Below are 288,358 nucleotides of genomic sequence, written 5' to 3' on the forward strand. Positions count from 1 at the left end.
TTGAACTAATGGGGAATGCGGTCTGTGTAATCTTGTTTTTGACACACAATTAATTTTATTATATCAAAATGTCAAATGTTAGTATGAGTGGGTTATCTCTCTCCACATGGAATGTGAATGGGTTGGGGCACCCCATAAAAAGAAGGAAGGTTATTTATTTTCTTAAGTGTATGAAATATTATATAGTGTTTCTTCAAGAAACACATTTCTCCCCGCAGGAAGCTGAAAAATTTGGGAAGATATGGGGTGGACATGTTTTCTTTAGTGCTGGCTCAAGTATGAGTAGGGGAGTCATTATATTAATAAATAAACATTTACAATTCAAATGTTTCAAACAGATTAAAGATAAATCAGGAAGAGTCATTATTGTTTTAGCAGAAATTCAAGGGCAAAGTCTGATTTTGGCTAATATTATGCACCTAACGCTGATGATCAGGGCATTTTTATAGATCTTGAGGGGATGTTGCAGGCCGCTGGCACACCTCATGATATAATATTGTGGGGAGACTTTAATCTTTTGATGGACTCAGTCCTTGATAATAGTGAAGCAAAAGTGTGTAAGCCCTCTTGAGCAACACTGACGCTTCACAGGATGTGTAAAAATCTTGGTCTTGCAGATATTTGGAAACTTTTGAACCCATCTGGTAGGGACAATACATTCTTTTCATCAGTCCATAAGATTTATTCTGGAATAGATTTCTTTTTTATATCTAAGTACCTCATATCATCTGTTGTTGATTGCTCAGTTGGAAACATTTTAGTCTCGGATCACGTCCTGGTGAGTTTAGAGGTGTTGCCACATACGGAGAAAAAGAAATCATATAGTTGGCTCTTTAATATATCCCGTTTGCAAAATCCTGATTTCCAACAAATGTTAAAGACTGAAATCAGTGTTTATATGGAGACCAACTGGTCCTCAGTGTCCTCTGTGGGCATGGCTTGGGAGGAACTTAAGGTGGTTCTTAGGGGTCGAATCATACAATATGCCTCATTTACCAAAAAATCCAAAGCACGAGAACTCGTGGAGTTGGAAGAGAATATTAACAGTGCCGAAGCAGACATGAAGTGCAGAATGTTGTCTGATGGCCTCAGAGAATTGACCCATTTGAAACACAGATATAATACTATTTTGTTTTTTGGTTATTTTTGGTTATTCAGGGCAAAACAGTCATACTTTGAGTCGGGGGACAAAGCAGGGAAGCTTTTGTCTAGATATATAAAGCAGAGAGAGTCTTTTTCTACCATTCCCTCAGTAAAATCTGCTGGTGGTGAAATATTTACCTCGGCCATTGATATTAATAATGCCTTTAAAGAGTTCTATCTTGATCTCTATAGTTCCATGTCTTCGTCTACTGATGAAGTTATTAGAAAATTTGAGGAACAATTAGAACTCCCTAAATTGATGACTGAGCAAAAAAATTCTCTGGATTCTGAGATAACCTTGGAGGAACTTGAAGAGGTAATTAAAGCCCTGCCTACTGGCAAGGCTCCAGGGCCAGATGGTTTTGCCGCTGAATTTTTTAGATCTTATACTACAGAATTGGCTCCACTTTTGTTAGAAGTTTATACAGAATCATTAAAGAATGGAAAGCTTCTGCCAACCATGACACAAGCCCAGATCAGTCTGATTCTTAAAAAGGACAAAGATCCAAGCAAGTGTAAAAGTTACCATCCAATTTCCCTGATTCAGCTAGATGTTAAAATGTTGTCAAAAATTTTGGCTAACCGGTTAAGTAAAGTTATGACATCTCTTATACATATAGATCAGGTGGGGTTTATTCGGGGCCGTAGCTCTTCTGATAACATTAGGCGTTTCATCAATATCATGTGGTCAGCAGCGAACGATCAGTCTCCGGTCGCTGCCATCTCACTTGATGCCGAAAAGGAGTTTGATATGGTAGAATGGGATTATCTTTTTAAGATTTTGGAAATATATGGGTTCGGGAGTACATTTATTGGTTGGATTAATTTACTTTATAGACACCCTGTAGCAGTGGTACAAACAAATGTATTAATTTCAGATTATTTTACTCTGAATAGGGGCACCCAGCAGGGTTGCCCTCTTTCCCCATTATTGTTCTGTCTTGCCCTGGAACCATTAGCAGCCACAATAAAAAAAAAGGGGGATGATTTTCCTGGGGTGATGGCGGGAGGTATGGCACATAAGATTCTGCTTTATGCAGATGATATTTTATTATTTGTCTCTGACCCCACTATATCTATGCCTTGCCTCCACAGAATTATTAATTCTTTTTCCAAGCTCTCAGGATACAAAGTCAATTGGGCTAAATCTGAAGCTTTGGCTCTGACAGCATACTGCCCGGTAACGGCTTTTCAGCCGGGTGCCTTCCAGTGGCCCTAAGAGGGCATTAAGTGTTTGGGTATTTTATTCCTAGCTAATTTTGACCCGTTAATAAAAAGTTTTTCAAGCGATGTGGACAGGTGGGCTTCATTACATTTATTGATGATTGGGAAGGTTAATGTTACCAAAACTAATTGTATTCCAAAATTCAACTACCTACTACAGTCACTCCCTATAGATGTCCCCCTCTCTTATTTCAAGCAATTTGATAGCATAGCGAAGTCCTTTATTTGGAATGGTAAGCGTCCCAGACTACATTTCAACAAATTACATAGGCCGATTGACAAAGGTGGGCTAGGTCTACCCAAGATTTTGTTTTATTATTATGCGTTTGGTCTCAAGCATTTGGCTCATTGGTCGCTTCCACCTGAAAGAGCCCCTCCCTGGTTTTCTATTGAACAGGAAGTTCTTGCCCCTATTTTGCCACTGCAAAGCCTTTCTATCAAACTAACCGGAGAAGTTAAATCACACCCAGTTATTTCACATTTGCACGTGATTTGGACAAGAGTGGCCAGAGTATTTAACATGGACATTTATTTAAATGTTGCCTCAAGCATATGGCTGAACCCCAAATTATGTATCAACAAGTCCCCTTTCTGCTGGTCAGAGTGGATTGTGAGGGGGGTTACTACACTCGGCAACCTGTATGAGAGTGGAGTACTGAGATCTTTTGAGAATTTGGGTCATCATTTTGGGATTCACAGATCTCAGTTTTGTAGGTATTTACAGCTGCCCCACATGCTCTGTACTGTTTTTTGGAGTAGCACACACCCCCCTAAGACAATAATCTGACCATTGTTTTAACTCACCCTGGTTCCAGGAGATGATGGGATCATGGATAGCCAGCCATGGATGACCCAGGATGAGAGGATACTTGGGTAAGTTGATGATATAAAGAGATGTGATCTCTATATGAAACAATCCAATCCGTAGTGTCACTGGAACTGTTTGGTAAGTGATGCCTGTGCCTACAGGTGCATTATTCACAGCAGTAATGTTAATGGTGGGTATACAAGGTACTGTAGGGATATGGAGTTCCCGTACTAGACCTTGGTGAATTAAATTCACGGCAGCCCCCGAGTCGACGAGTGCAGAAACACATTTCAGTGTGTCACCAAGGGAGAGCTCATTGGGAAGTGTGAAACTGTGTTGTGTGGGAGATGAAATATTCATGGTACTCACAATACTGCCGTGCAAAGGCAAAAGGCCGTAACTTCGTTTTTGGTCGAAAATGAGTTATTGATATTTTTGAGACTTTCAAGACCTCCTTTATCATGTGGATAATTATCTTGAGTCAATTCCGTTGTTTTTTCGAGAAAATATTGGGTTGTCTTAACAGTAACTTCCAAAAGCCCAAGAGAAACCAAGGCAGAACTCCGTAACTCCAAATTACCGCCCTTTGATTTTGTTTTGGAACGCTCAAATTGAGTTAGGGTACTCTGCCTTTGTTTAGCCGTGCGTCAAAATGAAGTTACTGTGCCGGCATGGAGTTACTGTACTCTGCCTTTGTTTTTACATGAAAGTTTACCACGTTTAAATTACGGTGTAGCCTGTGTACTGTCATACATCTGTCATTGAAGCAATCTGACACACACGATACCTGAATAAAAGTGTAGTAAACAAATATTGTTGAGTGTTTTTCTATAGCGTTTAAAGGAAAATGATTGTTGAGATGGCTTTGAAATGCCGACATAAAGGTCAAGGTAAGAAAGTGTGTAACACAAAAGATGCATTAGACAAACTAATTAGATAGATAGACCGCAATCTACTTCATTTAGCTAGCTAGCAGCCTATAGCATAAATAGGCTACTCGGCTATCCAATGAATAGGCTACCAAACTGTACAGACACTGTAAACAAGCAAAGACTGGATAACTTGCCAGCAATAAGTAGTCATAAATATTCTCAAAGTTTTTTTTTTTTTTTTTTTCATAATGCAGATTATTTAGTCAATGCAGCCTATCAGTGACTGCTGTCAACATCAGTGTCAGTGAGTCCGGGGCTGCCCACTAGTTGCACGAGTGTGGACTCGAATGGCATGACAGTGTAGCATGTAGCATGATCACACATAAAATCAGTAGTAATAGTTCACAATTAAATCTGTCCTACCTTTTCTGGTAACCCGATAAAATCCATGGCAATGAACGTCATCGCAGATGTTTAATCCACAACAATCCACAAGCATTCTGATTTCTGAGCATTATTCCTACTTGATGGCGTTCACATCAATTCGATGTAAAAGCACTTAGGCTAACTTATGTCTTGTATCCCATCCAAAATAAATGCCATGATCACTAGATTTTATACAGGTGTTACTATAATGATTTTGTAAATAGTGATCAGCAACAAAATATTGATAATGTGGAAGTTACTGCCTTTTGCCTTGGCGTGAATTCTCACTTTTTGCAGACAACACAAAGGTAGAGTACAGTAACTTCAAAATAGGGGTCAAAAGTAAAGTTTGAGCTCAAGATTTTTTTATGTAGTTACATTTCATTACTAAAACATCTAATTGCCAGATTTTCAGTGTCCTACCTATAATACATTTGGCTGGACAACTAAAAAACTTTAGTCATTTTTCTCAGTTCCACACTCTAGCGAGTTAAGGTCTTTTGCCTTTGTAGGGCAGAATAGTCCTGGACTCTTGATATTTCTTGCCTTTGTGAGGGCATGTGGAGTTTCGATGATTCCTTTCACCACAGTAATAACACAGTCGCTCCTTATGACGATGATCAAGTTTTTCATCAGAAACTCTGGTATAGGTGATCTGCATTGGTTCAGGAGTTTTGAGGCATGCCTGGACTTGACTTTGGACTGATGGTTGTGACTTGGAGCTAATCCTTGAGCGTAGTGAATTACGCAGTAAATTATCAATCCTCACTGCCAGTGAAATTAATTAATTGAGTGTTGAATCCTCACTCTTACATGCGAGTTCGGCCAGCAGATTGTAGTTCAGTCCCTCTCTGAACACAGTCTTGAGTGCAATCTCATTCCATCCACTTTGGGCTGCTAATGTCCTGAAGTGTATGGCAAAGTCAGCTGCAGAACGTTTACCTTGGCGTACATGAAGCAGCTGAACAGAGACATCTTTATCTCCCTCTGGGTATTCAAACACTTCATGGATCTGGGAAGCGAAGTAATCAAATGACGTTTGAAGCCAATTATCTCTCTCCCAAACAGCTGAGGCCCAGTCTAGTGTTTTACCGGTAAGTAATGTCATCATAAATGCAAATTTCTTGGACTCCTGAGTGAATGACTCTTGTTGATTGGAGAAATATACTTTACATTGACGTAAAAATCCCTTACATTTCTCTGGTGAGCCATCAAACTTATCAGGAAGAGTGAATCTTACTGGTGTAGCTTGTGGAGATGGAAGAGAGCGGATATAGTGGGTGAGGTTCTCATTTTCAGCTCTTAGGTGGTTCAGTTGTTCCTGGAAACGTTTGAGCAGTTCGCTCTGGTGAGCTGAGAAACTTCCGCTGGATTCATTGGTAGCAAAGTATTCTGTAATGGACTTGACATGGAGCCGAAGGTAGAATCCATATGCAAGAAGTTTATTACAATCAGCAGACAAATCCAAGACACAAGGCAGAGACGTAATCGTTGAAGCAGGCAAAGTAGTCATTACACAGGTAATCAGTCCAACCAGGCAAACAGAGCAAAACAGTAATCCAAAATCGGTAATCCAGTAAAACAGGCACAAACAGGCAATGAGAATAATGCTTGGTAAGGCAGTGAAACTGGCAATACTTCGCAAAGTAATAATGGAAAAGCATGGCTATTTATATGATGCAAACAGGAAGTCACCATAGAAGAAATGGTACAGTGTCAGTATTCAGGAGAGGTCTCCCTCTGGTGGTCGGCTGAAGGGATACCAGCCTCATTCGTTACACCATAAAGAGATTTGAATAGCTTTAAGCCTAAGGCTGGGTTTCCTGATAACATTGCAACTTGTTTTTTTTTATTTTTTTTTTTTTTTAATATATATACATTTGTTTAATGTTTAACAATAAAAAGCCACTTACAAATGTTCCAGAATAATTCTCAAAAGAACAAAGAAAAACCTACCACCAGCCCCAGCTGTCCCCTCACCCCAGTGGTCCCAGCCCCCCACAATATTTTGGCTATCAAACAGGATACATGACTGTTGGACACAAAAAGGGTTATAAACTACAATAAGCAAATGGACTAATTAATTAAAAATAAAATAATTAAAGGAGAAAACAGCAACTTTTGAGATTGTCTTAACCAACAGTCTATATAATATGTTATGATGGAGCAACACCTGTTTCCCAAACCAGCATGTAGATTGTTAATTGCTAAGTACAAAGTGCATAATTACAGGAGCTGTCTTATACAAAGGTGCTGAAATACAGCCAAAACTTTCGGCAATATGACCAGGAGTTTGTCTCATCAACACAAAAATAATGTGAAAATGCTGGCAAATGTGGAAATTGCATGTCATCTTGTTTACACACGTATTAAAGTTATTGGTAACACTTTATTTTGATGGTCCCAAATAGATATTTAACTGACTATAATTGACTTACCAACTGGCTTGCTATAGCTAGTAAACAGTGTTTCAACAAACATTCAGTAGACTTTCAATAGCCTGTATAACAGCAGCAAAATAACAGCTTATCGACTGACTTGCTATAGCTAGTAAATAGTGTTTCAACAAACATTCAGTAGACTTTCAGTAGCCTGTATATAGATCTTTATTAATGACTGTAAGTAGGTAATTAATAGAGATCTAAATACAGGCTATTGAAAGTCTACTGAATGTTTGTTGAAACACTGTTTACTAGCTATAGCAAGCCAGTTGATAAGTCACTTATAGTCAGTTAAATATCTATTTGGGACCATCAAAATAAAGTGTTACCAAGTTATTGAAAATGTATTTAATTAGGGAAACAATTATGGCTTCAGGAAGAACAGGTTTCAGAAGTATTGATGCTAAGCTTCTTAGGGATTTATAAAAGCTGTCCAAGATAAATGCATTTAGTGTGACACTCGATTTTATCATTACAGAGGGCTCTGTTTTATCAAACCACAGAATGAAGACTTTAAGACATTACAGACATTACAGCTTCCTTTTTTGTTACAGCATAATTTTCTGTAAATCTGCTTTGAAACAATCTGTGTTGTGAAAAGCACAATACAACTAAAACATATAGCCGCAAGCGTCAATTATCGGGTTCAAGCAGGTTTGGGAACCTTAACAGTCAAATTTGAAAGAATAGATACTGTGCATGCTGTGCATACACTGTGTATGAGCCTTCATAACCAGTGTGTAGACACAATTTGCAGTTAAAAACTTTGTAAGTCCACAAGTATATATCTTAAGCACTTTTTTTTAGACAAATATGTATTTCTATAACAAACATATGTGGCCCTCTAACCTATAAAACTATGCAATTTTGTGAACTGTTGTGTTTAACCTCTAATGTGCAACGTTTTTTATAGAACTGAGACTACAACCAAATAAACAATTTACAGTTTTTTACGATCACTATGACAATTTTTTCAATACTTTTAACAATTTTCCTAAACTCTTAATGCACCAACACACCTACAACACACAATTGGCAAAACGGTTAATTTCATGCTCAAAAATCACACATTGTAAACTAAACTCCAACACTAATTTTCAAAATACAATAATACACTAACACAATACACTATGTCTACCAAAACACTGCAAACTCAAAATCAAATAATTATTCCAAAACACTAACACATGTTCTCTTCCTACAGGAACATTTAGTCAATCATAGCACAATGTCATAAAAACACTAACATCAGATGGAATTACAGAAACTGCATTATTTTATATGTGTCAGGTCTGCCCTTATACAATAGACAGCATATTGTATTGATCATAGATTGTGTTTCTTTTGAAGCCTCTCTACATTTCTTTTTTTTTGTTTGTTTTTTTTTTTTTTTTTTGACTGGGTTTAGTAAATGCATACATTTTGTTTCTTTTGCTGCAGAAATTCAATACAAAAAAATGAATGACCCATCTCAGAGTAGCTTTATAGAATGTACGGTTTATAAAAAAAAAAGAAGACAGAATTGCTGCAGTAAAGGCTTTATTTGCAACAGGACATTACTGCAAGATAACAAAAATATGCAATATAGCTGCCATTTATTATGTGAAAATACAAAATATACAAACAGAAAAAGCCACAGAATAATAATAATAAAAAAATGTCATCTTCTAATCTGCCTGGTCTTCTGCATTTGGCCACATGTTCTCATCCACATCACACCTGATATCTTCTCTGGCAAGGCATCTTGGGAAAAATCTTTTGGCATGCCTTATCCACCCCTGGCAGTGTTCAGCTGTGATGTCTTGGCATGCAGCATCCATTGCATCCAGGAGGGACATTTGGTCCTGTGGACGATAGTCAAAAACCTTCCATCTCCAGGCTGAGAAAAACTCCTCAATGGGGTTGAGGAAAGGGGAGTAAGGGGCAAGGAAAAAGGACATCATCCTTGGATGGGCGTCAAACCAGGCTGTGACTGCACGGGAATGGTGGAATGCCACATTGTCCCATGTGATCATATATATTGGCAAGTGGTCTTCCACCTGTCCCCTTTCTACCTCTGGCATCAGTCTTTCGTGCAGGTCTTCTAAAAACAGGAGAAGGTGGTTGGTGTTGTAGGGGCCAATCTCACATTTATGCAGGAGTGCACCGTTGTTGGAGATTGCGGCACACATGGTGATGTTGGCTCCTCTCTGGCCTGGCACGGTAACTGTGGCCCTTTTGCCAATTATGTTTCTTCTGCGCCGACACCTTTTCGCCAAATTGAAGCCAGCCTCGTCAATGTAGATCATTTCATGTGGGACTTGATTGGCCTCCAAATCCATGACTCTCTGAAAGTAATCAGACACAGTGTGTGTAAATGCTTTGCTGTATACCTACTGTATGTCCTACTGTACTCCAGGTTTATAGAGTAGTTTACTGCAAAATACACTATGTATAGTACAGCAATGACTGTATTGCATAATCTTACCTGGACGTATGCGCTCACCGTTCCTTTCAAAAGGAACTTTGTATAGTTGTTTCATTCGGACTCTGTGTTTAGCTAGAGTCCGAGAAATGGATGTTATGCTGATTGCTGTAATGTTCCCAAAGACAAGGTTGTCCTCTACAACCCTGGACTGAATGTCCTTCAGTTTTATTTCATTGTCAGCAATCACCATGTTGACAGCGAGTTCCTGTTCTTCATTTAGAAGCTTTCCTCTGCCCCTTGAGGGAGGTAGACGTTGAATCCTTAGAGAGACTAAATACAGTACATATTAGAGACTGGAGGCATACAGTCACTGTAATACATGGTAAAATTATTTACACTTTGCAGTAGGAGAAGCCCTTATACAATATCCTACCTGTTGGTTTCTCGAAAAATCCAGACAATGGATGCCACTGTGTCCCGGCTGAGATTTGGCTGTACTCGTTCACCAGCCTCTCTGTATGACAGCCCGTGGTTTATGACATGGTCTATGATAGTAGCTCTTATTTCATCAGTTACCCTAGCTCTAGCCCTTCTTTGAGCGCCACCACACATTCTAACTCCTCTCCCTCTACCTTGTCCTTGTCCAGGCATTCCTCTCCCTTGCCCTTGTCCCACTCCTCTCCCTTGTCCTGGTACTCATCTTCCTCTCCCTCGTGCAGGCATTTTTCTTACTTTCTTTGTGTTGCTCTATATTGTTACTTTTCCACACAAGATCAGCCCAAAGGGGTCCTATTTTACTGTATACCATATGGTCATGCCTCAAACCTCAACACCTGAGTGTGTTTCCTAAATGGGAATCAGCTGTGATTTATTAGCATAACTTCAATCAGCTGTTTCTCAGTAGCAATGGAATAAAATACAGGGGATATATTTGTGTTTAAATTCACAATATGAACAGCTGTTCACTTTGAACTTAGCCTATAAGTTAGGTTTAGAACATGATGTTATCTGTTCTGACATACAGTGTGAAAGCATTTGTAAATTTGGCAGTAAAAATCCATTGTTTTGGTCTTGGTTGAGCTTGTGTGTAAAAGAAGTTCAAGCATATTAAATTTGTGTTAACTGTATGCATTTTGTGTCAAAGCAACAAGAAATGTGTTAATTGTATAGCCTACACAGACGGATGTTGTGCTAACTGTGTTAAGAGTTTAGGAAAATTGTTAAAAGTATTGAAAAATTGTCATAGCGATCGTAAAAAACTGTAATATCTAAATTATCAGCTCAACTGGGTACACAGCTTTTGTGTTTCTGTACATTGCTAACTCAAATGAAACTGCTTACTGGTGTGCATAAAACACCAAATACATACTCTAAGAGACATGAAATTTATGAAATTGAATAAAATCATAGAAGTTTTCATGCCAAATCCAAAATGGCAACTGGCCATAGGGCAAACCATTGCAAATATGGTATTGTTGCACTTGGCACGTCCCAGTAAATGTAAGGAGGCCAGTCAAACATAGTCATAACAGTCATAAGTTTTAGTTGTAGCATCCATTACAGGCAAAATTGGTCAAAAGGTTCTTTTATCAAAGTATACAAAGTTTCGCTAAGTTTGTGCTTTGCGTTTTGCAGATATAGGTCAATTTGTACAAATGAGCAAGTCCCAGGCATTTCATTGGCTTATATCTTCAAATCACTTTTACCAATCAAAATTATTTTGATAAAGTTTTGCCAGCATGGTCTAGAGCTGACGTGTGCAAAATTTGGTGAAGATCCTATGAACGCCCTAGGAGGAGTTTGAAAAAGTATGTTTTTCAGAAAATTAGAATGACAGAAACAGTTTAGAGATGTAAATTAAAACGGAGATACACATTTCATAGGACCTGACGCAAGAATTCAGATGGAACAAGAATTTTGATTTTAATCCACATGGATGTGGTTAACACAAACGTAAATTTGCTTATTATAGCGACATCTTGTGGCCGATTCTCACAAAATTTGGAACACAGCCTCATTTCGACACTATGTACAAATATCTCCATTTTCGTAATGGTCGGCCATTCACATTTGACGTTATTAGCTGCTGAAAATTTATTGGCTGCTGGCGGCCATGTTTTTTAATATGTCCAAGTGATATTGTAGAATATGTTAGCATTTGCAAAAAACAAAATGCATACCAATTTTCAACTTCATTGATCATTCAGTTGCGGAGTTAGGAATTTTTTTTAGTTGTAGCGCCCCCTATAGGCGAAATTTGACGCAACTTTGCATGCAGCCTCAGAATGTCATGTTGTCTATGTGTATCAATTTGTCTGTATGTATCAAGTTTCGTTATGTTTGGCCTTCTCGTTAGGTTAATATAGGTCAATTAGGAAAAAATGGACGACATTTGACCAATTCATTGGCTTATATCTTCTCAACGCTTTGACGAATCAAAATTCTTTTGCTAGCTTTTTTTGTCAGGAGGGTTCATAGTACATACAAACAAAATTTTGTGTGAATCGGACATACGGCCTAGGAGGAAAAAGTTTGAAAAAGTACGTTTTCTCAAAATATTAAAAATGCAGTGAAAATTTCATAGGCGGAAATGAAACTGCCAATAACATTATTTTTAGAGTTTGACTCAAGGATTGAGGAAAAATGAATTTTGATTCTAGCCCATACGGTTCCAGAGTTAAAATAGAAAATGCGAAGAACCTTATTACAGTGCCACCTAGTGTCCGTGTGTGTGTTTGCTTGCCTCAGTAGTGGGTGCGATTATGAACCATCCCACCAAGTTTGGGGTCTCTGCGATGTACGGTCTCTGATGCCCAGACACTTTTAGGGCAGAAAAATAATAAGAAGAAGGAAATCCTGACTTGACTCTGCAGTAACCACTTCTTTGGTTGAAAACAGATGCACACAGATATGCAACGACAGGCCTTAGTATTGTATTGAACTACAGTACATATCTCCATATTAAGACACTTTATTCATTCAATGATCTTCTGGTTTCAGGTCCAAGCACTGTGTATAGTAAATTAATGTAGCCTACAATGTAAGATGATCTTTAAAGCATAAGTTGCAACGTCACTGGGAAACAGCCTTAGGCATAAAGCTATTAAAATTTATTTACGGTTTAAAACGAGGATAAAGTATAAATAGATCAGTTAAATTAACAATGCTATGATGACTACAAACGCTGTTCCTGTAGGTTTTTTTTATCTTGATATTAGTAGAAAATGTCAAATTTTTGACCTGATCAGGAAAAATCTAAAAATAAAATACAGTATATTTTAATTACAAGAAAATAAGTTGTTTTTACCATGTAATGTGAAGTAATGACATCACTGAGTGAAAGTATGTGGCAGCACTGCACCATCTACTGTTTTAAAAGAGGACATGGCTCAGCCCATTTGTGAGAAAATCACTGATGCATTTGTGAGAAAATCAGGACTGTGGTTGAGAAAATTGTCCCAAAAGTCATGTGACTCACAAGTGGTATGTATTTGTTCACATCAGATTTTGTATTTGTTCGACAATCCTGTAGAATTTGTAGAACATTGTATTTATTTGTGAAATATTAAAACAACCTAATGTTCTCTGTGCAAATGAGCAGCAACTGAAAACACAGTAAAATGAGGATAGAGATGATGAATTCTCATGTTGTATATTTTACTCACAAAGTCTGAGATCCAAGGAAAGCACTTTGATTTGGCACATGTTTGCGTATTTATAAAGTCAAGCCTCATAGAAATCCTGCCATGAGATCAGTTTGTGTGTGTTTGTGTGTGTGTTACAGATGCACATTAAGGGTCTCTTAACTTTCATTTTCCTGATCAGAAATGTTTTCTCTTTCAACAGGCCCTAGAAAGGTATACTTTATATTGTAATAATCCTTTATTACTGAAATTTATTACCAGGTTATGTATGTTGCCATCATAAAGTGTGTCCCAGAAGTGCTTGTGAAAACTGAGGATCTGAGGATGCTGAGATAATATTATATGAAGCACTTTTGAAAATATTCTGATAATTTGCCTTAGGCTCAACCCTGCTCACTCTTACATCGATTCTGTTTCACATCAAAGCTCTTGAAGTACAGAGCTGTTCAGTTTATAATCCTAAAATCCAGAAGATCATTTTTGAGCCATGGGTTCCTCAGGAATTTGAGTGTGTTTTTATAAAAACATTTTTGAATTTATGAGTAAAATAAGGTCTGTGGTTTAAATTTCTTGAAGAGACTTTCAGTTTTTGTTCTGGAATGACTGTATGTTATAGAACAAAGTGTAAAAGCTTCATCTCAGACCTCATTTTCCATAAATAAAAAACTGCTTTTCTAAAAAGCCATTGGATATTCCTGAGACCCCATATTGAATTGCTGAGTACTGAACAGTTCTGTCGTTGCTGTCTCGACAACTGAAAGTTTTGGAGCTCATATTGTTGTTTTTCCCCCTGCAAACTAACAATGTTTATGTCACAATGTTTTAGGACACAAGAAACCTTCATAAAATAAATGAAAAGAATCAATCAAGAATCAAAACATGGCAGTTTTTTGTTAGTAGGGCTTTTCAGAAAAACATTTGAGATGGTTTCAAATTCTGTTTTGGACTGAAATGCAGTCAATATTTAATTTGTATTTTTCCAGACAAAAGGTTTTACTTTGAATTGACTATATCACAATTCCCTCATGTAGGTCACCAAGCGTATTAACCTCCCTCACAATCCACTCTGACCAGCAGAAAGGGGACTTATTAATACATAATTTTGGGTTCTGCCATATGCTCGAGGCAACATTTAAACACTCTGGACACTTTTTCTCCATACCGCGTTTAAATGCGAGATAACGGGGTGTCATTTAACTTCTCCGATTAGTTTGATAGAAAGGCTTTGAAATGGCGAAATAGGGGCAAGAACTTCCTGTTCAATACCAAACCAGGGAGGGGCTCTCACAGGTGGAAGCGACCAATGAGCCAAATGTCTGAGACCGAATGCATAATAATAAAACAAAATTTTGGATAGACCTAGCCCACCTTTGTCAATCAGCCTATGTAATTTATTAAAATATAATCTGGGATGCTTACCATTCCAAATGAAGGACTTCGCTATGCTATCATATTGCTTGAAATAAGAGAGGGGGACATACATTTTGGAATACAATTCATTTTAATAACATTAACCTTCCCAATCATAGATAAATGTAATGAAGCCCACCTGCCCACATCGCTTGAAAACCTTTTTTTTAAGGGATCAAAATGCCCAAATACTTAATGCCCTGTTTGGGCCACTGGGAGTTGCCGGGCTGGAAAGACGTTACTGGGCAGTATGCTGTCAGAGACAATGCTTCGGATTTAGACCAATTAACTCTGTATCCTTAGCAAAGGATTTAATAATTCTGTGGAGGCAAGGCATAGATCTAGTGGGGTCGGAGACGAATAATAAAATATCATCTGTGTAAAGCAAAAGCTTATGCACCACACCTCCCACCACCACCACTGGAAAATCATCTTCCCTTATCATGGCTGCTAATGGTTCCAGGCCAGATAGAACAATAATGGGAGAAGAGGGCAACCCTACCGGGTGCCCCTATCCAGAGTAAAATAATCTGAAATTAATCCATTTGTTTGTACCGCCGCTAACAGGTGTTTATATAAAGTAGCTTAATCCATCCAATAAAAGTATTCCCAAACCCGTACATTTCCAAAATCTTAAAAAGGTTTTTCTACCATATCAAACACCTTTTCAGCTTCTAGTGAGATGGCAGCGATTGATCATTCGCCACTGACCAAATAATAATGATGAGACGCCTAATGTTGTCAGAAGAGCTGTGACCTGAATAAACACCACCTGATCTATATGTATAAGAAATGTCATAACTTTACTTAACCGGTTAGCCAAAATTTTTGACAATATTTTAATGTCTATCTGGGTCAGGGAAACTGGATGATAACTCCTTCACTCGCTTGGATCTTTGTCTTTAAGAATCAGGCTGATCCGGGCTTGTGTCATGGTTGGCGGAAGCTTTCCATTCTTTAATGAGTCTGTATAAAGTTCTAACAAAAGTGGAGCCAGTTCTGTAGCATAAGATCTAAAAAACTCAGCGGCAAAGCCATTTGGCCCCGGAGACTTGCCTGTAGGCAAGGCCTTAATTACCTTGCCAAACTCCTCCAAGATTATCTCAGAATCAAGAGAAATTTTTCGCTCAGTCGTCAGTTTAGGGAGTTCTAATGGTTCCACAAAATGTATAATATCCTCATCAGTAGACGAACACGTGGAACTATAAAGATCAAGATAGAATTCTTTAAAAGCATTATTAATATCAATAATAAATTTCACCACCAGCAGATTTCCCTGAGAGAATGGTAGAAAAAGACCCTCTGCTCTATATATCTAGCCAAAAGCTTCCCTGCCTTGTCCCCCGACTCAAAGTATGACTGTCTTGCCCTGAATAACCAAAACTCCACCTTCTGCAACAAAATAGAATTATATCTGTGTTTCAATTGGGTCAATTCTCTGAGGCCATCACATGACATTTGGCTTTTCAGCTCTGCCTCGGCACTTTTAATATTCCCTTCTAACTCCACGAGTTCTCGTGCTTTGGATTTTTTGATGAATGAGGCATACTGTATGATCCGACCCCTAAGAACCGCCTTAAGTGCCTCCCAAGCCACGCCCACAGAGAATACTGAGGATGAGTTGGTTTCCATATAAACACTGATTTCGGCCTTTAACATTTGTTGAAATTCAGGATTTTGCAAAAGGTATACATTAAAGTGCCAACTATATGATTTATTTTTGTCCATATGTGGTAACACCTCTAAACTCACCAGGGCGTGATCTGAGACTGTAGAATATTTCTATCAAGTTGAGTATAAATTAATCAAGTATAATCAATGTTAATATAGCCATTTCATTTACAATTATTTCTGATGCTCAAGCGTGAATTTTAGTGTGTTTGTGGAGAAGCCTGTGCAGGAAAGGAATGTGCTCACATATAGTAAACTGCTCTCATGACTGCTGAGAAAATATATGTTGAGTTTCCTCCACAGGTGTCTCCTGTCCACTTCTTAAAATAAACAGATTGGAGTCAAAGAATAGGAATGGTGACATGTAGGGAATGTATTGGCCACTCCTTGGTAGATGATATGTATTTAAGCGGGTACAAACCGAGTTGTTGTAGTTGTTGTGATGGGAACAACTCTGCTTTTTTATCTCTCTTTTTTAAGTCTATCTTCTGGCATCAAAACCCCAAAACTTCAAGAGTGATGTTTCACAGAGGTGGCAGAAGCCACAACAAGACTAAGATGTTTGCAATTGAACAATCAACAACAGATGAATTGAGGGACTTAGATGTAAAAAAATAAAAATAAAAAATAAAAAAAAAATTATATTCTAGAATAAATCTTATGGACTGATGAAAAAATGCCTTCCAGATGGGGTTAAAAGTCTCCAAATATCTGTAAGATCAACATTTTTACACATTCTGTGAAGCGTCAATGTTGCTCTAGGGGGGCTTACACACTTTTGCTTCACTATGATCAAGGACTGAATCCATCAATACATTAAAGTCTCCTCCCAATATTTATCATGAGGGGTGCCAACGGCTTGCAACATCCCTTCAAGATCTATAAAAACGTCCTGATCATCAACGTTAGGTGCGTAAATATTAGCCAAAATCAACATTTACTAAAACAATAATGACTCTTCCTAATTTATCTTTACTCTGTTTGAGACATTTGAATTGTAGATGTTTACTTATCAATGTAATGACTCCCCTGCTCTTACTCGAGCCAGCACTAAAGAAAACATGTCCACCCCATATCTTCCACATTTTTCAGCTTTCTGCAGGGAAAGATGCGTTTCTTGAAGAAATACTATATCATTTCTTACATTTAAAAAAGAAATAACCTTCCTTATTTTATGGGGTGCCCCAACCCATTCACATTCCACATGGACAGAGATAATCCACTCATATTAACATTTGATATTTTGACATATTAGAAAAATAGATTGTGTTACAAAAATAGATTTGACCACATTCCAAAAAATGACCACATTCCAACATTAATGCAACAGTCAAACCCCGAACTTACTCCCGAACCAAACAAACAGAAAAAAGAAAAATGTGCGCATTAACCCTGCGCATGACAGCGCCAACCGGCGTCCATCCCTTTAAACTCAAACAGTCCATGGACGCCTACGAGAGTCCCCGCGACAACTTTGCTGTCGGATTGCTCGAGTCCGGTGCTTCTGTACAAATTTTGTGAGAGAATTACATAACAGAAAATAATCTATAAAACAAAGTCCAGCCAATAGGCAGAATAAACACAAAGGAATGTGTAGATTCATTCACAAAACTGTCTTGAAGGTGTGTTCCTCCACAAAACAAACTCCAGCCGCTAGTGGAACAAGCACACACACACACACACACACACACACACACACACACACACACACACACACACACACACACACACACACACACACACAAATCCATTCAGTTTCCTTGGACAGTTAAACGAATGTTCAGTGAGCCGGTTGTTCATGAGTGCAGCAGATGACCTAATCCTTCCAATGTCTTGCAAAAAATACTCCACAAAACAAAACACAAACACAAGGAACGTGCAGATTCATCCACAACTGTCCCGAAGGAGTGTTACTCCACAAAACAAACTCCAGTCACCAGGTGGAGCCAGCTATAATGAGTGGAAGGATGTCACAGGAGGCTGGATCTAGGTGCAGCAAAACATACTTTAATAAAATAAACAAAGTACAGGAGAACGGGTAAAACACAGGGACAAAGAAAACATCCACAGTAGGAAAACACAGGAAATACACAGGAGGTCAAAACACATATCAACTGACAAGGAATGAGCAAACAACAGGGCATTAAATACACAAAGACTAATGAGTGAATGGAACACAGGTGTGAACAATGGGGAACAGCTGGAAGTGATCAGAGCTGGGGATTATGGGAAGTGTAGTCCGGGTGGAACAGATGACAGAGGCAAAACACAGGGCAGACAACAGTGAATCATAACACCAGCACAAAAAGAAACAAAAAAGGCACCTAGCTTCCTTGGATGGTCAAGTGAATATTCAGTGAGTCAAGCTCACTTGGGAGCAACGTGAGAAACACACCATGACGTCCTCAGTCCATTGATTTTATGAAAGACATCGCTTGTTGTGGGCATGTAAATATTTTGCGGCCATCCTTAGTATCTATTTTCAATTTGGCCGGAAACATCAGTGCAAATGCAATCCACCATCGATGCAAGAGTTTATTGAAAGAGTGTTACTACACAAAACAAAATCCAGCCATTAGACGGAACCAACACAAAAAGAAAAAAAGGCGCCCAGCTTCCTCAGACAGTCAAGTGAATGTTCAGGGAGTCAAGTTCACTTGGGGGCAACATGAAAATCACCAAATGGCTTCATTGTCTCTATGAAAGACAATGCTTGCTGTGGGCATGTAAATATTTTGCGGCCATCCTTAGTATCTATTCTCAATTTGGCTGGAAAACATCAGTGCAAAAGCAGTCTTCTGTTGATGTAAGAATTCCTTGAATCGATCACGTTTCTCTCTTGTCGAATTTGCAAAGTCTGGGAACAAGAAAATGTTGTGGTTCTTCCAAGAAAGCCTTCCTTTACTCCTCGCCTCGCGTAACAAGTTCTTTATCGGATGATTTCAGACATTTGGCCAAAATTGATCGGGGCCTGTCTCCCTCTGCAGATCTCCGAGCTGGGACTCTGTGAGCTTGCTCGATTTCCAGCTTATGGCCTGTTATATTGAGCAGACTCGGGAAGAGCTTGTCTAGGAATTTGGATATTAAATCAAATCACTTTTATTGTCACACAGCCATATACACGAGTGCAATGGTGTGTGAAATTCTTGGGTGCAGTTCCGATCAATATAGCAGTCGTGACAGTGATGAGACATATACCGATTTACAATAACATCAAATTAACACAGCACAATTTAAAGTCTAATATACACATAATTACACACAACAATATACAAATAATAACATACACTGTACAGTATACAATACACACAATATAGATACACATTATTCAATAAAAAAAAGTATATATAGTAGTATATATAGAATGTACAGTAGGTTGTATTGTACTGTATTGACATTCAGGCTGTCAGTTGATAGTAAGTTGTTAAGAGAGAATATAATATAATAATAATATAATTTATGACAGTCCAGTGTGAGATATAAGAGTAAGAGTAATAAAGTGCAGTGCTGATGTATTTTGATCGTGGGAGATCAAGAGTTCAAAAGTCTGATTGCTTGGGGGAAGAAGCTATCATGGAGTCGGCTGGTGCGGGTCCTGATGCTGCGATACCGTCTGCCTGATGGTAGCAGTGAGAACAGCCCATGGCTCGGGTGGCTGGAGTCTCTGATGATCCTCCGTGCTTTTTTTACACACTGCCTTTTATATATTTTCTGGAGGGAGGGAAGCTCACCTCCGATGATGTGTCTGGCAGTTCGCACCACCCTTTGCAGTGCTTTGCGGTTGTGGGCTGTGCTATTGCCCTACTAGGCGGAGATGCAGCCAGTCAGGATGCTCTCTACAGTGCAGGTGTAGAACCGTGTGAGGATGTGGCAGTTCATTCCAAACTTCCTCAGCCGTCTCAGGAAGAAGAGGCGCTGATGAGCCTTCTTCACAACAACTTCAGTGTGGATGGACCATGTGAGTTCCTCAGTGATTTGGACACCCAGGAACTTGAAGCTGCTGACTCTCTCCACTGGTGCTCCATTGATGGTGATGGAACTGTGTTCTCTGTCTTTTCTTCTGAAGTCCACCACAAGCTCCTTTGTCTTACTGATGTTGAGGGAGAGGTTGTGCTCCTGACACCAGTGTGTCAGAGTTTGCACCTCCTCTCTGTAGGCTGTTTCATCATTGTCAGTGATCAGACCTACCACCGTCATGTCATCAGCAAACTTAATGATTGCATTGGAGCTATGTGTTGCCACACAGTCATGTGTGCAACAGGATGCCAGTCATTTAAGCAAGTTATTTTTGATTGCTTTGGAACAGGCACGATGGTGGATGTTTTAAAGCATGTGGGGACTACAGACAAAGAGAGGGAAAGGTTGAAAATGTCTGTAAAAACACCAGCCAGCTGGTTCACGCTCGCTCTGATGACGCGGCCCGGAAAGCCATCTGGGCCCGTGGCTTTGCGGATATTCACCCATCGGAAGGATCGGGTTACATCCGCTACAGAGACGGAGAGTGACCTAACCTCTGTAGCTTCGGCCGCAAGAGCTCTTTCTGCGAGGGTGGTGTTATTTCCCTCAAAATGAGCTCATCCGGGAGAGAGGCAGCAGTGTTCATGGCGGAGTTTTTATTCCCTTTAAAGTCCGTGATGATGTTAATTCCCTGCCACATTCTTCTAGAGTTGGTGGTGTTAAACTGTCCTTCAATCTTGTTCCTGTACTGGCGTTTTGCTGTTCTGGCTTGTTTATGCTCCTCTGCATTCCCGGAATTGAAAGCAGAGGTCCGCACATTAAGTGCCACGCGAACATCGCTATTTATCCATGGCTTCTGGTTCGGATAGATCCGTGTTGTTGTTCTGGTCGGAACTACGTCCTCCACGCACTTTTTGATGAAACACATTACACTATCAGCGTAAAGCTCGATGTCGTCATCAGAGGCGGACTGGAACATCTCCCAGTCCATGTGATCAAAACAGTCCTGTAGCGTAGAATCTGATTGGTCTGACCAACACTGGATCGTTCTGAGGGTGGGTGCTTCCTGTTTCAGTTTCTGCCTGTAAGCGGGCAGAAGCAGAATGGAAGAGTGGTCCAATTTGCCAAATGGTGGGCGGGGGAGGGATTTGTAGCCATCCCGGAAGGGAGAGTAGCAATGGTCCAAAACCCGGTCCCCTCGTGTGTTGAAACTACTGTGCTGGTGGTATTTTGGTGCGACTGATTTGAAACTGGCTTTATTAAAGTCCCCGGTCACAATGAACGCGGCCTCAGGGTGCATGGTTTCCTGCTCACTTATACTCCCATACAGTTCCTTGATTGCCTGGTCTGTGTCGGCTTGTGGGGGGATGTACACAGCTGTGATAATGACCGCTGTGAATTCCCTCGGTAGCCAGAATGGTCGACACAGAAGCATGAGAAATTCCAGATCAGGAGAGCAGAAAGACTTGATAGAATGTACGTTCCTCTGATCACACCAGGATTTGTTGATCATAAAACATACACCACCACCTCTGCTTTTACCTGAGAGGTCTTTCACTCTGTCTGGTTGGTGCACGGAGAACCCTGTGGGTTCAATGGCTGAGTCTGGAATCTCCGCAGACATCCAAGTTTCTGTTAGGCAGATAATGCAGCACTCCTTCATCTCTCGTTGGAAAGAGATCCACGCTTTCAGCTCGCAGAGCTTGTTATCCAGAGACTGAACATTTGCCAGTAGAATACTGGGTAGCGGGGGTCAATTTGCACGGCGTCTTTCTCTGATGAGAACGCCGGCTCTGTTTCCCCTTTTCCTCCTGCGTTTCTGCGTCCAGATTTCCCAGACAAAGGGCTCCGCTTGCGTGTTTGTAAACAGCGGGTCGGCATTGAGGAATTTGAAGTCCGGTTTATGGTGTGAAATTGCTAAACCAATGTCCAAAAGTGTTTGTCTGTCGTAGACAATAAGGCAGACAACATCCAAGACAAAAAACATAAGAATTGTGAACAAAACTATCAAAACACTACCATGTTGTGTCAGAGCTCGCAATGCAGCAGCCATACTCGGTGCCATCTTGAGTCCAAAAAAAATAAAAAATTTCACCATATCTCTGCCTTCTTCATGCTCAGGAATTCCAACAATTCGGACGTTATTTCACCGATTACGATTCTCAAGGTCTTCCAACTTTTCCCAAATGCATTCCAAATCTGCTTTGGTTGCTAGTGGGTTAGCAGCTAATTCCCTCTCCGATGACTCCAGACAATCAATCCGTTTCTCGACATCCCCGATTCTTGTAACCAACTCAGTGAATTTCATCTCCATCACAGTAATTGATTGACATATTACAGCAAGATCCTCCAAGTCTGCTATGACCTTTGCCAGCATTACAGACATGTTGGACAGCTGATGTTGAATTTCTCCCGCCGCACCATCCAAATTGAGTCCCTGGTCTGCGGCCCTGTCTGGGGTATCAGCTTGAGCATGTAAGTGTCTTTTAATATCTCCAGAGCCTGAGGATTTTGAATTCTTTGACATGTTGACTTCATAGTACAGTTATGTAGCAGGGTGTATCAAATCTCACCGGTTTATGACATTAAAAGAATTAAAAATTAGCAAAGTGCGCAGAGCTCACCGTTCACACGTCCGACCCCCGCATGGCACCACGCGACTCCCCCAAATGCGGTCATTATTAAATAAAAGTTCATTTCGTATACTTCATACTGGAGTTCATCACCAGTCTGTGTGGTATTATTTTGTTTGGAGACCTGCAGAGAAACTTCACAGAATCAGTTATTTCCAGTGATGTTTGGCAGGATTGGCTTTCAACACTGATTCAACACAAACTGAAGAAAAGGAACGAGGGCTCATTTGATTAGGCCGCACACATCATTACACAACAGACAAATGAAGAGCAAAAGAAGAAGAATCAATCTTGCTTTCCATTACATAAACACGCCAAAGCCAAAAGTACAGCAGAATAGCCAAAAGAGTCTTAGCAAGTCATCATGTCAATTGACCCTTAAACAGTGTTTTTGTGTGACTGAGTGAAATTCATAGTTAACAGTTAAATATCTCTTCTTCCTCTGTTTTCACATTGTTTCCTGTCCAATATTACCCTGAAACATGATCAGGTGTTCATTCAGCACCTGTATAAATGCTCATTTAGTTTTTGAATTACACTATCATCCAAAACTAGCTGAGTGTGTTGAGTGTGTTTGTGAAATGGCAAAGGTTGTGTATTCTGTCAGCAGTATATACAGTAGATTAAACCAAAGTCTTTCTAGCAAGTCAGTCCACTGTCAACCATATTTAGAACACTCTCAGAAGATGCCAGTCATGCCAGTGCAGCTCCTATAAACTTGAATGGGAAAAGACCAAAATCTCCTAAACGGTTGGTCAAAATTACGATTAAAGGACATATTTCAAATCAGCAACCCTGGTATCATAAATTGTGCTTCTTTACCTCAGATTACTCTAAAAAACGAAATTTTCTCGGCTTTTATAGCTAATGCACATGCACGTTGAGTTGACTGACAGGCGATGTCTGTATCTAAAAGGTGATTGACTCTTTACCCTTTAAGGCGGGACTTCCTTTCTACATCCGTTGATCGTTGGCTGCCGTCCAATTTCTCTCATTTATTTTAATAGAAGTGGGCCATCTCTGCTAAATAATTTTTGATTAAACTCATTTAGAGATGGCATCATTAGCAGTAGTTCTGTCAGGAAGACTAGTAGCAGCTCTATGCCCAGCTCTATGCAAATATCTCATCCAATCATAATCTAGCCTCTGCTTCATAAACTTGCAGTTGTTATCATCGCTTGGCATTTGATTTCGCAACCAGTTTAGGTCCCGTCTTTTTGTGGGGATAAATTCCTCTCTCCCACATTCATCCTTTTCCGGCAGGGCTCGATCCATCAGATCCTGCCGGAGCCAATAATTCCCTTGGCTTATGCCAAGGGAATTATTCTGTATCTATATTCTTGATTAATTGTCAATTATTGTGAGTCTTTCTGGTAGAACTGAGAGTGGTCTGCTGTAGGAGTGTAACATTCTCGGTAAAAAAACAAATTCAACAAAATCCATTCCATTTTTAAGCAGATACTCTGTGCTAATTCAAACAGACATGAAACAATAACTAAAGCTCTTGAGATGTTCATGTGGGATTTCAACATATGATTAAAATACTCGAGCAGCATTATCACAACATCCCTTCTCATATGCATTTTAATAGCAAGGTTATTCCTTTTATAGTGATGTACAGCTTCCAAATATTGAATATATGTTGAGATGAATTTGAAGTGCACTTTGTTGATGCAGCGTATTAGTGCAGGTATTAAGTTAAAATGTTGATTTAGTAATTAGAGAAAATGTTTTAGTTAAGGACCCTGATGAAAATTAACAATGGTTTTACTATAGTAATATTGTAGTAACCATGACTGCTGTCACCATGGTTTTCTGAACAGAAATCATGGTTTTGATACAATTAACCATGGTTTTATAACAGTAATACTGTAGTTTCTATATAGTAACCATAATTTTACCATATATTGTAACCATGACAGTAACCATGATTATATTGTGGTTACTATGATTTTACTACAAATACCATGGTTAAACTATGGTTACTGTTGTAAAACAATGATTGTTATTTAAGGGCAAACCTGCTGAAGTTTTTACCAAATAGATTATTCATTGGATTTGGCAGTAATATTTTTTTTTTCTGACCATAACAAATACCGAACCGTACCAAAACCGTGATCCTAAAACCGTGATACAAACTGAACCATGAGAAATTCAAACCATTACACCCCTAGTCTGCTCTAAGTGAGCTGTGCTATCAGTCCAACAACCTGCTGGATAAACACGTTAACATGCTTCTTTGTGTGGGAAATGATCAGGAAGACAACTCATTGAGATATTAACTCCAGGACTGCTTTGTTCTCTCTTCAAATCCTGCTTTGGGTTGAAATGTGATAAACTGAGAGTCAGCAGGCTTTATAAAGTCATATGAAACAAATGATTTTTAATTACAAATTATATTGTTAGCATAACAATTTGAGTGAAAAGTCAGAATGTCTTATTACTCTGTATCATGGATCTTTTCCTTTAATGACAGCATGTACTTGAGCTTCAATGGAAACAAGGAAATCTAATCTTTTGTTTTGTACAAACTTGCTTGATCGAGTAATGACTTATTTAAATACAGTTTATTCCCAAGGTTAAATAGAAATTGCAGATTTTAAGACTTTTTGATCTCCACTGTGAATAGACACTGATTAACCAATAAGAGACAGGTATGCTGGTAGTCATGGTAACCAGAGATCAGTATTGGGGTGAATGTGATCTCTGGTGGTCTTGTGGAGAATCGTCAGGGGAGAGCAATCAATTTTATTTCTGATGTGCTTTCCAGAAGTAGTTTGCTAAAAATGATTTCCTGCCAAATTAAAAAGGTCATTATGGCCAACATTACTTTGAGTGTTATTAATTCTTTGGCACGCTCTTGAAAATAGCTATACTGTATTTGGAGATGGCAGTATGGTGTTGGATTTATGGTGGAGAAAGCCAATTGTTGTATTGCAGACTCATTAATAATGCAATAAATTGGCCCATGACACACTTTCCTGTAAAACAATCTCGTCCTGTGAGAGCTGTCACAGATATATTATGTCAAACAAGCGCTCAGTGACCTCTCTTGGCTCAGTTCAAGGCTAGAGGGAGCCAAATTATTTCCATGGCTGTTCAAATCTTGGGATTGCAATTAATGAAACACTGCCTTCTCTATTCACTGTATAACTGGCTGTAATTGATTCATATTCAGTGTCAGCAGTGACCTGTCTGGAGACACGCACATCTCTCTGTGATAAGACTAACAGCAGGAGAATACAAGAGAGTTCTTCTCACAGGAACAGAGTACTAAAGGTCAATATCCAGCAGACCTGGAGCTGCAGTATCAAGAAATGATCAAACAATTCAAGTCATTTTGGTGGCAGAACTTTGGTTGAACTTCTGCTGCTTATACAGTGAGATAGTTAGTGGTAGATTATGTGGGTTGTTTGGTTTGGCTGATATCACAGTACTGTTGTAATGATTTCTGTCACCCTTCTGATCCCTAATGAACACATATGCATGTAAATATCTAGAAACCCTTCTGAAGGAGATATGTAGTACAATATATTCAATTCCCTGTTAGCTGATGTAGACAACAGAAAAACATCTGCGCTACAAGACTTGGTTTTTTGTCTTATTTGTCAGTAAAACTATCCAAACATCCTTAAAAAAATAATAATAAATAAATAATTCTTGAAGCAGAATGACATTAAGATAATTTGTCTTGTTTTCCGAAATTTAGGAGTTTATACTAAAAAAGAAAAGTCTTACCCCTTTGGCAATTTTTGTTTTCTTTTTATGAACAAGACTGTTATTTTGTTACATTTCTCTTAAATCAAGACAAATATCTTTTTTTCTTTATTGTGGATAAAATGTTGCAATGAAACGTTACTGAGCAGCATGTGGAGTTACAGTGAGGAATGAAGGGATGCCCTATTTAGTAAACAAATACTGTTATACAATGATTTATTTTATTATTAAACTGTGACACTGTAACAAGGTTAAAATGGGAAAGAAGCAGGCGGGAACCGGCTGAACGGTCAAAATAATATTTAATGAAACAAAAAAACACACAACACAAACGCACACATGGCAGCTGCGTGTGGCTCTCTCTCTCTCTCGAGAACTGCTGCAAGCCTGCTGCACTTATCCCTCTCCTCGGCTGATTAGCTGAGGAGACACTCCTTCTCCTCGTCACACTCCTCCCTCCTTTGCCTCAGGCCGGGGAACCCCCAGCATGATGTACACCACCACCACCCCCCCCCACCGGCCCCGCCTGCCAGCAGGCTTTTCCCCACCTCTCTAGAGCTGGGGAGGGGGACAAGGGGAGGGAAAAACAAAAACAAAACAAAAAAGGAAAGGGAAAGGGCAAGGCGGAGCGACAGAGAAAGAGAGCGAGAGAGAGAGAGGAGAGAGAAAAAAAAGAAAAAAAAACACTTGCCTGCCGGTTCCCAGACACGCTGTCGCTCCTCGATCTCTCCTCCAGCCTCTGGCAGATGACAGCCACTCCTCCCCGGGCAGACTGGAGCAAGTCCTCCGACCCCTGGTGGATGGAACACCCCTCCGCATTTTGGCGGCCAGTAGGGAGCCCCTCCACCCCTGGCAGCGGCTCCACCACTCCTCCCCTCGTGGACGGTGGCCATTCCTCCGCATCCAGGCGGCCAGCATCCGCCGCCTTGCTCCTTTGGGTGGATGGCAGTGGCGAGGACTCCACGACAGTGCATCCCTCCTCCTTCCTGGGCTTCGGCACCAATGTAACAAGGTTAAAATGGGAAAGGAGGCGGGAACTGGCTGAATGGTCAAAATAATATTTAATGAAACAAAAAGACACAACACAAACGCACACACGGCAGCTCTAGAACTGCCGCATCCCACTGCACTTATCCCGCTCCTCAGCTGATTAGCCCGATTGGGGGCCGGGCGTACATAGTCATGGCCTGGCCCTTCCCTCCTCCTCACAGACACATAAATAGCCTACATACAATTAAGAAGTGGTAGGTGTACAACAAAAACAAATTACCATAATGTATAAATACTTAATTATTAGTTTTTTTCCGCAATATGAGGATGAGACTTTTTTGTATTATAGTAATAAGAATTTGGGGCATAAATGGTTCATAATTGTTACCATACCTAAATTTTTTGCGGAATAATTTTTACATGGTGTATTGAATGTATGGTGTCAGTTCCCTATCTGTCACTCACTTGACGTTGTGTCGATGTAGTGACACTAGGGGTCACTCTTGGGAGCCCGAGACACCTCTGGTCTTTGATAAAAGGCCAGTGAAAACTGGCGAGTGGTATTTGCATGCCACTTCCCCGGACATACGGGTATAAAAGGAGCTGGTATGCAACCACTCATTCAGATTTTCTCTTCGGAGCCGAATGGTCATGCTCATTGAGCTGAATACTACTGTTCATTCACCTCTGCTGGATCTGATGGCGCATTTCAGCGGCTTCTCCCTCCTCTGCACTGGTGCACTGCAGAGAACGCCCCTGGGTGCGTCGGCAGAAAAAACTAGAGAGTATATTTTCTGAAAGAGCTTTTCCCCTCTAAAAGAGTATATATTTCTCTAAAAGAGCACACTCACGGAACGTCTTTTTAAAGACACGTCTTTTTAAAGATGCCTTTCCGATTCTGTGTTATTCCTGGTTGCAGTCGTTATCTCTCAACTTCGGATGGTCATGATCACTGTCTTTCGTGTCTGGGCGTGACCCACATGGAGGCAGTGTTTGTGAATGGTTCATGTTCTCACTGCGAGAACATGACCATGGCAACGTTGCTGTCGCGGCTTGCTTTTGTAAGAAAGAAAGCCACCCCAGTGGCTCCCCGCCTCGGTCCTTCTACCTACGGGTATGAGGCCAGCGCGGCTAGCTCTGGGGGTGATTTGGGGACCCTAATGGGATCGTCTCCGCCGGGTATCCCCCCGCGGACCTCCCATTACCCAGCACGCTCGTCTGCCCCAATCGGGCTTCCGGATGAGTTCGCCGGCTCGTCTCAATGCAAGTCGGTGCTGGCAAACTTTTTCAGAGGCTCCTGGGGCAAATGGCATCCTCGGCGGTGGCCACCCCTCTCGGGTTGATGCATATGAGGCCGCTTCAGCACTGGCTCCAGACTCGAGTCCTGAGATGGGCATGGCACCACGGGACACATCGTGGGGCCATCATGTCAGTCTGTCACGTCTTTTCAGCCCTTGGACCGACCTCTCATTTCTACGAGCTGGTGTTCCTCAAGAACTGGTCTCCAGGTGCATCGTGGTCACGACAGATGCCTCCAAAACGGGCTGGGGCGCTGTTTGCAATGGGCATGCAGCCGCCGGCCTCTGGACGGGCACGCAACTGCATTGGCACATCAACTGCCTCGAGTTGTTGACAATTCTGCTCGCCCTGCGGAGGTTCCGGCCGTAGATCCAGGGCAAGCATGTGTTAGTTCGGACAGACAGCACGGCAACGGTAGCATATGTCAACAGCAAGCGTTCTCTGTCAGCGAAACATGCCTGGAGTTCGGTCCGGGTTACTCTCACGTGATCCTGAAACCCATGACCGGGCTATGTGTTCAAGGTTCCCACCACTCCTTTTAGGGACCATGTGGTGAACCTGCAAGCGCTGCCCCAGGAGGAGGCAGACCCAGCCCTGTCATTGCTGTGTCCGGTGCGCGCTTTACGCATCTATTTGGATCGCACTCAGAGCTTTAGAATCTCTGAGCAGCTCTTTGTCTGCTTTGGTGCACAGCAGAAAGGAAGCGCCGTCTCCAAGCAGAGGATCTCCTACTGGCTCATTGACGCCATAACTATGGCATATCTCGCCCAGAACATGCCGCCCCCGGTAGGGCTATGAGCCCATTCTATCAGAGGTGTAGCGGCTTCCTGGGCCCTGGCCAGAGGTGCCTCTCTAACAGACATTTGCAGAGCAGCGGGCTGGGCAACACCCAACACCTTTGCAAGGTTCTACAACCTCCGGGTAGAACCGGTTTCATCCCAGGTAGAGGCATGCAACGCAAGCGGATAAGCCCAGGATAGCTGGCCGGGTGTATCGCTTGCACATAGAGCCTTCCACCTCCCTTGAAGCTGAAGACGTGCGTAATTAATTCCCAGTAGTGTTCACAAACTTTGTTCCCTGGTTGACTTCCTCTGAGCCCTGTGGCAGTCAAGTTTTCAGAGAGACTCGCTCGTGTAATTAAGAGTCCTGTTCTGGGGTAGGTGCTCCGCATGTGGCGGTTCCCTGTAAGGCTAACCCCATGCAATATATATCTTCCGCTAGTTCGTTTCCCTGTTGGCAAACTGCGTCTTCTTTGGGCAGAGCCCCTCTGCCCCAGTCTCCATGTTTGTAGTAACTCCTCCCCCATTGGGCAGGGTCTACCTTGAAGACTCTCCACATGGTGGAAAGACCATGTGATGTATTCTTCCACTTAAATATCCCCCCCTCTCTTTGGGCGAGGTGTGGTCTCCGTGGTGTCTTCCCCTTGGGAGGGACACCCCCCAACTAGTCGGCCCAGTCGGATAATCCCCCTTCTTTTTTAAGGAGTGGAAAAAAGAAGGGGAAAAGAGGCCACAACTGGGTTAAGACTGTCTCTATCTTTTGGGTAGTCGACTTGTCCCCAAAAAGGGCCATTTGACACTCATAACTATGTTGGGGGAGGTTACATGTCGACCTGGTGTGCTGGCTATGAGGCACACAGTAGTCTGCCGACCACACACCGCCAGTTCACGTAACACAGTTCAGCCAATTGTGGCGTTTCGTACAGGGACCCCTAGTGTCACTACATCGACACAACGTCAAGTGTGTGACAGATAGGGAACGTCATGGTTACTTGTGTAACCTCCGTTCCCTGATTTAGGGAACAAGATGTTGTGTCCCTCCTGCCACAACGCTGAACTACCCGCTGAAATGGCCGGACCTTATATCGGCTCCTCAGCATAAAACCTGAATGAGTGGTTGCATACCAGCTCCTTTTATACCCGTATGTCCGGGGGAGTGGCATGCAAATACCACTCGCCAATTTTCATTGGCCTTTTATCAAAGACCAGAGGTGTCTCGGGCTCCCAAGAGTGACCCCTAGTGTCACTACATCGACACAATGTCTCGTTCCCCCATTGGGGAACGGAGGTTACACAAGTAACCTTGATGTTTCCTGGTGAAATGAACACTAGAGGCTCTACAACAACAATGACTTTTATTCACTTTCACACAAATCACGAGTAAAACAGCAGATTATCAGTTCATAAAAACTTAGTTTTAACACTGTTCCTCACACAATCACTTATGTCATCTAAACACTTTTACTATAGTGCATGACTAATTTTAACATTTTTATTACATAATCAACCACATTTACAAGCTTGTTTGTGTGAAAAGGTTGCCACTTTTTAAGTTTTAATATTGGGGGGGGGTTACAGCCCTAACCACATCCTCCACTGTTAATATGCGTTATTAATAAAAATGGTATATCCTTTCTTATATGCTAAAATGAGAACTTTCCTGACCCATGACTTATAAAAACAAAAATACATAATTTATATGTTAAAAATATATTTATTTAAATTTTTTTTATTATTTGTCTTTATCTTATTTATGTATACATTTTGGATGGTTTATACATTTTTTTATATATATATAATTTTTATTTTTTTCCTTCACCTGTACTTGTCTTAATGATTGTATTCATACATTGTTTGATCTTATTGAACATTTATATATATAAAAAAAACTACATAGTTTTACCACCATTTGTGGACATTTCAGACGGTCCCTTACCACACTCTCGACAGTATTAGCATGTTTTAGCACAATGTGTGGACTTTTCAGACAGCCCCTTACCAGAGGTAAGATCGAGTCAGGGCCCAAACTCTCTGTATGGACACCTGTAGGGGGCTTTGCGCTCTACCCCGGGCACTCCGGTGCCATGTATTGTCCATGGGGATATATTTTCCATATTGAGCATCTACAGGGCTAGTATTTTGTCCCCTTAATCTATAGTCTCCCCAAACTCTCCCTCATGTCCACGAATCCTATATAGTGCCCACTTACCCAGTATTCATCCTCCATAGTCTTCCTCACATCCACAGACACAGTATTATGCCCACTTATCTAGTAGTCTTCCTCTGTGGTCTTCCTCTTGTCCACAGACCCAGTATTTGGCCCCTTACCCAGTGCTTTTACATGCCTTTGGCCCCAGATGCCATACATCACCACAATTGGTACCGGACAGCATCCCGGGCATCCCATAAGGTCATCCTGAGTGCTTTTATGGACCTTCGTGGCATTTGGAATATTTTTGCTCTTTTTAACTTGAATTTGCCTCGGAGCACAAGGTGAGTGACCGCTGTGCCTGCCGAGTGCCCTTTAAATGTATTTTTTGACCATCGACCAAAAAGACACCAGAATAATTTGCACTCCTAGTATCTTATTGAGGGCCCCACGTGGTGCGACGCTGTCAAATTTGGGGTCTCTGGGACCTCTGGGTGCGATATGGGGGCACATCCCATGTGCAGTGTATTCCATTCATTTTTATACTGGTTTGGTGGACAGTGCTCAGAAAGCTCCAAATGTCCCGAAATCGATGTGTCTCGTGGGGGTGTCCTCAGACAGTGTTAAGAGATCTGTGACCCTTTGACCTTGTTTGATACAAAATTTGACCCTTTAGGGGAGGTGTCCAAAAACCCAGTATGAAAATTACATTGGTTTACATGGCAAGTGGGACATCAGGAAAAGAGGGGACAAAAGGTCTTAGGACCTTGAACATTTAGATCCTCGACCGTCAGGGGTCCCCAAATCAAGTCCTAGAATTTGGAGGCCCTGGGTGCTTGCTAAGTATTAAAGCCTTTGATGAATGTACTGCTGCACAAGGGCCTACAGGACAGGCTGTCTCATTGATTCCTATGGCACGCAGGGAGATCTATTGAAAATAATGAAAAATACTTTTTCTGCATCCTAGTCTCCTTAGTATGTTGTTGAGGGGCACTGGATGTGTCACCGTGTGGGCAGCGCCCAAGCACGTAAGACAGCGATCGTGGCCATCGGAAGCGGAGAGGTAACAACTGCAACCAGGAAATAAACACAGACGGAAAGCCATCTTTAAAGAGACGCTCTCCTTCATTGCCACTCTTTTAGTAGGGAAAATATGCTCTTTAATCGCAAGAATATATACACTTTTAGACTGTCGAAATGCCCAGGGGCATTCTCTGCACTCCACCGGTGCATGTGGGAGAGAAGCCACTGTAATGCACCGTAAATCCAACAGTTTTTTTTTTTTTAGAGGTGAATGGAACGGCAGAGGATTCAGCTCGCTGAACACAACCACTCAGTGCTTGCGAGCCAGCTCCTCTCATACCCGTATGTCCGGGGGAGTGGCATGCAAATTCCACTCGCCAATTCCCATTGGCCTTTTCTTAAAGATCAGAGGTGTTTGGGGCTCCCAAGGGTGACCCCTAGTGTCACTACATCAACACAACATTGAGTGAGTGACAGATAGGGAACATTAGTGAATGCACTAGGAACTAACAATGAAAAATTGCATATAACCAATGTTAACAAAGATAAATAAATGCTGTAAAATATTATACATTTTTAGTTAATGATACTTTAATGTATTAACAAATAAAACCTTATTGTAAAGTGTTACCAATAATTCTTGACAAACACAGCTATTGTTGATCAGCACAAAACCACCCAAACAGAGCGCAGAAGTTATAAATATATAGCCAACATTTGGGACGGGATCATTTTGATCAGCTTCATGATTTAGATTGAAACATGATAAACATTGGATCTTCTCATATTGATTCTGCCATCTCAGTGTTTTCCCGCACACAGCCGCTAGATGACCCACTAGCTTGTGCAGTGCTGACTGAAGCAGTTAATGTATGCTGTTAAACACGGATATGGCATGCAAGTCTACATCGCGATCTCAATTTTAATTCACTCCATAATGCTGCGGATATCATATCATATACCAATGTCTCAGAGGTCAACATTTGCATTATTTAAAGAGATTTCCCTCAGCATGTACTGTTCCTGTGTTGCTTTTACAACTGTCACGCTAATTTCCCCACATTAATGTGAAAATGACAATGAATAAAAATGTAATAAAGGTGCTTGCGGTGCACCTATGCCCGCAGAGCACACGCCACCTGGCGCGGGTGCCTGAAGCCCCTATCCAAGGCCTGTAGGTTTACGTTGTCTCTGACGGCCAAGGCCTATGGTGCCGTTGGACAAGCCGCCTCCATCCTGCATGCCATGGCTCTCCTGCAAGTCCGCCAAGGTGCTAAAGGAACTGCATGAGGGTAGTTCTGCCCTGGGACTGATGCAGGAACTGTGCTCGGTGACTGACTGAGGTCACGGCGCGGTGTCTCGGGCGGACGATGTCCACATTAGTGGTCCAGGAGCGCCACCTTTGGCTCAACCTGGTCGAGATTGGTGAGGCCGACAGGTTCCTTGCTGCCCCCATCTCCCAGGCTGGCCTATTCAGCGACACCGTCAAGGACTTTGCCCAGCAGTTCTCGACGGTGCAGCAGTAGACGGAGGCTATATCCATGTCCTGCCCTGGCGCAGCTCAAGATCCCGCACCCCATCTGCTCACCGCGTCCCCCTGCAGTGACTGCACCAGCTCTGCCGCAGCCCGCCCCTTTGGCCTGGCCCCGGCATGGAGCCCACCGCAGGAAGTAGATGCCACCCGTCTCGCGGCCGCCCAGAACCCGTGAAAGGCTTCAAAGCGCCCTTGAGACAGGCGACCCAGGGACAACGAAACCCACTGCTCTGGAGCAGGTAAGCAGACCTCTCCATCCCCCGGTCAAAGGCCAGGAGGAGAATATTTTTGTTACCTTTGCATTTAATTGCGCTGCATGCCCAAGTGGCTGCAGTACTCAAGAGTTCAGAAAGAGCAGTTTCTTTGTTCCCTGGGTCACTTATCCAGTGTGCACGGCCGTCATCACGACCACCATCCACCACTCTATTTGGCAGGTTTGGCGCTCCAGCGGCGGTCTCCCGCCCCTGAGCTCCCAGTTGTGGCACAGATCTGCCCCCGATATGACAGTCTTCACGGGTCACCAGGACAGGCCTCTTCCGGGGGTGGTCACAAGGAGCCAGGTAAGTGCTTTGACATCCCTAGACTCAGCACGGCCACGACATGGTGTGGCACCTCGAGCTCTGCCCCGCTGTGAGGCCCCACCTGCCGGTACATCCGATGACATTGTCCTTTGGTCCCCCTTGCGCGGAACTTGGACGCATGGCTTGCGCTTTTCAATCCGTCGTGATGGCTGGTCCGGACCGTCGGACTCGGCTACGTGATTCAGTTCGCCAGGCATCCACCCAGGTTCAGCGATATCTACTTCATAGTGAAGGATGAAAACACTGCTACCTTGCGCACGGAGATCACTACCCTCCTACGGAAGGGTGCGACAGAACCTGACCCTCCGGCCGAGATGAAGAAGGGGTTTTACAGCCCCTACTTCATTGTACCGAAAAAAGGTGTTGGGTTGCGGCCAATCTTGGACCTGCGAGTACTGAACTGGACTTTACACAGGGTCCCGTTCAAGATGCTGACACAAAAACGCATTCTGCGAGCGTCCGGCATCAAGATTGGTTCGCGGCGGTAGACCTGAAGGACACATACTTCCATGTCTCGATCCTTCCTCGACACAGACCCTTCCTGCTGTTTGCATTCAAGGGTCAGGCGTATCAGTACAAGGTCCTCCCTTTCGGCCTGTCCCTGTCTCCTCGTGTCTTCACGAAGGTCGCAGAGGCAGCCCTTGCCCCGCTAAGGGAGGTAGGCATTCGCATCAGTTTTCGCATTTGCCCTTTTGAGACCGCTTCAGCACTGGCTTCAGACTCGAGTCCCGAGATGGGCATGACGCCGCGGGACACATCGCGTCTTTTCAGCCCTTGGACCGACCTCTCGTTTCTACGGGCAGGTGTTCCCCTAGAACTGGTCTCCAGGCACATCGTGGTCATGACGGACGCCTCCAAAATGGGCTAGGGCACTGTTTGCAATGGGTCCGCAGCTGCCGGCTTGTGGACGGGCCCGCGACTGCATTCGCACATCAACTGCCTCAAGTTGTTGGCAATTCTGCTCGCCCCGTGGAGGTTTTGGCCGTTGATCCAGGGCAAGCACGTGTTAGTTCAGACAGACAACACGGCAACGGCAGCATATGTCAACTGCCAAGGCGGTCTGCGCTTTCGTTGTATGTCACAACTCACCCGCCGTCTCCTCCTCTGGAGTCAGCAGCACTTCAAGTCACTGTGAGCCACTCACATCCCGGGCAACCTCAACACTACAGCAGACATGCTGTCACGACAGGTTATCCTCAGGGGAGAGTGGAGACTCCTCCCTCAGGTGGTCCAGCTGATTTGGAGTCGATTCGGACAGGCACAGGTGCACCTGTTCGCCTCCAAAAAATCCTCCCCACTGCCCGCTCTGGTACGCCTGACCGAGACCCCCCTCGGCATAAACGTGTTGGCACACAGCTGTTCCCCTGGCATGCGCAAATATGCGTTTCCCCCAGTGAGCCTACTTGCGCAGACCCTGTGCAAGGTCAGGGAGGACGAGGAGCAGGTCGTCCTGGTAGCACCCTACTGGCCCATCCAGACGTGGTTCTCGGATCTCACGCTCCTCACGACAGCCCACCCCTGGCGAATTCCCCTGAGGAAGGACCTTCTTTCTCAGGGACGGGGCACCATCTGGCACCCACGACCAGACCTCTGGAATCTCCAGGTCTGTCCCCTGGACGGGACCTGCGGTGGTAGACATGATCACTCAGGCTAGGGCCCCCTCTACGAGGCTTCTGAATGCCTTAAGTGGTGTCTGTTCACTAAGTGGTGTTCTTCCTGATGGGAAGACCCCCAGAGATTCGCACTCGGATCAGTGCTTTCCTTCCTGCAGGAGAGGTTGAAAAGGAGGCTGTCTCTTTCCACCTTGAAGGTGTACATTGCTGCCATAGCAGCACACCACGACGCAGTCGACGGTAAGTCCTTAGGGAAGCACGACCTGATCATCAGGTTCCTAAGAGGCGCCAGGAGGCTGAATCCCTCCAGACCGCACCTCGTTCCCTCATGGGACCTCTCTGTAGTTCTTCAGGGTCTACAGAGAGCCTCCTTTGAGCCTTTGCAGTCAGCTGAGCTTAAGGCACTCTCCTTGAAGACTGCCCTCTTGACTGCGCTCACTTCCATCAAGAGGGTAGGAGAACTGCAAGCATTCTCTGTCAGTGAAATGTGCCTGGAGTTCGGTTCGGGCTACTCTCACGTGATCCTGAGACCTCGACCGGGCTATATGCCCAAGGTTCCCACGACCCCTTTTAGGGACCAGGTGGTGAACCTGCAAGCGCTGCCCCAGGAGGAGGCAGACCCAGCCCTGTCGTTGCTGTGTCCGGTGCATGCTTTATGCATCTATTTGGATTGCACGCAGAGCTTTAGGATCTCTGAGCAGCTCTCTGAGCTCATAACCTCATAATCGAGCTACTGGACCTTCACACTCTGTTCAGATCACGGCCCACACCAATGCCTCCACTGCATGAAGGATACCAATACGTGGATCACCCGCTGGTACCTGGCACTTCAGCCATTCAAGTTTGAGGTGATCCACAGATCAGGAGCGCAGATGGCTGTGGCTGACTTCCTCTCCAGAAATGGGGGGGGGGGGTTAGCAGGCCGGATGTTTCCCTGGCCTGAGTCAGGCGGTGGGGATATGTGGGGATGGGGGCGTGGTCGTGTGTCTGTCTGCGGGAGAGGGAGAGAGGTAAGGCTCGTCACCTGGGCTGTAATTATCTCTAAAACATGTCTCTTGTTATAGTGATGGTGGACATAAAGGCCACCAGCTCACCATAGAAGGGGAGAGAGAGAGAGAGATTATGAACTTGACGCTTACTGATGATCTGACTGTGTGTTCCAAGAAAAGGAAATTTGTGTGACCTGATTGAGTGAAAAGACTGTTTTAAAATACCATGGATCTGAGGCGTAAGGAAATAAAAAAAAACCTTGCCTGCACTGCTTCGATGCCTACTGTCTCTTCCATTCCCCAAGAACTTGTTACAGATACATTAAAGCACCAACTACAGGTGCATCTCAATAAATTAGAATGTCGTGGAAAAGTTCATTTATTTCAGTAATTCAACTCAAATTGTGAAACTCGTGTATTAAATAAATTCAATGCACACAGACTGAAGTAGTTTAAGTCTTTGGTTCTTTTAATTGTGATGATTTTGGCTCACATTTAACAAAAACCCACCAATTCACTATCTCAAAAAATTAGAATACATCATAAGACCAATAAAAAAACATTTTTAGTGAATTGCTGGCCTTCTGGAAAGTATGTTCATTTACTGTATATGTACTCAATACTTGGTAGGGGCTCCTTTTGCTTTAATTACTGCCTCAATTCGGCGTGGCATGGAGGTGATCAGTTTGTGGCACTGCTGAGGTGGTATGGAAGCCCAGGTTTCTTTGACAGTGGCCTTCAGCTCATCTGCATTTTTTGGTCTCTTGTTTCTCATTTTCCTCTTGACAATACCCCATAGATTCTCTATGGGGTTCAGGTCTGGTGAGTTTGCTGGCCAGTCAAGCACACCAACACCATGGTCATTTAACCAACTTTTGGTGCTTTTGGCAGTGTGGGCAGGTGCCAAATCCTGCTGGAAAATGAAATCAGCATCTTTAAAAAGCTGGTCAGCAGAAGGAAGCATGAAGTGCTCCAAAATTTCTTGGTAAACGGGTGCAGTGACTTTGGTTTTCAAAAAACACAATGGACCAACACCAGCAGATGACATTGCACCCCAAATCATCACAGACTGTGGAAACTTAACACTGGACTTCAAGCAACTTGGGCTATGAGCTTCTCCACCCTTCCTCCAGACTCTAGGACCTTGGTTTCCAAATGAAATACAAAACTTGCTCTCATCTGAAAAGAGGACTTTGGACCACTGGGCAACAGTCCAGTTCTTCTCCTTAGCCCAGGTAAGATGCCTCTGACATTGTCTTTGGTTCAGGAGTGGAATACAACAACTGTAGCCAAATTCCTTGACATGTCTGTGTGTGGTGGCTCTTGATGCCTTGACCCCAGCCTCAGTCCATTCCTTGTGAAGTTCACCCAAATTCTTGAATCGATTTTGCTTGATAATCCTCATAAGGCTGCGGTTCTCTTGGTTGGTTGTGCATCTTTTTCTTCCACACTTTTTCCTTCCACTCAACTTTCTGTTAGCATGCTTGGATACAGCACTCTGTGAACAGCCAGCTTCTTTGGCAATGAATGTTTGTGGCTTACCCTCCTTGTGTAGGGTGTCAGTGATTGTCTTCTGGACAACTGTCAGATCAGCAGTCTTCCCCATGATTGTGTAGCCTAGTGAACCAAACTGAGAGGCCATTTTGAAGGCTCAGGAAACCTTTGCAGGTGTTTTGAGTTGATTAGCTGATTGGCATGTCACCATATTCTAATTTTTTGAGATAGTGAATTGGTGGGTTTTTGTTAAATGTGAGCCAAAATCATCACAATTAAAAGAACCAAAGACTTAAACTACTTCAGTCTGTGTGCATTGAATTTATTTAATACACGAGTTTCACAATTTGAGTTGAATTACTGAAATAAATGAACTTTTCCACGACATTCTAATTTATTGAGATGCACCTGTATATGATTTCTTTTTCTCCATATGTGGCAACACCTCTAAACTCACCAGGGTATGATCTGAGAATAAGATGTTTCCAATTGAACAATCAAGAACAGATGAAATGATGGACTTAGATATATATAAAAACACATCTATTCTATAATAAATCTTATGGACTGATGAAAAAAACGTATAGTCCCTACCAGATGGATTCAAAAGTCTCCAAATATCTGTAAGACCAAGATTTTTACACATCCTGTGAAGCGTCAATGTTGCTATAGGGGGCTTACACACTTGCTTCACTATGATCAAGGACTGAGTCCATCAAATGATTGAAGACTCTTCCCAATATTATATCATGAGGTGTGCCAGCGGCTTGCATCATCCCTTCAAGATCTATAAAAAAGCCCTGATCATCAGCGTTATGTGCGTAAATATTAGCCAAAATCAACATTTGCCCCTGAATTTCTGCTAAAACAATAATGACTTTTCCTAATTTATCTTTAACCTGTTTGAGACATTTGAATTGTAGATGTTTATTTATCAGTGTAATAACTCCCCTGCTCTTACTTGAGCCAGCACTAAAGAAAACATGTCCACCCCATATCTTCCCAAATTTTTCAAATTCCTGCAGGGAAAGATGCGTTTCTTGAAGAAACACATTTCTTATGTTTAAGAAAAGAAATAACCTTCCTTCTTTTAATGGGGTGCCCCAACCCATTCACATTCCACGTGGAGAGAGATAATCCACTCATATTAACATTTGACATTTTAAATGTTAGGAATAATAGATTGTGTCAAAAATAAAAATTACAAAGACCACATTCAACATTAGGGCATCAATCAAACCCCGAATCTCACCCCAAACCAAACAAACAGAAAAAAGAAAAACATTCGCATTAACCCCGCGCACGACAGCGCCAACCAGTGTCCATCCCTCTAAACTCAAACAGTCCATGTACACCTATGAAAGCCCCCACAACAACTTTGCCATCGGATTGCTCAAGTACGGTGCTTCTATAAAAATTTTGTGAGACAGAATTACATAACAGAAAATAATCTATAAAACAAACTCCAGCCAATAAGCAAAATAAACACAAAGAACGTGTAGATTAATTCTCAAAACTGTATCAAAGGTGTGTTCTTCCACAAAACAAGCTCCAGCCACTAGCGGAACCAGCACAACAACAACAACAAAAAATCTGTTCAATTTCCTCGGACAGTCAAACAAATGTTCAGTGAGCCGGCTGTTCATGAGTGCAGCAGATAACTTAATCCTTCCAATGTCCTACAAAAAATACTCTACAAAACAAACTCCAGCCAATAGGAGGCATAAACACTAGGAACATGCAGATTCATCCATAACTGTCCCGAAGGAGTGTTATTCCACAAAACAAACTCCAGCTGCAAGGTGGAACCAGCACTAAAAGAAACAAAATGGCACCCAGCTTCCTTAGACAGTCAAGAGTATATTCAATGAGTCAAGTTCACTCGGGGGCCACATGAGAAAAACCAAATGGTATACTCACCCCTTTGTCTTTATGAAAGACAATGCTTGCTGTGGGTATGTAAATATTTTGCGGCCATCCTTAGTATCTATTCTCAATTTGGCCGGAAACATCAGTGCAAAAGCAATCCTCCATTGATGCAAGAGTTTCTTGAAGGAGTGTTAAGACACAAAACAAACTCCAGCTGCTAGGTGGAACCAACACAAAAAGAAACAAAATGGCGCCCAGCTTCCTCAGACAGTTAAGTGTAAGTTCACTTGGGGGGCACATGAGAAACACCAAATGGCTTATTCCAATGTTTTTGAAGGACATCGCTTGCTGTGGACATGTAAATACTTTGCGGCCATCCTTAGTATCTATTCTCAGTTTGGCCGGAAACATCAGTGCAAAAATAATCTTCTGTTGATGTAAGAGATTCTTGCATTCCTTGAATCAGTCACGTTTCTCTCTTGTCTAAGTGTGGGAACAAGAAAATGTTGTGGTTCTTCCAAGAAAGCTTTCCTTTACTCCTTGCCTCACGCAACACGAGATCTTTATCGGATGATCTTAGAAATTTGGCCAGAATTGATCGGGGCCTGTCTCCCTCCATGGATCTCTGAGCCAGGACTCTGTGAGCTCACTCGATTTCCAGCTTATGGCCTGTTATGTTGAACAGACTCGGGAAGAGCTCTTCTAGGAATTTCACCCTATCTCGGCCTTCCACATGCTCAGGAATTCCAACAATTCGGGCATTGTTTCATCGATTACGATTCTCCAAATCAGTTTTTCCCAAACGCGTTCCAAATCCAACTCAATCGCTAGTGGATTAGCAGCTAATTCCCTCTCCGATGACTCCAGATAATCGATCTGTCTCTCGACATCTGACAATCTTGTAACCAACTCAGTGAATTTCATCTCCATGGAAGTAATCAATCGACGTATTACAGCAAGATCCTCCAAATCTGCGACGACTTTTGTCAGCATTGCCGACACATTCATCAATTCACGGCAGATTTCTTTCAGTTCACGGTCCGTTACTCCGGGGAATCAGCTCGAGCACGTAAGTGTCTTTTAATATCTCCAGAGCCCGAGGATTTTGAATTTTTTGACATATTGTCTTCCTAGAACAGTTAAGAATCAGGGTGTATCGAATCTCACTGGTTTGACACAAATAGTAATAAAATGAGCAAAGTGCGCAGAGCTCGCCGTTCACACGTCTGCTCCTCGCATGGCATCACGTGACTCTCCTGAAACCTGACTTACTTCATTGAAGTCCTTATGGCGAAAACAGGAGCCTTCATCTCGCGTGTTCACAACAATGTGTGTGCATGACGCAGAAGCAGCTGTGAAGTTTGTGAGTGAAGTTGTTCTGAGGGAAGGTTGAATGACACTTTTTTAGGTGAAAAATGCTTATCGAGAATACACCTGACAGGACACTGTCGATAACATGAACCCCCGATGAAATTATGAAATATTAAATATCCCCCCACCGCATCTGCAGCTGCTGCATAATTGTATTTACACAGCAATGATCACGGAAAAGAATGTGTCATGCAAGTAAATGTTGCATTTGTGGAAATAAAATTGCAGACTGTATTGATACTGCTGCACAGCTGACAGCACGCTGATTGTGAAGATGTGCCAGTGCGATTGCTAGATATTACTGTGTCCTTCAAAGTGGAGTCGGAAATATGGTAATTACGAGTTCTGAGCACATGAATGACCCCGCAAAGTCTTATTAATGTGTGGAGAAACTCTGAATTCTAGATGATACGAGTTTCTGAGTCGGGATGTTGGAAGGGGCGTGTTGACATTAAAGATGATGAAAAGCAATGATTTTGCTTATTATTTCAACTTCTGTCATTTATTTTAATAATATTAATTTGTTACATATGACAATCGACTAATGACAGCCTTCACAGTTTAAGCAAATTGATTGATAATGTTAGATACCATGCATTGATAAATCATATTTGTCGTTTATAAGTGATGCAGGTTTATTCACTGTTTATTCATCGGTACAAGAGAAAAGGGGCTTTTACCATAGTTCATTGCGTAATAGTTTAAGTTTGGCTTCTTCTGGATTTTATTTCCCACATGAATGCATGACATGTCATTGTAACGAATGCCCAAGTTGGAGGTTCAAGCTTCCTAGGTGCACTTGAAGGCAGCACTAAATCCGGGAATCATTATACATGAATAAGACATTGCATTTCCATTCTTTAGTGCCTACAGTACCATCAGACCTTTTGGTGACTGTGGTCCATTTTTAAAGTATCCCAAAAACACAACCTGTGATTCTTTGTTTTTAACCCACGATTGTGTTTTCAGATTAGCACAATTTGGCAAAAAACCCTGGCAACGCTGCAGTCATGAGCTGCTGCTGATCTAAAGGAAGAGAGAGTGAGAAGATGTGAGAAGATGTGTTTGATCAGCACTGCGCTGATCAGACCACTCATCAGAAAAACAATCAAGTTTATCACTTGAATGACAAGAATTTTTTTCTTTATGTCTTATTTTGTGGTCTTTATGAGAGAAGTATTCTACCAACATTTTATAAAGTGACTGTATTCTGAATACAGGTGCTTGAAAACGTAACAGGAAGGAATACAGTTACTTAATTTTTGTATTCTGAAAACAAAACGCCATTACATGTATTCTGTTATAGCGCAACCCTGGTCGTCACACAGTAAAAAAAGTTTTAAATATTGATCAATTTATTACACACACCTAGCGTAATATTAAATGACAGAAGAGGAAACAACGATGAAGATAACACAAACTCAGCAGAGTGATGGTGAATAACGCGCTACATACAAACAAGAACCTACACAGGAGCAAAGAACAAGAGGGTATATATACACTCATGGGATAACAAGGAGATGAGGAACACCTGGGATACAGTTAGGGATAGGAACAGGAAGACAGACATAAAAGGAAGCTACCAAACTTCAAACTAAAGGTCTTTTCGAAATAGGAGTCCAAGGGAAAACATAAGAATGATGTGACGTGACAATATGTACTTTTTGGAGCGTAAAAAAATTGGCCACCATTAACTTGCATTATATGGACCTACAGAGCTGAGATATTCCTCTAAAGATTTTCATTTGTGTTCTGCAGAAGAAAGAAAGTCATACACATCTGGGATGTCACAAAGGTGAGAAAATGATGACAGAATTTTCTTTTTTGGGTGAACTATCCCTTTAAAAGGGTAGCTTGACTGGACTTGAATATTGTAAAATATGAGTAGTTTGTACAAGCAACAGTTTCAAAGTAGCTTCTCCTGATACTGCACATAGTGAGCAGTATACAGGCCATTCCCAGTAATAAAATAAAATAAAATAAAATAAAAAACCATGGCAGTGTTTTTGAAGTTTTTAAAGGGGAGACTCTTTCACAACTCTGTTTTCTTAATTGGGGATGTGAGTGCACATGAAGTAGACTCAAAGACTGAAAGGGCTCATTTACTTAATTTTCTTACTTCTATGGCTGTATCACCTGCGAAAAAATGCTAAAATGTTATTCAATGTTATGATCATCATCAAATCATGGTTGTACTAAGCTTTCTTCACTGGGTTACCAGTATGTAGACCAAAGTTCTAATGGTTTCAGTGTTTACATATTGGACAAAACCTCTGCTCTACCCAATTGATATTGAATGCATATATTCATGAGTAGAGGCAATATATTCATCTCAACCCACAATCCTGTGCGTATTCAGCATTGAAGCCCTCGGTCGGAGGTGTATACAGCGCAGTAATGAGACTCTATCAATGTTATATATGAGATGCAACAAAACGTCTTGGTTACTTGCGTAACCTCCATTCCCGGAGGGAACGAGACGTTGTGTCGATGTAGTGACACTAGGGGTCACTCTTGGGAGCCCAAGACACCTCTGGTCTTTGATAAAAGGCCAATGAAACTTGGCGAGTGGTATTTGCATGCTACTCCCCCGGACATATGGGTATAAAAGGAGCTGGTATGCAACCACTCATTCAGGTTTTATGCTGAGGAGCCGAGACAAGGACCGACCATTTCAGCAGGTAGTTCAGCGTTGTGGCAGGAGGGACACAATGTCTCGTTCCCTCCATCAGGGAACGGAGGTTACGCAAGTAACCAGGACGTACCCTATCTGTCACTCACTCGACGTTGTGTCGATGTAGTGACACTAGGGGTCCCTATACAAAATGCAGCAACTGGCTGAACTGTGTTACATGAACTGGTGGTGTGTGACAGGCAGACAACTGTGTGCCTCATAGCCAGGGCACCAGGCTGACACGTAACCTCCCCCAACATAGTTATGAGTGTCGAATGGCCCTTTGGGGACAAGTCAACTACCCAAATGATAGAGACAGGCTAACCCAGTCGTGGTCTCTTTTCCCCTTCTTTTTTTCCACTCCCTAAAAAACAAGGGGGATTATCCGACTGGGCCGCCAGGCCTAGTCGGGGGGTGTCCCTCCCAAGGGGAGGACACTGCGGAGACCACACCTCGCCCAAAGAGGGGGGGATATTTAAGTGGAAAATGCATCACATGGTCTTGCCGACCATGTGGAGAAGTCTCATGGTAGATCCTACCCAACAGGGGAGGAGTTACTACAAACATGGAGATTGTGGCAGAGGGGGCTCTGCCCAAGGAAGACGCAGTTTGCCAACAGGGAAACTAATTAGCGGAAGATATACATCGCATAGGGTTACCATACAGGGAACCGCCACATGCGGAGCACCTACCCCAGAACAGGGCTGTTAGTTACCATGTGTACTGGGCCAGCAGAGAGTCTCTCCGAAAACTCGACTGCCACAGGGCTCGGAGGAAGTCAACCAGGGAACATAGTTTGTGAACACTACTGGGAATTAATGGCGCATATCTTCAGCTCAGAGGAGGTGAAACGCGCTACGTGCAAGCAATACACCGGGCCGGCTATCCCGGGCTTATCCACTTGTATTGCGTGCCACTACCTGGGATGAAACCGGTTCCACCCGGAGGTTGTAGAACCTTGCAAAGGTGTTGGGTGTTGCCCAGCCCGCTGCTCTGCAAATGTCTGTTAGAGAGGCACCCCTGGCCAGGGTCCAGGAGGCCGCTACACCCCTGGTAGAATGGGCTCGTAGCCCTACTATGGCAGATATGCCATAGCTATGGCATCAATGAGCCAGTGGGCGATCTTCTGCTTGGAGACAGCGTTTCCTTTCCGCTGTGCACCAAAGCAGATAAAGAGCTGCTCAGAGATCCTAAAGCTCTGCGTGCGATCCAAATAGATGTGTAAAGCACGCACCGGACACAGCAACGACAGGGGGCAGCACTCGCAGGTTCACCACCTGGTCCCTAAAAGGGGTCGTGGGTACCTTGAGCACATAGTCCGGTCGGGGTCTCAAGATCACGTGAGAGTAGCCCGGACCAAAATCCAGGCACGTTTCGCTAACAGAGAACGCTTGCAGGTCACCTACCCTCTTGATGGAAGTGAGCGCAGTCAGGAGGGCAGTCTTCAAGGAGAGTGCCTTAAGCTCGGCTGACTGCAAAGGCTCAAAGGGGGCTCTCTGTAGACCCTGAAGAACTACGGAGAGGTCCCATGAGGGGACGAGGCGCGGTCTGGAGGGATTCAGCCTCCTGGTGCCTCTTAGGAAACTGATGATCAGGTCATGCTTCCCTAAGGACTTACCATCAACTGCATCGTGGTGTGCTGTTATGGCGGCAATGTACACCTTCAAGGTGGAAGGGGACAGCCTCCCTTCCAGCCTCTCCTGCAGGAAGGAAAGCACTGATCCGACTGCGCATCTCTGGGGGTCTTTGCGTCGGGAAGAACACCACTTAGCGAACAGACACCACTTAAAGGCATACAGGTGCCTCGTAGAGGGGGCCCTAGCCTGAGTGATTGTGTCTACCACTGCGGGTGGTAGACCGCTTAGGTCTTCTGCATCCTGTCCAGGGGCCAGACATGGAGATTCCAGAGGTCTGGTCGCGGGTGCCAGATTGTGCCCCATCCCTGAGAAAGAAGGTCCTTCCTCAGGGAAATTCGCCGGGGTGGGGGGGCATCTTTAAAAAGACGCGTCTTAAAAAAGATGTTCCGTGTGTGCCGCTCTTTTAGAGAAATATATACTCTTTTAGAGGAAAAAGGCTCTTTCAGAAAATATACTCTCGTTTTCTGCCGAAGCGCCCAGGGGCGTTCTCTGCAGTGCACCAGTGCAGAGGAGGGAGAAGCCGCTGAAATGCACTGTCAGATCCAGCAGAGGTGAATGAACAGTAGAATTCAGCTCAATGAGCATGACCATATGGCTCCGAAGAGAAAATCTGATTGAGTGGTTGCATACCAGCTCCTTTTATAGCCGCTTGTCCGGGGGAGTGGCATGCAAATACCACTCGCCAATTTTCATTGGCCTTTTATCAAAGACCAGAGGTGTTTCGGGCTCCCAAGAGTGACCCCTAGTGTCACTACATCGACACAACATCGAGTGAGTGACAGATAGGGAACCACATTCACCAAAACTTTTCATATTAAAAAATAAAATTTGAAGTGATACATGCAGCTGAATGAAAAATCAGCGGTTGAAAACTTCTGTCTGCATGTATAATTCATACAGTGGGCTAGATATTTTTTATCCACTGTGTGTTAGAGAGTTGTGAATGAGGGCATGGGTGCAGCCCCTCCCACCCAGTACTTTGTGTCGTCTGCACTTAAACTGACAGTAATCAAAAAGACACACATAGACAGCGGGCAGATTATTGCTGGCAGCATACCACATTCAGCAAAACAAAAGCAATGATCATCGTTATCTGTAAGTAACGTCCCAAAATCAGTAGCACACTATCAGGGATGTGCACATAGGGTGACTGCCCCTTTCCCCTCCTGTGCTGCTGTGGTGCACTGTGCCCTTCTGGAGAAAGTAAGTCATTTGCATTTTGCAGATGTTTTTATCCACAGTGTCAAAGTGAATTATATAAGATGACTAGTGAAACACGGTCTGTGTTTTTTCTTTCTATTTTTGGTTTATATAAACATGCACTAGGCGGCTGTTTTCGGCTGTTGAGTCGCATCTCTGTTTTGCAGGGCAGCGGATCAGAAGTAACGGTGGAGAGAGGGTCCTGAGTGGGTTAAACGTGTGACACTTGAGCTGTCCAATTGTGTCAAAAATGTGTATTAATTGTTTTGACAAAGATTGATCGGGCCCAAATGTGTTAAAAACTTGCAATAGGTTATAAGGTGAACCATCAGATCACAAAGCTAACGTAAATCTCTTATTAATCTTTTTTTTTTTTTTTAAGTCGAATTCATTTTCTTTCTTTTGCAACGACAACAGAAGTAGATTTTGCATTAAGCCAATTATTAACAATAAGACTTTTCATTGTTGTTTGTTGAAAAGTTTGTAAGTCATTCTCTGAAACTGTATTTAGGGTTAAAAAAGGGTTGGGATGGAGGGGGCACCACCCCAGACCTCACTAATTTTCAAACTCCTGAGTGAGCCTTCTTTGACTGACAACTTAAATTCTGCTAAAAAAAAAAAAAAAAAAAAAAAAAAGGTTAATGTCAGGCAAATAAATACAGTGATGGCAATGAGCACCAAACATGTCTCACACTGCTCTTGGCCATGAAAACTTTAATGAAGAGAAAAACTGAAGCATTTAGTGCAGATAGAGTAGAATGTTCCTTCATAACTGTGCCAGTGAGTTTTTCATCATCAACCCAAGAGAGGTCTGCAGAAATGGTCAAAGAGCTGCAGCATTAACAATGCCATACAGTGCACATTCATCTTCACAAATTAAAACTGTGTAATAAGGTTTGAGTCAGAGAGTTTATTTTTCTTCTCTTTGGGACATATTTTGGACGTATCTGTTTACGGAGTTTGTGGACTATTCTAGAAATATGGTAAAATCAGCAGAGCAAAGTTAATGACTTTAATTAAATGGTAAATGTAATGTTCTGCCCAGTGATTGTAAATTATACTCACTCTTTGTGCCAAGCACAGTAATATAATTTGGATGGCTGTGTGCACGCGTGTGTTCATGTGTGTGAACTTGAATATTCACAGTTGTGAGTAACACAAGGACATGTGAAATAGTCTCATACAGTCTGTTTACTGATCGTCTTATGCATACTGCACACAAAACTGACAAGAACTTTCTCGATCTAGCAAACTCTAATCTGATCTATGTTATCACCCTGTGCCAAGGAGGGGGGCATGGCCGGGCCATGATGGAGCATGGCCAGCACTTAATCAGCTGATCAGCGGGAGAGCGAGATAAGGGGGAGCCGGAGACACCAGTTCGGGAGAGAGAGAGAGAGAGAGAGAGGCACGCGGCTGTGCTGCATGTGTGTCTGTGTTTGTTTATGTTTGTTTTATGTTGAGTTTTATCATTAAACTTTGTTTACTGTTCAGTTGGTTCTCGCCTCCTGTATCGCTTGCACGTAGCGCGTTTCACCTCCTCTGACAGACGAAGTTTCTCTGCCATATACCATCATCCCTGCTCAGTGTGTAGTGGTTGTTGTCAGCTGGGACGTTAAGGCAAGGGTCAAGAAGGCTCTGAGTTCCACTTCTGTCAATGGGAATTTCCTGGAAGGTTGGCTTTTCATGCCCAATTCGATCTGGCCAGTGGTTCTCCAGTAGGGCCAGTGGTTCTCCAGTAGGGTCATGCCTCCAAACTATTTTGCTACCCAGGGGAGAGGACTCTGGCCCACTATGGCCAAAGATGTCCACCAGTTTGCTGCTAACTACTCGGTCTGCGCTCAGAACAAGACTTCCAACCAGCTTCCTGTTGGTCTCTTGCAACTCTGTCCTTACCCTTTCCACCCCTGATCCCAGATTTTCTTTGATTGTTGGTGTTATCTACTGGACTCTCTCCCTTTCTCCCTCTCCCTTTCATCAACCTCCATTGTCCCTCTAAAGCCAGAGGCCTTTGTTCCCTCTGCCCAGTCCTTTATTCAGAATTGCTGGCACACATTAAAAGTGGACCATGGAGGCCTTTCTCAGAGCCAGAGGGTGACCATAACCACTCTCTAGCTTCTTTGCACATTTGCGGACAGATGGTTTGGTTATCCACTAAAGACTCCTGCCTCCAAACCTGCTCCACACTTTACCGGAGCCTACACAATTACCAAGATCATTAGCCTAACTGCAGTCTGACTCAAGCTTCTCCTGTCCCACAGCAGAGTTAACCCAGTCTTTCCCATTTCCAAAGTCAAGTCATTTTTATTTGTAAAGCGCTTTTCACAACAGACATAATTTCAAAGCAGCTATACAAGATATTATGCTAGAAAATAAAGCCAGTAATGTATTAGTCATCATTGTGCTACTTGATAAAAATTTGATTGTTGATTGTGCCTTCATAAATACCTAATATATTTATTTAGACCCCCAGTGAGCCAGCTAAAGGCAACTTTGGCAAGGAACAAAAAACTCCAAAGTCTTTGAAGTCAACCCGAATTAACTGGGGAAATGCACGTAGATATTTGGCTGATGAAGGCTTTTAAGAGAGTGTAGTCCATCCTTTGACCAAGGTGATACAGGCATCAGTCAGTAAGAGGCATCGAAATCCATCTGGAAGCTTATGGCAGGTAATTTTGGTGAAGTCCATCCTGAGTCCAAGCTTCAGATAGTGGAACATGAATAATCCCATGTCTTGGAGTTTGCATCAATTCATCCTCTGTAAAGTCCACCGTAGTGGACTGAAGTCAAGTCTGGCTGGCACAGGCAACAGTTGGTCATCATCACTCAACGATATGGTACAGTGGGAGTCTGACATCAGGCAAGACTGGAGCTGGATCTGGCAGGCTCTGGAAAACTTGGGATTAGAAGAGAATAAGAGAGAATAAGATAAATGTTTCTGGTTCTGGCAGACCTAACTAAAGCAGCATAACTATGAGTTGAGACATAAATTAGGTGTTCGCTTGGCTGAATAGATGAGTCTTTAGTCTAGACTTAAACTGAGAGAGTGTGACTAAGTCCTGAACACTGCTAAGAAGACTATTCCATAGTTTAGGAAAATTATCTCCCTCCTTTTGTGGATTTTGATATTCTTGGTATTGTTAACAGGCCAGAATTTTGCGATCGTATTGAACGTGATGGATGATAGCGTGATAGAATGTCACTTAAGTACTGTGGAGCTAAACCATTCAAAGCTTTCAATGTACTTAACAGAATTTTAAAATTAATATGAAACTTAGCTGGTAGCTAATGTAACAATGATAGAATGGGACTGATATGATCATATTTCTTGGTTATAGTCAGCACTCTAGCTGTTGCATTTTGAACCAATTAAAGATTATTTATTGAACCTGCAGGACATCCTCCAAGTAATGCAATACAATAATCTAGTTTTGAGGTAATGAACACATGAATTAGTTTTCCGGCATTAGAAATAGAGAGAATGTGTCATAAATAATTTATACACTGCTAATTTAGAAAATTGTTTTGGGATTCAAAGAAATATAAAGTTGGGTATCGTCAGCATACGTAACAGTGAAAACTAATTCCATGGTTCCTGATAAGGTCTCCCTGGGGAAGTATATATAAGGAGAAAAGCAAAGGCCCTAAAACAGATCCCTGTGGCATACTTAACTTTAATTTGATCCGACAGTCCCTTGTTTACACAGACAAAGTGGTAGTTGTCGGCTAAATATGACCTAAACCAAGCTAATGCCTGTCCACAAATGCCAACATAATTCTCAAAGCTATCCAAGAGAATGTGTCGAAGGCAGCACTAAGATCTAAAATCACTAGAAGAGAAATGCAGCAGTGATCAGATGATAAGAGCAACTCATTTGTAACTCTGAAAAGTGCAGTCTCTGTACTATGATGGGCCTTATATCTTGACTGAAATTCTTCATATATACCATTTCTCTGTAAAAATTAACATAGTTGGGAGGACACTACTTTTTCTAGTATTTTCGACATTAATGGGAGATTTGAGATCAGTCAATAGTTAGCCAACTCTTCTGGATCAAGCTGTGTTTTCTTTGATAAGCAGTTTGATAACTGGCAGTTTAAAGTTTCTTGGCACATGCCCTAAGGATAATGAGGAGTTAATAATATTAAGAAGACGTTCTGAGATTACAGGAAACACCCCTTTTAGGATTTATATATATATATATATATATATATATATATATATATAACATACAAGTTGTTGCTTTTGTTCCCTATCTGTCACTCACTCGAAGTTGTGTCGATGTAGTGACACTAGGGGTCACTCTTGGGAGCCCCAAACACCTCTGATCTTTGAAAAAAGGCCAATGGGAATTGGCGAGTGGAATTTGCATGCCACTCCCCCGGACATATGGGTATAAAAGGAGCTGGTATGCATCCACTCATTCAGATTTTCTCTTCGGAGCCGAGCGGTTCTATTCATTGAGCTGAATTCTCCGCGATTCTCATTCACCTCCTCAGCTGGATTCTACGGCGCATTTCAGCGGCTTCTCCCCCTCTGCACTGGTGCAGTGCAGAGAATGCCCCTGGGCGCTTCGGCAGAAATAACTAAAACTAAAAGTGTACAAGTGCATCTCAATAAATTAGAATGTCATGGAAAAGTTCATTTATTTCAGTAATTCAACTCAAATTGTGAAACTCGTGTATTAAATAAATTCAGTGCACACAGACTGAAGTAGTTTAAGTCTTTGGTTCTTTTAATTGTGATGATTTTGGCTCACATTTAACAAAAACCCACCAATTCACTATCTCAAAAAATTAGGCACGGCTCAAGACCCCGCACCCAGTCTGCTCGTCGCCAAGGGCGTCCTCCTGCAGCAACAGCACCGGCTCCGCCGCAGCCCACCCCCATGGCCAGGTGCCAAGAACCCGAGAAAGGCTTTGAAGCACCCCTGAGACGGGCGACCCAGGGACGAGGAGACCCGCTGCTCTGGAGCTGGTGAACAGACCACTCCATCCCTTGGTGGAGGGCCGGGAGGAGAATCTTTTGTTTAATTTTCATTTAATTTCGCCACATGCCCAAGAGGCTCTGGTACCCAAAAGTTCAACAAAAGAGTGGTTTTCTTGTTCCCTGGGTCACATATCCAGTGTGCATGGCCGTCATCACGACCACTGTCCACCATTCAATTTCAGCAGGTTTGGTGCTCCAGCGGCACCCCCCCCACCCCTGCGCGCCCAGCTGTGGTACAAGCATGCCCTCACCGGGATGGTTCCGATGGACTGAGTCGACGATATACTTCCTCCCCCCTCCCCAACCAAACCTATGGTGGGTAACAGGAGCCAGATAAGTGCTTCGATGTCCCTCGACTCAGCACGCCCTCGACGTGGAGCCTCAGGCTCTGCCCCACCATGAAGCCCCACCCGCTGGTACATCCAACGAGATTGTCCCCTTGGTCCCCCTCTCCCAGAGCTTGGACACGTGGCTCGCACTTTCCAACCCATCGCAATGGCTGATCCGGACCGTCCAACTCGGCTATGCGATTCAGTTCGCCAGGCGTCCGCCCAGGTTCAGCGGCGTCCGCTTCACCTCAGTGAAGGACGAGAACGCCGCGACTTTGCACGCGGAAATCGCTACCCTTCTATGGAAGGGTGCGATAGAGCCTGTCCCTCTGGCCGAGATGAAGAAGGGGTTTTACAGCCCCTACTTCATCGTACCGAAGAAAGGCGATGGGTTGCGGCCAACCTTGGACCTGCGAGTATTGAACTGGGCTTTGCACGGACTCCTGTTCAAGATGCTGATGCAAAAACACATTCTAGCGAACATCCGGCATCAAGATTGGTTTGTGGCGGTAGACCTGAAGGACGCGTACTTCCACGTCTCGGTGTTACCTCGACACAGACCCTTCTTGTGGTTTGCTTTCGAGGGCCGGGCTTACCAGTACAAGGTCCTCCCCTTCGGCCTGTCCTTGTTCCCTCGCGTCTTCACGAAGGTCGCAGAGGCAGCCCTTGCCCTGCTAAGGGAAGTGGCCATTTGCATCCTCAACTAACTCGACGACTGGCTAATCCTAGCTCACTCTCGGGATGTGTTGTGTACGCACAGGGATCTGGTGCTCACACACATCAGCCAGCTGGGGCTTCGGGTCAACTGGGAAAAGAGCAAGCTCTCCCCGGTTCAGAGCATCTCTTTTCTTGGCTTGGAGTTGGATTCAGTCTCAATGACGGCACGCCTCACGAATGAGTGTGCACAGTTGGTGCTGAACTGTCTGAAGGCGTTCAGACAGAAAACAGCGGTTCCACTGAAACTTTTTCAGAGGCTCCTGGGGTATATGGCATCCTCAGCGGTGGCCACACAGCTTGGGTTGATGCATACGAAACTGCTTCAGCACTGGCTTCAGACTCGAGTCCCGAGATGGGCATGGTGCTGTGGGACACATTGTGTGGTCATCACGCCGATCTGTCACCGCCTCTTCAGGTTGGAGGGGCGGCTGTCCCTCTCCACCTTGAAGGTGTATGTAGCTGCCATTTCGGCACATCACGATGCAGTGGATGGTAATTATTTGGGGAAGAACGACTTGATCATCAGGTTCCTGAGAGGGGCTAGGAGGTTGAACCCCCCCACAGACCGCGCCTCATTCCCTCATGGGATCTCTCTGTAGTCCTTCAGGGACTATGGGGTGCTCTCTTCGAGCCGTTGGAGTCAGCTGAGCTAAAGGCACTCTCTCTGAAGACTGTCCTCCTGACTGCGCTCACTTCTATCAAGAGGGTTGGGGACCTTCAGGCGTTCTCTGTCAGCAAAACGTGCCTGGAGTTCAGCCCGGGCTATTCTTACGTGATCCTGAGACCCCGACTGGGCTATGTGCCCAAGGTTCCCACGACCCCATTTAGGGATCAGGTGGTGAACCTGCAGGCGCTGCCCCAGGAGGAGGCAGACCCAGCCTTGGCATTGCTGTGTCCGGTGCGTGCTTTATGCATCTATTTGGATCGCACGCAGAGCTTTAGAAACTCCGAGCAGCTCTTTGTCTGCTTTGGTGGACAGCAGAAAGGAAGCGCTGTCTCCAAACAGAGGATCGCCCATCAGCACATGCTGCCTCCCATGGGGCTACGAGCCCATTCTACCAGGGGTGTGGCGGCCTCCTGGGCCCTAGCAGACATCTGCAGAGCAGCGGACTGGGCAACACCCAACACCTTTGCAAGGTTCTACAATCTCTGAGTTGAGCCGGTTTCATCCCATGTTTTGTCAGGTACGAACAGGTAAATTCCGGGACAGCTGGCCAGGTGTACTGCTTGCGCATAGCGCCTTTCCCTCCCTTGAGGTGAAGACGTGCGCTGTTGACTCCCAGTAGTGTTCACAAAGTGGTGATCCCTGGATGACTTTCCTCCTTAGCCCTGTGACAGATGAGTTTGTGGAGAAACTTGCTGCTGGCCCAGTACATATGCTAACTAAGCCCTGTACTTTGGTAGGTAGACAGCTGGGCTAGCCTGTCCCTATTTTTTGGGCAGTCGACTTGTTCCCGAAGGACTGTTCGACGCCCATAAGTACATTGGGGGAGGTTACGTGACGGCCTGGTGCGCTGGCTACGAGGCACACTGCAGTCTGCCCGTCTCACACCGCCAGTCCATGTAACACAGTTCAGCTAGCTGTGGTGTTTTGTATAGGGACTCCTAGTGTCACTACATCGACACAATGTCGAATGAGTGACAGATAGGGAACATCATGGTTATTTTCGTAACCTCCGTTTCCTGATGGAGGGAACGAGACATTGTGTCCCTCTTGCCACAACACTAAACTACCCGCTGAAATGGCCGGGACCTGGTCTCGGCTCCTCAGCACAAAACCTGAATGAGTGGTTGCATACCAGCTCCTTTTATACCCATATGTCCGGGGGAATGGCATGCAAATTCCACTCACCAATTCCCATTGGCCTTTTTTCAAAGATCAGAGGTGTTTGGGGCTCCCAAGTGTGACCCCTAGTGTCACTACATAGACACAACATCTCGTTCCCTCCATCAGGGAATGGACGTTACGAAAGTAACCAGAACGTTATCTATTCTTGACCTATAACAGCGAAGGATTGAAGTTGCTTGTAGGCAATAATTTAAGACTGTTTTCTGAGGTGCTGTGGCAGATGGATGCATAATTCCGATTTTGTTTCTGATGTTTTACATTTTATCAGTAAAGAATTTCATTAAGTCATTATCACTGTGCTGCACTGGAATATCTGGTTCAGTCAAAGTTTTATTCATTACAAATTTAGCCACAGTACTGAATAAACACTTTGGATTGTTGTGGTTCTTTTCTAAGAGTTTGCTCAAATATGCACACCTGGTAGCTTTTAGAGCCTGTCTGTAGCTAGATACACTATCCTTACATGCACCATGAAATACCTCTAATTTTGTACCTTTCAATTTATGCTTCATTTTCCGAGCTGCTTTCTTAAGAACATGAGTGTGATCATTGTACCACTGTGCGGGGCTTTTCTCTTTAATTTTCTTTAATCGAAAGGGGGCGACACTATCTAGAGTGCTAGAAAAGACTGCATCTATATTTTCAGTGACTACATCAAGTTCTTCCTGAGACAAATCTGGGAATTATTTATCTTTAGTAGTCGAAAGAATAGTTCTACCTGAACGATAACGTGGTGTAGATTGAGTGAATTTAGCTAAGCACAGCATACAGGAGGCAAGGTAATGATCTGAGTAGTCATCACTCTGTGGCAGAATTTCTATATCATCAACATCAACTCTATATGAAAGAATTAAATCTAGCTTATGATTATGAGCTGGTCCTGTCACATTTTGTCTGACTCCAACAGAGTTGAGAATATCGATAAATGCTAATCCCAGTGTATCATTTCAGCTATCTATGTGAATGTTGAAGTCACCAACAATTAAAACTCTATCCACAGTAACTACTAGATCTGACAGAAAATCAGAAAATTCACTAAGGAAATCAGAATATGGCCAGGGTTGTCTATATACTGTGGCCAGAGCAAAAGATGACAGATATTTTTTTAATTATATTTGACAACGTCACATTAAGCATTATCACTATAAAATAATTAAACATTTATCCTGACCTCTGAGTAACACCAAAAAATGAACTGTAAATTGTAGCAACACCTCCTCCTCAACCCTTCAGGTGAGGCTCATGTTTATAGCAATACCCTGGGTGAGTAGATTAATTTAAACTAATATATTAATCCGGTTTAAGCCAGGTTTCAGTCAAACAGAGCGAATTCAAACTATGATCTGTAATAATTTAATTTAAAATTAGTGCTTTGGATGAAAGCAATCTAATGTTTAGTAGCCCTACATTTATAAGATGGCGATCTTACATTTTTTTGTTATTTAAATTTGACATTAATAATTTATTTTCTAAATTATTTAATGAGGGTTTTGTGTTTGGCTGTTCAGTGAACAGACACAGTCTCTATATGATATCTAGGTGATACAGTCTCTATTAAGGGTGGAAAAATGCATCAATGCATCGTGTTGCATCAATCTATCAAAGCAATTCCGATGCATCGATTACAAAAATTAAGAACTGATTATCATTGGAGGGACACGACGTGACGCCATGCGAAGTTCAGACATGTGAACGGCGAGCTCTGTGCCCTTTACTAGTTTTTATACTTTTAATGGTATAAACCGGTGAGATTCGATGCACCCTGATCCATAACTGTTCTAGGAAGACAATATGTAAAAAAAATCTAAATCCTCGGGCTCTGGAGACATTAAAAGACACTTACGTTCTCAAGCTGACACCCCTCAGGAGGCCTCGTGCCTGGGAGTCGATTTGGCCGGAGTGGTTAAAGACATTCGGCGACAATTGTTGAACGTATCGGCAATGCTGATGAAGGTTGTTGCTGACTTGGAGGATCTTGCTGCAATATGTTGATCGATCACTGCCATGGAGATGAAAGTCACTGAGATGGTTACAAGAGTGGCGGATGTCAAGAAATGGATCGACTATTTGGAGTCACTGGAGAGGGAATTAGCTGCTAATCCACTAGCGACCAAGGCCGATCTGGAGCGAGTCTGGGAAAAGTCGGAAGACTTCGAGAATCGTAACCGGCGAAATAACGTCCGAATTTTTTGGAATTCCTGAAGACGAAGAAGGTTGAGGTATGGTGAAATTCCTGGACGGGCTCTTTCCGAATCTGCTTGACATAACATGCCATAAGCTGGAAATCGAACCAGCTCACAGGGTCATGGCTCAGCGATCCACAGCATTTTCTTGTTCCCAGACTTTGCGAATTCGACAAGAGAGAAACGTGATTGATTCAAAGAATGCAAGAAACTCTTACATCAATGGAAGGTCCTTTTTGCTCTGATGTTCCTGGACAAATTAAGAATAGATACTAAGGATGGCTGTAAAGTATTTACATGTCCCCAGCAAGCCATGTCCTTCATAAAGTCAATGGATTGACTAAGTCATTGTATGATACTCGCGTTGCAGCCGAGTGGGCCTGACTCACTGAACATTCATTTGACCATCCGAGGAAACTGAGCGCCTTTTTTGTTTCTTTTTGTGCTGGTTCCACCTAGCGGTTGGAGCTTGTTTTGTGAAGGAACACACCTTCGGGACAGTTATGTGGATGAATCTACTCATTCTTTGTGTTTATTATGCCTATTGGCTGGAGTTTGTTTTATAGATTATCTTCTGTTATGAAATTCTGTCTCACAAAATTTGTATAGAAACACCAACTTGAGCAATCTGACGGCAAAGTTGTCACGGGGGCTCTCGTAGGCGTATATGGACTGTTTAAGTTTAGAGGGATGGACACCGGTTGGTGCTGTCGTGCGTGGGGTTAATGCACACATTTTCATTTTTTCTGTTTGTTTGGTTCTGGGGGAAGTTCTGGGTTTGATTGTTACACTAATGATGGAATGTGGTCTTTATAATCTTGTTTTTGACACACAGTCTATATTTTCTAATATGTCAAAATGTCAAATGTTAATATGAATGGATTGTCTCTCTCCACATGGAATGTGAATTCTTAAACATAAGAAATATGATATAGTGTTTCTTCAAGAAACACATCTTTCCCCGCAGGAAGCTGAAAAATTTGGGAAGATACGGGGTGGACATGTTTTCTTTAGTGCTGGCTCAAGTAAGAGCAGGGGAGTCATTACACTAAGTAAGCATCTACAATTCAAATATCTCAAACAGATTAAAGATACATTTGGAAGAGTCATTATTGTTTTAGCAGAAATTCAGGGGCAAAGGTTGATTTTGGCTAATATTTACGCACCTAATGCTGATGAGCAGGATTTTTTTATAGATCTTGAAGGGATGTTGCAAGCCGCTGGCACCCCTCATGAGACTTTAGAGGTGTTGCCACATATGGAGAAAAGGAAATCATATTTAATGTATCCATTTTGCAAAATCCTGAATTCCAACAAATGTTAAAGGCTGAAATCGATGTTTATATGGAGACCAACTGGTCCTCAGTATCCTCTGTGGGCATGGCTTAGAAGGCGCATAAGGCGGTTCTTAGGGGTCGGATCATACAGTATGCCTCATTCATCAAAAAGTCCAAAGCACGAGAACTCGTGGAGTTGGAAGGGAATATTAAAAGTGCTGAGGCAGAGCTGAAGTGCCGAATGTCATCTGATGGCCTCAGAGAATTGACCCGATTGAAATACAGATATAATACTATTTTGGAAGGTGGAGTTTTGGGTATTCAGGGCAAGAATCGGGGGACAAAGCAGGGAAGCTTTTGGTTAGATATATAATAAGAGAGAGTCTTTTTCTACCATTCCCTCAGTGAAATCTGCTGGTGGTGAAATTTTTACCTCGGCCATTGATATTAATAACACTTTTAAATAATTCTATCTTGATCTTTATAGTTTCACATCTTCGTCTACTGATGAAGATATTAGTTTGGAACCATTACAACTCCCTAAACTGACGACTGAGCAAAAAAATTATCTTGATTCTGAGATAACCTTGGAGGAGCTTGGTGAGGTAATCAAGGCCTTGCCTGCAGGTAAGTCTCCAGGGCCAGATGGCTTTGCTGCTGAATTTTTTTTTAGATCTTATGCTACAGAACTGGCTCCACTTTTGCTAGAACTTTATATGGAATCATTAAAGAATGGAAAGTTTCCGCCAACCATGACACAAGCCCGGATCAGTCTGATTCTTAAAAAGGACAAAGATGAATGAACGTTACATTTATATAGCACTTTTCTGACACTACACTCAAAGCACTTCACACAGTGAACAGGGGACTCTCCTCAACCACCACCAGTGTGCAGCATCCACCTGGATGATGCGACGGCAGCCATAGTGCGCCAGTACGCTCACCACACACCAGCTCTTGGTGGAGAGGAGAGAGTGGAGTGATAGAGCCAATTAATGGATGGGGATTATTAGGAAGCCATGACTGATAAGGGTCAATGGGGGAATTTGGCCAGGACACTGGAGTTACACTCCTACTCTTTTCAAAGAGTGTAAGAGTTACCGTCCAATTCCCTGATCCAGCTAGATGTCAAAATATTGTAAAAAATTTTGGCTAACCGATTAAGTAAAGTTCTTTACATATAGATCAGGTGGGGTTTATTCGGGGCAGTAGCTCTTCTGATAACATTAGGCATTTCATCAGTATTATGTGGTCAGTGGTGAATGATCAGACTCCGGTCGATGCCATATCACTTGATGCAGAAAAGGCGCTTGATATGGTAGAATGGGATTATCTTTTTAAGATTTTGGAAATATACGAGTTCGGGAATACTTTTATTGGATGGATTAAGTTACTTTATAGACACCCGGTAGTGGCGGTACAAACAAATGGATTAATTTCAGATTATTTTAGTCTGGATGGGGGCACCCGACAGGGTTGCCCTCTTTCCCCATTATTGTTCTGTCTTGCCCTGGAACCATTAGCAGTGGCGATAAGAATGGAAGATGATTTTCCAGGGGTGATAGCGGGAGGTGTGGCGCATAAGCTTTTGCTTTACGCAGATGATATTTTATTATTCGTCTCCGACCCCATTAGATCTATGCCTTGCCTTCATAGAATTATTAATTCCTTTTATAAGTTCTCAGGATACAGAGTCAATTGGTCTAAATCCGAAGCTTTGTCTCTGACAGCGTACTGCCTGGTAACAGCTTTAAAGCCGGGTGCCTTCCAGTGGCTCAAACAGGGCATTAAGAATTTGGCCATTTTATTCCCAGCAAATTTGTCTGATTTAGTTAGAGTTAATTTTGACCCCTTAATAAAAAGTTTTTCGAGCGATGTGGGCAGGTGGGATTCATTACATTAACCTTCCCAATCATAGATAAATGTTATTAAAATGAATTGTATTCTAACATTTAACTACCTGCTATGGTCTCTCCCTGTAGATGTTCCCCTCTCCTATTTCAAGCAATTTGATAGCATAGTGAAGTCCTTCATTTGGAATGGTAAGCATCCTAGATTACATTTTAATAAGTTATATAGGCCGATTGACAAAGGTGGGCTAGGCCTAACCAAGATTTGTTTTATTATTATGCATTCGGTCTCAGACATTTGGCTTATTGGTTGCTTCCACCTGAGAGAGCCCCTCCCTGGTTTTGTATTGAACAGGAAGTTATTGCCCCTATTTCGCCATTGCAAAGCCATTCTATCAAACTAATCGGAAAAATTAAGTTACACGGCATTATCTCGCATTTGCACTCGGTATGGACAAAAGTGACCAGAGTGTTTAATTTGGACATTTATTTAAATGTTGCCTCAAGCATATGGCTTAACCCTAAATTATGTATTAATAAGTCCCCTTTCTGCTGGTCTGAGTGGATTGTCACCACACAAGTGTAGTAACCCCCCCGGTTACTACACTTGGTGACCTATATGAGAGTGGAGTGTTGAGATCTTTTGAAAATTTGGTTCAACATTTTGGGATTCCCAGATCTCAGTTCTATAGGTATTTACAGCTGCGCCACCTGATCTGTATTGTTTTTGGGAGTAGCACACCCCCACCCCCAAAGCGGCAGATACTCTGGGAGAGGTGATTACTGCTTTTGGAAAAGGTCATGAGGCATCAGTGTATTACTCCCTGCTAATTCAGGGTCTGGGGTTGGAGCTTTAACTTTTATCAAGAGATTATGGTACTGGAGGAGGGAGTGTGGGCTAGGATTCTAAAAAATGTCAAGTCTGCATCTAGAGATGTAAGGGTGGCCTTATGCAATTCAAGATTTTACATAGATTCTATTGGACCCCCTCTAGATTGTATAGGCTTGTTCTTAAAAACACACCCACCTGCTGGAGATGCCAATCAGAAGATGGAGACACAACCCATGTTTTTTGGGGGTGTGTCAAGATCCAAGAATTGTGGTTGAAGATTCAGAGTCAGAGTCTGTATTTTGGGCGATGGAGCAGTCATAAATTTGGGGGATAAACACATAAAAAATTGGGTTTTGACCAGCATTATGATTGGCAGGCAAATTATTTTAAGGGGATGGAAGTCGGATGGAGTTCCTTCATTTCCAGAGTGGTGTGCAGAGATGGGGTGGGTGGCTGCTTTCGAGGAGGGGTCAAGCAGAAGGCTGGGGGTACTTAGTGTTTTTGGGGACTCTTGGGGAGGGGCTGTGAAGAGAGTAGTTTAGTTTTAATTATATATGATTTTATATTTTCTTTTTTTCTCTCTTTTTTTGTGTGTATTCTTATTTGTGACTACAGGGGTGTTCTCTGGGGGTCAGGGTGGGGTTTTAGATTGGGGAGGGGTAATAGTGGGGGTTAAATGTTAAATGTTGATTCAGTGTATATATGTTGTGTATTTTCTTTGTTATATGTCTATGAATCAATATAAAATGTTAAATGAAAAAAAAAAAAGAATCTATTATCATTATATATTAATACCCAATGTGTCCATCCATATTACAGTACATGAACCTTCTCGCAACAGACACAGAGTGGAGTATGCCCACGAGATTAAAGGGGAAGAAAGCGCACTTTGAAATAAAGTTTTGTTCACCCTGTGAACCTACATAAGATAAAATGAATGGACGGATGGACAAACTATCTAGATAGATGGATGGATGGATGGACTGCCGAGTTTGGCTCTCTGTGTCATTATTCAAAACTGTTTGCATCCATTGAGCAATGTAAGTTCATTGTTGTTACTTTCTTCCCTGACTGCGATATATATTATATTAATATTGATTTTGTATCTCCATAAAATGTGTAATTTCTCCATAAAACATTTTAACCATGAATAGAACTTGGCTTAAATGTGACTGGTGGGCAGACATTGGCTGTGAAGGAAAACACTTCACTCATTAATTAATTCTCTTTATACGTAGTGAATGCTACAGAATAGGGAGTGATTTCAGACTGTTCTGAAGGGAACTAACCAGTTGATTACAGTCACCTGTGATTGGTCAATGACACGCGGCAGCCGCGAAAAGATCAAACATTTCTATCTTTTGCAGTGTGTGCCACAAACTGTCCTGCATGAAAATGCGATTGAATTCTCGTGAACGAGCTTGACAAGCAGATGTGTCTCCATTTAGCTGCTTGGTACCTCTTTCCCTATCCCAAAATGAACAGGGAACTCACGGTTACATCCCTTGTAACTGCCTTTACATGCTACAAATAGACAGTTTTTCATTCTATGACCCTGCTCGATTAAAACCTGGATTGTATCTGCCTGCACTGTAATTACTGGTTTCAGATTTCACAATGCATCGTAATTGTTAGGTAGAGAATCAGAATTGAATCGTTGTCAGAGCGAATCATCACACCCCTAGACTCTATGTGTTGTAGTTTATGTGACCTGTGTGACATCTCAAGGTAGCTTGCAGATGGATGGTTAAGCCAATCTGTCTGCTTCCTGACCTGGGCCCCAGTTAGTCAAATACTATCACTATTAAGACCATGAGCCAAATTATTAGAGAGGAGAAGGACATCATCCCAGGAGGAATGGAGTCTGTCTCTCTTTAATAGGTCAGGTCTACCCCCAAAAACTAGTGTAATTGTCTATAAATCCTATGCTATTCTCCCGACACCACTCAGACATCCAGCCATTAGTGCTGACGTGAATAACAATCTTAGAAAATCCACGTTTAGCATTAGCCAGCACTTTTAAATTTGACCTGATGTTAGTTGCTCTGGCTCCAGGCAAACATTGAATAATAGTGGCTGGGGTCTCTATTTCCATGTTCTTTACTATAGAATTACCTATAACCAAGGCACTTTCAACATGATTCTCAGTGGGTGCGTCATTGAGTGGGGTGAACCAAACACCTACCGGCATCTTTTTCTTACTGACCTCCACTAGTGTTTGGATGCTTGTCTCTAAAACATTAATCTTCTCCATCAGCCTCAAAATCAAATCAAATCAAATCACTTTATTGTCACACAGCCATATACACAAGTGCAATGGTGTGTGAAATTCTTGGGTGCAGTTCCGATCAACATAGCAGTCGTGACAGTGATGAGACATATACCAATCTACAATAAACATCAAATTAACACAACGCAATTTAAACATCTGTTATACATAATTAAACTCGACTTAAAACATCAAATTAACACAACACAATTTAAACATCTGTTATACATAATTACACAACTTAAAACATCAAATTAACACAACACAATTTAAACATCTGTTATACACAATTACACTCAACAATATACAATAATAACATACATTGCACAGTATACAATATGCTGTTTTTGTTTTTTGTTTTTTTTTGTTTTTTTTTACTATATAGATACTATATAGATACACATTATTCAATAAAAATTAAAATATATATGAAAAAAAGTATATATATAGAATGTACAGTATTGTACTGTATTGACATTCAGGCTGTCGGTTGATAGTCAGTTGTTAAGAGAGACATAATATAATGACAGTAATATAATTTATGACAGTCCGGTGTGAGATAAGATTAATAAAGTGCAGGGATGATGTATTTTGATCGTGGGAGATCAAGAGTTCAGAAGTCTGATTGCTTGGGGGAAGAAGCTATCATGGAGACGGCTGGTGCGGGTCCTGATGCTGCGATACCGCCTACCTGATGGTAGCAGTGAGAACAGCCCATGGCTCGGGTGGCTGGAGTCTCTGATGATCCTCCGAGCTTTTTTCACACACCGCCTTGTATATATTTCCTGGAGGGAGGGAAGCTCACCTCCGATGATGTGTTTGGCAGTTCGCACCACCCTTTGCAGTGCTTTGCGGTTGTGGGCAGTGCTATTGCCGTACCAGGCGGAGATACAGCCAGTCAGGATGCTCTCCACAGTGCAGGTGTAGAACCGTGTGAGGATGTGGCGGTTCATTCCAAACTTCCTCAGCCGTCTCAGGAAGAAAAGGCGCTGATGAGCCTTCTTCACAACGACTTCAGTGTGGACGGACCATGTGAGTTCCTCAGTGATGTGGACACCCAGGAACTTGAAGCTGCTGACTCTCTCCACTGGTGCTCCATTGATGGTGATTGGACTGTGTTCTCTGTCTTTTCTCCTGAAGTCCACCACAAGCTCCTTTGTCTTACTGACGTTGAGGGAGAGGTTGTGCTCCTGACACCAGTGTGTCAGAGTGTGCACCTCCTCTCTGTAGGCTGTTTCATCATTGTCAGTGATCAGACCTACCACCGTCGTGTCATCAGCAAACTTAATGATGGCATTGGAGTTATGTGTTGCCACACAGTCATGTGTGTACAGGGAATACAGTAGTGGGCTGAGAACACAGCCCTGTGGGGCTCCAGTGTTGAGGGTCAGTGATGAGGAGATGTTGCTGCCTATTCTAACCACCTGGCGTCTGCTTGACAGGAAGTCCAGGATCCAGCTGCACAGCGAGCTGTTTAAGCCCAGAGCCCGGAGTTTCTCATCTAGCTTGGAGGGCACTATGGTGTTGAATGCTGAGCTGTAGTCTACAAACAGCATTCTCACATAAGTGTTCTTTTTTTCCAGGTGGGAGAGAGCAGTGTGTATTGTAGATGCAATGGCATCATCAGTGGAGCGGTTGTTGCGGTAAGCAAACTGCAGCGGGTCAAGATTGAGTGGTAATACAGAGCAGATGTAATCTCTGATTAGTCTCTCAAAGCATTTGCTGATGATGGGGGTCAGAGCAACAGGACGCCAGTCATTTAAACAAGTTATTTTCGATTGTTTTGGGACAGGCACAATGGTGGATGTTTTAAAGCATGTGGGGACTACAGACAAAGAGAGGGAAAGGTTGAAAATGTCCGTAAAAACACCAGCCAGCTGGTTCGCGCACGCTCTGATGACGCGGCCCGGAATGCCGTCTGGACCCGCGGCTTTGCGGATATTCACCCGTCGGAAGGATCGGGTTACATCCGCTACAGAGACGGAGAGTGAACTAACCTCTGTAGCTTCGGCCGTGAGAGCTCTCTCCGCGAGGGCGGTGTTATTTCCCTCGAAACGAGCATAAAAAGTATTTAGCTCATCCGGTAGAGAGGCAGCGGTGTTCATGGCGGAGTTTTTATTCCCTTTAAAGTCCGTGATGATGTTAATTCCCTGCCACATGCTTCTAGAGTTGGTGGTGTTAAACTGTCCTTCAATCTTACTCCTGTAATGGCGTTTTGCTGTTTTGATAGTTTTTCGGAGGGCATAACTGGCTTGTTTATGCTCCTCCGCGTTCCCGGAATTAAAAGCGGAGGTCCGCACATTAAGTGCTGCGCGAACATCGCTGTTGATCCACGGCTTCTGATTCGGATAGATTCGCACAGTTCTGGTCGGAATCACTTCCTCTACACACGTTCTGATGAAGCACATTAGCCTAACTAATTCCTTACATTTATCACATGTAAATTCCTCACTACTGATGGATGAAGCTATAGAAAAGATGTGACATGCATTGCAAGCAACGATAACGGGTGTTTGTGCCATGACTTACCACTGTTGTTCGTGGAATTGGTGTTGTGGTTCCTGCGCAGCAGGGGTTTGAGATCGATGCAATAATCCATGTAAAAATGCAGCGATAAAAAATGGATGCACGCTGTATAAATGTGGTTAAAGTAGAAAAATAAATACCTTTTGGGATAAGGCCCAGAGGGAGAGATCCTGGTTCCAATCCTGGACTGGTCCTTGATGTGTGTGTGTGTGTGTGTGTGTGTGTGTGTGCGTGTGAGTGTGTGTGTGTGTTTTTTTCAGGTCCTGCATGCTACCACTAGCACAGGGTTTCCTTGCAAGATCTCAACTGGCATGACAGAGGCGGACCGGAACATCTCCCAGTCCGTGTGATCAAAACAGTCTTGTAGCATAGAGTCTGATTGGTCCGACCAGCACTGGATCGTTCTGAGGGTGGGTGCTTCCTGTTTCAGTTTCTGCCTGTAAGCGGGCAGAAGCAGAATGGAAGAGTGGTCCGATTTGCCAAATGGTGGGTGGGGGAGGAATTTGTAGCCATCCCGGAAGGGAGATTAGCAATGGTCCAAAACCCGGTCCCCTCGTGTGTTAAAACTAATGTGTTGATGGTATTTTGGTGCGACTGATTTGAAACTGGCTTCACTTTTTTTTTTTTTTTTTTTTGGCAGACGCTTTTATCCAAAGCGACTTACAGTGCCTTTATTACAGGGACAATCCCCCTGGAGCAACCTTGAGTTAAGTGCCTTGCTCAAGGACACAGTGGTGGTGGCTGTGGGGATTGAACCAACAACCTTCTGCTTACCAGTTCAGTGCTTTAGTCCACTACACCACCACACTCCAGACCACTTTATTAAAGTCCCCGGTCACAATGAACGCGGCCTCAGAGTGCGCGGTTTCCTGCTTGCTTATAATCCCGTACAGTTCCTTGAGTGCCTGGTCTGTGTCGGCTTGTGGCGGGATGTACACAGCAGTGATAATGACCGCTGTGAATTCCCTCAGTAGCTAGAATGGTCGACACAGAAGCATGAGAAATTCCAGATCAGGAGAGCAGAAAGACTTGATAGAATGTACGTTCCTCTGATCAAACCAGGATTTGTTGATCATAAAACATACACCACCACCTCTGCTTTTACCTGAGAGGTCTTTCGCTCTGTCTGGTTGGTGCACGGAGAACCCTATGGGTTCAATGGCTGAATCTGGAATCTCAGCAGACATCCAAGTTTCTGTTAGGCAGATAATGCAGCAGTCCCTCGTCTCTCGTTGGAAAGAGATCCGTGCTCTCGCAGAGCTTGTTATCCAGAGACTGAACATTTGCCAGTAGAATACTGGGTAGCGGGGGTCGATTTGCGCAACGTCTTACTCTGATGAGAACGCCGGCTCTGTTTCCCCTTTTCCTCCTGCGTTTCTGCGGCCGGGCATCCCAGACAAAGGGCTCCGCTGGTGTGTTTGTAAACAGCAGGTCGGCATTGAGGAATTTGAAGTCCGGTTTACGGTGTGTAATTGCTGAACCAATGTCCAAAAGTGTTTGTCTGTCATAGACAATAAGGCAGACAACATCCAATACAAAAAAAAACATAAGAATTGTAAATAAAACAAACAAAACACTACAAACTGTCTTGTGCCAGATTGCCCTGCTTGTGTGAGTTGTTTTTATAGTGTCTGATTTTTGTCTGTTTCCAGATCCATGAATTTGCCTGACTCTGACTACAGTTCCGGTCTGCCCCATTATCATATTAGTTTGCCTGTCTCTTTTGCTCCACAAGACTGAGATCTTGACTTTGACTATTTTTACTTTGCCAGCCTCATTGGACTTGGATGCCATCTCATCCACCAGCCAATTGCCAAACCCTGCCAAACTTCCCTGGATTGAGTTTACTCTGCTGCTCACTTCACCTCCAATAAATTGTGTCTGTTTTGTTTTCCTCTGCTTCTAAGTCTCCTTTTCTTCACCTGTCAGTCTATAGGGTTGTAACAAAGTGAACTCTCTGAAGGAGGCGGGAGCCGGTCAAACACACAACATAAGGCACTTTATTGTCAGCACTTTTCAGTGTAACAAAGACATTCAACACCACTGCTTTTCAGTAGCACGAACACACATTAACAAGGAGCTTTTCAGCTCAACATAGACACACAGCTTCATTACGTCTCTCTCTCTCTCTCTCTCTCTCTCTCTGTGTCTCTCTCGACCGCAGCTCTCGTTGCGGCTTTGTCCCCCGCCTACCAACACCGCAATCACCAATAGCTGGGCGAGTTAATTTGCTCCAGGTGTCCATCCCAGTCTCGCTCCGCACAGTTGTCGCTCAGCCCGCCCCGCTCTCCACAAGAGTTTTTTAACATTTGGTCACTTCATGCATTTTTACTGATCGGACAGCTATTTGATCACTCTTACCACCCTAGCACGCATACAAGACATGACTCGATAATGTGTCAATGCATGTAGTTGTTCAGGCCACATATTGTCTCGGTAGCCTGAAGAGCAGAAATCTGAGGGAGATGATGATGGTGTGCGCTTATAAGGCACCAAATACATTGTGCCTAAGTAGGCAGCGCTAAGTAGGGCCGGGCGATAAAACGATCTCGATATTTATTGCGATAATCCACAATAACGATAATAAGCTTTTGAGTAATTTCTATATTTAGCTTATATTCTACATCTAGACGATCAGGCGCGTGTCGCTATAAACGCAAGCAGTTTGGCTTTCTAAGAATGCATAAAGTTGCTAATGTTAGCTGCCTTGCTAGATTAGGCCACGATCCAACATGAAGGCTTCATGACAATGGTTGCACCATCTCATCATATCTAGTGAGCAGCGCAACAAAACAACAGTGCTGTGTACATCAGCTCTGATCTTTCTGCAATGTGTTGTTGAATCATTTTCCGAATTAGCACCGAACACGCTCCATTTATGCCCTGTCCTGCTTTGCACATGTTTCCTCTTTTCCCGGCATTTGAGTAGACGAGGCGTTGCATGTTGACCTGGTTCCAAAGTGCCTTTAGACCATAACATTTTTTCTTTCTAAATGTAGCTTTATTAATCAGCATGTTACAAGCCTTTAATAATAAACAAATAGATTTCTGTTCTAATTTTGTGCAATTATAAAGAAATATAAAAATATATCATTTGAACGTAAAAATATTCAAACAAATACTGGACATTATGCTTCAAAATTAACAGATGATTGAGACTATTTTGACTGTTTAGGATAAAAGAAATGTGAATGTATATCGTGATAAATATTGATATTGAACGATATGAAAAAGAATATTGTGATAATATTTTTGGCCATATCACCCAGCCCTAGCACTAAGTGTCACAAACCAATGAGTTGTTGTGATTATATATGGACTTCAGGCAATCGACACACCTGGGAGGTATTCCCATAGCGTCAGCTACTTACACAATGTCATGTGAACATATATAAGAGCGAAAGTAAACATTTCTCAGAGCTCTCACTTTTTTCAAACCTTTTTCCCAGAATTGCATATGTCCCGCTGGAGACGAGTGTCTCTTTACTTCATGATATTGGACACCCAGTGATCCTAAGTAAAAGTAATGAGCACTATATTCTCTCACTAGTGCTGAATCCACTCTTTCTCAATTTAACTCTTTGGAGGAAAATGTAACACTGACGATGAAGAAACGGTGGCACAAAACAGCTGTTGCCTTTTTTTCTGCAATTATCAAAGCAATTTCAGTTGCCTTCTGTTTAAATGTTTTTTTTTTTATGAGCCTCAACAAGTGCCCCTCCTTTGGGGTGATGCCGTGCCCCTGCTTTCAGTAATGCCCCTATGTGTTGAATATTTTGAATAACCCATTTTTGCACCTCTGTGGGTAATCTCATTTATCCTATAGGTCAGTGAAGTGACTGAATGTTAATAGGCCCTATGTGTCCTTGCTTGCACAACTGTGAAGTTTGTTTAATTGAGGTTGGCCTGGCAATGCAAGTGTTGTTCTACATGAGGAGACAAATGTGCTGAAGGTCACATCAACATTTACAGTAAAAACATCAGTCCAGCTGTTTTAATTTTTCACATGACAAAAAGAGGGAAACATGTTTTTAATCTTCCAAATTTTAAAACATAACTGTTAACACTTTTCATTGGAATCAGCCTAAAAATGTATTACTTATAAATATTCGATAAACATTAAAATGGGATACAAGAAAGTATTTGAACATCTTAAAATAAAAAATAAAAATAAAAAATAAAATAAAAATCACACATATCAACTTAAAACAACATTTGAAGCAAAGTATCATAGATTTTATTGCATTTTCACCCCCTCTCTGAACGTGAATATGTAATAATGGCTTTTTACTAACTGACAGATAGGGTTCAAGAAGGGTTCAGACTAAAAGTGTCTAGTTGTCACTAGATTTGTTATATAAAATAACATTTATATAAAAACACTTCAACAGTAGGGAAGATCATATCTTTGAAAATTATTATAAAAATGCTGAGTCATCCTCTGCTATATACTACAACCTAATGAGTGGCCATTCATGAAGTAATCTGTTTCACACTTTCATGTGTCATACAGCAGTTCAGAAGGCTGTGTTGTGTTGTAATTACCATGGCAACAGCTGTGTCCTCTAAAAAGTTTCTCCTCTTATCTGGCACCAACAATCATCCATGCGATTATCTAATCAGCCAATCGTTTGGCTGCAGTGCAGTGCATAAAATCATGCAGATATGGGTCAGGAGCTTCAGTTAATGTTCACATCAACCATCAGAATGGGGGGAAAAAATGTGATCTCAGTGGACCGTAGCATAATTGTTGGTACCAGATGGGCTGGTTTGAGTATTTCTGTAACTGCTGATCTCCTGGGATTTTCACGCACAACAGTCTCTAGAATTTACTCAGAATGGTGCTAAAAACAAAAAAACAGCCAGTGAGGGGCAGTTCTGTGGATGGAAACGCCTTGTTGATGAGAGAGGTAAACAGAGAATGTCCCGACTGGTTTGAACTGACAAAGTCTACGGTAACACAGATAACCACTCTGTACAATTGTGGTGAGAAGAATATCATATCTGAATGCTATTCTGAGATGCGGGTTGGCGTGGTTTTGGCGGCATGAGGGGGACCTACACAATATTAGGCAGCTGGTTTTAATGTTGTGGCTGATTGGTCGGTGTGTGTGGGGGGGGGGGGGGTATTAGTCTTACATGTGTATTATGCTTACATTAAGAACATTTGCAAATGTACCATTGTCTGCCAAAATTCTTTCATGAATTTGCCTGAATTTTATTGCATCATTGGCAAATCAACGTATCCAAAAAGTGCAGTTTCCTGCTCAGCAGAAATTATCCTGCCTCTGCCTCCTGTGGGTGGTAACTGTTGGGTCCTACAGTAAAGCAGATTACAGTATAAATTACAGTAAAAAGACAATGACAAAGTCACAGTCAAAAAGACCCTTCATCAGATCATGCCCAAATTATTGTGAAATAATCTTGAGACAGTGGCAGTCAAACGATACTCGCAGATTTTTGATATATCAAACAGTTCATGTGTAACGGATCAACAAATCTGATGGCGAGGATGGCAAACGTGAAGTGAGGCTGTTTCTTTGTACGCTTTGAGATAGTGAAACAAAAATGTGGTATATGTCATAAGCATCCTGTCTTGAGGGATGTTGTGGACAGTGCCATCTACTGATCAAATAATCATTTTTTTATTTTTTTTTATTTAGCTTAAAACCTTTAAGAAATTTGTCTAAAATCATGAGACTGGCTTCACTGGACTCTTTATGACATACCGAGTGCATGAATACCAATTGTATGGCCATATTTCCTGTCGGCCATTTTGAATTATATCTCAAAAGGTACTTTTTCAAACTCATCCTGGGCCGTTTGTCTGATTTACATGAAATTTAGTATACATCATCTAATGACCCTCCTGAAAAAAATTAATCAATGAAATTTTGTTTCGTTTAGTTTAGTTGTTCGGAAAATGTAAGATATTACGCTTTTGGGTGTGGCCCATTATGACTAACTGGCCTGTGTATTGTGAGTAGGGCTGGGCGGTTTTCAGATTTTTCTGATTAATTCGAATTTGTGTTTTGACAAGATTTTTTATTTTTTTTAATCGAGAAATCGAGATTTTGCAAAAAAATATTGCAAACGCTATAGTTAGATACGTTGTAAATCCACCAAAGGCTGAATAAGGAAAATAAAAATTATTCATAGCACTGGTATATCCATCATGCAGGTATACACCGGCTTAAGACCATAACTGGCCTCGGCGTGCACATGTTGATGAACGTCTCCTTTCTTTTCTTTTTACCCATAAAAAAGCATTAGTTACGTGACAGTTATGGGTGCTTCATTTCACATCATATGGATAGTAGAGGTCTGCACGTGCCTTAAAATGAAACCCGAGACCATGTGGCCCGATCCTATCCCGCCCGAACGATACCGTCAGATTTTAAGTCCGAACCCGACCCGAACCCGAAATCCCTTGGTATCTAATTTTTTCTCCTAGCAAGTACTGTTGCAATAGGCTGTATTTTATGTAAGCATATAGGCAACATTCGGAACAGTACTGAAACTGTAAACACACAGTTTTAACGAAACACAGCAGCCCCTCAGTACAGTAGAGCAGAAGGGAAAAAAAGCATTGCCTTACCGTTTATTTGCTGAAACTTCACTTGGTGCAGAACAATCTGGAATGAAATTAAACAATGCAACAGTCCACTCCATGCAGCCTGAACTTATTCAGATTGTTGAATTTTTGTGACACTTGTACTAAAAACAATCTAGACGCAGTGCAAAGAATGAAACAGAACGCAGGTGTCTCAACGTGCGTTTTTGACAATTTTAAGTTTTTTTTTAACTTGACACAGAGTTTAAAATATGCCAGTCCTGCACGAGACACTGAAGAAAAAGCGAGGCGCGGTGCAAATGTTAAAGACATTCGTCCAGCATGTGTTTACATAGAAAAACAATGGGCAAACAGAACAGACGTGCGCAAAAACATGTTCGATGTGAACGTCCCCTAACACGTCCATTCGTACGTGTCTGTGAGTGAGAGCGCGTGCACAAAACAAGTTCGGTAAGCCTGTTTACTTTTTCATTCATTACAAACCTGATCCCGACCCAAACCCGAAGTCCTACTTGGAAGAACTGACCTGAACCCGGCCCGAAACCTGTTGAGTCCGGGCCTGGTTGCAGACCTCTTGAATAGGCTATATATGGGAGAATCAAATATCCACCGCTCCTTTTCCATGATGATTCAGATAGATCACTAATTATTGCTTTGTTATGTGATGTGTTTAAAGTGTACTGCATCTATAGCCAACATTTGGCAAGCGATCATTTTGACAAACTTTGCTAGCTGAATTGTAATGATAAATTATTTCATATTGTGCGCTGCTCAATGTGAACCGCTAGAGGGCGCGTCTCTATCTGCAGGGGTTTATGAATATACACACAAATTGTTTGATATACAATGAGTGCTTTCTAGATGAACTTGATAATTTATATTGATTTCTAGATAACTTTCTAGATAGACTTGGTTTAGATCAAATACCTACACTGGCTAATAATTATTTTACAGTTTTATTATTCCATTATTTCTGAACACTGGGTTTATTAGATTTTAATTTATTTTACATTTACACTGTTGACACCTTCCCCCTGTGGTGCATTTGTAAATTTTTCTTTCACACCTTTGTTTCCTATAATGAAAAGAACTTGGATTTCTCTGACCAGTTTACCTTGCATTCTAATAAAGAACATACAATTTGAATCATATTGGAGTACATTTAAAAGTTGAAAAAAATCTAATAGTGAATCGTCCGTAAGTTTGATAAAAATAAAAAATAATTGAGATTTTATTTTTTTTGCCATATTGCCCAGCCCTACTTGTGAGCACAATATTTAAACTTAAAAAAAGCTTGGTACACATGAACAACAGAACATTTGATAAGTAAAAATTTGCCACCAAAACAATCACAGGATGCACAGCATGCTTTCAAATATGATTATCTTCTCCACATGTGTAATTGCCGCTTGCATCTATATTTATACAATTATATTTCTATTTTTAAAATAACTGTTGTTGGTTTTAAATGTTGTCTGTCATAAAAAATGTTTGTACATTTGACAGAATTAGGAGACTTATTCAAACATAGGCTACATTAAATAATTTATGGACATCAATCACAGGTAAGTAAAAACATGATAGGTATAACATATGGTAGGAAGTCACAAGAGCTGGATCTAGGTGCGGCAAAACAGTTCTTTAATAAAATAAACAAAGTACAACATAACAGAAAAACACAGGAACAAAGTAAACAACCACGACAGGAACAGGTATACACAGGAGGTCAAAACACATAACAACTGACAAGGAATGAGCAAACAACAGGGCATTAAATACACAAAGACTAATGAGTTAATGAAACACAGGTGAGGACAATCAAGGACAGCTGGCATTGATGAGGGCAGGGAATTATGGGAAATGTAGTCTGGGAGGAACAGATGACAGGGGAGAATCACAAGGCAAACAACAGTGAATCATGACAACAGGTTAGGTGACAGGTTGTTCCCAACTGTTTTATGGATGTCTTCCCACGGTTGAAACACAGATTGTGTGATTACACGAGAGACAATACATTCGTATAACTTGTACTGTACCTTTTAACATGCCCTCAGATGTTCATTCATGTTTTATTTGATCAGGTTCATCGGTTCACTCATGCTAAGTGCTGTCATTTGAACTGAGTCAGATCGCGATCTGTCACACACCACATTATTGTCAAAACAATATTGATTCTTTGTATTTTGTCATAAAATTTACATAGTTGAGCTAAGACTATGTTCAATCAAAATAACATAAAACACAAAACAGTTAAAAAAAAATAATATATATATATATATATATATATTATTTTAATCGTGTTTCTCCACAAACGGCTCATTATTACTCAGATTGGTAGAGCGGCATATATTGTATATATTATTAATATACAGTATATATATACTGTAGGAAGAAAATGTGAGTGGTGCTTGCCGTGGCAAAACTCGTCACCAAGGGCTGCATCAGTACACTGCCCCAAGTGAAACGAGCCCACCCGCACGTCTGTAAAATGTTCAGGTGCAGAGATATTGGTGTAATTCTACAGTTAATATGGCTTTCCATCTGGTTGTTAGGCAGTTGCCAGGGTAATAATAAAAAAAGGCTGCTTTCTATCCCGAGTGAAATGAGCCCAATTCCAAGTCTTTGCTATGTTCTGGTGCAGAGATATGAATATTAAATATAGCTGCTAGGGTGAACCATGTGATTTCTAGGCAGTTAGCAGGGTGATAATACAGTACAAAGCCTGCTTGACAGCCCAAGTAAAACGAACAAACCCCACTGTGTGTATGATGTTCTAAGGTAGCAAAATGGCTTCAGCATGTTGCTATATGGTTGCTAGGGTGCTTTGAATTGTTGCTAGGGCATGGCTAGGCAGTTGGCTAGATGTGATACATAAAGAATGCTTGTCAACTTGAGTCAAATGAGCCAACCTGGAAGTCTCTATGATGTTCTGGTGCAGAAATATATGTTTTGCTACTTGGTTGCTAAGGTGAGCTCATTTGGTTGCTAGGCAGTTGCCAGGGTGATACTAAAAAAAGTCAATGGGGTTTGGTTGCTAGGGTGCTTTTAATGGTTGCTAGGGCATGGCTAGGTATTTTTCACAGTGATATTTAAGGCTGCTTGCTAACCCAAGTCAATAGAACCCACTCTCATGTCTCTATGATGTTATGGTGCACAGATATGGGTTTTACAATATGGTTGCTAAGGTAAGCCCATCTGGTTTATAGGCAGTTGCCAGGGGTATACTAAATAGGCTGCTTGCTGGCATGAGTCAAAAGAGCCAATGTCTCTATGACATTCTGATCCAGAGATATCCATCTGTTCAATTTTGAATTGAAATCTATGGGTTTTGGTTACTAGGGTGTTCTAAATGGTTGCTAGGGTGTGGCTAAGTAGTTTACAAGGTGACACTTAAAGACTGCTTGCTAACCAAACAAAAGGAGCCAAACATGAAGTCTCTATGACATTCTTATCCAGAGATATTCCTCTAAGCCATTTTGAATGGAAGTCAATGGGTTTGTTGCTAGGGTTCTCTAAATGGTTTCTAGGGAGTGGCTAAGTAATATAGTTTCCAATGTGATATTCAAAGACTGCTTGCTAATCTGAGTGAAACAAGCCATCCCTGAAGTCTCTATGACTTTCTGATCCGGAGATATGAGCCGACAAATTTCTTGTCAGCGTTAAGTCAATAGGATTTTTCGGAGCAGTTTCTCGTCAAGCACGCAGGGAACAGAAGATCTTTCTGCTCAAACATGAGCGAAGACTGTGTCCGCAGAACTCGCTGAATGAAGGCGTGATCCACAGAGAGAGAATTCCGTCTTTCAGTCCGCCTTTTATATGCTCGCTGAGCATGTAAGGAGGGACTTCGAAAGACATCTGCCAATGAAATTGCCATGATGGAAAACCACTCAGAGAGCTCGGGGCTCTCGGGAGTGACCCCTACTGTCGATCATTGTAACGTAATGTCGAGTGACCGACCTGAAAGGGAACTTGTTTTTCCTTTGAATTAAGTTTATTTTTCTTTATTTTTAATAGTTTTTCTTGTTTTAAGCATAAAGTTAAAAACATTTTGTCAGATTCCTCTGAAAACAAGACTTAATATTTTATGTCATTTTGTCTGTAATGTAATGTCATCTTGTTTTAAGAAGGTTTAGATATTTTTGCTGGAAAACAAGACAAAAAGACGAGTTAGAATTATTCATTTTTTGCAGTTCAGCCTCTATGCCTTTGTTCAGACAGGCATCTGAAATCAGACTATATGCTGTATCAACTAAAATCTATTATTTGTAATAATAGTTATTTGTAACCCGAACAGCAAAAAACATTTTTATTTTTATTTTCTTTTTTCTTTTTTTTGGCATTCTGAATTTCAAAATTTCGATGAAAGTTCTTTCATATAACACTTCTTTCTTTCATCATTTACTTACCCTCATGCCAATTTAAACTCGTACGATTTTTTTCTTTTGCAGAACACAAACAAAGATGTTTTGAAGTAGATATGATGCATGTTTGTACAAGGGTCAATGATATGACGCTCAATTTTTTAAATTAAAAAAATACATTACAAATGCAATTCACACAAAATATTGACTTGAACACATCTCTTCTATGATGAACATGTTTTCAATTACTGAGTCATTTTGATATTTAAACTTCTTGATATTTGTAAAAAATATTTTTCTTAAATATTTGCCTTGAAACATGTTTGAAAAGTTTTTTTAAATGAATGATGAAGTTGTGTACACTCTATTCACGGTGCAAGAAAACTATGTGAATACCTTTTACTTGATGGTTGCACCACATTACATATTTAAAGTCATTAAATCCATTTTTATTTTTTTTTTTTTTTTATTTTTTTACACAAAATGTTATAAATGTTTTTCAAAGAATTTGTAAAAACAACATGAAGTCAAAGATGACATGTCTACGGAGTTGACATGTTTTAAACCAGCTTTTTTAAATATTTCTAATTTTTAGCACCTCGGACATCCTTATTTGTCAATGACCCTCATACAGTGCATGCCAATGTGACCAAAACTTTCATGTCCTGCTGCATTTATGTCCAAAAATGGCATAGTGAACGAGCCAAAAATATTGCAGATTTTGGTCTGTTTATCATAAAAAATAAATAATAAAAAAGATTGTATCACTTCAGAAGACATGGATTAAACCACTGGAGTTATACAGATTACTTTTATGATGCCTTTATGACCTTTTTGGAGCTTGTAAGTTTTGGACCCCATTGACTTGCACAGTATGAACAAATCCACATCATATCTCCTTCAGAGTATCTTTGTTTTTGTTCTGCAGAAGAATGAAATTAATATGAGTTTGAGATGGGATGAGGGTGAGTAAAAGAGAATTTTAATTTTTGGAGAACTATCCCAAGGGAGTACTCAGAAGTGCCTCATTTTAGTACACTAATCTGACTGCATAGAATACTAGTAATGCACACATCTCCCCAACAAACTGCCATATATGCAAGTTATGTGCTGAAGTTTAATACTTAAGCTTACTGGATTGTTCAAATCTCCTGTCCTACTTTTATTGGTTTATGAATGCATAGTTGTGTGATCAAACAGAAACTTATGCTGTAATTTTCTGAGAGCTTTTCAAATAATCTCACATTCTGCTGTGACAGTGTGCTAAATGAGTCATTTAAATAGCTGTCAGAATCACATTGAGTATGCAGATGCTATCTGGAGGTTATTTGTACAGCGTAATCAGGCAAAGTGAATGTCATAGGGTTAATTTAATAATATGTAATGAGCTTGTCATTTAAAGTAATTTCATGTAAATTGACCCGACATCTCATTGTTTACCAGTGAAAAAGATCTGCGGTGATCTTATGATCTGAATAATAATGCAACTGTAGAGATGAGTTTAGTAGAAGTCTGAGATAATGAAGTGCTCACAGACAGCCATCTGACCTCAACAATTACATCAGCAGCCTGCTTCAAAACAACACATTATATTCAAAACAGCATATATATTTATATATTACATGTTTGTGTGACCTCAAATAAAAATGTCTAGTTGGTAAAATCATCCTGAGATTGTAATCAATGTCTTATTAAAGTGTAATTAAAAGGCTGAAGTTCAAGGAAACAAAATATATTAATTAGTTCAGCTATATATTTTATAATTACTTAAAATAAGTAATAAAACTGTTTTGTTTTAGAATTAGGGCTGTCAATCAAATTTATACAATTATATGCTTATTAAATAAATAGCAATTAATTGCATATTGTTTATAAAAAATTTTTTAAAAAAGGCCCTCAAATAATAATTAAATATATAATGATTAAACAATTTTAAATAAGTATATTAAATAAATAATTATAAACATAATATATATTTTAAACATAATAATGTAGAGAATTAAAATGCATTATAATATTGTGGCAGACGAGTAAAGCATTGATCAGACAATACAAAGAGTGGCTTTAGAAGGAAGGAAGTTTTGAAACACACTCATTTTAAAGAATGTTACAAGAAACCCATTCATGAAGTTAAATTATGTCCTTTTTATAACATGACAAGGTTGGTTTATGTTGTCAAATGGTGAAACCTCATGAACATATGTGGGTTTAAAATCATGAATTCATATGTGATATTCATTAAATACTTATGAAAATAATGATTATGATTTGTGCACTCACACATATTGTTCTTTACTTGGTTTTCTCACTTCATGGAAGTGTGTGACATTAGTACATACTGTTTGTCTGTTATCACAGATGAGAAGAATGCTGTGCAGCCTTGAGGTCATAACTGTTTCAAAATCTAATATTACATTCACTGTCAAAGGAAAGTTATGCTTTCATTGAATCAGCTTTTTAAGTTGGCCTGATATTGAAATATGTCATAAAACATGATTACATTTCTATTTGTGATCTTGTAAACACGACACTGATCCAAGTTAACATATCTTTCCATATCAGATCAAATCATATTGTTCTGGAAATGTACTCCGTTCAATCTTCATGACAAATCGTCTAATTACTATGAGGAATATAAACAGAGATAATAAGTAAAATATTGTTAATAATCATTCCCTTCTAGTAATAAAGTCATCGATTATAACTCTCTGAATGACCCTGTGTTTACTCAACACAATGAGCCAAGGTCATTTTACTCAAATTAAACATAAATGCAGGCAGCTGTCATGTTGGACTGACTTTCATTCAAAATTACAGGCCTGTTATACTCATTTACATTATATTTGTTAACATAAGTTTATGCATTAGGTATCATGAACTAACATTTAACAATATAATTTTTTTTGCAGTATTTAGAATTTGAGTCCTGTGAGAACTGGACACATTGATGAACTCAACGCAAAACAGATTGCTGTCAACTGTAGGCTTGTTCAATGATATGAGAATAAAACATAAAATATATTGAGTTCTTAAGCCACTTTTTTTATTGTGTAATCAATGCTTTATTCTTCTGCCATAATAATACAATTTATTTCAAACTGAATTTCACTCCATTATTATATGCCCTACATACTGTATTATATTTATGAATATTTGAATTATTATGCATTATTTAAATAAAAAAAAATTTTTTGGTGCCTTTCTTAGCAAATAATGATGTATGTGAATAATTAATCTGCATGTCATGTAATTAGTTAGATTAAAAAAATAATAATAAAATAATCGATCGACAGCCATAAATATTTTATATTAAAGCAATATCACATCAACAAGAGTACTATATGTCATATCGGACAATACAGCACAACTGCAAGTGTGATATTTCTTTTATACAACAGTTCAACAAACAAGTAAATAAATCACTTTTAATTGGTGTGTGCCCGCCCTTGGAGACAGACCTGGTTAGTTAATGGAGAAAAATAACCTTTTATTTATTGACCCTGCAGGACATCCTCATATTAATGCATTACAATAATCTTGTCTTGAAGTCATGAACGCATGAAATCGTTCCCTATCTGTCACTCACTCGATGTTGTGTCGATGTAGTGACACTAGGGGTCACTCTTGGGAGCCCGAGACACATCTGGTCTTTGATAAAAGGCCAATGAAAATTGGCGAGTGGTATTTGCATGCCACTCCCCCAGACATACGGGTATAAAAGAAGCTGGCGTGCAACCACTCATTCAGATTTTCTCTTCGGAGCCGAACGGTCGATGTTTACTGTTCATTCACCTCTGCTGGATCTGACGGTGCATTTCAGCAGCTTCTCTCTCCTCTGCACTGGTGCGAGAAAAAGAGAGTATATTTTCCTAAAAGAGTATATTTCTCTAAAAGAGCAGCACACACGGAATGTCTTTTTAAAGACACATCTTTTTAAAGATGGCTTTCCGTTTGTGTGTTATTCCTGGTTGCGGTCGTTACCTTTCAACTTCAGATGGTCACGATCGCTGTCTTTCGTGTCTGGGCACGACCCACGTGGAGACAGCGTTTATGGATGGTTAATGTACTCACTGCGAGAACATGACCATCGCAACATTTAACTTGCTTAAATGACTGACGTCCTGTTGCTCTGACCCCCATCATCAGCAAATGCTTTGAGAGACTAATCAGAGATTACATCTGCTCTGTGCTGCCTCTCTCTCTTGACCCATTGCAGTTTGCTTACTGCAACAACCGCTCCACTGATGATGCCATTGCATCTACAATACACACTGCTCTCTCCCACCTGGAAAAAAAGAACACTTATGTGAGAATGCTGTTTGTAGACTACAGCTCAGCATTCAACACCATAGTGCCCTCCAAGCTAGATGAGAAACTCCGGGCTCTGGGCTTAAACAGCTCGCTGTGCAGCTGGATCCTGGACTTCCTGTCAAGCAGACACCAGGTGGTTAGAATGGGCAGCAACATCTCCTCATCACTGACCCTCAACACTGGAGCCCCGCAGGGCTGTGTTCTCAGCCCACTCCTGTATTCCCTGTACACACATGACTGTGTGGCAACACATAGCTCCAATGCCATCATTAAGTTTGCTGATGACACGACGGTGGTAGGTCTGATCACTGACAATGATGAAACAGCCTACAGAGAGGAGGTGCACACTCTGACACACTGGTGTCAGGAGCACAACCTCTCCCTCAACGTCAGTAAGACAAAGGAGCTTGTGGTGGACTTCAGAAGAAAAGACAGAGAACACAGTCCCATCACCATCAATGGAGCACCGGTGGAGAGAGTCAGCAGCTTCAAGTTCCTGGGTGTCCACATCACTGAGGAACTCACATGGTCCATCCACACTGAAGCCGTTGTGAACAAGGCTCATCAGTGCCTCTTCTTCCTGAGACGGCTGAGGAAGTTTGGAATGAACCGCCACATCGTCACACGGTTCTACACCAGCACTGTAGAGAGCATCCTGACTGGCTGCATCTCCTTCTGGTACGGCAATAGCACCGCCCACAACCACAAAGCACTGCAAAGTGTGGTGTGAACTGCCAACTGACATGTCATCGGAGGTGAGCTTCCCTCCCTCCAGGACATATATACCAGGCGGTGTGTGAAAAAAGCTCAGAGGATCATCAGAGACTCCAGCCACCCGGGCCATGGGCTGTTCTCACTGCTACCATCAGGCAGGCGGTATCACAGCATTAGGACCCGCCCCAGCGGACTTCATGATAGCTTCTTCCCCCATGCAATCAGACTTTTGAACTCTTGATCTCCCATGATCAAAATACATCAGCACTGCACTTTATTACTCTTACTCTTATATCTCACACCGGACTGTCATAAATTATATTATTATTATATTATATTCTCTCTTAACAACACACTGGTAACTTACTATCAAATGAAGCCTGAATGTCAATACAGTACAGTACAACCTACTGTATATTTTATATATACTATATATATATATATATATATACTTTATCATTTTTTTTTATTTTTTTTTATTGTATAATGTGTATTCTATATTGTGTGTATTGTATACTGTACAGTGTATGTTATTATTTGTATATTGTTGTGTGTAATTATGTGTATATTAGACTTTAAATTGTGTTGTAAATCTGATGTTTATTGTAAATTGGTATATGTCTTATCACTGTCACGACTACTATGTTGCTCGGAACTGCACCCAAGAATTTCACACATTATTGCACTTGTGTATATGGTTGTGTGACAATAAAAGTTATTTGATTTGATTTGAACTTCTGCACATGTTCCAAAAGCAATCTGGTGTCGTGGACAGACTGACGTCTTATGGGGGCACAAAGCAGCCAATCATCCAGATAAGGCAGGATTTGCGTTCCCCTGGACCACAGGGGAGACAGAGCTGCACTCATGCATCTCATGAAAACATGAGGGGCAAGAGACAGACCGAATGACAGACGAAACATTGAATTGATAGACTTGATTTTGAAAACTGAAACGAAGATATTTCTGACGATGAACTGCAACTGGGTCATGAAACTATGCGTCCTTCAGGTTGACGCTCACAAACCAGACTTTACTTGTCATGTTAGCTGTGCACATCATCCGAAAGCAAAGAGATTTCAGGAACAAGTTCAGATGCCTTAAATCTAGAACTGGGCAGAAACCACCGTCCTTCTTTAGAACCAGGAAGCAAGTAAAATAGAAACCGTCCCTCTGACAAATCTCGATCGCTTGACGAGCACTGATGCTGTTGCACTGGTTGAGTGTTGTTAAACTCACAGCTGAGATTTGAGCAGAGAGTTTTCGGATGTTTACCACCACAATTTTATCAAAATCATTTGGAAGGTCAGATAAAGTGATTGGCTTGCCACAACGCATCACTGATTTACATTAAATAAAGACATTACATCATACTGGGAGACTCTGGGAAGTGGTGGTATGCAAGAAAAACTGCCGGTACTCTGTAGACAAAATTAGAGATGTGCAGGTACTGTTTACCGCCCCACTTCAAGCACTGATTGACTGTTTTCAAACAAATACTGAAGTGCTAAAGCACAGGGTAGATTTGAATAAATTCATTCTAGTGTGGATCAGTGGGGACTTTATGTGATTAAATGAAAAACAGAGTTTTCATTTAATTGTATTTGTCTGTGGGCTATAGACTGCAGAATGGTGTAGTAAAAGAGTCCATAAGATGGTCAAAGGTGACAGAAATAACATATACAACAAAGAAACCAAACAGGTCAAACATAGGAGGCAAAAAGTCTCCCCAGCCTCCCCCTATATATCATGTATATAATGTATATCAATAGGGAAGGTTTATTTTTTTTAAGTTCATTTCTGCATAGCCACATACCTTAAAGGGTTCAATATAAGTTCAGCTCAATCGACAGCATTTGTGTCATAATGTTGATTACCACAAAAATTCATTTCGACTCATCCATCCCTTTCTTAAACCCCCCCCACAAATCTGTGTTCCAGTGAGACACTTACAATGGAAGTCAATGGGATGGTTTAAAAGCAGAAATGTGAAACTCATAATTTTATAAAAGCACTTACATTAATTCTTCTGTTAAAACTCATGTATTAATGAGCTGTAAAATTGTTTAAATCCTAAATGAGGTTAGTAAGTGATTTTATCACAGTAAAATCATGCTAACACACATATTGTTTATGTCTTGTGTCTATACTTTTGAAACAGTGAGTATTTTAATGTTTACAGATTGACCCCATTGACTTCCATTGTAAGTGTCTCACTGGAACACACATTTGTGCTTTTTTAAAAGAAAAGGAGGAACAAGTCGAAATACATTTTTGTTGTAATCAATATTATGCCACAAATGCTGTCGATTGAGCTCAACTTGTATTAAAGGCTACAGAAAAGCTGTTAAACATTTATACTGTTGTTGCCCAGGACTAAAGATACAGTTAAACCCATGTTGACTATTTGTGGCAACTTACCCCAATAATGGGGTAAGTTGTCACAATGAAACCTAGTAAACCTGTGGTGTAGATTTCATGTCAACATTTGGAACAACTCTTTAATCTATAAGCATTAAACAGCATATTATAGGCAAAATGTAAAAAGGAAAACAGTAATGAAGCACAAAACAATTCATGAAACAAAAATTAAAGTATACAGTACATGGTTATATATAAAAAAATCGAAACATTGTTTTGGTCAACAAATATTGTAATTGATTGTTTAAATGTACCACATATAATAAACATGCCCCACAAAAAATGTGTCTGCCATTGGTCAAACAAAGAGATAGTCCCGCCCCCAACTCATGCTACTGGTTGAGTCAATGTAATTGTGTTTGTATAGACGGGTCGCTCAAAACAAACAGAGGATATTCATAGCGCTATAGAGACAGAGTGCTTGTAGTTTTTGAGAAAATTAACCTATAAATGACACAGTTGTCTCTGCATATTAAGCAGGGTATAGGAGAAAGTATTTTAACATCAGTTTTAAGAGGGTTTTGAACAAGGTGTTTCAAACCAACACACAAAACATCTGCTCAAGAAAACACACTTTTTAATCTTATCGTTAGACTTTCTGACTACTAGCCCTGGTCTCCTCTATGAGATGAGTAAGTCTCAATTTCTCAAGGAAACTGCACCTGTCACAAAAACATGAAGACATGTTTAGATTTTGTTGCTCATATCTTTGTTTTGGTGGCTTTAGGAAATTATCTTTATATGTGTGGCCACATGGAGTAAAAAAAAACTTTATCTTAAAACAGGGGTACACAGTTAAAGTTCCAAGAGGTCCGGTCTCTATATTTCCTTCCCAGGAAAGGTCCGGATAATAATATGAAGCTTACATGATGTTAATAGTTAGGCCTATATGGCTATGAAATTATATAATATCTATTTTTGAACAGTTAATAACAATAGTACTTTGTAAAAAAAAATAAATAAATAAATAAACAACAATTCATAAACAGTCAAAATAGTCTCTTCAAAGCTGGGCAGGGATGAGAACATTGGGGGCACAGAGACAGCAAAAATAGTGGGGTCTGAGAGATCTTTTCTACCAATAGATTAAACTTTTTCATCAAGACTTCATCAGTCAAGGGCACTTGGATATGAATATTAAAAGATCAACAGTTGGTTTTGAAGCTGAATGACAGCAGTCCAGTTTTTGTGTTGAAATATATATATATATATATATATATATATATATATATATATATATATATATATATATATATATATATATATATATATGGGACACAGGAGGCCTTTTGACAAATCAAAAACACTGTAGACAATATATATATATATATATATATATATATATATATATATATATATATATATATATATATATATAATTTAAAAGTCTGAATGGACCATTTTTATATTTTCCTTAAAGTGAGAATCTACAAACAAACAAACAAACAAACAATTTACATAACAACAGTGAAGCATTAAAATACTGTTTGCTTAATTTAAGTATAAATAGGCTTTCCTTGCCATCTGTTACGATTCACTGTTGTCTGCCTTGTGTTTTGCCTCTGTCATATGTTCCCCCCGGACTACACTTCCCATAATCCCCTCCTCTGATCACTTCCAGCTGTTCCCTATTGATTCTCACCTGTGTTTCATTTACCTCGTTTATCCATGTATATATATTACCTATTGTCTGTTTAACCTTTGTCAGTTTTTATGTGTGTTTATCCAGTTTATGCTCTGAGTTCTAGCCTGTTTGTTTATGTTTTGTTCTTGTTTCCTGGTTCCTAGTTTTGTTCCTGTTCCGTGTTTAACTGACCTGAGCCGAAATGGATCTAGCAGCATATTTTATCCAGTTGAGCTGAGCAAACGTATCTATTATGGAATACTCGCATCTGTTTAGCACCGTTGCCAGATACACGGGATTTACCGATTCCCACCTGAAATCCCTGTATCAGATCGGACTCATAGCTCACAAGTGGAGGGAATTGCCGGAGACCGGAGATTACACATGGGAGGAATATGTGGAGTTAATATTAGAAACATTCACTTCAGAGGATCCTCCTCTCTCAATCCCGATCCCAGCTTCCGAGTCTTCCACGTCTGAATCTGATCCACGCCATGTCACAGTCACATCTGAATCTGCTCCACACTATGTCACAGCCACGTCTGAATCTACTCCACGCCATTTCACAGCCCATGCCTGCCTCGGCCAACGAGCCAATGCCCATGCCTGCCACGGCCAACGAGCCAATGCCCATGCCTGCCACGGCCAACGAGACAACGCCCATGCCTTCCACGGTCAACAAGCCAACGCCCATGCCTGCCACGGCCAATGAGCTGGAAGCCTCGTCCGTCCCAGAGCCCGCGTTGCCAGCCTCGTCCGTCCCAGAGCCCGCGTTGCCAGCCTCGTCCGTCCCAGAGCCCGCGTTGCCAGCCTCGTCCGTCCCAGAGCCCGCGTTGCCAGCCTCGTCCGTCCCAGAGCCTGTGTTGCCAGCCTCGTCCGTCCCAGAGCCTGCATTGCCAGCCTCGTCCATCCCAGATCCTGCTTCCCAGAGCCTGCGTTGCCAGCCTCGTCGGTCCCAGAGCCTGCGTTGACAGCCTCGTCCGTCCCAGAGCCTGTGCTGCCAACTTTGGCCTCCCGGAGGAGGAGAAGGAGAAAGGCTTCTGCTCCCAAGTCTCTGCCCATGTACACAACCACGGAAGTCGTTTCCAAGTCTCTGCCCATGTACACGACCACGGAGATCGTTTCCAAGTCTCTGTCCATGCCCACGACCACAGAGGTCGTTTCTGAATCTCTGTCCATGCCCACAACCACAGAGGTTGTTCCCAAGTCTCTGTCCATGCCCACGACCACAGAGGTCGTTCCCGAATCTCTGTCCATGCCCACGAACACAGAGGTCACTCCCGAGACTCTGCTCATGTTTGCGACCACTGAGGTCATTTCCCAGTCATCCAGGACTCTTTGTCTCGAGCCTCCCATGGCTCCGCCTTCCACGACTTTGCCCCTCGAGCCTGTCATGGCTCTGCCTTCCACGACTTTGCCCCTCGAGCCTGCCACGGTTCCGCCTTCCACGGCTTTGCCCCTCGAGCCTCTCACGGCTCGCCTTCCATGGCTTCGTCCCTTGAACCTCCTACAGCTCTGCCTTCCATGGCTCCACCCCTCGAGCCTCCCACGGCTCTGCCTACCACAGCTCCGCTTCTCGAGCCTCCCACGGCTCTGCCTACCACAGCTCCACCCCTCGAGCCTCCCACAGATCCACCTACCATGGCTCCACCCCCGAGCCTCCCTCGGCTCCACCCTCAGTTGGCCAAGCAGAGACTTGGTCCCCTGGTCGTCTGCCTGATCTGCCCTGGTTTCCTTGGTCCCCTGGTCGTCTGCCTGGTCTGCCCTGGTTTCCTTGGTCCTCTGGTCATCTGCCTGATCTGCCCTGGTTTCCTTGGTCCCCTGGTCATCTGCCTGGTCTGCCCTGGTTTCCTTGGTCCCCTGGTCTTCCGCCTGACCTGCCCTGGTTTCCTTGGTCCCCTGGTCTTCCGCCTGACCTGCCCTGGTTTCCTTGGTCCCCTGGTCATCCACCTGATCTGCCCTGGTTTCCTTGGTCCCCTGGTCATCCACCTGATCTGCCCTGGTTTCCTTAGCCCCATGGTTGACTGCCTGATCTGCCCTGGTTTCCTTGGTCCCATGGTTATCTGCCTGATCTGAACTGGTCTCCTGGGTCCTTTGACAACCAGCTTGTTCTGCTCTGGTCTCTTTGTTCTCCAGCTCCATCTTGGCCCTGCCTCCCCTTCCTGCCCTCCTTGGGCATCAGGAGCCGCACATTTGGGGGGGGGTTATGTTACGATTCACTGTTGTCTACCTTGTGTTTTGCCTCTGTCATCTGTTCCCCCAGGACTACACTTCCCATTATCCCCTGCTCTGATCACTTCCAGCTGTTCCCTATTGATTCTCACTTGTGTTTCATGTGCCTCGTTTATCCATGTATATACACTACCGGTCAAAAGTTTTGAAACATTTACTCATTCTTTATTAATTTTTTTTTTTTTTTTTCACATTTTAGAATAATAGTAAAGTCATCAAAACTATGGAATAACATAAATGTAACTATGGGAATTATGTTGTGACTAAACAAAATCCAAAATAAATCAAAACTATGTTATATTTTAGCATCTTCTTTGTAGTCACCCTTTGCCTAGAATTTGCAGACATGTCCTCTTGACATTTTCTCAACCAACTTCTTGAGGTATCATGCTGGGGTGCTTTTTAAACAGTATTGGAGGAGTTCCCATCTATGTTGGGCACTTATTGGCTGCTTTTCTTTATTATTTGGTCCAAGTCATCAATTTCAAAAACTTTTTTTTTTATTTTTTATAAAATTTTAGTTTTATAATTAAAAAAATTAATATGGTGGCACAATTATATTTTTGTCTACAAAACTAATTTCAAACATTTAAGCATACACCTTCAGATCAAAAGATTTTTAAGATCACGAGAAACATTTCAGTAAAGTGTTTCAAAACTTTTGACCAGTAGTGTATATTGCCCTATTGTCTGTTTAACATTTGTCAGTTGTTATGTGTTTATCCAGTTTGTGCTCCAAGTTCTAGCCTGTTTGTTTATGTTTTGTTCTTGTTTCCTGGTTCCTAGTTTTGCCCTGTTCCACATTTATCCTGTCTTGTATTTTGTTTTATTTATTCATCATTAAAATTGCTGCACTTTGATCCTGCTCTCGTCACATCCTTTAAACGTTACACCATCCATGATGATCTCTCTGATTAATTTTCACAAAATTAGAATACAAATCTGTTTGTTTATTATGAAAGGCTTCTAACATGCTGATTAATGAAGCTAAATTTAGACAGAAAATCATTTCTAAAGGCGGCACTTTCACTTGTCCTGACACAAACCTGGCTGAGCTGAACTGTCTAAACACACATCAGACAGATGAAGATATTTCACTTTGCTGTATTTTGGTTTTCTGCAGTGTGTTTAAGCAAAAGATGCCAGTATTCGCTACTGTTGTTAAAATAACCACACCTGCAGCTCTACATACAGTAAATCAGGCTTTATGTGGCACCTCGTGTCTATAGCAGGGAGACAGGAACCCACGCAGAGTGGGAATAAAGCACATTCAGCACTAGGGAATAAAGCGTGTATAGTGCTGAACACGCTTTATTCCTGCTCCACGCGTGTACACACATATGCTTACACAATCACTTAGCCAGGTGTCAGATAACTAGCACAAAGATTTAGAGCTCAGTCCTGATTTCAGATGTCCTTCCATCCGGATCCGGACTCTGGAGTCTGCCTATTGAGTACCCCAGTCCTAAACATTTGATGATACATTTTCCACTGAGGTAAAAGTCATTAGTCGGCATGCATGTTATGACAGATGTTTTCTTTAGTAGATGGTTTTAATGTCCTTGATTTGAATTGATCACATCAGTAACATCAGGAAGGGTCTTATCTTCAATTTTGGATTTAAACCATTTATTATGCTGACATTTCCAGTGTTGGGTGTCATTAAATGAACAAAGTAAGTAATCTAGGGATGTAATGTGTCACGGTTTCACGGTATACCATGGTTTTAAAAAGAGATGGTTATCAAACTATTGACATTTATAATTCACGGTATTGCATTCACGGTATTACTTATATATATATATATATATATATTATTTTATTTTTTTCTAAAATCCAAATAAAAGAATGAAAGTTTCCATTGTAAATATCAGTTATTTTAAGAGAGAATCGGTAACATTTACACAGCATCATATAAACGTAATCAAATAAATCTCTAAATTGCAATGTTCATCTCCTGTTTCGCTGAACCATTACTTCATTTTAACTGTAGGGCAGAGAGAGAGCACAGCGTACTGGAAATGTCAAAGCCTGAAAATTCATTTCCCTGAAATCTGTGGTGTGGGAATACTATCGTTATTTAAAATACCCACAAGGCATCATCAATGTGGATGGGCAACCAACTTGTTTCTTTGTCGAAAAAAAGTGTGATCAGAATCGGAGCTGACAAAGATCGGAGCAGCAACACAGCTCCCTCTCTCTCTCTCGGCCTCTCGCTCGCGTGCGTGCATGGGACGGGATGGGACCACTGATATATACAGAATATAAATAGAACTGGATCGCTGATGCAGTGGTAAACTGCCAGCAGGAGGTGAAGCCACTGGATGTGTTCGAGCGACCATCTTGGTATGCCCAAACTCTCATACAGCATCAATGACTGACAGGTGAAAAAGCCCCCGTTTCACTGTTTCTGATCTCCGGATACAACAGTTGCATTTCACCCTCTAGTGGCGTTTAATGTTTAATTTACTCATTATGGATAATATTAGTTACAAGGGAGAAGATATACGTGAATCACGATGTCAGAGCATCATCTGTCCCGGTGTTCAGTCTATCAGTGCAGCACAACAATCACCAAAGGAAGTGGCAAAACTGTCCACAAGTTGTAATGTAAGTAGGAAAAGCTGTAAAATCTGCTTGTTTAGGGTTACAATACGTCCTTACCCCCAAACGGGACTTTCAAAAAGTCAGACCGGGATTTCTAAATCACCTTAAATGCCCATTATTTGCCTGTTTTCATATTAAAGTGCTCTCTGTAGTCATACATGGATACATGTCACAAATACGTGTTCGTTTGACATTTAAACTTAGCATATCAGTTTAATTTGAACCACCTTTGCATGTGATAGATGGAGAGAGAGTGCTCACTCTTCTTCAAGTGACCGTGAGAGCAAGGCACTTTTTGATGAAAACATAAAACAAGTAAATCTGAACAAACACTTCGATGATCACAATAAATAAGTCTGAAAATGTCTGTCTGTATCTTACCTCAGTTTCAGTGAACTTTCAGCTGATCTGTTCGCTGATGAAGTTTGTGAGTGATATAGATATACATAAAATTTAAATAAATAAATAAATACATGTGTAGGATGTTTGCGTCGTAGGGATGTATATGCAGATTTCAGATATAAAATCGGTGATTGAATGACTAATGTTTACTCGCTGAAATGAGCTGATTTCCTATCAAGTCAATCGGGACATTGGAATGTTTGGGCATAGCAGTATGGCGGCGCAGTGGCTTCATGAGCAATACAGTTCTATATCAGTGGATGGGACATGTCTTTTGCACTCTTTGTATGGTGGAATTTAATAACCAGTGTAGCTCAGCAAGATCACCCATGAGTGCAACAATGACAAGAAATGTGAACACCAGTGAAGTGGTAGGTCTACTGCATCTAAACAGTTTAAAGTTTTTAGAAACTTGCCAGTCAGACACATATCAGTCAGACACTGGATGCGCGAGACAAACAGCGTATCCCGAAAATGATAGAAATTCCGTTTTTATCTTGAATGCAAACTATATATTGTGTGAAAATATGCTAAGAGCATAGAGATGTAGTCTCAAAACAGTAGAAAAACGAGTGGTTTTAATGTTATCATAAAGGGGGAGAACAAGATGACAGGGGGATTTTTCCTGTCTTACCATTATTATTATATTTCAAAACAGCATAAAAAAAACGTATGCATAATTGTATCCATTTCCCCTGGCATTGTTTTTCCTTCACTCACAAGATGCACCTAATGGGAAATACCTGGAAAAAATGTCATATTTTAATATAGGCCTATGTATTACATAGTGGTGTAAATCGGACGTTTCATCACAATACGATCTTACATTGATTTTGTTGGCCTGCGATCTGATATTTGCCGATACTTCAAAGTCTGCCGCGATAGGATTTCGATTTGATTCAGGGCCCTGCGATCGATATTTCGATATTATGTGCTTATTATGTTTTGTTTTTTGGTGACATCCACAACAAAATAAGGTACTTCAGATGTTGAAAAATTTTATACAGATAATAATATAAACAATAAAGTCACACACAAGTGATCATCAATCGCTTGATTACAGCTTATTTTTCAGTTTAATCCAATTCAAAGCACTTACATACCCATGACTTGTTTCCAACTACACGTGCTATCTGCGGTTTTCTTGTTGTAATGAAAAATTCTGTTACAGTTAACTGGGATAAATGTTAGTAAGGGTGTTTATGTGTAATGTCTTATAACTGATGCTGGTGCTGAGCAGGTGATTTCTCTTTCCCTCATTAGTGCTATTCAGAATGTCGGCGCTGTCAAGACGTTTCACATGATGGTTGAACTGCTCCATGGTACTTTAAAATAGCAAATTATCATGTAAAATTCAAATGGGTCGCATGTGCAATGATATTGATGGAAGCCCAAATTAATCGCGCATGTGAGCCGCTCTGCGTTTGTCAGGAGAGCTTGCATTTTAAGAACGCCTGGTTGACGTGCTCGCACAGATCCTGTCAATGGAGCTCCCATTTCGCGGGAAGCCCTGTTGACACACGTGCATGGATAGCAGAGCGCAATTTGGCTTCACAGACCCTGCGCACATCCTTGTCCCACATGAAAAGCGTATTTAGCGCTCATAAAGTGAAATGAATGTAATAAGGTTTCTTCATCACCTGACGGATATGCGTACGGACATGGCTGACATGAGAGTATTAAAATAAAGGTACATATTAAAAAATGTCTATATCGATATTTACGAGTTGTATCGATAACATTGGATTGTTGGTTATTGGATCGATGCAACAATCCAGATTGATGAATCGTTACACCCCTAGTATTACAATTTGTAATGCTGCCTGTGTTTAAAAAAAGACAGATGCTATTTACACCCCAGTACAAATAGTGGCAGATATTATTTTCACCCCAACCTTGGTGCAAATAGTGTCAGATACTATTTGCACCCATATTTAAATATTAACATACAGTATGGGCATCACTGCAGTGTGTTTATTGTGTTTATTTAGAGTCCCACAGACACACTACATACACCTCTACCCCTAAACCTAACCTTCCCTTAGAAAAAACAACCTTGGTTTTACTACAGTAATCATGGTTTCACTCTGGTATTTTTTTTGTACATTTACAGTAACCACAAAATTAATCGTGGTTACTTTATTAACAACATATAACTGTACTCGACATTCACTGTGACATCCTAGGCCATCATCCAGTCAGACGACTCATTGCTGTATTTTTCTAATCATTTTAGCAAGGCACCTTGATACCGCTGTATTTTTTGTGAAGATTATCATACCATGAACATTTCATACCATGACACCAATACTGTAATCTAATTACAAAGGTTTTTGTTAGCTCTTCTTACCTTTTATAAAAAAAAGTAGCATAGTGCATTACATTTCAAATTCTTATAATTGTATGCTTCATTTCATTATTGTGCAAACTTACAAACAGGTAAAAGTGAGAAAAGTCAGAACAGAATTCCATGGTATAAATGTATTGGTCAATAAGCAATATCATGTTTCAAAACTTAGTGTGTGGAGCTCTGTCTCCATTAAAACAATGACAAAATCAACTGAAACAAGCATAAAATATAGGGGACAGAGACTTTGTACAAATGTTCAATGAATGTAGAGGGCTTTGTGCTAAACTTGAAATGTTACTGAATTCAGTTTTTTAAAAGACATTCTTTATCAACCATTTCCAAAACAACATTGGGCCTAACATACAGTAGATGTTGTGTCAAAAACAGAGATTTTAAAACAACATTTCATCTAATGAACACTTGAAACAATGAAAATAACCAAATCACTTCACTAACAGCTTTGGAAAAGACAAAATATGATCAATTTGGAGCTTATTGTGAAGGAAAAAAATATGTAAATGTAAGGGACAGAATTTCTCCAGTATGTTTAACTCCAAATGGGGAAAAAATGTGTTTGCAAATCAATTGAAAAATGTTTTTTAGCATCAAACCTGACAGACAAGAGTGTGCACAACAATAAAACATAACAAAATTGCATTCACTAAGAAAGTGTTATTTTCAAGTAATTCCTGTAGTTCAGAAGCCACCTGCAGAGGAACAATGATACTGAAATAATAAACTCATACATTTCCTGAATGTGTATTCTCATTATGTCTAATGGGGAGACACGCTTTGATTTAATAACACTGAAATCTAAACTATATCAACCATCACATGCTACAATAATATGATATACAGGGCGTCTACAGTATGTGTAATTCAATTTACTTGATTTTGAAAGCCGGATGTGCTGTTGCAGGTAAATGACAATTACTGTTGCTGTCTGTGGTCCTTTAGAAGATAATGACATTTCATTATTTCCAGCTTTAAGATGCAAATATTTCAACAGTAATAATTCAGTGTTTGGCTTCCACAAAAGATGTGCAGCACCTGCGATGATGAAGACAAATGAAGTGTGTTTCCAGTGAACAACAATAAAATAATGTGACTAAGAATCTGTGGCACTTTGCTCAGTTACTGTCATCAGCCGCATCAGAGTGCTCAATTATCTGCTGTTTCATTAGAAAAAAGGACAAAAATGCCATTAATACAAAATGTTGTTTAAAAGACAATTATTTAAAAAAAATCAGCATTACAAAAATCCTCAGGCTCAGGTGAAAATTAACTTTTCTTTCCTTTACATTTATCCACATATTTACATACTCTTGCTTGAATCCTCCCTCTACGTATACTGTATAGTTCTCTCCATTTTCCAGACTGTTAATAACATGGACAAGACATGACTTCAAATTAAACATTCACAAAACTTATGAAAAGCAATGATGAAGACACTGATGTGTCAAAACTCCTTAAAAATCTACACTTTAATGTCCACAGAAGATCCCTCTGGACATAAACAAACACTGATGTAGAAATAATATGACGAAATGTTAAAGAGAAATGTATCTCTCTCTCTCTTTTATTGGACTAGACGTTGACCTTTGTCCCGAGACCAAAATCTTACTCTATAAACAAAATGTCCTGATCATGATGTTAAACTGATCTGAAAGGGTCTAGTTGGATAACCTACCAGAAGATCTCTGATCAATATGGTTATGGGGACCGATAGCTAGAGAAACTATCGTGAGTACTACTGGGACGCAGCGGTAATAACTAAACCTCATTAAGGAAAGTACAGGGTTTAACCCTAGAAAGGCTTTTTGAGGGTAGGGCTAGGCAAGTAAAAGGAGACCTTGGAAAGGCGAACCCACTGCTAGTCCGTGCATGAGGGCTCGTATCCCATCATGGTCTTACCTGGAATAAGGAAAATCTACGTAGTATAAACAATATGAAAACACAACCAAATTCTAAACATACTGGCTCGGCCGTCGCTCAGGTTATCAAGGTCCACGGTGGCTGTTCAACCAATCTGCCAGCCACTGAAAAATATGCAAAGATTGGAAAACCAAAACCAAAAAACAAGCACTTCTCCATGGCCACCTACAACGTGAGAAAGCTGAACGATACCATCAGCACCGAAACAAGCAAACTCATCATGCACAAAATCAATCGCATTATAGCCGACTGCGAGAAATACGAAATCGACATCGTAGCACTCCAAGAGCACCAGCAAAAAATATCCAATACGGTGGGCCATAGTCAACACAAACAACGCAGCAACAGGACACTGGCACACTCAGACTCGTCATCCATTTGCCATGGAGTAGCCATTCTGTACAACAGCAAGATTGCTCAGTTAACCACCTCAATCACGGTCAAATCGGAGCACATAATAATCGCACATATCAAGGGCAATCCAAAAGTATGCATAGTCTCAGCGTACGCCCCAACAGAGACAGCCGAAGAACATGACAAAGACGAGTTTTATAATGACCTAACTGAGCTAACCGAGTCAATTCCACCACACACGATCACCATTCTTGCATGAGACTTTAATGCACGAATTGGTACTGACAGTCATACAACAAACCCAAGAGTTGTAGGCAGTCACTGCTATCATACGACAACCAAAGACAATGGGTCACGAATGATTCGCATGTGTGAAATGGCGAGACTTCAACCAGCCAACTCTTGGTTCCCAAAACCGACCGACAAGGCTGTGCACCTACAGCAGCCCAAAAGGCGAATATTACCAACTCAACCACATTTTGTTCAACACAAAGTGGTGGACTTCTGTAAAGAACTGTCGTATATACAACACCTGCAGCATCGGATCAGACCACAAGATTGTGAGTGCCAAATTCAAGCTTGCGCTGAGATCTAGCAAGACACCACCTAATGCTAGATGCACTTTCATGTACGAGAAATTGAAAATCCCAAAATTCACACACGAATTCAACATGGAAGTGAAAAACCGATTTGAATCCCTCTTTGATGAAGCGGCAATCCAAGAACCACAAGACGAAATTCAAGAGAGAGCAAATGCACTGAATTTTTTCAAACGTTTTTTGAAATGAAAAAGTTCTCGGAAAACGGCCAAAATCTAAACAACCGAGCTGGGTCAGCAACACCACACTCCAGCTCATCACCAAAGAAGGAGATCTGAAAGCGAAATTTAAGCTAACTCAAAAAAACGGTACAGGCACAAAATGTACAGGCACAAGTCGCACAAGCTTTCGAAGCAGACAATGATGCCTATATCAACGCCAAGCTCGACGCATTAGAACTAGCGAACAAACACCACGAGTACTGCAAAGTCTGGAAGCTAGTAAATTACATCACTGAAAAACCAAAAGCCACTTCCGCCAACATGGTTCGAATGCTTGATGGCAGTATTCCCAGCTCCAAGTCCGAACTCCTAAGCGAATGGTCAAAATACTTCTCGGCTCTATTAAACAACAAGAGCCTGAAAGTTAACCTTGAAAACTGCCCATTACCAACAACCGACACCTCGGGCATACCATTAGGCAATATAACTCGAGAGGAAGTCGACAATGCAATTGAAACCTTCAACCGAAATAAAGCACCAGGCCCAGACTATGCAATGACAGCCGAGGTGCTAAAAGACGGAGGCGACTTTGTGGTAAGCCAACTACACATCATCTGTCAGTTGGTATACAGACAGCTTACAGCACCAAAACAATGGACATCAAGTCTGATTAACCCAATTCCAAAGAAAGGAAACTCACAACTTATGACAAACTATCGAGGAATCAGCTTGATGTCAATAGCAGCCAAAGTCTTCAATCGAGTGTTACTCAACCGCATACGAGACCCAATCGACAAACTGCTCTGAAACAACCAAGCAGGCTTCAGAACAGGTCGCGGTTGTGCTCAACAAATCCACATTCTTCGCAGAATCATGGAGGGAGCAAACGCACAAGACATCCCAATGTACATCACACTTATTGACTTCAAGAAAGCCTTCGACTCGATCAACTGAGAAATGATGTTTGCCATCTTGCGTCATTATGGAATACCAGCAGAAATTGTCAGTGCTGTCAGAGTCATGTACAATCAATCGACAAGTCAAGTGTATGTTGGAGGTGAGCTGTCAGAACCTTTCATCATCACAACAGGAGTCCTACAAGGAGACATTCTAGCACCGTTTCTCTTTATAATAGTCATAGATTATGTCTCCAAACAATCTGCAGGCGATTTTGGATACCTAACACACAAAGAAACATCTCTAAAACCAAAAAGTCAATGACCGCAACAATCTTGCGCAAAGAAAATAGAAGAAACACCTGAACGTAAGCTGAACGATCTTTCATTCGCGGACGACATTGCACTTTTTGAAAACGATAAAACTCGGGCACAACAACAACTTTCTACCAACCAGCAAAACGCTGCCGTGGTAGGGCTTGAGTTAAAAAGAATACACCGTCCAAATTCAACTTAACGACAAATCCCAAACTCAAACACAACTCGTCATCGATGGAAACAAAATCGCGATTGTCAATAACTTCAAGTATCTGGGGTCTTATATAGTATCAACCGAGAAAGATGTCGAGAATCGAATCTCCCTCGCCTGGGCTGCCTTTACCAAACTCAAAACCATCCGGAGATCACCCAGACCGAAAGTGAAGTTTAAGATGCAGCTTTTCAATGCAGTTTGCATATCTGTCCTGCTTTATGGATGCAAGTCTTGGGTGCTCACTGAGGCACTGGAGCACAAACTCGACATCTTGCCAGAGAGTGTTATCGGATCATGCTGGGCATCAATCAAGCTGAAGCTCATATGACTAATCAAGAACTTTACAAGAAAACTGGCCAAATTCCAATCAGCTCAACTATTAGATCGAGACAGCTGCATTTTATCGGACACTGTCTACGAATGAACGAGAATATCGAGAAAACTTAGGCCTGGAATTGGAAAAAGAACATCTAATGCAAGAGGTCACCAGATTGGCAGAGGATAGAAAGTTGTGGAAGAGTATTGTCGCGCCTAACAAGCCCGCCCGATGATGATGATGATGATGAAACACAATAAATGTAACAAGTGTCACATTAGTGACAAGTTTGACCAAAACAATTAGACAGAAAGACATTTCGCTACATTACTATATCTCTTCTGGCAATTTATAGTTGGAGTGGGCAGTATAACCAAAATCTTACATCACAGTATATACTGTATGTATTATATGAGTCGTTTTATAACTGACTTGTTTAGATGCATCACACTCTGAGTTTTTGCATTAGTAATTTTGTCATCACTCTCACGTGCAAATAACATTCTGCAGTCCAGCTCACTGATAGACACAAATATATCTACTGCGGCCAAAAGAATTTCTAACACATTTTGTATTTTGTATCATCAACCATAAAAGTGCACTTCAAAACAAATCCACATTTTGAAGTGAAATACTTGCAATATATGTTATTGAAAACCAAGATGCATCAAAGGAACAGTTTATTTTATCATCATTTCTTCATTTATACACTACCAGTCAAATGTTTTGAAACACTTGACCGAAATGTTTTTCATGATCTTAAAAATCTTTTGATCTGAAGGCTTATGCTTAAATGTTTGAAATTAGTTTTGTAGACAAAAATATAATTGTGCCACCATATTAATTTATTTCATTATAAAACTAAAATTTAATAATAAAAAAAAGTTTTTGAAATAGATGACTTGGACCAAATAATAAAGAAAAGCATCCAATAAGTGCCCAACATAGATGGAAACTCCTTCAATACTGTTTAAAAAGCATCCCAGGGTGATACCTCAAGAAGTTGGTTGAGAAAATGTCAAGAGGCAAAGGGTGACTACTTTGAAGATGCTAAAATATAACACAGTTTTGATTTATTTTGGATTTTGTTTAGTCACAACATAATTCCCATAGTTCCATTTATGTTATTCCATAGTTTTAATGACTTTACTATTATTCTAAAATGTGGAAAAAAAATTATAATAAAGAATGAGTAAGTGTTTCAAAACTTTTGAACGGTAGTGTGTCTATCTGTCTTCCATGAAATATCAAGACTACTCATTTTTATTTAAAGAAAGTGAATTAGGACTGGAGTTATAAAGCTCCATTAAGATATTATAACAGTAGTTCATTCCACATCTGGACTGTATTCCAGGTCTTTCGCTGTTTTCCTCAGTAATACAACAGCTTTGTGTGAGCTTGTTCGTTATTCACAGCAATACAGTACCTCACGCATCAAATAAAGTGCCATTACTCAAACCTGATGTGGCAGCATATTTGATGTGAGAACTGCTTTTTTAGTAAACAATGACTTCAGTTTATGTCTTTTCCTCACACAAAGCTGTTGAATATAGCAGTTTTACAATATTTTAATGGGGCCCTTTGGTCTTTTTGGATATTAGCGGCCCCAGTACCCCATTCACTTTCACTGTTTGGAAAAGACCAGCCTGGCCATTTTTCTTTTAAATTTCATGTAAGAAACAAAGTCATGCAGGTTTGGTGAGTAATTATGATTTTTGGATGAACTGCCCATTTACCCTCCACATGTCAATATTTCTCCTCGGCCTGCATTAACGTGCAGTAACTGCTGGTTTAGCACAAGGGCCAAATGATCAATACACACAATAAAACACAGAGGTTAAAGTGACATCAAGAAATGTTCATTATTACATACAATACACACACTATAAAACTGAAGCCTGAAGCAAAACTGCAAATGAATCTTTATGAGAAAGAGCAAGAATCTGATTAAAACTTGTAAGGCAAATATTAGGTATAAGAAGGGGACAATCACCATTATTTGTCATCTTGTGCCCTGTTACCTGAGCGTGAAAAGGCTGAATTTACACCTGAGGGATTGTTTGAAACCAAAGGATCTGCTTGAAATGGAAAACGCTCTTCTGGTTGCTCAATATGCAGGAAACTCAATTTCGATTGTTCCAGGAGAATTTAAATGCACTGCATTGCAACAATACAAATGTGAAAAAAAAAAATAAAAAAATAAAAAAATAGTAATACAAATAAAATATAAGAGAAAGAGAGACACACAGAGCGAAAGACTGAGGTTACAGGCTCCCACAAAACAAATGTCCCTCTCTCTGTTTTGTCCTGTGGTTCTCCGTCCATTATTTGTGTTCTGGTGAATGATTAAGGACGTCTCCATATCAGAGAGTCGGTGCAATAAAAACAATGTCCAACAGCTCTCATGAAGCTTCATACCTTATAGTAGATGTTGGTCGGACTCTGCGGCGGCATTTCCTGTACAATATAGACCGGATGACCATAATCGCCACTCACTTTCTCATAGTGTGGGCAGTAATTGTTTTCTGTCCGTAACGGGATGATGATGTCACTGGGCTCGGAGCTGGTGTTGCCCATCATCTTGGGGTTGGTGAGGGTGCTGAGCATCAGGGAGGTTGATCGGGGCTGCGTAGGCTTCCGTGAGCGCTTGCGAATCTTGATGAGCAGAATGACCAGAAAAATTATGAGGATGAGGAAGATGATGCAACCAGCACCAATGGTGGAGAACATGGCGATCTTTGAGCCCAGAATGCCGTCATCACTGTCGCTGGGATTCTGGTTAATAATTTCTAAGAAACAGGAAGATCAAAAAATTAGACCGTACACCTAAAACCAGCATTTGACATTTAATCAGTGAAGCCAAAAGGAGTCCAGCAGTCTGTTCTGATCATTTAATTGCTGCCTTCAATTTTACATTGGCATTTAGCCATTTTTAAGTAGTCATCGAAGCAGTGCCAAAATTTCAACTTGCAGTAAAATGTGAAATGGCACTTTTCAAGACTCTAACTTTAATAACTGAGTCGAAATTCGCAAAACGAGCAGCATAAAAAGCACCACATATGTACCATAACAGTAGTCCATATGAGGTCTGAGTGTGTGTGCAGCTTCAAGAGAGCAAACACACATCATGTTTTACTTCATTTATGTTGTTTCATTTATTCTTTCATATTTCTTTATACTGCATATTTACTCATTTATTTTTCTACATTTAAAGAATAGAAAGTCTGAAGTAGCATGGCTACTAATTATTTATCAGTTGATTGTATTTCTACAGCCAAGAGGTTGAGCTGAATGAAATAACTGTGGTTTTGTAAGATCAGATAACAGAATGCTTTAAGATAAAAACAGTAAAAGCAGTGGCAGTAATACTGGCAGAAAAAGGAACTTTAAAATCAATGTGCTGAAAGGTATCTTCTGGGATCCTAGTGACTTTAGAAAAGCAGCCACTGCAGCCTCAGCATTCAGTTCTTGGCTGACAGAAGTGGAACCCAACGTGGTCTTCTGTTATTGTAGCCCATCTGCCTCAAGGTTCAACATGTTTTGCATTCTGCAGTGATAGGCTGTAGCTTTGCTACAAATAGCGAAGCTATTAGCTTAACTACATTTCTGAGTAGCGAGGTGGTAGCTTTGCTAGTTTTTAAATCAAGCAGATTTTTAGTAGCAAAGCTATATTTTTGATTAGGTAATGGCTTAGCATTGACAAGAGCTACACTGCTACATCATACATCACACCTGTGTTTTTATCACCAGTTTTGAATGAGAACGAAAGATGTCAGACTCACAAATGAATCATTCATCTGAGTCTAAGAATCTAGTACTTACAGACATACAACAGTTAGAATTATAGGATAAGATGAATAGTATACTGTATGTATACTATTTTTATACAGGAATGTGCAAAGGAAATGATGTTCAAATGGGGTTGGTTTTGTAGATGTAGTAGTATAAATGTGAAAAAATTTAATGTAAAAATAGTGATTTTTCATTTTGACCACATGGGTTTTGTTTAGGTAGCATGTATAAATATGAATTGACATCGACATTTTTTGTTTTATTTACATGCTCATACATTTCATATTGCAACATACTGTATTGCACTATACTGTACCATGGCTTAGATAAACATCATGTGATTAGTATTTTAGATGCTTTGACTATGACATTATGCTCTGTGCATGAAGTAGCTTAAATGTAGCAAGCTGCTTTTGGTGTGTAGCTTCTAGTGTAACTTGCTACTTTCTGTGAGGTTAGCTTTTAGCTTAGCTTAATTTATTTTTCTGTTGATTAGTTAATAGCTTTTCTAGCTACAGTGCATTTTTTGAGTAGCTTTCCCAACACTGGCATTCTGAGATGATATTCTTCTCACCACAATTGTACAGAGTGGTTATCTGAGTTACCGTAGACTTTGTCATTTCGAACCAGTCTGGCCATTCTCTGTTGACCTCTCTCATCAACAAGATGTTTCCATCCACAGAACTGCCCCTCACTGGATGTTTTTTTTGTTTTTGGCACCATTCTGAGTAAATTCTAGAGACTGTTGTGTGTGAAAATCCCAGGAGATCAACAGTTACAGAAATACTCAAATCAGACCGTCTGGCACCAACAATCATGCCACGGTCCAGTTCACTGACTCACATTTCTTCCCCATTCTGATGGTTGATGTGAACTTTAACAGAAGCTCCTGATCCACATCTGCATGATTTTATGCACTGCACGACTGGCAAATTGGATAATCAGATGAATAAGTAAATGTACAGGTGTTCCTAATAAAGAGCTCACTGAGTGTAGATTGTTAATTTACTTTGCAAGATAAAAAAAACTGTTATAAGATGATGTTGTAGTATGGTCAAGTACACTGACTGATACTGGTGCACAGTATAAAAAGGAAGATCTGTCCATTTAAAGGGCATGTAGAAAAGAAAGCGATGATTGATCACCTGAGATTTCAAGACATGTTTGTGGTAATGATTATGAAAGTTTGCTTGTTTTTAATCAACTTTTTGATACATTTTCTTATCTTTTCTTTTTTTGACAAAACTTCATCAAATGTGCAGATTAGGGATGGGCGATACCACTTATTTTATTTTCAATCCAATATCAATAATTTCAAGTCCAATATCGTCGATACCGATACCAATACCCTTACTTCTATTAAATTGATTTTTTTGTTCTATTACTTGGCATAAAATGGGTAATTTACAATATTATTTTTAGTCATAAATCAAGTCATTAGAATGTTTTTGTTTTTGTTGTTGTTGTTTTTCTTTTACATTTGTGAGCCTAAACAGAAAATTATTAGACTTCTGTTTTGTTTACCCTTACAAAAATTAACCATGGTTTCTGCGTTGCGAGCTCCGACACAACATGCTAGTGTTTTGTTTGTTTTGTTTACAATTCTTATGTTTTTTTGTCTTGGATGTTGTCTGACTTATTGTCTACGACAGACAAACACTTTTGGACATTGGTTCAGCAATTACACACCGTAAACCGGACTTCAAATTCCTCAATGCCGACCCGCTGTTTACAAACACGCAAGCGAAGCCCTTTGTCTGTGCTGCACGGCCGCGGAAACGCAGGAGGAAAAGGGGAAACAGAGCCGGTGTTCTCATCAGAGTAAGACGCCGCGCAAATCGACCCCTGCTACCCAGTATTCTACTGGCAAATGTTCAGTCTCTGGATAACAAGCTCTGCGAGCTGAAAGCGTGGATCTCTTTCCAATGAGAGACGAGGGACTGCTGCATTATTTGCCTTATGGAAACTTGGATGTCTGCAGAGATTCCAGACTCAGCCATTGAACCCACGGGGTTCTCCGTGCACCGAGCGGACAGAGGGAAAGACCTCTCAGGTAAAAGTAGAGGTGGTGGTGTATGTTTTGTGATCAACAAATCCTTTTGTGATCAGAGGAACGTACATTCTATCAAGTCTTTCTGCTCTCCTGATCTGGAATTTCTCATGCTTCTGTGTCGACCATTCTGGCTACCGAGGGAATTCACAGCGGTCATTATCACTGCTGTGTACATCCCGCCACAAGCCGACACAGACCGGGCACTCAAGGAACTGTATGGGATTATAAGCAAGCAGGAAACCGCGCACCCTGAGGTCGCGTTCATTGTGACCAGGGACTTTAATAAAGCCAATTTCAAATCAGTCGCACCAAAATACTACCAGCACAGTAGTTTCAACACACGAGGGGACCGGGCTTTGGACCATTGCTACTCTCCCTTCCGGGATGGCTACAAATCCCTCCCCCGCCCACCATTTGGCAAATCAGACCACTCTTCCATTCTGCTTCTGCCCGCTTACAGGCAGAAACTGAAACAGGAAGCACCCACCCTCAGAACGATCCAGTGCCGGTCGGACCAATCAGACTCTATGCTACAAGACTGTTTTGATCACACGGACTGGGAGATGTCCCTGTCCGCCTCTGATGACGACATCGAGCTTTACGCTGATAGCATAATGTGTTTCATCAGAAAGTGCGTAGAGAACGTTGTTCCGACCAGACAACACGGATCTATCTGAACCAGAAGCCATGGATTAATAGCGATGTTCGTGTGGCACTTAATGTGCGGACCTTCACTTTTAATTCCGGGAACGTGGAGGAGCATAAACAAGCCAGTTATGCCCTCCGAAAATCAGAACAGCAAAATGCCAGTACAGGAACAAGATTGAAGGACAGTTTAACACCACCAACTCTAGAAGCATGTGGCAGGGAATTAACATCATCACGGACTTTAAAGGGAATAAAAACTCCACCATGAACACCGCTGCCTCTCTCCCAGATGAGCTAAATACTTTTTATCCTCGTTTTGAGGGAAATAACACCGCCCTCGCGGAGAGAGCTCTTGCGGCCGAAGCTACAGAGGTTAGTTCACTCTCCGTCTCTGTAGCGGATGTAACCCGATCCTTCCGATGGGTGAATATCCGCAAAGCCGCGGGCCCAGACGGCATTCCGGGCCGCGTCATCAGAGCGTGGGCAAACCAGCTGACTGGTGTTTTTACGGACATTTTCAACCTTTCCCTCTCTTTGTCTGTAGTCCCCACATGCTTTAAAACATCCACCATTGTGCCTGTTCCAAAGCAATCAAAAATCACTTGCTTAGATGACTGGCGTCCTGTTGCTCTGACCCCCATCATCAGCAAATGCTTTGAGAGACTAATCAGAGATTTCATCTGCTCTGTGCTGCCTCTCTCTCTAGACCCATTGCAGTCTGCTTACCACAACAACCGCTCCACTGATGATGCCATTGCATCTACAATACACACTGCTCTCTCCCACCTGGAAAAAAAGAACACTTATGTGAGAATGTTGTTTGTAGACTACAGCTCAGCATTCAACACCATAGTGCCCTCCAAGCTAGATGAGAAACTCCGGGCTCTGGGCTTAAACAGCTTGCTGTGCAGCTGGATCCTGGACTTCCTGTCAAGCAGATGCCAGGTGGTTAGAATAGGCAGCAACATCTCCTCATCACTGACCCTCAACACTGGAGCCCCACAGGGCTGTGTTCTCAGCCCACTCTTGTATTCCTTGTACACACATGACTGTGTGGCAACACATAGCTCCAATGCCATCATTAAGTTTGCTGATGACATGACGGTGGTAGGTCTGATCACTGACAATGATGAAACAGCCTACAGAGAGGAGGTGCACACTCTGACACACTGGTGTCAGGAGCACAACATCTCCCTCAACGTCAGTAAGACAAAGAGCTTGTGGTGGACTTCAGAAGGAAAGACAGAGAACACAGTCCCATCACCATCAATGGAGCACCAGTGGAGAGAGTCAGTAGCTTCAAGTTCCTTGGTGGCCACATCACTGAGGAACTCACATGGTCCATCCACACTGAAGTCCTTGTGAAGAAGGCTCATCAGCGCCTCTTCTTCCTGAGACGGCTGAGGAAGTTTGGAATGAACTGCCACATCCTCACATGGTTCTACACCTGCACTGTAGAGAGCATCCTGACTGGCTGCATCTCCGCCTGGTACGGCAATAGCATCGCCCACAACCTCAAAGCACTGCAAAGGGTGGTGCGAACTGCCAGACACATAATCGGAGGTGAGCTTCCCTCCCTCCAGTACATATATACCAGGCGGTGTGTGAAAAAAGCTCGGAGGATCATCAGAGACTCCAGCCACCTGAGCCATGGGCTGTTCTCACTGCTACCATCAGGCAGGCGGTATCGCAGCATCAGGACCCGCACCAGCCGACTCCATGATAGCTTCTTCCCCCAAGCAATCAGACTTTTGAACTCTTGATCTCCCACGATCAAAATACATCAGCACTGCACTTTATTACTCTTACTCATATCTCACACCGGACTGTCATAAATTATATTATTATTATATTATATTCTCTCTTAACTGACTATCAACCGACAGCCTCAATGTCAATACAGTACAATACAACCTACTGTACATTCTATATATACTATATATACTTTTTTTTTATTGAATAATGTGTATCTATATTGTGTGTATTGTATACTGTACAGTGTATGTTATTATTTGTATATTGTGTTGTGTGTAATTATGTGTATATTAGACTTTAAATTGTGTTGTGTTAATTTGATTTGATTGTAAATCGGTATATGTCTCATCACTGTCACGACTGCTATATTGATCGGAACTGCACCCAAGAATTTCACACACCACTGCACTTATGTATATGGCTGTGTGACAATAAAAGTGATTTGATTTGATTTGGTTTCAGTGTGAATTTACTCCAGAAGCTGTTCTCCCCAATTTGGAATGCCCAATTCCCAATGTGCTCTAAGTCCTCGTGGTGGTGTAGTGACTCGCCTCAATCCGGGTGGTGGAGGACAATTCTCAGTTGCCTTCGTGTCTGAGACCGTCAATCCGCGTATCTTATCACATGGCTTGTTGCCGCAGAGACCTAGCGCGTGTGGAGGCTCACGTTATTCTCCGCGGCAACCACGCACAACTCACAACACACCCCACCGAAAGCGAACCACATTATAGCGACCACGAGGAGGTTAACCCAATGAGACTCTACCCACCCTTGCAACCAGGCCAATTGGTTGCTTAGGAAGCCTGACTGGAGTCACTCAGCACGCCCTGGATTCGAACTCGTGACTCCAGGTGTGGTAGTCAGCATCTTTACTTGCTGAGCTACCCAGGCCCCTTTCAGCATGCATGTTAGATGAACAGAAGAAGAAATAGTTCCCATCCTGCACAAGTATTTTCTATATTTGATGCTTATGATTATTGTTCACGTTCATGGTAACCAAATAATAATATCCCTAATATATATATATATATAATATATATATATATATATATATATATATATATATATATATATATATATATATATATAAAGAAATGTTAGAATCAATATGTTTGTGTGATGATCAATATTTTTGATACAACATCAGTATCGGAAGTATCGATACTTTATCTCTTATGACAGTGAAAGTTCACCTGTGTTTGCTGCTCCTGGCAGTCTGTCATGGTCTGTGTCAGAGGAAACATCCGCACCTGCTTCAAGCATGGGCCGTTCAGTCTGCTGTGACACTGGTGGAACTGCACTTGGGCCTGTGACACACAAAATAAAAACTGCTTTCAACACTCTCACAGATGCAGAAACAGATAAGAAATATGTGTCCCAAACTGACATTTGCCTGAGCTGTTTCTGCACATTCTGTCTGATGTAGTGTTTTTTGATTGAAAATAACATTTAAATATCCATGCTGCCATCTCATAATCTGCATATTCCAGCTGAACAGTCTGTAGACATACAGCGTGATTTATTTTGTATTACAGCTGTCTCATTACGGGACATGATTCTGGCAGAAATATTTGAAGAAGCCTGTGGGGTCCTATATGAAAACATATCGCTCATGTCTGTGACATACTTCACAATTGACCCTTTGCTAAACCCTGCCTTAAAACCAATCCTGTCTTAGCAACTGTTGCCGAGCCGCCATTACTCTGACGCGTTTGCTATTTTACAATGAAAGCCTACAGGAGTAATGTCTGTTTGAGTACTTTTAAGCAGGATTTTATCAAAATAATCCCAAAAATGTAAAACACGTTGTTACCGGGTCATTTGTAATAGTGACATGTTTTACCCAGAGAGGATAACCGCAGTGTTTTTCTTTCTTTTATTAAATAATCTTTAAATAAATGAAGAGCATGTTATGGATTAAACTGTGTCAGTCCTCATTCCCAAATGAACTTCTAACATCTACAACGACACCTACATTTACTCCAAGATAAATTAAAGCTAATAACTGAACATTAATTAATTAATGTATAGTAAATTCATAGTAAAAGCGATAGTAAATAAACAGTTCACAGCATCAAAATGAGTGTGTTATAAGATATTATAAACAGCTCTGTTCACTTACGCTAATGTTATTAGATGTGTAATTGCTATTAATTTTTTTTTTTTTCACTTTTCAAGTGACGGTAATAATCGTTTGCTTTGATTCTGATTCAGTCTGCAGTTTTTAATCAAATTACTGTGTCATTTATCAATTTCTTTTACAAAAAACTTCAGATAAATATGCATAATTATGTCACTCTTCATACCAGCCCAAGGAAAAATATTTTCCATTCCATTTATGAGAATATTTTGCCAAAAACCGCATCGTTCACGGCAATCTCCCATTAATTCCAATGGGGAGTTCTGCAGAGCTTGTCAGAGCAAGCAACTGTAACCAAGGGGGGTGGAGCTTAGCGAAGGATCAATTACAAAGCTGTATCATATGATCTTCTTCATTTGTAAATATGAGCCTCCCTTTAGTCAGTGCATTCTCTCTGTACAGTCACAGACATTATAACTCATGTGCTTCACTCATATATGAATAGGAGAAACTGTAATGCTAATGTAAGAGCCAATCACCTTTCTGATACTGAACACACATGCACATTAGCTGAACAAGCCTGAAAAATACATGATTCAAGCTGAACAAGCACAAATGATAATACCATTGCTGTTATATTTTATTTCTTATTTGAGAGGTATTACATAATTTTGACCAAATGTGATTTCAGTCTTTCCCCAGTCATGTAGATACAGTAGGAGCTGTATGACTGAAAATAACTGACCTGACATGCCATAAGGGACTTTACAAGTTTCACTTCAGAACGGAAGAACACAAACACAGAATAACAGTGTTGAATAGATGAACATGAACATCTTATTGTTCTTTATTATTTACACTGTTAAAATAGCACAGTGTCTGAACATGGCACATCTAAAACATTGGACTGGAACTGAGCATACTCGTATTGTGTTGATTCAAATCTACATCAGCTTAAAGTAAGCCATTTTGTCTTTGTATACTAACAGTCAAAAAGTTTCTACAATTTCAAATAATAGTAAAATAAAAAAGAAGTATGCGAATTATGTAGTGACCAAAAACAACCGGGCCCCACTACAATTATGTAGTGGGGACCGGGCGTGCATCATTCCATCCCCACTTCCTCTCCGGGGGGCGTGTCTTGCGCCCCGACTGCCGGCGGGTCATCCCCGCCTTCCTCGACCTGGGGGAACACTCCTCCGCCCTGGCAGTGGCCCAACCACTCCAGGTGGTCGGGGAGTCGCTTCCCTCCTCCCCCCGCGGACAGCGGTCTTCTCTCGACCCCTCCGCGTTCCCGGGGGACGGCAGGGCACTCTTCCACCCCCGGCAGCGGCTCCCTCGCTCCAGGCGGTCGGGGAGTCCCGTCCCCACTCGCCTCGCGGACGGCGGCCGTTCCCCGCGTCCGGGTGGTCGGGCTACTCCGTCCCCCGTCGGATGGCAGCGATGCTCCCCTGGGTGGATGGCAGTGTCGCGGACTCTGCGACGGGAATCCCTCCTCCTTCCCGGGTTTCGGCACCAGTGTAAGGGGGTTCAGTGGAAAGGAGGAGACGAGAACTGGCTTGACAACTTAAATAATAATTTAATAAACAACTTAAACAAAAACACACAACCATAAACACACAGTACAGCTGCCTGTAATTCTCTCTCTCTCTCGAACTGTCGTCCCCAGCCGCCTTTATCCCTCGCGTGCCCCATCAGGTTGATTGGGGACCGGGCGTGCGTCATTCCAGCCCGGCCCTGCCCTCCTCGGCTCTACACAAACATACTGTAGACAGTTGTACAAAGCCCTTAAAGGGAATTTATTTCCTAAAATAGTTTGTGTTTCCTCGCAATAAATGAACCATGGTTTTAATGACCAAAGTTCAGCTATGAAACTCGATGTAGCGCAAGCTGATAAGGTCTTTGAACTTGTTATCTGTTAGCCAATCAGCTCACTTACATGTGACATGTGAAGCCATCACGTCACATACACATCCTTTGATGTGTAATCAGGTAGCCACTAAACTTGCTTCTCTTTGTCTAACATTTAAACTGCTCAGTTTTGCACATAGGCTGGTTTCACTGCACCGCTCTGCAAGAGTTTTCTCTGAAATCCTCCTCCTCAGCTCCACAGGTCTAGATCTGCTACATGGGGATGTATGTATGTCTAATTGTGCTGTATCATGTCAAACAATTTCGATGCAGCATGTCTTGTGTTTAGTCTAATTGTGCAGCAGCATGTTAGCATGCTCAGTTCAGTATGTCTGTGTATGTTCAAGCAGCAGTTGTTCAAGTCTCCATTCTTGATCTGTAGTAGCAGCAGTGTAGCAGATCTAGTGCACCAAGATTAATATCCTATCGATATGTCATACCCAAAATAATATACTAAATCTTTCCGAGAGTTGTCATGACTGAACTACAGTAATATTGTAGTAACCATGAATGTAGTAATCATGTAAAATTGCGAGGTAACAGAAATATTTAAAAAAATAAATTCCCTCCCCATCCTCTAAGGATCTGCATACTATTTACACCTGTCTACAAAACTAATTTCAAGCACTGAAGCAAAAGCCTTTAGATAAAAAGATTTGTAAGATCATGAGAACATTCAATGAAGTGTCTCCAAATGTTTGACTGCTGGTGTAGATTATGATGAATGTCTCTCTTGTGTACTACAGTACATGTACTGACCCTTTTACACAAATGGCCTCTGCCACACTTAAACCACACAGTACTGCACTGCCAGCCTTATTGGATGGGTGCTGATTTGTTTATACTTAGAAATAGTGAAGAAAATCTGCCAGTGGAACAAGACAAAATGTCATGGTTACTTTCATAACCTCCATTCCCTGATGGAGGGAACGAGATGTTGTGTCAATGTAATGACACTAGGGGTCACTTTTGGGAGCCCAAAACACCTCTGATCTTTTGAAAAAAGGCCAATGAGAATTGCCGAGTGGAATTTGCATGCCACTCCCCCGGACATACGGGTATAAAAGGAGCTGGTATGCAACCACTCATTCAGGTTTTGTGCTGAGCCGAGACAAGGTCCTGGCCATTTCAGCGGGTAGTTCAGCATTGTGGCAAGAGGGACACAACGTCTCATTCCCTCCATCAGGGAATGGAGGTTACGAAAGTAACCATGACGTTCCCTATCTGTCACTCACTCGACGTGGTGTCGATGTAGTGACACTAGTGGTCCCTATACAAAATGCCACAAGTAGCTGAACTGTGTTACGTGGACTAGCGGTGCGAGACGGGCAGACCTTTGTGTGCCTCATGGCCAGCGCATCAGGCTGTCATGTAACCTCCCCCAATGCTGCTATGAGCTTCGAACGGTCCTTCAGGAACAAGTCGACTGCCCAATAAATAGGGACAGGCTAGCCCAGCTGAGGCCTCTTTTCCATCTTTTTTCTCCCCAAAAAGAGTGGAATTTTGTTAACGGGCTGGGATCCACGAGTGTCCACATCGGGGGGGTGTCACTCCCAAGGGGAAGACACCGTGGAGACCACACCCCGCCCAGAGGAGGGGGGGGGGTATTTTGAGTGGAAATACGTCACATGGTCTTTACCGAGTCTTGTCGGAAGTATGTCATGTGCAGAGGTCCCATGGTAGGTCCTACCCAAAGGGAGAGGAGTTTCTACAAAGCATGGCGACCGGGGGCAGAGGGGCCCCTGCCTAAGGAAGATGCAGTTTACCAACAGGGAAACAATTTTGCGAAAAATATCACATGGGGTTGCCTTCGGGAGAACCAGCAAATGCAGAGCACCTACCTCAGTACAGGGCCTCATTAGCGCACTTACTGAGCTGGCAGCGAGTTTCTCCACAAACTCAACTGCCACAGGGCTAAGGAGGAAAGTCATCCAGGGATCACAGTCTGTGAACACTACTGGGAGTCAAGAGTGCACGTCTTCCCCTCAAGTGAGGGAAAAGGCGCTATGCGCAAGCAGTACACCTGGCCAGTTGTCCCGGAACTTGCCTGCTCGTGCCTGCCACTACTTGGGACGAGACCGGCTCAACCCGGAGATTGTAGAACCTCACAAAGGTGTTGGGTGTTGCCCAGCCCACTGCTCTGCAGATGTCTGCCAAAAAGGTGCCACTGGCCAGGGCCCAGGAGGCCGCCACACTCCTGGTAGAGTGGGCTCATAACCCCGCAGGGGGTGGCACGTCCTGAGCTTGATATGCCATAGCGATGACGTCAATGACCCAGTGGGTGATCCTCTATTTGGAGACAGCGCTTCCTTTCCACTGTCCCCCAAAGCAAACAAACAGCTGCTCAGAGCTTCTAAAGCTCTGCATGCGATCCAAATAGATGCGTAAAGTTCGCACCGGACACAGCAACGCAAAGGCTGGATCTGCCTCCTCCTGGGGCAGCGCTTGAAGGTTCACCACCTGATCCCTAAAAGGGGTCGTGGGAACCTTGGGCACATAGCCTGGTCAGGGTCTCAGGATCACATGAGAGCAACCTGGACTGAACTCCAGGCACAATTCTCTGACAGAGAACGCTTGCAGGTCCCCTACCCTCTTTATGGAAGTGAGCGCAGTCAGGAGGGCAGTCTTCAAAGAGAGTGCCTTAAGCTCAGCTGACTCCAAGGGCTCAAAGGGAGCTCCTCGTAGACCCTGAAGGACTACAGAGAGGTCCCACGGGGAACAAAGTGCGGTTAAGAGGGGTTCAACCTCCTAGCGCCTCTCAGGAACCTGATGATCAAGTCGTGCTTCCGCAAGTACTTACCATCTACTGCATCATGATGAGCCAAAATAGCAGCTACATACACCTTCATGGTGGAGGGGGACAGCACCGATCCGACTGCGCATCTCTGGGGGTCTTCACATCGGGAAGAACACCACTTAGCGAACAGATGCCACTTCAAGGCATACAGGCGCCTCGTAGAGGGAGCCCTAGCCTGAGTGATCGTGTCTACAACCGCGGGCGGTTGGCCACTTAAGTCCTCCATGTCCCGTCCAAGGGCCAGACATGGAGATTCCAGTGGTCTGGTCACGGGCGCCAGATGGTGCCCCGTCCCTGAGAAAGAATGTCCTTCCTCAGGGAAATTCACCAGGAGGGGGAGGGGTCTGTCACGAGGAGCGTGAGATCCGATAACCATGTCTGGGTGGGCCAGTAGGGTGCTACTAGGATGACTTGCTTCCCATCCTCCCTGACCTTGCACAAGTTCACTGGGGGAAACGCATACTTGCATAGTCCAGGGGGCCAGCTGTGTGCCAACGCGTCTATACCGAGAGGTGCCTCGGTCAGGGCGTACCAAAGTAGGCAGTGGGAGGATTCCCAGGAAGCAAACAGGTTTACCTGTGCTCGACCAAATCAATTCCAAATCAGTTGGACCACCTGAGGGTGGAGTCTCCACTCTCCCCTGAGGGTAACCTGACATGACAGCGTGTCCGCCGCGGTGTTGAGGTCGCCCGGGATGTGAGTGGCTCGTAGCGACTTGAGGCGCTGCTGACTCCAGAGGAGGAGATGGCAGGTGAGTTGTGACATGCAATGGGAGCGTAGACCTACATTGGTGCGTTGATGTAAGCTACTGTCGTTGTGTTGTCTGTCCGGACCAACACGTGCTTGCCCTGGATCAATGGCCGAAACCTCAGCAAGGCGAGAAGTACTGCCAACAACTCTAGGCAGTTGATGTGCCAATGCAGCCGCGGGCCAGTCCAAGAGTCGGTGGCTGTGTGCCCGTTGCATACTGCGCCCCAGCCCGTCTTGGAGGCACCTGTTGTAACCACGACGCACCTGGAGAACTGCTCTAGGGGAACCCCTGCCCGTAGAAATGCTAGGTCGGTCCAAGGGCTGAAGAGGCGGTGACAAACTGGCGTGATGGTCACGTGATGTGTCCTGCGGCACCAAACCCATCTCGGGACTCGAGTCCGAAGCCAGTGCTGAAGCGGTCTCATATGCATCAACCCAAGCGGTGTGGACGTGGCTGAGGATGCCATATGCCCCAGGAGCCTCTGGAAGTGTTTCAGTGGAACCGCTGTTCTCCATCTGAACGCCTTCAGACAGTTCAGCACCGACTGTGCACGCTCATTCAGGAGGCGTGCTGTCATCGAGACTGAGTCCAACTCCAGACCGAGAAAAGAGATGTTCTGAACCAGGGAGAGCTTGCTCTTTTCCCAGTTGACCCAAAGCCCCAGTCGGCTGAGGTACCGGAGCACGAGGTCCCTGTGTGCACATAGCAACTCTCGAAAGTGAGCTAAGATCAGCCAATCATCGAGATAGTTGAGAATACGGATGCCCACTTCCTTTAGCGGGGCAAGGGCTGCCTCCGCGACCTTCGTGAAGACACGAGGGGACGAGGACAGGCCGAAGGCGTACTGCCTCGAAGGCAAACCGCAGGAAGGGTCTGTGACGAGGTAGGACTGAGACGTGGAAGTATGCGTCCTTCAGGTCTACCGCCGTGAACCAATCTAGATGTCGGACGCTCGCTAGAATGCATTTTTGCGTCAGCATCTTGAATGGGAGACTGTGCAAAGCCCGGTTCAGTACTCGCAGGTCCAAGATTGGTCGCAACCCACCACCTTTCTTTGGTACGATGAAGTAAGGGCAATAGAACCCTTTCCTCATCTCAGCTGAAGGGACAGGCTCTATCACGCCCTTGCTCAGGAGGGTCGCGATCTCCACACGTAAGGTAACGGCATTCTCGCCCTTCACTGAGGTGAAACGGACACTGCTGAACCTTGGCGGGTGCCTGGCGAACTGAATCGCGTAGCCAAGTCGGACGGTCCGGGTCAGCCATCGCAACATGTTTGAAAGCGTGAGCCATGCATCCAAACTCCGGGCGAGGGGGACCAAGGGGATCGTGTCGGACGTAACGGCGGTTGGGGCCTCGCGGCGGGGCGGAGCTCGAGGTGCCACGTCGAGGGGACTCGAAGCCCATGGCCGTGCTGAGTTGAGGGACATCGAAGCTCTTACCTGGCTCCTGCCACCCACCATGAGATTGGCCGAGGAGGGGAGAGGAGGAGTCTCGTCCCCGTGGTCCATCGGCACTAATCCCGTGTGGGGGTATTCGTGCCACAGCTGGGCGCCCAGGGGCAGGGGGTCCGCCGCTGGAGCTCCAACCCTGCCAAAAAGGAACGGTGGACAGCAGTTGTGACTACAGCTGTGCACACCGGACATGTGACCCAGGAAACAAGGAAACTGCTCTTTTGCTGAACCTTTGGGTACCGCAGCCTCTGGGGCATGTGGTGAAAAAAGAAACAAAAGATTCTCCTCCCGGCCCTCCACTGGGGGATGGAGTGGTCTGTGCGCCAGCTCCAGAGGAATGGGTCTCCTTGCCCCTGGGTCGCCCGTCTCAGTGGCGCTTCGAAGCCTTCCTCAGGTTCTTGGCGGCCGGCCGTGAGACGGGTGGCGTCTGCTTCCTGCGATGGGCTGCACGCCGGCACCAGTGCCGGGCCTTGGCGACAAGCAGACAGGGTGCAGGATCTTGAGCCACGCCGGGGCAGGATGTGCTTTATAGCCTCCGTCTGCTTCTTCACCGTCGAGAACTGCTGGGCAGTTGAGCCAGAGGTGGCGCTCCTGACCCACGAGAGTGGACTTCGCCTGCCTGTGAGACCGCGCTGTGACCTTCGTCGCCCGGAGAGCGAGGTCGGTCGCTGAGCGCAGTTTCTGCATCAATCCTGGGTCAGAACTACCCTCGTGCAGTTCTTTTAGTGCCTTGGCTTGGTGTACTTGCAGGAGAGCCATGGTGTGCAGGGCGGAGGCGGCTTGTCCAGTGGCACTGCAGGCCTTAGCTGTCAGAGATGACGTAAACCTACAGGCATTGGATGGGAGCTTCGGGCACCCGCACCAGGTGGCCGCGCTCTGCGGACATAAGTGCACCGTGAGCGCCTTTTCCACCTGGGGGATAACCGAATACCCCCTGGCTGCTCCGCCATCAAGGGTAACGAGAGTGGGGGAGCTGAAAGATTGGGACCGGGCAGTAAAAGATGCCTCCCACGATCTTGTCAGCTCCTCATGCACTTCCGGGAAGAAAGGAACCGGAGCCTGATCGGGGCAAGCGAGCATGCTGGGGAATGGGAGGTCCGTGGGGGGATACCCGGCGGAGGTGGTCCCATTGAGGTCCCCAAATTGCCCCCAGTGCTAACCGGCATAGCCTCATATCCATAGGTAGAAGGAACGAGGCGGGGAGCCGCTGGGGTGGCTTGCTTTCTTATGAATGCAAGCCGCGACCGCAACGTTGCCATGGTCATGTTCTCGCAATGAGGACATTATCCATACACAAACGATATCTCCACGTGAGCAGCGCCCAGACACGTAAGACAGCGATTGTGGCCATCAGAAGCGGAGAGATAGCGACCACAACCAGAAATAACAAACAAACGGAAAGGCATCTTTAAAAAGACGTGTGTGCTGCTCTTTTATGAATGGAAAATATACTCTTTTCAGAATATACTCTTTTTTTTTTTGCTCTGCCAAAGCATCCAGGGGTGTTCTCTGCACTGCACAGGCACAGAGGGGGAGAAGCCGCTGAAATGTAACGTCAAATCCAGCAGTCTTTAGCGAGGTGAGTTCTTTTAAGAGGAATTGTATTCAGTGCACTGAATGTAACTGCTCGGCTCTGAAGAGAAAATCTGAATGAGTGGTTGCATACATTTTATACCCATATGTCCGAGGGAGTGGCATGCAAATTCCACTCGTCAATTCTCATTGGCCTTTTTTCGAAAGATCAGAGGTGTTTCGGGCTCCCAAGAGTGACCCTTAGTGTCAATACATCGACACAACGTTGAGTGAGTGACAGATAGGGAACACACTCACATGTGAGTCCACATGTGAAATTGCTTCTTTTTTTTTTTCTAATGCAACTAGTTTGTTGTCTATTAAAAATGCAACCTGTTCTCACAGTGAAAACATAACTCTAGATATATATTTTTGCAAAACTTGTTATACATGTCTCCAGGTACAATTCCCTGCAGTTTCAAGGTGAAATGAACACTAGAGGCACTACAACAGCTGTGTGGTTTATTGACTTCCACACAAATCATGACTTTAATGGCTGATTATGACTTTATAAATACTTATTTTTCTCTATTACTCAGACCCTCCTATTTTATGATATCGACACACTTTTACTCTAACACATCTTTTGAAAAACAATACATTTTAATGCTTGTATTACAGACCCACCCATATATATACACTTATTCCAACATGAATAGCTTGTGTGGTAGCTCACCTGATAGGGCGCTGGACTAGAGTTGGAGGATTAAGGTTCAAGTCCAGCCTTGAACTCAAGCTGACACGTGACATTACAGAGTCATAGAAGTGACATGAAATGAATGGTTGCTTCGGAAAATATGCTTTACATTTTGCATTATCAAACACTAATGGTTAGGTTTAGGCATTGATAAGGTATGGATGTTTTTAACTTACTGTAACATTTAAATTTTAAAACACTATTGGTTAGGTTCAGGCAAAAGTTTTAGGTTAGGGATGTATGTTTTAATCATTTAAACATAACATTCACCTTAAAACCTTGTCTGAATATGACACCACTTTACTCGCTTTTGGCGCCCCAGCTGGACATTTAACTGGAAAACTGCAGACAAACATTTTGAATTGCAAAAATGTTGTCATGTTCATGTAAATTTCATGAGATCAGGCTGTACAAATTATATTACCAGTATAACATTTTAATCAAAAAGTTACATTGAAAAAGTAATATGAATTTCAGAATTTCTTTGGTACCATTTTGTTTTAATGATGCATATAAACAAAATCCAGCATGATTTGAGAATCCACAGCATCTTGTGTGCTTCAGTCAAGTTCACATGATCAGTGTCAAAAATCTGCTTTTTTCATTGGTGACCTGAAAATAGTGCAGAATGTTTCTTAGTCATTTTACATCATAACATTTTTTTGTTATACATTCATTTTAAAATCCAAAAATGTGTTTATTTTTTACACTTCCATAAATAAATATTTTTTATGAATATTTCATATCTGTATAAGTTTCATATCACAGTATATCTATTTCTTGATTTATTACAAGGAAAATTAGTACTATATTAATACAAATACAGTAAATACTATATCACGTTGACTTTCTGTGTGAATTATTAACAGTGGTGAATTATTAGTATTCCATATGCGTATATACATAAATAATATACATGCAATTTCTTACTCAAGGTGGCACTGTTGTTTCAGTGATTGACTTGATTTACATTTGACATTGATATTTGATGAAGTAACAACATGGAATTAAAATATTGCAAGTACAACTCATGAACAGTATAAAATGACTATTGTAATTTGGGTGTACCACTGAAATAATGTAAGTTGTGCATCTATTTAGACTCAATACGTGCCTGAAAAAATACATATGTGTAACTTATGTGTAGTTTATGTGTAGCTTGTGTACTTTATGTGTAACTTATGTGTAGTTTATGTGTAGCTTATGTGTTAAGTGTAGCTCAATATATGTGTGACAGCCAGTTGCATCTCATGAAATTTCAGTGTGAAATTAATTAATCCTGTTCTTGACTTGTCCTGATTTGATGCATTATCTCTTTGATATATGAAAAATAAAACATCAAAAATGTCATATTTTATTGTATTATTTTCTGTTTTGAAAATATTTAAAAAATGTGACACTGTCTGGGCATATTGTAGATCCATTTGTGATAGATTTATGTCTCTACAGACCCGAATATGTAAGAGTGTTTGGCGTAATGTACATGCATTTAAGGGTTAAATTCAATTTTGAATTCCAGATTTTTAATGTGAGCTCTTGAACCTCGCTGTATGTTGATGACATGTTTGTTTGCAGTTTTGCTCATCAAGTGAATGAATCTTTTTTTAAAGATGTTCAGATATATATATATATATTTTTTTTTTTTTGGTTTTTTTTTTAGAAAAGATCATCTTTTTTTTTTTTTTTTTTTTTTATAATAATTTATCACTTTTTCTCCCAATTTGGAATGCCCAATTCTCACTACTTAGTAGGTCCTCATGGTGGTGCGGTTACTCACCTCAATCCAGGTGTCAGAGAACAAGCCTCAGTTGCCTCCGCTTCTGAGACCTTCAATCCACGCATCTTATCACGTGGCTTGTTGTGCATGACACCGCGGAGACTCCACATGTGGAGGCTCATGCTACTCTCCGCGATCCACCCACAACTTACCACACCCCCCATTGAGAGCGAGAATCTAATCGTGACCATGAGGAGGTTAGCCCATGTGACTCTACCCTCCCTAGCAACTGGGCCAATTTGGTTGCTTAGGAGACCTGGCAGGAGTCACTCAGCACGCCCTGGATTCGAACTCGCGACTCCAGGGGTGGTAGACAGCGTCAATACTCGCTGAGCTACCCAGGCCCCGACAAATTTTTTCATCTTTAAAAATTTTCCTCATCTACACTAGTGAGGTCACAAGGCAGTTTTTCATATGTAAAGACTAGCATCGACTCAGAGAATGATCTTATACTGTGAGTTTCTTCTCAGACGCTTGTTAAACTCTGTTTTTACATTTAGGTTTTGGGCTTACATGTAGAAAACTTCCACGTTCACTCATGCATCGAAGAGCTCTGCTGGATCACCACATCCAGAACATTCTTCTGTTTTGGGAATCTCACTTTGAGCCCAAACATGCAATTAAAGGCTCATGGCATACAGATGTACTCTCCACGCCTGCAGCATCAGCTCAAACAGAGTCAAGACAAACACACATACATCTTCTCCAGATTGCTTTTGGACAGATTTCATGATGCAGGACATTGCTGATATCACAGAACTGTCATGATGTAGTTTGGATGTTATGCACATCATGTGCATAGATGTGGAAATCAAAAACTGTCAATGAGGAGCGAACAGTAATCATCAGAGGTCTACATTCAAAACAAAAAGATAGTCATTCAAGTTTGGAAGACCCATATGATCATTTTAAAACATAACTCTATAAAATAGACATTTCTGGTCAATATCGCTAGCGATAGAAAGGTCATGGGTTTAATTTCCAGGGAACACAAATACTGATGTTAATCTTGTATGCACCATCAGTATTTTTGGATAAAATCCAAATGAATAAATGTTAATTTTCAGTCCTGTGATCTTTAATTTGATCACACAACAGAACAACGGTGAAGAAAATGTAGTTACTTAACACCAACATACAGTACTTTAAAGAACATGTACAACATAATGTGTTAGTAACATGTCTTTCATGGAAGCTAAATTGCTGTAAAGGAAAAATCCAATACACAATTAAAGAGGATTTGATGTTGACATGAAGCTGTGAACTTACCCTGTCCAACCTTCATGATAACCTTCATAGAGCGAGTTTTGCAGACGCCTCCCTCACGATTCTCCAGTCCTTCCAAAGAGCTGTTAGATGTGGCTGTGGAACAGAGAATAAAGTCAGTTGTGAGAGTGTGACCTGACTGAACATGAGTGTTATGAGGTGCTCTTACGAAAACCACTGTTAATGTTTGAGATTTTTATGTAGGTGTGAGAGCACTGATCTCTTTCATTACTGCTGCTGTTTCAATGTTCTCTTTCTGCATGGCTTGTAATGAGGGGTTTGGTTTAGTCTTGAGGGGTCTCAGCTCTCAGCAGTGAGGAGGTGGCAATGAGTGTGTTTATATGCCGTCCCATCCCACAGGGATGAAGTCACCGGTAGACAGGCACAAATGTGCAGGATTATTGCGAACGGTCGAGAATTCTTGCAGAGAGTCCTTCTGATGCTGTCACGTGATGTTTATTAATTTTACTCAATAGTTTCACCTTTAAATGGTATACTACTTTTAACTGTCAGGAATAATGTTTAAAGTGGGGCCTATATTACAATTACTTGCAAAAAGTATAAAAATAAATAAATAAATAAATATATATATATATATATATATATATATATATATATATATATATATATATATATATATAGTGTGCAACTTCAATAAAATAATGTTCATTACGTAGTTCAGAGATTTCAATTCTGTCATGAAATTCTTATTTTTCAACTAGTGTTAAAGTTATGATCTCCCGTACTGTTCATCTTTGATCTTTGTTTTTTTTTCCTCACCTCCTTGCTTTCACCACGATAACCTTGACTGCATTTGTGCATCAAGATTTCAAATGACATAAGTGGCCATTTCAAAAGGTGCTCATTTAACGAGATGTTAAAGTGGATCTCTGTATCACTTCAGAACAAATGCCGGCAGAGAGATTCATGCAGTATTCAGGCGCTCAGCTCAGAGTTTAGCCGTGGGCCGGCGATATGACACAATCAGGCTTTGTTTCCACTTCATTTGTCTCTGCTAGCCATCAGAACACACTCAAGGGGTTTCACTTTCAAGCTCAAACTTATAGAGAAACAAGAGCTTTGAAGAAATAATGATAATGTCCTGGATAGTCTGTGAAACACATGATCGTGCTCATGATTCAACATTGTTCAACATTTAAAAAACACACATCTCAAAGATTATTTGTGTGTGTTTCATTAGGTTATATTCTAGCCAGACCATTAGAGTTAAAGACAAAGGATGAGACACTGGTACACATACAGTACTGTATGAATGGGTCAAATCATAATGCTAAGATTAATAATAATAATAATAATAATAATAATAATAATATTAACAAACAAATTAATAACAAGAACTACCTTTCATTTCAGGTGAGTTACTCTCTCTGTGTGTGGTTTAGATTGACGGCAGCTGGTATTTTCTGTCTTTACAGTGGTGAGACTGAATCATGGGACAGGACAGGGCTGAGGGAGGAGGTCTTAACACTACCTGCATCTCCTCCATTCCCAATACAAACACCTAGAGAGGACTTTAGTGTTTTCTGCCTGTCTACAACTGAAGATCTTCTCTCATGTCCTGTGCTTGGACTGTCAGATTCTGCCTGAATGCTGACGAACACCAGCGACTCTGCCCTTAAAAATTAAAATCAGGAGTAATGTAATTCTCCCAGACAATAGAGTCAGTATAGAAATGAGTCATTCCCTCAGGAGACTCTCCATTCTCCTACCCAGCTCATTAAAGGGATATGCAAGGACAGAAATGTTCAAACTGAACAAATTTACAGAGCAGATGACACAATATGGTGCCAAAAGGTTTTGAGAAGGGGAAATATTAATTAACTCTGTTTTCAACTTATGCATTTATAGAAACAGTAAGGCTAGCTTGCCTTGGTTTTGTTTCCCTTAGTCTCATGTTGTACGTTAACACACTATCACGGTGTGTGTTGAAAACATTAAGGTTCATTTAGCGGCAGATGACTGTATAGACAGCCTTATCAACATCTAGTTGCATTATTACTCAATGTATTTGTCCTGAAATTAATTAATCGATGATCGATAAGCTTAATCGATCAAATTATTAATGACAATTATTCGATTTTCGATAAATCATTAACATCCCTAATTGATGTAGTGATAAATATTTTTGCTGTTATCAACATCAAAGCCATTTTGGCATTATGAGTGTTGTCATAGAAACAAATAACTTCCAAGTTCTCAGGATGTGAACGGCTCCGAGTAGAACCTCCGAGTTGCCATCTCGTAATTACAGTAATTCCGACACAACATGAATAGAACACTACTATCAAAACAATTATATTTGAATAAACACGTCATCACTGAAGATTCATCTGCAAATGAATAATTTACAAACTCATCTTGACTTAGCTATAAAACACAATAAAAAGCATACTGAAATCTTCCATTGCAGTATTGATACCCAAACAGCTAACACACCGGACTTATTTCATGTACGTTACAAACATTTGACATGTGAACTGGCTCACAGCTCTTTGAATCCAAGACAAACAGACATGTCGGTATGATGAAGTGCTGAGAGCTAATTAAACTTGCACTCTTTCAACAGATATAGAGACTTAGGAAAAATATGCTGAGTGTGTGTGTGTGTGTGTGTGTGTGTGTGTGTGTGTGTGTGTGTTCCTCTCCAATGACCTTTTCAAACACAGAATGCTGCTTACAGCTACAAACATTAACCTCCAAGATGCCTCAGCTTACAGATGCCTCACTATTTATATACATAAATGGTGACGGCTACAAATCCAAAACAAACCATGAGAACCGTGTTCATGTATTACTTTATTGCTGTTTTATAGATCAGTAAATCAGTGATCAATTTCACATTGGTGAAACAAATGTGACAAATTGAACAAAAAGTGAGCCATGGAGATTGAAAAAATAAAAAGCTGCAAAACATCATGTTGTAAATAGAAAATGATGATGCATACATCAGTCACACTTCATTACATCTGTACATCAGGACAAAATACCCCAGAGTTACTGACCATCTGCTCTGCAGTATATTGTGTGAATACTGTGAACAGTATGGAAATGTTCTGTATGCATGAAATACCCACATGAAATACTCACAATTGTGAGAATGCAGTAAACAACTGAGCACTGCATGACTTCACCTTCCGTTTCCAGTATGACGAATGAACCGAAAATAAGAACTGTGAGGAATACTAAGTTAAGCTATGAAACTCTAAATGGTGCAAGCTGATAGATTCTTTTAACTTGTTATCTGTAGGCCAATCAGTTAGTTAGTTATGTTTATTTTTAAAACAACTGATGTTGAGCCGAAGTGCTGTACAATAATAAAAAAAAGGTAAAAAATACAGAAACAAATGTGTTAACATCTCAGGCAACCTCAAAAGCTAGAGTAAAAATTAGTCTTTAAGCTAGGTTTAAAAACAGCAAGGGTAAGAGAAGACCTAACATGAAGTGGAAAGCTGTTCCACAATTTGGGGGCAGCCACTGAAAATGCCCGTTCACACTTAGACTTTAAACGAGAATGTGGAATGGAGAGAAATAATTGGTTACATGACCTGAGAGATCTCGGAGCAGAATTTGGATGAAGAAGATCAGAAACATATTGCAGGGCAAGGCTATGCATGGCCTTAAAAACAAATAGCAAAATCTTAAAATCAACTCTAAAACTAACTGGTAATAAGGGCATAATAACAGTTTCCAGATCTTTCCGTGAAAGAAATGGCTTTAATTTAGAAATGGACCTAAGGTGGAAGAAGCTTCCTTTAACAACAGCACTAACCTGCTTATCAAAGAGCATTGCAGAATCGAAAATGACACCAAGGTTCTTAACATTGTTATGCAAGTTAAAAGATAAAGGACCTATCTGGTTACCAATGCTCGAGATGCATAACGGAGAGCCAAAAGCAATAACTTCAGTTTTATTTTCATTAAGTTGAAGGAAATTACTGTATGTGACATCCAACGTTTTATATCCTCAAGACAGGAAAATAGATTACTTAATGAACAGCTATTGGTAGACCTAACAGGCAGATAGAGTTGTAAATCGTCAGCATAACAGTGATATGAGATATTGTCTTTTTGAAAGATAGAACCCAGAGGAAGCATATACAGAGAAAAGAGCAGAGGACCCAAGATGGAACCCTGTGGAACACCATATGTAATAGGTGCAGAGGATGAAGAAGAACCACCAATGCTGACAGACATAGTGCTCTCTTTGAAATAGGAGTTGAACCATTTTAACACCAGCCCTTTGTGCCGACAACACTCTCAAGGTGATTTAAGAAGATATTGTTATCTATGGTGTCAAATGCTGCACTGACATCTAATAAAATGAAAATGGCACCATTCTCAGAGTCGAGGGAATGTAAAATGTCCTTTCAGTGCTGTGCCCTGAAACCTGACTGAAATTTGTCAAATACGTTAAAAGAATTCAGATAGGAATAAAGCTGTAAGAAAACCACTTTTTCCAAAATCTTGGAAATGAAAGGCAGCTTGAAAATCGGCCTATAATTGTTAAAAACTGTGGGGTCAAGGTGGGGTTTCATTTAACAGGGCCTGGACTAAAACATGTTTAAAACTGGCAGGAACAACTGCATTACTCAGAGAGTTATTTACTATGGCCAAAAAAATAGGAGCAATGGAAGCAAGAACATTTTTAAAAGATGTGAAGGTGAGACATCCAAAGGATAGTTAGCAGGTTTCATTAAAGAATCTATTTCTAATAATTGAGACCAGGACACAGGCTGAAAATGATCAAATGAGCTAGGTGGTGGAGAAAACTCCAAAGGATCAATAATAAAGGGCACAATATGTGATCAAATATCCTGTATTTTAACAACAAATAAATTAAGGAAATCATCACTGGTCTTAGAGGTAGCAGCAGGAAAAACAGCGGAAGAAGGAGTAAGAACTGCATCAATCGTGTTAAAAAGAACCTTGGGCCTATGGGCATTCTTAGCAATCAGCTCAGAAAAGTAATTTGATTTAGCATCCTTAACAGAAATTCTTTTGAACTATCTCGGAATAGTTCAAAAGATACCTGAAATTTCTCCTTTTTCCACTTCTGTTCGGCCCTCCTACACTCCTGTCTAATAGAGCGGGTATGTTCATTGAGCCAGGGCTGAACATCTGCTTTGTTAAAGGGTTTCTGTGGCCTAAGGGGAGCAATACAGTCTAAAGTAGAAGTACAGGTGGTATTAAAAACTTCAACCAACTGAGTGGTGTCTGAGCAGCTAGAAATTACATCCGTAATATGTGAAAAGTTAGTAGAGGTACAAGCATCAGAAAACTGCGAAGCAGTGGATGAGTTAATGAGTGAATGGGGTGCGGGTAGTGCAAGGGTATGGGGAATGTAGACACTGATTCTAACACCACAGGACAATGGTCAGAAATGCCAGCATCCAATACATAAATATTAGTTACTGTGAAACCTTTTAAATGAGTTGGACCTGAAACTAACTATGTGAGATTAAAAGAGTCCACAATGCATAAAAAATATTTAATGAGAGGTTTAGTTGCACAACAGTCATGAATATTAAAATCTTCTAGAATTAACAGCTTGTCACAGCGAGGCAGCAATGAGGACAACAAATCCGAAAACAATGCGCTTGCAGAATATAGAGCAAGATAAATCGATGTTCATAAGTTGCACTTCAAAGCTTGAAAACACATTTAATGGCAAAAGCCTTCAATTAAACTGATTTTTGAAGACAGTGGTTAAGCCACCACCACTGCCAGTGGTCCTAGGAGAGTTAAAAAATGCACAGTTCATGGGGACAGTTCACCAAGAGGGATGACATCACCAACATTAAGCCAGGTCTCAGTCAAAAATAAAAAGTCCAAATTGTGAGAAATAAAAATGTCATTTAATATAAAAGATTTATTGGACAGAGACCGGGCATTTAGTAAAGACATTTTAAATGGAGAAGAAGCTGTAATTAAAACAGCCACAGAGTCTGACACAGCATGCTTTGAGGAGTATTCCAACGAACAGAGATGACCAAAGGTGACTGCACCACTCCCATCACTTTGTCTAGTGGCGAGTCGGCGAGAAGCAGACCAAATAGATGGTATATGGCCACCAGAGGAACAGATTTCGAGTGTCATTTCACAACGCTTGTGACGAGACACCCGGTGAACATAATGAGGGTGATGTGTCATCCCAGATATGACACTGGCATTGTAGATTTGAGCGGGCAGACATAAGGATGAATTCAGGTTCAGCAGATCAGAAGAAGTATAAACATACACCATGACGTTGAAGCTATCATACAGTTCAGCAGGTAAGTGTTGTGAGTTGTGCCATAGATAGGTCGGTCTTTTAAAAAAGGCAAAAATAGCCAGCAAATATGATAAAAAACACTCCATCCTACAACCCTATTTACTCAAAGGGTTTTTTGAGCAAGATCGAGTCATCCAGGTGACAGGGCGGTGAGCTCGAGCAGCGGCAGGTGGTGCGGTGATCCTGATCCAGCAGAAAGTACATACCCTGAAAAATAATCCAGGAATAAAACAGGTTGTGAGGTACCGTTCAAAGAGCAAATAATATTCCAAAAATAACGCTCCATCCACTTCAACAATACCACGAAGATAGTGTTAAAACAGGTTCACACAAACAAATTAAATAAAAACAGTCCAGAGAAACATTCCAGCAGCACAGCATTCATAAAACTGTCCCAGGAAAGCAAATCAGAGTAAAATCCACCTAAAAGCATTTGAAACTAAACTATGCACATCCAAGCAAATCAGTAACAATAACAATAATACCGGAGAGTAGTGGCAGACAACCACACCAGCGTTTACTCAACCAGAAGTGTGATTACTGGTTACCAGCACACCAGCTCGCTCACATGGTGTAAGTTGATAGGTCCTTTGACGTGTAATCAGGTAGCCAATCAACTTGCATCTTAAGTTTTGCCTATGATTGAAATTGCTCATTTTTGCACATAGGCTGGTTTCACTGATTGACTTCAGTGGCCCGAACAACTGCCCCTTTGCCCACATGGGCTGAGGTGCCCCTCTGGGTGAAATACAGGCTAGGCTGACATTCATTATATTATCAAATGCTTAGTGACGTACACATCTGAAATTATGTGATTGTATTGTTTTGTTTTAGTATATAAAATCTCGCTGTTTATTTTGAAATGGTTTACAATGACTGTTAGATAATCGGGTCTATCAGACCTTCGTTATAATTTGTAATCAGTCAAATATTTCTCTGTTAGCACACTCTGTATGCCATTGAACATCTTAAAATAATCGCTTAACATTTCAGTTCTAATTCCCTTTATTTACTTTAAACAAGTCATCAAACATGCCTCTACAAGTGATAAAACATATGTGCAATGGCGCAGAAACTCGCATACGCGCAAATTCACGCTTTTCAGATTAAACTGGATCTGAGTGACACAACCGACCCAGAAAAACACAATCTTTTCAACTTTAAAGTTTGTTCGAGTCATTTATGGCAATAATGAAAACATGGACTGGTACCAGGAAATACAGGTAAAAGTGAAATTCATATTGTTCTTCATTTGTCTCCACAGAATGATTATTAGGCTACAGTAGATTTGATGATTTTAATGCTATCAGACTTTAGGTGTGTAAATTAAAATTAGCAATTTCTCATCCTAATTTTGGGCGTATAAATTTATCCAGAAAAGAGCAGTGATTTTTTTTTCTTCTCTTTTTCAGTATTGTTGCTTGATTAATATTCCCTACTATGTTATATGTACGAATTGTATGCAATCTAAAGGACTTTGGATAATTACTGTATTTAATAATTATTATATTAGTAGATACCATGTGCCCCCTTTGTTTTTCCTTGATATTTTTAAAGCAGCATAAAGTGAATCTGGACTTTATATGCATCAAAGAATCATGTGTTGTGCATGCGCTCTTTATATGTACAGCAGGGTTTAACCATGGATTTAACAAATAAAAAATATTTGTCCTGCATAATGTGAGATTTTATTCAATATATGTATTTGATGAAATCATGTGTAATGATCCCAAAAACAAATATAAAAAATGTAATTCACAAATTACACTGTCAATGTTTAATAACTTTTTTTTGTAATGAACAGTCATTTATAGCTTTTTTCTCTGTGCATAAATGCAGCAAAGAGATGTCAGAAGATGTTATCCACAACCACTAATCTAGTCAGTTTTTTTATGTTTCACTTCTCGTTAAGGTGTGGATTTGGCTTTGGGAAACTGACCAGCAGTTGTGCCACTTTATCCCGGAGCAGAAATTGAAAGCAACAGGTGGTTGACTAAGTACGATAATTCCGCTATGAAATTCTCTATGCGAGAGCGGAAATCTTTATCAATCACATGCTCAATTGTACAATGGAGACATGAAAGCAGAATGCTGCACCTGCAAATTAGGACACACTGATCTACAAGCAAGGGCGGACTGGGAACAGAAATTGGCCCGGAATTTGAAATAAAAACCGTCCTAAAAGTTGATGGGGGTGTGGGGTTGGTAGGTGCATATCACAGCCCCCTTCAGCATATCACGGCGCCGTTTTGCGGCCAGTTCGGCCCTGTTTTGTGGGAATAGTCCCGGTTCTCCCTATGGCCAGTCCACCCCTGTCTGTAAGATCAGGAATTTTTTGTGTGTGTTTGCGGGGATTCAAGGAAATATTCTTTGCCAATATACAGTAGGCTATTATTAAGCTTACATATTCAATTGTGGGTGCTCTAACATTGTCTCGGTCCTGTCACTTTGTCAGATTGAATTTTTGTCTGACAGGACCGTGACATCATCGTTTCCTGTCTGTCTTGTGTTTCGTGTATGTTCTTTGTGTCACGGTCCCCTCAGACAAAAGCCCAACCTGACAGAGTGACAGGACCGTGACATCACCGAAGAGCGCATGGCGGTAACTCATAAACGCACCCGTGCACACTTTGGTGATGTCACGGTCCTGTCACTCTGTCAGGTTGGGCTTTTGTCTGATGGGACCGTGACATCATCGTTCCCTGTCTGTCTTGTGTTTAGTGTACGTTCTTTGTGTGAGTGCACGTGTCCAGTTGTGAGTTACCGCCGTACGTTCTTCAGTCGGTCTTGTTCGTGTCTGGAGCATGGTGTCTGGATCCTAACTTCCTGTTTGGTTCAGTTTCGGTCTTTGTCGGTATCCGGACACTCATGCTCCATGTTCTGTTTGTTTATTCTTTCTCTCCCTCGTGTATCTCTCACGCTGCCAGCATGCGTGATCAGTGTTTCCATGGGAACACTGATTGTGAGAGGAGGCCGTTCTCCTGCCGCTGCCAGCATCCACAGCCATGGAAGCCGCTCTCCTGCTGATGCCAGCGACCACGGCCATGGGGGCTGTTCACCTGCCGCTGCCATTGTCCATAGCTACGGAGGCCGTTTCACTTCACTTTACTTCACTTTTATTGTCACACAACCATATACACAAGTGCAATAGTGGGTGAAAGTCTTGGGTGCAGTTCCGAGCAACATAGCAGTCATGACAGTGATGAGACATAGATGAGACATATACCAATTTACAATAAACAGATTTACACATCACAATTTACAAATAATAATATACAATATACAGTATACAATACACACAATATACGATATTGTAAAGTATACAATACACACAATATAGAATACACATACACACAATATAGAATACACATTATACAATAAAAATTGTATATATAGTATATATAAAATATACAGTAGGTTGTATTGTACTGTATTGACATTCAGGCTGTCGGTTGATAGTCAGTTGCCAGAGTGTTGTTAAGAGAGAATATAATTTAAGACAGTCCAGTGTGAGATAATAAGATTAATAAAGTGCAGTGCTGATGTATATTGATCATGAGAGATCAAGAGTTCAGAAGTCTGATTGCTTGGGGGAAGAATCTGTCATGATGTCCTGATACTGTAATACTGCCTGGCTGATGGTAGCAGTGAGAGCAGCCCATGGCTTGGGTGGCTGGAGTCTCTGATGATCCTCCAAGCTTTTTTCACACACCGCCTGGTATATATGTCCTGGAGGGAGGGAAGCTCACCTCCGATGATGTGTCTGGCAGTTCGCACCACCCTTTGCAGGGCTTTGCAGTTGTAGGTGGTGCTATTGCCGTACCAGGCAGTGATGCAGCCAGTCAGGATGCTCTCTACAATGCTGGTGTAGAACCGTGTGAGGATGTGGTGGTTCATTCCAAACTTCCTCAGCTGTCTCAGGAAGAAGAGGCACCGATGAGCCTTCTTCACAATGGCCTCAGTGTGGACGGACCATGTGAGTTCCTCAGTGATGTGGACACCAAGGAACTTGAAGCTGCTGACTCTCTCCACCGGTGCTCCAATGATGGTGATGGGACTGTGTTCTCTGTCTTTTCTCCTGAAGTCCACCACAAGCTCCTTTGTCTTGCTGACGTTGAGGGAGAGGTTGTGCTCCTGACACCAGCGTGTCAGAGTGAGCACTTCCTCTCTGTAGGCCGTTTCATCATTGTCAGTGATCAGACCTACCACCGTTGTATCATCAGCAAACTTAATGATGGCATTGGAGCTATGTGTTGCCACACAGTCATGTGTGTACAGGGAATACAGGAGTGGGCTGAGAACACAGCCCTGTGGGGCTCCAGTGTTGAGGGTCAGTGATGAGGAGATGTTGCTGCCCATTCTAACCACCTGGCGTCTGCTTGACAGGAATTCCAGGATCCAGCTGCATAGCGAGCTGTTTAAGGCCAGAGCCCGGAGTTTCACATAAAGCTTGGAGGGCACTATGGTGTTGAATGCTGAGCTGTAGTCTACAAACAGCATTCTCACATAAGATGCAATGTCACATGTATTGTAGATGCAATGGCATCATCAGTGGAGCAGTCACAATGAACGTGGCCTCAGGGTGCATGGTTTCCTGCTTGCTTATAATCCCATACAGTTCCTTGAGTGCCTGGTCTGTGTTGGCTTGTGGGGGGATGTACACAGCTGTGATAATGACTGCTGTGAATTCCCTCGGTAGCCAGAATGGTCAACACAGAATCATGAGAAATTCCAGATCAGGACAGCAGAAAAACTTGATAGAATGTACGTTCCTCTGATTACACCAGGATTTGTTGACCATAAAACATACACCACCACCTCTGCTTTTACCTGAAAGGTCTTTTGCTCTGTCCGCTCAGTGCAGGGAGAACCCTGTGGGTTCGATGGCTGAATCTGGAATCTCAGCAGACATCCAAGTTTCCGTAAGGCAGATAATGCAGCAGTCCCTCGTCTCTCATTGGAAAGAGATCCGCGCTCTCAGCTCGCAGAGCTTGTTGTCCAGAAACTGAATATTTGCCAGTAGAATACTGGGTAGCGGGGGTCAATTTGCATGACGTCTTACTCTGATGAGAACACCGGCTCTATTTCCCCTTTTCCTTCTGCGTTTCCGCAGCCAGGCTGTCCAGACAAAGGGCTCCGCTGGCGTATTTGTAAACAGCGGGTCGGCATTGAGGAATTTATAGTCTGGTTTCCAGTGTGCTATTGCAGAACCAATGTCCAAAAGTGTTTGTCTGTCATAGACAATAAGGCAGACAACATCCAAGACAAAAAAACATAGAATTGTGAACAAAACAAACAAAAGCTCGGAGCTCGCAACGCAGGAGCCATACTTGGCATTTCCCCTTCCCTGCCTGGGCTCATGACCACGGAGGTTGTTTACCCTTCCCTGCCTTTGCTCACGACCACGGAGTTCATTTTCCTGTTACTACCAGTGCCCACGACCACAGAGGTCATTCCCTTGACACAGTCTGTGCCCACGGCCACGGAGGCCGTTTCTCCTTCCCTGCCTGTGCTCATGACCACCAAGGTCGTTTCCCCTTCCCTGCCTGTGCTAACGACCACGAAGGTCGTTTCCCCTTCCCTGCCTGTGCTCACAACCACAGAGGTCATTTCCCTGTCACTGCCAAAGCCCACGACCACGGAGGTTGTTTCCCTGTCACTGCCTGTGCTTACGACCAAGGAGGTCATTCCCCTGCCAGTGCCCACAAACATGGAGGTTATTCCCCTGTCACTGCCTGTGCTCACAGCCACGGAGGCTATTCCACAGTCATGTTGGTCCTCACAGTCACAGAGGCTGTTTCCCAGTCTATGTCAGTCATCACAGCCGTGGAGGCTGTTCCCCTGTCACTGCCAGTGCTCACAGCCATGGAAGCTGTTCCCCTGTCTCTACCTGTGCTCACAGCCACAGAGGATGTTTTCCTGTCCCTGTCAGTGCTTACAGCCACGGAGGCCGTTCCCCAGTCTCTGCCAGTGCTCACAGCCACGGAGGACATTCCCCAGTCTCTGTCAGTAACCACAGCCACGGAGGCCGCTCCCATGTTGCTGCTGCTAGTGCTCATGGCCATTGAGGCTGTTCCCCAGTCCCTGTCAGTGCCCATGGCCACGGAGGCCACTCCCCAGTTACAGCTGCCAGTGCTCATGGATGCAGAGGCCGTTCCCCTGTCACGGCCAGCGTCCACGGAGGCTGTTCCCCTGCTACGACCAGCGCCCACACCTGAGCTTACCCTGGCTCCACCCCGGAGTCTTCCACAGCTCCGCCCCCTGAGGTGCTCCCTCCTGAACTCTGTCCATGGCTGCCGCCCAGTTCACTGCCCCCGTCCAGCAGCCACCACCAAGTCTTTTGACCCCTGTCCAGCAGCCGCCGCCTAGTCCTTTGGCCCCTGTCCAGCGGCCACCGCCCAGTCCTCTGACCCCTGTCTAGCGGCCGCCACCCAGTACTCTGTCCCCTCTGCCTTGAGGCTGCCTCCCAGGCACCAGACCCCGCCTCTGCCCTGAGGCCTCTGGACCACACCCCTTTCCTTAAACTCCCTCCCTGGTTTCCCTCCCTTTCTGTTGTGTTTTCTGTTCTACGTTAGTGATCATTTTGTTTGTCTTGTGTTTTGTTTGATGTTCCCATTTGGGATACCAGAAGGCTTCCCTTTGGGGGGGGGGTAATGTCATTATTGCCCCATGTTCTGTCTTGTGTTTCGTGTCCTGTCTTTGTGTTGAGTGCACGGGTCCGGGTGTGAGTTACCGCTGTGCGCTCTTCAGTAATGTCAGGGCCCTGTCACTCTGTCAGGTTGGGCTTTTTTCTGATGGTACCATCATGCTCCATGTTCTGTTTGTTTGTTTTTTCTCTCCCTCGTGTGTCTCTCATGCTGCCGGCATGCGTGATCAGTGTTTCCATGGGAACATATTGTTCATGCTGCTAATTAACGTACAGTGTATATAAATTAAAAAATTAAAAAATGAAAAAAATCACATGTACATAAGTATTCACAGCCTTTGCCATGACACTCAAAATTGAGCTCAGGTGCATCCTGTTTCCACTGATCATCCTTGAGATGTTTCTACAACTTGATTGGAGTCCACCTGTGGTAAATTCAGTTGATTGGACATGATTTGGAAAGGCACACACCTGACTACATAAGGTCCCACAGTTAACAGTGCATGTCATAGCACAAACCAAACAATGAAGTCCAAAGAATTGTCTGTAGACCTCCGAGACAGGATTGTATTGTACAGAATTTCTGCAGCACTGAAGGTCCTAATGAGCACAGTGGCCTCCATCATCCGTAAATGGAAGAAGTTTGGAACCACCAGGACTCTTCCTAGAGCTGGCCGCCCGGCCAAACTGAGCGATCGGGGGAGAAGGGCCTTAGTCAGGGAGGTGACCAAGAACCCGATGGTTACTCTGACAGAGCTCCAGCGTTTCTCTGTGGAGAGAGGATAACCTTCCAGAAGAACAACCATCTCTGCAGCACTCCACCAATCAGGCCTGTATGGTAGAGTGGCCAGACGGAAGCCACTCCTCAGTAAAAGGCACATGACAGCTTGCCTGGAGTTTGCCAAAAGGCACCTGAAGGACTCTCAGACCATGAGAAACAAAGATTGAACTCTTTGGCCTGAATGGCAAGCATCATGCCTAGAGGAAACCAGGCACCGCTCATCACCTGGCCAATACCATCCCTACAGTGAAGCATGGTGGTGGCAGCATCATGCTGTGGGGATGTTTTTCAGTGGCAGGAACTGGGAGACTAGTCAGGATTGAGAGAAAGATGAATGCAGCAATGTACAGAGACATCCTTGATGAAAACCTGCTCCAGAGCACTCTGGACCTCAGACTGGGGCGAAGGTTCATCTTCCAACAGGACAACGACCCTAAGCACACAGCCAAGATAACAAAGGAGTAGCTATGGGACAACTCTGTGAATGTCCTTGAGTGGCCCAGCCAGAGCCCAGACTTGAACCTGATCGAACATCTCTGGAAAGATCTGAAAATGGCTGTGCACCGATGCTCCTCATCCAACCTGATGGAGCTTGAGAGGTTCTGCAAAGAAGAACGGAAGAAACTGCCCAAAAATAGGTGTGCCAAGCTTGTAGCATCATACTCAAAAAGACTTGAGGCTGTAATTGGTGCCAAAGGTGCTTCAACAAAGTATTGAGCAAAGGCTGTGAATACTTATGTACATGTGAATTTTTTTATTTTTAATAAATTTGCAAAGATTTCAAACAAACTTCTTTCACGTTGTCATTATGGGGTATTGTTTGTAGAATTTTGAGGAAAATAATGAATTTAATCCATTTTGGAATAAGGCTGTAACATAACAAAATGTGGAAAAAGTGAAGCGCTGTGAATACTTTCCGGATGCACTGTACTAGCAGCACCTGTCTCCCTGCGGATTCCCTGTCCATTTAAAGCCTTCATTGTGTCATTGTTGGATTGTTGAATGTAGTTTAGTGAATGAATGTAGTCTGTAGTGATTGTTTGTGTGTTATCATTATAGAAAGCTGTTTGGTGTGAAGTAAATTACCTCACTCTTTTTGCCTAGTTGGTCTTGTCTCATGTATCTGTTTGGCTACCAGTCTCTGCCTGCGTCAGGAGTGTGGTTGCCTTCCAGTTTGCTGTACACTTATTTTCTGCACTCACGAATCTTCAACGGAGGATTCCTCATCTCTGCCCGCATGTCAGGGGAGTGGTTACCTTCCAGTCTGCTGTGCGCTTGTTCTCTGCATGCACAATGCATCAACTGAGAACTCCTTACAGATCTGCCTAAGTTAACTTATTGTAAATAAATCCTTTGAACTGTTCCTCTGCTACTGGGTCTCTTTGTCTCGCTCTCACTGTCCTGACAAACGTTCACACCCCTGCAGAACCATGCCTGCATCTAGCTGGCAGCTGCACTGACATGACTGCAAAAGAACAACCTTATTATCTACTTATCTATTAATTTATTATCGAATGGTAGTGTAGCCTACTAGCTCACCTTTTGCTGCACTACAATGTTCACGTATCACATCCTCATGCTTTCTGGAAATGTGACATGTAAGATTAAGGAATCTTTGCTAACTCTCACAGTCTCTCCACACTCCATTTTGATTTCCTCATTCTTAAATTTGATTTATTCTTTGCATTTATGTAGGCTATAAGGTTAGCAACTTCACTAAAACAATGTTTGAACTCCCTCAGACCTATTGCTTATTTCGCAGATTCCCAAACCAGCATATCACAAAGTGCATTCTGGGTTGAGCGAGTGGCGCTGAGCGGCCTGAGTGAGCGGAGTGGAATCTTCAAAAAGGCGCTCTCCGCTCAGGTGGAATTATCACTGCTCTGCTCACATGCTCTGGTAAGTATAGATGTAGTATTACATACTAAACATAGTCCATGTTTTCTACCTGTCAGATGGCCAAAGCTTCTTCCAATGAAAAAAAACTTTCACACTGAGATCAACTTGTCAGACCAGCCAATGCTGATCCACTTTACCAGCATACTAACACAGTACATGTTTCAATTATTCATGGTTTTCCATGAGTATATCAGTGTATATATTGTGTTCTTCTTTATTGCAGGACAGTCTAATGGAATTTCATGGTTGAAAGCTGCTGACTGGCAAAATTCTGCTGCACTTTACACAGTTAAACTTATATTATTTCACCTCTTTTTAAAGTTGTTTTTATTACATACTTCAATATCCCTGAGTTATCTGCATTCAAATCAAAGCTTGTCAACTTCATATCAAACCTAGTGAACTGTCTTGCTGCCTATTGTCTACATAGGCAGCTGCCTTCCAAGGCAGCAAGAAAATGAAATGGAACCAAGGGACCAATTTGGAGCACTCTGCATAGGCTGCAACTCTGTGCATCATACAAACAGAAGACAGGTGCTTGAGAGTCTCAGCTCACAATTGATTTCAACAGAGTTTGATGTTAATATGATGAGCAATATTAGATAAAATAATTATATTTGTATTAATAGAACGCTTTGTATCAGTTCATTTGGTAATGAATAAATTTTAAGTCTGCCATCTTGGATGATTTTTTTCCACCTAGCACATCCCAATGCATTCTGGAATATCTTCTCTGCAAAGGGTACATGTGATGCTGCCTTAGAATTATGCAGGGCAGACAAATTTTTCCAGAGTGACAGCTCTTTCTGTAATCATTATCTTGCTGAAATATGATGTTGTTATGGTAGTAGTTCAGTGGTTTTGCCTCTGAGCTCATAACCTCAGAGGAATGACCTGTGAACCGGACAATTACTGAGTCAACCCGCTCACCATTGTGCTCTTGAACAAAGCATGTCCCCCCAGGGCTTCATCCACCTGGGCTGTGCCTGCAATTAGCACCTGTAATTTACTTTGGAGTAAAAAGCTTTTGCTAAATGACAAATAACTATAACTGTAGCAGGTGTGAGAGTTCAGAAGGTTTGGGGTTTCCTCTAAATAAGGAAGCTCAATTTCACTGCCTCAAGGCCAAACTGAAGAGCATGAATTTACATCACAACAAGATTCTAAAGGGAAACAATGCATCTCTAAAACTATTTTAGCTCTAAAGCTGTAGATATCAGCTTTGGGTCATGTGCTCGGAACAAGTAAACCTTGAGCTGTTGATATTGTTGGTCTCGGAGTACAAGGGACATAAAAATGCCATAGCAGGAGAACAATATATTTCTTTTCTAGCATTACCAGACTTTAATGCAGCCTTTGAACCAATTGATCATGAGTTTATCTTGGACAGGCTTGAAAATCATGTTGGCATTTGGGAACAGGCACTAGCCTGGTTTAAATACAACCTGCCAGGCCGCCATTGTGCTGAGCACTGAGCAGACAAAAACCAGCCGCAGTATTTTACATCCATCAATTTGTGAGCTTTATTTACTAGTTCTCAGACATTTTCAGTACAAAACTAAGTTTTCACTGCTTAAACATAATGCAAAATTATGATCACATATGGCTAGGCCTATACACCCTTATAAACACACTGGCCTTTATATGCAACAAACTTTGAGCAAAATATTTGTTCTTAAATGGTAACAAAATTTATGAATTTACACAGATATTACTTCCTTGAATACTTACATGAACTTAGCTCTGAAGTATCAGATGATTTGGAAGTTCTGATAACACTGCCTTTAACAAACAGCACAATCAAACTACCCTTCAGAAACACACATTCACACTACTTTTTTGGTTTGTTTGCTTTTACCTATTAAATGCACTTTGATATTTTTTCTGTACTATTTCTACAGAAAAAAATGTACGGTGTTTATGCTTTCAGGGGTTAAACGCTCTGAAAGATTTTCTGTTTGTCATCAAGTTCATCATTCAGTCTTTTTATTTCTTCACATTTAGTTTTTGCAGACTGTCTTAGACTGTTTGACTGCGCAATGAATGCAAGATTCCCTACACTTTCTGCCTTTAATGCAAGGTCATCAGCAGATTGCTCCATGGCTGAGGCATCTTTCTGGAGGTGTGCTCTCTTTTTCTTTAGCTCATCGATCTTATCAGAGAGAGAGTTTTCCTTTTCATGTTTTGTTTTTCTGCTCCTTTAAGTCTTCTCTGTTCCTCAAGATGAGAGAGGTATCACTGTCTTGCCGAGGATGAAGACTGAAGTAAGGCCTTAGTTACCACAAAGTTATCAATTCCCCCACTGACCTCAAATGATCACACACAAGACGCTGTGCACTGTAAGTGCTTTCCTTCATGTTCCCTGTCTGTCACTCACTCGACGTTGTTTCGATGTAGTGACACTAGGGGTTCGATCTTGAGAGCCCCAATCAGCTTTGCTTAAAATAGAGAAGGCCAATGAGAATTGGCGAGTGGAATTTGCATGCCACTCTCTGCCCCCGGAAATACGGGTATAAAAGGAGATGGTGTGCACCACTCATTCAGATTTTTTCTTCGGAGCCGAATGCATGTATTGTGTTCGTCCTCTCACCTTTCACTTACGCTGCTGGATTTTACGGCGCATATCAGCGGTCACCCTCACACGATCAAGTGTTGTGCTTCCCCTGGGCGCTTCGGCGGCTGAGTCCGCAGGTGCTAAAAGAGTATATTCAAAAGTGTATATTTCCTTCTAAAAGAGCTTGCGCAAACACTTGGCATCTTTTTAAAGGTGTCCTTCCGTGTTTGCGCTACTGGATGTGGCCATTATCTCTCCCGTCCGGACAGCCATGAAGTCTCGAGTGCTTGGGGCAGGAAATTGCTTAACAGCAAATTAGGAAAGGCACTGCTGGTAGCCTACTTGGGTAAGTGCCTCCTCCCCCCTTAACGGGACTAGGAAGATGCCTTACCTAACTCGCTGGAAGGTCACGACGTGGTTGAGCGCTCGCTGTGAGGCTCGCAGCAGCTTGCCCGTATCCACTATTCCGTACCTCATGACACGGTTCAGCGCCTGTGGCATTTCCTATAGGAACCCCTAGTGACACTACATCGACACCATGTCAAGTGAGTGACAGACAGGGAATGTCATGGTTACTGATGTAACCTCTGAACTGGCCGCTGACATGGCCGGGACTCTCTATCGGCTCCTCAGCATAAATCTGAATGAGTGGTGCACGCCATCTCCTTTTATACCCGTATGTCCGGGGGCTGATAGTGGCATGCAAATTCCACTCGCCAATTCTCACTGACCTTTTCTATTTTAAGCAAAGGTGATTGGGGCTCTCAAGATCGAACCCCTAGTGTCACTACATCGACACAATGTCTCGTTCCCTCCATCAGGGAACAGAGGTTGCATCAGTAACCAAGATGTTCCCTTACAACTCAGTACACTTGACATTGTGTCCTTGCTGATGCATATGCGGAGTGTCCTTCTAAATGACCTAGTTGAAACCCTTCTACAATAACGCCAATATTCTAATATTGGCTATGGTGTTTGAGCCCCACTCTTATAGGCATGAAGCTGTCCACCATAAAAGCAGGCATGCTAACACCATTCCTCAGAATTTTCTTCTTTCATGACAGCGATTCATCTCTTGTCTAGAAGCCCTCTACTACTTTGCTGGCGACATACACGAGTCAGTGGGTAGGATCTTCATGGCAACCAGAAGAATCTCCGCTCCTCTGCAGTGTTCCAGCGAACATTTACTCTGCCTTGATGCTTCGCTGGTGAACGCAGATTCCCCGAAGCGCTTCGGCAGGAGTTTTGTATCCTTATAAACTATTGTGTATATGTATGTGTGTGTGTGTGTGTATATATATATATATATATATACACACAGTATATATAACTCAAAGAGCCTCTTACATGTTCGCTTCTTTTTAAAGATGTCGTTCCTTAAGTGTTTTCTTATGCGAGGGACACATCCCGCCGTCAGATCAGCATGAGAGCTGCATTCACTGTCTGGGCCGCGCCCACCCAGAGACAGCTGTCATAGAGAGAGACTGCCCTCACTGTGAGGGCATGAGTCTCAAGGTGCTTCGCTCGCGAATCGCCCTCGTTCTGAGGGTCAATTCAGCCTCACGTGCCCTCCCACCCGCCTCTTCTGTGACACCTAAGGGATCACACGAGGAGGCACGGCGGGGCCACGGAGGTCGAGTTGGATGAATTTGAGGTGTACCGTGTACCGGCACACGCCCCGCGAGCCCCTCAATCTCTGCATACTGCATCTATACCGATACAGTATGTATGTGACGAGCTTCAGCCCTCTGCAGGAGCACGCCGCCTCGTCACGTTCGGCAGTTCTGACGCTGGGGATGATGATGTTATGTCTCTCACTGCATCTGGCAAGTGGTCAGTGGATGACACTGCCGCCCCTTCCCCCAGCGAGCGCAAGGAGCCACTGAAAAGGAGATGCTTCACATCCTTTCAAGGGCGGTGGAAAGCTTGGTCTCGAGTAATGTCCAGAGAAACCTCTTGCCTTGACAAATGGTTCGGGCAGTCCAGATGCCGCCAAGTGACTGCATTCTGTAGATCTGCCCAGCTATTCCTGAAAGTTCATAACAAACTGACAAAATCCTGGCATGCGCCCTATTCAGCTAGCTTGCACAGCGATTCAACTCTTCTCAATAAAGTGGACCATGGGGAAGACAAAAGTTATGCCCAAATCACATCTCTGTGTAGCAGGGCATGGAACTTATGCCCCATTCATCTTTCTAAGCCATGTCGACTAACGTCCGCAATGACTGGAAAAGCATACTCAGCGGTGGGCCAAACTGATTCAGCACTCCACGCGATGACGGTGCTCCAAGTTTTCCAAACTAAGCTCCTCAAACAAATGGATGAGCAAGGCTACGATCCAGAGACATTCAAAGAGCTCCGCACCATTACGGACTTAGCGCTGTGAGCCACGAAAGTCATTGCACAGGCCATTGGCAAGTCACATCTGGCTGACCCTCACAGAAATGCGTGATGTGGGAAAAGCCACTCTATTTGATGCTCCGGTGTCTCCAGCCGGCCTTTTCGGAGGCTCTGTGGATATATTTGCTGAGCGCTACGTCACGACTCAACAACACTCACAGGCTATGAGACATTTTATGCCAAAACGGAGCAGTGCTTCATCACAACTGGCTCACTCCCGCTCTGTCTCAGGCCAGTACCCGGCTCAAAACCCCACACCAGCTGCATCAGCACCGGCAAATTTCACAGCCGAGCCGCTGGTAAAGCCACGCAAGCCGTGGCCCAAACAAAGGCAACCGCCTCAGCGCAAGCACCGCACTGATGGGAAAAACCCCCTCGTGTAGCAAAAGTGCTCCTGACACACATTGGTGTTCCCCTCTTCCCCATTCCTGTTTGTCGGGAAAGGAATATTGTTGTTTAAAATGTTGTTCAATATGTTGTTTTATGTGTCTCACATTAATCGCATGCAATAAAGTTCACACATTATGCACGAACGCTTCCCAGTGGTGAGCAGCACATTATATCATATATGAACAGACCCCCATCATCAGCAAATCATGTTGCTCTGACCCTCATCATCAGCAAATGCTTTGAGAGACTAATCAGAGATTACATCTGTTCTGTGCTGCCTGCCTCACTGGACTCACTGCAGTTTACATACCGCAACAACAGCTCCACTGATGATGCCATTGCATCTACACTACACACTGCTCTCTCCCAACTGGAAAAAAGGAACACATATGTGAGAATCCTGTTTGTAGACTACAGCTCAGCATTCAACACCATAGTGCCCTCCAAGCTTGATGTGAAACTCCGGGCTCTAGGCTTAAACAGCTTGCTGTGCAGCTGGATCCTGGACTTCCTGTCAGGTAGATGCCAGGTGGTTAGAATGGGCAGCAACATCTCCTCATCACTGACCCTCAACACTAGAGCCCCGCAGGGCTGTGTTCTCAGCTCACTCCTGTATTCCATGTACACACATGACTGTGTGGCAACACACAGCTACAATGCCATCATTAAGTTTGCTGATGATACGACGGTGATAGGTCTGATCACCGACAATGATGAGACAGCCTACAGAGAGAAGATGCACACTCTGACATGCTGGTGTCAGGAGCACAACCTCTCCCTCAACATCAGTAAGATCAAGGAGCTTGTGGTGGACTTCAGGAGAAAAGACAGAGAACACAGCCCCATCACCATCAATGGAGCACCAGTTGAGAGAGTCAGCAGCTTCCGGTTCCTCGGTGTCCACATCACTGAGGAACTCACATGGTCAGTCCACACTGAGGCCGTTGTGAAGAAGGCTGACCAGCGCCTCTTCTTCCTGAGACGGCTGAGGAAGTTTGGAATGAACCACCACATCCTCACACGGTTCTACATCAGCACTGTAGAGAGCATCCTGACTGACTGCATCACCACCTGGTACGGCAACAGCACCGCCCTCAACCACCAAGGCCTGCAAAGTGTGGTGCAAACTGCCATCATCGGAGGTGAGCTTCCCTCCCTCCAGGACATCTATACCAGGTGGTGTGTGAAAAAAGCTTGGAGGATCATCAGAGACTCCAGCCACCCGAGCCATGGGCTGCTCTCACTGCTACCATCAGGCAGGCGGTATACCAGCATTATGACCCGATATTAGATATGTAATTTGTGTTGTGAAAATCTGATGTTTATTGTAAATTTATATATGTCTCATCACTGTCATGACTGCTGTGTTGCTCGGAACTGCACCCAAGACTTTCACCCACTGTTGCACTTGTGTATATGGTTGAGTGACAATAAAATTATTTGATTTTGTTTTGATTTTGAACATACAAAGATTGCAAAAAAGTACAGCGCTCGCACGAGATGCTCACACTTTTTCAATAAAAGGCTTACCCACTTCAAAGCCCACACATTATACACAACCGCTTCCCAATGGAGAGCGGCACATTATATCAGAATCAGAATGAGCTTTATTGCCAAGTTTGCTTACACATACATGGAATTTGTCTTGGTGACAGAAGCTTCCAGTGCACAAACAATACAGCAAAAGAAAAATTGAATAAAAATAAAAATGTATAGAAAATAAAAGTATATATAGAAATACACAATAGGACAATATATATATATATATATATATACGTATGTACAATATACAAATACAAATCTGTTATATACAGAAGCAAGGGAATGTATTGGCAGAAGAGGTGTGGAATTTTGGATAAATTTAAATAGACTGTAATATACATTAATTATTGCTCAATGGGGCAGTTCTAACTGTTCATGAGATTGATAACCTGAGGGAAAAAACTGTTCCTGTGTCTGATGATTCTGGTGCTCCACAAAAAGGATCCTTGCATATGTCCCTGGTCTATCCAGATGTTGCAGGATATGATGCAATCCCATGTTGACTGCATCATCCACAGACCTGTTTGCTTGATAAACAAATTGAAGGGGATTTAGAAAGGGTCCAGTGGTGTCCTTCAGGTGGGCCAACACCAGTCTCTCAAATTATTTCATGACCACAGACGTCAGAGCGACGGGTCTGTAGTCATTTAGTCCTGTGATTTTGGGTTTCTTTGGGACAGGCATGAAGATTGAGCATTTGAAGCAGCATGGGACTTCACACTGCTCCAGTGATCTATTGAAAATCAGTGTGAAGATGGGGGCCAGCTGGTTAGCACAGGATTTTAGTGGGTGAAACACTGTCCGGGCCCTGCGCTTTCCTTGTCTTTTGTTTTCGGAAGGCATGGCACACCTCCTCTTCACAGATCTTAAGTGTAGGTTGAGTCTCAGGAGAGTGGAGGAGGGGGGTTGCAGGAGGTGTTGATATTTGTGTGAACTGAAGGTCAGAGCGGGTGTGGGGTGTGAGATTGGTCCTTTAAAATCTACAGCAGAACACATTCAGGTTGTCAGCCAGTTGTTGGTCCACTACAGTGTTGGGGGTAGGAGTCCTGTAGTTAGTACATTGTTTCAGGCCACTCCACACTGATGCAGGGTTGTTAGCTGAAAACTTGTTTTTCAGCTTATCAGAATAGCTTCTTTTAGCCACTCTGATTTCCTTATTCAGTGTGTTTCTGGCCTGATTGTACAAGACTTTATCCCCACCTCTGTATATCATGTGTGAACATACAAAGATTGCAAAAAGAGTACTGCGCTCGCACGAGACGCTCACACTTTTTCAATAAAGGCTTTTCCCACTTCAAAGCCCACACATTATGCACAACTGCTTCCCAATGGTGAGCGGTGCATTATATCATGTATGAACATACAAAGATTGCAAAAAGAGTAGAGCACTTGCACGAGATGCTCACACTATTTCAATAAGGGCTTTCCCATTTCAAAGCCCATGCATTATGTACAACCGCTTCCCAATGGTGAATGGCGCAATATATCTTGTAATGAACATACAAAGATTGCAAAAGAGTACAGCGCTCATTGCGCATGCACGAGACTTACACTTTTTCAATAAAGAGCTTTCTGACTTCAAAGCCTCTGTCCCGTTATACAGACATGTGGCAAGCTCTTACTGGCATTCCGACTGGGTGCTAAAAACGATTGAACATGGTTATGTGATCCAATTTGCACGTCGGCCACCCCGTTTCAATGGTGTACGTATCATGCACTTGAAACCGGCACCTCTATAGGAAAACATGATTTAATCATAATTCCTAGGGGGCGGAGCAGCTAAATCCCCCTTGCCTGGCTACAGCCCCGACTTGGGACCTAACTTGGTCCTAAAAGTGCTTGCGGGGCCTCCCTTCGAGCCTTTGGACTATGTTGAATTGCGTGTGCTTTCTCTTAAGACCACATCACTGCTGGCTTTGGCCTCAGTAATATGGATTGGTGATTTGCAAGCACTATCAGTTGACAAATCATGTCTGAAGTTTGGTCCGGGTCTTTCAAAACCACTATCAAACCCAGAATAGGCTATGAAGGTGGTTCACTTTTGTCCTCCATTTAATTCAGATGAGGAACAGTCCTTGCATTTGTTATGCCCTTTGCGAGCGCTACACACATATGTTGAGTGCACATGCTAGTTCAGACTGTCTGACCAAGTCCTTGTGTACTATGTACTATGGAGGATGCATGAAAGGAACACCCATCTCCAAGCAAAGACTTTCTATCTGGATCGTTGATATGTTGATTCGCAGGGTGCGGATTGCCCAATTGGTGTTAAAGTACACTAAACTAGAGGCGTGGCCTCTTCATGGGCATGGACGAACAGTGTGTCCTTACAAGACATATGTTTTGCATCAGGATGGTCTTCTCAAAACACATTAGCAAGGTTTTACAACCTAGACATAACGTCTCTCTCAAAACAAGTCCTCTCTGTTATTTTATTGGCCAAATATATACTTATGCCCCTCTTTTTCAGAACGGGCTCCCTGTCACTTTACACAACCCCCTGCATTCGGACCACTGTGTTCCCAAAGTAACAGACACTTCATTATAAATAAACATAAAATGTGTGCAGTTTTCATAATCTAAATTCTGTCCACCCAAAAGTAACAATAACGTATTATTTCACAGACATAACTAAGATAACAAAGTGGAATATACAATCCTGCTCGTGGATATCTACTTTTAGTTCGGACTCGGACTCAAGTGAGTCACGAGTGCAATTTTAATGGACTTGGACTTATCACGGACTCGGATGCTTTCTTCCTCAGACTCGAGCCTTTGGGACTCTGGATTTTTTTCTGAGTCCATGGCATTTGTGATGCAATAAAAAAATAAAAATAAAAAAATAATGCGAGGGTCAGACATGTGCCCTCCTTCACCCGCCCTCCTTCTCATCACAATTTTATTTTATTTTTATTGTAAACCACCAGGTAACTTATGCATGTCTTTATTTAGCCTATATCTCTGATACATTTGAAGGACAACTGTGTTAAATTTATGACTCAAAATTATTATTCTCCATGTTTTTGTGGTTAAAGAAGAGCTCATTGAAATTTTCTTTGGTTGGTATTTAAAGATTTCAGACTGATTACAGACCAATGCGGCTGCCGCTCAAGCAAATATCAATTATTATTATTATTATTATTTGAATCTTCTGCGGCAGTTGCTGTGAGACACACACGGGCGCATCAGGGATTTAGGTACACGAGCAGCACGCAAAACTGCCCTGCATCGTGCGTTTTCCTGCAAATTAACTAGAAAATCATGTCCATGACAATATGGCCCTAATATTATCAGTGGGCTTTTCCAGTGTTTTTGGATGTAGCATTTGCAGTCAAGTCGTGAGATGTAACTTCTCAGCGAGTGCTAATTACTGCAGTGTTGACTCATTTGTATGTACTGTATTTTCCCAAATCAGTCAGCAGATAGAGAAAAAAAATTCAGAAAGAATTCACAGTATAGACTATTATTTCTTTAGATACTTTTAAATAAAACTAAATTAAACTGAACTGACAATTGAACATTGAATAGAAATAAAAGCTTTCACTTTCTTTATTCTATGTTTGAGTGAAGGGGAAAAAGCAACTAATAATTGAAATGTCAACAGAACACAATAAGAAATGTGTTGAAGGACAGTTTTGTCTTCATACACCTAAAGTATATGCTTTCATTCTGAAACCACTTTGAAGTCTGTTCAGCAGGATAATAATCATAAAATGTATATATGAAATGCAATAGAGGTGTTTCTGTTACATTTATATTGACAAACTGTTTTTCTTAGTTGTGAAGTTTAAAGTAAGCTTAAAATATTGATGTTGAGGTTACGGTTACAATTTTAATTCAGATTCATGAACAGATTCATTCGGACTTGACTAAGGTGGACTCGAACCCAACACTATCTACTTTATTGCTACTAATCGCCTAAAACATGGACATTGTTAAAAGATTTTATGTCACTGTTTTCTGCATGTGTGTGTATTGATGCTTTGGAAATATTGTGCGTGAAACAATCTTCCCAGTAAAGTAACTTGAAATTTGAGCTGTATAAAGAATCTGCTGTTCTTATTTTTGCTCGAGTTTCACAAGAGCAGCTGAAGACAAAAAGGTTACAAAAACACCTTCCTTTGTGTGCCGTCCCCTGAGCTCATTAACAGACTGAATGTGCTACATGAACCCAAAAGAACATCCATAATCTACAAGACTGATGATGTGATAAAAGTACACCACACATCCCTGTGAATGTGCAACTTCTGCATCTGAAACTTTGTGTTGTCCAGCCACAAACCAGAGCGAGTAAAATTAGGTAGAATTGTATTATTCTGTCCTTTCCAAATCAAAACCAACAACAAATCTGTGTATAACCACAACAAGTGCACAGTTCTATGGGGGTCAAAGGAGATTCATAAAATAAAATCTCTATAAAATGTTCACTAGAATGTCAATGTTCCTCCCCATAAATTATAAATGGGTAATTTCATGTCAACTCAACCTGCTCAAAATTGTGTTTTACTTGTGAAAGATAAACTTAAATGATGATGATGAAAGCCAAAATATGAAATGCCATATGCATCAATATTTACTGAGAAATCCTTTATTTTGTAGAGGGGGGTCAAAATGATCCATTTTGTCTATTTAGAGCAAAACTACAGGTCAAAAAATAACTTGAAAAGGATTACGGCATCATGGTTTATTGTTACAGAGATTGGTAGATGTTTTCCTCAAATCAGTTGACTTCAGCACCTTTGCATTACACCGATCAGCCACAACATTAAAAGCACCTGCCTAATATTGTGCAGGTCCCCCTCGTGCCGCCAAAACAGCACCAACCCGCATCTCAGAATAGCATTCAGATATGATATTCTTCTCACCACAATTGTACAGTGCGGTTATCTGAGTTACCGTAAACTTTGTCAGTTCAAACCAGTCTGGCCATTCTCTGTTGACCTCTCTCATCAACAAGACATTTCCATCCACAGAACTGCCGCTCACTGGATGTTTTTTGTTTTTGGCGCCATTCTGAGTAAATTCTACAGACTGTTGTGCGTGAAAATCCCAGGAGATCAGCAGTTACAGAAATACTCAAACCAGCTCATCTGGCACCAACAATCATGCCACGGTCCAAATCACTGAGATCACATTTTTCCCCATTCTGATGGTTGATGTGAACATTAACTGAAGCTCCTGTCCCGTATCTGCATTTGTAAAGGATCTCAGTTCGTGGGCAATGGAGGAGTCAGGAGACAGCGAACAGTGTGAGTGTATTATTCTGACATTTCTGCTTCACACACAAAGCAAACACTAAAACCCTAAATGGTTAAATCCCTCAGATATGGGACTCAATGTGGCTCCATTCCTAAACCAAAAGTGCTAAAGGTCGAATTTATTTCTACTGATTATGCTTTTTCTGCCCTGAAAGTGTCAGGGTGTCAAAGACTGTGAATCATAGAGATCCTAAACTTGCTGGGATAGTTGATAGATTTGACTGACCAAACAGACTAGCACAAGAAATTAGCAAATCATGTTTCTTAAAACACTCTTTATTACATTATTTATTTGATTATTGCCTTGCCAACCATCAATTTGTTGTGAAGATAGTGTTTTTTATTTTTATGGTTTTGCTGGGTTATGAAGTGAACTAAAGGCTATTGACTAGTTAAAAAAGTAATGAGCTCCTCCATGTATCCTGTCCTAGATTCCTGTTTCGATAGGAAATACATCAACAGCACGCATCAAGCCATGTCATGGAGTTTTGAAGCAGTGATCCATGTGTGACTTACAGGTGATGTAGTAATTGACGTTCTTCTTGAACTCCAGGCCCATGTAGTTTGGACTGAACTCCTGGAATTTGATGGTGAATTTGATGTCCTTCTCTGGTTTGTTGCAGTTGACCAGCACATTTGGATCCAGAACAGTACTGCAGTCCTCCGCCTGATCTTTCTTCACCAGATACAGCTTATAATACTCATATGGCTGGCTCAGGTCTGCTTTGGGACAGATAATATCCAACTTGTCCCCGATATCAGGATAAATCGCCAGACCTTTGGCCTTCTGGAACCTGAATCACATAGAGACAGAGAGCAAATTATTCTGATCTGAATCATGACTTAAAATAGTATATGAAAGTAAACGGACACTGAGAAACAAAGTTATTTTTATAGTTTTGCATTAAGTCAGATATTCACAATTGTGTGTTTTTAAGAAATATTTCACTCCAAATTGAATACTGAACATCCTCACAAAGATATCATATAGCTTCAGAAGACTTTTACAGGATGTTTTTAAAAATTTTTTTTTTTTTTTTTTTTGTAGCTTGACTGCCCTGGTCTCTGTTTACTGCTATTGTGTGGAAAAGACCAACCAGGATATTCTTCAAAGTTTCTCCTTTTGTGTTCCACAGAAGAAAGAAACTCATATGGGTTTGACATATCATGAGGGTGAATTATTCATCCAAAAAAAAAAAAAAAATCACAAATCTTATTTGTGTTCACATATATTCAAATATGGTGCATCAAAGTCATCAAACATCTTTAGTTTTGAATATTTTTTTTTTATGGAAGTGAGATGGGAGTGAGATTTGAGAATTACAGCAGAGGGGAAGACTATCAGTGAATAACCATTATGCTTTTCAGATTTTTATGATACTGTTTTTGTTATTTTTGGAGCCCTATAAACCCAGCACCCATTCACTTTAATTGCATGGAAATCACCAGCCAGGAGATTCTTCAGAATTACTGCTTTTCCTGTTCCACCAGTGAAAAGCAGTCATTTAGTGTTTTGAGCATTATGAGGGTGTGTAAATGATAATGGTGAACTATCCCTTTCGGGGTTGTTTATTAGCAAGTAATGCCCTCTCAATGCAGCTTTTATTTTGACTCTTCAAATGCAGTAAGTATTTAAGCACTAAAACCACTGAAGCATCTTTCCTGTGTTGATGGATAAATCCATCATTACACACTAGAGCTGAGTGATACATTGTATTCCCATGATATAATCGCAATGATTTTGCTGACGATATAAAATTCAACAATATTGTGAATATCTTGATGATTTTAATGAGCCTTTTATTTGGCCATTAAGCTTCATAGAGTGCATCAGCAGACTAATTTCACAATCCTTCAGGGCTGTATAATTAATCAAAATAACATCAAAATGGAGATATGGAAAAACCAAGCTCCAAAACGTTTCTCTCATTTATTCTAAAACAACGCTGAAAAACACCTACACTCATCGTTTTCAACTACCTGATGCTAGCTTTCAAAGCTGGGTAATGGATCACTGTTCTATACTTAAGAAAGATCCCCCAAAAACCACAGAATCCACTGGGGATGATAAAGCAACAGATGGTGCCCGACCAAGCGTGCTAAACAAAGCCAAGCCGGACAAGGACCATCATAGCTCCACCGATATGCTCACAGTACTCAGAAATTCAGGAAGGCAACAACATTCTCTCACAAAAGATAGACTCGAAAACAGCAGATTTATAAACCTCTATCAACAGCTTATACTCCACTATGAGTAGCCTTCTAGGAAGAGTGATGGAGGCTGAACAGCGTATCGGTGACACCGAAGACAAAGTATGTAGGATAGATGGTCATGTGAAACAGATACGACAAGATAACGTACTTTTAAAAAACAAAGTGGAGTACCTGGAAAACTACAGCAGGCAAAACAACATACGTATAATAGGTCTGAAGGAAGGCAGTGAAGGCAGTGACTCTCCGAATGGTTACCCAGCATCTTAGGCGCACAACACTTTCCTGAACCGTTGGATATTGAGCAGGCCACTGAACCTCAAATCCGACGCTGAATCCTGACAAACCTCTGAGACCCGTCTTGGTTCGACTGCTCCATTTCCAAGACCGGGAAAAAATCCTACAGCTCGCTAAACAGAAGGGAAAAATAGACGTGGATGCGAAAAGAGTCCGAATATTTCCCGACATCAGTTCGGAACATGCAAAACTGAGAACGGGAAAGTCCTTTTTGTGGACACGCCCGGAGAGGTGCTTCAATTTATAGGTGATCAAGATAAAGCTTGAAACAATAACCCTTGTGCTTCCTAAGTGTAACGGTGGCTGGTAATGACAGGCAGATGAAGATGAGATGATGTGAAGAACCCAAGTGCAGTATAATTCCAACGTGAAATCCAAAAACAGTAAATCCAAATGTGAACAAAATATTAACATGAACTTGACTAGACTTGACGTAACTTGACTTGACATGAAACAAGGTAACACCAACAATGTTACATTAACAATACCTGACAAGAGACAAGGCCAAACATGTGGACTTCAATACACAGACATGGGTAACAAGTAAACAAGACAACCAATCACAAGACTGAACTAATAATAAGACAATGAACCATGAACCAGTGACATAAGACTGATAATGTGATAAGTCAATGACCCAATGAAAACAAGACACATGAACATGGAGGGGAACAGGATATCACATGACCAGGAACACATGAGGAAATGTCATGGTTACTAGTGTAACCTCCGTTCCCTGATGGAGGGAGGGAACGAGACGTTGTGTCGATGTAGTGACACTAGGGGTCACTCTTGGGAGCCCGAGACACCTCTGGTCTTTGATAAAAGGCCAATGAAAATTGGCGAGTGGTATTTGCATGCCACTCCCCCGGACATACGGGTATAAAAGGAGCTAGTATGCAACCACTCATTCAGGTTTTATGCTGAGGAGCCAATATAAGGTCCGGCCATTTCAGCGGGTAGTTCAGCGTTGTGGCAGGAGGGATACAACGTCTCGTTCCCTCCATCAGGGAACGGAGGTTACACCAGTAACCATGACGTTCCCTATCTGTCACTCACTCGACGTTGTGTCGATGTAGTGACACTAGGGGTCCCTATATGAAACGCCACAACTGGCTGAACTGTGTTACGTGAACTGGCGATGTGTGGTGGGCAGACTGCTGTGTGCCTCATAGCCAGCACACCAGGTCGACACGTAACCTCCCCCAACATAGTTATGAGTGTCGAACGGCCCTTTTTGGGGACAAGTCGACTATCCAAAGATAGAGACAAGCTTAACCCAGTCGTGGCCTCTTTTCCCCTTCTCTTTTTCCACTCCCTAAAAAAGAAGGAGGATTATCCGACTGGGCCGCCAGGTCTAGTCGGAGGGTGTCCCTCCCAAGGGGAAGACACCGCGGAGAACACACCTCGCCCAAAGGGGGGGTATTTAAGTGGAAGAATATGTCACACGGTCTTTCCAACCATGTGGAGAGCCTTCAAGGTAGATCCTGCCCAATGGGGGAGGAGTTACTACAAACATGTAGACTGGGGCAGAGGGGCTCTGCCCAAGGAAGACACAGTTTGCCAGCAGGGAAACGAACTAGCGGAAGATATATATCTCATGGGGTTAGCCTTACAGGGAACCGCCACATGCGGAGCACATACCCCAGAACAGGGCTCTTAGTTAGCGCATGTACTGGGCCGGCAGCGAGTCTTTCCGAAAACTCGACTGCCACAGGTCAACCAGGGAACAAAGTTTGTGAACACTACTGGCAATTAATGGCGCATGTCTTCAGCTCCAAGGGAGGTGGAAGGCGCTATGTGCAAGCGATACACCCGGCCAGCTATCCCGGGCTTATCCGCTTGTGTTGCGTGCCACTACCTGGGACGAAACCGGTTCCACCCGGAGGTTGTAGAACCTTGCACAGGTGTTGGGTGTTGCCCAGCCTTCTGCTCTGCAAATGTCTGTTAGAGAGGCACCCTACACCCCTGGTAGAATGGGCTGGTAGCCCTACCAGAGGCGGCATGTCCTAGGTGACATATGCCACAGTTATGGCATCAATGAGCCAGTGGGTGATCCTCTGTTTGGAGACAGCGCTTCCAGACAAAGAGCTGCTCAGAGATTCTAAAGCTCTGCATGCGATCCAAATAGATGCGTAAAGTGCGCACCGGACACAGCGACGACAGGGCTGGGTCTGCCTCCTCCTGGGGCAGCGCTTGCAGGTTCACCACCTGGTCCCTAAAGGGGTGGTGGGAACCTTGGGCACATAGCCCGGTCAGGGTCTCAGGATCATGTGAGAGTAACCTGGACCGAACTCCAGGCACATTTCGCTGACAGAGAACGCTTGCAGGTCACCTACCCTCTTGATGGAAGTGAGCGCAGTCAGGAGGGCAGTCTTCAAGGAGAGTGCCTTAAGCTCGGCTGACTGCAAAGGCTCAAAGGGGGCTCTCTGTAGACCCTGAAGAACTACAGAGGTCCGATGAGGGAACGAGGCGCGGTCTGGAGGGTTTCAGCCTCCTGGCGCCTCTTAGGAACCTGATGATCAGGTCATGCTTCCCTAAGGACTTCCCGTCGACTGCGTCGTGGTGTGCTGCTATGGCGGCGATGTACACCTTCAAGGTGGAAGGAGACAGCCTCCCTTCCAACATATCCTGCAGGAAGGAAAGCACTGATCTGACTGCACATCTCTGGGGGTCTTCCTGATGGGAAGAACACCACTTAGCGGGCTCCGAATAAGAGGATGAACTCGCCGTGAGACGAGCCGGCGGACTCATCCGGAAGCCCGATCGGGGCAGACGAGCGTGCTGGGGAATGGGAGGTCCGCGGGGGGATACCCAGCGGAGGCGGTCCCATTGGGGTCCCCAAATCACCCCCCAGTGCTAGCTGCGCTGGCCTCATACCCGTGGGTAAAAGGAACGAGGCGGGAGCCTCTGGGGTGGCTCGCTTTCTTACGAAGGCGAGCCGCGACCGCAACGTTGCCATGGACATATTCTCGCAATGAGAACACGACCATCCACGAACATTGTCTCTGTGTGAGCAGTGCCCAGACACGAAAGACAGTGATCGTGACCGTCAGAAGGCGAGAGATAACGAGCGCAACCAGGAATAACACACAATCGGGAAAAGCATCTTTAAAAAGACACGTCTTTAAAAAGACGTTCCGTGTGTGCTGCTCTTTTAGAGAAATATACTCTTTTAGAGAAATATACTCTTTTATTTCTGCTGAAGCACCCAGGGGCATTCTCTGCAGTGCACCAGTGCAGAGGGGGGAGAAGCCGCTGAAATGCGCTGTCAGATCCAGCAGAGGTGAATGAACAGTAGTATTCAGCTCAGTGAGCATGACCGTTCGGCTCCGAAGAGAAATTCTGAATGAGTGGTTGCATACCAGCTCCTTTTATACCCGTATGTCTGGGGGAGTGGCATGCAAATACCACTCGCCAATTTTCATTTGCCTTTTATCAAAGACCAGAGGTATCTTGGCACCCAAGAGTGACCCCTAGTGTCACTACATCGACACAACGTCAAGTGAGTGACAGATAGGGAACAGGGAATCACATGACATGAAACCACATTACCTGAACAGAAACAAGAACAAAACACATAAACGTGACACTAAGTTAGACTGGTCGAAGGACTTGACTCCAGGAAAGTTGTAGTTCCATTCAAAACAACAGGTAGTCCAGGTAATCCTTCTATTCTTTAAATCTGTGATTCATACCATCATGGCTACGAAATTACTTAATTTACTTTAATCTAAATCTGGAGACATTTTGGCACTGATTTACCCAGGCCAATGATAGTTACATAACGGCGTTTGTTATAAATGAAAAATGGAGCTCGGCAGAAGGCTTAGACTATCTACCTGGAAGATGACGAAGGAGCAAACGTGTTTTCCCACTGAGTTTGTTTGTTTGATTGTCGGTGTAGTTCTACGCCGACAACTGGGGGGAATTGGGTTTATGTATGTGTGTTTTTTCCTTTGAAATGTTTAATCACAGTCTTGAGAGATACAGGTGTTTCTATTTATTTTTTATTTTTTAATGGGAAACTGATCCAGTCAATTATCAGCATATATATTTATGATCAACGCTTTAAAGTTTGTAACATTTAATATAAAGGGCCTACATCGCCCAATTAAAAGGAAGAGGGTCTATACATACCTTAAGAAATTACATGCAGAAATTGTTTATTTGCAAGAAACACATTTAACGGATTCAGAGCATAAGAAGCTGAAAAGAGATCTTGGTTGGACAGATCTTCGCATCTTCATTCAATTCTAAATCAAGGGGAACTGCAATGTTGACCAACAAAAATATTCCGTTTAGTGCATCTAGAACTGTAATTGACCACTTGGGAAGATATGTATTAGTACAAGGTCTCATGTACTCTGAACAGTGGACCTTTCTGAATATTTATGCACCAAACTTTGATGATGATCATTCATTTATGCAACTATTTTTCTTTTGATTGCTCAGACATCAGGCTGGATCTTAGTGGGTGGAGACTTCAATTTCTGTATGGATACGGTACTGGATAGCTCCTCATCTAAACCACATCCCACCAACAAAGCAGCTAAACTCACCAAAGTCTTTATGAAAGACTTAAACTTAACAGACATATGGAGGCAGACCCCTCCTAGTGATAGGGATTATTCCTTTTATTCCCACCCACACAATATGCATACAAGAATAGATTTTATTTTATTATCTACCCAACTCTCATATCGTGTGTTAGTGGTTGATTATCTTCCCCTTTTGCTAAGCGACCACTCTCACTTGTTATGTCACTGGCACTACCTGACAAAATGAAAGCTACATATAGGTGGAGGCTCAACCCCACTCTCCTTAAACAATATGAATTCTATACATTCATCAAAGAACAAATTGATATTTTCACTCTTCCAAACAAACCCTCCTGTACAAATACATTTATTTTATGGGAAGCTTTAAAGGCCTATCTTAGGGAACAGTGCATTGCATATACAAAAGGGCTAACAAACCAACAGAAAGCTAAACTGAAAGACTTCTACTGAAATCTCAGCACTCGAAAAAAAAAAAAAAAAATATATATATATATATATATATATATATATATATATATATATATAAACCCAACCAAAGATTTGTATAGAGACATAACCAACAAGAAAAGGGATTATAACACTGAATACATATCAGGCGGAGAGGGACATTATTAGATCAAAGCAAAACTATTATGAACTTGGGGAGAAAGCGCATAAGGTACTGGCATAGCAGCTTATGGCGGATCAAACCTGCCGGTAATAGATACCGGTAATAACGTTTCCTACAACCCTACATAAATAAACAATGCTTTTAGAGAGTACTATGAAAAACTATACACATCACAAGTGAACGAAGGCTCGGCACTAATGGAAACGTTTGTCTCCTCAGTTGATCTACCACTCCTATCCGAAGAAAACAGGCATAGCCTGGACAAACTGTTCTCTATCTCTGAACTGAATGATGCTATACAGTCATTGCCTTCTAATAAATCACCAGGGGAAGATGGCTCCCCAACACCGAATTTTATAAAAAATTCAGAGATATGCTCACACCTTATTTTTTGTTGTTATTAACAGTTTTTATTGATTCCATCCACAAGACAACATAAAATAAGGAATCAATAATATACATTAAGCCCCTCCCCCCTTTTCCAAAAGCAGTAATCACCACTTCTAGAGTATCTGCCGCTTTAGGGGGTTATGCTACTCCCAAAAATAGTACAGAGCAGGTGGCGCAGCTGTAAATACCTAAAGAACTGAGATCTGAGAATCCCAAAATGTTTAACCAAATTTTCAAAAGATCTCAACACTCCACTCTCATATAGATCACCGAGCGTATTAACCTCCCTCACAATCCACTCTGACCAGCAAAAATTATTAATTCGTAATTTTGGGTTCAGCCATATGCTTGAGGCAACATTTAAATAAATGTCAGAATTAAACACTCTGGACACTTTTGTCCATGCAAATGCGAGATAACGGGGTGTGACATAACTTCTCCGGTTAGTTTAATAGAAAGGCCTTGCAATGGCAAAATAGGGGCAAGAACTTCCTGTTCAATACAAAACCAGGGAGGGGCTCTCTCAGGTGGAAGCAACCAATGAGCCAAATGTCTGAGACCGAATGCGTATTAATAAAATAAAATCTTGGGTAGGCCTAGCCTACCTTTGTCAATCGACTTATGTAACTTAATGAAATGTAATCTGGGACGCTTACCATTCCAAATGAAGGACTTCACTGTGCTATCAAATTGCTTGAAATAAGAGAGGGGACATCTACAGGGAGAGACTGTAGTTGAATTTTGGAATACAATTCATTTTAATAACATTAACCTTCCCAATCATAGATAAATGTAATGAAGCCCATCTGCCCACATCGCTCGAAAACCTTTTTATTAAGGGGTCAAAATTAACTCTAACTAAATCACACAAATTTGCTGGAATAAAATGGCCAAATATTTAATGCCCTGTTTGGGCCATTGGAAGGCACCCGGCTGAAAAGCTGTTACTGGGCAGTACGCTGTCAGAGCCAAAACTTTGGATTTAGACCTATTGAATCTGTATCCTGAGAACTTAGAAAAGGAATTAATAATTCTGTGGAAGCAAGGCATAGATCTAGTGGAGTCGGAGACAAATAATAAAATATCAACTGTGTAAAGCAAAAGCTTGTACGCCATACCTTCTGCCACCACCCCTGGAAAAACATCTTCCTTTCTTATCGTGGCTGCTAATGGTTCCAGGGCAAGATGGAACAATAATGGGAAAAGAGGGCATCCCTGCTGGGTGCCCCTGTCCAGAGTAAAATAATCTGAAATTAATCAATTTGTTTTTACCGCCGCTACCGTGTGTCTATAAAGTAACTTGATCCATCCAATAAAAGTATTCCTGAACCCGTATATTTCCAGAATCTTAAAAAGATAATCCCATTCTACCATAACAAAAGCCTTTTTGGCCTCAAGTGAGATGGCTGCGACCGGAGTCTAATCATTCGCCACTGACCACATGATATTGATGAGACGCCTGATGTTATCAGAAGAGCTGCAGCCCTGAATAAACCCCTCCTGATCTATATGTATAAGAGATGTCATAACTTACTTAATCGGTTAACCAAAATTTTTGACAATATTTGTACGTCTAGCTGGATCAGGGAAATTGGACGATAGCTCTTACACTTGCTTGGATCTTTGTCCTTTTTAAGAATCAGAGATCCGGACTTGTGTCATGGTTGGCAGAAGCTTTCCATTCTTTAATGATTCCATATAAACTAGCATAAGATCTAAAAAATTCCACGGGAAATCAACCTGGTCCCGGAGCCTTGCCGGTGGGCAAAGCCTTAATTACCTAGCTTCCCTGCCTTGTCTCCTGACTCAAAGTATGACTGTCTTGCACTGAATAGCCAAAACTCCACATTCTGTGACAAAATAGTATTATATCTGTATTTCAATCGGGTCAATTATCTGAGGCCATCGACATTCGGCACTTCAGCTCTGCCTCTGCACCTTTAATATTCCCTTCCAGTTCCATGAGTTCTCGTGCTTTGGATTTTTTTGTGAATGAGGCCTACTGTATGATCTGACCCCTAAGAACTGCCTTAAGTGCCTCCCAAACCACGCCCACAGAGGATACTGAGGACCAATTGGTCTCCGTACAAACATTGATTTCAGCCTTTAACATTTGTTAGAATTCAGGATTTTGCAAAAGGGATACATTAAAGCACTAACTATATGATTTCTGTTTCCTGTGATTGCATTCCAAGTTGGCACCGGTGTGTGTGGCATGTCGTCTGGCGCTTTCCATGTGTGTGTTTGTTTGGATGTTTCTATGTGTCTCTAATTGCTGGTTGCTTCCAGTAAATGATCGGCAGATGCTCCTGGACATTCAAACCACTTTATTGGACAATTTTCAGGCGGATTTGGAAAACTCTATTAATAATCCGAGGGCGAACTTTAAATTGGACGTTCCTGACAACTTATGCTGGTGGCCGCTCAATGTTTCCCACAGAAAGCACAGGAGAAGACGCAGGAGAAGATGTGGAAAACAAGGGGGGATCACCATCAGACTGAAAGCACATTTGCAGGCTAGTTACTTATCTAGCCCTGCTTCCTATGCATGGAAGATGGACCATAGGGGTTCTTTTGCATGGCACCCGCTGGATTTACCCTTCTGTTGGCTTCGACCTATTCTCCCCGAAATCCTGAACACGCCCTCCCGAGATCCCTCTCAATAATAATTAATAATAATTTTCTTTATTTATCACACATTATATACATTTGCACATATACAGTGAAATTCTTCTTTTTCACATATCCCAGCTAGGCTGGGGTCAGAGTGCAGGGTCAGCCATGATACGGCACCCCTGGAGCAGATAGGGTCAAGGGCCCAACAGTGGCATCTTGGCGGTGCTGGGGCTTGAACCCCTGACCTTCTGATCAGTAACCCAGAGCCTTAACCGCTGAGCCACCACTGTCCCTCCTGGATCGGTCTCTGCTTCTGTTGGGGTGGAGTAACTCCTGCAAACCTCCACTCCTTAGGTAAAGGGACAGACTCCTCCAGCGTCGTTTCTCCTCCGAAAATGGCTTTGATCAATGCACGTTCCTTGGTCAACAAGACACTTTTACTTAACGACTTCTCCACTCACAAGTTGGACTTCATGTTCATTACTGAAACCTGGATAAAGGTGGGAGATTTAAGTCCTTTTGCTGATCTGGTTCCTGTAGACTGTACATTTTTTAATGCCCCCCTACTGACAATGTTTGCCCCATTTTAAAATAACTTCACTGGCTGCCAGTTCAAGCTAAAATTGATTTAAAATTCTCTTGTTTGTTTATAAATTGTTACACAACCAAGCTCCCAGTTACTTGTCAGACTTATTACATCCTTACAATCCACCTAGAAGTCTGAGATCCGGTGATCAATATCTCCTCGATGTCCAATGCTCGAGGCTTAAGTGCAGAGGAGGGAGAGCCTTTTCGGTTGTGGGTCCTATTTTATGGAATAGTTTGCCTATCAGTATCAGATTGTCGCCTTCAATATCTGTTTTTAAATCTTCTCTTAAAACTCATCTCTTTTCACTGGCTTTTAATAGTATGTAATGTCCTGGTCTTGAATCACTGTGTGTTTTTATAATTTTGTATTGTACAGCACTTTGTTCAGTCTTGATGCTGTTTTTAAATGTGCTATATAAATAAAATAACTTGAACTTGAACATGATTTATTTTTCTCCGTATGTAGCAACATCTCTAAACTCACCAGGGCGTGATCTGGGACTAAGATGTTTCCAAATGAGCAATCAACAACAGATGAAATGAGGGACTTAGATATAAAAAAAAATCTATTCTAGAATAAATCTTATGGACTGAAGAAACAAATTTATAGTCCCTACCAGATGGGTTCAAAAGTCTCCAAATATCTGTAAGACCAAGATATTTATACATCCTGTGAAGCATTAATGTTGCTCTAGGGGGCTTACACACTTTTGCTTCACTATGATCAAGGACTGAGTCCATCAAAAGATTAAAGTCTCCTCCCAATATTATATCATGACGGGTGCCAGTGGCTTGCAACATCCCTTCAAGATCTATAAAAAAGCCCTGATCATCAGCGTTAGGTGCGTAAATATTAGCCAAAATCAACCTTTGCCCCTGAATTTCTGCTAAAACAATAATGACTCTTCCTAATTTATCATTAATCTGTTTGAGACATTTGAATTGTGATGCTTACTTATCAAAGTAATGACTCCCCTGCTCTTACTTGAGCCAGCACTAAAGAAAACATGTCCACCCCATATCTTCCCAAATTTTTCAGACTCCTGCGGGGAAAGATGCATTTCTTGAAGAAACACAATATCATATTTCTTATTTTTACTTATGCCCCAACCCATTCACATTCCAAGTGGAGAGAGACAATCCACTCATATTAACATTTTACATTTTGACATATTAGAAAAAAATAGATTGTGTGTCAAAAATAAAATTATAACGACCACATTCCAACTTTAGTGCAACAATCAAACCCTGAAATTCCCCCTGAACAAAAAACACAGATAAAAGAAAAACATGCACCTTAAACCCGCGCACGACAGCGCCAACTGTCCAAACTCAAACAGTCCCTCCAAACTCAAACAGTCCATGTACGCCTATGAGAGCCCCTGCGACAACTCTGCCATCAGACTGCTCAAATCCGGTGCTTCTATACAAATTTTGTGAGACAGAATTACACAACAGAAAATAATCTATTAAACAAACTCCAGCCAATGGGAGGCATAAGCACAAAGAACGTGTAGATTCATCCACATAACTGTCCCGAAGGTGTGTTCCTCCACAAAACAAACTCCAGCTGCTAGGCGAAACCAGCACAAAAAGAAACAAAAAAGGCGCTCAGTTTCCTCGGACAGTCAAGTGAATATTCAGTGAGTCAGACCCACTCGGCTGTTACATGAGTGCAACAAATGCCCTAATCACTCCAATGTTTTGCAAGAAATATCCCACAGAACAAACTCCAACCAATAGGAGGCATAAGCACAAAGAATGTGCAGATTCATCCACAAACTGTCCCGAAGGAGAGTTATCCCACAAAACAAACTCCAGCCGCTAGGCGGAACCAGCACAAAAAGAAACAAAAAAGGTGCTCAGTTTCCTCGGACAGTCAAGTGAATATTCGCCCACTCAGCTGCATAGAGAGTATCACACAATGACTTACTCATTCCATTGACTTTATGAAGGGCATCGCTTACTGTGGGCATGTAAATATTTTGCGGCCATCCTTAGTATCTATTCTCAATTTGGCCGGGAACATCAGTGCAAAAGCAACCTTCCGTTGATGTAAGAGTTTCTTGCATTCCTTGATTTGATCACGTTTCTCTCTTGTCGAATTCGCAAAGTCTGGGAAAAAGAAAATACTGTGGTTCTTCCTTTACTCCTCGCCTCGAATAACATGAGATCTTTATCGGATGATCTCAGAAATTTGGCCAGAACTGATCGGGGCCTGTCTCCTTCCGCGGATCTCCGAGCCGGAACTCTGTGAGCTCGCTCGATTTCCAGCTTATGGCCTGTTATTTCGAGCAGACATAGGAAGAGGAATCTAGGAATTTCACCATATCTCGGCCTTCTTCGTCCTCAGGAATTCCAACAATTTGGATGTTGTTTCACCGGTTACGATTCTCAAGGTCTTCCAACTTTTCCCAGATGCGCTCCAAGTCTGTCTTGGTCCCTAGCGGATTAGCAGCTAATTCCCTCTTCCATGACTTCAGATAATCGATCCATTTCTCAACATCCGCCATTCTTGTAACCAACTCAGTGAATAGCGTATTACTGCAAGATCCTCCAAGTCAGCAACGACCTTCGTCAGCATTGCCGACATGTTCAACAGTTGACACTGAATATCTTTCACCTCACTGGCCAAATTCAGTCCCAGGCTTTCGGCCTGTTGCTCAGGGGAATTAGCTTGAGCATGTAAGTGTCTTTTAATGTCTCCAGAGCCTGAGGATTTTGAATTCTTTGACATATTGTCTTCCTAGAACAGTTAAAAATCAGAGTGTATCGAATTTTGCCGTTGTATGACATACAAAGTATTAAAACTAGCAAAGTGCGCAGAGCTCGCCGTTCACACATCCAACCCTCACATGGCGACACGTGACTCCCCACACCATATTTAATGGATGTGCATGACCAAGCTAGAGAGGATCAAATAAATCCTTTTCTAATGTGATCATTTCAGTTATTTATAAGAAAGGTAAAGACCCATTAGGATGTGCTTCCTACAGGACAATTTCACTTCTCAACACCGATTATAAAATAGTAACTAAAATGATAGCCAAGAGATTAGAAACCTACCTTCCCATATTGGTGAGACCAGATCAATCAGGCTTTGTACTTAATAGGTTGTCCTCGGATAACCTAAGGCAGCTTTTTAATATAACACACACTGCTAACGTAAATCATATACCTGTATATGTAGTAGCCGTTTCCCTTGACGCCGAAAACGAATTTGACCATATTGAATGGCCATACTTATTTCGAGTGATGGAGATAATTCTTTTTTGGTGTAGCATTCATAGACTTGATTCGATCACTCTATAAATCTCCTAAAGCTAATATTGTCACCAGTGGAGTAACCTCTGCATGGTTTCCTCAGTTTAGAGCAACTTATGGCACACGTGCCAGCATTGGCACGTAGATGGGGTAATCACTGGCACGCCAGCAACAGTGAGAGAGGAGTAGACTATTTTATTTATATAAATTCCGCACCTGCATTCCAATCTACATCTTGATGTAATCCTTCCCCATAATCACGCAGCGTGTTTTCATGAGCTGAATGGGAGGCTAAACAAAAAGTAAAAATGTGACAAAACTTCAGTAGACCCAACAGACTCGTGCAAACCATTTGCGCATCACGAGCCGGCAGCGCTTCACTTTCGATTAATCACACGAGTAAACGCTCCCGCTTTGCTTCGGTGAGGCTGTGTGGATAACAGCCTACATTCTGTTTTTCATTTGTTTATTGCTTTTAGAACAACACGTGATCTAACAAGGAAAACACCTCTATTAATCCTTGAGATTTCCAACCCAGCATTCAGGTACACCCTCCTTAAAACATGGTCACACTCAAAATGACATTAATCGATTAAAAGAGAAAACATAAACCCACATCGTGGGGTTCAAAAATCTGAGTCTATTGAAAATATAAATTAAACCTGGAAATACAATTTTAGGATTTTGCAGGTGCGATTCACAGAAAAGGGCTAAATAGTTTATCGGCTTGTGATGCGTGAATGGCTTGCACACACAACGCGAGTCTCGTCACACTCCCATACTGATCAGAAGGTCGGGGGTTCAAGCCCCAGCACCGCCAAGATGCCACTGTTGGGCCCTTGAGCAAGGCCCTTGACCCTATCTGCTCCAGGGGCGCTGTATCATGGCTGACCCTGCACTCTGACCCCAGCCTAGCTGGGATATGTGAAAAAGAAGAATTTCACTGTATATGTGCAAATGTATAATGTGACAAATAAAGAAAATTATTATTATAATTAAATTATTACAGTTGATGAAAACACGCTGCATAATCATGAGGAAGGATTACATCAAGATGTAAATTGGAATGCAGGTATGAAAAACGTAAATAAAATAGCCTGCTCCTCTCTCGCTGTTCCTTGCATGCTAGTAATTACCCCTCTGTGTGATTTTGAAAAAAAATCTGACACAATATAAGAAATATTTAAGGTTCCACACAATTTCATGATCAGTAATCAAATAAGCAAAGTTGTGATATTAACTGTTACTCATTATGTACAAAAGGACAGGTTTTCTTTCATTAAAGCACTTTCATAAGATGCTCTGTGAAAACTCACATGCAGGATCATGATTATATCATAATCATCAGGTTTTGCAAAAATGTTTGCTGTTATGCTGATAATATCATTTGTAATGAAAAAATAAACTATTAAATTAGAAAAATGCAAAATAGAAACATTTTCACAAGTGGACTCAAACTTTGGAAAATCACATACATGTGTTGGGGGGCGGGGGGGGGGGGGGGTATTGGCACAGCCACTGACCAGGAAAATAAAAAATGGCACTCCATGTCAAAAAGGTTGCTGACCCCTGGTTTAGAGGATGCAGACAGGGATGCCCACTTAGCCCGGCCCTTTTCATATTGGCAATCGAACCTTTAGCCGAAGCTATCAGAAATAACCCTGATATAAAAGGCTTCAATATTGGCCCTGATACACACAAAATATCACTTTTTGCCAATGACATTCTTTTATTCTTAACAAATCCGATAGACTCTCTCACTCACTTGCAGTATCTCAAGTCAAGTCAAGCTTTATTATAAGCCCAAGGGGCAATTTTTGGTAACATATAATACAAATACATTAAAATATTCATTATATAAAATGACACTAACATCAAAACACAACATTCAAACACCTTACAAGTTTAAAAACCTTACAGCAGTGGGGAAAAAGGAATTCCTATACTGATTACTTTTAAGTCTAGGCATACTATAACGAATACCAGAAGGAAGCACTATGAATTCATGAAACAGTGGGTGGTTAGGATTGCCAAGAATGGCTCTGGCTTTCTGTAAAACAAACCGTTCAAAAATATTTGATAATCCAGTCTGCTTAACACCTATGATCTTACCACATTGACTGACAATAACATTCAGTGTGTTTCGATGTTTAAAATTAAATTACCATACCAACAGCAGATAGAAAAGCAAAGTACAGATTCAATATAAGTTTTATAATACATACTCATAAGAGACCTACTGATATTAAATGAAGAGTCTCCGTAGACGATGTAGCCACAGCTGGCCTTTCTTACATAATACCTCAGCATGCGCATCAAAACGCGACTTGTTGTCGATGATAGTTCCAAGGTACTTGTAACTACTAGCCCATTACACCATTTGACCTTTCATGCATGTTGGTTGAGGGACAATAGGGCTAGATCTAAAATCAATTACCATATATTTAGTCTTTTGTACATTTACTTGCAAAAAGGCATTGTAACACCATCTCATAAAATCATTGACCACTGGACCATGACATGTCTCATCCTTATTCAACAAACTAACCACAACAGTGTCATCTGCAAATTTTAAAATAAACCTATCTGTGTATTTGCTCTCACAGTCATTAGCATACAAAATATAGAGCAAGGGTGAAAGAACACATCCTTGAGGTGAACCCATGGACATTGTAAGAATGTCTGAAAAAGTATTGTTTACCCTGACTCTTTGTGTTCTATCAGTTAAAAAGTCTAATAGCCACCCCACTATCTTAAACTCCAACTTAAAATTTGAAATCAGTTTCTTTGCTAAAACATGTGGCTGAATAGTATTAAAAGCAGAAGAAAAATCTACAAAAAGCAATCTAACATGGATTTTGCTTCCCTTCAGATGTTTCACAATCATATTTAACAAGGTAGTTGAGGCATCCTCTACTCCACGTCTAGCCTGATAAGCAAACTGCAAGGGATCTAAAAGACTTTGTGTTTCCAGCAGAAGTTCATCCCTGATCAATTTCTCAAATCATTTCATCACCAAGGATGTAAGAGTAACAGGTCTGAAATCATTTAAAACTTTAGGATAGCTTGTCTTTCCTACAGGTACAACGATGGCCTCTTTCCACAGTTTAGGTATTTTCTGAAGATTATTCGACTTCTGGAAGATATTATAGAAAACAGGACCAAGCTGATCAGCACATGTCTTAAGTAGATGTCCCCTAATCATATCTAGGCCAGAAGATTTCATCACCTTACTCTTTTTTTTTTTTTTTTTTAATAATTATTTTTATTGAATTTTCAATGTAATACAAAAATAACAAGACATTGCCCAAACAACCAGAAAAAAAAATAAATAAATAAATTAAAAAAAAAAGAAAAGAAAGAAATAGCTCAGATTTTTAGATAAAACAGGACTACCCCATATATAACAGATCAGGGAGAGAGAAAAAAAAATGAGTAGAGCAGAAAAGTTAAATGTCCAGATAGTAACACAATTACAATAGTCCTTGTAGTATAATAGAGCGAAGATGAGGTTCCATGTAGTCCAAATATGGAGTCCAGACTTTATAAAACTGGCCTGTTTTTTGATGTAATACATAGGTAAGACGCTCCAGGGGAATCAGCTCAAAAATTATCTTATGCCAACCTATAAGTGATGGAGATTTATCACTAATCCAATTAAGTAAAATATTTTTTTCTGGCAGCAAAGGAGAGAATATTATACAATTTCTTGTTAGCAGATGAAACAATGCATTTATTAGGTATACCCAGTACCAATGAGACTGGGTCAAAATCCAACTGCATATTAAAGATCTTTTCCATTTCCTCCAGCACCAAAAACCAATACCTTTGCAGTCTGTTACATGACCACAGACAATGTGTTAAAGTACCTACTTCAGTTTTACATTTTAAACGCATAGGCGATATAGAGGGGTTAAAAAAATGCCTGCGGTTAGGAGAAATATGGAGTCTATGTATGATTTTAAATTGTATTTCTCTTGTACGTGAACAAACAGATATTTTCTTAGCATAAGACCAAATGTCGTCCCATGTTTCATCATCAATATCAGTAGCTAACTCTTCCTCCCATTTAGTATTAATTCTCTGTGTATCAGCAGAAGAAATTGAACACATAGCACCATAAAATCTACCCAAAGACATTTTTCCCGATGATAAAAATAGTAACCTCTCAATAGAAGATATCTCACAATTTCTAACAAGTGTTGTGTTATTAGTAATATAATGTCTCAATTGGAGGAATCGAAAAGAATCATGTTTGAACAACTGGTACTTCTGAGTTAACTCCACAAATGACATTAATTTATTATCTGAAAACATATCCCCAAGCCTAATAATTCCCAAATTACACCAACGTTTAAAACCATCATCCAAAATTCCTGGGGTGAAATCAGGATTGTTTAATATTGGGGTAAAGAAAGAAGCCAATTTAGATCTACCTTCAAGCCTACAGACTGATCTCCATGCTTTCAGAGTATTAACTATAATTGGATTATCATATATCTCTTTTATGTTTTGAAAGCTCTTAACAAAAAGAAGAGCTCTTAAAGGAAATTGTGAAAAGGAGGATTCAATATCTAACCAAGTAGAGGAAGAATCATTCCTAACCCACTCTGCAATGTATCTCAGGTGGGAACTTAACTGATACATCTTAATATTTGGAAAATCCAGCACCCCCATAGAACTTGGCAGATAAAGTACTGATAATTTTAATCTAGGTTTGCGTTTATTCCATATAAAAGAAGTCAGCCAGCTATTCAGGCCCTTTAATGCCCTATTTGAGAACAGTATAGGAACCATTCGAATAGGATATAACAATTTGGGTAACACAATCATCTTTACAAGTGCTATCCGGCCCAACAAAGATACTGGCAAGGAATTCCAACATTCTAAATCCTGCCATATTTTCTCAAATAAAGGAACAAAATTAGATTCATACATCTGCTTCAAAGATGTAGAGATAGAAATACCTAAATAGACGAAACCTAAAGGTGACCACTTAAAAGGAAAACAGGGCACAATGTTAGGTTTAGAAATAAGAGTACCTAAAGGCATAGCTTCAGATTTAGTTAAATTAACTTTATAACCAGAAAAGGTTGCAAACCAGTTAATCAACACAATTAGAGCGGAAACTGACTTCTCAGGCTCAGATAAAAAAAGCAATACATCATCGGCATACAGTGCAATCTTATGATGTATATGTCCTATCTGTAAACCTGAAATAGATGTTGCTGATCTGATTGCTTCAGCTAGAGGCTCTATAGCCATCGCAAATAAAAGAGGTGACAGGGGGCAACCCTGCCTGGTGCCTCTATGCATAGGAAAATAATCTGATCTAAAGCCATTCGTCAATACAGCAGAACAAGGGTCTGTATACAGCACTCTGATCCACTGTACAAAATTTTCACCTAGGCTAAATTTAACCAAAACAAAGAAAAGATAGGACCATTCAATCCGATCAAATGCCTTCTCCGCATCCAAAGACAGTACTAGCCCATCTATGGATTTCACTTTAAAGGTGTAAATAACATTTAAAAGGCGTCTAATATTATCAGATGAATTTCTACCCTGTATGAATCCTGTTTGATCAGTCCCAATTATCGTAGGCAGAATTTTTTCAAGGCGCATTGCTAAAATTTTAGAAAGCAATTTCCGGTCAACATTCAGTAATGCAATTGGCCTGTAAGAAGAACATATATCAGGACTTTTACCTTTCTTTAATATAAGCGAGATATAAGCTTCTCCAAGAGTCTTTGGTAATTCTTTAACCACAAACGAATAATTAAACATATTAAGCAACAGGTCTGCTAGTAACTCTTGAAACTCCTTAAAGAACTCTCCGCAAAACCCATCTGGCCCTGGTGATTTACCATTCTTTAGAGTATTAATAGCATTAATAACCTCCTGTCTAGTAATAGGGCTATTGAGAAATTCTTTTTGTGTAACTGAAATTGTTGGAAGATTAATCTCAGAAAAAAAGTCTACTATTTGTTTGAGATGGTCACCTGTTTTCTCAGAAGAATATAGATTTATATAAAAATCTCTAAATGTATTATTAATATTCTTATTATCATGGAAAATATTATCATCATAGTCAACAATGGTAGCAATATACTGAGATGCTGCACGTTGTTTGGCAATATATGCTAGAAATTTCCCAGGCTTCTCTCCGTGCTCATAAAATCTTTGTTTTGAGTATCTTATTTTCTTCTCTGCGTCCACAGTGAGAAGACAATCTAAAGCCGCTCTAACTGCTTGTAATTCTTTCAATAAATCTGCTGAAGGAGATCTATTATACATTTTTTCTTTAACCAATAACTGAGCTTCCAAGGCCCTTTGATTCGCCATTCTTTGACGTTTTTTGGAGGAAGTATATGAAATAATTAGCCCCCTTGCATAAACTTTACAGGTTTCCCATAATAAAGATGGATTATCTGTGGTTAACGAATTAATAGATAGAAAAGATTTAAATTCAGAAGAAAAGTAAGCTGAAAATGCACTGTCTCTAAGGGTTGCAATATTAAGTCTCCACTGTATAGAATAGTCCACAGTATTCCTAAATTGAAGCTCCATAGTGACACTGGCATGATCTGACAGTGAAATACTTTCTATATTATAAGATAGTACTAAATGCAAATCTGTTTTCGGCATAAAAAAGTAATCTAATCTTGACTGACAATGATAGGAAGTAGAAAAAAATGTATATTCCTTATCAGCAGGGTGAAGAGTTCTCCAGACATCTACAAAACCAAGATCTTTACAAATATTCTGAAGAGATCTCGTCTGAGCAGTTAGAGATGCAGAGCTATGTGGGTACCTATCTACAAGAGGATTCATTACACAATTAAAATCTCCCCAAACAATTGTTAAATCTGCTGGCCTGGCAATCATGTCCAAAAACACTTTAGTAACAAAGTCAGATGGATGAGCTGGAGGATAATACATGTTTAGTATGAGAATAGTTTTACCTTGCCACACACCTTCAATAATAACATAGCGACCATATCTTTAATACAGTTTAAAACTTTGAATGGTAAATTACGTTTAATGAGAATAGCAACACCTCTACTTCTAGATGTAAAAGATGAAAAATATATCTGCCCAAAAACACCCTGTTGTAATTTTAAATGTTCTACATCACTCAAATGAGTCTCTTGTAAGAGAGCAATTTCGATATTTCCTTTTTTCAAAAAAGTAAGTATCTTTCTTCGTTTTACAGGATTATGGATACCTCGAATATTCCAAGTACAAATCCTAAGCACACTAGACATTAAATACTGTACAGACAATCAGTGGATACATAATACAGATAATCACAAAATATATTCCTGTAAGTGTACCCCTCAAAAATCTGAGCTTTAAACAAAAATAAAATAAAATAAAATACCAATAAAACACAGAGAACAAGGGAACAAACCTGCCAAACATGCAGGAAGGACTATTCTTACTCTTTTCTTCTGCAGGCAACTGCCTACCCCCCCAAACACCACTCACATCCTTAAACATAGGGTAAACACAGACCTCACCAAGCTCACAGCAACATCATACAACTTCTTCACTCAGTGAATTATTTTGTTCATGTACCACATAACTACCCGCAAAAGTTTGTCACGCTAGCCCAGGCTGTCGATGAACGCAGTCACGTCATCTGGTGAGGCGAAGCGCTTCATTGTCCCATTGATGGTCAGCCTCAGAGTTGCAGGATACAGCAGGGCATATTCGATCTTCATCTTCTGCAGTCGTTTTTTGACATCGTCGAAAGCTTTGCGTTTCTTTATCACCATCGCAGAATAATCATTGAAGAATGAAATCCTCGGTCCTGGGTCAGCGCTCCTCTCGGGATCCTTACCAACATGACGAGCTGCGTTCAACACTCGCTGCTTGTCCGTAAAATTATGAAACTTTATGATGACAGGTCTGGGTCGTTGCGCAGGTCCTGGCAATGGCGCCAAAGAGCGATGAGCACGATCAAGCTTGATCCGCCCTGCTTTCGTTGTAATCTTCAAGTAATCGGGCAGCCACTTTTCAAAGAAATGCACCGGCACAGGCACAGTAACCCTCCAACCAAGTAGAATGATTTCACTGAGTGAAAGTATATATTAACCGAATATTTGAACTAATGTCACGGGAGCTCGCCAAAACGCGTGTTCGCTCTACGACGCCATCTTCCCTCACCTTACTCTTTTTAAAAACTCGTATAACATCAAGCTGATTAAAAAAGTTACAATCCTTATTACACATTGTCACATTCCTTAGTGCCTTCACTTCATTGGTAAAATCCTCCATATCAAATCTAGTATAAAATATATTAAATTATTGTGACAATTGTATGTCGGATTCATAACCAACCAGTTTTACTGGGGCATTACTCTTACTCTTAGATCCAGTTATAATATGCATACTCTCCCAGGCGGAGCCAAGTCTATTTCTTCTAAGATCCCCCTCCATTTTCTCCAACTATTTTTGGTCCTCTTAATGTCATACTTTATTTCTCTTTGCAAATCATGCTTCCTATCTAAGTCACCTATATGAAATGCCCTATTTCTCACAATCATAAGAGACTTTACATATTTGGTTATCCACAGCTTTGTATTCGCAAATGTTCATATAGTTCTTTGAGGGATAAGCATATCCTCACAAAAATTAATATAGCTACTTATAGCATCTGTAAATTCATCAATGTCAGAACATGAATTTTCAAAAACCTCCTAGTTTGTACAATCAGAATCAGAATCAGCTTTATTGCCAAGTATGCTTACATATACAAGGAATTTGTCTTGGTGACAGGAGCTTCCAGTGTACAACAATACAAAAACAACACAAAAACAGCAGCAAGTCATTGAAGACACACTGGTGAGATGCCATCTGGGCCTGAAGATTTCCTCGTCTTTTGTTTCCGAAAGACCCGGCTCACATCATCTTCACAGATCTTAAGTGCAGGTTGAGTAGCAGGAGGGGGGAGGAGGGGGGTTGCAGGAGGTGTTGGTGTTTGTGTGAAGTGAAGGTCAGAGTGGGTGTGGGGTGTGAGATTGGGCCTTTCAAATCTGCAGTAGAAAACATTCAGGAAACATAAAATAAGGATGAAGCAATTGTACACTATACCCTTTGAGAGAAACAGTGAATGTGTAAAAGAACTCCGTATCAGTATGTCCAGGTAAGATGTCTGTTCAGTAGCCAAACAGGGTACATACACAGTTATGCATAATGTAAATTATTGTAAAACTGTCTGTAATTTAGAGGGTAATGGAGATGGAAGCCAGCCGAACTCCCCATACTTTTATCTTGTGGATGAAGCTGGATTCAACCTGGCAAAAACACGCCGCAGGGGAAGAAATGTGATTGGACAGAGAGCAAGCGTGGATGTCCAAGGCCAGAGAGGAGCTAACATCATGATTTGTGCAGCACTGTCCAATGATGGTTTGTTGTTACATAAACCACTCATTGGCCCCAACAATACAGAGAGGCTTATTTCTTTTCTGGATGTCCTACATAATCGACTTGTGCCAGCAGAGGATAGAAGGCGAGGGGCATCAAACTCCCCTACCTTCGTTGTTGTGTGGGATAAGGTGGCATTCCACCACTCTGCTGCAGTCACAGACTGGTTTGCTGCACATCCCAGGATGTCAGTTTTATTCCTGCCTCCATACTCCCCTTTCTTAAACCCCATAGAGGAGTTTTTTCTCTGCGTGGAGGTGGAAGGTTTATGACCACCATCCACATGACCAGATGACTTTACTGGAGGCAATGAATGCGGGGTGTGGAGACATTTCTCCTGAAGACTGCCAGGGTTGGATTAGACATTCCAGAAGGTACTTCCAAAGATGCATTGCCAGAGAAGACATCAGATGTGATGTTGATGAGAACTTGTAGCCAAATGCAAGAGAGAGGGAGGACTAGAACCCTCACAGTACTTTACAATCAGTGATTAGACTACACATGTTGTTGATGTGTTGACTTTTTTTTTTATTATCATTGCAGCCCTGGAATTTCAGGAGTTTTTTTTTTTTATTATTTATTTATTTATTTTTTGTCACCTTTTTATTTTCACAAATAAAGTAATATATTCAAAGAAAACCAATTGCAGCATTTCTGATTCATTCTTGTTACATATGCTTCAGTACATTCATAAAGTGAAAAGGTGTTATTCTATAATGAAATGCTGATTTATGTGAAAAATCATTCAAACTTTAAAAATAAAAGTTCATAATTTATGTAATGCTCCCTGTTGTCAGTGTTTTTAGGTCAGTGTGTTATGAATGAAATGTATGTTTTCTGAATGAGAATTGTTGCCAGTGTTATGGTGAAACGAGCTTATTTTGAGACATATATGAAGTGTTTTGTTTGTTTGAGTGAGTTTTGGAGGTGAGATTAATTGTTTGGCCAAGATTCATGTTGGTAATGCAGACTGTATGAAGAGTTTTGAAAATGTGGCTTCAGTATTGAACAATGCTTGTTAGCAATTGAAAAAAACTGTAATATAGAGACAGATGCCACCACCTTGGCGTTTACCTGTAATCACTGAATCTCGATCGGTTCTCGGGGAGCCCCAAAGCCATCAATGGTTAAAGCAGAGTCACTATCCCAATCTTTCAGCCATGTCTCTGTGAAGGCCAAAATGCAGGCGTCTCTGTATGCATGGTGGAAGTGTAGTAGGGCTGAAACGATTAGTCAACGTTATCGACAACGTCGACAATATAAAATTGTCGACAAAAATTTTCGTTGTCAAATAGTCGTTTGAACTTAACGTAACATAAGATCATTAAAACTCTAATGATTGCACAGAAGAGCAGCACTGCAGCTCGCACCTGACTGAGGAGAGGAAGAAAACACATCTCACAGTCCAGACGCACTCTAAACTTTCCAAACAGCTTCAGGTGATGTAGATCACAAAGTATGAGGGAATTATACAAAAATACAAAATAAGTAAATACAGAAGCATTCTCGTTGTGGAATAAGCAGAGCCGGAGCTGACGCTCAGCTTAAGCAAAACTTGCGTGTCGAGCGTCTTTAAAGGAAACACCCCGGCGTTACATCTTTAATGAAGTTCTATTTAATGCGTTATAGCTTTATTAAAGTTAAAATAATAAGGAAACTGGCATTTCTCTGTGCGGTCAGCGCCTCTTCTATGAGTTGCGCGAAGTGTCCCGATCTAAGGGGGAGAGATCGAAACTGCACCCGGCTGAGCTTACACTCTGTCACGGGATGCTCATCCCTCAAGTGCGCGCGCTTAATGCAGCTAGATTATAATGCGATGGCAACTTATTGACTCATAATATACACTACCAGTCAAAAGTTTTGAAACACTTGCCTGAAATGTTTCTCATGATCTTAAAAAATATTTTGATCTTAAGGCTTATGCTTCAATGTTTGAAATTAGTTTTGTAGACAAAAATATAATTGTGCCACCATATGAATTTATTTCATTATAAAACTCAAATTTAATAATAAAAAAAAGTTTTTGAAATTGATGACTTGGACCAAATAATAAAGAAAAGCCCAACATAGATGGGAACTCCTTCAATACTGTTTAAAAAGCATCCCAGGGTGATACCTCAAGAAGTTGGTTGAGAAAATGTCAAGAGTACATTTCTGCAAATTCTCGGCAAAGGGTGACTACTTTGAAGATGCTAAAATATAACACAGTTTTGAATTATTTTGGATTTTGTTCCATTTATGTTATTCCATAGTTTTGATGACTTTACTATTATTCTAAAATGTAAAAAAAAAAAAAAAAAAGAAAAAGAAAAAAAAAATATAATAAAGAATAAGTGTTTCAAAACTTTTGACCAGTAGTGTATGTCACTGTGCATTTATTATCGTGAAGAAAATTGGCAAAACGCAGCTTTATAAATAAGAGAGAGTTTGTTTTTTTGTGAGTAAAGATGGATTGAAATAAACAGAAAGGGTAGTCTTCGCCCCATTATACACTGTAAAAAAAGACATTTCTTTTTTTTTGTTTGTTTTTGTTTTGGCTTGTTTTCCAATGTAAATATCTAAAACTCCTTTAAAACAATGTACATTTACTTTAGCAGCTATACAGCAGAATATTTTTTATATTTTTTTTTTTTTTTATATGAGAATGTTCAATATAATATTAAAAATACAAATATTTTAAATATCTAAAAATCCTTTTAAAAAAGATGCATTCACCTGAGAAGCAGCATATAAGATATTTAGACTTGCTTTAAGAGAATAGATCTTGAATATAAGTATAGTTTATCTTTACTGCACTCGCAGAAGTATAACCAAGTGAAAAAATACACTTATATACAAAATACACTTACATTTAAGATACATTCTCTGAAAGCAAGTCTAAATATCTTATATGTTACTTCTCAAGTAAACATATCTTGTTTTAAGGATTTTTAGACAATTTTAAATGGAAAAAAGACAAATACACTTGATAACAATAGGATGTTGTTGTAGTTAAATTTTTACTGAATTAAACATAATAAAAAGTATTTTTTCCCTTTAATTCAGTGAATTTCATTTAGAGGTATTTTTAAAAGATGATTTTGTCCTCTTTATTGTTAGCAAGCACATTTAATACAACTTTTTAAGTCGGTGCACAAGCTGAATAGTCGGTTTAGAGCTAATGATTAATCGTTGCAATAATCACCTGAATAGTCAAATAATCGTTCTAATAATCGTAAGATTAGTCGATTATCAAAATAATTGTTAGTTGCAGCCCTAAAGTGTAGAGAGACTTGCAGTTCATCAATTTTATGATTTAAGATTGAACATCCGCCATTACAGTCGTCGGCAAGGGAATCCTTCTGTGAAGCTGCTTCCTCAATCTCTGGCGCACACCTCCCTTTTTTCCTCTTTTCTGCATTCTCCAAGTTTTGAATTCATCATTGTTCCAAGTGGCATTTTGCATAAAGCCATCATCGTTCAAAAAATGTGGATATCTTATATGGTCCACTGGATATCGAACGTGATAAGGCCGATGCCACTGAAGCAAGAATTCACAGCTGTACTGGAGTTTTGCGGTAGGTCTCACAGGTGTTATGTGAAGGCATGAAAGAATCAGAAATAGAATCCAGATTGTAGCTGTAACCGGCAACTCCATCTTCATCTGCCACTTGTGTTTAGCTCAACAAACTTGAGTTTTAATTTTGACTAACTTTCCAAAAAAAAAACAAATGCACAAAAAAAAAAAAAAACACAAACACAGAACACGAGTTCACAAACTGAATTTACAAACTCTGCTGCCGGTCGCCGCATGCGCAGTGCCCTCACCTGAAAGCGACTTGTATTGTTCCTTTTCTGGACATAAGGTTAACTTTGATAAAAGTGAAATCCTACCAATATCTGTATTTAAATGTAATACTTTAAGTAATAGACTTCCTTTCAAACTCTCACCTGCAGGTATTAAATACTTAGGTATTTATGTAGATGGGGATCTTTATAAGCTCAATCTACCTAAACTTTTGGAGAAAGTAGGGAATGATCTCGCTAACTGGATGGACCTACCACTCTATTTGGGAGGATTAATGTCATCAAGATGAATATCTTACCTAAATTTCTATATACCTTTCAATCCCTCCCAATTCATATCTCAGCCTCCTTTTTTTCCTCTCTCAATGGTATGATCAGACACTTCATATGGTGAGGCAAAACCCCCAGAGTTAGCTTAGACAAGTTGGCATTAGACTATAATCAGGGAGGTCTAAATCTACCAAATTTCAAAATGTACTTTTGGGCAGAACATTCTTGATACCTGGCCCAGACATTTGGAAGTGATCCTCTCCCCTCGTGGCTTAAAATAGAAATACTAGAGACAAAGGGAAATTATCCCACGGACATGCTATACAACTGGGATGATAAATCAATCAAAACAATAACTGACAGTCCTATGATCATTCATTCTGTCCAGATGTGGAGTAAAATGCAACAGACATTTGGACAGAAGGAGTTTTTCTCCCCTAAGACACCAATATGAAAACTTCCAGAAAGTTTTCAGGATAAACACTTTAAAATCTGGGCTGATAATGGAATTAACCGCTTAGAACAATGCTATGAAGATAGAGTATTAATGTCTTTTGAACAGCTTAAAACTAGGTACAATTTAAGTAATAAAGAATTCTTTGGCTACTTGCAACTACGAGACTTCCTAAGAGTCAAGACTCAGATGAAGTTACCTAGTTTAACACAGCTGGAGCAACTCTGTTACTTGAGTCGACCACTATACAAGACAATCTGTAGAATATACAATTCTCTTATGACAAATAATCCACTACCTGAATTAGACAAATCCAAAAACAGATGGGAACAGGATCAAGGCATTAGCATAGATGGAGACCTATGGAGTGAATTAAGCAAGGATGGAGTCACGTCTTCTTTGAATTCCAGATTTAGATTAATTCAATACAATTTTCTTCATCAGCTTTATTTCACACCATCTAGATTGCATAAATTCAACAAAATATTATCACCCATTTGCTTCAGATGTGGTATAGATGAAGGAACCTTTTTACTCTCCACCTGGCCCTACCCTATGTTTTATGTATTCTGGCAAAAAGTATGCTGTATTATATCTGATATACATAGAATCGCCTTCCCAATGGATCCAGAGATTTGTTTACTGGGTAACTTCACCAATTCCAACCTCAGGCAGAGCCATGCAATAAAACTTGCCAAGAAGTTTATTGCACTGAAGTGGAAATCTGACACTGCCATCCCAATAAGTTTGTGGCTATCAGAAGTCAACAACTGTATATCTCTAGAAAAGTTAACATACTGGTTAAGAAACAAAAGCAAAACATTCTATAGAATTTGGCAACCCTTCCTTGTTTACATGGAAAATGCACCAACAGATCAGATGGACTTTTTCCTTGATTAAGGTTTCACAAGGCACTGAAATTGAATTGTGTTAGCACCGTTTTGTATCATACCATTTTAATGCCATCCTGTATCACCCTATACATTTTTTTTCCCCCTGAAGTTTTGTCCCATTACGTATTGTCTTGTTTTGTGTGATATGTTACAGTTCAAAGCAAAAATAAAATCTTCAAAATGGAGATATGATCATATGTGATTATTTAACTGGCAAAGGCTGCAATTAAACATGGTCTGTGTGTGATAAGGAATGAACCGGTGACGCGCTGATATGTGTGCACACACGGAGGATCATGGGCTCGTATTTTTAGTGCAGTTCACCTGCATTGTGAAGTACTGCAGGTTCAAGCATTCACGCAATTCCAAACATTACCAACCGCTATAAAGTTATTATACAAATCTACAAACGAGGAACAGTAAAGGAGAGTTTGACAGCAGTTCACAAGATGCGAAACTCATAACTGTCCAACATACATTGCACTTTCCATTTCATAAAAGCTCCTGGTGAAGGTGAAATAAACAGGACTGCACTTACAGTGTCAAAATAAAATAATTAGTACATTTACTAAATAGGACAGAGATATATATTCATTTATCTTTAACATATCCACATTGACTCCATTGTGAAAAAGGCCCAGCAGAGGTTGTACTTCCTTCGCCAGTTGAGGAAGTTCAACCTGCCACAGGCGCTACTGATACAGTTCTACTCAGCAGTCATTGAGTCTGTCCTCTGCACTTCAATAACCGTCTGGTTTGGTGCAGCTATGAAATCGGACATCAGAAGACTACAAAGGACAGTTCAGACTGCTGAGAGGATTAAATGGTTGCCCCCTGCCCTCCCTTCAAGAACTATACACTTCCAGAATGAGGAAAAAGGCTGGAAAAATCACTCTGGACCCCACTCACTCTGCCTACTACCTTTTTGAACTGTTGCCTTCTGGCCGACTCTTCAGAGCTCTGAGCACCAGAACCATCAGGCACAGGAACAGTTAAAACTGCCCCATTGAGCAATAATTATGTGCAATTCACAGTCTAATCTTTTATATACTTATCCAACACATCCAACCTCTTCTGCCATTACATTCCCTTGCACTGTATATAACAGATTTGTATTTAGATTTGCACTATGTAAGTGTATATGTAGGTCTGTGTGTATGTATGTATATATGTGTGTGTATATATATATATATATATATTGTCCTATTGTGTATTCTATATATATTTTATTTTCTATTCAATTTTTTTATTCAGTTTTTAATTATTTTTTATTATTATCTATATGTTGTTGCTGTTTTGTATTGTTGTGCACTGGAAGCTCCTGTCACCAAGACAAATTCCTTGTATGTGTTAGCATACTTGGCAATAAAGCTGATTCTGATTCTGATATCTTATCCTGAAAATAATAATATTTCAGTATTATATTATAATAATAAACTTGACTGTGTTCCACAGTAATAATTTAGTATTATGCAATATTCATCTGTTTTCCAAAAAATAAGTGAAGTAGTTTTGCACACCTTGTTCATTCACAAAGAAAAAAGTTTTAGTAAAAATATATGAAGGTAAATAAGATTTTTATTAAGCTTCCATATGTGATTGTATGTTTAATATAAGTATAAATGTGCAAATCAATGAAAATGATAATATTTTACACTCCCTTGTGTAAATTTAGTAAAAACATTCCTTCATCATTTGTAAATATATTTTTATTTAATGCCTTTGAAATATTTATTCTACTTGGCTACAATGGCTGTTTAGTTGAAATGATGGTTCCTCTGATTAAAAAACAAACAACAACACTTATGCTATTTCAGAGCAAAAACATAATTATCGAGATATATATCGAATATCGTCAATTTGCTAAATAATATCAAGATATAATTTCTGAAGCCAAATCGTCCAGCCCTATTACACACGTGAACAGGATGCTCTTCTCGGCTTTGTCTTCTGATCACTCCTGCCTTTCGGTGTTTGCTAGTTTTATTTGGGTCATGCAGGAGTTTTGAAGTTGCCATGTTGGAATGACAGTCAGATGTGATATGAATGTTTTATCTGCCGTTGGGATAAAACAGTCACAAGAGGTCAGCATTACTGTCCAAGTTACTCTAGCAATTCACTCAGAAAGAAGCACCAAATTCACAACTTATACAAGCTATAGAACATTCTGTTGATCAAGTATAAAGCTTATGTATATGTGAACTTATAGTAGGTAAATGTACTTATATTATAGTAAATGTACTTATAGTAGGGTAGACTGGGACTAGCTGTCACACTCCAGTTAATATTTCTGAAAGTTTATTTTTTTTAATTCAATTTCTGTGTAGACACAAATCTTAAAATCTTGACTCTAAAAAATTAGCCATTAAACCTTCCATCATTGTTGTTCAGGAAAAAATAGCTGTAAAGGAGTTTGTTGTGGGGTGAAAGGAGGAAACGGGCAACATGGGGCTTCAACTCAAAAGGTTGGTCTTTAATCAGATAACACTCAAAAATAGCTTTTCAGCATTCACACAAACAGATAATTTTGGCAGTTGAAGCGTGACTCTCTCTCCTCGCCTCTGGCATGGTTCCTCCTTATATTGCTCTCCCCAGTGCTTACTGCAATCAGAAACAGGTGTTAGATATTATAGCGCTCAGGTGTGTGCACCCTTACCACTTTCTCTCTCTCCGGACGAACACTTGACCACAACCCTGCCGCCACATACCCCCACCACCCGGCTCAGGCTTGAGAGTCATCCGGTCTGACATTGGAGTCATTGGAGCGGGGTGTGATCTGAACAGAGGGTGACGGCACGCCCCAACAGATAGTACCGGAGAGTGAGGACGGCCTCAATTTTTCAATGGAGAAATGGACTTAGTCTCCCTCAGTGAGAGCTTGTGACTAATGTACAGCACCAGTCGTTCCTCCCCCTCCACCACCTGTGACAGCACTGCCCCCACCCCCCTGTCTTAAGCATCCATCTGTAAAATGAAAGGGAGAGGGAAATTGGGTGAATATAAAAGCGGTCTGCCACAAAGTGCAGATTTCGCTTGCGTAAACGCCTGTTGACACTGCTCCGTCCACTGCACCGGGTCTGGAGCTCCCTTTCTACTGAGATCAGTTAGCGGACTGGTGACATCCGAATAATTAGGCACAAACCTTCTATAATAGCCAGCCAGCCCCAGGAACTGTCTAACCTCCTTTTTGGTCTTGGGACTTGAGCAGGTCGCAATCACTGTAGTCTTATCAATTTGGGGTTGCACCTGCCCGTGACCCAAGTGGAACCCCAGATACCATATCTCAACCCATCCAACTGCGCACTTCTTCGGGTTTGTCTTGACTCCCTCCATAATTTCAGGAGGTTTATTCAAGGTTTATTTGACATAACGTCACCTCTATCTGTTCACCTCTCCTCATAATCGAGATCTCCTACACATCGTGTGACCTCAAAGGGCCCTTGCCACTTGGGGAGTAATTTAGAGCTCGATGTTGAGAGTAATACAAGCACTATGTCTCCCAGCGCAAATTCCCATAGCAGAGTGCCCCTGTCATAGAGTCGGCTTTGACGTTCTTGAGCTTGGAGCAAATTCTCCTGTGTTAGTTGACACAAAGTGTGGAGTTTTGCTCTAAGATCAAGAATGTACTGAATTAAATTTTTGCTGTTTGAAGGTCCCTCCTCCCAAGCTTCCCACATGATGTCGAGCACACCGCGTTTTTGCCGCCATACAGCAGCTTGAATGGGGAAAACCCTGTGAATTATTGTGGGACCTCTTGACTGCAAATAACAGGGGATCAAGCCACTTGTCCCAATTTCTAACATCCTCGTGTATGAACTTACATAATATTTTTCAGGGTTTTATTAACCTGTTCCACCAACCCATCTGTCTGTGGATGGTAAACACTGGTGAATCGATTTAATACCCAATAAATTGTATAGTTCGCGGTGTGTACGTGCTATGAACGTAGTGCCCTGATCAGTGAGGATTTCTTTCTGAATCCCTACTTGAGAGATTATTTTGAAGAGTGCCTCCACAACACTATGTGCTGAGATGTTGCGCAGAGGCACTGCTTCCGGATATCGCGTTGCTTAGTCCACCAGAACCAATACAAAGCGATGTCTGCATGTCAACCACTCTAATGGCCCGACGAGGTCCATGCCAATTCTTTTAAAGGGGACCTCGATTAATGGAAGGGCATTAGCGCAACAGCACTCTTGGGGTGGCCGGTGGATTCACCAGCTAAGATTCAAGGCATGCCCCACCTGTGATCATCTCCGCGAATGCCTGGCCAATAGAAACAAGCCATTAGTTGGTTCAGTGTCTTTTCCTGCCTAAGTGACCCGCCATCGGATTATAATTAGCCGTCTGGAATAACATATTCTGACGGCTCCACGGTATTAACCATTGGGCTGTATCCTCTTTTGTCTGAGCGTCCTGCGTCACTTGATACAACCGATCCTTGATAATTGAAAAATACAGATATGAAAGTGCGAAGTTTGGCTGGAGCGGTTGACCATCAATAAATTTCACTTGGTCAAGGGCATGACTAAGGGTTTCATCTCTCGACTGCTCCAGAGGGAAGTCCTGAAGCTCCCCCTCCCTTATGTCATCCTGACGTGGAGCTGACGAAGGCCACCCCGGCACTGCCTCCCCACCAAGGCATCACACATTTCACATCCAATAATAATTTTCTCTCAGGACCCATCCACACATATTCCCTTTAATAGAGTTTTAAATTCTGGCCAATTAGTTTCCAAAATTAATGGATGGGTGAAGCGGGAACTAACTGCAGTCTCCACTCTATGCTTTTGCCCCCGAAATGTAATAATGAGTTTCACTACAGTTCCCAGATCAATGTTCCCAGCTCCATCACTGGGCATTGGTCCCAGAAATGCCCAGGTTCCCCGCAACTCCAGCAGGCCGGCCCAGGCGTTATGCCCACACCTGTGTCAGCGGGTTCAACCACATGAGGGGGAGAGCGAGGAGACATCGCAGCAACCGGTGTCAGGGCAAACCCCAATGAATCAACCACGCCCCCGCCGCCACAATAGCCTGTAGTTAATTAAACACATGCAGGCCCCTCCAGTGGGGCAAGTTGTCACACAAAATGGGGTAAGTTGTAACAATGGGAACCTGACATTAAAGAGCCTATTATAGGCTGTTCAGCTAAATTTTAATGGTAAAACAATTATGAAGCATTAAACAAGTCATGAAATGTCAAAAATGGAAAAAGTTACCCAGATATATACATAAAAACCTTTTCCTAAGAACATACTTTAAACTTTTGATTAAAATCTACCTTCATAATAGAACTGACCCTTCCATGAATGTATGCCAGTGTGGTTTTATTACTGTAAGTTCACTTGTTTACCCAACAGCTATTTCAAAAACATGATGATGATGGCATTTTAATTCATAAAAAGTGTTCTAATTTAAGACTATTTTGAGTGTATGAAACCATCATGCATCCTCTGCTAGAAAAAAAATAAAAAATGATTTGTGTAATCAGACATTTACTAAGATATAAAGCCCTTGGTTTCTTTTCTTTGTTTTGAATCAGTTGATCATGCCTGAAGCCTGTATGTCTCTCATATGGCTTGTGTATTCAGGTTTTCCCAATGTGACCTAGATAAATATGGGATAACAAAAATAACCCAACAAGCATGTGCGCAGGCTGTTCATGTTCCAGCCAAGAGTGTGAAATCAATATTCAGACAGGCAACGTTTAATGAACACAATCTGTGTTCCAGGATTGAGGCCTGTGATCTCTGTAATAAAGTCCGCAATGAGCTTCTTAATTCAAGAAGTCCAAAGTGACATGGGAAATTATACAGATGAAATAAAACATATGAGTAATATGTCATCATCAGGTGACAATAACTATGAGCAAATGGTGCATTGTGTCCGTCTTTTGTCTGGACTCATTAATTCAGAGAGATTCTGAGCGAAGCATCTTTTGCGATCTGACTAGCCACAGAAGGCCTCTATTATTAGGGCTGCAACTAACGATTACTTTGATAATCGATTAATCTAACGATTATTAGAACGATTATTTGACTATTTGGCAATTATTGCAATGATTAATCATTAGCTCTTAACTGACTATTCAGCTTGTGCCCCGATTTAAAAGGTATTAAACGTGCTTACTAACAATAAAGAGGACAAAATCATCTTTTAAAAATACCTCTAAATGACATTCACTGAATTAAAGGAAAAAAATACCTTTTATTAAGTTTAATTCAGCAAAGAAATTCACTGCAAAAAATCCTATTGTTATCATGTGTTTTTGTCTTGTTTTCCATTTAAAATGGTCTTAAAATCCTTAAAACAAGATACATTTACTTGAGAAGCAACATATAAGTTATTTAGACATGCTTTAAGAGTGTATTTTATATATAAGTGTATTTTTTCACTTGGTTATACTTCTGCAAGTGCAGTAAAGATAAAATATATACGTATATTCAAGATCTATTCTCTAAAAGCAAGTCTAAATATGTTATATGGTGCTTCTCAGGTGAATGCATCTTTTTTAGATATCCAAGGATTTTTAGATATTTTTAAGTATTTTTAATATTCTATTCAACATTCTCAGATAAAAAAGAAATTCTTCTATAGCTGCTAAAGTAAATGTATGTTGTTTTAAAGGAGTTTTAGATATTATTTTTGGAAAACAAGCCCAAACAAAAACAAATCAAAAACGTATTTTGTTCCAGTGTGTAATGAGGCGAAGACTACCCTCTCTCACCATTCTGTTCACGTCAATCCATCTTTAACTCACAAAAAACAAACTCTCTCTTATTAATAAAGCTGCATATTGCCAATTTTCTTCACGATAAGAAACACACAGTAACACATATATTATGATTCAATAAGTCGCGAGTCATCACGTTATAATCTAGCTGCATTAAACGTGTGCGCTTGAGGGATGAGCGTCCCGTGACAGAGTGTGCATCAGCCGGGTGCAGTTTCAATCTCTCCCCCTTAGATCGGGACATTCACACAACTCATAGAAGAGGCGCTGACCGCACAGAGAAATGGCAGTTTGGAGTTTGCAGTTATTTACATGATCTGCTTCCATATTATTTGAACTTTAATAAAGCCACAACACATTCTATATAACCAGGGGTAAAATTGGGAATTCGGAGGTGGGGGAACTCTAAAATTGGGTTATGTCGCAACCATTCATATGGTTTACACTTTAGAAATTTTGGCTGCACAGACTCACAAATTCTTTGTAATTTTGGATATGTTTATTTAAAATGTCACTTTATCCTTGTGCTTTTTCGATAATCAGTCATACAAATATTTGTATATTATTCGGATTAATTTATTCATTTTGAAGTCATTATTAGTTTCTTTACGAATAAGGTATTCGGCTTCGGGAACATCCCTACATAATTTCATAGAAATGTTGGTTAGTAGATAGCAAAAAAAAAAAAAAAAGAATGATATCACATGTATTTTATACATTTTATTAAAATCAGATGACAGCTGGGACAAGTCATTCTTGCCCGTTTGGGAGTAAAACTGGCTAAATTTATATCTAATGTTACAATTTAAAAGTAAATGCACATTGTTCTTAATAGGGGAAACAAACACCTTCTGCACGACTACCTTTTACTCAAATTGTTATTCTGATAATAAAACTGGTAATGAAAACATTTGCATTAAATTTAGAGTTTAAAATTCTTCACTGCCTCGTGAAGAAGCATTTTCACTATAGAGAATCTCACTGTATATTTGCTATTAAAAAAATATATAAAATCAACAAAATGGAGTACACATCAATATACAAATAACAGTGAAACATTTTTACAGTGTGTTGGTCGAGTGGTCTTTTCTCCTCAAGTTGTAGGCCTATGATATTTTGATCTGATGTTGCTTTGGATGTGATTGATTCCTGATTCAAAACCCCTTCGTGTAAACAGCTTTTTAACAAACCTAAGCAAATCACTACTGCATATCAGTGAATCTAAGAAACGGGAGAGCAGTTGATTCTATATTACACGATTTCTATGAATCAGACATCGGATCATGGCGCGGTACTGAAGCGGAATGCGCATCTATGCGAGGGCATGCAGTCTGGTGCCGCTTTCGTATATGTTGCCTCTACCAGTGTCCGCAACTGTTACTATTACATACTATAACTCCATTGTATTGTTACTATTACATACTATTAATCCAATACACTATTACTATTTTATACTATTACTCAAGTGTACTGTTACATACTATTACTCCATTGTACTGTTACTGTTACATACTATTATTTCATTGTACTGTTACTGTTAAATACTATTATTTCATTGTACTGTTACTATTACATACTATTACTCCAATACACTATTAATATTTTATACTATAACTCCATTGTACTGTTACTATTACATACTATTACTCCAATACACTATTACTATTTTATGCTATTACTCCAGTGTACTGTTACTGTTACATTCTATTACTCCATTGTACTGTTACTGTTACATACTATTATTCCATTGTACTGTTACTATTACGTACTATTATTCCAATACACTATTACTATTTTATACTATTACTCCAGTGTAAGTTACTATTATATATTATTACTCCAGTGCAGTGTTACTGTTAAATACTATTACTCCAATGTACTGTTACTATTACATACTACTACTCCATTGTATTGTTACTATTTCATACTATTATTCCAATACACTATTAATATTTTATACTATTACTCCAGTGTACTGTTACTATTATATACTATTACTCCAGTGTACTGTTACTGTTACATAATATTACTCCAATACACTATTACTATTTTATACTATTACTCCAGTGTACTGTTACTACTATATACTATTACTCCAGTGTAGTGTTACTGTTACATACTATTACTCCATTGTACTGTTACTATTACATACTTTTACTACAATACACTATTACTATTATATACTATTACTCCAGTGCACTGTTACTGTTACATACTATTTCTCCATTGTACTGTTACTATTACATACTATTATTCCATTGTACTTTTACTATTACATACTATTACTCCAATACACTATTACTATTTTATATTATTACTCCAGTGTACTTTTACTATTATATACTATTACTCCGGTGTAGTGTTACAGTTACATAGTATTACTCCATTGTACTGTTACTATTACATACTATTACTCCAATACACAATTACTATTTTATACTATTACTCCAGTATACTGTTACTATTATATACTATTACTCCAGTTTAGTGTTACTGTTACATAGTATTACTCCATTGTATTGTTACTATTACATACTATCACTCCATTGTATTGTTACTACTACATATTATTACTCCAATATACTATTACTATTTTATACTATTACTCCAGTGTACTGTTACAGTTACATACTATTAATCAACTGTACTGTTACTATTACTCCATTGTACTTTTACTATTACATACTATTACTCCAATACACTATTACTATTTTATATTATTACTCCAGTGTACTTTTACTATTATATACTATTACTCCAGTGTAGTGTTACTGTTACATAGTATTACTCTGTTGTACTGTTACTATTACATACTATTACTCCGCTGTACTGATACTATTACTCCATTGTACTGTTACTATTACATACTATTACTCCAATACACAATTACTACTTTATACTATTACTCCAGTATACTGTTACTATTATATACTATTACTCCAGTGTACTGTTACAGTTACATACTATTACTCCACTGTACGGTTACTATTACATACTATTACTCCATTGTACTGTTACTATTACTGCAATACACTATTACTATTTTATAATATTACTCCAGTGTACTGTTAATATTTTATAATATTACTCCAGTGTACTGTTACTATTACATACTATTACTCCAATACACTGTTATTATTATATACAATTACTCCAGTGCACTGTTACTGTTTTATACTATAACTCCACTGTACAGTTACTAAATTCCATACACTATTATTATTTTATTCTATTACTCCTGTGTACTATTATCATTATATAATATTACTCCAGTGTACTGTTACTATTACATATTATTACTCCAGTGTACTGTTACTATTAAATAATATTACTCCAATACACTATTACTATTTTATACTATTACTCCAGTGTACTGTTACTATTACTATTTTATACTATTACTCCACTGTACTGTTACTTTTATATACTATTACTCCAGTGTAATGTTGCTATTATATACTATTACACCAGTGTACTGTTACTACTACATACTATTACTCCAATGTACTGTTACTGTTATATACTATTACTCGAGTGTACTGTTACTATTATATACTATTACTCCAATACACTGTTATTATTATATACAATTACTCCAGTGCACTGTTACTATTATATACTATTAATCCAGTGTAGTGTTACTATTATAAACAATTACTAATTTATAATATTATTCCATTGTACTGTTACTATTATATACTATTACTCCAGTGTACTGTTACTATTACATACTATTACTCCGGTGTACTCTTACTATTACTAGTAGTAGTTACTAGTAATGTAATAAAATAGTTATTACATACTATTACTCCAGTGTACTGTTACTATTACATACTATTACTCCAATGTACTGTTACTGTTAAATACTATTACTCCAGTGTACTGTTACTGTTACATACTATTAATCCAGTGTACTCTTACTTTTACATACTATTACTCCTGTACACTATTAATATTATATATTATTACTCCAGGACACTATTACTATTATATAATATTATTCCAGGACTGTATTACTATTATATACTATTACTCCAGGACACTATTACTATTATGTAATATTAATCCAGGACTGTAATTCCAGTGCACTGTTACTATTATATACTATTACTCCAGTGTACTGTTACTATTACATACTATTACTCTAGTGTACTGTTAATATTACATACTATTACTCCAATGTACTGTTACTGTTACATACTATTACTCCAGTGTACTGTTACTGTTAAATACTATTAATCCAGTATACTGTTACTTTTACATACTATTACTCCTGTACACTATTACTATTATATATTATTACTCCGGGACACTATTACTATTATGTAATATTAATCCAGGACTGTATTTCTATTATATACTATTACTCCAGGACACTATTACTATTATATACCATTACTCCAGTACACTAGTACTATTATGTAATATTATTCCAGGACTGTATTACTATTATATACTATTACTCAAGGACACTATTACTATTATTTACTATTACTCCAGGACAATATTATTATTATAAAATATTATTCCAGGACTGTATTAATATTATATACTATTACTCCAGCACACTATTACTATTATACACTATTACTCCAGGACACTATTACTATTATATAATATTACTCCAGGGCAATATTACTATTATATAATATTATTCCAGGACTGTATTACTATTATAAACAGTTACTCCAGGACACTATTACTATTATATAATATTACTCTAGGACACAATTACTATTATATACTATTACTCCAGTATAATATTATTATTATATAATATTATTCCAGGACTGTATTACTATTATATACTATTACTCCAGGACACTATTACTATTACATAATATTATTCCAGGACTGTATTTCTATTATATACTATTACTCCAGGACACTATTACTATTACATAACATTATTCCAGGACTGTATTTCTATTATATACTATTACTCCAGTACACTATTACTATTATATATTATTAATCCAGTACATTATTACTATTATGAAATATTATTCCAGGACTGTATTACTATTATATACTATTACTCCAGGACACTATTACTATTATTTACTATTACTCCAGGACACTATTACTATTACAAAATATTATACCAGGACTATATTATTATTATATACTATTACTCCAGCACACTATTACTATTATATACTATTACTCCAGGACACTATTACTATTATATAATATTACTCCAGGGCAATATTACTATTATATACTATTACTCCAGGACACTATTACTATTATATAATATTATTCCAGGACTGTATTACTATTATATACTATTACTCCAGGACACTATTACTATTATGTAATATTAATCCAAGACTGTAATTTCAGTGCACTGTTACTATTATATACTATTACTCCAGTGTACTGTTACTATTACATACTGTTACTCCAGTGTACTGTTACTATTACTAGTAGTAGTAGTTACTAGTAATGTAATAAAATAGTTATTACATACTATTACTCCAGTGTACTGTTACTATTACATACTATTACTCTAGTGTACTGTTACTATTACATACTATTACTCCAATGTACTGTTACTGTTATATACTATTAATCCAGTATACTGTTACTTTTACATACAATTACTCCTGTACACTATTACTATTATATATTATTACTCCAGGACACTATTACTATTATGTAATATTAATCCAGGACTGTATTTCTATTATATACTATTACTCCAGGACACTATTACTATTATATACCATTACTCCAGTACACTAGTACTATTATGTAATATTATTCCAGGACTGTATTACTATTATATACTATTATTCAAGGACACTATTACTATTATTTACTATTACTCCAGGACAATATTACTATTATAAAATATTATTCCAGGACTGTATTAATATTATATACTATTACTCCAGCACACTATTACTATTATACACTATTACTCCAGGACACTATTACTCTTATATAATATTACTCCAGGGCAATATTACTATTATATACTATTACTCCAGTACACTAGTACCATTATATAATATTATTCCAGGACTGTATTACTATTATAAACAGTTACTCCTGGACACTATTACTATTATATAATATTACTCTAGGACACAATTACTATTATATATTATTACACCAGGACACTATTATTATTATATCATATTATTCCAGGACGTATTACTATTATATACTATTACTCCAGGACACTATTACTATTACATAATATTATTCCAGGACAGTATTTCTATTATATACTATTACTGCAGTACACTATTACTATTATATATTATTAATCCAGTACACTATTACTATTAGGAAATATTATTCCAGGACTGTATTACTATTATATACTATTACTCCAGGACACTATTACTATTATTTACTATTACTCCAGGACACTATTACTATTACAAAATATTATTCCAGGACTGTATTATTATTATATACTATTACTCCAGCACACTATTACAATTATATACTATTACTCCAGGACACTATTACTATTATATAATATTACTCCAGGGCAATATTACTATTATGTACTATTACTCCAGTACACTAGTACCATTATATAATATTATTCCAGGACTGTATTACTATTATAAACAGTTACTCCAGGACACTATTACTATTATACAATATTAGTCTAGAACACAATTACTATTATATATTATTACACCAGGACACTATTATTATTATATTATATTATTGCAGGACGTATTACTATTATATACTATTACTACAGGACACTATTACTATTACATAATATTATTCCAGGACTGTATTTCTATTATATACTATTACTCCAGTACACTATTACTATTATATATTATTAATCCAGTACACCAATACTATTATATAATATTATTCCAGGACTGTATTTCTATTATATACTATTACTCCAGTACACTAGTAATATTATAAAATATTTTTCCAGTACACTAGTGCTATTATATAGTATTATTCCAGGACTGTATTAATATTATATACTATTACTTCAGGACACTATTACTATTATATAATATTACTCCTGGACTGTATTTCTAATATATACTATTACTCCAGGACAATATTACTATTATATAATATTAATCCAGAACTGTATTACTATTATATACGATTACTCCAGTACACTAGTACTGTTATATAATATTATTCCAATACACCAGTAATATTATATAATATTACTCCAGGACTGTATTTCTATTATATACTATTACTCCAGGACTGTATTTCTATTATATACTATTACTCCAGGACATAATTACAATATATAATATTATTCCAGGACTGTATTATTATTATATACAATTACTCCAGTACACTATTAATATTATATACTATTACTATTATATAATATTATTTCAGGACTGTATTACTATTATATAATATTACTCCAGTACACTATTACTATTATATGCTATAACTCAAATATACTATTACTATTATATACTATTACTCCAGAACACTATTACAATATATAATATTATTCCTGGACTGTATTAATATTATATATTATTACTCCAATACACTATTACTATTATATACTATTACTCTAGTACACTAGTACTACTATATATTATTATTCCAGGACTGTATCACTATTATATACTATTACTCCAGGACTGTATTACTATTATATACTATAACACCAGGACAATATTACTATTATATAATATTATTCAAGGACTGTATGACTACTACATACTATTACTCCAGGACACTATTACATTATATACAATTATTCCAGGACTGTATTAATATTATATACTATTACTCCAGTACACTATTCATTTTATATACTATTACTCCAGTATACTATTACTATTATATACTATTATTCCAGTATACTATTACTATTATATAATATTATTCCAGTATACTATTACTATTATATAATATTATTCCAGGACTGTATTACTTTTAAAAACTATTATTCCAGGACTGTATTACTTTTATATACTATTACTCCAGGACTGTATTACTATTATATACTATTACTCCAGGGCAATATTACTATTATATAATATTATTCAAGGACTGTATTACTATTATGTAATATTACTCCAGGACTCTATTACTATTATATACTATTACTCCAGTACACTCTTACTATTATATAATATTATCCCAGTACACTAGTACTATTATATACAATTACTATTATATACTATTAATTCAGGACACTATTACTATTGTATACTATTACTCCAGGACTGTATTTCTATTATATACTATTACTCCAGGACATAATTACAATATATAATATTATTCCAGGACTGTATTATTATTATATACAATTACTCCAGTACACTATTAATATTATATACTATTACTATTATATAATATTATTTCAGGACTGTATTACTATTATATAATATTACTCCAGTACACTATTACTATTATATGCTATAACTCAAATATACTATTACTATTATATACTATTACTCCAGAACACTATTACAATATATAATATTATTCCTGGACTGTATTAATATTATATATTATTACTCCAATACACTATTACTATTATATACTATTACTCTAGTACACTAGTACTACTATATATTATTATTCCAGGACTGTATCACTATTATATACTATTACTCCAGGACTGTATTACTATTATATACTATAACACCAGGACAATATTACTATTATATAATATTATTCAAGGACTGTATGACTACTACATACTATTACTCCAGGACACTATTACATTATATACAATTATTCCAGGACTGTATTAATATTATATACTATTACTCCAGTACACTATTCATTTTATATACTATTACTCCAGTATACTATTACTATTATATACTATTATTCCAGTATACTATTACTATTATATAATATTATTCCAGTATACTATTACTATTATATACTATTATTCCAGTATACTATTACTATTATATAATATTATTCCAGGACTGTATTACTTTTAAAAACTATTATTCCAGGACTGTATTACTTTTATATACTATTACTCCAGGACTGTATTACTATTATATACTATTACTCCAGGGCAATATTACTATTATATAATATTATTCAAGGACTGTATTACTATTATGTAATATTACTCCAGGACTCTATTACTATTATATACTATTACTCCAGTACACTCTTACTATTATATAATATTATCCCAGTACACTAGTACTATTATATACAATTACTATTATATACTATTAATTCAGGACACTATTACTATTATATAATATTATTCCAGGACTGTATTTCTATTATATACTATTACTCCAGGACACTATTACTATAATATAATATTATTCCAGAACTGTATTACTGTTATATACTATTACTCCAGGACACTATTACTATTATATACTATTACTCCAGGACACTATTACTATAATATAATGTTATTCCAGAACTGTATTACTGTTATATACTATTACTCCAGGACACTATTACTATAATATAATTTTATTCCAGAACTGTATTACTGTTATATACTATTACTCCAGGACACAATTATTATTATATAATATTATTAAAGGACTGTATTACTATTATACAAAATTATTCCAGAACTGTATTAATATTATATACTATTACTCCAGGACACTATTACTATTATATACTATTACTCCAGTATACTATTACTATTAAATAAAATTATTCCAGAACTGTATTACTATTATATACTATTACTTCAGGACACTATTACTATTATATAATATTACTCCAGGACTGTATTTCTATTATATGCTCTTACTCCAGGACACTACTACAATATATAATATTACTCCAATACACTATTACTATTATATACTATTACTCCAGTATACTATTACTGTTATATACTATTACTCCAGTACACTATTACTATTATATACTATTACTCCAATATACTATTACTATTATATAGTATTATTCCACGACTGTATTACTATTATATACTATTACTCCAGGACACCATTACTATTATATAATATTATTCCAGAACTGTATTACTATTATATACTATTACTCCAGGACACTATTACAATATATAATATAATTCCAGGACAGTATTATTATTATTTATTATTACTCCAGTACACTATTACTATTATATACTATTACTCCCGTATAATATTACTATTATATAATATTATTCCAGGACTGTATTACTATTATATACTATTACTTCAGGACACTATTACTATTATATAATATTACTCCAGGACTGTATTTCTATTATATACTATTACTCCAGTACACTATTACGATTATATACTATTACTCCAGTATACTATTACTATTATATAATATTACTCCAGGACTGTATTACTATTATATACTATTACTCCAGGACACTATTACTATTATATAATATTATTCCAGGACTGTATTACTATTATATACTATTACTCCAAGACTGTATTACTATTAGATACTATTATTTCAGGACACAATTACTATGATATAATATTACTCCAGGACTGAATTTATATAATATACTATTACTCCAGGACACTATTACTATTATATAATATTATTCCACGACTGTATTACTATTATATACTATTACTCCAGTACACTATTACTATTATATACTATTACTCCAGTACACTATTACTATTATATAATATTATTCCAGTACACTCTTACTATTATATACTATTACTCCAGTACACTATTACTATTATATAATATTATTCCAGTACACTATTACTATTATATAATATTATTCCAGTACACTATTACTATTATATAATATTACTCCAGGACTGTATTTCTATTATATACTCTTACTCCAGGACACTATTACAATATAGAATATTACTCCAGTACACTATTACTATTACATACTATTACTCCAGTATACTATTACTATTATATACTATTACTCCAGTACACTTTTACTATTATATAATATTACTCCAGGACTGTATTAGTATTATATACTATTACTCCAGGACTATATCACTATTATATACTATTACTCCAGGACACTATTACTATTATATAATATTATTCCAGGACTGTATTACTATTAGATACTGTTATTTCAGGACAAAATTACTATGATATAATATTACTCCAGGACTGAATTTATATAATATACTATTACTCCAGGACACTATTACTATTATATAATATTATTCCAGAACTGTTTTACTATTATATACTATTATTCCAGTATACTAGTACTATTATATACTATTACTCCAGGACTGTATTACTATTATATACTATTACTTCAGGACACTATTACTATTATATAATATTACTCCATGACTGTATTTCTACTATATACTATTACCCCAGGACACTATTTCTATTATATAACATTATTCCAGCACTGTATTACTATTATATACTATTACTTCAGGACACTATTACTATTATATAATATTACTCCAGGACTGTATTTCTATTATATACTATTACTCCAGTACACTATTACTATTATATAATATTATTCCAGTACACTATTACTATTATATAATATTACTCCAGGACTGTATTTCTATTATATACTCTTACTCCAGGACACTATTACTATTATATACTATTACTCCAGTACACTATTACTATTATATACTATTACTCCTGTATACTATTACTATTATATACTATTACTCCAGGACTGTATTACTATTATAGACTATTACTCCAGGACTGTATCACTATTATATACTATTACTCCAGGACAATATTACTATTATATAATATTATTCCAGGACTGTATTACTATTATATACTATTACTCCAGGACTGTATTACTATTAGATACTATTATTTCAGGACACAATTACTATGATATACTATTACTCCAGGACACTATCACTATTATATAATATTATTCCAGAACTGTTTTACTATTATATACTATTATTCCAGTACACTAGTACTATTATATACTATTACTCCAGGACTGTATTACTATTATATACTATTACTTCAGGACACTATTACTATTATATAATATTACTCCATGACTGTATTTCTACTATATACTATTACTCCAGGACACTATTTCTATTATATAACATTATTCCAGGACTGTATTACTATTATATACTATTACTCCAGGACTGTATTACTATTATATACTATTACTTCAGGACACTATTACTATTATATAATATTACTCCATGACTGTATTTCTACTATATACTATTACTCCAGGACACTATTTCTATTATATAACATTATTCCAGGACTGTATTACTGTTACATAAAATTATTCCAGTACTGTATTACTATTATATATTATTACTCCAGGACACTATCTCTATTATTTAATATTATTCAAGGACTGTATTTCAATTATATACTATTACTCTAGGACACTATTATTATTATAATATAATATTACTCCAGGACATTATTACTATTATATAATATTATTCTAGGACTGTATTTCTATTATATACTATTACTCCAGGACACTATTACTATTATATATTATTACTCCAAGATACTATTACTATTATATACTATGACAAACTTTCAAAGCACACTGAAAACTATTTGTAATGGAAGTGTGTGCCACAAATACGAAGAGCTTTTGAACAGCTGTGAATATAATACCACAGTCAATACAACCCAGCTCACTGGACTCAGAGAACAAAAGGATGCCGAGGGGAGGTGGGCGATATATCTCCAGAGGGAAACCTCGCTTTGACAATTTCAATTGAATCATCTGCAAAGGAATCGTGATAGATAACACACACCAGTGGTTGAAATCACTTCAATTGTTCATGTGTCACAGCAGAAGACATTCAAGATATTTATCATCCAAACCTGCACAAAACCAATCTGAACTTTTATCGTATTCCTCCAATTGTGAGAAGGGCAGGATGTCCCGTAATAACTGTGATAACAGTCCTAAACAGAACAGGAAGTAATTTCAATTGTTCTGAAGGAACAGCAGTAAAATAAGCTTAGCAAACAGTTCTGGCAGTGTCCTTCCATTGTTTTTCACTTGGTTTTTTGTTCATGGTGTCTCATCAATTAGACCACAAACAAACATGTTGCCTTTTCTAACATTCACAATAGACTAAGCTTGTAAAACTGTAGTCCAGTTAGAAAGAGTAATAAATCCGTCAAGAACGTTAATCAAAGCATTTATTGCTAAGGAAAGCACAAGCCGAGCATACAGGTCTCCAAAAGTAACAGCAGCCGATATATTCAATGAAACTATTCCCTTATTAAAGGAATAGCTCACCCAAAAAAATTTACTCTTCCTTGTGTTGTTCAAAACCCGTATGATTTTTCTTTGTTGTGCAGAACACAAAAGGATATGTTTTAATGAATATCCCGCTCTGCCTTTTCAGTACAATGGCAGTGGATACTGCCTCACTTTAAAATTTAAAAAAGGACCCCCAAAGTATTAAAAAAGTGCTATGAGAGAAGCTCATTCAAGCGAGAACTTGTTTTTTAGCACTGAACAACACAAGTTCTTTCATTAACCCGTGTGCCACTGAGAATGAACTTCTCTCACTGAAAAAAAACTTCAGGTTGTTTCACACCAAAACCTATCGTATGTCTTCAGAAGACTTAGAGTATGATGCAGGAGATGCGTGAACTACATTTCTGATACTTTTGGGTGCTTTTTAAACTTTAAAGTGAGGCGCTATCATCTGCCATTATAAAACAACAATTTTTTGTGTTCTGTGTGAGAAAGAGAAGCTGCATTCACACAGCTCTGTTTTTTTTAAATTTATTTATTTATTTATTATTTTTTTTTTTGAGAAATTCCTTTTCGCTTTCAAAGTATGCTGTATTAATGGGGGGAAACACCCTTCTAGTGTGGAGGAGGTATACGCATATCAAAATCAATGCCTTTTCAAAGGAAAACATATCAGTGTGGCTGTGGCCAGCGTCATGGGTTTGTAATGACATGAGGGTAATGTAATGACTATTCTTTTCAAACAGATGTTCCTGTGCGTAATGCTTATTTTTGCATGATCCAATAAACACTTTCAAAATGAAAGGCACTTCATCTTATTACATTATTTTCTTTTCGTATTTTGAAATTTAAGAACATAAACCAATGCAAAAACAAAATTATTCATAATAAATAAGTCTGGCATCAGTACAAACAACAATGTCACATTATTTAATAGTTGAGTTTCAAACAGTAAAACTAATATTATTAAATGGATAGGCCTGACTCTTCTTCTGATTGGATGAAAAAGATTTGAAGCTGTTGTAAAATTGTTGTTATTGTTGATATGAAATTCTACATTAATGTGACTAGTTGAGATGTTGACAGCAACTGTACACAAGACAAATCTTGCTTCATGTTGTAGGTAGTTCATAATCTTGACTTTTGTTTGCATTACTGCATTTTCTTTGCTGCTCTTCCATGTAAATAACATAAAGCAGTCCTGCCAACTGACACTACATATAGTACATACATTGTATAAATGGCACAGCAAAATCACTACCAGCTGACACATTTCTAACTTTACATGGTGTATACAGTATGGTCATACCGCTCAGACCAAGAAAAACTTTTAACTTACAAATGGTTTACTTGTAGTTGACCCTGAGTATTAAGATAGGATAGAAAAATAATTCCAACATCAAAAAATGTCACACATGACAGCAGGAATGAGCTCAAGCATGTACAGTTGAAGTCAGAAGTTTACATACACTCAGGTTGACATCACTGAAACTCATTTTTTAATCACTCCACAGATTTAATATTAGCAAACTATAGTTTAGTCATTTAGGACATCTACTTTGTGCATGACACAAGTAATTATTCCAATAATTCAACAGGTTGTTTCACTTGTAATTGAATATATCACAATTCCAGTGGGTCAGAAGTTTACATACAGTATACTAAGTTAACTGTGCCTTTAAGCAGCTTGGAAAATTACAGAAAATGAACTCAAGCCTTTAGACAATTAGCCAATTAGCTTCTGATAGGAGGTGTACTGAATTGGAGGTGTACCTGTGGATATATTTTAAGGCCTACCTTCAAACGCAGTGCCTCTTTCCTTGACATCATGGGAAAATCAAAAGAAATCAGCCAAGACCTCAGAAAAAAAAAAAAACTGTGGACCTCCACAAGTCTGGTTCATCCTTGGGAGCAACTTCCAAATGCCTGAAGGTACCACGTTCATCTGTACAAACAATACTACGCAAGAATAAACACCATGGGACCACGCAGGCACCATACCGCTCAGGAAGGAGATGCATTCTGAGATGAACGTAGCTTTGTGTGAAAAGTGCAAATCAATCCCAGAACAACAGCAAAGGACCTAGTGAAGATGCTGGAGGAAACAGGTAGATAAGTATATATATCCACAGTAAAACGAGTCCTATATCAACATAACCTGAAAGGCTGCTCAACAAGGAAGAAGCCACTGCTCCAAAACTGGTCTAATGAAACAAAAATGGAACTATTTGGCCATAATGACCATCGTTATGTTTGGAGGAAAAAGGGTGAGGTTTGCAAGCCGAAGAACACCATCCCAACCAAGAAGCATGGGGGTGGCAGCATCATGTTGTGAGGGTGCTATGCTGCAGGAGGGACTGGTGCACTTCACAAAATAGATGGCATCATGAGGAAGGAAAATTATGTGGCTATATTGAAGCAACATCTCAAGACTTCAGCCATGAAGTTAAAGCTTGGTTGCAAATGGGTCTTCCAAATGGACAATGACCCCAAGCATACCTCCAAAGTTGTGGCAAAATGGCTTAAGGACAACAAAGTCAAGGTATCGGAGTGGCCATCACAAAGCCCTGACCTCAATCTGATAGGAAATTTGTGGGCAGAACTGAAAAAGCGTGTGCGAGCAAGGAGGCTTACAAACCTGACTCAGTTACACCAGTTCTGTCTGGAGGAATGGGCCAAAATTCCAGCAACTTATTGTGAGAAACTTGTGGAAGGCTACCCAAAACATCTGACTCAAGTTAAACAATTTAAAGGCAGTGCTACCAAATACTATCAAATTGTATGTAAACTTCTGATCCACTGGGAATGTGATGAAAGAAATAAAAGCTGAAATAAACTATTCTCTCTACTATTATTCTGACATTTCACATTCTTAAAATAAAGTAGTGATCCTATCTGACCTAAGATAGGGAATGTTTTGTATGATTAAATGTCAGGAATTGTGAAAAACTGAGTTTAAATGTATTTGGCTAAGGTGTATGTAAACTTCTGACTTCAACTGTAAAAGAAGGAACATCAAACTAACAGTGCTGCACTGGTAGTTTTCTGCTTGTTTCAAACCCTGGAACATGATGAAACAGATCCAAACACACCGGCACTTTTCCACATTTCCAATGTTTTCAAGATTCCAATAAAATACTTTTAAGGAACACACACGGCCTGAGGGAAATTCCAGCGGAGGAGAACATACACGCTTCAGGCCGGGAATGAAACAAGTCCTGACTGATGCACAGAAGCAACACATCATTCCATCTGTCAGCCATCAGCTTTATCTGTCGTCATACAAGTCATCTGAAGAAAAGTCAAAATCCCACAATATTCTAATGATGTTTTAAAAATGCAAAGATTTCTTTCCCACTGCAGAGCAACACAACATGTGCTTTCTCTGCTGTCAATGCTCACATGAAAATGAATGTTCTTTTTATCATTGAAATGTCCCACTAGCTGCAGAAAGAGCTTTTCTAATGCATATTGAAATTGTGCCATGACACATCCCTCATTAGACTACAGCATGCTGCTTTAATGCTGGTCTATCTGGTGGACCAGTACCGCCCTTGATGACATTTCCGCTTGTGATTATTAACATACGAATAATGATAATGAATGTAATTGTTTTGTTCATGTCATTTAACAAACAGTCAAAAACAAATAAAATACTGTAGCCACAAGCAACAATTATCGGGGTCCAAGCAGGTTTGAGAACCATAACAGTCAAATTTGAAAGAATAGATACCGTGCATGCTGCGCATTATGGGTATAATGGTTCAAATTTCTCACGGTTCGGTTTGTATCACAGTTTTAGGGTCACGGTTTCTGTACAGTTTGGTATTTGCAATGTACAGTTTTTGTACATTGCTAACTGAAATGAAACTGCTTACTGGTGTGCATAAAACACCAAATACATACTCTAAGAGACATGAAATGTCTGAAATTGAATAAAATCATAGAAGTTTTCATGCCAAATCCAAAATGGCAACTGGCCATAGGGCAAACCATTGCAAATATGGTATTGTTGCACTTGGCACATCCCAAGAAATGTAAGGAGGCCAGTCAAACATAGTTATAACAGTCATAACACAGTTTTAGTTGTAGCGTCTACTACAGGCGAAATTGGTAGAAACTTTGCATGCAGATTTGTAGTTGTAGCATCCTCAAAAGGTTCTTTTATCAAAGTATACGAAGTTTCGCTAAGTTTGTGCTTTGCGTTTTGCAGATATAGGTCAATTTGTACAAATGAGCAAGGCCCAGGCATTTAATTGGCTTATATCTTCAAAACACTTTTACCAATCAAAATTATTTTGATAAAGTTTTGCCAGCATGGTCTAGAGCTGACGTGTGCAAAATTTGGTGAAGATCTGACAAACGCCCTAGGAGGAGTTTAAAAAGTAGGTTTTTCAAATTAGAATGACGGAAACAATTTAGAGATGTAAATAAAATGGAGATATACATTTCATAGGACCTGACGCAAGGATTCAGATGGAACAAGAATTTTGATTTTAGTCTCCGCAGATGCGGAGCTATTAACAGTAATTAAATTTGCTTATTATAGCACCACCTTGTGGCCAATTCTCACAAAATTTGATACACAGCCTAGTTTTGACACTATGTACAAATATTTCCATTTCGTAATGGTCGGCCATTTGACATTATTTGCTGCTGAAATTTGATTGGCTAATGGTGGCGATGTTATTTTATTTGTCTAAGTGATATTGTAGTATATGTTAGCATTTGTGAAAAACAAGATTCCTACCAGTTTTCAACTTCACTGATCATATGGTTGCGGAGTTAAAAATGTTTTTTAGTTGTAGCGCCCCCTATAGGCAAAATTTGACGCAACTTTGCATGCAGCCTCAGAATGTCATGTTGTCTGTGTATAAAGTTTCGTTACGTTTGGCCTTCTCCTTGGTAGATATACGTCAATTCGTAAAAAATGGATGAAGCATGACCAATTCACTGGCTTATATCTTCGCAACGCTTTGACAAATCAAAATTCTTTTGATAGCTTTTTGTCAGGAGATTTCATGCGAATCAGACACACAGCCTAGAAGGAGTTAGAAAACGTAGGTTTTTCAAAAAATTCAATAACATTGTTTTTAGAGTTTGATCCAAGGATTCAGAGGAAAAAAGAATTTTGATTGTAGCCCATACGGTTCCAGAGTTAAAATAGAAAAGGTGAAGGACATTATTATAGCGCCAACTAGTGTCTGAAAAATGTGTGTTTGCGTGTGTGTTTGAGTAGTGGGTGCAATTATGAACCATCCCACCAAGTCTGAGGTCTCTGCGATGTACAGTCCCTGACGCCCAAACACTTCTAGGGCAGAAAAGAAGAAGAAGAAGAAGAAGAAGAAGAAGAAGAAGAAGAAAATCCTACAAACACTTCGTGCTTGGACCCCTAATGATTTTATTTGTTGTTCCTGTTGTTGTTGATTTTATTTTATTCCTGAACCATCTTGAGCCGTTCACACAGAATGTGTTCCTGTGTTCAATAACAGCTAAACGGAGCACAACACAGGCGTCTCACAACACATTTTTTTTATAGTTGAACTACCTTGTCTTAAAAACGCAGTGTTCAACACACAACCAAGCGATTATGTACTAGCCCCTAACTAAATGATGCTTTTTACACAATTATTCTTTAAAGAGATAAATACTTACATGCTGCCATCATTCACCCTCATGTCGTACCAGAAGGTGACTGAAACTGTCAATCACTAACATTCAGTCTACCATCTTCAATTGTGTCCCAAGGACAAAGAAGAAAAAAAGTTAGAAATAAACGAGTTTGGAACAACATGAGTGTGCAGAATGTTTAATTTTGGATGACCTGTGTCTTTAAAAGGATGGCTCACTCAAAAATGGCAGTTCTCTCATCATTTACTCACCCTCATGTCATCTCAATTTTGTATGACTCTAGTGGTTTAATCCATGTCTTCTGAAGTGTGTACAGGGTTCTACGCATTTATCAAGCACTAGGAAGTGCAATCGAGCTTCAAAACATCATCATGTCAAGCAGACGTAAAGATTTATATTGAAAAAGGAGTTACATTTTGGTCTGTTCTCACCCTAAACAGATCGTATCATTTTAGAAGTCATGGATTAAACCACTCTGGTCGTATGGATTATGTCATGTGTATTTTGTTGATTCATGTCTTTTATTTTGAAATGTTTAGTTCCTGTTTCCCTTGTCATGTGATTCCTGTTTTCCCTCCATGTTCATGTGTCATGTTTTCATTGGTTTATTGTTTAATTAGCTTGTTATGAGTTCTGTTTGTTCATTGGTTTATATTCTCCCATGTCTTGTATTTAAGCCCTCATGTTGGAATTGTCTAATTGTCAAGTATTGAATGTGACTGTAGATGTTTAAGTCAAGCCACGTTTATGTAAAGCCATAGTCTAGTTCATGTTCATGTTCATGTTTATGTTTTATGTTTCACGTTTGTAGTTTGGGTTCTTGGTTATCACATTTGTAAATAAACTGCACTTGGGTTCTTCATCTTCACGTCATCCTCTTCATCATGGCCAGCACTGCCAACTTCGTTACAGATTACTTTTATGCTGCCTTTATGTGCTTTTTAGAGCTTGAAAGTTTTGGACCCCATTGACTTGCATTGTATGGGCAAACCTCATATCTTCATTAAAAATATCTTTGTTTGTGTTCTGCAGAAGAATGCAAGTCATACAAGTTTCAGTAAATGGTGAGAGAATGATCCTTTTTGGGTGAACTGTTTCCTTTAAGCTTGCATGATGATGAAACATGATTAATATCGTTGAGTGAATCGTGGTTATAACGGCTGAATATCCAGGGCATTTGTCATGTGCCTTGGAGGGTCTGGTCTCTGTAATGGTGGCCTTTCATTTGCTGTATTGTCTTTAATGGTGCTCACACAATGAAAGCAAAAACTGGCATATTTGCAATTCTAATGAGCCACTCAACAAGTCCGGACAGTTGAGGAACAGCCAGCGCTCTCCACTGGGATATCATCTGCCTGACTGGAAAATAATGACACACAATCATCGCCATGGATACTGCCCAATATCCCACACGACAGCAATGGAAGGGATATGAATACATGAGCTCAGAGGACAAAATGAATTAGTATGGAGATTAGGCTTATATGAGGCTAATGAGTCTTCCAGCTTTCCCGAAGAGCTCGCCTGCGCTTGCAGATCAACACCTGTCCTGAACGGGTTTCACAGCCGACCGCCAAATGCTCTCAGAACAACACAACATCAAATCAAACATTACACAGATTTAGCAGTAAAAGCAAAGAGATAAATCTGTCACACTGAAGCAGATTCATATGATCAGACTTGCTTCAGAGAGGAACTAAACGTCAGTGAACAGGGTGAGAAAATGAAGACAGAATTTTCATTTTTTTGTGTGAACTGTTCCTTTAAATCCATCCCCTTATGATAAATGTTGTGCTAGCAGCACTGGTAGTAAGTCTCTACCAGTGTTGCACATCTAGTCAGTAACACTTTTACCCATTTTTCTTAGCAAAATTGCTCGAGCTAAAGGGGGACAATTACGAACAGCAATTTTTTAGTGGGACTGACATGTGGGATTTCACCTGACTGGACCGAGACGTGTTCTCTGTGCTCTGTATGATTCAGAACGTTGTCCTGTTGGATGATGAATCTGCTGGTTTCAGCACACATTTGGCCGAGATTCTTCTGTACTCCACTAACATTACGAGTTTTCAGATGATCCCGCCGTTGATATTTACCCCAGAGACCATGTGTTCATTTCATATGCTGTGTTGGTTGGAGACAAACGTTCTGCTAAACATAGAGACACACAAGTTCAATTTTGCTTTCATCTCACAACAGAATCTCAGTGTAAATTGCTGCTAAAATGTGCTGCAGATGTTCAACAATAGCTTTCGTATGAGGTGCTTTAGTGTCGCCCTCGGCATTGACCATCATTTCACCAAGTACAACATGTTCCCGTGTCAACAACATTTCGAACAGCCAATCAGATTTGAGGGTCAGGTGTAGTTTGTGGATGGACCTTCAATCAACCAATCATTTCCCTTTGATTTTAGGGTACGTTAATGGTTAAGGAATAGGGTTACGGCTAACTATCTCATATTGATTATATATTTGTAATTAATTATGAAAATGCCATTAGACTTTTTGCTGAATGCTGATTTAACTATTCGTTATGTTTTCAATCAATAATATTCACTGAAGTCCCCACGTGACAGTTTCATGTATTAAAATGTTTTAGTAGGTCAATTTATGTAGGCAAATATTGTTATTTATTTTTATTGGTGCATATAAATTAATCATTGTGTTCATTTGGTGAAAAACATGCCTTGATTATTGAACTTTACTGTATTTCACTTTTTAGGCATTTTAGGACAAATTCATTAATAATGAGATAAATACTGTATCAAATATCGTCAAAAGGCTTAAAAATATTGAGATCTTTTATCACCCAGCCCTTTAGTAGTTACGACTATATTTGTTTGACAGGAATGTTCTACCAGGACACTTTTCTAGAAGCTATTTGGCCATATCAAAGTACTGTAATCACAGAGTGTCCAGTTCTACAGCTTTGATTGACTACACAGACTCCATTTTAAGTCAAGTTCTGGACAGATTCACAGTTGTTCACCATACCAGTTTTTGGTAGTATTGAGTTTAATTTGGTGCTTGCGTGCCTCACGGTAATGTAGCTGTGTGCAAACGATCTAATGCATTTCTTTGTCAAAATGTATGCAAAACAATTTGTGGAGAATTAGGCCAGCAGTGTGAAAGCAGAATGATAGACCTGCCACTGTGAATTTTTATATTATTATTGAACTTTTTTACATGGAGTGTGTTCTATTGCACATTCATAGTCAACCTGATCTCATGAAAATTACCAGACTCCGGCAACATTTTAGCAAAATTTAATTACATGGTTCATTACATGTATCACATCAGTTCTGAGGTGAAATATCCACTGTGTAGTGCTAAAAGAGAGTTAAATGTTTTCTCAAACAGATGAGGTTTTTAAGGTTAATGCTTGATTGAGTTTTAAATCAACAAAACTGACCAAAACCTTAAACCTAAATCTAACCGATAGTGTCAGAAAAAGCAAATGTGAGATGAAAAACACAACCACGTCATTTTGTGGTGTTTTTATGACACTTTGGGCTCACGTGTGGACTCTTCAGGACTCGTACCACGCTCCTTTACATCACAAGTGCAACGCTCTATCAGCTGAGCTACCGCACAATTTGATCACATGAACAAGCTTGTAAATGTAGTTGATTATGTAATGCAAACGTTAAAATGAGTCATGCGCTATAGTAAATGTGTTTAGATTACGTAAGATATCATTGTGTGAGGAACAGGGTGAAAAGTAAGTGTTTATGAACTGATAATCTGCCGTTTTACCTGTGATTTGTGTGAAAGTGAATAAAAGTCATTGTTGTAGCGACTCACCAGGAAACTGATGTGATACGGACAACGAGACACATAAAAATTATTCAGCAAAATTGTAGATATAGTAACGGGATTCTATTAGACCCAGTTGAAATGTATATTGAAAATCATGAATTTTTATTGTAATACACACATTTTGTAATTGTGACAACCCATTTACATATCCTTTTTTCTTATTTTCTGTCTGGAGTTTATTTATTTACTTAGCATAGAGCACCAAAAATTCTTAGTGACATTTAGTTTCAGTTACTGTGGAGAAAGAAATTTGTCCACAAAATGTCTTCTTCAGCGATGAAGTCATGGTCATGGTTACAAGGGGAGGGGAAACTGATTTCAAAGGAATTCAGTGTTTGAAGAAAGGATTTGCTGGCTTCAAGATACATCTTTACAAATACAGATCTGTCAGGATCCTGACTCTCTAGTTGAGGTTTTGTTGTGCTGGGATCATGTCACCTGTCTTTTGTATGTGGTGTCAGGATCTTGCCACTGTGGTTGGTCTTGTTTATAATTTTTGTGGCTGGATCCTGACACCAGTGTTGTGTGAGTGCATCTGGCTTTGTGTTTTCTCATTGCCATGTGCACTCGTGTCTGTGCTGTCTTAAGTGAAACCCCGCCACCTTGTTTTCCATAATGGGCATCTTCTTTTACCCATCTCACAGCCAGCAAAGCTGCAGCAGCCAGTGGTTGATCCAGCTCAATCAGCTCTTCTCCTTCCGGGAGGGTGATATCAGAGATTTCGCCTGCGATTTCCTCATTGCAGCAGATGGGCTGGGTTTCAACAAAGCTAAGCTTGAGGACATTTTCAACACCTGCCTTAAGGACCCCCTCGGCCCCTGAGAGATGCGAAGGCTGGGGATTCTTTCGTTTTGGGAGTTTGTGAGCTATGTGCACTATCGCGAGGAGTGGAAACCACTGACTATGGGCAGCCTACTTCATTGGACAGCTCCATTCTCCCAACCTGCCAGGTCCCCAGTCCTCCGATGACCTGTAAGAGGAGGAGGAAGAACGGCACTGCCTCTTTCTGCCCAGCTGTTCCCCAGGAGGCAGCCGACTTCGCTACTGACCACCAGGAGGCGGCCGTGCATGCTGCTGTCCACCAGGAGGTGGCCGAATCCGCTGTGGACTGCCAGAAGGCGGTTGAGACCGCTGTTGTCGTTTCATTCACACACAAGAGGAAGAGGAAGAGGACGAGATGATCCTCAGCCACTGCAGCACAGCCTGGTCTCTTGGCAGCAGCCACCATCCAACCTATTCCCTCACCAGCGGTCGCCGCCCAGCCTGGTCTTATCCCTGTCCTTCCACCAGCTTTCTCGGCCATGGAGGACATTCCCCTGCCACTGCCAGCACTTCCGGCCATAGAGGCCGTTCTCCTGATGCTGCCAGTGATTCCAGCCACAGAGGTCGTTCCCCTGCCATTGCCAGCGCTCCCGGCCACGAAGGCCGTTCCCCTGCTGCTGCCAGATATGTTTACATATCTGATAACCGATATGCAGAACCGATTTTTTTAATTAATACATTTTTTATTTCATATTTATTTTACAGTTCAACAGAGAAAAATGTGCAAAAATATTACATTACAATAATAATAACATATCATGTTTTTTATATAATAATTACAACAGTTACAATAACAACAACAATAGGCAAAAAAATGTATGTCTGATTTTAATTGGTGAACATAAATAAACGACAAGTGATTATAGCAGCTGCCTCAGGAAACACCTGCTGACAGAGATAATATTATTATTATTTTTTTTTCACAGTGATCAGTATATCTGCAGCTTATCTTGCAGCAAATGAAATGCAAATCTCATCAATGCTCTTATTGTCACCCAACACAAAGCTATTTTAGACACGTTTATTGTGACAAGAGTATTTTGTCCCATGAATGTCTGAGTTTATGCTAAACTTTTATTCGAACGGTGTCGCAGAGATAAATAATTTCCACATAGCTGTGAGATGATTCATAGTGAAATAAAGTTGAATAGTAAATGTTAAAATAATTTAGGGAATTTGAAACAAGTCGATCTTGTTAAAAGATGCGCTGGCATATGGTGGCCATTCTGACATACGGCCAGTCATTCTATTGGAACATGAGCATCTATCTACCTGATCGGCAACTTTACAAGACTAATAAACACAGTGAACAGAAAATTTTATTAAACCGTCATATTTCCAACATGCACTCATCCAAAGCTCTTCGAGTTGATTCATGTGAAGTAATGTTACATCTTTTGGACTTTACATGATCTGTCTTCACGTGAGTTCATCTCCATTTCTTAGCGCTTAAACTACACATCAAGCATTTATGTAATACATCTCACTAGAGCATGAATGGCTTACATTTAATCAAATGTATTAATTCAAGCAATACTTTGCTAAAGCAAGTTACACCACCTGTGGACAACCCCCAGCACTGTTTCCTCTCACATGCACTGCTGCACACAAGATGGCCATTGCAGTTTCAGAAACTCCCGCCAGTTATCGGTGGATCCGATATTCCAAAAACGATATCTGATTATCAGTCAATGTCTAATTACAAATATCATTGTTAAAATTATGGATAGTATGGAAGAGCTATGGTGCATTTTCATAGTTATGGATCAAGCTATCAGTTTTCCATCTGTGTAAAGTATAAAATCTGTACTCTTGTAATGCTCTCTGATTGTAGGAAAATGTAAGCTGTTTTGTTTGCCTTCAGAAATTCCAAGACATGACTGTAGTAGGAGCCTGATGAAAGGAATCTGTAAAGAAGACCCAACTTAGTCATACTGCTAGAATATTTCAATTAAGCCATATAAAAATTAGGTGTTAATTTTTTCCACAGATGTTGTTAATATCATAATTTTCATCTGCATCCCAACCTCAAAATCAATGCTGTACTGTCAAATGTGCATTTCAATGCACATAACATGTAATATTATTGGTAATTGTATGGGTGCTACCAAAGCAGGTGCTGGTGCCACATTTTCAAAGGGCCCTTTGAGGGCACAAATAAACCCTGATGTGGCCCAGGCTGAAATTGGTGTGGCTCTGGTGAGTTTGCTGGTTTGTTTTGTATATTTTGTTATTTTCTCTCCCTCATGTCTCACAGGAGCAGCCAGCATGCATGATCAGCATTTCCATGGGGACATTGATTGTTCCCGGGGGCACGCAGATCATGCCACTGATTAGCGTGCTGAGCAACACCTGTTCTCCTCTAATTCATTCCCTTCTTAACCCCTTCATGTTCTCAGTATCTTTGCTAGATTGTTGTTTGGTGTGAAGTAACTAAAATCACTCTCTCTGCCTAGTTGGTCCTGTCTCGTGTATCTCCTGGTTGCCCGCGTTTTGGGTGTGTGGTTGCCTTCCAGTTCACTGCGTGTCAGCTGGGATTCCACGGAGGATACCTCGTCTTTGCCCGCATGTCGGGAGCTAGATAGCCCTACCCTGCTGGGCGTTATTCTGCACCTCACTAAGCTTCAGTGGAGGATTCCATGAATCTATTCCTGACTTCCACAATGTACACACTCATTCTATGAACACACTCTTCACGGATTGCCTCGGGCGCGGCCACAGTGAGCACGCTTCTCTGTCAAGTCTCCCCGCTGCTGCAGCCGGTGCCGCGATCCTTGATATCCACAGTGACTGCTCACAATTATTGTAACTAAATCCTTTGAACTGTTCCTCTGCATTTAGGTCTGTCTCGCTCTTGCTTGTTACAGAAATTGAGTTTGACACCCGTTTTAATCTATTCTTTGACCAACACGCGTTAATACGGGTCCAGCGTTGCGGACTTGTGGACACGCGCACAACAGCACAGCTGCTGAAATGTTTAATTAATTTAATGATTACTTACTGTTCATATTGAATTAAATTTTTGGAGTCCTTTCTCAGAAAATACTGATATATACAATTAGTTGTCATGAGAGTCCAATCAGAGAAAAATGCCACTGAAGTTAATGATGAGAATGTTGAATAATTCACACGGTACTGTAGAAGCAAACCCACAATCCAGTACAAACATGGCACAGATCATCCTAAAAGCTTCAATGGCCTTTTAACATCCAGCATGATTGCTCTTAAGAATGAATTATTGATGCCACTAAACTAAAAAGTTCATCTTACGTGCAATTGCTTGCTTCAGGATTTCACATTTACGACGTCTCCCAATCCGGCTGCGAGAGGAAACTAATATCTCATTCAGGTGGCCTGGAAAATAAATATTCATCTCCTGCAGCCTTTCATGAGCTAATATCATGTATTCGATTTCATGGAGACATACAGCTAAACACATCACAAATGTAAACACTGGAGGTAATGAAAAACACATGAGGTCAGAGGAAACGGCTTCCTAACCATGGGCAGAAAAATGTAGCTCAGTTCAGTTTGCTAAAATAAGATCCTGCTGGAGTGGAGAGAGACTAGAGCATGCCAAAACATTTCCGTCTCTTGCTGTGATCCCAGCCAAAGCATGACACTGACATCTTCATCTCATCTGACTTAATCTTACATATTGGCGGATTTCTGTCAGATGAATTCAATCACATTAAACTTGGAAGCCTGTCACTACTGCTGTGCACTTCAAGTTCCAATCACATTTTACTGTCCAAATTATGGAATTTTAAGCGATTACATAAAAGCCATGAATGGTGCATTTGTGTGCATGGCTGGGTCTAAGGGGTAATTTTCCTCATGCCCCCCTCATAAATTTCTTACACCCTCCTCCTGGCCCGATGAAGAGACAACCACCTGCCCACCCTAAAGATCAAAATGCCCCCCAAAGATCACACCTTAGTACCCTCTTTGTGTGTCTCATTCAATTGAATCGAAGTAAAATATGCTTGCAGGCCATAGTGATGTCTGATTCATGAGCAAATCCAGTCAATGAATAGGTCAAATTGGTCTTATTTAAAATGATTTTCAAAAATCTGTATCCAATAATCACAAATGGCTGGAAAGGTCATGGAACAGTCATGGAATTAATAATACATTTTTCTTATAATTGTTATTATTATCCGAGAACTTTATATACAGTGCCAGTTTGGGTACACTTGACTGAATTATGTTTTTCATAATCATTAAAGAACTTTTGATCTAAAAGCTCATGTTTAAATGCCTAAAACTGGTTTTGTAGACAAATATAAATTGTGTTTATTATAAATACATTTCTATAACAAAAAAAAGCTAACTTATTAGTTAAGTAAAATCAGCCAAAAGTGTCCAGCATACATGGGAACTCCTTCAATACTGTTTAAAAATCATCTTCTGTGACTTTTCCAGGTGTTTGTGTCCGATTTAAAGAGCGGTGCTTCCTGCCTATCATTTACAATTCTGGGATTTCTATGGGATAAAAGTGTGGTAACATATGTGTGAATCAGTTTTTGGCTCCTATCGCAAGTGAATAAAGTGTCACAGGCCGGAGTCTGATCGATTCGGAGAGTCAAACGGACAGTCTCACACAGACTCTTTTATGAACGTGCGGCACTGGAGCGAACACACGTCACGCTGAGTCTGCATAGAAATGAGTGAACGGGGCCTTCAGGGGGCTCTGTTGTGATGACTGAGAACCACGGACACAGGGTGGGGGAGGGATCAGGGATCAGATCGGAAATCACCAGCTTTCCCATTTGACATAGATCTAACTCACCATAAATCCTTTCAAAGAGATTAACGGAAAAATTTGTGTTTTTGTCTCTCTGTCCTCTGGAAATATATTACGTGCTGCCATTTGGTAATGGTTTGTCTTTCTTGCATCTTTATCTACTTAGATCCACATGGATTAATATTGGGGATTGTAAGTGAAGAGTCCATCTGGTGTGGTGACACACATACTGGAGCGTGGTCAGCAGGGACAGGATGCTCCATTTGATTAGATCCCCTCTCAGTAGGCTTTTCTAATGGGTTTTGAAATGCCTGTCACATCCATCCGTTCCACGGTCCCTTCCTCTCCGAGTCATGATCTCATGATGTTTATCCCTCTTCCTCTATTCAGCAGCACAGCACAAACTTTCCCTTTTCCACTGGTGTCACACATGGAAGTGATCTGTGCTCTGCACTCACACCAACTTCATTCTCTATAAAGCTAATCGTTTGCATGTTGAGTTTTGAAAGCCATTTCCAGCAAGTGCCCTACACTTTGACCTCTGTTCCCCCAACTTCGACCAGATTTCAACCACTGACAATTTAGTGCAGTGGGTGGACTTTTCAGACGGTCCCTTATGCACCGCACCGTAAGTGAATTCATAACGAGCTTCAAACATGAAACTACTCCGCTTACAATTAACAATCTGCCAATGAAAATGTCTCTTTAATATAAGCAAAAAAAAAGAAAAGGAGAATATAATAAGAATAAGAATAAGAAGATAATAATAGTGTCATACAGTAAAAAGTGTCAAGATAATCAAATCACAAAATAAGATGTGCCCCATGTTCATACAGTCTTCATACACTAACATGCAGTTTATTTCCCCTAAAAACAAGAGAGAACATTGAGGGTTTGAACTTTAGCTCTTTATCACTCTTTAGCGAGGTTCACACCAGCAGAAGACATGTAAGTAAATTATATTTGTTTATTATCTCGTCTTTGTAATGAGTCAAAAGAGGTGACATTAATTTCAGAGCTAATATTATATGGTGCATTTTGAATTTTGACTCCCTGCAAAACTGCATTGCAAAAGGCTCTGGACTGATCTGGGCCCTGTTTCCCAATAACGATTGATCTTAGCGGTTAAGAGTGTTTTCTACGAGCAATTTTATGAACGTTTGTTATTTTTACGTGTTTCCCAAAACTGCACTTAACATGAACGTGCGAGGACGTTTTTTAAGTGCTACTTAAGAGAGTTACTGTCCATGCGCAAGGTTCTGAAATGTGACCATCTAGTGCTGCTCGTCATTGTAACTTCATTACATTTGTGCGTAACTTTATAAACATTTGTAATTTACCTCGCTGGAAATGTTTATACACATTTAACCTAAATACATAAATAGCTACACATTGTTTTGCAATAATTTTGTGTAAAACAATCTTTATTTTACATAATCACTGTTCGTTCATCAGGTGTGCATACACAGGGTGTTTATCATCCAAAAAATGTGGCCCCCTCTGAAATTCCATATGCCCCAATACGTATTTCATCCTGGAGCCGACTCTGATCATAGATATTCAGAGACCCCCATTGACATTCCACACAATATTCAGAATAGTGCTCAACAAATATTGGTTTTCAATGGCTGATCCTGAAACTATTACTCGTGATTCTAAATATGAGGTTATTAAACATCAATTCTTAAATCCCAAGATCGCTAGGTGACAAAAACTGTCTGTGATTCTACTCTGGCTGGTAAATGCAGTGAGATCCTTTCACTGTGTGTTGAGAGTAAAAGTTTGATTTGACTCATTCTCTGTAATGTCCACTGTCCAAATGACCAAAGACAAGAGCCACACAATCCATTTTTTATTCAATAATGTCTCTTTTAATATCCTTTCTGTACTTTACAGTCAGTTGTTGATGAAAAACATCTGGGTTACTGGTGTAAACCCTGTTCCCTGATGGAGGGAACGAGACGTTGTGTCGATGTAGTGACACTAGGGGTTCGATCTTGAGAGCCCCAATCACCTTTGCTTAAAATAGAAAAGGCCAATGAGAATTGGTGAGTGGAATTTACATGCCACTCTCTGCCCTGGGCATACGGGTATAAAAGGAGATAGCGTGCATCACTCATTCAGATTTATGCTGAGGAGCCGATAGAGAGTCCCGGCCAAGTCAGCGGCAAGTTCAGCGCCATGGCAGGAGGGACACAATGTCTCGTTCCCTCCATCAGGGAACAGGGGTTACACCAGTAACCCAGAAGTTCCCTGTCTGTCACTCACTCAACGTTGTGTCGATGCAGTGACACTAGGGGTTCCTATAGGAAACGCCGCAGGCGCTGAACCGTGTCACGAGGTACGAAAGAGTGGACACGGGCAAGCTGCTGCATGCCTCGCAGCGAGTGCTCGACCACGTCGTGATCTTCCAGTGAGTTTAGGTAAGGCGTATTCCTAGTCCCGTTAAGGGGGGAGTAAGCACTACCCAAGGAGGCTACAGCGGTGGCCTTTCCTGATATTTGCTGTTAAGCAATTTCCCGCCGAGCACGTTCTAGAATAACGCTGGGAAGTGCTCTTCCCCTCCTGCACTGCCGGCCCCAGCTCCCGGACCATCGGAGCCCGTACGCTGGTCTTTGAGGAGAAGATCCTCCCGTAGGAAGGCAGCTCCACCCGCCTGTCAGCCGGCCCCCAAGAACCCTGGACGGGCTTCGAGGCGGCCCTGACACGGGCGACCTAGGGATGAGACGACTGACTCCGACCGGTCTGGTGAGTATAACGTCGCCGGGTGCCCTCTGGGCCTCGGCACCTACATGGTCAATAAAAGAGCAGTTTCCTCATTCCCTGGATCATCACGCTCGCGACGGCCAAGCGCTGGAAGTCTTTCCGATCAACCAGCCGGACACGAGTACTTTGCGTTCCCTCGTTCCCCCTCCGTCGAGAGACGGCCGGCAAACAGGTAAGTGTGCTGGTCTCTGGGGCATCCGCCCCAGCCACCGGCCTACTTTGCGGATCAGCACGTCCCCCTCCCTGGCACGATAAATCCAGTCGTCTCCTAGTGTCACTACATCGACACAACGTCGAGTGAGTGACAGACAGGGTACAACAAAAATAGTAACATTTAATTCTTATCACACATAACACGAATGAGATTAAGCCTTCTGACTCCACTCTTTAACCCTCTGGGGTCTGAGGGTGTTTTGGGCCCTGGAGAAGTTTTGACATGCCTTGACATTTGTGCTTTTTTCAGTTGCTTAAAAACATATTAATGGCTAAAGTCTGATAACACTGTATTCAGCACAAATGGGGCTACAATAATATGTGAGCAACATGTATGTACATATTTGTATTTTTGAAAAAATAACGTTTATGCGTGGTTTTTGAAAAAAACAACAATTTTAAGTCACTGAAATAAGGCCATATAACACATTTTTTCACAAAACGTTTGTTCACAAGACTTTTGAGGACTGGATCTTGTAGCCTAGAGTTTTTGCTATAAAATGATGTGAAAACCATCCTGATCACTCATTCATACAAAACAATATAGTCATTTAACTTTTTTAAGACACTTTTAGTGTTAGAAAGGCCATATGCGAGGAGGCGTGGATGATCATGAATATTGATGTGATTTACACCTGAGGAGACAAAGACCCCTCCCCTGAGAGAGAATGAATGTGAGGAGACTTAATGATTGAATGTATTGTTTGTAGCATATTCACAAAGTCAAGTTTAAGTTAAAATAAGTAATCTGACTATACATTTTCTTTACATAAAGACTTTACTTTAGACCTACACTATCATTTAAAGGTTTTAGATCTGTAAGATTTTTTAATGTTTTTAAAAGAAGTCTCTTCTGCTCACCAAGGCTGCATTTATTTGATCCAAAATACAGCAAAAACAGTGATATTGAGAAATATTTTTTACAATTTAAAATAACTGTTTTCTATTTGAATATATTGTAAAATGCAATTTATTCCTGTGATCAAAGCTGAATTTTCAGCATCATTATTGCAGTCTTCAGTGTCACATGATCCTTCAGAAATCATTCTAATATGCTGATTTTCTAACATGGGCATATTTACAGCACATTTTACACATTTACACCCGAACAGATATTTGAAGCACAAGCTTCATTGATGATAATGAGGCAGCATAAACACTAGTTAAAATATAATCTAAATATTCATATTATTTTTATATCATATTACATATCATATTTATATCATACAGCATACAATTTAAATACCTGCTTTGGCCGAAACAACATTTAAATGTAACTAAAACTTGCCTATTAGGACATATTTCAAATGTCAATACTCTGAATCCTGGCTGGCAAGTCTGGAAATAGTCCAGCTAGTAAAATATGTACATGTTTATATAAAATAGCATGTCAACTAATGTAAGTAAAACTAAATTACTTACTCATCCGAAATTGTATTCTCGTCGGATTCCCGCTCTTCTTCTGAGGAAAATGTGAACTCTTCCTCACTATCTAGGACCATCTGTAGAGCTTCCTCACCTGTGTAGCGTGCCATCTTCCAAACATGCATAAAAGTGAATGAACTTGATGTTTTTTAAGGCATTGTTGGGGGCGTTTACCATTTGCATTGATCGCACATTACCGTATGAATAGTGCGCTCTGCTGGTGGGTGTGATCTTATTAGAGATAATGAGCTGAGCCAGGAGAAACTGTACATCGCTTTGTTTCATACAGATTACATTGCAGGAGAATATTTGTTTTAAATTTGAATTATTTTATTTAAAAGTAGACATTTTAAGCTTTCTTTAGACATATGTTTCATGTTTGTGTGATATATATTCGCAGAGTTTCAGTTCATTTCCATGACGTGTTTCAGAAAGATGCTCGCGGAGACAGAGACAGCTGAAAGTGCACCCTGTTTATTTTCTTTATTTTACAAAAATACAAGGTTTTGTTGTATTGTGAGTGTATACAAATAAAAGTAGACCCTTTATGGTTTCTAATGATGTCTTACACTTATCTGTATGCCCAAAAATGACAGAGTATTTTAAGCTGTTTCTGCTGTTATGCGGAAAAAATCCAGCAGGACGCGCCGGAGCATCCGTCGACCCCAGAGGGTTAATATGGGCTCACTGAACTGCCACCTCGTGTGACCCCGCGTCCACATGCGCGTACATTGTGTTTTGTCTTCGCTATACACTATGCACAATTTAAATCAACTGATCTCAGTTCAGGACACTCTAGGCTGTCATTAAAGGGTTAAACTTTTGACGCATCGAGCCATGTGACTAAACAACATGGCGCAGATCACAGCAGAATTTGTCATTGGGAGAAACGCCAAAAAAATGACATCTGGTAAGAAACCTAATTATGTTTTTACATTAAAACCTATTTGTATCAAAAGAGTAACATCTAGGCTTGTTGTGATTATTAAATAATCGTCTTAGGGTTAGGGTTATAATAAAACATATATCATTTTTTTTTTTAATAAAAATATATAATATAAAATAAGTTAAAAAAAACAACAGTCTAAATTTAAAATTGACCAAAACTAAAGTTGACCAAAAAGGGAGACATATTTTATTTAGAAATATTGACATTTAAAACATTATTTTTCATGACATTCATGTCATTCCAAGTTTTTAAAGCCTTAAAAGGAAATCACATATCCCTATTTTATTATTTGATTTATATAATACAAGTTAACTGTGTAAAAATGACTTAAGGTGTATGAAGCACACATGCAGAAAAAACTTAAGAAATATGACAATTTCCATGACAATTAATCATGAAAGCCCATAAAGAGGCAATTAATCATCATAATGGCATTTATTTGACAATTAATTGTCAGCCAAATTTCATAATCTTGACAGCCCTGGTAACATCTCTAGTTTCATCCGAAATGCTATTTTGAAAATGTCAGCAAATTATCACGAAACGGCACACTGTTAAACACAATGACAGCAGACGAGGACTATAGGGCTACTTTTCCTTAGAAATCTTATATTTACTGTGCATTATCACATTGAGAATAAATGGGTTCATCCAAAAGCTGGAAAATGTTGCTTTCAGAGGCTTTATATGGAGTTAAGATGAAAATAAGGTGCTGTTCTGAGACCAGTGCAGACAGACAGCACACTGGAGGTAAAGTCATTCACTAAATAGGGAGCAAGGGAACATCCTATTGCTTTCTATGTAGCTAAGTGCATTCACTCCTAAGATCCAAACAAAAGTTAAGTTTCAGGCTGCAGATGATGTTTGGATCACTCAACATGTTTGGCAGACATGGGACAATGATAATCAGTACATAGATTCAGAATTGTATTATGCAAAATGTTATTTTAACATTTTAAATCAAAATTTATTCTGCTAATTTCTGATTGGTAAAATGCTTCAGCACTGGCTATCACATGCTTGATTGTCAGTGCAAAGAGAGAACATTAAGATTGTGTTAAAAACACACACACAAAAAAACATTGTAACATAAAAGCCAAATCGTCAGCAAGAATCACTCTGTAGCTCAAGACTGGTTGCCTACTGAAGCTAAGCAGGGCTGAGGCAGGTCAGTACCTAGATGGGAGACCTCTTGGGAAAACTATGGTTGCTGGAAGATATTTTAGGGAGTCCAGCAAGGGGTGCTCATGCTGCAGACTGTGTAGGTCCTAATGCCCCAGTATAGTGATGGGGACACTATACTGTAAAAAGCACTGTCCTTCGGATGAGATGTTAAACCGAGGTCTTGACTCTCTGTGGTCATTAAAAATCCCAAAATTTCCCCCATTGGCCCTTATCAATCATGGCCTCCTAATAATCCCCATCCATTAATTGGCTCTATCACTCCACTCTCTCCTGTCCTCTCCACCAATAGCTGGTGTGTGGTAAGCGTACTGGTGCACTACGGCTGCCATCACATCATCCAGGTGGATGCTGCACACTGGTGGTGGTTGAAGGGAGTCCCATATTCACTGTGTAAAGCGCTTTGAGTGTAGTGTCAGAAAAGTGCTATATAAATGTAACGTTCATTCATTTATTCATTCATGTAAAATAATTTGCATAGTTTTTTTATTTGTGCTTATATATACATATACAGTACATCTCTGGAAAACAATTAACAGATCACTGCAAAATTATCAGTTTCTCTGGATTTACTATATATAGGTATGTGTTTGAGTAAAATGAAAATTTTTGTTTCATTCAATAAAGTCTCCAGACCTATCTCCAAACTGAACCCCATTGAAAACCTCTGGAATGTGATCAAGAGGAAGATGGACAGCCACAAGCCACCGTCACATAACAAAACAACATTATCAAGTCATGCAGTGCTGTCTTTAAATCAATTGTGAAGCACTACAGGAAACACGGAAAAGACAACAGTGTTCACCTGCCATGTATTACTCACCTAAAGCCCTTGTGAAGAAAGTTTGGTTTGACATTCAGCTGTTTGCGCAGAAGAGAGAAGGTAACCGGGAGCCATCAAATGCATCTTTCGCTGTCCGGCAAGATGAGGCAAGATGATTTTATTTGTAATATGATAAAGATCATCTATAATTGCTGCTCTGCTCAACATGTGCACAAGAGGGCGCTTCACAATCGCACATTACTGACTGAAGCTCTGAATGGAGACTGTTTCATAACACAGAGCCTTTTGTGGCATAGTATCCACATCACGATTTCTCACGATTTCACAATTCAGTCAATCGTGCAGCCTTAATGGATACCATACCGAGTCTACAGGATTAGAGCATAAGAGCTACTTTTACAACTGCCACGTCATCAATTCCATTTTTTCTTTATTAATGTGAGAATGACAAAGAATAGGAATTAAATATTACATGTTCTGAGGAGTGCCAACCCTTCTACATTATGTGGATATTATTATTTTCTGGATTGAGTATTTAAATTCACAGCTTTTAAAGAGTGTTTGGTCTCCAAAAAACTGTGATATTATCACACTACTTTATCTCCGTGTCTGATTTAGTGTGGGCAGAACTCTAGATACAATGACTCTTAGATAAATGTAACCATTATTGTTATTTTTACAGTCAAAATTTGCACTGTAAAAATCAATGACGGCTGTAACTAATTAATGCTCGTAAGTGGCCATGGTATAAGCAGGATAATCCACAGTTAGGTGTGTTAAATTATTTGAATGCACTTTGCTTTATGTTGTGTGGTTCTTCACCTCCACGTTGTACATTATAATCGTTAAACGCACACCTAGCCATGAATTATCCCTTACCTGCATACTTGTAAATAGTAAAAATCATATGATAAACATTTTTGAAATCAATTCTGTTACAAATCGTGAGACTAACCATTTTAAAATCATCTCATTGATTAAAAAATTGATTTTTGTTTTATTTTTGTATTAAAAAATGACACGTTTAGCTAAATGCTAATACTATAGCCTAGTTTCCATCCACTTTTCACGCTATTTTGTTATCGACAAAGTGAAAATGCGTAAAAAAACTTCTGCCTGTTTCCATTCAAATGGACTTTTATCGATAAAAATGGTGTGCGTGATGACGTCATGCCTAAAAAAAAACCACTTTGTCGCATAAGTTTTGGTTTAGCGCAAAAGAAATCTGACCTGAAGCCGTTTGCTTAAAATGTGTGTTTATCGCTAATTCGCCTCCTAGATGTCCCTAATTTTTTTACTCCGAAGTTTTGGTAAAATGGGGAGAGTATTGAGACAATTCATTGAAATTATCCAGCTTACTGTCATTTTAATTTCACAAATAAAAGCAATCAGAAGAGGAGGAATTGCAATCAAAAGGGAACAGTTGCCCTTCTGATAGGACTGTAATATTGGTCCTGATGTTGCGCCTACCGGTTCCGACCTGAAAGCAAATCGTCATGGCGCTGTTCAAGCTGGCAACCTGCACCAAGTAGTTGGGGAAACTTTCGGTCTTAGTATAAGGACCATCCATCGATGTGTATATGCTGTGTGCACAGCTATTAAAGAAAAATTGATGCAGTGTAATATCAGGGTTTACATATGATACATTCCTGATATTTAATAGGCTATTTTGAACAATCATCTAATCTAAAGCATCGCCATCACAACTGCATTATATCCTGCATATTTGTCCAGCAAAAAATTTAGAACATTCTGAGAATGCAGCCTAATTCAGCCGACTTATTTTGCCTACAGAACAGGGTAAGGCTAATTTAAGTTTGTGTAAAGATAAGGCATATATAGGTCTAAAAATATAATTTTTTTCGTTTGGTAATAATTTTTTTTTTATTTAATGCTTTTATCTTTTGGTAATTTATTTAATTTAATACAGGGAATTGTGCCGTCAGTTTTTCAAAAGTAAACTAAGCAATAATTTTATAGAATTGGGCTACATGTTAGTGTTCCAAAAAAGCACACTGAAGCGTTTCTCTTAGTATTGTGTATTTATTTTTTATTTTAAACATCTTTGTGCACAGAAATGATATGTTTTTTTGTATTTTGATCTAATTCCGTGACTGCCGACTTTTATTTTGAATGGTGTGGAAAAGCAACTTTAATAAATAAACGGATGTCTACCGCGATTAAATTAATCACAAACTGGCCATTAATTTGTTCTCCGTGCGCTTGTCCATGTGCATGATAGGAGATATTTGTGTTGGCATTCCTGGAAGTGTCATGTTTGCAGCATCGGATCTATATGCCGTTAAGATCAATCCATAATAATGTACAATAAATTGGCTTTCAAGGATGTACAGGTGCATCTCAATAAATTAGAATGTCGTGGAAAAGTTCATTTATTTCAGTAATTCAACTCAAATTGTGAAACTCGTGTATTAAATAAATTCAATGCACACAGACTGAAGTAGTTTAAGTCATTGGTTCTTTTAATTGTAATGATTTTGGCTCCATTTAACAAAAACCCACCAATTCACTATCTCAAAAAATTAGAATACATCATAAGACCAATAAAAAAAACATTTTTAGTGAATTGTTGGCCTTCTGGAAAGTATGTTCATTTACTGTATATGTACTCAATACTTGGTAGGGGCTCCTTTTGCTTTAATTACTGCCTCAATTCGGCGTGGCATGGAGGTGACCAGTTTGTGGCACTGCTGAGGTGGTATGGAAGCCCAGGTTTCTTTGACAGTGGCCTTCAGCTCATCTGCATTTTTTGGTCTCTTGTTTCTCATTTTCCTCTTGACAATACCCCATAGATTCTCTATGGGGTTCAGGTCTGGTGAGTTTGCTGGCCAGTCAAGCACACCAACACTATGGTCATTTAACCAACTTTTGGTGCTTTTGGCAGTGTGGGCAGGTGCCAAATCCTGCTGGAAAATGAAATCAGCATCTTTAAAAAGCTGGTCAGCAGAAGGAAGCATGAAGTGCTCCAAAATTTCTTGGTAAACAGGTGCAGTGACTTTGGTTTTCAAAAAACACAATGGACCAACACCAGCAGATGACATTGCACCCCAAATCATCACAAACTGTGGAAACTTAACACTGGACTTCAAGCAACTTGGGCTATGAGCTTCTCCACCCTTCCTCCAGACTCTAGGACCTTGGTTTCCAAATTAAATACAAAACTTGCTCTCATCTGAAAAGAGGACTTTGGACCACTGGGCAACAGTCCAGTTCTTTTCCTTAGCCCAAGTAAGACGCCTCTGACATTGTCTGTGGTTCAGGAGTGGCTTAACAAGAGGAATACGACAACTGTAGCCAAATTCCTTGATATGTCTGTGTGTGGTGGCTCTTGATGCCTTGACCCCAGCCTTGTGAAGTTCACCCAAATTCTTGAATCGATTTTGCTTGACAATCCTCATAAGGCTGCGGTTCTCTCAATTGGTTGTGCATCTTTTTCTTCCACACTTTTTCCTTCCACTCAACTTTCTGTTAACATGCTTGGATACAGCACTCTGTGAACAGCCAGCTTCTTTGGCAATGAATGTTTGTGGCTTACCCTCCTTGTGAAGGGTGTCAATGATTGTCTTCTGGACAACTGTCAGATCAGCCGTCTTCCCCATGATTGTGTAGCCTAGTGAACCAAACTGAGAGACCATTTCGAAGGCTCAGGAAAACTTTGAAGGTGTTTTGAGTTGATTAGCTGATTGGCATGTCACCATATTCTAATTTTTTGAGATAGTGAATTGGTGGGTTTTTGTTAAATGTGAGCCAAAATCATCACAATTAAAAGAACCAAAGACTTAAACTACTTCAGTCTGTGTGCACTGAATTTATTTAATACACGAGTTTCACAATTTGAGTTGAATTACTAAAATAAATGAACTTTTCCACGACATTCTAATTTATTGAGATGCACCTGTATACTGTCGTTATGTCGTATTGTCGTTACACAGGCTAACGATTGGGGCAAATTCTGTCATGTGACACTACATTTTTGCATTAATGCCAATTTTCCAAACCAGTTTTTCGCAACATTTGAAGAATCGACATAGAGTTTATGCGCTAGAGTTAAACGGAAAAATATTATGTCGACACTTAACAATAAATTGCGTTTCCATCAGCTTTATTTTGATGCGCTAAAACTCTTTTCACAAAAAATCCTTGGATGGAAACGTAGTTAACGAAAGAAAGATATAGGAAGCTACAGCTGTGCAGAGTCCCACAAGTACAGGTTTTCTGAGAAGTTTTGTCTCTGTAATTCTTTCCTTTTAAGCACTGCTGTTGCAGCCATCAAAGTGCAGCTTGTTCACTGCTTTATGTCAAAATCCTCTGCTGTGGGTAATGTTCCTATTATTATGCATAATCCACAGGTTTATTTGTGAGGTGCTGTGGAGAATATCTGTCAGAAGTCATTCTGTAGATTCTGTCAGACACTGCTTTAATAAATAGTTTAGCTGTAAGAAGACTCACACTGTTGGATGGCGTGAACTACATGTCACGCCGACGCAATATTTATAAAAACTGTGCACTTCTGAATGTGGACCGAGGATCACCCTGTGACTTCAAGCACTGCGGTGACATTGAAGCATGTCATTCTGCATCCGGGATGAGCATAAGCAGTTCTGTGCCACTCTATGTTAATTTTTATCAACGAATAGATAACGCATGACTGATCGATTAGTAGTTTTAAATTGGTAGTTTTGCACATCCCTGCCTTGTGGCTGCAAATTCTGTTGCACAGTGAAACAAATGTCATTTCAGACACAACTGTTCTTCAATAGACATTTCTTTCTGATAAAAAGGAGTTAACACAGCTAAATATATCAAAACATCAAATTGCAATACATATCGAATCAGCAAGTAAAATCGAAATATCGGATCGAGAGGTCTGTGGCAATTCCCAGCCCTAATGTGTAATGCTTCTTTTTTTCTATTTTTTTTCCTTCTTTTTTTAAAGCTAAAATGTGAACAAAATGAAGACCTAAAGATAAAATAAAATGTGTAAAATCAATATATTCGTAATGTACCAAGTTCACAGGTCCCCTGCATAATTAACAGTGTTAGATGAGGGAGAATTTCTTTCATATGTAAGCAAAATGGACACTATAAATGAAACATACCCAAATAAATCAATATTGAATCAAAATCGGAATTGAATCAAACTGAGAGTTGATAAATCTGAATGAATTGATAATATGTATCAATACCCAGCCCTAGTGGTTACAGTCTTACAAAGCACCAATAGTTATTAATCATTAGTGTAACAGTGTTTCAACCCGATCACTGCAAGTTTAGAATTCATATACTTATTAATGAATAGTTAACTTTAAGAGTAACTTCTGGTCATATCACTCAGTTTCAGTGTGTGTCATACATGATAATAGAAAAAATATCCCATGATATTTCCCTTTCAAAACTGTTTTTGTGCAACATCCATTCAATATTCAGAATGTTTTGGTGTTGAATGCAATAGTAAATACCATTACACCACAGCACAACATTTACAGTCTGTATTCTTCTGCTTTGTTCCAAGAAAAAAAAAAAAAAAAAACACCCAGAAATATTTTACTCTTGGTGAAATAATGGTATTTCAAGTGGATATAGCTCAGCTCCACATGTTGAGGAACATGTGTAAGTGCCTGGAGGAGTTTAATGACTTCTACACAGAGGAGCGATGAGCGAGCATGATCAGCACACAGCTGTCTGCAGCAGGAGATTCCTTTACAGCCACATGGAGCGACTGCTCACTGCAAATTCACAGTGGCTGTTTTCACTCGGCTTTGAGCTGTCCTGGGAACACTACAAGAGTCTGTTCTGAGCAATGAGATCTGTATCTGTAAGAAATACGATCACAGGGTTAGAGAGAAACACGAAACACCTTCCATTTCTGTGATGCTCTGCGCTGCAGCCGTAATCCTCAGCTGCCCGAGAATGTCTGTCCTTCTGACTGCCGCCAATTTATAGTGAGACTTTCATGTAAACAATGCGAATATTAGTGGTAAATTAGTGGGAATTATGGGATTCTCAACTCGCATGATACAGTCTGATGCAGTTGTTATGCAAATCAAACGGTGAGATATACAGTATAAGGTCTTCAGGTATGATGTGTGTTTGGTGAGGTAGTTTACAGCAGTGAAACACACTTAACATGCCATAAACACTCCAGCAAAATGCAGTTTATATATATATATATATATATATATATATATATATATATATATATATATCAGTTGAATTCATAAGTTTACATGCATTTAGGTTGAAGTCATTAAAACAAATTTTTTAACCACTCCAAAGATTTCATATTAGCAAACTATAGTTTTGACAAGTCATTTAGGACATTTACTTTGTGCATGGCATGCGCAATTTTTCTAACAATTGTTTACAGACAGATTGATTCACTTTTAATTGACTATATCACAATTCCAGTGGGTCAGAAGTTTACATACTAAGTTAACTGTGCCTTTAAGCAGCTTGGAAATTTCCAGAAAATGATGTCAAGCCTTTAGACAATTAGCCAGTTAGCTTCTGATAGGTGGTGTCCTAAATTGGAGGTTTACCTCTGAATGTATTTTAAGGCTTACCAGTATGGCTGCTGTGCTGTGAGCTCCGACCCAACATTGCAGTTTTTTGTTTGCTTTGTCTACAATTATTGTGTTTTTCGTATTGGATGTTGTGTGCCTTATTGTCTATGATAGACAAACACTTTTGGACATTGGTTCTTCAATAGCACACCGAAAACCGGACTTTACATTCCTCAATGCCAACTCGCTGTTTTCAAACACGACAGCGGAGCCCTTTGTCTGGGCTGCCCGGCCGCGGAAACGTAGCCGGAAAAGGGGAAGGAGAGCCGGCGTTCTAGTCAGACTAAGACGTCGCGCAAACCGACCCCCGCTTTAATTCTGGGAACGCGGAGGAGCATAATCAAGCCAGTTATGCCCTCCACAAAACTATCAGAGCAGCCAAATGCCAGTACAGGGACAAGATTGAAGGACAGTTCAACACCGACTCTAGAAGCATGTGGCAGGGAATTAATATCATCATGGACTTCAAAGGGAATAAAATTCCACTGTGAACACTGCTGCCTCTCTCCCGGATGATATTAATATTTTTATGCTCGTTTTGAGGGAAACAACACAGCCCTCATGGAGAGAGCTCTCGCAGCCGAAGCTACAGAGGTTAGTTCACTCTCCATCTCTGTAGCGGACGTAACCCGATCCTTCCGATGGAATATCCGTAAAGCCGCGGGTCCAGACGGAATTCCGGGCTGCGTCATCAGAGCCAGCGCGAACCAACTGGCTGGTGTTTTTATGGACATTTTCAACCTTTCCCTCTCCTTGTCTGTGGTCCCCACATGCTTTAAAATGCCCACCATTGTGCCTGTACCAAAGCAACTCAAAATAACTTGCTTAAATGACTGGCGTCCTGTTGCTATGACCCCCATCATCAGCAAATGCTTTGAGAGGCTAATCAGAGATTACATCTGCTCTGTGCTGCCTGCTTCACTGGACTCACTGCAGTTTGCTTACCGCAACAACCGCTCCACTGATGATGCCATTGCATCTACACTACACACTGCTCTCTCCCACCTGGAAAAAAGGAATACATATGTGAGAATGCTGTTCCCTATCTGTCACTCACTCGACGTTGTGTTGATGTAGTGACAATAAGGGTCACTCTTGGGAGCCCTAAACACCTCTGCTTTAATTTTTTTAAAAGGCCAATGAGAATTGGTGAGTGGAATTTGCATGCCACTCCCCCGGATATACGGGTATAAAAGGAGCTGGTATGCAACCACTCATTCAGATTTTCTCTTCGGAGCCGAGCGGTTGTATTCAGTGCACTGATTTCAATTCCCTCCAAAGACGCACCTCAAAACTGTTGGATTTACGGCACACTTCAGCGGCTTCTCCCCCTCTGCACCCGTGAAGTGCAGAGAACGCCCCTGGGTGCTTCAGCAGAGTGAAAATAAGAGAGTATATTTTCATTCACTAAAAGAGCGGCACACACACGGAACGTCTTTTTAAAGATGCCTTTCCGTTTGCGTGTTATTCCTGGTTGCGGTCGTTATCTCTCTGCTTCTGATGGCCACGATCACTGTCTTACATGTCTGGGCACTGCCCACGCAGAGACTTCGTTCATGGATGAGTCATGTCCTCATTGCGAGAACATGACCATGGCAACATAACAGTCGTGGCTTGCTTTTGTAAGAAAGCAAGCCACCCCAGAGGCTCCCTGCACTGGTCCTTCTACCTACGGGTTTGAGGCCGTGTCGGTTAGCACTGGGGACGATTTGGGGACATCAATGGGACCAACTCCGCCGGGTATCCCCCCACGGACCTCCCATTCCCCAGCACACTCGCTTGCCCCGATCGGACTCTCACACAAGACCGCCGGCTCGTCTCAGCGTGAGTTCGACTTCTCGTTCGGAGCTCGGGAAGACGATGAGTTATCGAGCGCAGCATCAGAGAGCGGGCTCATCCAGTCTGATGCAGAGGCTTCGGCTGGGCTTCCTCCTTCGGGAACGGTCGCCCAGTCTCACGCCAATGCGGAAATGATGGACATGCTTTCCTGGGCGGCCACAAGTGTCGGGCTAGAGTGGAACCCTCCACTCTCCACTCTCCCCTGAACCCTCAGCTCGACGATTGGTTCCTGGGCTCGGGGCGCCGCCCACGGCCACGCCCCGCCCCTGTTCCTTTCCTTTCAGCGGCATCCGCTTCACCTCGGTGAAGGGTGAGAACGCTGCTACCTTGCTTGCAGAAATCGCTACCCTTCTGCGCAAAGGGCACGATAGAGCCTGTCCCTCCAGCCGAGATGAAGAAAGAGTTTTACAGCCCTTACTTCATCGTACCGAAAAAGACGGTGGGTTGCGACCAATCCTGAACCTGCGAATACTGAACCGGGCTTTGCACAGACTCCCGTCCAAGATGCTGATGCAAAAACGCACTCTGATGAGCGTCCGGCATTAAGATTGGTTTGCGGCGGTAGACCTGAAGGACGCATACTGTCATGTCTTGGTCTTACCTAAACACAGACCCTTCCTGCGGTTTGCCTTCAAAGGCCAGGCGCACCAGTACAAGGTCCTCCCCTTCGGCCTGTCCTTGTCCCCTTGCGTCTTCACGAAGGTCGCCGAGGCAGCCCTTGCCCCGCTAAAAGAGCAAGCTCTCCCCGGTTCAGAGCATTTCTTTTCTCGGTTTGGAGTTGGACTCAGTCTCGACGACAGCGCACCTCACGAATGAGCGTGCACAGTCGGTGCTGAACTGTCTGAAGGCGTTCAGACGGAGAACAGCGGTTCCACTGAAACTTTTTCAGAGGCTCCTGGGGCATATGGCATCCTCAGCGGCGGCCACACCGCTCAGGTTGATGCATAAGAGACCGCTTCAGCACTGGCTTCAGACTTGAGTCCTGAGAAGGGCATGGCGCCACTTGAAACATTGTGTGGCCATCACGCCGATCTGTCGCCGCCTCTTCAGTCCTTGGACTGACCTTGCATTTCTACGGGCAGGGGTTCCCCTAGAGCAGGTCTCCAGGCGCGTCGTGGTTACAACAGATGCCTCCAAGACGGGCTGGGTCACAACGGGCACACAGCTGCCGGCTCCTGGACTGGCCCGCAGCTGCGTTGGCACATCAACTGCCTAGAGTTGTTGGCAGTACTGCTCGCCCTGCAGAGGTTTCAGCCGTTGATCCAGGGCAAGCATGTGTTGGTCCGGACAGACAACACAGTGACGGTAGCGTACATCAACCGTCAAGGCGGTCTACGCTCCCGTTGCATGTCACAACTCGCCCGCTGTCTCCTCCTCTGGAGTCAGCAGTGCCTCAAGTCGCTACGAGCCACTCACAGCCCAGGCGACCTCAACACCACAGTGGACATGCTGTCACATCAGGTTACCCTCAGGGGAGAGTGGAGACTCCACCCTCAGGTGGTCCAGATGATTTGGAGTCAATTTGGTCGAGCACTGGTAGACCTGTTTGCCTCCCGGGAATCCTCCCACTGCCTGCTTTGGTACGGCCTGACCGAGGCACCCCTCAGTATAGATGCGCTGGCACACAGCTGGCCCCCTGGACTATGCAAATATGCGTTTCCCCCAGTGAGCCTAGGTCAGGGAGGACGAGGAGCGAGTCATCCTAGTAGCAACCTACTGGCCCACCCAGACATGGTTCTCGGATCCCACGCTCCTTGCGTCAGCCCCTGAGGAAGGACCTTCTTTCTCAGGGATGGGGCACCATCTGGCACCCACGACCAGACCTCTGGAATCTCTGCATCTGGCCCCTGGACGGGATGCGCAAGACCTAAGTGGCCTACCACCCGCGGTGGTAGACACAATCACTCAGGCTAGGGCTCCCTCTACGAGGCGCCTGTATGCCTTGAAGTGGTGTCTGTTCACTAAGTGGTGTTCTTCCCAATGCGAAGATCCCCAGAGATGTGCAGTCGAATTGGTGCTTCCCTTCCTGCAGGAGAGGCTGGAGGGGCGGCTGTCCCCCTCCACCTTGAAGGTGTATGTAGCTGCTATTTTGGCTCATCACGATGCAGTAGATGGTAAGTACTTGTGGAAGCATGACTTGGTCATCAGGTTCCTGAGAGGCGCTAGGAGGTTGAACCCCTCTTAACCGCACCTCGTTCCACGTGGGACCTCTCTGCAGTCCTTCAGGGTCTACGGGGAGCTCCCTTTGAGCTCTTGGAGTCAGTTGAGCTTAAGACACTCTCTTTGAAGGCTGCCCTCCTGCCTGCGCTCACTTCCATCAAAAGGGTAGGGGACCTGCAGGCATTCTCTGTCAGCGAACAGAGAACCTGGAACAGAGAAACGTGCCTGGAGTTCGGTCCGGGTTACTCTCACGTGATCCTGAGACCCCGACCGGGCTATGTGCCCAAGGTTCACACGACCCCTTTTAGGGATCAGGTGGTGAACCTGCAAGCGCCCCAGAAGGAGGCAGACCCAGCCTTGGCATTGCTGTGTCCGGTGCGAGCTTTACGCATCTATTTGGATTGCAAGCAGAGCCTTAGAAGCTTTTGTCTGCTTTGGTGGACAGCGGAAAGGAAGCGCTGTCTCCAAACAGAGGATCGCCCACTGGGTCATCGCGATGGCATATCAGGCTCAGGACAAGCCACCCCCTGCGGGGTTACGAACTCACTCTACCAGGAGTGTGGCGGCCTCCTGGGCCCTGGCCAGTGGTGCCTCTTTGGCAGACATCTGCAGAGCAGCGGGCTGGGCAAAACTCAACACCTTTGCGAGGTTCTACAATCTCCGGGTTGAGCCGGTCTCGTTCCGTGTATTGGCAGGCACGAGCAGGTAAGTTCCGGGACAGCTGGCCGGGTGTACTGCTTGTGCATAGTGCCTTTCCCCTCCCTTGAGGTGAAGACGTGCGATCTTGACTCCCAGTCGTGTTCACAGACTGTGATCCCTGGATGACTTTCCTCCTTAGCCCTCTGGCAGTTGAGTTTGCGGAGAAACTCGCTGCCGGCCCAGTACGTGCGCTAATGAGACCCTGTACTGAGTTAGGTGCTCTACATGTGCTGGTTCCCCGAAGGCGAATCCATGTGATATTTTCCGCAAAATCGTTTCCCTGCCAGCAAACTGCGTCTTCCTTGGGCAGAGCCCCCTCTGCCCCCGGTCGCCATGCTCTGTAGAAACTCCTCCCCCTTCGGGTAGGACCTACCATGGGACCTCTCCACATGACATACTTCCGACAAGACTCGGTATGACCATGTGACGTATTCCACTCAAAATACCCCCCCCCCTTTTTTAGTGGGGTGTGGTCTCCGTGGTGTCTTCCCCTTGGGAGGGACACCCCCAATGCAGACACTTATGGCTCCCAGTCAGTTAACAAATTCCACTCTTTTTGGGGAGAAAAGAGAGGGAAAGAGGCCTTGGCTGACCTAGCCTGTCCCTATAGTTGGGCAGTCGACTTGTTCCTGATGGACCGTTCGACACTCATAAGAGCGTTGGGGGAGGTTACGTGACGGCCTGGTGTGCTGGCTACAAGGCACACTGCGGTCTGCCCATCACACACCACCAGTTCACGTAACACAGTTCAGATAGTTGTGGCATTTTGTATAATGACCCCTAGTGTCACTACATCGACACAACGTCGAGTGAGTGACAGATAGGGAACATCCTGGTTACTTTCGTAACATCTGTTCCCTGATGGAGAGAACGAGACGTTGTGTCCCTCTTGCCACAATGCTGAACTACCCGCTGAAATGGCCAGGACCTGGTCTCGGCTCCTCAGCACAAAACCTAAATGAGTGGTTGCATACCAGCTCCTTTTATACCCGTATGTCCGGGGGAGTGGCATGCAAATTCCACTCGCCAATTCTCATTGGCCTTTTTTCAAAAAAGCAGAGGTGTTTGGGGCTCCCAAGTGTGACCCTTAGTGTCACTACATCGACACAACATCTCATTCCCTCCATCAGGGAACAGAGGTTACAAAAGTAACCAGGACGTTTGTAGACTACAGCTCAGCATTCAACACCATAGTGCCCTCCAAGCTTGATATGAAACTCCGGGCTCTGGGCTTAAACAACTCACTGTGCAGCTGGATCCTGGACTTCCTGTCAAGCAGACGCCAGGTGGTTAGAATAGGCAGCAACATCTCCTCATCACTGACCCTCAACACTGAAGCCCTGCAGGGCTGTGTTCTCAGCCCACTCCTGTATTCCCTGTACACACATCACTGTGTGGCAACACATAGCTCCAATGCAATCATTAAGTTTGCTGATGATACAACGGTGGAGGGTCTGATCACTGACAATGATGAAACAGCCTACAGAGAGGAGGTGCACACTCTGACATGCTGGTGTCAGGAGCACAACCTCTCCCTCAACGCCAGTAAGACCAAGGACCTTGTGGTGGACTTCAGGAGAAAAGACAGAGAACACAGCCCCATCAATATCAATGGAGCACCAGTGGAGAGAGTCAGCAGCTTCAAGTTCCTCGGTGTCCACATCAATGAGGAACTCACATGGTCCGTCCACACTGAGGCTGTTGTGAAGAAGGCTCAACAGCGCCTCTTCTTCCTGAGATGGCTGAGGAAGTTTGGAATGAACCATCACATCCTCACACGGTTCTACACCAGCACTGTAGAGTGCATCCTGACTGGCTGCATCACTCCCTGGTACGGCAACAGCACCGCCCTCAACCGCAAAGCCCTGCAAAGGGTGGTGCGAACTGCCAGACACATCATCAGAGGTGAGCTTCCCTCCCTCCAGGAAATCTATACCAGGCGGTGTGTGAAAAAAAGCTTGGAGAATCATCAGAGACACAGTGTATTTTTATTGTATACAGTCTTCTTATATTGTGTACACTGTATATTGTATATTATTAGGTGTACTTTGTATATAGTGTTGTGTAACAAGATGTGTAAACTGTGTTATGTGTAAATCAGATGTTTATTGTAATTGTCATACTGCTATGTTGCTTGGAACTGCACCCACTGTTGCACTTGTGTATATGGTTGAGTGACAATAAAGGGATTTGATTGATTTGATTTGAAACTCAGTGCCTCTTTGCTTGACATCATGGAAAAATCAAAAGAAATCAGCCAAGACCTCAGAAAAAAAATTGTGGACCTCCACAAGTCTGGTTCATCTTTGGGAGCAATTTCCACATGCCTGAAGGTACTACGTTCATCTGTACAAACAATAGTATGCAACTATAAACACCATGGGACCAGGCAGGCATCATATCGCTCAGGAAGGAGACACATTCTGTCTCCTAGAGATGAACGCAGTTTGGAGCGAAAAGTGCAAATCAATCCCAGAACAACAGCAAAGGACCTTGTGAAGATGATGGAGGAAACAGGAAGACAAGTATCTATAATCACAGTAAAACGAGTCCTATCTCGACATAACGTGAAAGCCACTGCTCCAAAATCACCATAAAAAATCCAGACTACAGTTTGCAAGTGCACATGGGGACAAAGATCTTACTTTTGAAGAAATTACCTCTGGTCTGATGAAACAAAAATGGAACTTTTTGGCTATAATGACCATTGTTATGTTTGGAGGAAAAAGGGTGAGGCTTGCAAGCCGAAGAACACCATCCCAACCAAGAAGCATGGGGGTGGCAGCATCATGTTGTGAGGGTGCTATGCTGCAGGAGGGACTGGTGCACTTCACAAAATAGATGGCATCATGAGGAAGGAATATTATGTGGATATATTGAAGCAACATCTCAAGACATCAGCCATGAAGTTAAAGCACGGTTGCAAATGGGTCTTCCAAATGGACAATGACCCCAAGCATACCTCCAAAGTTGTGGCAAAATGGCTTAAGGACAACAAAGTCAAGGTATTGGAGTGGCCATCACAAAGCCCTGACCCTCAATCTGATAGGAAATTTGTGGGCAGAACTGAAAAAGCGTGTGCGAGCAAGGAGGCATAAAAACCTGACTCAGTTACACCAGTTCTGTCTGGAGGAATGGGCCAAAATTCCAGCAACTTATTGTTAGAAGCTTGTGGAAGGTTACCCAAAACATTTAACCCAAGTTAAACAATTTACAGGCAATGCTACCAAATACTAACAAATTGTATGTAAACTTCTGACCCACTGGGAATGTGTTGAAAGAAATAAAAGCTGAAATAAACTATTCTCTCTACTATTATTCTGACATTTCACATACTTAAAATAAAGTAGTGATCCTAACTGACCTAAGATAGGGAATGATTTCTACAATTAAATGTCAGGAATTGTGAAAAACTGAGTTTAAACGTATTTGGCTAAGGTGTATGTAAACTTCTGACTTCAACTGTATATATATATATATATATATATATATATATATATATATACACTATATTGCCAAAAGTATTCGCTCACCCATCCAAATAATTGAATTCAGGTGTTCCAATCACTTCCATGGCCACAGGTGTATAAAATGAAGCACCTAGGCATGCAGACTGCTTCTACAAACATTTGTGAAAGAATGGGCCGCTCTCAGGAGCTCAGTGAATTCCAGCATGGTACTGTGATAGTATGCCACCTGTGCAACAAGTCCAGTCATGAAATTTCCTCGCTACTAAATATTCCACAGTCAACTGTCAGTGGTATTATAACAAAGTGGAAGCGATTGGGAATGACAGCAACTCAGCCACGAAGTGGTAGGCCACGTAAAATGACAGAGAGGGGTCAGCGGATGCTGAGGCGCATAGTGCGCAGAGGTCGCCAACTTTCTGCAGAGTCAATCGCTACAGACCTCCAAAGTTCATGTGGCCTTCAGATTAGCTCAAGAACAGTGTGTAGAGAGCTTCATGGAATGGGTTTCCATGGCCGAGCAGCTGCATCCAAGCTATACATCACCAAGTGCAATGCAAAGCGTCAGATGCAGTGGTGTAAAGCACGCCGCCACTGGACTCTAGAGCAGTGGAGACGCGTTCTCTGGAGTGACGAATCACGCTTCTCCATCTGGCAATCTGATGGACGAGTCTGGGTTTGGCGGTTACCAGGAGAACGGTACTTGTCTGACTGCATTGTGCCAACTGTGAAGTTTGGTGGAGGGGGGATTATGGTGTGGGGTTGTTTTTCAGGAGCTGGGCTTGGTCCCTTAGTTCCAGTGAAAGGAACTCTGAATGTTTCAGCATACCAAGAGATTTTGGACAATTCCATGCTCCCAACTTTGTGGGAACAGTTTGGGGATGGCCCCTTCCTGTTCCAACATGACTGCGCACCAGTGCACAAAGCAAGGTCCATAAAGACATGGATGAGCGAGTTTGGTGTGAAAGAACTTGACTGGCCTGCACAGAGTCCTGACCTCAACCCGATAGAGCACCTTTGGGATGAATTAGAGAGAAGACTGCGAGCCAGGCCTTCTCGTCCAACATCAGTGTCTGACCTCACAAATGCGCTTCTGGAAGAATGGTCAAAAATTCCCATAAACACACTCCTAAACCTTGTGGAAAGCCTTCCCAGAAGAGTTGAAGCTGTTATAGCTGCAAAGGGTGGGCAGACGTCATATTAAACCATATGGATTAAGAATGGGATGTCACTTAAGTTCATATGCGTCTAAAGGCAGATGAGCGAATACTTTTGGCAATATAGTGTATATATATATATATATATATATATATATATATATATATATATATATATATATATATATATATATATGTATGTGTGTGTGTGTGTGTGTGTGTGTGTGTGTGTGTGTGTGTAAGGAATAATTTATGACGGACTGTTGAATTATTGAAAATTAATGCACACCTGAGGTGCACCACACCTTAAGACATCTTTCAGGGTTTTATCTCAAGACATTTTCTGGTTTTTGTCCCTAAAACCATGGAACCGTGGATTCCGCCACAGATTCAGCGTTTTGCTTTGATACAGCTCAACCCTTCGTTGCTAGTTCGAAAACGTCACTTTAGAACTAGCAACGGAGGATTGCGAGGCTTGCACTGCTTTACTGGAGTGAGAAGGTAGTGTGTATGTGCATGTGTGAGAGTTTGTGTGCGAGTCTGTTTTTGAGGGATCGAAAAAGAGAAGCTCAGAAACTGAGAGAGATCGCCTGTGGGATTACCTTTATTTGTTGCAGCATTTGTCAGAAGTAACATCGCTTCAAAATCGCCAAGATGTACACTACCGGTCAAAACTTTTGAAACACTTGACTGAAATGTTTATCATGATCTTAAAAATCTTTTGATCTGAAGGCGTATGCTTAAATGTTTGAAATTAGTTTTGTAGACAAAAATATAATTGTGCCAACATATTAATTTATCTCATTATAAAACAAAAATTTTATTTAAAAAAAATACGTTTTTGAAATTGATGACTTTGATGACTTATTTGATGACCAAATAATAAAGAAAAGCAGCCAATAAGTGCCCAACATGGGAACTCCTTCAATACTGTTTAAAAAGCATCCCAGGGTGATACCTCAAGAAGTTGGTTGAGAAATGTCAAGAGTACATGTCTGCAAATTCTAGGCAAAGAGTGACTACTTTGAAGATGCTAAAATATAACACAGTTTTGAATTATTTTGGATTTTGTTTAGTCACAACATAATTCCCATAGTTCCATTTATGTTATTCCATAGTTTAAAGAATTTACTATTATTCTAAAATGTGAAGAAAATAAATTATAATAAAGAATGAGGTGTTTCAAAACTTTTGACCGGTAGTGTAAGTTTAAGCACTTCTCAGCAGCAGCGAGCATCGCCATATTTCCATTGTAAACCTTAACAACTGTTTTCAACCCTACTGAATGAGATGCAGGTGTACGCTGACATGACATCTCTGATTTTCGCTCTCGAGTAAGTGTGTGCATAATGTGTATATATATGTGTGTCCACATGTGTGGGAGTGTGTAAAGAGAGGGGTAGGGGGGTGTGAGAGTGTTTCCCACAGATATTTCAGATAATATAGAAACTGTTGTATTGATCAAGTGTATCTAGCTTTGATACAGCTCAAGCCTTCGTTGCTAGTTCGAAAACATCACTTTAGAACTAGGCAACGGAGGATGCGCTGCTTTTCGGCATTGGAGTAACAAGGTTGTGTGTGTGTGTGTGTGTGCACAAGCAAGCGAAATAGAGGGGGAGGGATAGTGTGGTGCTTTCCACTATAGCTATGTGAGGCTGATTATGGTGAAATACATTGAAACAAAAAGTTTCACATATTAAACGTTATTTCAGATATTAGAAACTGTTGTATTGATCAAGTCACGGGGGTGCAGCTCTATTTGTTGGTCACATCATGAGTCTCAGTTTGTGTGTGTGTGTGCGCGTGTGTATGTATGTGTGTGTGAGTGTGTGTAAGTGCGAGAGAGACAAGGGAGCTTTTCAACCGAAATTGAAATAAATATAGGATATTATAGACATTGTTTGACGTTCTTAACCTATTTACTTTAAACAATGTCATTGTTTAATTGGTGTACAGTGTGTTTATGGGTGAGACGAGAGCAAACGAGTGAGAGAGAGAGAGAGAGAGAGAGGGAGCCCAAGGACACTTTTCACTCGAAATTGGAATACATTTAGGATATTATAGACATTGTTTGTCATTCTTATCTGATGTACTTAACCAATGTCTTTGTTTTAATTGGTTATTTTGTTGTGGTAGCCTGTAGGGCTATTTTAAATAACTGAAATAATTGCACACCTAAGAACATCTGTCAACCAATCAGAATCAAGCATTCAACAGACCTGTGATATATATATATATATATATATATATATCTTTAGCTATATTCTGCTATATATATATATATATATATATATATATATATATATATATATATATATAGCAGAATATAGCTGAATTTGAGAACCACTAATGAGGATGTCTGTTCAATAAGTATTCTTAAACTTATAATTTTTTTCAATTTTGAGCAATACCAAAAAAAACTTTCTTATTAACTAATACCACCTATGACAATGATGTATATAACTCATATAATTAACAATATTGAGGATCATCAAGCTCAATAATTCGACTCTGTTATGGGATAAAATCATAGTGATCATTAAATATTGATCCTGGCACAGGGCATAAAAATAATAAGTGTCATTTGTTTTGTGGTGCAAGGTCATTATTAGACAATTTTGCACTGATCTTCAAACCTGTCAAATTCAACCCATTTGAATGTAATATTCACTTTAAGGGTGCTGTGAAAACTGTCATGCGGACCGGGGAGCGCATCGCGGTACCGAACCCGAGACTACCTGTAGGAGGTGATCTGAGTTCGGTTGCAATGGAACTGTAGCGTGATTCACGTGAATATGAAAGCAACTCGGACTCGGGTGCGCACTCGTTCAGGAAGTAAAGTAACCTGCGCATGCGTTTTAGCCGATGACGACATCATTAGTTTCGACAACACACGAGGATCCACACATTCCTGAAAGTCCCAAACAATGACATACAAGTACAATCAACACTATAAATACTGTCTGTCTGTCTATCTATCCATCTATACACCTTATAAAGACTATATATAAATACTATTATAGGTTATAAATATAGGGTATAATAGGAGATGACAGTGGCGATAACTTCATCTTGGACACAAGCGTGAGTAAACGTGCAGTGTAAACAAAGATGCAAATGAATTCCTTGCAGTCAGCTGTCTCCTCAAAAAACGCCGTTTGGGAGCAGCAGCAAGCCGCCTTCCCCTGGACATCTGATGAGTTACACCATGAAGCGCACCATTGTCGATCACTCTGCTGTGCACAAAAAAACGAAAAGTATGATGAGTCGCGTTGTGTTCACCATGCATGTTTCTTGATGATGTAAGATGAACGCAAATGGACCGGGGTTCAATAGAATCAAGTGAGTGTGAAACCAGACCAACGCTGCGGGGGGCACCGGGAACAATCGCACTCGGAATCGGACCGCAGCAAATGTGCCCAGTGTGAAAGCCCAGTAAATGTAACACAAAACATGTTTCTAATTTCTAATTTATGTCGACCTAAATTGGCCTTGTTTTCCTATTCTACAACACCTACATTCACAGAACATGTTTTCATATTTCAAGAAACAACTGACCACAAATGAGACATCCCGTCTGACATTCCCTCAGTCAAATCCATCCAGACAGTGTGCTGAGAGGAATCCAACCACTCTGAGCTGTCTGCTGTCCCTGCTTTCATTGTTCATGGAAGTTTTGGGATGTCATGTATTTATTCATCTCCATAAATCAGATTAGACATCTAGAGACACTAACCACGTCTACATTGCCAAAATAGATTAAAAAAAATATATATGCTTTACTGATAATATACACACAATGTACCTAACTTTTACTTTCAGCAGCCTGTGCTGATTCATTCCTGGAGGCTGTAAGCACCACGGCTGAATATTATAAAAACATTTTAATGAGCTTGTAATGGAACACTTGCACTTACTGTGAAACTGACACATGAAAGAAGAAGTGAAATGGATGTTAATTGATTTCTGCTGTATGTGTCCTGTCATATGTGTTTCATCTGCATTGGACTTCATGAAGACACTGTAAAACTCTTTTACCCATCACACTGTGTGTCAGTGTAACGTGTGAAAAACCCTAAAACCATCAAATACACAGCCATCTCAATTGCTCTTCCTATAATATCTGTTCTGGTTTGGTGTTTTACTCTGAGAATAGTTCTAAAATGAAATAACCATGTATTTAAAAACCATGTCTGAATAAAGGGTTACAACAGCAAATAAAGGAATAACCCAGTACAGTCATTCAGTTTCTCCATGCAAACACACTGATAATGAGGAGTTCACTGTGATTGTGAGTTTGGAAACAGGACATCACCATCACACCATGAGAAAAAGCAATCAAGAGCTGTGGTTAGAGAACATTAGCAAATATTCTTCAACTCCTTGCTTTTTATTGAATGAGGATAATGATACCTTTATGTTTAACATCATTCATAACTGAAGAGTAAACTATTGGTTCAGTGTCTTCAGCACAAGTTAGTTTGATCTTGTACATTAATACATTAATTTCATTTATGATGTTCAGATTCATCGTTGTTTCTTTGTGTGGTGAAAATGAATTACTCTTTAACCCATGAATAAACCAGTCCTTAACCTGGTCATCATTAATTATTACCCATTTAAACTCTACTGGAGTGACATGTTCAAATCATTTCACAATACTAACATTAACCTATTATGTTATGCCTTCATTTTTTCTTCCAAACCCAACAGACAGTGTTGAGACTCTATCTATGTAATCACTAAATAGAAGTGCACTTTTCCAAAAAAAACAAAAACAAAACAAAAATATCTGATTTTTATGCCACCTTGATATAATCTGTTTGTCAATGTGACAATATCGAAAATATAGTAAAACAACCCCAAACATGCCAATCATAAACACAAATATTTGTATTAATACGGAGAACTTTTGAATAAAGTTGATAAGGCTCAAATTTATGTTAAAAGTCCTGCAACTCTGTGAAGCTGCTGCATGTGAGTCGCGGTTTTTCGACTTACTTGAGGTTTTGAGAGCTCCAGATGATGGTCTCCAGTGATTTGGATGATGAGAATATAAACCTGTAGGTGAAGATATTAATCCACAGATAATATTTCCACCATCCGTGTCCAGCCATGATGAATAACACTGCACAAATATGATTACTGAAGGAATGAAATGAGCGACGTTGAACACATATCCCTCAGTTTCTCCTTCACTTCAACACTTCTGAGATGAAGTGTGTTCCAGTATATAATCCAGTAATCCTGAGGCGTCACAGTCTATTACATGTAATATAATGTTTGTAAAGACGCATCGCTGGTGTGTAAGACTCAATAACTCCGTATATCCGGCATGTGTCCGTTCATCCTTCAAACTCCAGTGAACCCATGTCCGTTTAGTCCGGTTTGGACTGATTCGATACCTATCCTGGAGGACTGCTGCTGCTTAGTGAGGCTGGACAAACCCCTTTGCTTCCCTCCACCAATCATAACACACACACACACACACACACACACACACACACACACACACACACACACACACACACACACACACACACACACACACACACACACACACACACACAGCCAAGTCCGATTCCTTTTAGAGACTTGGTTCGTCCGAATGCTTCGTTTCACTGGACCGGTTCCAAAAACCAAGTGGAGCATTTAACCTGTTTTTGTGGTTAAATTGATACTTTGGTTAAATACTTCTGTAAACCACTGTTATCAGTAAGTTATATAAAGTAGGATGCTATTGTTTGCATAATGTGTTCCAGTTTCACGATTACACTTTAATTGATACTGATGTGTTTTTGTTTGTTTGTTTGCAATTGAAATGAATATTTGCTCGTAAATTGATATGTTAGTGAATTGCGTTGTTTATGGTTCCAACAGCTTACATTCTTTAAGTTCATTACAGTGGAATCGGTTTTGCCCAAGTCATTCAAAAGAATATATATTAAAATATAATAATAATCATAATAAAAACAATAATCAGAATCAGAATAATGTGTGTGTGTGTGTGTGTGTGTGTGTGTGTGTGTGTGTGTTTGTGTGTGTGTGGGCAGGATTAAGTGGTTTAGGAGGACTTGTTTTTTAGGTTACAAACTGGTAATTACAAGGGTATTGTGCTATAAATGTGGTTTATGAGGACATTTCTAGTGTCCCCATAATTTAAATCGCTTAAAAAACATACTAAACAATGTTTTTTTTTTTTTTTTTGAAAATGTAAAAAAGCAGAAAGTTTTTTGTGAGGGTTAGGTTTAGGAGTAGGGTTAGGGTTAGGGGATAGAATCTATAGTTTGTTCAGTATAAAAATCATTATGTCTATGTTGGGTCCTCATAATGTGTGTGTGTGTGTGTGTGTGTGTGTGGGTGTGTCTCTCTGTGTGTGTGTGCGTGTGTAAGTGTGTGTGTGTGTGTGTTTGTGTGTGTGTGTGAGACAGAGAGAGAGTGTGTGTGTGTGTGTGTGTGTGAGTGAGTGAGTGAGTGTGTGTGTGTCTGTGTGTGTGTGTGTGTGTGTGTGAGAGAGAGAGAGAGAGAGAGAGAGAGAGTGTGTGTATGTGTGTGAGAGAGAGAGAGTAATATTTAGTGATTGTTTCCGCCATCTTGAGTCTGCTTGATTTACAATGACAGAATATGAATGCTGTTTGTGACACATTGTTGCTCTTTATTAACAATACTTAACTCTGTCAGAAGCAGTATCTTTCCCCATATTTATTTAAATCCATATACTGAGAGAATGCTGACATTTTCATCAAGCTTATATCTACTTTAGTGTTGGCTAGTTGGTGATATTGTAGGTGTTTTATTTGACTAAATACAAGGCAAGTAAAGAATGATGTTTTAGGTTCATTTCTCCATTCATTCTGATATTTGAAAATGGGGTGGAAAATAAAACAACACTGCTAAATCTGAAATAAAGAAAATATGTAAATATGGTTCAGTTATAAGAGGTCACACAATTAACAAATAAGTGAGTTCTTAAAGCAATGTGAAGTGAAACAAACAAGAGAGCAGGAACTGCTGAGGCATTTTACACACACACACACACACACACACACACACACGACACACTCACTCACACACACACACACACACACTCACACAAACACACACAAAACACACACATAAACACACTATTTATTTAAATTAACATTAAAACATTATTTACTTAAATGTATCAAGGTATCAGTGTTAAGATAATTACAATATTTAGCAACAGCAAGGGGCAATTGTAGAACTTTAATCCTAGAGGGTATCAGCCCCAAATCATGACACTATTCTTGATTTGGGCTCCAGCTCCAGCTCCGTTCCTGCTTGGTGTTGGACTCCACTGCTACATGTCGCTGAGTGATGACGACTAAATGCAGCGAGTACTAGCCAGACATCACTTCAGTCTATTACAATGGACTTCAGATGATGAACTGATGCCAGCTCCAACTGTAAAACATCGGATACTTCATATGCCACTGCCTGAACCTTGGACTTAGAATGGACCCCACCAAACCTCACCGAAATGACCTGCAGCTTGAACTGCGATGCACCTTATTGATCTCTGCCTGCATCACCTTTGTCTGATGATGGACTACACTCTTGAAATGGAATACATAGACTATCATTTAATTGCTAACAAAAGCCTTCATCAGCCAACTAACAAAGGACAATGCATCTATATGAACTTGTGCGGTTAATCCAGGATGGACTTCAAAGACAATAGTCATTAATCTTACAGTTCTTACAAAATCTTTGTTTAAACACTGGACTTTAAAGCTAGGGTGTGCAATCTTTTCCAGAAAAATGTTTTGTTATACTGGTTGAAAGTCTCTACACATCCTGATAGCAATCAATAATTTAAGTGGTCTAAATGCAAAAAAAAAAAAAAATATATATATATATCTTCTGTGGAAGGGACAGGACTAAAAAATGATCGACCAATCATTGCATTCGGTCCGAATGTAATGATAGGATGACTTCCTGTCTGTTAATCTATATTTGCATACCACCGCGCAACTTGTTCATGCAGACAATCACACGTCATCAGTGCGGGTTCCTTGTTGCTGTGCAGAGCGAGCGAGCTCTCATCTTGAAAACTCTAACATGCAAAAAAAAATTTATTTAAAAAACAATGACATTATATTATTGCGAAATGTGATGTTTTTACCTTTTTTAAACAGTTTTTTCTTTCTTGTTTTTTTTAAAACATAACCTTAAGTTGTTTACGTTTGTTATTATTGTAATGTCTAAGCTGTGAATGAGACATGAGGTAATCTGAAACCGTTGCGATCGATTCCACCAACACGTCTCTCCTCCTGCGCTTAGACTCTGCTCTATGTGTAAGCATACTTGGCAATAAAGCTTATTAAAGAAATTCTTATTCTGATTTTCTGCCTTATTGAGTGCACCGGAGCCCAACTCATTAGAGATCGCTCTTATTTGGCAAGCATTCATTATAATATATTGTATGGGTATCTGTCGGGTTTTCATTTCTGGAACAACATACAGTACACACTTATGTTATTTATAATGAGGTATTTTTTCCCCACTGTCTTTAATTTAATGTTTTGTACTGTACAATGTAGAAACAAGACAAATGTAATGCAACAAGTCTGGCAAAACAAACAATGAAGCGACTCTGATGAAACAGCACACTGGAACATATGTGAAGAAACAGGTATGAAGAAACAGCAGCTAGTGTTATACATGGCCACACCACACCTGCAATGGCAAATTTACTATGAATACACTTAAAAAACATAAAATCTGAACCCTTACAAACCACCCCACTAAAGCCCAAATAAATAAATGCTTCAGTGAGAAAAGCTCTTACCATACATGAAGCTTACCACATCAACGCACTTCAACCTAGTAATATATACCAGGGCTACTGAACTTCAGAAATGTCAGGGGCCACAAAGCTGGATCCCTATACCCTTGAGGGCCGTGCTCTAATTTTTATGATTATATATACACACACTGGCAGCCAAAAGTTTGGAATAATGTACAGATTTTGCTCTTATGGAAAGAAATTGGTACTTTTATTCACTAAAGTGGCATTCAACTTATCACAGTATATAGTCAGGACATTAATAACATGAAATTACTATTACAATTTGAAAACAAATTTTCAGAACTTCTTAAACTACTTCAAAGAGTTCTCATCAAAAAATCCTCCACATGCAGCAATGACAGCTTTGCAGATCCTTGGCATTCTGTCAATTTGTCCAGATACTCGGCTGACATTTCACCCCACACTTCCTGTAGCACTTGCCATAGATGTGGCTGTCTTGTTGTGACGAGGAATGAGGATCTAAATGCAGCTTTAATGAGAACAAGAGATGAACAAAGTAACTCAGAATAAAACTAAACAAAAACACAGGACGCTGCAGGCTTGGAGGACCAAGCAGACCAGAGCAGATCAGGCGGGCGGCCAGGGAGGCCAGGGCAGATCAGGCGAGCGGCCAGGGAGGCCAGGGCAGATCAGGAATAGCCTCTGGGGGCGGAGCCACTGGGGAAACAGACTCTGGGGGCGGAGCCATGGAAGGCGGAGCCGTGGCAGGCTCGAGGGGCGAAGCCATGGAAGGCGGAGCCGTGGGAGGCTTGAGACAGAGTCCTGGATGAATGGGAAATAATCTCCATGGTCGCAAACATGGGAAGAGACTTGGGAACAACCTCTGTGGTCATGGACATGAGCGGAGACTCTGGAATGACCTCCGTGGTCTTGAACATGGGCGGAGACTCGAGAACGACCTCCATGATAGTGTACATGGGAAGAGACGTGGGAACAGAAACTTTTCTTCTCTTCCTCCTCCGGATGGACGAGGCTGGCAATGCTGGCTCTGGGATGGACGAGGCTGGAAACTCATTGGCCGTGGCAGGCGTAGGCGCTGGCTCGTTGACCGTGGCAGGCATGGGTGCAGACAATTTTTGAGGTAGGGTCTTCACGGACCTACGCACTGACATCAGTGGCAGATCATACAACTTGGAGACAGGTGCCGTGGAAGGCTCCGAGACAGGTGCCGTGGAAGGCTCCGAGACAGGGAGCCGAAGATACAGGTTTTAGCCCGGTGTTCCCACCATAATCCACTGTATAAAGGGAACCGCAAAGTTCAAGACCCTTCTCCACATATTCGCAGAGTGTCCAGTGAGGATCAGCTGGAGGCATCAGTTCCCTCAGTGCACTATTCAGACCGGCCCGGAAGAAAACCACCAGAGAGCGCACTACATTTGCCAACTCTAAAAACTCACAGACATGATCCTCAACTGGCTGGTCCCCTTGCTGAAGGAGCAGAATTCTGATGGCAGCTAGATCCATTTTTTGGTCAGTCTTTCTGTGACGAGACAGACGAGGAATGAGGATCTAAATGCAGCTTTAATGAGAACAAAAGATGAACAGAGTAACTCAGAATAAAAATGAAACCAAAACACAGGGAACCAGGTACAGAACATGACAACACATGTAAAGACTGACCAAGAAACCAGGGGAAACAAGGGCTTAAATACACATGAGTAAACAAGGAAATGAGGAACACCTGGGGAAAACAATCAGGGGAAAACCAATCATAAAATGAAACTACAAAAGGACTACAAACTAAACAGGAACTAAACAAGAATTTCAACATAAAAGTCAACACAAAAACAGGGAATATGTGACACTTGTCGGGCACTTCTCACACACCTTACAGTCTAGCTGATCCCACAAAAGCTCAGTGGTGTTAAGATCCATAATACTCTTTTCCAATTATCTGATGTCCAGTGTCTGTGTTTCTTTGCCCACTCTAACCTTTTCTTTTTGTTTTTCTGTTTCAAAAGTGGCTTTTTCTTTTAAATTCTTCCCATAAGGCCTGCACCCCTGAGTCTTCTCTTTACTGTTGTACATGAATCTGGTGTTGAGCAGGTAGAATTCAATGAAGCTGCCAGCTGAGGACATGTGAGGCGTCTGTTTCTCAAACTAGAGACTCTGATGTACTTATCCTCTTGTTTAGTTATACATCTGGCCTTCCACATCTCTTTCTGTCCTTGTTAGAGCCAGTTGTCCTTTGTCTTTGAAGACTGTAGTGTACACCTTTGTATGAAATCTTCAGTTTTTTGGCAATTTCAAGCATTGTATAGCCTTCGTTCCTCAAAACAACGATTGACTGATGAGTTTCTAGAGAAAGCTGTTTCTTTTTTGCCATTTCTGACCTAATATTGACCTTAAGACATGCCAGTCTATTGCATACTGTGGCAGCTCAAAAACAAACACAAAGACAATGTTAAGATTCATTTAACAAACCAAATAGCTTTCAACTGTGTTTAATATAATGGCAAGTGATTTTCTAGTACAAAATTAGCAATTTAGCATGATTACTCAAGGATAAGGTGTTGGAGTGATATCTAGATTTGATAAAAAATATTTTTTTTCAAATAGGTGTGCGCCAGAGGCTCAAGAGACAAGGCCACTGTCAGATACCCCTTCCCACAGTTATCCTGGCTAATGTTCAGCCACTCCGTAACAAAGTTGATGAGCTTCGGACAAATGTTAAGTTCCTGACGGAGTACAACAGCGCTTGTCTCCTTGCTCTAACAGAAACATGGCTCAAAGAACAAGACTCTGGAAATTGATGGCTTCGCCTGGACAGAGACTCCACAGTGACCGGTAAATCACTTGGTGGAGGACTATGTCTCTATGTCAACAAAAACTGGTGTAACACTGTGGTTGTTTATACAAAAACTGGTGTAACATTCTTGTCTATGAATACATCATGATGGCGCCGCGGATGGCCACCTCGGTGTGGAGTGCTCCTATTGTTTTGTTGTTTTTGTTTGTTTGTCCTGTGTTTAGTAATCTTTTTCCAGTCAGTTTTACCAGAGACGAACTGCTGAACATTCGACAGCATATACCAGTCAATCTTTTCCCGGTTTTTGAATATTCAGACATTTTGCTGGACATTTTGGTTGGAGCTGCAGCTGTGTTGTTCGGGAGACACAGGCGAGGGAGACAAGCAGGCACACTGGTCAATCTCTGTTGGCGCGGCTTTCGAAACAGCACTGCCGAGCATTCATCTAGCGAATCTCTGCTCTCTTCCTAACAAAACGGATGAACTACATCTCCTCACCCGCACAAACAAGGACTTTTCAACCTCTGCTGCCTTGTGCTTCACAGAAACCTGGCTGAGTGAAGCCATTCAGGACAGCGCATTACATCTGCCAGACTTTCAGCTGTTCAGAGCGGATTGCATTGCGGAGTTAATGGGGAAAACGAGAGGCGGTGGAACATGCTTTTAGATCAATGAAAGTTGGTGTACAGATGTAACAATTTTAAAGAAGTGCTGTCCTAATTTTCTACTCGCCGTGGGAGTTTTCCTCGTTTATTCTGGTGAGTGTTTACATTGCGCCAAACGTGTGTTTGAATGCCGCGCTGCAACAGCTGGCTGATCAAATCACAGACATGGAACAACAATACCTGGGCTCAGTTATTCTTATTCTTGGGGACTTTAACAAAGCAAACCTCACATGTGAACTACCCAAATAAAAACAGCACATTACATGCCCAACCAGAGACAGAAATATACTGGATCACTGCTACACAACATTAAAGGATGCATATCACTCTGTCCCTAGAGCAGCTTTGGGACTCTCTGATCACTGTCTGGTTCATCTTCTTCCAAACTACAGAAAGAAACTAAAATCTGCTAAGCCTGTATTAAGGACTGTAAAGAGATGGACCAATGAAGCAGAGCTGGAACTACAAGCCTGCTTTGACTGCACTGATTGGAGTGTTTTTGAGGCTGCAGACACCAATCTGGACGAGCTCACAGATACTGTTACATCATATATCAGTTTCTGTGAGGATATGTGCATCCCTACCTGGACTTATTTAACATTTAACAATGACAAACCATGGTTTACAGCAGAACTCAGGCAGCTTCATCAGGCCAAAGAGGATGCTTACAGGGGTGGGGATAAAGTCTTGTACAATCAGGCCAGGAACACACTGAATAAGGGAATCAGAGTGGCTAAAAGAAGATACTCTGAGAAGCTGAAAAACAAGTTTTCAGCTAACAACCCTGCATCAGTGTGGATTGGCATGAAACAACTTATGAATTACAGGACTCCTAGCCCCATCCCTGTGGTTGGCCAACAACTGGCTGACGACCTGAATGTGTTCTACTGCAGATTTGAAAGGCCCAATCTCACACCCCACACCCGCTCTGACCTTCACTTCACACAAACACCAACACCTCCTGCAACCCCCCTCCTACCCCCTCCTGCTACTCAACCTGCACTTAAGATCTGTGCAGATGATGTGTGCCATGTCTTTCGAAAACAAAGGATAAGGAAAGCACAGGGCCCAGATGTCGTTTCACCTGCATGTCTTAGATCTTGTGCTAACCAGCTGGCCCCCATCTTCACACAGATCTTCAATAGATCACTGGAGCAGTGTGAAGTCCCATGCTGCTTCAAACATTGCACTATCATCCCCATCCCAAAGAAACCAAAAATCACAGGACTTAATGACTACAGACCTGTCGCCCTGACATCTGTGGTCATGAAGTCATTTGAGAGACTGGTGTAAAGGAAAGGAAAAGTCCCGGCCCTGATGGCATTGGAGGTCGCATTCTTAAAAACTGTGCTGAACTGTTAACAGATATATTCTGTTTTATCTTTGAATTGTCACTCCAACTCCATAGGGTTCCTTGTCTTTGGAAGGATTCCATCATTGTACCTATGCCAAAAAATAATGTTTCTTAGTCACTAAATTATTACAGGCTTGTAGCGCTTACCTCTTTGGTTATGAAATCATTTGAGAAGATTGTGAAGGGCGCGCTTATGAATACAGTGCAGGCAAATTTGGACCCATTCCAATTTGCCTACAGGTCAGGCAGGGGTGTGGATGATGCGACAGGAACCCTATTAAACATGATTTTGACGCACCTTGAGGGTGCAAAGACCTTTATATGATTATTTTTTATTGATTTTTTTCTCAGCTTTTATTTGTATCCTGCCTCACATTTTAGCAGAAAGGCTAAATACACAATGTTGATCCTGGCCTGATATGCTGGCTGGTGGATTTCTTAACTGGAGGGTCCCAACATGTGAAGGTTAACAGTTTCCTATCAGATGTTCTTTTTAACTCCACCGGATCGCCCCAGGGGTGCGTCCTTTCACCTCTTTTATTTGTGTTGTATCCTAATGAGTGCCAGAGCCAATATGAGAGGCTTCACATCATTAAGTTTGCTGATGATTCAGTGATCATGTCTCTCTTCAGCAGTGATGATTCTGATAATGGTCTTGTAATATCAGAATTCACTGACTGGTGTAAGATCCTTTTTGGACATTAATGTGTCTAAAACTAAAGAGATGACAATAGATTTTAGGAAGAATCTTACAGTCATCTCTCCTGTAGTGATTAATGATCAGGCCGTTGAGGTTGTGCGGCAGTATAAATATCTTGGCATTGAAATTGATGACAAACTGACCTTTGAGTCTCATGTAGATGCTGTGTGCAGAAAAGCCCATCAGCACATGTACTTTTATCGTAAGCTTCAAAGTTTTAATGTTGACAACACCTTCATGAAAATGTTTTATTCTTGTTTTATTGAATCTGTTAAGTTTTTACATTTTCTTTCATCACAAAAATACAAATAGATTGAAGGGCATCGTTAAAGTGTGCAGCAAAATTGCAGGCACGACCTTGCATGATGTAACTTATTGTACAAGGTCAGGTCGGTGAAAAAGGTCCAGTCAATTCTGGCTGATTCCAGCCACCCCCTGTTTAAGGAGTTTAAGCTGCTTCCATCTGGCCGCAGATATAATCTGCCAACATGTAGGACAAATAGACTTACAAACTCTTTTGTCCTAGCTGCCATTGGTTTCTTAAATAATTCAACTTGATTCTTATGTTGTAATTAATGTTTATTGGTCATGTAATTATTATTATTATTATTATTAGTGTAACACAGCTCACAAACAGAAGGGAAGGAGAACACAGGGAAGCAGGTTTTTCCAGGCTCAGGTAGGACTTTTAATCGGCCACTTCAATGCTTTACAACTTCACAAACTCGTCAGCTTCACAAGCATGTAGACTTAAACTCATTAGCTTCACAGGCACATAGTAACTTAACATATCAGCTTCACAAACATAACAGATTAAACATAGCAGCTTCAGGAGCACTGTGGACATCCTTGTGCCAGACTCTCTCTCCCTCTCTCCGCTGGTGGTGTGGCTGCTTATATGCCGCTCTCCCCATGCTCACTAGAAACAGGTGTTAAACATAATCTAGCTCAGGTGCAAGCGCCCTTACCACTTTCTCTCTCTCCGGACAGACGCTTGACCATGCCCCCGCTGCCACATATCCCCGCCACCCGACTCAGGCCGGGGAGACATCCGGCCTGTCTACCACTCCCCCCCCCCCCACTTCTGGAAAGGAAGTCGGCGACAGCCCTCTGCGCTCCCGGTCTTTGGACCACCTTGAACTTAAATGGCTGAAGAGCCAGATACCAATGGATGATCCGCGTGTTGGTATCCTTCATACGGTGGAGCCATTGGAGTGGGGCGTGATCCGAGCAGAGGGTGAAGGCCCACCCCAACAGGTAGTACCGGAGAGTGAGGACCACCCACTTGATGGCGAGATAATCCTTTTCTACGGTGCTGAACTTAGTCTCCCTCAGCGAGAGCTTGCGGCTAATGTACAGCACCGGGCGCTCCTCCCCCTCCACCACCTGCGAGAGCACGGCCCCCAGCCCTCTGTCTGAAGCGTCCATCTTCAAGACAAAAGGGAGAGAGAAATCAGGTGAATGTAAAAGCAGCCCCTCACAAAGTGCGGCTTTAACCTGCATGAACGCCTGTTGACACTGCTCTGTCCACTGGACTGTCTGGAGCTCCCTTTTTAGTGAGATCAGTTAGCGGGCTGGTGACATCCAAATAATTTGGCACGAATCTCCAATAACAGCCAGCCAGCCCAATGAATTGTCTCACCCCCTTTTTGGTCTTGGGCCTCGGGCAGGTCATAATCACCACCATCTTGTCAATTTGGGGATGCACCTACCCATGGCCCAAGTAGAACCCCAGATACTGTACCTCCACCCACTCAATCACGCACTTCTTGGGGTTTGCTGTGTGTCTCAGCGATCTCAGAACCACCCTCAGATGCTGCATGTGCCGCTGCCAATCATTGCTGTAAATTATGATGTCATCTAAGTAGGCAGCGGTGTAAGCTGAATGCGGTCTGAGGATTTGGTCCATGAGGCGCTGAAACGTAGCCGGGGCTCCAAACAATCTGAACGGCAGTGTCACGAATTGGTGTAATCCAAACGGCGTGGAGAAGGCTGTTTTTTCACAGGAGATTGGTTTCAAGGGGATCTGCCAATAACCTTTTGCCAAATCCAGTGTCGAATAAAATCGAGCAGTGCCCAACCAATCGAGCAACTCATCAACGCGAGGCATTGGGTATGCGTCAAATTTAGACACCACGTTGTCTTTTCTATAATCCACACAGAACCGTACAGACTCGTCGCTCTTAGGAACTAGAACAACCGGGCTGGACCAATCGCTGTGGGATTCCTCTATTACCCCCATATCGAGCATTGCATCCAATTTGTCCCGGACAATTTTATTTTTGTGCTCGGGCAATAGGTAGGGATGGCTACGTACCACCACCCCCGGCTCGGTCTTAATGTGGTGCTGGATGAGGTTCATATGACCTGGTAGATGGGAAAACATGTCTGCAAACTCCTGTTGCAACTTGGCAACCTCTGCAAGTTGATACAGTGAGAGATGGTCTCAGCAAGTGACCGGGGTGAAATTATTGTGTTTTTTCACCTCAGGCCTGAGCCCCGCTCTCTCCGGGACTACCGTAGCCAACATCACAGGGACTGCCTCCCTCCACAATTTCAGGAGGTTGAGGTGATATATTTGATGTGCGCCCCCGCTATCTGTTCGCTTTACCTCATAATCGAAATCCCCCACTCGTCGTGTGACCTCAAAGGGTCCTTGCCACTTGGCGAGTAATTTGGAGCTTGATGTGGGAAGTAGTACGAGTACCTTTTCTCCCAGTGCAAATTCCCACAGCTGAGTCCCCCTGTCATACAGTCGGCTCTGTCGTTCTTGAGCTTGGAGCAAATTCTCCTGTGTTAGTTGCCTCAAAGTGTGGAGTTTTGATCTAAGATCAAGGACGTATTGAATTTCATTCTTACTGTTTGAAGGTCCTTCCTCCCAAGCTTCGCGTTTAAAATCAAGCACGCCGCGGGCGTCGCCCATACAGCAGCTCGAATGGGGAAAACCCAGTGGAGGCTTGTGGGACCCCTTGTACTGCGAATAACAGGGGATCGAGCCATTTGTCCCAATTTCTAGCATCCTTGTGCACGAACTTACGAATCATATTTTTTAGGGTTTTATTAAATCGCTCCACCAGGCCATCTGTGGATGGTAAACGCTGGTACGGATTGATTTAATGCCCAATAATTCATAAAGCTTGCGTGGTGTCCGTGACATAAAAGTTGTGCCCTGATTGGTGAGGATTTCTTATGGAATCCCCACCCGGGAGATTATTTTGAAGAGTGCCTCCACAACACTGCATGCTGAGATGTTGCGCAGAGGCACTACTTCCGGATATCGTGTTGCATAGTCCACTAGGACCAATACAAAGTGATGTCTGCATGCTGACCACTCTAATGGCCCGACGAGGTCCATTCCAATTCTCTCGAAGGGAACCTCGATCAGCGGAAGAGGGCGCAGTGGCACTTTTGGGGTGGCCGGTGGATTCACCAGCTGGCATTCGTGGCATGCCATAATTCAATGTTCAGTGTTTTTCTTTCCCCTAAATGACCCACCATGAGATTATAATGAGCCACCTGGAACACCATTTCCTGATGGCTCCACGGTATTAAGAGCTGGGTTGTGTCTTCCTTCGTTTGAGCGTCCTGCATCACTCCATACAACCACTCATTTATAATTGTGAAATAAGGATATGAAAGGGCAACACCCGGCTGGAGTTGTTTAACATTGATCACTCTCACTTGGTCAAAGGCGTGCTTGAGGGTTTCATCACGTGACTACTCAAAAGGGAAATCCCCTTCGGGAAATCCCCTGAGGACGGGAGGGGCTGCAGCCTCTCCCCCCCTCGTGTCATCCTGATGTGGAGCAGACGAAGGCAGCCCTGGCTCCGCCTCCCCTGCCAGAGTATCACACATTTCACATCTCATCGCTTTAGTGCAGGACCTATCTGTGCATATTCCCTTTAATACTTTTCTAAATTCAGGCCAATTAGTCCCCAAAATCAGCGGATGGGTGAGGTGGGAACTAACCGTGGCCTCCACTCCCCGAAATTTACTCACAAGGGTCACCACAGGGTAGTTGTGAATATCTCCATGCACACACTTCACCCTCACCATTTTAGCTGTGCCCAAAGCATTGTGTTGAACCAAGCGTTGGTGGATAGTAGTTTAATTACAACCCGAGTCCACCAATGCTTGGTGGTGCTCCGGCCCGTTCGGGAGCAGCCTGCTGAGTGTCGGGGATCCCTGCAACTCCAGCAGACTGGCCCAGGTGCCACTCCCGCACCAGCATTGGCGGACACTTCCACCTGAGCGGGAGAGCGGCAGGGCACTGCCGCTGCAGTGGGCGATGCAACACGCAGGGATCTGGCTTGGGTGGCGGGACTCCTTGCCTCCGCGGGGCAGGAATGGGCTCTGGGGAGAGAGCAGAGTGAGAGAGAAGAGGGTAGGGGAAAGAGAACGGGGAAAACACAGGGGGAGGGGAGAACGGGGAAAACACGGGGGAGGGGAGAGTGGGAGGGCTCTTCCGCCCTCAGGTACGCCGCTTTATGGTCCTCTGCCAATTGAACAGCCTTCTCCAGCGATGCTGGGCGGTGGCACTGGACCCATTCCGCCATTCCTCGCGGTAGCCGATGGACGAGCTGCTCCAGTACCACTTGATCGATTACTCCCTCGATGTTGCGATCCCCCACCAGCAGCCATCTCCGGCAGGTGTCTTGGAGCCGTTGGGTGAAAGCAAACGGGCGGCCGGTCATCTCCAACTTTAGCGCTCCGGACTGCGGCCAACCCGCTGCAGGATGGTCTTTTTCAGGTCCTCATAAGCCAGCAGGTTTGCCACCGGCAGTTGTTGTGCTGCGAGCTGGGCTTCCCCGGACAGCAATGGGAGGAGCCTAGCTGACCACTGATCACACGGCCAGCTCCATATCTCAGTGGTCAAGCTCAAATAAATCTAGGAAAGCTTCTGGGTCTTCCTCGGCCCCCATTTTCAGAAGCGTGGGTGGGGACATGGCGCTGTGGTTGTCCGGGGAGGCGGCCGGGGTTCTCTCCTGGCTGAGAAGGCTCCATATTGCATGCCGGTCCTCTGCTTGAGCCCGAAGGATCTCAAAGAACCGCTGATCTTGATCTTGCCGGAGCTCAAGCAGGGATTGTTGGTGGGACTGGTGTAAGCCAGCGAGGGATTTGAGGATCTCTGTCAACTGGGAGGACTCCATGGGGCGTACTTCAAGATCCCGAGTTTTGGCACCAGTGTAACACAGCTCACAAACTGAAGGAAAGGAGAACACAGGGAAGCAGGTTTTTCCAGGCTCAGGTAGGACTTTTAATTGGCCACTTCAATGCTTTACAACTTCACAAAATCATCAGCTTCACAGGCACATAGACTTAAACTCATTAGCTTCACAGGCTCATAGTAACTTAAAATATCAGCTTCACAAAAAATAACAGATTAAACGTAGCAGCTTCAGGAGCACCATGGCCCTCCTTGTGCCAGACTATCTCTCCCTCTCTTCGCTGGTGGCGTGGCTGCTTATATGCCACTCTCCCCATGCTCACTGGAATTAGAAACAGGTGTTAAACATAATCTAGCTCAGGTGCAAGCGCCCTTACAACTTTCTCTCTCTCTCCGGACACACTTGACCATGCCCCCGCTGCCACAATTATTTTATTTTTTTCTTTCCCTGTTGTATTTATTGTCTATTTATTATTGTTTGTCTGATGGTTGTGTGTAGTTACTGCTGTCTGTACAACAAATTGCCCCTTGGGGATAATAAAGATAATCTTGAGTCCTTGAAAAGACAAAAGTGCTTTCAACTCACATTCTCTTTGTCCAAATGGATGTGTGATGGTATGGGAATCTCATGGGAATCATTGTGACACAGGTTATATATCACTCATGCAATCACTGTTCTTGTTGAAGAATAACTTTCATTACAAGTGTACGAAAAACTGGCAACAGTGAAAGCTGACCCGAGACAGCACAGTGAACAACTAACAGCATATACAAAGAGTCATTCCTGCATTGTAGCAAAGCTTTCTAGAAATCAGTTCAAGACACTGAGCATGTCTACACAATGTCCTACAGCCTCCCATTACAATCCTTCATCAAACACAAACCTGTCTGCTTTAACCAGTCACTTGAAGGTTGCAGTTAAAAGGGGATTCATGCCTAACATCTAATTAAATTAAAGTTGCAAATGTTTTTCATGAAAAATGAAAATGAAAAACATGTACCGAAAGTTCTGACTTTAAAATCAGACTTGTGCAATTAGATGAGTTGCGTTTGAAGCTCTTGTAAAATATCTGATATCTGCACACACCTGTGACTGCACATCAGTTCAGTTTTGCAGGAATGTACCAATTTATCAATATCAACAATATTCCTTCCAGTTTTAATAATTAAGTAGATTGCTAGGCACAAGAATTGTTTATTGTTTTTAAATAAATGTAAATATTTTTTTAACAATGTTGTCTTTTATAAAAGCAATCAGCCACTCAAGCCCAAATAATTTTTTACCACAGTTAAGGAAGCTTTACTTGCCCACTTTACATTGTGACTTAAGAACACCTCTAAATCATGGTAAAATAACTTGGACACATGGCCTCAAGAGACTTTATGCTTTATTGATTCTTTCACTGGACAGAAAACTCCTGTCATGTCTTCACTGTACACACATTATGCATCCTGTCTGAACATCTGAATAAACACATCCCTAGTGAACACCTGAATGTGCATGTGCTCATTTAGATAGATGCATAAGAGATGAACATGCTCTGCTGCCCTTTTCCTTGAATGTTGAATACAAAAAACATATGCATGAATTAAAAAGCAACTATAATAACATCACCTGCCTGTTATTTTTGAGCCCCACTCATTTCAGCTCTCTGAGGCTCTCACCGTGGATGGTAAAGTCTTCGAAGTGAATAGGGCTTGGGGTGATTATTTCTGAATGGAACGCACCCTGGGAGACAGTGTTTATCACCATTAATGATCTCTATAAGCAGAATGTCAACTAAAAGCAGTCATTTTAAAGACAAAGCCATACACTGAACTCCTCTTAGTAAGGTTTGGTTCCCTGTATCGTGGTGTGAATCAGACAGTCTTAGCTCCCCCTCTCCAAACACTCGTGAGTGCTACCATTTCTCATTACAGCGCTGAGCTTCATTATGTAGCTATGCATCGGTTATCATGTCTCTCCACTCATTCACCAGCACAGCACTGATCTACCACACCAACAAATGCTTTTCTCTACAGGACACATTATCCACAGTAATTGGCTGCTACACTAATACAAGACACTTCACGACAAACCCAGGCACTTCTGTACAATGTACATTTGTTCATGTCATTCATTATCACAGAAAACTGTGTGATTAATTCGATTCACAGCCCTAATAATAAATGATTGGACGTACAATTTTCATAAGGCTGAGGAAAAAATCACCAAAAAAATTTATTATATTGACAAGGGCCAAATTACAAGAATAACACACATTATCTAGAGATCAGAAAATCCTAGAGAATTGAGGGTGGCCTCTTTAGACCTGGCTAGCAACACCTTAGGCCCGTTTTATGTGTCTGAACCGTATTGGACAACTAGTTGTTAATTAGGTCATGTACAATAAGAGACACACTGCACTGTATACGTGTGTGTTTTGTGTGTTCCATGTCACAGAGATTGAGAAATGAGCTGCGTGTCATTTGAAGATTTAGCTGCTGTCTTCCACCGGCTGCTCGTGGCAAAAGCTGCACGACACAAAAGCTGTGCTCTGCACGTGGTTAAAAACATTCAAAGCCACTGGCTGTTACTTTTGATTTGATGGATGAACTTGCACCTCGATTGGACTCATTATTGAATAATGCCCTAGCAATTGTGATAAGATATGATGGTGTTATGGACGTCACCCCCATCCAGCTGTTAGAATAGGGTTTTGACTTTGGTTGTTCGCTCATACAGACAGCATTCAAACTGCTACTGTAAGTTGTTGTATGAACGGGACATTTCAAGACTCACACCTTTAAGTAAATATGGTTGTCAATCCCAAACACTGACCGTGTGAACTTAGCCAATGCGTCCCTTTGGACCACTTGTGTTGTGATTTCGAGGGGAGGGTCTCAGGTCTTTCATGACGGCATACATCAGTCACAACATCAGTATGTTAATGTCATGGTCCCAGTAAGTCGATCCCTTTTTCGTCCAGTGTGTCTGTTGTGTTTTCCCCTCACCCTTGTGTGTTTACTTGTGGTGACGCGGGCAGCATTTCCTTGGTTATGCTCTTTCAAGCCACTCATCGGTAGATCAGTGGCACCTTTTTCCCATTACTCTATTTATGTTCCCTTGTCTTTGCAGTTGCCTGATTGTTCTGTGTGAATACTCACTTCAGTCTCGCCCTCCTATCGGGTTTTTTCTGTTTTTTTTTTTGTTTTTCTGTTTTAAATCGCATTGCTGCCAGTCAGATAAGCGGGATCTGGTTTATGTGGACATTACTCTCATGCTGTTTCATTATTACTCACCTTGTGAACTTACCTACTCTCCTCGCCACCCGGGTGCCTCAACTCACTTACCATATAACCTCTCTCCTACTTCAGCCTGTGCTTGGTTTATTGACTGTGTTCCCCTTCTATGGGCTGTTCAATTAATTACATTGATTGTTCATCCACATTTGGGTCCTCTCTACTGAATTGTGACATAACATTCTGGTCAACATGGACACAGTGGATGTGCCAGTCTTCAAGCAGAGATCTTCCAACAAGGTGTGTTACTTGGCCGCCATCAGGAACAGCTCTCTACTGCCAACCAAGCCATGGAAGCCATGGCAGAACAGATAGCCGAGTTAACATCAAAAGTATGGTTCAACAACTCCAGCTGATTCCCAAATCCGGCCCCTCCAATGATCCAGTTACATCAGCCTCTGCAGTTCTCACTCATTCATGGCATTCTGAGACTTGGTTGTCATTTCCCTCCTGGCAGGCAAGGCTAGTGAGTGGGAAACTGCCATGTGGGATAACAAACATCCGTGTCACTTGTCATTCCAGTCTTTCTCCATGGAACTTTGCAAGGAGTTTGACCGTCGCTAAGGGCGAGCCCATGCAGATTGGGAGAGCTTGGCTATCTCTGGAGGATAAACGCCAAAAGGCCACGCTTGCCAGTAGTTAAGGGGTTACTGGTGAACACTACTGCAGTCAATTCCTCTGGACTGCATACTCTTCTGCTGGCCAGGCTGCAGTGTGGTTCCAATATTCACCAGTGTTCTGCCTAAATGGATTCGGGAGCTGAAGGAAACTTCATTGACATTGACCTAGCGACCTGATAGGAATTACCTACAATCACATTAAAAGGAACTCATTGCACCAGCACTCTCTGCTGCACTCCATTAGCTTTCTTCACCCATGCCACAATTCTCCTCACCTTGACCATCTCCGGTAATCACAAGGAAGAGGTTTCCTTTTTGCTCATCAAGTCAACTTCTACTCCTGGGACACCTGTGGCTGGTAAAACATAATCCCCATATTGACTGGATTAGGAACTATATTTTGGTTAGGAACCCTTCTTTTGTCCCATGGCCTTGGTCTGCACTTTTCTCCTGTTGTTTCTTGTTCTATGTTGCAGGACAAAGATGTGGACTTAACTGGGGTTCCTGTGGCTTACCAGTATATGAGAGCAAAGTTCAGCAAGTATCAGGCCACATCGCTTCCTTCTCATCACCCAAACGACTGCGCTATCGGTCTGCTTCCCAGCACTTCTCCATTCTCAAGGTCAGATTTATTCGCTCTTGGCTCCTGAGAGGGAGGCCATGGAAAAGTATATTAAAGAGTCTCTGCAAGCTGGTCTCATTTGTCCTTCCTCATCCCCAGCTGGTGTGGGGTTCTTCTTCGTGGAGAAGGACGGTACGTTACGCTGCTGCATAGGTTATCGGGCGCTGAATGACATCACGGTAAAGATGTCTTCAGCTTTCGAACTCTTGCAGGGAGCGGCTGTTTTAATGGATATGGTATTGCACAATGCTTACCACCTAGTGCACATGAGCGAGGGTGATGAGTGAAAGATGGTATTTAATACACCCACTGGGCATTTTGAATACTTGGTAATGCCCTTCAGCATTGCCAACGCCCCGACCGTCTTCCAGGGGCTTGTCAATGACATGCTGAGAAACATGGTCAGATGACATTCTTCTCCCAGAATTTCCAGGACCATGTCAGGAGGGTGCTTCAGAGGGCTGTTAGAGAATCGGCTCTTTGTCAAGGCAGAGAAGTGTGAGTTCCGTGCTCAGATGGTTCCGTTCCTAGGATTCATCCTTTTGCAGGTAAGGGCTGTCTCTGAGTGGTCAACCTCAGATTCAAGCAAGGCTTTGCAGAGGTTTTTAGGGTTCGCTAACTTCTATAGGCGCTTCATCGCTGTCGCTGCACCTCTGACAGATCTTACTTCCACCAAGACTGTTTTGTTGGTCTGAGAAGACTCAGTATGCCTTCGAGAGGTGAGTGTTAGGGTGGTCCTTTCCCAGCATTCACTGTTGGATGGGAAGATGCATCCCTGCACCTTTTTTTCCATCATCTTTTGTCCGTGGAATGGAACTACAATGCCAGCAATAGAGAGACTTCTTGGAGTTCAAGCCTCACCTGGGTCGAGTACATGCATAACTCCTTGCCTGTATTGTCTACGGGCCTATCACCCTACCAGTGTTGCCTTGGGTATCAATCAACTCTCTTTCCTTCTGAGGAAACCGATGCAGTGTTCCCCTCCGCCCACACATTCATTCAAATGTGCCATTGCAGATGGAGAATTGCAAGAGAAGCCCTTCTGCATTCTGGAATCTGGCCAACCGAAACTGGACTAAGCCGGAGCCCATATTTATTGGCCTGTGTCCCATCCCCAAGGTGCTTGGTCTGGTGGCTGTTCATCTCAAATTTTCCCCTCGTTTTAGTAGAATTTATTGGGTGTTCCTTGTTTCCAAGATCAAACCAATCTTCCATTCGGATCTCCATCTCGCCACACCCATACCTCCACCTCCCCGGCTCTTTAAGGGGGAGTCCCCCTTATACATTTAGATGGTTATTAGACGCTAGACAGAGGAGCAGAAGGTTCCAATACCTGGAGGGTTATGGTCCTGATGAGAGGTGCTGGATCCCAGCCTGGGACATTCTGGATCACTCTCTCATAGATGAAATCCATCATCATCTTCGTAACCCTTCTGGGGATGCTAGGAGGCATCCTTGAGGGGATGGTACTGTAACAGTCTAGGTGAGTTGATCTCTTTTCCATCCTGTGTGTCTGTTGTGTTTTCCCTCACCCTTGTGTGTTTACAGGTGGCACTTGGAGATGCCGGCGACGTATCCTTGGTTGCGCTAATTTGCACCGCTCATCAGTAGATCAGTGGCACCTGTTTCCCATTACCTTTGCCCTATTTATATTCCCTCATGTTTGCAGTTCCCTATCTGTCACTCACTCGATGTTGTGTCGATGTAGTGACACTAGGGGTCACTCTTGGGAGCCCGAGACACCTCTGGTCTTTGATAAAAGGCCAATGAAAATTGGTGAGTGGTATTTGCATACCACTCCCCCGGACATACGGGTATAAAAGGAGCTGGTATGCAACCACTCATTCAGATTTTCTCTTCGGAGCTGAACGGTCATGCACACTGAGCTGAATTCCCACGACTGTTCATTCACCTCTGCTGGATCTGACGGCGCATTTCAGCGGCTTCTCCCCCCTCTGCACTGGTGCACTGCAGAGAATGCCCCTGGGTGCTTCGGCAGAAATAAAAGAGTATATATCTCTAAAAGAGCGGCACACACGGAACGTCTTTTTAAAGACGCATCTTTTTAAATGTGCCTTTCCATTTGTGTGTTATTCCTGGTTGTGCTCATTATCTCTCGCCTTCTGATGGTCACGATCACTGTCTTTCGTGTCTGGGCACTGCTCACACAGAGAGCAGTGGGTCATGTACTCACCCGTTCATGGATGGGTCATGTACTCATTGCGAGAACATGTCCATGGCAACGATGCGGTCATGGCTTACCTTCGTAAGAAAGCAAGCCACCCCAGAGGCTCCCTGCCTCGGTCCTTCTACCCACGGGTATGAGGCCAGCGCGGCTAGCACTGGGGGTGATTTAGGGACCCCAGTGGGACCACCTCTGCCGAATATCCCCCCACGGACCTCCCATTCCCCAGCACGCTCGTCTGCCCTGATCGGGCTTCCGGATCCACCGGCTCGTCTCATGGTGAGTTCGACCTCTTATTCGGAGCCCGCGATGGTGATGAGTTCTCGAGTGCAGCATCGGAGAGCGGGCTCGTCAAGTCGGACACGTAAGCCTCAGCTGGGCTCCTCCCTTCGGGTGCGGTCGCCCAGTCACAGGTTGACACGGAGATTATGACATGCTTTCCCAGCCAGCCACGAGCGTCGGGCTAGAGTGGAACCCTCCGCTCTCCCCTGAATCCTCACGGCTTGATGATTGGTTCCTGGACTCGCGGCGCCACTCACAGCCATGCCCTGCTCCCGTTCCTTTCTTCCCGGAAGTGCATGAAGAGCTGACAAGGTCGTGGGAGGCACTTTTTACTGCCCGGTCCCGATCTTTCAGCTTCCCTGCCCTCACTACCCTCGATGGTGGGGTGGTCAAGGGCTATTCGGCAATCCCCCCAGTGGATAAGGCACTCACAGTGCACCTATGCCCGCAGAGTGCCACCACCTGGTGTGGGTGCCCAAAGCTCCCATCCAAGGCCTGTAGGTTTACGTCATCCCTGACGGCCAAGGCCTACGGTGCCGCTGGACAAGCAGCCTCTGCCCTGCACGCCATGGCTCTCCTGCAAGTCCACCAAGCCAAGGCGCTAAAGGAACTGCATGAGGGTAGTTCCAACCCGGGATTGATGCAGGAGCTGTGCTCGGCGACTGACCTCGCTCTCCGGGCGACGAAGGTCACGGCATGGTCTCTCGGGCAGGCGATGTCCACCTTGGTGGTCCAGGAGCGCCACCTTTGGCTCAACCTGGTCGAGATGGGAGAGGCCGACAAGGCACGGTTCCTTGCTGCCCGCCAGTCCGGCAACACCGAGGACTTTGCCCAGCAGTTCTCAGCGGTGAAGCAGCAGACGGAGGTTATCCAGCACATCCTACCCTGGCATGGCTCAAGATCCCGCACCCTGTCTGCTCATCACCAAGGGCGTCCTCCTGCGGTGACTGCACCGGCTCCGCTGCAGCCCGCCCCTGCGGCCCAGCCCCGGCGTGGAGCCCACCGCAGGAAGCAGACGCCACCCGTCTCGCGGCTGCCAAGAACCTGCGAAAGGCTTAAAAGCGCCCCTGAGACGGGCGACCCAGGGATGACGAAACCCGCTGCTCTGGAGCTGGTAAGCAGACCACTCCATCCCCCGGTGGAGGGCCGGGAGGAGAATCTTTTGTTACCTTTGCATTTAATTGCGCAGCATGCCCAAGTGGCTGCGGTACCCAAGAGTTCAGCAAGAGCGGTTTCCTTGTTCCCTGGGTCACATACCTGGTGCGCACGGCCGTCATTACGACCACCGTCCACCACTCCATTTTGGCAGGTTTGGCGCTCCAGCGGCAGTCTCCCTGCCCCTGAGCGCCCAGCTGTGGCACAAATCCGCCCCCGATGTGACAGTCTCCGTGGGTCATGAGGACAGGCCTCTTCCTCCCCCATCCCAAGCTGTTCCGGGGGTGGTCACAAGGAGCCAGGTAAGTACTTCAATGTCCCTGAACTCAGCACAGCCACGACACAGTGTGGCACCTCAGGCTCCGCCCAGCCACGAGGCCCCACCCGCTGGTACGTCTGACGAGATTGTCCCTCTGGCCAAGATGAAGTGGAAGTTTACAGCCCCTACTTGAGACTCCCATTCAAGATGCTGATGCAAAGATGCACTCTAGCGAGCATCCGGCATCAAGATTGGTTCACAGCGGTAAACCTGAAGGATGCGTACTTCCACGTCTTGATTCTACCTCGACACAGACCCTTCCTGCGGTTTGCATTCGAGGGTCAGATGTATCAGTACAAGGTCCTCCCTTTCGGTCTGTCCTTGTCCCCTCACATCTTCACGAAGGTCGCAGAGGCAGCCCTTGCCCCGCTAAGGGAAGTGGGCATTTGCATCCATCCTATCTCGATGATTGGCTAATCCTAGCTCACTCTCAGGATGTGTTGTGTGCACACAGGGACTAGGGCTTCGGGTCAACTGGGAAAAGAGCAAGCTCCTCCCAGTTCAGAGCATCTCTTTCCTCGGTTTGGAGTTGGACTCAGTCTCGTTGACGGTGCCTCATGAACGAGCATGCACAGTCAGTGCTGACCTGTTTGAAGGTGTTTAAACAGAAAACAGCAGTTCCACTGAAACTCTTTCAGAGGGTCCTGGGGCATATGGCATTCTCAGCGGTGGCCACTCTGCTCAGGTTGATGCATATGAGACCGCTTCAGCACTGGCTTCAGACTCGAGTCCCAAGATGGGCATGGTGCCGCGGGACACATCGCGTGGCCATCACACCGATCTGTCACCGCCTCTTCAGCCCTTGGACCGACCTCATGTTTCTATGGGCAGGCGTTCCCTAGCGCAGGTCTCCAGGCGTGTCGTGGTTACGACAGACACCTCCAAAACGGGCTGGGGCGCTGTTTGCTGCTTGCCCTGCGGAGGTTCTGGCCATTGATCCAAGGAAAGCACGTGTTATTTTGGACAGACGACATGGCAATGGTAGCATATGTCAACCATCAAGGCGGTCTGCGCTTCCGTTGTATGTCACAACTCACCCGCCGTCTCCTCCTCTGGAGTCAGCAGCACCTCAAGTCACTGCGAGCCACTCACATCCCGGGCGACCTCAACACTGCAGCGGACATGCTCAAATCAAATCAAATCAAATCAAATCACTTTATTGTCACACAGCCATATACACAAGTGCAATGGTGTGTGAAATTCTTGGGTGCAGTTCCGATCAACATAGCAGTCGTGACAGTGATGAGACATATACCAATTTACAATAACATCAAATTAACACAACGCAATTTAAACATCTGTTATACATAATTAAACTCAACTTAAAACATCAAATTAACACAACACAATTTAAGCATCTGTTATGGCAGGTTACCCTCAGGGGAGAGTGGAGACTCCACCCGGTCCAGCTGATCTGGAGTCGATTCAGACAGGCACAGGTAGACCTGTTTGCCTCCCAAGAATCCTCCCACTGCCCGCTGTGGTACGCCCTGACCGAGGCACCTCTCGGTATAGATGCACTGGCACACAGCTGGCCCCCTGGACTGCACAAATATGCGTTTCCCACAGTGAGCCTACTTGCACAGACCCTGTGCATGGTCAGGGAGTACGAGGAGCAGGTCGTCCTGGTAGCACCCTACTGGCCCACCCAGACGTGGTTCTCGGACCTCATGTTCCTTGCGACAGCCCCCCCCCCTGGCGAATTCCCCTGAGGAAGGACCTTCTTTCTCAGGGACGGGGCGCCATCTGGCACCCGCGACCAGACCTCTGGAATCTCCATGTCTGGCTCCTGGATGGGATGCGGAAGACCTAAGCGGTCTACCACCCACAGTAGTAGACACAATCACTCAGGCTAGGGCCCCCTATATGAGGCGCCTGTATGCCTTTATGTGGCGTCTGTTCGCTAAGTGGTATTCTTCTCGACGGGAAGACCCCCAGAGATGCGCAGTTGGATCGGTACTTTCCTTCCTGCAGGAGACGTTGGAAGGGCGGCTGTCCCCTTCCACCTTGAAGGTGTATGTAGCTGCTATAGCGGCACACCACGACAATGTGCACAAACTGATCATCAGGTTCCTGAGAGGCGCCAGGAGGTTCCCTCATGGGACCTCTCTGTAGTTCTTCAGGGTCTGCAGAGAGCCCCCTTTGAGCCTTTGCAGTCAGCTGAGCTTAAGGCACTCTCTTTGAAGACTGCCCTCCTGACTGCACTCACTTCCATCAAGACAGTAGGATACCTGCAAGCGTTCTCTGTCAGCGAAACGTGCCTGGAGTTCAGTCCAGGCTACTCTCACGTGATCCTGAGACCCTGACCGGGCTATGTGCCCAAGGTTCCCACGACCCTTTTCAGGGACCAGGTGGTGAACCTGCAAGCGCTGCCCCAGCAGGAGGCAGACCCAGTCCTGACATTGCTGTGTCCGCTTTACGCATCTATTTGGATCGCACGCAAAGCTTTAGAGTCTCTGAGCAGCTCTTTGTCTGCTTTGGTGGACAGCGGAAATGAAGTGCTGTCTCCAAGCAGAGGATCGCCCACTGGCTCACTGACGCCATAACTATGGCATATCACACCCAAGACGTGCCACCCCTGGTAGGGCTATGAGCCCATTCTACCAGGGGTGTAGCGGCCTCCTGGGCCTTGACCAGTGGCACCTCTCTAACAGACATTTGCAGAGCTGCGGGCTGGGCAACACCCAACACCTTGCGAGGTTCTACAATCTCCGGGTGGAACCGGTTTCGTCCCATGTAGTGGCACGCACAAGCAGGTAAGTCCGGGACAGCCGGCCAGGTGTATCGCTTGCGCATAGTGCCTTTCACCCCCCTCAGCTGAAGATGTGCGCCATTAACTCCCAGTAGTGTTCATAAACTGTGTTCCCTAGTTGATTTCCTCCGAGCCCTGTGGCAGACGAGTTTGCGGAGAAACTCGCTGCCGGATCAGTACACTTGCTAACTAAGCCCTGTACTGGGGTGGGTGCTCCACATGTGATGGTTCCCCGTAGGTAACCCCATGTGACGTATATCTTCCACTAATGCGTTTCCCTGTTAGCAAACTGCATATTCCTTGGGCAGAGGCCCCTTTGCCCCAGTCACCATGCTTGTAGTAACTCCTCCCCCATAGGGTAGGACCTACCATGGGACTTCCCCACATGGCATACTTCTGACATAGCTCGGCAAGACCATGTTAAGTATTTCCACTTAAATACCCCCCCCTTTGGGCAGGGTGTGGTTTCTGCAAGGTTACGCAAGTAACCAGGACGTTTTTTGCCGGATTGTTCCGTGTGAAATCTCACTTCTGCCTAGCCTTCCTGTCGGTTTGTTTCTGTTTTGTTTGTTCTAGTCGCAGTGCTGCCAATCTGATATGCCATGTCCGGTTTATGTGGACATTACTCTCTTGCAGTTTAATCATTACTCACCTTGTGAATTGACCTGCTCTCCTCACAACCCTGGTGCCTCAGTTCACTCACCATATAACCTCTTCTTTCCTTCTGCAGCCTCTGCTTGCTTTATTGACTGTGTTTCCCCTCTGTATGCTTTTCAGTGAAATACCATTGATTGTGCAGGGCTCTCCAGATGCATTTTTTTAGAAGTTTTAAACTCCTTAGGAGATGCAGCCTCCTAAAACGCTTATGAATAAAGACACCAGTGAGACGTGACGCAACTTCAGTGAGACATTCCAAAAGCATTTGTCTGATGCATACGTGATGTGGTCACATGCATTTTTGACAATCTTAGACACTGCACGGCAATGCCCATTTACAACAATCTAGCAATCACATTGCAACACTGCTTAAATTTTCTTCTGAAAATGTAAAAATTAAGATATTGTAGCACTTTTCACAATAAAAATCAAGAACAGCTCTGAAATTGGCCTTGTGTCTAGCAGGATTGAAGCAGTGACTCAGTGATTATGTTATCTTGGCGGCTGTGTTGAGTTGTAATGAATGCACAGCTGGCTATAGGATGAGGATTGCTCTCCATATTAATGGCATTACAAGCACAACTCAGCAGGTCCATTCATCTATCAAACATTAGGTCAAACACTACATTGAAAGAGCAAGTAGAGACAGGCGATTGTGCAGGCTGAGGGTCCGGAGTGCCACAGAAAGAGGATTAGACGTAACAAAAGCTGCTGGCTTAATCCAGTTTAATGAAGGCTTTTTGGTTTCATGTGTGATTGACAGAGAGCTCAGAAGTGTCTCCATTCTCATGGGCTCTGCGGTTCATGCTAATAAAGCATACACTTCAGCAGAAGTGTTCCAGACCCGCTCTGTGTAATGATGGGAAAAAATTGAGAACTCCTTTTTTGCAGAATTCATCTGTAATCATTCGATGGAAGAAAAAAAAAAGATGTGAATGGAGACTTCGAAGCCACCGGTGAAAGCATGGTGAAGCTACCCGGAGCGCTCTCATACATTTGTCCCGCACCATGCGCCTCCTGTGTTATTGTGTGCTTCAAATTAGAGATGCCTGCTGTGAGATGTGAGATGTGTTTGTAATATAAATGGCTATGCTTCACAATGGCTCTACAGCTGAGAGAGAAATATGTTTTTCATGAATCTTTTAATTAGACTGAGGTTACACTGCTACATTAATCTTAGCTTTAGCTGACTACATTAAGTGACCAACCAGGATTGATAATGCTTGTAAGCAGAGCAGGAAGTGGCAAACATTGTTTTAAGTGCAGAGGGATTATTCCTACTGTACTGTACTGTACATTTTCATGTCACAACACAAACACTAATAAGTATTAGAAATGGATTTGATGAATGCCTTGTGTTGCCTTGTACTATTCTTTTTTTTTTTTTTTTTCACAATTGATTTATTTATTTTTTTCTCCTGGGATATCATGAGGGTGAGTAAATGATGAGAGAATTTTCATTTTTGGGTGAACTATACCTTTAATTATAGCAAGATTTTGTGTAAAAACATTTTGAAACTATTTGTAGAGTGATGTGCTACACAAATAAACCTGACTTGATAAAAACACTGATAATAGTATAGTATTTCCATGCTTGTAAGGCATCTTCTTCATTTTCTTGCCACTGTGTAAATAATCAAGTTATAAATATAGCTGCAAGCAGCGATGACAGGCCCAAGCACCATGGGTCCATTTCCACCCAGTGGCTTTCGGAAAACAATGCATGATTGACACATGCATTTGGTCGAGTAAACAAGTCTTACCTTCTGCTCAGACATAATGGTTAACAACTTTGATGTGTATGGCCAAATAAATGTGTAATTATGGAATGTTTTGGAATACCCTTGAACATTTATTGTTGCCAGCTGGAGGCCCTATGACCGTGACCCACCATAACCACATTCATGTCATAAGCATTATTAAACATATGGCTGAGCAGGCCTGGTTCCAGATCAAATCAAACTGTTCTCAGTTCACTGAGGGTGCTTCTGAAAATAGTGGGGGTGCTCTTTAAAAGTGGAGATGTATCGTAATTACACATTTTCAAAATATATTAAATCACGTATAAATGCTACTAAAACAACTTAAATAACAGTTTTTTTTATGTACAAAACATTTATTGCATAGTTTTTTTCACATGATATGTTGTTGAAAATGACAGCAAAATTCTGTGCCTGCAGATTAGGACATACTGATTTGCACAATCATACACGTTTATAAGTTTTGAAACAGCAATTGTGTGTTCACAAACTGCAGGGATTTTTGTGTGTTTGATGGGATTCAAGGAAATCTGCTTGCCAATTTACAGTATTAGACTTACATATTCAATTGAGCAGAGGTGTGCAATTGTTTTGGTACAGGGGCCACATCAGTCGTTAAGTAGAACACGAAAGAGAGAAGATACAAATTTCTGCATAGTTGTATCTTTTAATCCCAGAAGTAGTAGTGCACTCAATGAATGATTCACAATTTTCTGAAGTGTATTCTGATGGGACCATTCTGCGAGTGCTTGAAGTTTTGCTGCTACATTTCTATCACGTGTTAGTAAAACTGAATTAAGACAGAGTATAATTATTCATTGTTTATTTTACCATACTTCAATGCAGTGGTAATTTAGTATTCAATTTAATACTCTACATCAGGAGTCTGGTTTAATAGTAAAATATTTTAATTATTATTTTAAAGTTGGCCACAAAGTGGACACATTTGTTTTATTCTCAGAACATTATCAACCTGTTTACACGCTCATGGGTCATGATGTGGGTCTCGTCAATGGTTTGTTTGGCATCCCGTTCAACACACAACTGAATAAAACAGGCTGCATGACACTGATAAATGATTACTGCCAGAGTAACATTCACATACAGGTGTGAGGGACTTCAGCATTTTACAAATAACACAAATAACAAACATTTTACTCTCTCACTTGGTTTTGCTCGCGTGTCTCATCCGTGTGCAAATGATGAGAAGATCTATTGGGATTATACTAAAGTTCATCACTGAAAAGGTTTGCTCGCAGACTTGGCACTAAACAGCACACGCAGCCTCAGGAATGGACACAGAATGGCTACATCACACTTTTGAATATTGCACTATTGAGCACTTTAAGGTTTTTTTTTTGAAGAGGAGAAAGTGCGCGCACTCGCATGCATGGTTGCCAGATTATTTCCTATTTGTGCAACTATTTATCTCTGATTGGGGTGTTGAGCATATTAAACGCTTGCGGATGCGCGATAGGTCCCAAATCCAGATAAATGAAAGATCTAATGAAAAACGTTCATGATAAATCAACCCGCGGGCAGCAGTTTGCCCTGGTCTGGAATTGAGGGTGCTCTAAGGTTCGTTTGAGGGTGCTTAGCACGAATACACTACAACATCATAGAATTTGATCCGTTGCCATGACAACACTTTTCAAGATATCAAGAATCCCTTTACAATTTTACATCAGCGGTGTCTTGACATTATTGTTAACAATGTTTAAGTGATTTAGGTAAATGTAAGAGGACTATTTCAAAGTCTGTTGTAAGTGCCACACTTCCTGTTTCCAGTTGATGGTGCTATGACCGTGACCAGAGGTGGTAGTAACGCGCTACATCTACTGTTACATTTACTTGAGTAACTTTTTGTAAAAAAATTGACTTTTAAAGTAGGTTTAAAAATGGGTACTTTTTACTCTCACTCAAGTAAATTTCTTATGAAATTTTTGTACTTTTACTTCATTACAATAGGCGTTCCTGTCGTTATGTTACTGGGTTTAATGTTAATTAATGTGTAATTTATTGAGAGATTACTGAATGGGACTTTTATGACAGCGGAAGTTCACACAGCTGTGCACTCAAGCAGAGTCCATCACTGCTGCAGTATCAAACACTTTCTTCACTCTGCACAGTGAAAAAATAATAGTTTCGTCATGCAGTGCCTTCATTTAACACCAAGACAAGCAGATATTTCAAGATTAAAATTGCAGCTCCAATTTAAGGCAGCACGTTGAGGTAAGTTGTGGCTCTTATGATTACGTGGGCTTTTCTGTGATATGGTGATGGTCATTTTCAGGGTGATTCTGTTAATATGGGCTCTTGTGACTTCAGTTTTAAAGTGTAAATTTATAAATCAGTTCAGCAATATATCAGTGCGCCCGTATGTCATGAGCAGAATTTATGCATTTACCCCGCGTCCTCAAGGGGGGTACTGGCAACTATCGCTGCTACTTTGGGCTGATTAGTGCAAGGAAACATCCTTAACATGTGGATTAAACTGCCTACTGTATAATCCATGTAAACATCCAAGTTACAGACAGCATTTCTGCGCGTGCACAGCAAGGCGATCGTATGACGAAGAGAGTGTTGCGCGACCGGGGTTGGTGCCTACCCAGGCTGTGTACTCTGCGTTTAGGGACCGGCAGTTCTGCTGTACAGAACAAATGATCTAAATTCTTTCGACACTGAAAACTGTAACTACACTGAACTAAGAACAAAAAGCTATGAAATAGCGAAAGTAGGCTTTTAGATAAAGCATGATCTTGCTTTGGTTTATATTTCAGCATTTATATAATGTCCCTGTGGGACATTGTTCACATTTTCACTGTAAAAGATTTCCAAACCTCTCTTCTTATTAAGAGCCCTTAAAGGAATAGTTCACCCAAAAATGAAAATTCTCTCATCATTTATTCACCCTCATGTCATCCCAGATGTGTATGACTTTCTTTCCTCTGCTGAACACAAATTAAGATCTTTAGAAGAATATCTCAGCTCTGTAGGTCCATACAATGCAAGTGAATAGGTGTCAACATTTTAAAGATAAAACAAAATCACATAAGTCAGCATAAAAGTAATCCATAAGTCTCCAGTGGTTAAATCAATATCTTAAGAAGCGATGTGATATGTGTGAATGAGAAACAGATCACTTTCACATTCTTCTTCTTGTGTTTTTTGGTGATTCACATTCTTCTCTGCATATCATCCCCTGCTGGGCAGGGAGAAGAATTTCTAGCAAAAAATGACTTAAATATTGATCTGTTTCTCACCCACAGCTATCATATCACTTCTGAAGATATGGATTTAACTACTGGAGTCATATGGACTACTTTTATGATTCCCTTATTTGCTTTTTGGATCATCAACATTTTGGCACCCATTCGCTTGCATTGAACTGACCTAAAGAGCTGAAATATTCTTCTAAAAATCATCATTTGTGTTCTGCAGAAGAAAGGAAGTCATACACATCTGAGATAGCACGAGGGTTAGTAAATGATGAGAGAATTTTAATTTTTGGGTGAACTATTCCTTTGATAGCTCAGCCAAAATGTAATATTCTGTCACCATTTCCCTACCTCGTGTTGTTCCAAACCCATGTGACCTTCTGTATTCTGCAGAACACAAAAGATGTTAGACAGAATGTTAGGGACTGACAGTCTCAGTCAACATTCACTTTTCAAAATATGGAGAAAAAAACACATTCACTGGAAGTAAATGGTGACTCAGGCAAACATTGTCTAAAATCTCCTTATTGTGTTGCATGGAAGAAAGAAAGTCATACAGGTTTGGAACAAAATGATGGTGAATGATGACAGAATTTCCATTAATAATAATAATAATAATAAAAATAATAATTCTGTAATACATGTTCAGTGTGTATTATGTGATGGAATATAGGGGAGTTAATGTCCATTATGTCATTTGTGAAAGTAACAAGTTACTCACTACTTTTTCATTAGATACTTTCTTACTCTTATTTATGCTAGTACTTTTACTTCTACTTGAGTAATTATTTTTTAAAGTAATTGTACTTTTACTTGAGTACAGTTTTTGGCTACTCTACCCACCTCTGACCGTGACCCACAGTAGCCATATCCATGTGATCAGCCTGCATTACCAAACATACAGCTCAGTTTTGATCTAAATCACACAATACATGCAGAAGATATGAGACACTTCCTGTTTCCCATTTTTTGCCATTCATTTATTGCCTCACCATGGCAACACCGTTCAATATACTGTATCAAATGTCTGTTCACAATTTAGCATCTTCAATGTCATGGCATAATGTTGCTTAAAATTGGTGACAGTCACATGAATCCCCTAGGAGGAGTATTTAAAAGTTCAGGGCCTGCAATTTCCACAAAAAAACAAAACAAAAACAAAACAAAAACAGACTGACTTCCTGTTGGGTGGAGCTATTTGTTGTTGTTTTTAAAGTTGTCCTACTTGATGAGAACAATATATATACTAAGTTTAGTGACTGTAGGTGAAACTGACCCCACAACTTTAGTAAAAAGGTGGTGCTATAGAGTCCCCCATCCACACCCATGTGTTAAATTTTGCCCAGGCCTAATGGCCAACAACTCTGATGTGTGTGTCAAATTTCATGACATTTTAAGCATGTCAAGCAGAGTATGTGAGCGGAGTGGAGTGGAAGCAGAGCAAGGAGTGGAGTGGCATGTTTTGAGCGAGGAGTGGGTTTTAAAAAAAAAATCAGAGTGTCATTGTTTTCTCTTGCTTCAAGAGCGCTCCACTAATGCTCCATCACGAGCACAACACCTGTTAACGGCACTTATTGCAATAATTCACCATGTGTTAAGCAGTGTTAAACAATATTGGCATGAAGGAAAGATGGAATTTTTGATATAACCATAAAGAATGTGATAAAAAAATACAAATGTAATTGTAGGCTATTATGTCAAGCATTAAATAGAATTGAACTTTTAATGACCTAAAACACCAGTTGAACTAATCAATATGTTAATATTGCATAGTTTGACTTTGATCAATTGCCATCTAAATTTATTTTAGCTCTGTAGGCTAATTTATGCTTTTATCCAAAGCGACTTACAAAAGAGGTACAGTGGTACGAAAAGTGCCATATTACAAAGTTTCAGTAGCATTAGAATAGTATTCAGAACAGATTAAAGTGCAACAAGAATTTTTTTTTTAGTGACTGGTTAAGTGCTCATGGAAAAGATGTGTTTTTAGCCATTTTTTGAGCTAGTGAGTCAGCTTCACGGATGGAGTTGGGATGGTCATTCCACCAACGTGGTATGATGAAGCCGAAAGTCCGGGAAAGTATTTTGATGCCTCTTTGTTTTGGTACAACAAGGCGACGTTCCTTAGCCGACCCCAGGCTTCTAGTGGGTGCGTAGCTCTGCATAAATGATTTTAGGTATGCTGGAGCAGTCCCAGTGATTGTTCTGTATGCCAGCATCAGAGCCTTGAATTTGATATGTGCATCAACCAGCAGCCATTGAAGAGAGACAAGGAGTGGTGTAACATGCGCTCTTTTTGGTTCATTAAAGACCAGACATGCTGCTGCATTCTGTATCATTTGCAGGGGTCTAATTGCACATGCAGGGAGGCCTGCAATGAGAGCATTACAGTAGTCCAGTCTAGTTATGACAAGTGACTGAACAAGATGTTGTGTGGCATGTTCAGGGAGGAAGGGTCTTATCTTCCTGATATTGTAGAGTGTAAATCTGCATGATCTTTCGGTCTTTGAGATGTGGTCTGTGAAATTTAGTTTGTTATCGATGGTTACCCCTAGATTTCTGACTGTTTTGGAAGGCGTTACTGTAGTTGCACCCAGCTGCACGGTGATGTTGTGTTCAACAGCAGGGTTGGCTGGAAAGACAAGGAGTTCAGTCTTGGCTGGGTTAAGTTGGAGGTGGTGTTCCTTCATCAAGGCTGAGATGTCTGCCAGGCAGGTAGAGATTTGAGCAGTCACTGTGGTGTTGTTGGACTGGAAAGACAAGTAGAGTTGTGTGTCATCAGTGTAGCAGTGGTAAGAGAAACCATGCGCTTGAATGATGGGTCCCAGTGATGTTGTGTATATAGAGAAGAGAAATGGCCCAAGCACTGAACCCTGAGGTACCCCAGTAAGTAGCTGATGTAGCTTGGACACCTCACCTCTCCAGGCTACCTTGAAGGACCTACTTGAGAGATAGTAATTAAACCAGTCAAGCACAGTTCCTGTGATGCCCAGCAAAGAGAGGGTGGAGAGTAAGATCTGATGGTTGACTGTGTCAAAGGCTGCAGAAAGGTCCAGCAGAATCAGGATGGATGATCTGGATTCAGCTTTCGCCTGTCTCAGCAACTCATTGACAGACAGCAGGGCAGTCTCGGTGGAGTGTCCACTTTTGAAGCCTGACTGATTGTCATCCAGCAGCTTGTTCTGTGAGAGATAGGCAGAGATTTGATTGAAAACTGCCCTTTCAAGTGTTTTCGCATGAATGGGATGAGAGAGACTGGTCTGTAGTATTCTATTTGTGTGGGGTTAAGTGCGGATTTCTTCAGCAGTGGGGGTTACTCAAGCCTGCTTAAATGGGAAAAGTGCCTGTAAGTAGAGATGTGTTATGTGTGTGAGTGGAGGTAGGATGGATGGAGAGATGGCCTGGAGAAGATGAGAAGGAATGGGGTCAAGGGAACAGGTGGTGGGGTGGTTGGAGAGGAGGAGTTTAGAGAACTCGGTGTCAGTCAGAGGAGAGAACATAGAGACAGAAGAGTTGCATACAGGAGATGGGTGTTTGACAGGGTGTGGTGCTGAGAATGTAAATACATGTAGCAAGTTTGGTGACCGTAGAAGAAACTGAACCCCCCACTTTTGTCAAAAGGTAGTGCTACAGAGCTCCCCAGCCATGCCCATGTGTAACTTTTGCCCAGGCCCAACTCTGTTGTGTGTGCAAAATATCATGAAAATTCTAGCATGTCAAGTACCTCAAAAACATGTGAATATACATAAAAAGGAATAATGACATTTAATGCGTTGCCATGGCAACACTATTTAAGATATCAAGAATCCCTTCAGAATTTTAAATCTGCACTGTCTTGACACTTTTCTAAACCAAATTTGAAGCAATTCAGGTAAATATATGAGGGACATTTCAAAGTCTGTTAAAAGTGCCACACTTCCTTCCACCAGTTGGTGGCACTATGACCGTGACCCACAATAGCAACATCAATGTGATCAGCCCTCAAGGCCAAACATACAGCTCAATTTTGATGTAAATCACACGATGTACAAAAACGATATAAACACTTCCTGTTTCCTGTGTTTTTACATTAATTTATCATGTCGCCATGGCAACACCGTTTGATATATCAAAAATCCTTTCGCAATTTAGCATCATCATTGTCTTGGCATTATGGCTGAAATGATTAGATGATGTTATCAACAACACCGACAATAAAAAAATTTCAACAGGTTTTTTTTGTTGTCGAATAGTCATTTGATCTCATTTAATGTAACATGAGATCACATTAAACTCTAATGATGACGCGCAAGAGCAGCACTGCAGTTTGCGCCTGACTGAGGAGAGGAAGAATCACACAGCTCACAGTCCAGATGCACTCTAAACTTTCCAAACAGCTTCAGGTGATGTAGATCACAAAGTATGAGGGAATTATACAAAAATACAAAATAAGTAAATACAGAAGCATTCTCGTTGTGGAATAAGCGGAGCTGCCGCCCAGCTGAAGCAAAACTCGCGTGTCGTGCGTCTTTAAATGAAACACCCCGGTTATATTTAATGCATTATAGCTTTATTAAAATTCAAATAATACTGAAGCAGATCATGTAAATAAATACAAACTCCGAAACTGGCATTTCTCTTTGCAGTCAGCACCTCTTCTATGAGTTGCGCGAATGTCGTGATCTAAGGGGGAGAGACTGAAACCGCACCTGGCTGAGGCACACTCTGTCATGGGGATGCACATCCCTCAAGTGTGCACGTTTGCTGCAGCTAGATTATAACGTGATGGCTTGCGACTTAATGAATCATAATATATGTCACTGTGCATTTCTTATCGTGAAGCAAATTGGCAATATGCAGCTTAATTAATAAGAGAGAGTTTGTTTTTTTGTGAGTTAAAGATGGATTGAAGTAAACAGAAAGGTGAGAGAGGGTAGTCTTCGCTCCATTATACACAGCAACAAAATACGTTTTTGATTTGCTTTTGTTTTGGCTTGTTTTCCAATATAAATATCTAAAACTCCTTTAAAACAACGTACATTTTCTTTATCAGCTATACTGCAGAAGAAAAATGTGTTATCTGAGAATGTTAGATATAATATTAAAAATAAAAATATTTTTAAATATCTAAAAAAAGATGCATTCACCTGAGAAGCAGCATACAAAATATTTAGACTTGCTTTTAGAGAATAGATCTTGAATATTTGTATATTCGTCTTTACTGCACTCGCAGAAATATAACCGAGTGAAAAAATGCACTTGTATACAAAATACATTTATATTTATGATACGTTCTCTTAAAGCAAGTCTAAATATATGATATGTTTCTTCTCAAGTAAATGTATCTTGTTTTAAGGATTTTTAGACCATTTTAAATGGAAAACAAGACTAAAACACTTGATAACAATAGGATTTTTTTTTGCAGTGAATTTCTTTGCTGAATTAAACTTAATAAAAATTATTTTTTCCTTTTAATTCAGTGAATGTCATTTAGAGGTATTTTTAAAAGATGATTTTGTACTCTTTATTGTTAGTAAGCACGTTTAATACAACCTTTAAATTCAGGGAACAGCTAAATAATCGGTTAAGAGCTAATGATTTATCATTGCAATAATTGCCAAATAGTCAAATAATCATTCTAATAATTGTTAGATTAATCAATTATCAAAACAATCGTTAGTTGCAGCCCTACTTGGCATGATGTCGCCCACATTTGGTACCTGTAACATGAATCCCCTAGGAGGGGTATTTCAAATTCCAGAGCATGCATTTTTCAAACAATCCAAAATGGCTGACTTCCTGTTGGGCGGAGCTTATGACTGTCAGTGCAAAAGTTGTCCAGCTTGATGAGAACTATATATGTACAAAGATGGTGACTGTAGCTCAAAAGGGATGTGCTACAGAGCCCCCTCTACATGCCCATGTATGAACTTTTGCCAAGCCCTAATGGCCAACGACTCTGATAAATGTGTAAAATTTCTGTGTTTTATTTGTTTTGTCTGTGTCAGATGAACAAAACCGGAAGTCTCTACTATGTTCTGGTGCAGAGAGATACACTATATTGCCAAAAGTATTCGCTTATCTGCTTTTAGACACATATGAACTTAAGTGACATCCCATTCTTAATCCATAGGGTTTAATATGACGTTGGCCCACCCTTTGCAGCTATAACAGCTTTAACTCTTCTGGGAAGGCTTTCCACAAGGTTTAGGAGTGTGTTTATGGGAATTTCTGACCATTCTTCCAGAAGCGCATTTGTGAGGTCAGACACTGATGTTGGACGAGAAGGCCTGGCTCGCAGTCTTCGCTCTAATTCATCCCAAAGGTGCTCTATCGGGTTGAGGTCAGGACTCTGTGCAGGCCAGTCAAGTTCTTCCACACCAAACTCGCTCATCCATGTCTTTATTGACCTTGCTTTGTGCACAGGTGAGCAGTCATGTTGGAACAGGAAGGGGCCATCCCCAAACTGTTCCCACAAAGTTGGGAGCATGGAATTGTCCAAAATCTCTTGGTATGCTGAAGCATTCAGAGTTCCTTTCACTGGAACTAAGGGACCAAGCCCAGCTCCTGAAAAACAACCCCACACCATAATCCCCCCTCCACCAAACTTCACAGTTGGCACAATGCAGCCAGACAAGTACCGTTCTCCTGGCAACCGCCAAACCCAGACTCGTCCATCAGATTGCCAGATGGAGAAGCGTGATTCGTCACTCCAGAGAACGCTTCTCCACTGCTCTAGAGTCCAGTGGCGGCGTGCTTTACACCACTGCATCTGACGCTTTGCATTGCACTTGGTGATGTATGGCTTGGATGCAGCTGCTCGGTCATGGAAACCCATTCCATGAAGCTCTCTACGCACTGTTCTTGAGCTAATCTGAAGGCCACATGAACTTTGGAGGTCTGTAGCGATTGACTCTGCAGAAAGTTGGCGACCTCTGCGCACTATGCGCCTCAGCATCCGCTGACCCCGTTCTGTAATTTTACGTGGCCTACCACTTCGTGGCTGAGTTGTTGTCATTCCCAATCACTTCCACATTGTTATAATACCACTGACAGTTGACTGTGGAATATTTAGTAGCGAGGAAATTTCATGACTGGACTTGTTGCACAGGTGGCATACTATCACAGTACCATGCTGGAATTCACTGAGCTCCTGAGAGCGGCCCATTCTTTCACAAATGTTTGTAGAAGCAGTCTGCATGCCTAGGTGCTACATTTTATACACCTGTGGCCATGGAAGTGATTGGAACACCTGAATTCAATTATTTGGATGGGTGAGCGAATACTTTTGGCAATATAGTGTATGTTTTGTTACTTGGTTGCTAGGGTAAACCCATCTGGTTGCTAGGCAGTTACCAAGGTGATACTCAAAAGGCTTCTTGCTACCCTGAGTTAAATGAATGAAACCAGAAATCTCTACATTGTTCTGGTAGAGATATTTAATTTGTTACTTGGTTGCTAGGGTAACCCCATCTGGTTTCTATGCAGTTACCAATGTGATACTCAAAAGGCTTCTTGCTACCCTGAGTCAAATTAACAAAACCGGATGTCTCTGCTATATTCTGGTGCAGAGATATGTGATTTATTACTTGGTTGCTAGGGTAACCCCTTCTGGTTGCTAGTCAGTCACCAAGGTGATACTCAAAAGGCTTCTTGCTACCCTGAGTCAAATGAACGAAATCAGAAGTCTCTCCGGTATTCTGGTACAGAGATATGTGATTTGTTACATGGTTGCTAGGGTAACCCTATCTGGTTGCTAGGCAGTGGCCAGGGTAATACGCAAAAGGCTCCTTGCAACCCTGAGTCAAATGAACAAAACTGGAAGACTACGATGTTCTGGTGCAGAGATATGTGATTTGTTACATGGTTGCTAGGGTAACCCCATTTGGTTGGTAGGTAGTTACCAAGTGATACTCAAAAGGCTCCTTGCTACCGTGAGTCCAATGAATGAAGCTGGAAGTCTCTACAACATTCTGATCCTAAGATCCCCATCTAAGCATTTTGAATGGAGGTCAAAGGGGTTTGGTTGATAGGGTGCTCTAAATGGTTGCTAGGGCATGTCTATGTAGTTTCTATGATGATACTTGAAGAATGATTGCTCACCCAAGTTAAACAAGCCAATTGTCATTTCTCTAGGACATTCTGATCCAAAGATATCACTCTCAGCCATTTTGAATAGAAGACAATGGGATTTGGTTGCTTGGGTGTTCTAAATGGTTGCTAGGGCGTGGCTAAGTAGTTTATATGATGATACCTGAAGTCTGATTGCTCACCCAAGTAAAACAAGCCAACTGTCATTTCTCTAGGACATTCTGATCCAAAGATATCACTCTCAGCCATTTTGAATGGAAGTCAATAGGGTTTGCCTGCTAGGTTGCTCTAAATGGTTTCTAGGGCGTGGCTAAGTATTTCCATGATGATACCTGAAGTCTCATTGCACACCCAAGTAAAACAAGCCAACTGTCATTTCTCAAGGATATTCTGATCCAAAGATATCACTCTCAGCCTTTTTGAATGGAAGTCAATGGGGTTTGGTTTCTATGGTGCTCTAAATGGTTGCTAGGGCATGGCTAAGTAGTTTCTATGATGATACCTTAAGTCTGATTGCACACCCAAGTAAAACAAGCCAACTGTCATTTTTCTGGGACATTCTGATCCAAAGATATCACTCTCAGCCATTTTTAAGGGAAGTTGATAGGGCTGGTTGCTAGGGTGCTCTAAATGGTTGCTAGGGCGTGGCTAGCCAGTGACCAGAGAGATTCTTATTGGCTGATTACTAACCTGACTCAAAAGATCCAGTCCCCAAGTGTCTACAAATTTCTGTTCTGAAGATATCCTTCTGAGCCATTTTGTATTGAAGTCTATGGGGGTGTTGCTAGGATGCCGTAAGTGGTTGCTACGGCGTGGCTACGCCATTTCCAAGATGATACTTAAAGACTGATTGGTAGCCAGAGTGAGATGAGCCCACCCCAATGTCTCTACGACATTCTGATTGGGAAATATGATCCCACAAAATTCACTGTCTTGTCATAGAAGGAAAAAAACTATTGTTTTCATGGGCAAGAGCCTTGTCATTGTATGCCTATGTGGCATTTCTGGGCTGGTTTTAAGGTAGCATTTTACAGTTTTCGTACACAGCCATATAGAAATGACGTGAGACAGAAACGGGGATAATGGAAAAATAAACACAAAATATAATTCCAAACATATGTAAACATATCCCTAAAACAATGTGACAGTTAATCATGTCTGGCAACTTGACAAATATGTTTTCAATATTTTTAGGATATGTAAAAATTAAGGTAACATTTGATTATCTATAATCATTTTGCAAATCACAGATTTATTTGCAAACTAATATTATAAAAGTCAGAAGACATTGTCAGTGTATCACGTTTCTTAAAAAAAAAAACAATTATGTGCATTCTTACACTTATGAAATCCTTAGACTTAAAAGGATTTCTTATCCTGTGGCTCCCTCCGGTGGACAAAAATAGTATTATATCTTTTCATTTCATTAGTATAGCTTTTAATTGAAATGGCTGATTATTTAAAATTTGCTATTAGCCCCCCCCCCCCCCTTGAAATTTAGTACGATTCCTCAGAATGTCCTGTTTTCCATATTTACACAGTTTTGTGAAGTTTGGCATTTGTGCACACAAGATACAGGAATATTAGTCATAATGGGCCACACTAGTAAAATATATCAGATTGTATCTTCTAGACGATTTAATGGATAAAAATTATTTTGATTACTTTTTGCCTGCATGGTCTAGCGCTGACCTGGGCCAAGTTTGGTGAAGATCTGTTTAATGCCCTAGGAAGAGTTCGAAAAAGTAGGGATTTCAGTAAATTAAAATGGCAGAAACATTTTATAAAATTAAATAAAACTGAGATATACATTTTGTAGGACTTGACGCAAGGATTTAGAGGTAAAAAGCATTTTGATTTTAATGTGCTCGGATGCGGAGCAATTAGCAAAACCGTAAATGTTTTTGTTATAGCGCCACCCAGGACAACCAGGTAGGAGAAACCACCTAGGACAACTGGGTAGGATTTTCATTAGAACAGGGTAGACCATACTGGAGCTTTAATATAGGAGAAACCACCCAGGACAACCAGGTAGGAGAAAGCCATATAAAGACTCTCACCACCCGTCTTAGCAAGTTGTATGTACGTGACTAAGAGGCAATATCGTCTGGTTATGAGACAAGCCAAACCGGACGATATTAGTTAACACACAACCGCTTACTAAGAATGGAACTGGCTATCTTTTCGGGAGGTTTATGTAATTTAATAACGGCCGGCATAAGACTCCAAAGATTGAAAGGACAATGAATAGAAGAGGATTTAGAGTAATCAATAACTTAAAAAGATCAAATTAAAAGAATGATCAGAAGTTAATTAGAGCTGTAATCTAAAATAGAGGTCAAATTAAATTGGAGTCAGATTAATATAAAATTGGAGTCAGATAAAATTAATAACAGAATCTGTTTGTAAAGTGTAAATTAACAATAATTGCTTTACTTCAGCACTCAGGAAAGACAGAACAATGCAGAAACCTTCAAGGGGCCATTCTATTGGAATCTGACATCGGAACAAATAGTTTGGTTTTTACCCCTTTTACAAGGACTATTTTAAAGTCTGTTGCTGATGTGTGTGCAAAATTTCATGAAATATTAAGCATGCCAAGTGCCTAAAAAAACAAATATAGGAAGAAAGGAATAATAACAATTAATGTGTTGCCATGGCAACACTATTTAAGATATCAAATATCCCTTGAAAATTTTACATCAGCAGTGTCTTGACATTCTAAAGAATTTTGAAGCAATTCATGTAAACGTAAGAGGGCTATTTCAAAGTTTGTTAAAAGTGCCATACTTCATTCTGCCAGATGGTGGTGCTATGACCGTGACCATAATAGCTGCATCCATGTGATCAGACCACATTACCAAACATACAGTTGAATTTTCATCAAAATCACAATGCACACAAAAGTCACTTCCTATTTTAAATTTTTCGCCATTAATTTAATGCCTTGCCATGGCAACACCATTTGATATATAAAAAAATCTGTTTACAATTTAGCATCTTCAATGTCTTAGCATGATGTTGTCTAAATGTGGTGACAGTCTCATGAATCCCCTAGGAGGAGTATTTAAAAGTTCAGAGACTGCAATATTCAAAAAATCCAAAATGGTGACTTCCTGATGAGCAGAGCTAATAACTATAATTGTGAAAGTTGTCCGGCTTAATGAGAACTATATATATACCAATTTTGGTGACTGTAGGTGAAAATAGGGGTGCTACAGAGGCTGTCTTACACGCCCATTTTAAAGGTGGCGCAACAGAGCACCCCCCTCCCCACACGCCCATGCGTGAAATTTTGCCCAGTCCTAATGGCTGACGACTCTAAAGAATGTGTAAAATGTCACGAAATTTTAAGCATGCCAAGTACCTCAGAAACACCCAAATATAGGAATAAAGAAATAATAACAATTAATGCACTGCCATGGCAACAGTATTTAAGCTATCAAATATTCCTTTACAATTTTACATCAGCAGTGTCTTGACATTATTCTAAAGAATTTTGAAGCAATTCATGTAAACACAGGAGGGCTACTTCAAAGTGCCATACCTCCTGCTGCCAGTTGGTGGAGCTATGACCGTGACCCATAATAGCCGCATCAATGTGATCAGCCCTCATTACCATAAATACAGCTGAATTTTCTTCAAAATCTCACAATGCACACAGAAGATACTTCTGTTTCTCATTTTTGCCATAAATGTATTGCTTTGCCATGGCGACACCATTCAAAATATAAAAAATCAGTTTCCAATTTAGCATCTACAATGTCTTGGCATGATGTTGCACAAATTTGATGCCAGTCACATGAATTCCCTAGGAGGAGTATTTAAAAGTTCAGAGCCTGCGATTTCCAGAAAATCCAAAATGGCCGACTTCCTGTTGGGCAGAGCTAATGACTGTATGAAAGTTGTTCGGCTTGATGAGAACTATATATTTACCAATTTTGGTGACTGTAGGTGAAAATGGGTGTGCTACAGAGCCCCCACTGCAACTTTGCCCAGTCCTAATGGCCGACGACTCTGATGTGTGTGCAAAATTTCAAGAGTTTTCGCGCATGTTAAGTACCCCAAAACCAAAACTTTCAGTGCTTGGGCCCTAATTAATGAAGCCGGTGGATTGAAAATAATCACCACAGGATACAAAAATATCTTTTGGGGGTTTATTCTGACGGCTGTTGGAAAAAGATTCAAAAACAGTGGTCGATGGGGCTGTATAGTATTTAAAAAAAAAAAGAATAAAGAAAATACAAAAAATTAAATACAAAAATGAAATACAGAATAACAAAATAAGGTAGAGGCTAATGTCAAAAGGAAACAAACAGAGCATTAGTAATGCCACATGCCTCAACACATAATTAATACACACTTGTATCATTCACAGCATTTTATGCATTTAAGTACTTGCTTAAATCATTCAAAGCATCATATGCATTTAACACATGCTTAAATCACTAAAAGCATTTTATGCATTTCTAACCAGGACATGTACAACCATTTAAAACAATAGAATTCTCATATTTTTACATATAACACTGTGACCAGGAGGAGGGCATGGCCGGGCCGTGATGGAGCACGGCAGGTGCTAAATCAGCTGATCAGTGGGAGATCAAGATAAAGGGGCGGCCGGAGACACCGGTTCAAGAGAGACGCACGCGGCCACATTGCATGTGTGTCTGTGTCCTTGTGTTTTATGTTGTCCATTAAACTTTGTTGACTGTTCAAGCCAGTTCCTGCCTCCTCCCTGCTCGACCTTTACCTGTTACAGTGCTGCTGAAACCTGGGAGGGAGGAGGGATGCGCTATCGCAGAGTCCTCGCCACTGCCATCTGCCAGGGGAGCAGCCGCGACTGTCTGCCTGGGGACGGAGGGGTCGCTGCCAGCCGCCGAGAGCCGGAGGAACTGCAGCCATCTGCCAAGAAAGGGAGGAGCAGTTCCGTCTGCCAGGAGGCAGAGGACTCGCTGCCTTCCACCACGGGAGGCACGAGCTGGCATCCACCAGAGGGCGGAGGAGCGGTTGAGGACCGGGCGACAGCGTGTCTGGGAGCCGGCGAGCAAGTTCTTCTCTCTTTCTCCTCTCTCTCTCTCTGTGTCTCCACTCACCCTTTCCCTCCCCCCATGCCTCCCCTCCTCTCTCCCCCCAGGTTCATAGGAGGCGGGGTGGGCCACCAGCTGACAGAATGGCTGGAAGGGCAGCGTCTCCCCCCCAGAGAGGGGAGTTGGCCTGAATTGGGCAGGGGAGGAGTGTGACGAGGAGGAGGGCGTGGCCGCGTGCATCTCTCTCTCTCCCACTCATGCTCCATCACGGCCCAGGCACACCCTCCTCCTCATCACGAACATGTATTACACTTATTTGGAAAACACTCTGGGCTATAAATCATTAAATAAGATACAGTATTATTAATTCTAAATTTACATACCCAGTTCCTTGCATGTGCAGAAAACATGGTCAAATTCAGCACATGCAGTCCATATGCATCCTTCAAAATTAACGCATAACAAACACTTAGTTTTAACAAACAACTCTTCTGAACAAATATTTCATGCAATTTAACAACATTTTATGTAGAATTTTATATTTACCCAAATAATTATCAACCGATGAACAAAACCGGGAGCTCTCTTGCACAATACAAGTTCTCACGCTTCCAAAACGTGAGTGTGCCAGAAAGCGGATGTCACAAAACTCTTGAAAGGGCCATGTCCAATTTATGACTAGAGCTAAATTACATGAAATTTCTCCACTTGGCTACATTAATACAATTGAAGTGTCTGAGCTTGACCACAAATTATTTCTGAAAGTCTACTATACTCTTTTATAGAAATACTTTTATAGGAATACTTTACAACACAAGCATATAATTTTTGTAGTTTTTTTTTCAGAGGTTAATGAGCTTTTCTGTCAAGATCTTTTTTCTTCTGCATGAAAACACTCATCTTATTGACTATCACACATTGTGTTTAGCCCCTTTTAACACATATTACATATTTTTCATAGATGAAAATACATCTTACTGTAAAGTGTGTTTGTCTCACACATACACACGTGTATTGTCTGAAGAATGTACAAGCTAATACACATTTGCAAAACCAAAAACAAGGAATGTATAATTTTGATGCCTAATAAGGATAGTTCATCTGACAGTTAAATATTTTTTTTAATTAATCACCTTCATGTTGTTCCAAACACATATGGAATTCTTTCTTCTGGAAAAGGAGATGTTATGTAGAATATTAATGAATGGAGACTGAGGCTGTATGTTCCTAACATTCTGCTAAACATCTCCTTTTGTAATCCACAGAAGAAAAACGTAATATGGGTTTGGAACAACATGAGGGTGAGAAAACGATAACAGAATTGTCATGTTTGCAGTGGCAGATCCTTGCATAGTATGTATGGCCCTTACATTTTGGGGGCCCTAAGCAGTTTTTCAAAACTGGGCCCTCCCTACAGGAACACCCAGTGGTGTAGTATTGTCTGAAGAGCTAGGCATACTGTGAATTTATGAATTTATGAAAATTACACTAATACAGTGTTTCCCAACAAAAATGATCAAATTCCACAAAATAAATAAATGCATGAAAAAAAAAATATATATATATATATACTTTCAGGGATCCAAACTCCTCACCTTTCGGAAAAATTTGCCGTTTTGAAACCATAATCGGTCACTTTTGTGATTGTGAAGAGCAATTATTAATGTGCAAAAGTGACTGATATTTATATGCGTTAAGGGTCTTTCACATGACTCGCGTCAGTGCTGCAGAATACATTGAAATCTATGAAGTGACGCCACTTTTCACCAAAGTGTTTTTCACACACACGTTTTTGCTTCACCAGTAATGTCTTTGAGAGTACTAAGCAATAAGAAATATTTAAAAACTGTCCAAATTTGTGAAGAGACATTAAATGTCTCATAATTTCTTTTAATTAAATACTACCTTATCGTTTACGAATATCAGAGACCCCAGTTATTGAACTCATTTAAATTCACCAAGAAAACGCTTAGACCTAAACATAAACGAGTCCTTTTATTACTTTCTGCTATCAAAGCAACTGCAAGCTTTTTTCTCTCTTCCAAATACATGTTTTCAATGTTTATTGTGCACACTTCCTGCTTTTTTACGTGGCAAACTCGTAAAATCGCCCCTCTGTGATGCTTTCTGCAACGCTTGTCATGTGGAGGGCAATGCAGTGCTTGACACTGGCAATGAACGGAGCGTTGACGCCTCGACTCAACTCATGTGAAAAGCGCTTTACAATGACGAAAGAACATTATAGAAACTCAAAATTACTATTATTTGTCCATTATTGTGGTCTTTTCTGAAAAAAGCCATGCTCAGGTAAGGACGTTATTGAAACTCACTATTATTAGACTATTATTGTTGTCTTTTTGGATGAAAAA

The 288,358-nt window shown here is 41.2% G+C and overlaps 1 protein-coding gene across 1 annotated transcript; it reads right to left on the reverse strand.

Annotated features, from left to right (window-relative positions):
- Positions 1-93,191: 93,191 nt before the first annotated feature.
- On the reverse strand, positions 93,192-241,965 carry LOC127418167 (ephrin-B1-like). The gene is made up of 5 exons (XM_051658609.1): positions 241,568-241,965; positions 149,598-149,875; positions 121,323-121,415; positions 108,208-108,321; positions 93,192-101,555 (listed from the first exon to the last, which is right to left on the reverse strand). Exons 1-5 carry the CDS (start codon positions 241,681-241,683, stop codon positions 101,179-101,181), a joined length of 978 nt encoding a protein of 325 aa, XP_051514569.1. The 5' UTR covers positions 241,684-241,965; the 3' UTR covers positions 93,192-101,178.
- Between the last annotated feature and the right edge of the window lie 46,393 nt (positions 241,966-288,358).

Source organism: Myxocyprinus asiaticus, chromosome 27 (assembly GCF_019703515.2).
Source record: "Myxocyprinus asiaticus isolate MX2 ecotype Aquarium Trade chromosome 27, UBuf_Myxa_2, whole genome shotgun sequence".
Taxonomy (NCBI): Eukaryota; Metazoa; Chordata; class Actinopteri; order Cypriniformes; family Catostomidae; genus Myxocyprinus; species Myxocyprinus asiaticus.

Excerpts from the sequence above, each read along its gene's own strand:
- LOC127418167 (XM_051658609.1), bottom strand. The coding sequence starts at position 241,683 with ATGGCTGGACACGGATGGTGGAAATATTATCTGTGGATTAATATCTTC. Across the intron at positions 121,416-149,597 it reads CGTCAATTACTACATCACCT|CCACATCTAACAGCTCTTTG; the intron begins GTAAGTCACACA and ends TCTGTTCCACAG. Across the intron at positions 108,322-121,322 it reads TATCATGAAGGTTGGACAGG|GCCCAAGTGCAGTTCCACCA; the intron begins GTAAGTTCACAG and ends TGTGTGTCACAG.